Here is a 288,358-nt window from a genome sequence, read left to right as displayed (position 1 = left end):
TTGTATCAAATACCCTTTGTATCAAATAACCTTTGTATCAAATAACCTTTGTATCAAATACCCTTTGTATCAAATAACCTTTGTATCAAATACCCTTTGTATCAAATAACCTTTGTATCAAATAACCTTTGTATCAAATAACCTTTATATCAAATACCCTTTGCAATGGCCCTTCTGTGACAGCATGAGCCATATATACAGGTTTTGGTCCAAGCGCACCCTCTAACCAACTCTATGAGCCGTATACAGGTTTTGGTCCAAGCGCACCCTCTAACCAACTCTATGAGCCATATACAGGTTTTGGTCCAAGCGCAGCCTCTAACCAACTCTATGAGCCATATACAGGTTTCGGTCCAAGCGCACCCTCTAACCAACTCTATGAGCCATATACAGGTTTCGGTCCAAGCGCACCCTCTAACCAACTCTATGAGCCATATACAGGTTTCGGTCCAAGCGCACCCTCTAACCAACTCTATGAGCCATATACAGGTTTCGGTCCAAGCGCACCCTCTAACCAACTCTATGAGCCATATACAGGTTTTGGTCCAAGCGCACCCTCTAACCAACTCTATGAGCCATATACAGGTTTTGGTCCAAGCGCACCCTCTAACCAACTCTATGAGCCATATACAGATTTTGGTCCAAGCGCACCCTCTAACCAACTCTATGAGCCATATACAGGTTTTGGTCCAAGCGCACCCTCTAACCAACTCTATGAGCCATATACAGGTTTCGGTCCAAGCGCACCCTCTAACCAACTCTATGAGCCATATACAGGTTTTGGTCCAAGCGCACCCTCTAACCAACTCTATGAGCCATATACATTTACATTTAAGTCATTTAGCAGACGCTCTTATCCATATACAGGTTTTGGTCCAAGCGCACCCTCTAACCAACTCTATGAGCCATATACAGGTTTTGGTCCAAGCGCACCCTCTAACCAACTCTATGAGCCATATACAGGTTTCGGTCCAAGCGCACCCTCTAACCAACTCTATGAGCCATATACAGGTTTTGGTCCAAGCGTACCCTCTAACCAACTCTATGAGCCAGGCTTATCGGAGCAAAGCCGGTGTTCTTGTTACCTGACGAAGCCTTTCTGAGGAGGGAAGGTCTCCAGGTGCGTGGCTGCTCCCCCCAGATAGATACATGACTCCTGCCTGGAGAAGTGTCTCACACTCAGGAAGTCTCTCTGGCCTATCAGGTTGCCGGCTGTCGCTGCTGACACCTCGTGCGTAACCATGGTTTCCGGGCCAGCTTGCTTCAGAACCTTCAACACAAGAGACGGACTGACATTACAATATCGTTCACTGTACTGCTGTGTGTCCCAAATAGGACCATATTATCTATATGGGGCGCTGCTTTCTCCTGTCACAACTAGTGCGACGGCGTAGCCTAGTGGTTAGAGCGTTGGACCGGTAACCGAAAGGTTGCAAGATCAAATCCCGGAGTAGACAAGGTACAAATCTGTTGTTCTGCCCCTGAACAAGGCAGTTAACCTACTACCAACACTGTGTGTTCCATCCCTAGGCTGCCAACACTGTGTGGTCCATGACTACCAACACTGTGTGGTCCATGACTACCAACACGGTGTGGTCCATGACTACCAACACGGTGTGTTCCATGACTACCAACACTGTGTGGTCCATGACTACCAACACGGTGTGTTCCATGACTACCAACACTGTGTGGTCCATGACTACCAACACGGTGTGGTCCATGACTACCAACACGGTGTGTTCCATGACTACCAACACGGTGTGGTCCATGACTACCAACACGGTGTGGTCCATGACTACCAACACTGTGTTTTTCCATGACTACCAACACGGTGTGTTCCATGACTACCAACACTGTGTGGTCCATGACTACCAACACGGTGTGTTCCATGACTACCAACACGGTGTGGTCCATGACTACCAACACGGTGTGGTCCATGACTACCAACACGGTGTGGTCCATGACTACCAACACGGTGTGGTCCATGACTACCAACACTGTGTTTTCCATGACTACCAACACTGTGTTTTCCATGACTACCAACACTGTGTGTTCCATGACTACCAACACTGTGTTTTCCATGACTACCAACACTGTGTGTTCCATGACTACCAACACGTTGTGTTCCATGACTACCAACACGGTGTGTTCCATGACTACCAACACGTTGTGTTCCATGACTACCAACACTGTGTGGTCCATGACTACCAACACTGTGTGTTCCATGACTACCAACACTGTGTGTTCCATGACTACCAACACTGTGTGTTCCATGACTACCAACACGGTGTGTTCCATGACTACCAACACTGTGTGGTCCACATCTACCGTAAAACTAGCGACACTATCGATTATCGACACTGTGTGGTCCACATTTACCGTAAAACTAGCGACACTATCGAAACTAAAACTATTGACTATTGACTATCAACACTATGTGGTCTACCGTAAAACTATTGACTATTGACACTGTGTGGTCTACGTCTACCGTAAAACTATTGACTATTGACACTGTGTGGTCTACATCTACCGTAAAACTATTGACTATTGACACTGTGTGGTCCAAGTCTACCGTAAAACTATCGACTATTGACACTGTGTGGTCCAAGTCTACCGTAAAACTATCGACTATTGACACTGTGGCCCATGTCTACCGTAAAAATTCAATTCATAGCCTGGGTGGTTATTTGCTTAATTCACTGAAAACAATAGGCCCTTATTAGAGACAGGTTTCTGTTTGAGCCAGGTGTCTATTTCCTTAATGCATACAGCTTTTGTATAGTTAATTGTTTAATTCCAGGATTCAATTCCAGTATTTTAATCAATTTCTTCATTTCCTGCACTGATGTGTTATCATGTACACACTGTGTCACGTTTCTTTTTCAGTGTGCCTCTATAAAAATATATATTATTCTCCTATTTGACCGTGCATTTCCTGCAGTTCTTACTTTCGCCACTAGAGGGCGGACTGACCATTTCTGGGGGTTTGTAGTCCTGAAGTTGTTGACTGTTTTATCCTTACCTAATTTTTATGAAGTGATTACTGAATTATTTAAACCCCTGTAATCAATTGACACACCGGTACGTCAATCTAAGTAACACAATAAACAATTCCCCATTAAAATCTCTAGTTTAAGCTAGAGATGTGGTATCTGTTTTTTTTTGCATGGAATGCGCCGATGTCGCACTTCCTCGTCTGCGGTGGAAGGTGCCAGCACTGGAGCGGTGTTGGTCAAACCATGAGACAACATCCCCACAACATCGGTCTTCTCAAGAAAATGTCTGTCGCGTCAGAACTCTCTATGACCCCCACACATGTCAGGGGACTCGTCTGAAGTCAGTACCATCGATGTGCTTATAGTGTAGTGAAGGCCAAATTCAGTTTTTTATCAAATTATTTTGTTATATATTTTTTTTAACACCTAAAAGGGTCCTACAATTCAAAATAAAACAGCTGAATGATCCATAGTATTCCCATCGTAAAACAATTCCATTTTTAAAAATAATTCGCACAGTCACGTTGGTTTTTCATTTATTTGTTTACCCCTTCAGAACATTCCCTATTGATCCCTGACCCCCCTCCCTGTTTCCCACCCTTCCTAATGCCTCCCGCTCCCCCCACCCCTAAAATCACAGAGAAAAAAAGGAAAAATAAATAAACAAAGTAATACAAATAAAATAATAATAATAATAGTTATTATAATAATAGCATTAATAATATAAATAGTTGTAGAGTTTTAGAAACACCTTATTACAAATATTTCACAGTTTATAGACCATAATACACATACTTAGCAGGTAAATCGTATTCCAGTTGGATAAGAACACATGTGTATATGTAGAATAACAATCTAAAGGATGCCATAATAGATGGAGACCAAGGAGAACAGAAGATCAATGATTTCCTAAGGGGGAGGTGTTAAGATTACACATTGACCAACAACTACCCTACCATGATGGACCAGTTACCTTGATGTTTTTGATGCTTGGGTTCCACTGGTGCATCTCTTCCACCTTCCACAGGATGTGATGTATCTCTTCTGGGGTGGCGTCTAACACAGTCTCCAGTCTGAAGACCTTCCTGTCCCCAGACAGCACTTTACTGTAGATCACATCCCCGTTCTCCTACGACAGAAAGTTACAGGAAATGTTTGTAATGTGGCATCCTTATGGTTTCCTTTAACAACACAGTTTCAGGAAGGTTTCTAATGATGTCCTGCTTTTCTATAGAACACAGTTACTGAACGTTCTCTTGTGATAGTCTTTCTACTTCATTTGGACCGGAGATTACAGAACATTTCTCTATTCCAGAGTTACAACGTTTTGGCAGTGTGGCATTTACAAAGGGAAAACCAGCCACGTCGCGGACACTAACGTCTTGCTTCCGGTCAAGCTAAACACCTTCTTCGCCCGCTTTGAGGTTAACGCAGTGCCATCGACGCGACCCGCTACCAAAGACTACTTTTCATTGACTGTAGCTCAGCATTCAATACCATAGTACACCTCCAAGCTCATCATTAAGCTCTGGGCCCTGGGCCTGAACCCCGTCCTGGACTTCCTGACGGGCCGCACCCCAGGTAGTGAAGGTAGGAACAACACTTCCACTTCGCTGATCCTCAACACAAGGGTGCCCCCGCTCAGCTCCCGCCTCTACTCCCTGTTCACTCATGACTGCGTGGCCACGAACGGCTACAACTCAGTCATCAAGTTTACAGATGACACAACAGCAGTAGGCCTGATTACCAATAATGACAAGACAGCCTACTGGGAGGAGGTGAGGGCCCTGCGAGTGTGGTGCCAGGAAAATAACCTCTCTCTCAATGTCAACAAAATAAAGGAGCTGATCGTGGTCTTCAGAAAACAGCAGAGGGAGTACGCCCCTCTCTTGTGAGAGACTGTATGTAGCATTACAACAACACCGTTTCAGAAAGTTAAGTCTCTTGTGAGAGACTGTCAGTAGATATGTAGCATTACAACCACACCGTTTCAGAAAGTTAAGTCTCTTGTGAGAGACTGTCAGTAGATATGTAGCATTACACCACACCGTTTCAGAAAGTTAAGTCTCTTGTGAGAGACTGTCAGTAGATATGTAGCATTACAACACACCGTTTCAGAAAGTTAAGTCTCTTGTGAGAGACTGTCAGTAGATATGTAGCATTACAACCACACCGTTTCAGAAAGTTAAGTGAGAGACTGTCAGTAGATATGTAGCATTACAACCACACCGTTTCAGAAAGTTAAGTCTCTTGTGAGAGACTGTCAGTAGATATGTAGCATTACAACCACACCGTTTCAGAAAGTTAAGTCTCTTGTGAGAGACTGTCAGTAGATATGTAGCATTACAACCACACCGTTTCAGAAAGTTAAGTCTCTTGTGAGAGACTGTCAGTAGATATGTAGCATTACAACCACACCGTTTCAGAAAGTTAAGTCTCTTGTGAGAGACTGTCAGTAGATATGTAGCATTACAACCACACCGTTTCAGAAAGTTAAGTCTCTTGTGAGAGACTGTCAGTAGATATGTAGCATTACAACCACACCGTTTCAGAAAGTTAAGTCTCTTGAGAGACTGTCAGTAGACTGCATTCAGTTTCAGAAGATATCTTGTGAGAGACTGTCATTACAACCACACCGTTTCAGAAAGTTAAGTCTCTTGTGAGAGACTGTCAGTAGATATGTAGCATTACAACCACACCGTTTCAGAAAGTTAAGTCTCTTGTGAGAGACTGTCAGTAGATATGTAGCATTACAACCACACCGTTTCAGAAAGTTAAGTCTCTTGTGAGAGACTGTCAGTAGATATAGCATTAGCATTACAACCACACCGTTTCAGAAAGTTAAGTCTCTTGTGAGAGACTGTCAGTAGATATGTAGCATTACAACCACACCGTTTCAGAAAGTTAAGTCTCTTGTGAGAGACTGTCAGTAGATATGTAGCATTACAACCACACCGTTTCAGAAAGTTAAGTCTCTTGTGAGAGACTGTCAGTAGATATGTAGCATTACAACCACACCGTTTCAGAAAGTTAAGTCTCTTGTGAGAGACTGTCAGTAGATATGTAGCATTACAACCACACCGTTTCAGAAAGTTAAGTCTCTTGTGAGAGACTGTCAGTAGATATGTAGCATTACAACCACACCGTTTCAGAAAGTTAAGTCTCTTGTGAGAGACTGTCAGTAGATATGTAGCATTACAACCACACCGTTTCAGAAAGTTAAGTCTCTGAGAGACTTGTGAGTAGACTGTCTCAGTGAGAGACTGTCAGTAGATATGTAGCATTACAACCACACCGTTTCAGAAAGTTAAGTCTCTTGTGAGAGACTGTCAGTAGATATGTAGCATTACAACCACACCGTTTCAGAAAGTTAAGTCTCTTGTGAGAGACTGTCAGTAGATATGTAGCATTACAACCACACCGTTTCAGAAAGTTAAGTCTCTTGTGAGAGACTGTCAGTAGATATGTAGCATTACAACCACACCGTTTCAGAAAGTTAAGTCTCTTGTGAGAGACTGTGTAGATATGTAGCATTACAACCACACCGTTTCAGAAAGTTAAGTCTCTTGTGAGAGACTGTCAGTAGATATGTAGCATTACAACCACACCGTTTCAGAAAGTTAAGTCTCTTGTGAGAGACTGTCAGTAGATATGTAGCATTACAACCACACCGTTTCAGAAAGTTAAGTCTCTTGTGAGAGACTGTCAGTAGATATGTAGCATTACAACCACACCGTTTCAGAAAGTTAAGTCTCTTGTGAGAGACTGTCAGTAGATATGTAGCATTACAACCACACCGTTTCAGAAAGTTAAGTCTCTTGTGAGAGACTGTCAGTAGATATGTAGCATTACAACCACACCGTTTCAGAAAGTTAAGTCTCTTGTGAGAGACTGTCAGTAGATATGTAGCATTACAGTCTCTTGTGAGAGACTGTCAGTAGATATGTAGCATTACAACCACACCGTTTCAGAAAGTTAAGTCTCTTGTGAGAGACTGTCAGTAGATATGTAGCATTACAACCACACCGTTTCAGAAAGTTAAGTCTCTTGTGAGAGACTGCATTACAACCAGTTTCAGAAAGTTAAGTCTCTTGTGAGAGACTGTCAGTAGATATGTAGCATTACAACCACACCGTTTCAGAAAGTTAAGTCTCTTGTGAGAGACTGTCAGTAGATATGTAGCATTACAACCACACCGTTTCAGAAAGTTAAGTCTCTTGTGAGAGACTGTCAGTAGATATGTAGCATTACAACCACACCGTTTCAGAAAGTTAAGTCTCTTGTGAGAGACTGTCAGTAGATATGTAGCATTACAACAACACCGTTTCAGAAAGTTAAGTCTCTTGTGAGAGACTGTCAGTAGATATGTAGCATTACAACCACACCGTTTCAGAAAGTTAAGTCTCTTGTGAGAGACTGTCAGTAGATATGTAGCATTACAACCACACCGTTTCAGAAAGTTAAGTCTCTTGTGAGAGACTGTCAGTAGATATGTAGCATTACAACCACACCGTTTCAGAAAGTTAAGTCTCTTGTGAGAGACTGTCAGTAGATATGTAGCATTACAACCACACCGTTTCAGAAAGTTAAGTCTCTTGTGAGAGACTGTCAGTAGATATGTAGCATTACAACCACACCGTTTCAGAAAGTTAAGTCTCTTGTGAGAGACTGTCAGTAGATATGTAGCATTACAACCACACCGTTTCAGAAAGTTAAGTCTCTTGTGAGACTGTCAGACTGTCAGTAGATATGTGAGAGACTGCATTACATTACAACCACACCGTTTCAGAAAGTTAAGTCTCTTGTGAGAGACTGTCAGTAGATATGTAGCATTACAACCACACCGTTTCAGAAAGTTAAGTCTCTTGTGAGAGACTGTCAGTAGATATGTAGCATTACAACCACACCGTTTCAGAAAGTTAAGTCTCTTGTGAGAGACTGTCAGTAGATATGTAGCATTACAACCACACCGTTTCAGAAAGTTAAGTCTCTTGTGAGAGACTGTCAGTAGATATGTAGCATTACAACCACACCGTTTCAGAAAGTTAAGTCTCTTGTGAGAGACTGTCAGTAGATATGTAGCATTACAACCACACCGTTTCAGAAAGTTAAGTCTCTTGTGAGAGACTGTCAGTAGATATGTAGCATTACAACCACACCGTTTCAGAAAGTTAAGTCTCTTGTGAGAGACTGTCAGTAGATATGTAGCATTACAACACACCGTTTCAGAAAGTTAAGTCTCTTGTGAGAGACTGTCAGTAGATATGTAGCATTACAACCACACCGTTTCAGAAAGTTAAGTCTCTTGTGAGAGACTGTCAGTAGATATGTAGCATTACAACCACACCGTTTCAGAAAGTTAAGTCTCTTGTGAGAGACTGTCAGTAGATATGTAGCATTACAACCACACCGTTTCAGAAAGTTAAGTCTCTTGTGAGAGACTGTCAGTAGATATATGTAGCATTACAACCACACCGTTTCAGAAAGTTAAGTCTCTTGTGAGAGACTGTCAGTAGATATGTAGCATTACAACCACACCGTTTCAGAAAGTTAAGTCTCTTGTGAGAGACTGTCAGTAGATATGTAGCATTACAACCACACCGTTTCAGAAAGTTAAGTCTCTTGTGAGAGACTGTCTAGCATTACAACCACACCGTTTCAGAAAGTTAAGTCTCTTGTGAGAGACTGTCAGTAGATATGTAGCATTACAACCACACCGTTTCAGAAAGTTAAGTCTCTTGTGAGAGACTGTCAGTAGATATGTAGCATTACAACCACACCGTTTCAGAAAGTTAAGTCTCTTGTGAGAGACTGTCAGTAGATAAGCATTCGTTTCAGAAAGTTAAGTCTCTTGTGAGAGACTGTCAGTAGATATGTAGCATTACAACCACACCGTTTCAGAAAGTTAAGTCTCTTGTGAGAGACTGTCAGTAGATATGTAGCATTACAACCACACCGTTTCAGAAAGTTAAGTCTCTTGTGAGAGACTCTTGTGAGAGACTGTCAGTAGATATGTAGCATTACAACCACACCGTTTCAGAAAGTTAAGTCTCTTGTGAGAGACTGTCAGTAGATATGTAGCATTACAACCAGTCTCACTGTCGTTTCAGTTTCAGAAAGTTAAGTCTCTTGTGAGAGACTGTCAGTAGATATGTAGCATTACAACCACACCGTTTCAGAAAGTTAAGTCTCTTGTGAGAGACTGTCAGTAGATATGTAGCATTACAACCACACCGTTTCAGAAAGTTAAGTCTCTTGTGAGAGACTGTCAGTAGATATGTAGCATTACAACCACACCGTTTCAGAAAGTTAAGTCTCTTGTGAGAGACTGTCAGTAGATATGTAGCATTACAACCACACCGTTTCAGAAAGTTAAGTCTGAGAGACTGAGAGACTGTCAGTAGATATGTAGCATTACAACCACACCGTTTCAGAAAGTTAAGTCTCTTGTGAGAGACTGTCAGTAGATATGTAGCATTACAACCACACCGTTTCAGAAAGTTAAGTCTCTTGTGAGAGACTGTCAGTAGATATGCATTACAACCACACCGTTTCAGAAAGTTAAGTCTCACTTACAGCATTACAACCACACCGTTTCAGAAAGTTAAGTCTCTTGTGAGAGACTGTCAGTAGATATGTAGCATTACAACCACACCGTTTCAGAAAGTTAAGTCTCTTGTGAGAGACTGTCAGTAGATATGTAGCATTACAACCACACCGTTTCAGAAAGTTAAGTCTCTTGTGAGAGACTGTCAGTAGATATGTAGCATTACAACCACACCGTTTCAGAAAGTTAAGTCTCTTGTGAGAGACTGTCAGTAGATATGTAGCATTACAACACCGTTTCAGAAAGTTAAGTCTCTTGTGAGAGACTGTCGTTTCAGAAAGTTAAGTCTCTTGTGAGAGACTGTCGTTTCAGAAATATGTGAGAGACTGCATTACAACCACACCGTTTCAGAAAGTTAAGTCTCTTGTGAGAGACTGTCAGTAGATATGTAGCATTACAACCACACCGTTTCAGAAAGTTAAGTCTCTTGTGAGAGACTGTCAGTAGATATGTAGCATTACAACCACACCGTTTCAGAAAGTTAAGTCTCTTGTGAGAGACTGTCAGTAGATATGTAGCATTACAACCGTTTCAGAAAGTTAAGTCTCTTGTTTCAGAAAGTTAAGTCTCTTGTGAGAGACTGTCAGTAGATATGTAGCATTACAACCACACCGTTTCAGAAAGTTAAGTCTCTTGTGAGAGACTGTCAGTAGATATGTAGCATTACAACCACACCGTTTCAGAAAGTTAAGTCTCTTGTGAGAGACTGTCAGTAGATATGTAGCATTACAACCACACCGTTTCAGAAAGTTAAGTCTCTTGTGAGAGACTGTCAGTAGATATGTAGCATTACAACCACACCGTTTCAGAAAGTTAAGTCTCTTGTGAGAGACTGTCAGTAGATATGTAGCATTACAACCACACCGTTTCAGAAAGTTAAGTCTCTTGTGAGAGACTGTCAGTAGATATGTAGCATTACAACCACACCGTTTCAGAAAGTTAAGTCTCTTGTGAGAGACTGTCAGTAGATATGTAGCATTACAACCACACCGTTTCAGAAAGTTAAGTCTCTTGTGAGAGACTGTCAGTAGATATGTAGCATTACAACCACACCGTTTCAGAAAGTTAAGTCTCTTGTGAGAGACTGTCAGTAGATATGTAGCATTACAACCACACCGTTTCAGAAAGTTAAGTCTCTTGTGAGAGACTGTCAGTAGATATGTAGCATTACAACCACACCGTTTCAGAAAGTTAAGTCTCTTGTGAGAGACTGTCAGTAGATATGTAGCATTACAACCACACCGTTTCAGAAAGTTAAGTCTGAGAGACTTGTGAGAGACTGTCAGTAGATATGTAGCATTACAACCACACCGTTTCAGAAAGTTAAGTCTCTTGTGAGAGACTGTCAGTAGATATGTAGCATTACAACCACACCGTTTCAGAAAGTTAAGTCTCTTGTGAGAGACTGTCAGTAGATATGTAGCATTACAACCACACCGTTTCAGAAAGTTAAGTCTCTTGTGAGAGACTGTCAGTAGATACATTACAACCACAGTTTCAGAAATAAGTCTCTTGTGAGAGACTGTCATAGATATGTAGCAACCACACCGTTTCAGAAAGTTAAGTCTCTTGTGAGAGACTGTCAGTCAGATATGTGAGCATTACAACCACACCGTTTCAGAAAGTTAAGTCTCTTGTGAGAGACTGTCAGTAGATATGTAGCATTACAACCACACCGTTTCAGAAAGTTAAGTCTCTTGTGAGAGACTGTCAGTAGATATGTAGCATTACAACCACACCGTTTCAGAAAGTTAAGTCTCTTGTGAGAGACTGTCAGTAGATATGTAGCATTACAACCACACCGTTTCAGAAAGTTAAGTCTCTTGTGAGAGACTGTCAGTAGATATGTAGCATTACAACCACACGTTTCAGAAAGTTAAGTCTCTTGTGAGAGACTGTCAGTAGATATGTAGCATTACAACCACACCGTTTCAGAAAGTTAAGTCTCTTGTGAGAGACTGTCAGTAGATATGTAGCATTACAACCACACCGTTTCAGAAAGTTAAGTCTCTTGTGAGAGACTGTCAGTAGATATGTAGCATTACAACCACACCGTTTCAGAAAGTTAAGTCTCTTGTGAGAGACTGTCAGTAGATATGTAGCATTACAACCACACCGTTTCAGAAAGTTAAGTCTCTTGTGAGAGACTGTCAGTAGATATGTAGCATTACAACCACACCGTTTCAGAAAGTTAAGTCTCTTGTGAGAGACTGTCAGTAGATATGTAGCATTACAACCACACCGTTTCAGAAAGTTAAGTCTCTTGTGAGAGACTGTCAGTAGAAGAGTAACTGCTGCTTTTGGAACAGCTACTGGGATCCTTATTAAATAACTAATAACACATTTTGGTTCTGGGATCTGAGATTATGGAAAGTGCATTTTCTCCTACAAGGCAAAAAGTTTCCTACGTAACTGAATTGAATGCACAGGCCGTAAGTTGCTTTGGATAAGAACGTCTGATAATTGACTAAAATGTAAAATGTTAGAAAGTTTGAAATTGTGGCAACAGTACGCAGCACAAAGTGCCCATGTCAATTATATTTGAAGGGTTTTGAAGATAGAATACCATGGTAATAGCTATTCAGATCATGTACCCCCCTTGTCTTATATGACAGTTTGGCGGTTTGACATCAGCACAAGGTTTCCATGGTAATAGCTATTCAGATCATGTACCCCCCTTGTCTTATATGACAGTTTGGCGGTTTGACATCAGTACAAGGTTTCCATGGTAATAGCTATTCAGATCATGTACCCCCCTTGTCTTATATGACAGTTTGGTGGTTTGACATCAGCACAAGGTTTCCATGGTAATAGCTATTCAGATCATGTACCCCCCTTGTCTTATATGACAGTTTGGTGGTTTGACATCAGCACAAGGTTTCCATGGTAATAGCTATTCAGATCATGTACCCCCCTTGTCTTATATGACAGTTTGGTGGTTTGACATCAGCACAAGGTTTCCATGGTAATAGCTATTCAGATCATGTACCCCCTTGTCTTATATGACAGTTTGGTGGTTTGACATCAGCACAAGGTTTCCATGGTAATAGCTATTCAGATCATGTACCCCCCTTGTCTTATATGACAGTTTGGTGGTTTGACATCAGCACAAGGTTTCCATGGTAATAGCTATTCAGATCATGTACCCCCCTTGTCTTATATGACAGTTTGGTGGTTTGACATCAGCACAAGGTTTCCATAGCTATTTGTGGAGATTGAAAAGATATGCATGAACACAGGGAGCAACATATTTTAAAGGGGAAACACAGGATGGTTTGACAAAAATCTATATACAAATCCCAGATTGCCTCTTTAATCAACGATGATGTATGGATGTATGGATGATGCACTACCTCCGTGAGTTCTGTTTTCCATCCATTCTTATCGTCAACAATGTCCAGAGCCTTGGTCAGCGCCTCGTGCCCACTCCTTATGTACAGCAGCTCCTCCTCTTTCAACGGGACTGGATTGACTACCTCTCTTCTGGAGCTCTCTGTAACAAGGTTACAAGTTTACACAGCAGCACTGCTTGACTGAGTTCTAATTGGAGATGTTTAATATTCAATGGTCAGTACTAGTTATAGTAGAAAGTAATGCCCTTTGGAAATAGGTCATTATATCTAGGTTAAGGGCAGTTTGTGCTCTGTATAAAGTAATAATGTCATTGAAAATGTGTGTAATTTGTGTATCATCGTCAGGCTTACCACTGTGTTGATGCTGAACGGTGCCAGTCTGCCAACCCATATGGCTGGTCCATGCTGGTAGTTGGCTCTGCCCATTCCTCTGCATGTGAGCTAGCTCCTGGCCAATCGCTGCGATAGCTAGCCGTTGCAGTCCTGTTGTAGGATCACAATAATAACAACAGTCAGACTTCATTTGTAGAGCACATTTCATATAACCTGGTCCCAGATCTGTTGTCTCCTTCTATAGCCTGGTCCCAGATCTGTTGTCTCCTTCTATAGCCTGGTCCCAGATCTGTTATCTCCTACTATAGGCTGATCCCAGATCTGTTGTCTCCTACTATAGCCTGGTCCCAGATCTGATATCTCCTTCTATAGCCTGGTCCCAGATCTGTTGTCTCCTTCTATAGCCTGGTCCCAGATCTGTTGTCTCCTCCTATTGCCTGGTCCCAGATCTGTTGTCTCCTACTATAGCCTGGTCCCAGGTCTGTTGTCTCCTACTATAGCCTGGTCCCAGATCTGTTGTCTCCTACTATAGCCTGGTCCCAGATCTGTTGTCTCCTCCTATTGCCTGGTCCCAGATCTGTTGTCTCCTACTATAGCCTGGTCCCAGATCTGTTGTCTCCTTCTATAGCCTGGTCCCAGATCTGTTGTCTCCTTCTATAGCCTGGTCCCAGATCTGTTGTCTCCTTCTATAGCCTGGTCCCAGATCTGTTGTCTCCTACTATAGCCTGGTCCCAGATCTGTTGTCTCCTACTATAGCCTGGTCCCAGATCTAATATCTCCTGCTATAACCTGGTCCCAGATCTGTTTGTTCCCTTGTCAACTCCATTGCTCATTATCAAGCCAAACACGTTTAGCACGACACAGACGGCCACTCAGGCTGCATTTGATCCAGTCTGCAAGTCAAAGTGATGTACACTTTGATGAGGACTTCTCAGCATTTCTCTCCACAAACTAAGACTACTACTAGTCACAGCCAAGACGCCATAGTATTAACAGCAACAATACATAACTCCATCCAGCTGCACGTGCACTGGCAGGTCCCAGATCTGTTTGTGCCTTCTTACAATGACCATAGGAGGGAGTTGGCAAGGCAGCGCAAACTGATCTGGGACAAGGCTATGTGCAGTGTGCAAGACACGGTAATCCTACATTCTAAGGAATGAGAGAAAATTGATGCTTCTCTCTAGGCCTGCATCCAAAACGCCCCTCCCTGTAGTGCCCTGGTCAAAAGTAATGCACTATATAGGGAATAGGGAGCCACTTAGGACACACCCAAGATGATATAGTTGTCTGTTTTTACCTGCCATGGTCCTGAGGTGAGGGTAGGAGATTCCACAGCAGAGCTTCACCACAGCAGGCAGCATACTGTAACGTTGGTGACAGCGACGGCAGCTGGAGTGTGCCAGCCTCCAGACTTTATAGGACCTCTGAAGGACAAGAGAGGAGATAAGGAGACGGGTTAGAGGATAGGATTGTAAACTGAATTCTGGCCCCAAGGTTGCTGTTAGAGACACACACACACAGCTGCTTCCATTAGAGGTATTTTATGTGTGGTTCTACAAAGGAGAGAATACATGAGGATCCCATCTATACAATAATAATCCACGACCATTAATCAGAATGACAAGTCTACATATGGCCTGTATTCTAGTGAAGGTTCATCCTATATAACTACTGCAGAATGACAAGTCTACATATGGCCTGTATTCTAGTGAAGGTTCATCCTATATAACTACTGCAGAATGACAAGTCTACATATGGCCTGTATTCTAGTGAAGGTTCATCCTATATAACTACTGCAGAATGACAAGTCTACATATGGCCTGTATTCTAGTGAAGGTTCATCCTATATAACTACTGCAGAATGACAAGTCTACATATGGCCTGTATTCTAGTGAAGGTTCATCCTATATAACTACTGCAGAATGACAAGTCTACATATGGCCTGTATTCTAGTGAAGGTTCATCCTATATAACTACTGCAGAATGACAAGTCTACATAATGCCTGTATTCTAGTGAAGGTTCATCCTATATAACTACTGCAGAATGACAAGTCTACATATGGCCTGTATTCTAGTGAAGGTTCATCCTATATAACTACTGCAGAATGACAAGTCTACATATGGCCTGTATTCTAGTGAAGGGTTCAGAATGACAAGTCTACATATGGCCTGTATTCTAGTGAAGGTTCATCCTATATAACTACTGCAGAATGACAAGTCTACATATAGGATGACCTGTATTCTAGTGAAGGTTCATCCTATATAACTACTGCAGAATGACAAGTCTACATACAGGCTGTATTCTAGTGAAGGTTCATCCTATATAACTACTGCAGAATGACAAGTCTACATATGTCCTGTATTCTAGTGAAGGTTCATCCTATATAACTACTGCAGAATGACAAGTCTACATACAGGATGTCCTGTATTCTAGTGAAGGTGCACCCTATATAACTACTGCAGAATGACAAGTATACATATAGGATGTCCTGTATTCTAGTGAAGGTTCATCCTATATAAAAGTATATTCTATTCATATACTGGCCATACACACCATTGTATAGACACATGCCCCTCGGGAACCCCTACACATACACACACAATCTACATATACATAATACACCATAAGACTGAGAACATAGCTGATCAGGAGACTGAGAACATAGCTGAGCAGGATACTGAGAACCTAGCTGAGCAGGATACTGAGAACCTAGCTGAGCAGGAGACTGAGAACCTAGCTGAGCAGGAGACTGAGAACCTAGCTGACAGGAGACTGAGAACCTAGCTGACAGGAGACTGAGAACCTAGCTGACAGGAGACTGAGAACCTAGCTGAGCAGGTGACTGGGAACCTATCTGACAGGAGACTGAGAACCTAGCTGACAGGAGACTGAGAACCTAGCTGACAGGAGACAGAGAACCTAGCTGACAGGAGACTGAGAACATAGCTGACAGGAGACTGAGAACCTAGCTGACAGGAGACTGAGAACCTAGCTGAGCAGGAGACTGAGAACATAGCTGAGCAGGAGACTGAGAACATAGCTGAGCAGGAGACTGAGAACCTAGCTGAGCAGGAGACTGAGAACCTAGCTGAGCAGGAGACTGAGAACCTAGCTGAGCAGGAGACTGAGAACATAGCTGACAGGAGACTGAGAACCTAGCTGACAGGAGACTGAGAACCTAGCTGAGCAGGAGACTGAGAACAAAGCTGAGCAGGCGACTGAGAACCTAGCTGACAGGAGACTGAGAACCTAGCTGAGCAGGAGACTGAGAACCTAGCTGACAGGAGACTGAGAACCTAGCTGAGCAGGAGACTGAGAACCTAGCTGACAGGAGACTGAGAACCTAGCTGACAGGAGACAGAGAACCTAGCTGAGCAGGCGACTGAGAACCTAGCTGACAGGAGACTGAGAACCTAGCTGAGCAGGAGACTGAGAACCTAGCTGACAGGAGACTGAGAACCTAGCTGACAGGAGACAGAGAACCTAGCTGAGCAGGCGACTGAGAACCTAGCTGACAGGAGACTGAGAACCTAGCTGAGCAGGAGACTGGGAACCTAGCTGACAGGAGACTGAGAACCTAGCTGAGCAGGAGACTGAGAACCTAGCTGAGCAGGAGACTGAGAACCTAGCTGACAGGAGACTGAGAACATAGCTGAGCAGGAGACTGGGAACCTAGCTGACAGGAGACTGAGAACCTAGCTGACAGGAGACTGAGAACCTAGCTGACAGGAGACTGAGAACCTAGCTGACAGGAGACTGGGAACCTAGCTGACAGGAGACCGAGAACATAGCTGACAGGAGACTGAGAACCTAGCTGACAGGAGACTGAGAACCTAGCTGACAGGAGACTGGGAACCTAGCTGACAGGAGACAGAGAACCTAGCTGACAGGAGACTGAGAACATAGCTGACAGGAGACTGAGAACCTAGCTGACAGGAGACTGAGAACCTAGCTGACAGGAGACTGAGAACCTAGCTGACAGGAGACTGGGAACCTAGCTGACAGGAGACTGAGAACATAGCTGACAGGAGACTGAGAACCTAGCTGACAGGAGACTGAGAACCTAGCTGACAGGAGACTGGGAACCTAGCTGACAGGAGACAGAGAACCTAGCTGACAGGAGACTGAGAACATAGCTGACAGGAGACTGAGAACCTAGCTGACAGGAGACTGAGAACCTAGCTGACAGGAGACTGAGAACCTAGCTGACAGGAGACTGAGAACCTAGCTGACAGGAGACTGAGAACCTAGCTGACAGGAGACTGAGAGGCTAGGGGCAGGGACTGAGAACCTATCTGAGCAGGAGACTGAGAACCTAGCTGACAGGAGACTGGAAGCTCTGAACTGGCTAGGGGCAGGGACTGAGAACCTAAATGAGCAGGAGACTAGGAGCTCTGAACTGGCTAGGGGCAGGGACTGAGAACCTAGCTGACAGGAGACTGGGAGCTCTGAACTGGCTAGGGGCAGGGACTGAAAACAGAATTGATCATGAAGCTTTCATTACATTGGTTTTTCTGTTAATTTATCTAAAGAAAGCCCTTTAATTATTGTGTACCTTGAATTGAGGCTACCTGCCACCCCTTTTATTAATGTACCTTGATTTGAGGCTGCCTGCCACCCCTTTTATTAATGTACCTTGAATTGAGGCTGCCTGCCACCCCTTTTATTAATGTACCTTGATTTGAGGCTGCCTGCCACCCCTTTTATTAATGTACCTTGAATTGAGGCTGCCTGCCACCCCTTTTATTAATGTACCTTGATTTGAGGCTGCCTGCCACCCCTTTTATTAATGTACCTTGAATTGAGGCTGCCTGCCACCCCTTTTATTAATGTACCTTGATTTGAGGCTGCCTGCCACCCCTTTTATTAATGTACCTTGAATTGAGGCTGCCTGACACCCCTTTTATTAATGTACCTTGAATTGAGGCTGCCTGCCACCCCTTTTATTAATGTACCTTGAATTGAGGCTGCCTGCCACCCCTTTTAATGTTGCATCAGCTTCATGGGGTTCACAAAACATTGCCTCCTCTGTCGTTTAGTTTTCATAGTTTATCAAGGGTGTCACTCAGCTCTTCGGTTCTTTTATCCACTATTACTAGTGGTGATCCTCAGCAACAACCACATGGACCTGACACAATTTACAGAGGAAGCTAATGAAGGGACAAGGATCATTGTAATAGATGCAATGATATGAACTGTAGTCTATCAACTGAAAGGAATGAACACTAATAGCTCTATTCAATCCGCATCACCAAGTTCAGCTTTACAACATGATTGAAATTCAAAGCCAATGTTTCTGCGTAAGCGGAGACTACATTCACGGGAAACACTTCAACTCCACAGATTGAATAGAGCCCTAAACTGGCAGGTAATTGTGGCTAGAGAGAGAGAGAGAGAGAGAGAGAGAGAGAGAGAGAGAGATGTTGTGTGCAGCCCAGGCTGTAGAACAGGTGTGTATAGTGGTGATTGGTCAGTAAGTAGCCTTGTATTGTGTTCCCAACCTTTATCGTTGACTTTACCACCAACTTAACTCTGCTCTGACAGGAGTACCCCTGAACTACCTCCTCATTGGGCCCCCGAGGGGTGCAGGGGTCTAAGGCACTGCATATCAGTGCTAGAGGGGCCACTACAGGCACCCTGGTTCGATCCAGGTTGTATCACAACCGGCTGTGATTGGGAGTCCCATAGGGTGGCGCACAATTGGCCAAGCATCATCCGGGTTTGGCCGGTGTAGGACGCCATTGTAAATAAGAATTTGTTCTTAACTGACTTGCCTGGTTAAATAAAGAAAATTGCATTTTACCAGTAAGCCTATGATCTGATGAGTCTACTCAAGTACCCCCTGTTGGTAGGCCCAGTACCCCCTGTTGATAGGCCCAGTACCCCCTGTTGGTAGGCCCAGTACCCCGTTGATAGGCCCAGTACCCCGTGTTGATAGGCCCAGTACCCCCTGTTGATAGGCCCAGGACCCCGTTGATAGGCCCAGTACCCCCTGTTGGTAGGCCCAGTACCCCCTGTTGATAGGCCCAGTACCCCTGTTGGTAGGCCCAGTACCCCAGGCCCAGTACCCCGTGTTGATAGGCCCAGTACCCCCTGTTGATAGGCCCAGTACCCCGTGTTGATAGGCCCAGTACCCGTTGATAGGCCCAGTACCCCCTGTTGATAGGCCCAGTACCCGTTGATAGGCCCAGTACCCCGTTGATAGGCCCAGTACCCCCTGTTGATAGGCCCAGTACCCCGTTGATAGGCCCAGTACCCCCTGTTGATAGGCCCAGTACCCCGTTGATAGGCCCAGTACCCCCTGTTGATAGGCCCAGTACCCGTTGATAGGCCCAGTACCCCGTGTTGATAGCTTCAGCTGTGTTGATAGGCCCAGTACCCCGTGTTGATAGGCCCAGTACCCCGTTGATAGGCCCAGTACCCCCTGTTGATAGGCCCAGTACCCCCTGTTGATAGGCCCAGTACCCCGTGTTGATAGGCCCAGTACCCCGTGTTGATAGGCCCAGTACCCCGTGTTGATAGGCCCAGTACCCCGTGTTGATAGGCCCAGTACCCCTGTTGGTAGGCTCAGTACCCCTGTTGGTAGGCCCAGTACCCCGTGTTGATAGGCCCAGTACCCCCTGTTGGTAGGCCCAGTAGCCCCCTGTTGATAGGCCCAGTACCCCCTGTTGGTAGGCCCAGTACCCCCTGTTGATAGGCCCAGTACCCCCTGTTGGTAGGCCCAGTACCCGTTGATAGGCCCAGTACCCCGTGTTGATAGGCCCAGTACCCCCTGTTGATAGGCCCAGGACCCGTTGATAGGCCCAGTACCCCCTGTTGGTAGGCCCAGTACCCCCTGTTGATAGGCCCAGTACCCCCTGTTGGTAGGCCCAGTACCCCCTGTTGGTAGGCCCAGTACCCCGTGTTGATAGGCCCAGTACCCCCTGTTGATAGGCCCAGTACCCCGTGTTGATAGGCCCAGTACCCCGTTGATAGGCCCAGTACCCCCTGTTGATAGGCCCAGTACCCCGTTGATAGGCCCAGTACCCCGTTGATAGGCCCAGTACCCCCTGTTGATAGGCCCAGTACCCCGTTGATAGGCCCAGTACCCCCTGTTGATAGGCCCAGTACCCCGTTGATAGGCCCAGTACCCCCTGTTGATAGGCCCAGTACCCCGTTGATAGGCCCAGTACCCCGTGTTGATAGGCCCAGTACCCCGTGTTGATAGGCCCAGTACCCCGTTGATAGGCCCAGTACCCCCTGTTGATAGGCCCAGTACCCCTGTTGATAGGCCCAGTACCCCGTGTTGATAGGCCCAGTACCCCGTGTTGATAGGCCCAGTACCCCGTGTTGATAGGCCCAGTACCCCGTGTTGATAGGCCCAGTACCCCCTGTTGGTAGGCTCAGTACCCCCTGTTGGTAGGCCCAGTACCCCGTGTTGATAGGCCCAGTACCCCCTGTTGGTAGGCCCAGTACCCCCTGTTGATAGGCCCAGTACCCCCTGTTGGTAGGCCCAGTACCCCCTGTTGATAGGCCCAGTACCCCCTGTTGATAGGCCCAGTACCCCGTTGATAGGCCCAGTACCCCCTGTTGGGGGAGTTCCCTGAATTCCTATCGGACCTTGTAGTCAAAGCAGATAATATTCTAATCTTTGGTGACTTTAATATTCACATGGAAAAATCCACAGACCCACTCCAAAAGGCTTTCGGAGCCATCATCGACTCAGTGGGTTTTGTCCAACATGTCTCTGGACCCACTCACTGTCACAGTCATACGCTGGACCTAGTTTTGTCCCATGGAATAAATGTTGTGGATCTTAATATTTTTCCTCATAATCCTGGACTATCGGACCACCATTTTATTACGTTTGCAATTGCAACAAATAATCTGCTCAGACCCCAACCAAGGAACATCAAAAGTCATGCTATAAATTCACAGACAACACAAAGATTCCTTGATGCCCTTCCAGACTCCCTCTGCCTACCCAAGGACGCCAGAGGACAAAAATCAGTTAACCACCTAACTGAGGATCTCAATTTAACCTAGCGCAATACCCTAGATGCAGTTGCACCCCTAAAAACTAAAAACATTTCTCATAAGAAACTAGCTCCCTGGTACACAGAAAATACCCGAGCTCTGAAGCAAGCTTCCAGAAAATTAGAACGGAAATGGCGCCACACCAAACTGGAAGTCTTCCAACTATCTTGGAAAGACGGTACCGTACAGTACCGAAGAGCCCTCACTGCTGCTCGATCATCCTATTTTTCTAATTTAATTGAGGAAAATAAGAACAATCCGAAATTCCTTTTTGATACTGTCGCAAAGCTAACTAAAAAGCAGCATTCCCCAAGAGAGGATGACTTTCACTTTAGCAGTGATAAAATCATGAACTTCTTTGAGGAAAAGATTATGATCATTAGAAAGCAAATTACGGACTCCTCTTTAAACCTGCTTATTCCTCCAAACCTCAGTTGTCCTGAGTCTGCACAACTCTGCCAGGACCTAGGATCAAGAGAGACGCTCAAGTGTTTTAGTACTATATCTCTTGACACAATGATGAAAATAATCATGGCCTCTAAACCTTCAAGCTGCATACTGGACCCTATTCCAACTAAACTACTGAAAGAGCTGCTTCCGGTGCTTGGCCCTCCTATGTTGGCTTACTGGGGCTCTCTCATGCCGTCCCTGGAGGGGGTGCGTCACCTGAGTGGGTTGATTCACTGTTGTGGTCATCCTGTCTGGGTTGGCGCCCCCCCCCCCTTGGGTTGTGCCGTGGCGGAGATCTTTGTGGGCTATACTCAGCCTTGTCTCAGGATGGTAAGTTGGTGGTTGAAGATATCCCTCTAGTGGTGTGGGGGCTGTGCTTTGGCAAAGTGGGTGGGGTTATATCCTTCCTATTTGGCCCTGTCCGGGGGTGTCCTCGGATGGGGCCACAGTGTCTCCTGACCCCTCCTGTCTCAGCCTCCAGTATTCATGCTGCAGTAGTTTATGTGTCAGGGGGCTAGGGTCAGTTTGTTATATCTGGAGTACTTCTCCTGTCCTATTCGGTGTCCTGTGTGAATCTAAGTGTGCGTTCTCTAATTCTCTCCTTCTCTCTTTCTTTCTCTCTCTCGGAGGACCTGAGCCCTAGGACCATGCCCCAGGACTACCTGACATGATGACTCCTTGCTGTCCCCAGTCCACCTGGCCATGCTGCTGCTCCAGTTTCAACTGACCTGAGCCCTAGGACCATGTCCCAGGACTACCTGACATGATGACTCCTTGCTGTCCACAGTCCACCTGGCCATGCTGCTGCTCCAGTTTCAACTGTTCTGCCTTACTATTATTCGACCATGCTTGTCATTTATGAACATTTAAACATCTTGGCCATGTTCTGTTATAATCTCCACCCGGCACAGCCAGAAGAGGACTGGCCACCCCACATATGCTCTCTCTAATTCTCTCTTTCTTTCTCTCTCTCGGAGGACCTGAGCCCTAGGACCGTGCCCCAGGACTACCTGACACGATGACTCCTTGCTGTCCCCAGTCCACCTGACTGTGCTGCTGCTCCAGTTTCAACTGTTCTGCCTTATTATTATTCGACCGTGCTGGTCATTTATGAACATTTGAACATCTTGGCCATGTTCTGTTATAATCTCTACCCGGCACAGCCAGAAGAGGACTGGCCACCCCACATAGCCTGGTTCCTCTCTAGGTTTCTTCCTAGGTTTGGGCCTTTCTAGGGAGTTTTTCCTAGCCACCGTGCTTCTACACCTGCATTGCTTGCTGTTTGGGGTTTTAGGCTGGGTTTCTGTACAGCACTTTGAGATATCAGCTGATGTACGAAGGGCTATATAAATAAATTTGATTTGATTTGGTAGGCCCAGTACCCCGTTGATAGGCCCAGTACCCCCTGTTGATAGGCCCAGTACCCCCTGTTGATAGGCCCAGTACCCCCTGTTGATAGGCCCAGTATAGGCCCCCTGATTGTCCCAGGCCCGTGTTGATAGTCCCAGTACCCCGTGTTGATAGGCCCAGTACCCCTGTTGATAGGCCCAGTACCCCGTGTTGATAGGCCCAGTACCCCCTGTTGATAGGCCCAGTACCCCGTGTTGATAGTCCCAGTACCCCTGTTGATAGGCCCAGTACCCCGTGTTGATAGGCCCAGTACCCCCTGTTGATAGGCCCAGTACCCCCTGTTGATAGGCCCAGTACCCCTGTTGATAGGCCCAGTACCCCATGTTGATAGGCCCAGTACCCCTGTTGATAGGCCCAGTACCCCCTGTTGATAGGCCCAGTACCCCCTGTTGATAGGCCCAGTACCCCGTGTTGATAGGCCCAGTACCCCCTGTTGATAGGCCCAGTACCCCATGTTGATAGGCCCAGTACCCCCTGTTGATAGGCCCAGTACCCCGTGTTGATAGTCCCAGTACCCCTGTTGATAGGCCCAGTACCCCTGTTGATAGGCCCAGTACCCCTGTTGATAGGCCCAGTACCCCTGTTGATAGGCCCAGTACCCCCTGTTGATAGGCCCAGTACCCCATGTTTGTATCCCCTGTTGATAGGCCCAGTACCCCGTGTTGATAGGCCCAGTACCCCTGTTGATAGGCCCAGTACCCCGTGTTGATAGGCCCAGTACCCCCTGTTGATAGGCCCAGTACCCCCCAGTACCCCTGTTGATAGGCCCAGTACCCCTGTTGATAGGCCCAGTACCCCGTGTTGATAGTCCCAGTACCCCCTGTTGATAGGCCCAGTACCCCATGTTGATAGGCCCATGTTGATAGGCCCAGTACCCCCTGTTGATAGGCCCAGTACCCCTGTTGATAGGCCCAGTACCCCTGTTGATAGGCCCAGTAGGCCCAGTACCCCTGTTGATAGGCCCAGTACCCCGTGTTGATAGTCCCTGTTGATAGGCCCAGTACCCCGTGTTGATAGGCCCAGTACCCCCTGTTGATAGGCCCAGTACCCCCTGTTGATAGGCCCAGTACCCCCTGTTGATAGGCCCAGTACCCCATGTTGATAGGCCCAGTATCCCCTGTTGATAGGCCCAGTACCCCGTGTTGATAGGCCCAGTACCCCCTGTTGATAGGCCCAGTACCCCGTGTTGATAGGCCCAGTACCCCTGTTGATAGGCCCAGTACCCCTGTTGATAGGCCCAGTACCCCTGTTGATAGGCCCAGTACCCCTGTTGATAGGCCCAGTACCCCGTGTTGATAGTCCCAGTACCCCTGTTGATAGGCCCAGTACCCCTGTTGATAGGCCCAGTACCCCCTGTTGATGCCCAGTACCCCTGTTGGCCCAGTACCCCATGTTGATAGCCCAGTACCCCCTGTTGATAGGCCCAGTACCCCCTGTTGATAGGCCCAGTACCCCTGTTGATAGGCCCAGTACCCCGTGTTGATAGTCCCAGTACCCCCTGTTGATAGGCCCAGTACCCCGTGTTGATAGGCCCAGTACCCCTGTTGATAGGCCCAGTACCCCCTGTTGATAGGCCCAGTACCCCTGTTGATAGGCCCAGTACCCCATGTTGATAGGCCCAGTACCCCCTGTTGATAGGCCCAGTACCCCGTGTTGATAGGCCCAGTACCCCTGTTGATAGGCCCAGTACCCCGTGTTGATAGGCCCAGTACCCCCTGTTGATAGGCCCAGTACCCCATGTTGATAGCCCAGTACCCCCTGTTGATAGGCCCAGTACCCCCTGTTGATAGGCCCAGTACCCCGTGTTGATAGGCCCAGTACCCCCTGTTGATAGGCCCAGTACCCCCTGTTGATAGGCCCAGTACCCCCTGTTGATAGGCCCAGTACCCCGTGTTGATAGGCCCAGTATCAACATTTACTACACCAAACCTCATAATGTACAGTTTATATATTAGTAATGTAAATGTACACAGGCCACACCATGTACTTTCTGTTCTGTGACTTCGGCAGTAAAATGTGCAGTGAACTTGTAACGACTGTGTCACTATCAACTACGGCTGCCTTATCAACTACAGCTGCCTTATCAACTACGGCTGCCTTATCAACTACGGCTGCCTTATCAACTACAGCCGCCTTATCAACTACGGCTGCCTTATCAACTACAGCCGCCATATCAACTACAGCCGCCTTATCAACTACGGCTTCCTTATCAACTACAGCTGCCTTATCAACTACGGCTGCCTTATCAACTACGGCTGCCTTATCAACTACGGCTGCCATATCAACTACAGCTACCTTATCAGCTACAGCTGCCTTATCAACGACAGCTGCCTTATCAACGACAGCTGCCTTATCAACTACAGCTGCCTTATCAACTACAGCTGCTTTATCAGCTACAGCTGCCTTATCAACGACAGCTGCCTTATCAACGACAGCTGCCTTATCAACGACAGCTGCCTTAACGACAGCTGCCTTATCAACTACAGCTACCTTATCAACGACAGCTGCCTTATCAACAACAGCTGCCTTATCAACTACAGCTACCTTATCAACTACAGCTGCCTTATCAACTACAGCTGCCTTATCAACTACAGCTTTATCAGCTACAGCTGCCTTATCAACGACAGCTGCCTTATCAACTACAGCTGCCTTATCAACTACAGCTTTATCAGCTACAGCTGCCTTATCAACTACAGCTTTATCAGCTACAGCTGCCTTATCAACGACAGCTGCCTTATCAACTACAGCTGCCTTATCAACTACAGCTTTATCAGCTACAGCTGCCTTATCAACGACAGCTGCCTTATCAACTACAGCTGCCTTATCAACTACAGCTTTATCAGCTACAGCTGCTTTATCAACTACAGCTGCCTGGAGTTAAAATGAATGAGGCATAGAGGAGGACAGAGCCATTTAAAACCTCTCGTCAACTGCCGGCTGTAATCTAAAAGTGTGGAAGGGCCTCGGCTTGCCCCTCTCCATCGTATTACACTCCACCTGACACATCAAATCAACCTCCAAGGGTTCCATTTGCACACAATTATCAGCTATTGTTACAACAACAAAAAACAGTGAACCAAGCTGTGTCCCAGACGGCATCCTTTTCTTCCTCTTTTCTTTTTTTTAGAAAAAAAGGGTTTTCTAATGATCAAATAGCCTTTTAAAATGATAAACTTGGATTAGCTAACACAACGTGCCATTGGAACGCAGGAGTGATGGTTGCTGATAATGGGCCTCTGTACACCTATGTAGATATTCTTTTTTCTTTTTAAATGCTACAATAGTAATTGACAACATTAACAATGTCCACACTGTATTTCTGATCAATTTGATGTTATTTTAATGGACGGAAAATGTGCTTTTCTTTCAAAAACAAGGACATTTCTAAGTGACCCAAGACTTTGATCGGTGGTGTAGACTGTGAAGGGCTGCTTCACATGCTGCATCAGATTGTCTTTCATCACAGAGGTCAGGGTCACAGAGAAGTGGGACTCCACAGGAATGAGCACTGTGTTCAACAATGACTGGTTACATCTATACCTCCAGTTACTGCTAGAGGAATGAGCTCTGTGTTCAACAATGACTGGTTACATCTCTACCTCCAGTTACTGCTAGAGGAATGAGCTCTGTGTTCAACAATGACTGGTTACAGCTCTAGCTCCAGTTACTGCTAGAGGAATGAGCTCTGTGTTCAACAATGACTGGTTACATCTCTACCTCCAGTTACTGCTAGAGGAATGAGCTCTGTGTTCAACAATGACTGGTTACATCTATACCTCCAGTTACTGCTAGAGGAATGAGCTCTGTGTTCAACAATGACTGGTTACATCTCTACCTCCAGTTACTGCTAGAGGAATGAGCTCTGTGTTCAACAATGACTGGTTACAGCTCTACCTCCAGTTACTGCTAGAGGAATGAGCTCTGTGTTCAACAATGACTGGTTACAGCTCTACCTCCAGTTACTGCTAGAGGAATGAGCTCTGTGTTCAACAATGACTGGTTACATCTCTACCTCCAGTTACTGTTAGAGGAATGAGCACTGTGTTCAACAATGACTGGTTTACAGCTCTACCTCCAGTTACTGCTAGAGGAATGAGCTCTGTGTTCAACAATGACTGGTTTACATCTATACCTCCAGTTACTGTTAGAGGAATGAGCTCTGTGTTCAACAATGACTGGTTACATCTCTACCTCCAGTTACTGCTAGAGGAATGAGCACTGTGTTCAACAATGACTGGTTACATCTCTACCTCCAGTTACTGCTAGAGGAATGAGCTCTGTGTTCAACAATGACTGCCAAGGTGGGTTGTCGTGCATTAAACAGGGAGCAGGGTGCCATTTGGGATGCATCTCTAGTGTTTGTGTTTAATTGCCCATTTATACAGTAATGTACTGTACCTGTCTGGCCCATTTATATAGTAATGTACACTACCTGTCTGGCCCATTTATATAGTAATGTACTGTACCTGTCTGGCCCATTTATATAGTAATGTACTGTACCTGTCTGGCCCATTTTATATAGTACTGTACTGTACCTGTCTGACCCATTTATATAGTAATGTACTGTACCTGTCTGGCCCATTTTATATAGTAATGTACTGAACCTGTCTGGCCCATTTATACAGTAATGTACTGTACCTGTCTGGCCCATTTATATAGTAATGTACTGTACCTGTTTGGCCCATTTATATAGTAATGTACTGTACCTGTCTGGCCCATTTATATAGTAATGTACTGTACCTGTCTGGCCCATTTATATAGTAATGTACTGTACCTGTCTGGCCCATTTATATAGTAATGTACTGTACCTGTCTGGCCCATTTACATAGTAATGTACTGTACATGCACACAAATCATGGAGTTTTCAGATGAAATGGACCGATTCCAGACAGCTGAGATTAATGTCCACAGATTGGACTAATGGTTCATTATATCAAGGTTTGTACCACTGCTGAGCATTACTTTGTATATTTCCGTGCTGCAGAATTTTTGTATTTATTTGCTGTTATTTTCTGAGACACACGGTGCATGTACTGTATCCACACACATGAAAACAAACAAACAAAACCAACAAACATAACAAATGAACGAGCAAAGAACATCCACACTTTAGTTGATCGTAATGAGAAAACGGAGATGATATTTTTTCTTGGAAATATAACTTTGCAAAACAGCCGGTCTCTCATCTTGAGAGATTCTGGAGCATCTGTTTCTTCATAGAAACAGGATTATTGATAATCCTTCAGTGTTTACTGAGAGTGAGAGAGAGAGAGAGTGCCTGTGTGTTTGTTATTATTATGAGATACTGCTTCACATAGATTCAATATTTATTTGGTTGATATTGACTACATCGTACACCATTGCCTGCAAGCCTGCCTTCAAACCTCTACTAAAAGATAACCAAGTTTCAACCATCAAAGATTTTAAAAAACTTCACACATTATCAACCATCACAGATTACATCTTGCTATTGTTTTATTTTATGAGTCTTGCTGGATCGGAGGATACCAGTTCACCAGTTATACTTGGGAACTCAGTCAGATGGAACTTGTCATGGGCTGTCAATATGTCTTAAATGTTTAGCCTGGAGGTCTACTGGGTAATGAATGTGTAGCCTGGAGGTCTACTGGGTAATGAATGTTTAGCTTGGAACTCTACTGGGTAATGAATGTTTAGCCTGGAGGTCTACTGGGTAATGACTGTTTAGCTTGGAGATCTACTGGGTAATGAATGTTTAGCCTGGAGGTCTACTGGGTAATGCATGTTTAGCCTGGAGGTCTACTGGGTAATGAATGTTTAGCTTGGAACTCTACTGGGTAATGACTGTTTAGCTTGGGGCGGCAGCGTAGCCTAGTGGTTAGAGCATTGGACTAGTAACCGGAACCCCCGAGCTGACAAGGTACAAATCTGTCGTTCTGCCCCTGAACAGGCAGTTGACCCACTGTTCCCAGGCCGTCATTGAAAATAAGAATATGTTCTTAACTGACTTGCCTGGTTAAATAAAGGTAAAATTAAAAATAAAAAAAATAAAAAACTGGGTAATGAATGTTTAGCTTGGAGGTCTACTGGGTAATGAATGTTTAGCCTGGAGGTCTACTGGGTAATGAATGTTTAGCTTGGAACTCTACTGGGTAATGCATGTTAAACTACTGGGTAATGAATGTTTAGCCTGGAGGTCTACTGGGTAATGCATGTTTAGCCTGGAGGTCTACTGGGTAATGAATGTTTAGCCTGGAGGTCTACTGGGTAATGAATGTTTAGCTTGGAACTCTACTGGGTAATGAATGTTTAGCCTGGAGGTCTACTGGGTAATGACTGTTTAGCTTGGAGATCTACTGGGTAATGAATGTTTAGCCTGGAGGTCTACTGGGTAATGCATGTTTAGCCTGGAGGTCTACTGGGTAATGAATGTTTAGTCTGGAGGTCTACTGGGTAATGCATGTTTAGCCTGGAGGTCTACTGGGTAATGAATGTTTAGCCTGGAGGTCTACTGGGTAATGAACGCACTTCAAGCCTCAAGGCTGCGTCTACACTGACTTCCCAGTTCTGATAGTTTTTTCTTTTGACCAGTCACATCAAATCTTTTCACATCAGCTGTTTTCAGAGCTGACCTGATTGGTCAAAAGATCAGAACTGAACTGTCTGTGTAGACACAGCCTTAGGGTCATGTTCTGGATCCACTATGAAGAGGTATCTCCAAAAATAAGCTGTAGGACCTCTGATTTTTCAGCATGCGAATGAAAGAACCCACTATCTCTTCAAGCATGGAAACCTTACCACGCAGCTTTTTAAATGCAAAGGATAGATACAGGCTCCCGAGTGGCGCAGCGGTCTAAGGCACTGCATCTCGGTGCAAGAGGCGTCACTACATTGGCCCAGCGTCGTCTGGGTTTGGCCTGTGTAGGCTGTCATTGTTAATAAGATTTTGTTCTTAAACTGACTTGCCTAGTTTAATAAAGGTTAAAGGTTAAATAAAAATAACAGAAAGACAAGGGGCTAGATTCAAACAGTAGATGGGAGATCTACTGCACAATTTACATTTAAAGGCAATGTTCCCCTGTTCGCAGAAACTGCATTTAAGGTAAACACTGCATATGTTGGCTCAATTGGAAATTACCTTTAACAATTGAGCTACACTGCGGATCTTCAGCGCTATGGATTGCATTTCAAGTAATTATGTAGGAGGAACCACAAAGGAAAGTAAACACAGAAGGAAGAACAAAAGGAAAGAAATGTTAAATAAACTGAAGGAGTAAGATAACAGGGTCAAATGTGTAGATGAGGACCCGAGTGTTTAAGCTTTGTTTTGGAGTTTCTTATCTGTTTGGTTGGAAGAGCAAAGAAAAATTTTGCGTCTGGAGCTTAAAGTAAATCTGTCCTCTTTTGTCTTTGAATACTTTACATCTCTCTCTCTCTACTTCCTCCTCCCTCTCCTCTCTCCCTCCGTTCTCCCTCCCACTCTCCTCTTTCTCCCTTCTCTCTCTCTACTTCCCCCTCTCTCTCCTCTCTCTCCTCTCTCCCTCCGCTCTCTCTCTCCTCTCTCTCTACTTCCTCCTCTCTCTCTCCTCTCTCTCTCCTCTCTCCCTCCTATCTCCCTCTCTCTCCTCTCTCTCCCTCCTCTCTCTCTCCTCTCTCTCTACTTCCTCTCTCCCTCCTTTCTCCTTCCTTTCTCCCTCCTCTCTTTCCTCTCTCTCCTCTCTCCCTCCTCTCTCTCTCCTCTCTCTCTACTTCCTCTCTCTCTCTCTCCTCTCTCTCTCCTCTCTCCCTCCTATCTCTCTCCTCTCTCTCCCTCTCTCCCTCCTCTCTCTCTCTCCTCTGTCTCTACTCCCTCCTCTCTCTCCTCTCTCCCTCCTTTCTCCTTCCTTTCTCCCTCCTCTCTCTCCTTCCTCTCTCTCTCTCTCCTCTCAATTCAATTCAATTCAATACAAGGGATTTTATTGACATGGGAAACATATGTTAACATTGCCAAAGCAGGTGAAGTAGATAATAAACAGAAGTGAAATTCACAATAAAAATGAACAGTAAACATTACATTACAGTACAAAAGGGAAAATAAATCAACATAAATATGGGTTATATTTACAATGGTGTTTGTTCTTCACTGTTTGGCCTTAACTTGTGGCAACAGGTCACAAATATTGCTGCTGTGAACACTGTGGTATTTCACCCAGTAGATATGGAAATGTATCAAAATTGGGTACCATAGTGTGCCATCACAGCCAAAACCTGAACTAAAGACCTCGGTTTAAAAGCTGACAGGGTTTTTCTATACTTTATTTAATTTTGAATCCTGCGTCTCTGTTGGGCTAAATGACTGCGAGCTCTGCTATCTGTTCCGGGATCCTGCCAGATTCCGTACCGGGGGAGAGACGTGAAAGCCCAGCTAGCCTAGCTGGCTCGGCGGTCTCAAATGGAGGCCGCTATTGAACGTTTCCAGCATTGCAGGAGCTGTGTTACTTTGCTTTGTTCCGGGACAATGTGGACCTCGCTGACTTTCAATGTAGCAACTGCTTGCTTGCGGAGGACTACAGGAGCGAAGTAGCTACTCTTAGCAAGCAAGTAGCAAACCTACATAAGCTATTGTAGAACCCACGCCCAACTACTTTTTATTTTTCTTCCACCCCAGTAGCCGGACTCCGCTCTGGTCTGGTGGAGGTTTCTCCACCGTGTCGGCTCTCCACAGCCGACTGGCCGGTGATCGGCAGGGTTCCGTCCCCGAAGGGGTCTCCCCCTTCCCTGGAGAATGGAGCTGTTCTCGACCCAACCACCCAGCCATGGAGGTACGTCACTCGCCGTGGAAGTCGAAGAAGGCGTCCCCTGGCAACGAGGGTCTCCATGGAGATGTTGAGCCCGGAACTGACACAGACCAGAAACTGCTTTGCCGCCCTGGATCCAGAGGTTCCGATGCCTTCATCCTTGGTGGCTTCCCAATCAAGATCGGATACGGAGGTACCTGCGTCTTCGTCCTCAGTTCTGTCTCCCTCTCCGGTGGCTTCTACCTCTGGTTCAGATCCTCTGAGCTCCCAGCCTCACCAGACCATGAGGCTGCCTGAGAGTCCGGCCCATTCAACATCACCAGCTGTCATCATAGGCAGCTCTGTGGTGAGAAACTTCTCGGTCCCAAAGGCAAAAACCTACCCAGGAGCACAAGTACAGGACATAACAAGGCTGCTTCCGACTGTTCTACCACAGATGCCGGGAGCTGACACTGTCGTAGTCCATGTGGGGTCAAACGACATCAGGAGGGCTAGCTCGGAACATTTGAAAATGGATTTTTAAAGAACTGATTTTAGCATTAAAAGACTCCAAAAACGGCCAATACTTTCAGGTCCAGTACCATCGTTGGGCCGCGGGTGTGAAAGATTCAGCAGACTGCTGGCATTACACATCTGGCTAAAATACTACTGTAGCTCTCTGCTGGAGTCACTTTTATTGATAACTTTGACACCTTCTGGAAACGGAAGATACTCTACAGGAATGACGGAGTCCATCCAAATCGTCTTGGCTCCTGGACTCTGTCCACACATTTCAAGGCTGCGTTGAACAATGACTGGTCAATGATCCAAGACCAGCTCAATTAATCCCTACCAAATGCTGCATCAAATGTATATTTTTTATTTTTTTATTTCACCTTTATTTAACCAGGTAGGCAAGTTGAGAACAAGTTCTCATTTACAATTGCGACCTGGCCAAGATAAAGCAAAGCAGTTCGACAGATACAACGACACAGAGTTACACATGGAGTAAAACAAACATACAGTCAATAATACAGTATAAACAAGTCTATATACAATGTGAGCAAATGAGGAGAGAAGGGAGGTAAAGGCAAAAAAGGCCATGGTGGCAAAGTAAATACAATATAGCAAGTAAAACACTGGAATGGTAGTTTTGCAATGGAAGAATGTGCAAAGTAGAAATAAAAATAATGGGGTGCAAAGGAGCAAAATAAATCAATTAATTAAATACAGTTGGGAAAGAGGTAGTTGTTTGGGCTAAATTATAGGTGGGCTATGTACAGGTGCAGTAATCTGTAAGATGCTCTGACAGTTGGTGCTTAAAGCTAGTGAGGGAGATAAGTGTTTCCAGTTTCAGAGATTTTTGTAGTTCGTTCCAGTCATTGGCAGCAGAGAACTGGAAGGAGAGGCGGCCAAAGAAAGAATTGGTTTTGGGGGTGACTAGAGAGATATACCTGCTGGAGCGCGTGCTACAGGTGGGAGATGCTATGGTGACCAGCGAGCTGAGATAAGGGGGGACTTTACCTAGCAGGGTCTTGTAGATGAATATGATCTTAGGGGCATTGGCAAACACAATGTAAGTAATTTAATTTATGTACCCCTAAGTGTACCGAATACATCTGTTTATCCTAAAGCTATTGTAAGCAGTAATCATGAGCCTATAAACCAGAGTTATACTGTTAGCACTGAGGTGGTGTGCACTAGTAGGAAGACCACTTTATGCAGCTCACTCTGCACTATCACCTCCTATGTAAATAACATGAGTAAGTCTACCTCTGATAAGCTTCCCAGTAAAGCATTAAAAACAATCAAGAAACCCAGAAAAGTGCTAAATATAGCCCATATTAACATATGTAGCCAGAGAAACAAGGTCCATAAAGTCAATAACTTGCTTGTAACAGATGACATTCATATTCTGACTATCTCTGAAACTCACTTAGATGAATACTTTACTACTATCTACTGAAAAGACAGAAATTCCAATGGAGGTGGTGTTGCGGTCAATATTCAGAACCACATTCCTGTAAAGCTTAGAGACGATCTAATGTTAAATACTGTTGAAGTAATATGGCTACAGGTTAATCTGCCTCACCTAAACCCATTCTTGTGGGAAGCTGCTATAGACCACCAAGTGCTAACAGTCAGTATCTGGATAATATGTGTGAAATGCTTGATAATGTATGTGATATCAACAGAGAAGTATATTTTCTGGGTGATTTAAATATTGACTGGCTTTCATCAAGCTACCCACTCAGGAAAAAACTTCAAACTGTAACCAGTGCCTGCAACCTGGATCAAGTTGTCAGTCAACCTACCAGGGTAGTTACAAACAGCACAGGAATCAAATCATCAACATGTATTGATCATCAAATCAAATCAAATGTATTTATATAGCCCTTCGTACATCATCTGATATCTCAAAGTGCTGTACAGAAACTCAGCCTAAAACCCCAAACAGTAAGCAATGCAGGTGTAGAAGCACGGTGGCTAGGAAAAATTCTCTAGAAAGGCCCAAGCCTAGGAAGAAACCTAGAGAGGAACCAGGCTATGAGGGGTGGCTAGTCCTCTTCTGGCTGTGCCGGGTGGAGATTATAACAGAACATGGCCAAGATGTTCAAATGTTCATAAATGACCAGCATGGTCAAATAATAATAATCACAGGCAGAACAGTTGAAACTGGAGCAGCAGCACAGCCAGGTGGACTGGGGACAGCAAGGAGTCATCATTTTTTGATACCATCGATCACCACATTCTTTTGGAGAGATTGGAAACCCAAATTGGTCTACACGGACATGTTCTGGCCTGGTTTAGATCTTATCTGTCGGAAAGATATCAGTTTGTCTCTGTGAATGGTTTGTCCTCTGACAAATCAACTGTAAATTTCGGTGTTCCTCAAGGTTCTGTTTTAGGACCACTATTGTTTTCACTATATATTTTACCTCTTGGGGATGTTATTCGAAAACATAATGTAAACTTTCACTGCTATGCGGATGACACACAGCTGTACATTTCAATGAAACATGGTGAAGCCCCAAAATTGCCCTCGCTAGAAGCATGTGTTTCAGACATAAGGAAGTGGATGGCTGCAAACTTTCTACTATTAAACTCGGACAAAACAGAGATGCTTGTTCTAGGTCCCAAGAAACAAAGAGATCTTCTGTTGAATCTGACAATTAATCTTAATGGTTGTACAGTCGTCTCAAATAAAACTGTGAAGGACCTCGGCGTTACTCTGGACCCTGATCTCTCTTTTTGAAGAACATATCAAGACCATTTCGAGGACAGCTTTTTTCCATCTACGTAACATTGCAAAAATCAGAAACTTTCTGTCCAAAAATGATGCAGAAAAATTAATCCATGCTTTTGTCACTTCTAGGTTAGACTACTGCAATGCTCTATTTTCCGGCTACCCGGATAAAGCACTAAATAAACTTCAGTTAGTGCTGAATACGGCTGCTAGAATCCTGACTAGAACCAAAAAATTTGATCATATTACTCCAGTGCTAGCCTCTCTACACTGGCTTCCTGTCAAAGCAAGGGCTGATTTCAAGGTTTTACTGCTAACCTACAAAGCATTACATGGGCTTGCTCCTACCTATCTCTCTGATTTGGTCCTGCCGTACATACCTACACGTACGCTACGGTCACAAGACGCAGGCCTCCTAATTGTCCCTAGAATTTCTAAGCAAACAGCTGGAGGCAGGGCTTTCTCCTATAGAGCTCCATTTTTATGGAACTGCCTACCCATGTCAGAGACGCAAATTCGGTCTCAACCTTTAAGTCTTTACTGAAGACTCATCTCTTCAGTGGGTCATATGATTGAGTGTAGTCTGGCCCAGGAGTGGGAAGGTGAACGGAAAGGCTCTGGAGCAACGAACCGCCCTTGCTGTCTCTGCCTGGCCGATTCCCCTCTTTCCACTGGGATTCTCTGCCTCTACCCTGTTACGGGGGCTGAGTCACTGGCTTACTGGGGCTCTCTCATGCCGTCCCTGGGGGGGGGGTGCGTCACCTGGGTGGGTTGATTCACTGTTGTGGTCGGCCTGTCTGGGTTGGCGCCCCCCCCTTGGGTTGTGCCGTGGCGGAGATCTTTGTGGGCTATACTCGGCCTTGTCTCAGGATGGTAAGTTGGTGGTTGAAGATATCCCTCTAGTGGATATCGGAGGACCTGAGCCCTAGGACCATGCCCCAGGACTACCTGACATGATGACTCCTTGCTGTCCCCAGTCCACCTGGCCATGCTGCTGCTCCAGTTTCAACTGACCTGAGCCCTAGGACCATGTCCCAGGACTACCTGACATGATGACTCCTTGCTGTCCACAGTCCACCTGGCCATGCTGCTGCTCCAGTTTCAACTGTTCTGCCTTACTATTATTCAACCATGCTGGTCATTTATGAACATTTGAACATCTTGGCCACGTTCTGTTATAATCTCCACCCGGCACAGCCAGAAGAGGACTGGCCACCCCACATATGCTCTCTCTAATTCTCTCTTTCTTTCTCTCTCTCTCGGAGGACCTGAGCCCTAGGACCGTGCCCCAGGACTACCTGACATGATGACTCCTTGCTGTCCCCAGTCCACCTGACTGTGCTGCTGCTCCAGTTTCAACTGTTCTGCCTTATTATTATTCGACCATGCTGGTCATTTATGAACATTTGAACATCTTGGTCATGTTCTGTTATAATCTCTACCCAGCACAGCCAGAAGAGGACTGGCCACCCCACATAGCCTGGTTCCTCTCTAGGTTTCTTCCTAGGTTTTGGCCTTTCTAGGGAGTTTTTCCTAGCCACCGTGCTTTTACACCTGCATTGTTTGCTGTTTGGGGTTTTAGGCTGGGTTTCTGTACAGCACTTTGAGATATCAGCTGATGTACGAAGGGCTATATAAATAAATTTGATTTGATTTGATCATGCCAGGTAGTCCTGAGGCATGGTCCTAAGGCTCAGGTCCTCCGAGAGAGAGAAAGAAAGAGAGAATTAGAGAGAGCATACTTAAATTCACACAGGACACCGGATAAGACAGGAGAAGTACTCCAGATATAACAAACTGACCCTAGCCCCCCGACACATAAACTACTGCAGCATAAATACTGGAGGCTGAGACAGGAGGGGTCAGGAGACACTGTGGCCCCATCCGATGATGCACCCGGACAGGGCCAAACAGGAAGGATATAACCCCACCCACTTTGCCAAAGCACAGCCCCCACACCACTAGAGGGATATCTTCAACCACCAATTTACCATCCTGAGACAAGGCCGAGTATAGCCCACAAAGATCTCCGCCATGGCACAACCTAAGGGGGGGGCGCCAACCCAGACAGGAAGATCACATCAGTGACTCAACCCACTCAAGTGACGCACCCCTCCTAGGGACGGCATGAAAGAGCACCAGTAAGCCAGTGACTCAGCCCCTGTAATAGGGTTAGAGGCAGAGAATCCCAGTGGAAAGAGGGGAACCGGCCAGGCAGAGACAGCAAGGGCGGTTCATTGCTCCAGAGCCTATTGATCACATCTTTACTAACGCTGCAGATATTTGCTTTAAAGCAGTATCCAAATTCATAGGATGTAGTGATCATAATATAGTAGCCATATCTAGGAAAAAGTTCCAAAGGCAGGGACTAGTATAAGTGTATAAGGGGTCATACAAGAACCTCTGTAGTGATTCATATGTTGATGATGTAAAGAATATTTGCTGGTCTGTAGTGTGTAATGAGGAGCAACCAGACGCTGCTGGTCTGTGGTGTGTAATGAGGAGCAACCAGACGCTGCTGGTCTGTGGTGTGTAATGAGGAGCAACCAGACGCTGCTGGTCGGTGGTGTGTAATGAAGAGCAACCAGACGCTGCTGGTCTGTAGTGTGTAATGAGGAGCAACCAGACGCTGCTGGTCTGTGGTGTGTAATGAGGAGCAACCAGACGCTGCTGGTCTGTGGTGTGTAATGAGGAGCAACCAGACGCTTCTGGTCTGTGGTGTGTAATGAGGAGCAACCAGACGCTGCTGGTCTGTAGTGTGTAATGAGGAGCAACCAGACGCTGCTGGTCTGTTGTGTGTAATGAGGAGCAACCAGACGCTGCTGGTCTGTGGTGTGTAATGAGGAGCAACCAGACGCTGCTGGTCTGTGGTGTGTAATGAGGAGAAACCAGACGCTGCTGGTCTGTAGTGTGTAATGAGGAGCAACCAGACGCTGCTGGTCTGTGGTGTGTAATGAGGAGAAACCAGACGCTGCTGGTCTGTAGTGTGTAATGAGGAGCAACCAGACGCTGCTGGTCTGTAGTGTGTAATGAGGAGCAACCAGACGCTGCTGGTCTGTGGTGTGTAATGAGGAGCAACCAGACGCTGCTGGTCTGTAGTGTGTAATGAGGAGCAACCAGACGCTGCTGGTCTGTAGTGTGTAATGAGGAGCAACCAGACGCTGTACTTGACACATATATGAAACTACTTATTCCAGTTACTAATAAGCACCAGTTAATAAAATGATGGTAAAAACGGTTAAATCTCCTTGGATTGATGAGGAATTTAAAAATGGTTGAGAGGGATGAGGCAGAAGGTCTGGCAAATAAGTCTGGCAGCCCAACTGATTGGCAAACTTACTGCAAATTAAGAAATCACGTGACTAAACAAAATACAAATAAACTACACTATATAAATTAAATTAAATAAAGAATGATAGTAAAAAGCTTTGGGGCACCTTAAATGAAATATTTTGAAAAAACAACAACTCGGTTGCTTCATTCACTGAATCAGATCATTCATCACAAAGCCCACTGATATTACAAACTACTTTAATTACTTTTTCATTGTCAAGATAAGCAAATTTAGGGATGACATGCCAGCAACAAACACTGACACTACACATCCAAGTATATCGGACCAAATGATGAAAGACAAGAATTGCCAACAATGACAAGCCACCGGGGTCTGACAATCTGGATTGAAAATGACTGAGGATAATAGCAGACGATATTGCCACATCTTCAATTTAAGACTAGAGAGTGTGTGCCCTCAGGCCTGGAGGGAAGCTGAAATCATTCCGCTACCCAAGAAAAGTAAAGCCCCCTTTACTGGCTCAAATAACCGACCAATCAGCCTGTTACCAACCCTTAGTAAATTTCTGGAAAAAAATTGTAAAAACAAAATGTAAATGGATTGGGGGAGTGCCATCAAGAGAAGTAAGGTCATCAGTCTCAATGTAAACAGACTGGGGGAGTGCCATCAAGAGAAGTAAGGTAATAAGTCTCAGTGACATCAAGAGAAGTAAGGTAATAAGTCTCATTGTAAACGGACTGGGGAGTGCCATCAAGAGAAGTAAGGTCATCAGTCTCAATGTAAACAGACTGGGGGAGTGACATCAAGAGAAGTAAGGTAATAAGTCTCATTGTAAACGGACTGGGGGAGTGCCATCAAGAGAAGTAAGGTCATCAGGACTGACATCATCAGTCTCAATGTAAACAGACTGGGGGAGTGACATCAAGAGAAGTAAGGTAATAAGTCTCATTGTAAACGGACTGGGGGAGTGCCATCAAGAGAAGTAAGGTCATCAGTCTCAGTGACATCAAGAGAAGTAAGGTAATAAGTCTCATTGTAAACGGACTGGGGGAGTGCCATCAAGAGAAGTAAGGTCATCAGTCTCAGTGACATCAAGAGAAGTAAGGTAATAAGTCTCATTGTAAACGGACTGGGGGAGTGACATCAAGAGAAGTAAGGTAATAGCAGAGATGAAATGGGCGAGAGTTGACATATTATTCTGGCAGGAAACTCACTTATCCACCTAAACACAAGAAACTCAAGAAAATGGGATATAGGATTATTATTTTTTTCTTACAAAATGGGTAGAAGGGGAGTTGCAATCTTGATCCCAAATTCAGTTAATTTTGAGTTTGTGTCAGAAATAAAAGACACATCCTTACAACACTGTATATATATATATATATATATATAAAATTTGAAATGTCTTTATTCTTTTGGAACTGTGAGTGTAATGTTTACTGTTAATTTTTATTGTTAATTTCACTTTAGTTTATTATCTACTTCACTTGCCTTGGCAATGTTAACATATATTTCCCACAGCAATAAAGCCCTTGAATGAGAGAGAGAGAGAGAGAGCGAGAGCCAGGGAATTTCTGCTTCTTATCAGAGGCTCCAACAGGTGTCCTTGTGTGAGGGCTGCTGATGACGTGAGTAGTGAACCTGCTGATCCAGGTGTCTCCAACGCTCCACACAGATACATGGAAAGCTCTGTTCATCCCAGGAGAACCTGTATAGACACTGTGATTATACAACCATTCTGTTGGCTGGGATAATGCATCTTTGGCTGACCTCTATCTCTAAAGAGCCTGTGACAGACAGGAGACTATGATGAAGTCTGCATCCCAAATGGCTTGCTAGGGCTCTAGTCAAAAGTAGTGCACTATATAGGGTGCCATAGGGTTCTGTTCAAAAGTAGTGCACAATATAGGGAATAGGATGCCATTTGGGACACGTTTGAGACATTATTATAATAGGCTATTGAATGTCATCTTCTCCAGAGCAGAGGTGCCTGTTAGTCTGGAATATGAATGTTGCATCAACTATTAACTCAGTCTGCTATCAGGGTCCTGCTACATCAGTCTGCTATCAGGGTCTTGTTACATCAGTCTGCTATCAGGGTCCTGCTACATCAGTCTGCTGTCAGGGTCCTGCTACATCAGTCTGCTATCAGGGTCCTGCTACATCAGTCTGCTATCAGGGTCCTGTTATATCAGTCTGCTATCAGGGTCCTGCTACATCAGTCTGCTATCAGGGTCTTGCTACATCAGTCTGCTATCAGGGTCTTGCTACATCAGTCTGCTATCAGGGTCCTGTTACAACAGTCTGCTACCAGGGTCCTGCTACATCAGTCTGCTATCAGGGTCCTGTTACATTTAGAATCAGTCTGCTATCAGGGTCCTGTTATATCAGTCTGCTACCAGGGTCCTGCTATATCAGTCTGCTATCAGGGTCCTGCTACATCAGTCTGCTATCAGGGTCCTGTTACATCAGTCTGCTATCAGGGTCCTGTTATATCAGTCTGCTATCAGGGTCCTGTTACATCAGTCTGCTATCATGGTCCTGCTATATCAGTCTGCTATCAGGGTCCTGTTATATCAGTCTGCTATCAGGGTCCTGCTACATCAGTCTGCTATCATGGTCCTGCTATATCAGTCTGCAATCAGGGTCCTGTTATATCAGTCTGCTATCAGGGTCCTGCTACATCAGTCTGCTATCAGGGTCTTGCTACATCAGTCTGCTATCAGGGTCTTGCTACATCAGTCTGCTATCAGGGTCCTGCTATATCAGTCTGCTATCGGGGTCCTGTTATATCAGTCTGCTATCAGGGTCCTGCTACATCAGTCTGCTATCAGGGTCCTGCTACATTTAGAATATCAATGTTGTATCAACTATCAACTCAGTCTGCTATCAGGGTCCTGCTACATCAGTCTGCTATCAGGGTCCTGTTATATCAGTCTGCTATCAGGGTCCTGCTACATCAGTCTGCTATCAGGGTCTTGCTACATCAGTCTGCTATCAGGGTCTTGCTACATCAGTCTGCTATCAGGGTCCTGTTACAACAGTCTGCTACCAGGGTCCTGCTACATCAGTCTGCTATCAGGGTCCTGTTACATTTAGAATCAGTCTGCTATCAGGGTCCTGTTATATCAGTCTGCTACCAGGGTCCTGCTATATCAGTCTGCTATCAGGGTCCTGCTACATCAGTCTGCTATCAGGGTCCTGTTACATCAGTCTGCTATCAGGGTCCTGTTATATCAGTCTGCTGTCAGGGTCCTGTTATATCAGTCTGCTACCTGGGTCCTGTTACATCAGTCTGCTATCAGGGTCCTGCTACATCAGTCTGCTATCAGGGTCATGTTATATCAGTCTGCTATCAGGGTCCTGTTACATCAGTCTGCTATCAGGGTCCTGTTAAATCAGTCTGCTATCATGGTCCTGCTATATCAGTCTGCTATCAGGGTCCTGTTATATCAGTCTGCTATCAGGGTCCTGCTACATCAGTCTGCTATCAGGGTCCTGCTACATCAGTCTGCTATCAGGGTCCTGTTATATCAGTCTGCTATCAGGGTCCTGCTACATCAGTCTGCTATCAGGGTCTTGCTACATCAGTCTGCTATCAGGGTCCTGTTATATCAGTCTGCTATCAGGGTCCTGCTACATCAGTCTGCTATCAGGGTCTTGCTACATCAGTCTGCTATCAGGGTCTTGCTACATCAGTCTGCTATCAGGGTCCTGCTATATCAGTCTGCTATCGGGGTCCTGTTATATCAGTCTGCTATCAGGGTCCTGCTACATCAGTCTGCTATCAGGGTCCTGCTACATTTAGAATATCAATGTTGTATCAACTATCAACTCAGTCTGCTATCAGGGTCCTGCTACATCAGTCTGCTATCAGGGTCCTGTTACATCAGTCTGCTATCAGGGTCCTGCTACATCAGTCTGCTATCAGGGTCCTGTTACATCAGTCTGCTATCAGGGTCCTGCTACATCCGTCTGCTGTCAGGGTCTTGTTACATCAGTCTGCTATCAGGGTCCTGCTACATCAGTCTGCTGTCAGGGTCCTGCTACATCAGTCTGCTATCAGGGTCCTGTTACATCAGTCTGCTATCAGGGTCCTGCTACATCCGTCTGCTGTCAGGGTCTTGTTACATCAGTCTGCTATCAGGGTCCTGCTACATCAGTCTGCTGTCAGGGTCCTGCTACATCAGTCTGCTATCAGGGTCCTGTTACATCAGTCTGCTATCAGGGTCCTGTTATATCAGTCTGCTGTCAGGGTCCTGTTATATCAGTCTGCTACCAGGGTCCTGTTACATCAGTCTGCTATCAGGGTCCTGCTACATCAGTCTGCTGTCAGGGTCCTGTTATATCAGTCTGCTATCAGGGTCCTGCTACATCAGTCTGCTATCAGGGTCCTGTTACATCAGTCTGCTATCAGGGTCCTGCTACATCAGTCTGCTATCAGGGTCATGTTACATCAGTCTGCTATCAGGGTCCTGCTACATCAGTCTGCTATCAGGGTCCTGCTACATCAGTCTGCTATCAGGGTCCTGCTACATCAGTCTGCTATCAGGGTCCTGTTACATTTAGAATCAGTCTGCTATCAGGGTCCTGTTACATCAGTCTGCTATCAGGGTCATGTTACATCAGTCTGCTATCAGGGTCCTGCTACATCAGTCTGCTATCAGGGTCCTGCTACATCAGTCTGCTATCAGGGTCCTGCTACATCAGTCTGCTATCAGGGTCCTGCTACATCAGTCTGCTATCAGGGTCCTGTTACATCAGTCTGCTATCAGGGTCATGTTACATCAGTCTGCTATCAGGGTCCTGCTACATCAGTCTGCTATCAGGGTCCTGTTACATCAGTCTGCTATCAGGGTCCTGCTACATCAGTCTGCTATCAGGGTCCTGCTACATCAGTCTGCTATCAGGGTCCTGTTACATCAGTCTGCTATCAGGGTCCTGCTACATCAGTCTGCTATCAGGGTCCTGTTACATCAGTCTGCTATCAGGGTCCTGCTACAGTTGTTACACAATCTTAATACAATAGTTAAGTAAACTATCAGTATATGTATTGTTAAAGTATTTGAATAAAAGTACCCACTGTCAGAGATAAAGAGTTGTGTTAAAAGTTGAAAAGAATGACTCATGTCTGTCTCCAGCTCTGTACTGTAAACAAAGCCTTTGTTCTAGAAGATGCTAGTACTGTACTATTCAGTTTCATATAAAGTTTAGTCTTACCACTGAGATGATCACCTGCTGATCTGTCGTTAAACCATCAGTACGCTCCATAAATTCACCCGCACTGCTGATCTCCATTCCATTATTGATCACCTCATCATCGCTCCCTAAAAGCTGACGTCGGCGTTACCTCAGTAACACCTTGCTACCAAAGTCTTTAAGATATGTTCGCCCTCTGGTGGGTGTTATCATCAGAACTACTTAGTTCTACTTTTTTGATTACTGTGGAAATTTAACCAACACGTTGTATGAATGGAAAACTAATGGTGGAAAACTCTTCCAGTAAGATCTTGTTTTGGACATAGATCTGCTGCAGGGGAGAGAGCTCCAAACAGCTGTTTGGGGTCCAATAGGCAAAGACAACAGACATAAACAGCTGTTTGGGGTGCAACAGGCAAAGAAAACAAACAAAAACAGCTGTGTGGGTGTCCAATAGGCAAAGACAACAGACAAAAACAGCTGTGTTGGCTTCCAACAGACAACGACAAAAACAGCTGCGTTGGCTTCCAACAGACAACGACAAAAACAGCTGTTTGGGCATCCAACAGACGAAAGGTTGGTCATGGCTCACATCAACACCATTATCCCTGAAACCCTAGACCCACTCCAATTTGCATACCACCCTAATAGATCCACAGATGATGCAATCTCTATTGCACTCCACACTGCCCTTTCAACACCTGGACAAAAAGAACACCTACGTGAAAATGCTGTTCGTTCACTACAGCTCAGCGTTCAACACCATCGTGTCCTCAATGCTCATCACTAAGCTAAGGACCCTGGGACTAAACACATCCTTCTGCAACTGGATCCTGGACTTCCTGACAGGCCACCCCCTGGTGATAAGGGTAGGTAACAACACATCCGCCACGCTGATCCTCAACACGTGGGCCCCTCAGGGGTGCGTGCTCAGCCTCCTCCTGTACTCCCTGTTCACCCACGACTGCGTGTCTAAGCACTACACCAACACCATCATTAAATTTGCCGACGACACAACAGTAGTAGGCCCGATCACCGACAACGATGAGACAGCCTATAGGAAGGAGGTCGTCAGAGACCTGGCCGTGTGGCACCAGGACAACAACCTCTACCTCAATGTGATCAAGACAAAGGAGCGGATCATGGACTACAGAAAAAGGCAGGCAGAGCCCTGCCCCATTCACATCGATGGTGCTGTAGTGGAGTGGGTCAAGAGCTTCAAGTTCCTTGATGTCCACATCACTATCACACTGGTGCTTGCCTACGGAGCTGTGAGGGGAACGGCACCTCAGTACCTCCAGGCTCTGATCAGGCCCTACACCCAAACAAGGGCACTGCGTTCATCCACCTCTGGCCTGCTCGCCTCCCTACCGCTGAGGAAGTACAGTTCCCGCTCAGCCCAGTCAAAACTGTTCGCTGCTCTGGCCCCCCAATGGTGGAACAAACTCCCTCACGACGCCAGGACAGCGGAGTCAATCACCACCTTCCGGAGACACCTGAAACCCCACCTCTTTAAGGAATACCTAGGATAGGATAAAGTAATCCTTCTCACCCCCCCCCCCCCCCTTAAAAGACCTAGATGCACTATTGTAAAGTGGCTGTTCCACTGGATGTCATAAGGTGAAAGCACCAATTTGTAAGTCGCTCTGGATAAGAGCGTCTGCTAAATGACTTAAATGTAATGTAAATGTAACAAACTATCACGGTCCAAACACACCAAGACAGTCGTAAAGAGGCCACGGCAATGCCTAGTTTCTCTCGGGAGACTGAGAAGATTTGGCATGGGTCCTCAGATCCTCAAAGTTCTACAGCTGCATCATCGAAAAGCATCCTGACCGGTTGCATCACCACCTGGTATGCAAACTGCTCGGCCTCCGACAGCAAGGTGCTACAGAGGGTAGTGCATACGGACCAGTACGTCACCGGGGCCAGGCTTCCTGCCATCCAGGACCACTATACCAGGTGGTGTCAGAGGAAGGCCCTAAAAAAAGACTCCAGCCACCCAAGTCATAGACAGTTTTCTCTGCTACCTCACAGCAAGTGGTATTGGCGCGCCACGTCTATGTCCAAACAGCTTTTACACCCAAGCCATAAGACTGCTGAAACGTTAATCAAATGGCCCCAACCTGACTATTTTCATTGACCCCCTTTTTTTACCCTGCTGCTGCTCACCGTGTTACTTTTTAGTTTTGCATTTATTTTTTTAGCAAATATTTTATTTTAAAAAAAACAACAACTGCATTGTTGGTTATTAAAGGGCTTGTAAGTAAGCATTTCACGGTAAGGTTGTACCTTGGTGTATGTGACAAGTAAATTGTATTTGAACATCCTAAAAACTTCCTGAACCTGATGTCCCAGGAACATAGAGGGAACTAGACAGAAGTCTCCTAGAGAACATTTAATTGATGACAGGAAAGAGTCATGTTTGTGGAACATCCGAAAAACGTATTTAGGGAAATACCCGTAACAAGTTAAGAACTTAGATAAAAACCTCCAGGGGACCATGACAACAACCTTTCGGTTACTAGTCCAACGCTCTTACCATTAGGCTACCCTGCCACCCTGTAACAAGTTAAGAACTTAGATAAAAACCTCCAGGCATAAAACCATGACAACAACACTTCCTTGGGGATGTCCCTCGAACAAATCGGGAACTAGAAGAAAACGTTGTTTTAGGACCATGACACAATGTCCTGACAACTTTAGGCAACCATTTCATGACGTTCTGGGGACTTCCTAACTACTCTTTTTGTTGTTGTTTGCAGCGTTATAAGTATAGGCATTTTGTAAAGATCAAAACAAGGGTTCATGCTGTGCTCAAAGGAAGTTTTAAATGTGTGAAAGAGAATCCCACATCCAGATATATGGACTTTGAAGCATAATGCCCAGTCTTGTATAATCAGGATGAATACATTGAGTTGACTGGATTGAATAGAAACATGCTGGTCAGTGGTAGGGGACTGGATCATTCAAAGGCTTTGTATATTGCACATCTCTTTTAAGAGATATATGATCAAAAGATAATTGTGAAATAAACAACCTATTTATCCAGATAGCTCATTATCTAGCTTGGCTTTGCATGCCAAGCATCTAGAGACACACGGCTGTAAGAGAAAGTATGCCAAGCAAAATTATCATACAAAAATCACATAAGAGTGGCTCAGTTATTTGATACTGTAACAACCATTCAAATCAAATGTTATTTGTCACATGCTCCGAATACAACAGGTGTAGTAGACCTTACAGTGAAATGCTGAATACAACAGGTGTAGGTAGACCTCATAGTGAAATGCTGAATACAACAGGTGTAGGTAGACCTTACAGTGAAATGCTGAATACAACAGGTGTAGTAGACCTTACAGTGAAATGCTGAATACAACAAGTGTAGACCTTACAGTGAAATACTGTATACAACAGGTGTAGTAGACCTTAAAGTGACATACTGAATACAACAGGTGTAGTAGACCTTACAGTGAAATACTGAATACAACAGGTGTAGGTACACCTTACAGTGAAATGCTGAGTACAACAGGTGTAGGTAGACCTTACCGTGAAATGCTGAATACAACAGGTGTAGGTAGACCTTACAGTGAAATGCTGAATACAACAGGTGTAGTAGACCTTACAGTGAAATGCTGAATACAACAGGTGTAGGTAGACCTTACAGTGAAATGCTGAATACAACAGGTGTAGGTAGACCTTACAGTGAAATGCTGAATACAACAGGTGTAGTAGACCTTACAGTGAAATGCTGAATACAACAGGTGTAGTAGACCTTACAGTGAAATGCTGAATACAACATGTGTAGGTAGACCTTACAGTGAAATGCTGAATACAACAGGTGTAGGTAGACCTTACAGTGAAATGCTGAATACAACAGGTGTAGTAGACCTTACAGTGAAATGCTGAATACAACAGGTGTAGGTAGACCTTACAGTGAAATGCTGAATACAACAGGTGCAGTAGACCTTACAGTGAAATGCTGAGTACAACAGGTGTAGTAGACCTTACAGTGAAATGCTGAATACAACAGGTGTAGTAGACCTTACAGTGAAATGCTGAATACAACAGGTGTAGTAGACCTTACAGTGAAATGCTGAATACAACAGAATACAACAGGTGTAGTAGACCTTACAGTGAAATGCTGAATACAACAGGTGTAGTAGACCTTACAGTGAAATGCTGAATACAACAGGTGTAGTAGACCTTACAGTGAAATGCTGAATACAACAGGTGTAGTAGACCTTACAGTGAAATGCTGAATACAACAGGTGTAGTAGACCTTACAGTGAAATGCTGAATATAACAGTGAAATGCTGAATACAACAGGTGTAGGCAGACCTTACAGTGAAATGCTGAATACCACAAGTGTAGACCTCACAGTGAAATGCTGAATACAACAGGTGTAGGCAGACCTTACAATGAAATGCTGAATACAACAAGTGTAGACATTACAGTGAAATGCTGAATACAACAGGTGTAGTAGACCTTACAGTGAAATGCTGAATACAACAGGTGTAGTAGACCTTACAGTGAAATGCTGAATACTACAGGTGTAGTAGACCTTACAGTGAAATACTGAATACTACAGGTGTAGTAGACCTTACCGTGAAATGCTGAATACTACAGGTGTAGTAGACCTTACAGTGAAATGCTGAATACTACAGGTGTAGTAGACCTTACAGTGAAATGTTGAATACAACAGGTGTAGTAGACCTTACAGTGAAATGCTGAATACAACAGGTGTAGTAGACCTTACAGTGAAATGCTGAATACAACAGGTGTAGTAGACCTTACAGTGAAATGCTGAATACAACAGTGTGTAGACATTACAGTGAAAGACCAAGTGTAGACCTCAGTGAAATGCTGAATACAACAGGTGTAGTAGACCTTACAGTGAAATGCTGAATACAACAGGTGTAGTAGACATTACAGTGAAATGCTGAATACCACAAGTGTAGACCTCATAGTGAAATGCTGAATACAACAGGTGTAGGCAGACCTTACAGTGAAATGCTGAATACAACAGGTGTAGTAGACATTACAGTGAAATGCTGAATACAACAGGTGTGTAGACCTCATAGTGAAATGCTGAATACAACAGGTGTAGGCAGACCTTACAGTGAAATGCTGAATACAACAGGTGTAGTAGACATTACAGTGAAATGCTGAATACAACAGGTGTAGTAGACCTTACAGTGAAATGCTGAATACAACAGGTGTAGACCTTACAGTGAAATGCTGAATACAACAGGTGTAGTAGACCTCACAGTGAAATGCTGAATACAACAGGTGTAGTAGACCTTACAGTGAAATGCTGAATACAACAGGTGTAGACCTTACAGTGAAATGCTGAATACCACAGGTGTAGACCTCATAGTGAAATGCTGAATACAACAGGTGTAGCAGACATTACAATGAAATGCTGAATACAACAAGTGTAGACATTACAGTGAAATGCTGAATACAACAGGTGTAGGCAGACCTTACAGTGAAATGCTGAATACAACAAGTGTAGTAGACATTACAGTGAAATGCTGAATACCACAAGTGTAGACCTCATAGTGAAATGCTGAATAGGTGAGGCAGACCTTACAGTGAAATGCTGAATACAACAAGTGTAGACATTACAGTGAAATGCTGAATACCAGGTGTAGGCAGACCTTACAGTGAAATGCTGAATACAACAGGTGTAGTAGACATTACAGTGAAATGCTGAATACCACAAGTGTAGACCTCATAGTGAAATGCTGAATACAACAGGTGTAGGCAGACCTTACAGTGAAATGCTGAATACAACAAGTGTAGTAGACCTTACAGTGAAATGCTGAATACAACAGGTGTAGGTAGACCTTACAGTGAAATGCTGAATACAACAGGTGTAGTAGACCTTACAGTGAAATACTGTATACAACAGGTATAGTAGACCTTACAGTGAAATGCTGAATACAACAGGTGTAGTAGACCTTACAGTGAAATACTGTATACAACAGGTATAGTAGACCTTACAGTGAAATGCTGAATACAACAGGTGTAGTAGACCTTACAGTGAAATGCTGAATACAACAGGTGTAGTAGACATTACAGTGAAATGCTGAATACCACAAGTGTAGACCTCATAGTGAAATGCTGAATACAACAGGTGTAGGCAGACCTTACAGTGAAATGCTGAATACAACAAGTGTAGTAGACATTACAGTGAAATGCTGAATACAACAGGTGTAGTAGACCTTACAGTGAAATGCTGAATACAACAGGTGTAGTAGACCTTACAGTGAAATGCTGAATACAACAGGTGTAGTAGACCTTACAGTGAAATGCTGAATACAACAGGTGTAGACCTTACAGTGAAATGCTGAATACCACAAGTGTAGACCTCATAGTGAAATGCTGAATACAACAGGTGTAGGCAGACCTTACAATGAAATGCTGAATACAACAAGTGTAGACATTACAGTGAAATGCTGAATACAACAGGTGTAGGCAGACCTTACAGTGAAATGCTGAATACAACAGGTGTAGTAGACATTACAGTGAAATGCTGAATACCACAAGTGTAGACCTCATAGTGAAATGCTGAATACAACAGGTGTAGGCAGACCTTACAGTGAAATGCTGAATACAACAAGTGTAGTAGACCTTACAGTGAAATGCTGAATACAACAGGTGTAGGTAGACCTTACAGTGAAATGCTGAATACAACAGGTGTAGTAGACCTTACAGTGAAATACTGTATACAACAGGTATAGTAGACCTTACAGTGAAATGCTGAATACAACAGGTGTAGTAGACCTTACAGTGAAATACTGTATACAACAGGTATAGTAGACCTTACAGTGAAATGCTGAATACAACAGGTGTAGTAGACCTTACAGTGAAATGCTGAATACAACAGGTGTAGTAGACCTTACAGTGAAATGCTGAATACAACAGGTGTAGTAGACCTTACAGTGAAATGCTGAATACAACAGGTGTAGTAGACCTTACAGTGAAATGCTGAATACAACAGGTGTAGTAGACCTTACAGTGAAATGCTGAATACAACAGGTGTAGTAGACCTTACAGTGAAATGCTGAATACAACAGGTGTAGTAGACCTTACAGTGACATGCTGAATACAACAGGTGTAGTAGACCTTACAGTGAAATGCTGAATACAACAGGTGTAGTAGACCTTACAGTGAAATGCTGAATACAACAGGTGTAGTAGACCTTACAGTGAAATGCTGAATACCACAAGTGTAGACCTCATAGTGAAATGCTGAATACAACAGGTGTAGGCAGACCTTACAGTGAAATGCTGAATACAACAGGTGTAGTAGACATTACAGTGAAATGCTGAATACCACAAGTGTAGACCTCATAGTGAAATGCTGAATACAACAGGTGTAGGCAGACCTTACAGTGAAATGCTGAATACAACAAGTGTAGTAGACATTACAGTGAAATGCTGAATACAACAGGTGTAGTAGACCTTACAGTGAAATGCTGAATACAACAGGTGTAGGTAGACCTTACAGTGAAATGCTGAATACAACAGGTGTAGTAGACCTTACAGTGAAATGCTGAATACAACAGGTGTAGTAGACCTTACAGTGAAATGCTGAATACAACAGGTGTAGACCTTACAGTGAAATGCTGAATACCACAAGTGTAGACCTCATAGTGAAATGCTGAATACAACAGGTGTAGGCAGACCTTACAATGAAATGCTGAATACAACAGGTGTAGGCAGACCTTACAGTGAAATGCTGAATACAACAGGTGTAGGTAGACCTTACAGTGAAATGCTGAATACAACAGGTGTAGTAGACCTTACAGTGAAATACTGTATACAACAGGTATAGTAGACCTTACAGTGAAATGCTGAATACAACAGGTGTAGTAGACCTTACAGTGAAATGCTGGATACAACAGGTGTAGGTAGACCTTACAGTGAAATACTGAATACAACAGGTGTAGTAGACCTTACAGTGAAATGCTGAATACAACAGGTGTAGTAGACCTTACAGTGAAATGCTGAATACAACAGGTGTAGGTAGACCTTACAGTGAAATGCTGAATACAACAGGTGTAGGTAGACCTTACAGTGAAATGCTGAATACAACAGGTGTAGTAGACCTTACAGTGAAATGCTGAATACAACAGGTGTAGTAGACCTTACAGTGAAATGCTGAATACAACAGGTGTAGGCCTTACAGTGAAATGCTGAATACAACAGGTGTAGTAGACCTTACAGTGAAATGCTGAATACAACAGGTGTAGGCAGACCTTACAGTGAAATGCTGAATACAACAGGTGTAGGCCTTACAGTGAAATGCTTACTTACAAGCCCTTAACCAACAATGCAGTTTTAAGAAAAATAAGTGTTGAGTAAAAAGTAGATAAGTAAAATAACAAATGATTAAAGAGCAGCAGTAAAATAACAGTAGCGAGGCAATATACCAGTACAGAGTCAATGTGGAGGCTATATAGAGGGGGTACCGGTACAGAGTCAATGTGGAGGCTATATAGAGGGGGTACCGGTACAGAGTCAATGTGGAGGCTATATAGAGGGGGTACCGGTACAGAGTCAATGTGGAGGCTATATACAGGGGGTACTGGTACAGAGTAAATGTGGAGGCTATATACAGGGGGTATTGTACGCTATCCAATCACTCACCAGAATCAACCTACTTACACGCCCATTTATTGACAGGCAGCCAAACTAACCATCAGCACGCAGCGCCTCACCCATCTACACACAATACCCCATAATTATTTTTTTTTGTGCAACTTTACATAAGTATTCACATCCTTTAGTCAATACTTTATAGAAGCAATTTTGTCTGTGATTGTAGCTTTGAGTCGTCTTGGGCATGTCTGTTTCAGCTTTGAGTCGTCTTGGGTATGTCTGTTTCAGCATGTCTGTTTCAGCTTTGAGTCGTCTTGGGTATGTCTGTTTCAGCTTTGAGTCGTCTTGGGTATGTCTGTTTCAGCTTTGAGTCATCTTGGGTATGTCTGTTTCAGCTTTGAGTCGTCTTGGGTATGTCTGTTTCAGCTTTGAGTCGTCTTGGGTATGTCTGTTTCAGCTTTGAGTCGTCTTGGGTATGTCTGTTTCAGCTTTGAGTCGTCTTGGGTATGTCTGTTTCAGCTTTGAGTCGTCTTGGGTATGTCTGTTTCAGCTTTGAGTCGTCTTGGGTATGTCTGTTTCAGCTTTGAGTCGTCTTGGGTATGTCTGTTTCAGCTTTGAGTCGTCTTGGGCATGTCTGTTTCAGCTTTGAGTCGTCTTGGGTATGTCTGTTTCAGCATGTCTGTTTCAGCTTTGAGTCGTCTTGGGTATGTCTGTTTCAGCTTTGAGTCGTCTTGGGTATTTCTGTTTCAGCTTTGAGTCGTCTTGGGTATGTCTGTTTCAGCTTTGAGTCGTCTTGGGTATGTCTGTTTCAGCTTTGAGTCGTCTTGGGTATGTCTGTTTCAGCTTTGAGTCGTCTTGGGTATGTCTGTTTCAGCTTTGAGTCGTCTTGGGTATGTCTGTTTCAGCTTTGAGTCGTCTTGGGTATGTCTGTTTCAGCTTTGAGTCGTCTTGGGTATGTCTGTTTCAGCTTTGAGTCGTCTTGGGTATGTCTGTTTCAGCTTTGAGTCGTCTTGGGTATGTCTGTTTCAGCTTTGAGTCGTCTTGGGTATGTCTGTTTCAGCTTTGAGTCGTCTTGGGTATGTCTGTTTCAGCTTTGAGTCGTCTTGGGTATGTCTGTTTCAGCTTTGAGTCGTCTTGGGTATGTCTGTTTCAGCTTTGAGTCGTCTTGGGTATGTCTGTTTCAGCTTTGCACATCTGGATTTGGAGATTTTCTCTAATTCTTCATATTTTCTCAAGCTCTGTTAAGTTAGATTGGTAGCGGTGGTGAACAGCAATCTTCAAGTCTTCCCACAGATTTTCAATGGGATTCAGCCACTCAAGGACTTTCACATTATTGTTCTGAAGTCATCCCAGCGTTGCTTTGGTTGTATGCTTGAGGTCATTGTCCTGACGGAACGTACATTTTTGCCCCAGTCTAAGGTTGTTTGCACGCTGAAGCAGATTCTCAACTAAGATGTGCTTGTATTTGACTCCATTCACTGTTCCCTCTATCCTTACCAGTCTCCCGTCCCTGCCGCTGAAAAGCGTCCCCATAGCATGATGCTGCCACCACCATACTTCACAGTAGGGATGGTGTTAGATGGAGGATGAGCTGTGCCTGGTTTTCTTCAGATATAGAGCTTTGCGTTCAGGCCAAAGAGTTACATTTAGTCTCAAGCCACAGAATCTTTTGCCTTTATGTGCTTTTTTTGCAAACTCCAGGCGTGCTGTCATGTGCCTTTTTCTCAGGAGTGGCTTCCATCTGGCCACTCTCCCATAAAGCCCAGATGGGTGAAATACTGTAGAGACTGTTGTCCTTCTGGCAGCTTCTCCTCTCTCAGCCAAATAACTCTTTAGTTCTGTCAGAGTAGTCATTTAGTTCTTGGTCACCTCCCTGACCAAGGTCCTTCTTGCCTGGTTGCTCAGTTTGGTTGGACGGCCATCTCTACTCAGTCTGGGTAATTCCATATTTTTGCAAATGTCCAATAACGGAGAATGTGTTCTTGGAAACGTTCATCAATCAATCGTTTTATAGCCTTCCCCAAATATGCAGTGCTATGAAAAACTACTTGACTCCTTTTTGATTTTCTCTATTTCTGCACATGTTGTATACTGAATGTTATCAAATCTTCAACCAAAACCTAATATTAGATAAAGGGAAGCTTTAAGGCTTGACAGTTGATATGAGGTTCTAAACAGTGGAATGCAGTGTTTACCACCACCACGCTTGACAGTTGATATGAGGTTCTAAACAGTGGAATGCAGTGTTAACCACCACCACGCTTGACAGTTGATATGAGGTTCTAAACAGTGGAATGCAGTGTTTGATTTTCACCAGACATAAATGGGACCCATCTCATCTAAAAACATGAACTCAAGTTTGCCAAAAAAAAGCACCTGGAAACACCTGGATGATCATTTAGACTCTTGGAATAATGTGCTATGGACAGATGATCTAATATTAGGCTTTGGTTGAAGATCTGATAACATTCAGTATAAAAAAAAATATGCTTAAATTGAGAAAATTAGAAAGCGGGCAAATACTATTTTACAGCACTGTATGCCTCATCACAATTCTAACTCAGAGATCTATCGACAGTTCCTTCCACTTCATGGTATAGTTCCTGCTCTGACATGCACTGTCAACTGTGGGACAGGTGTGTTTCTTTCTAAATCATGTCCAAACAATTTAATTGGCCACAGGTGGACTCCAATCAAGTTGTAGTGACATCTCAAGAATGATCAAAGGAAATTGGATGCACCTGAGCTCAATTTGGTGTCATAGCAAAGGGGTGTGAATACTTATGTAAATTAGATATTTCTGTATATAATTTTCAATACATTTGCTAAACTTTCTAAAAACATGTTTTCACTTTGTTATTATGGGGTATTGTGTGTAGATGGGTGGGAAAAAAACATATTTGTAATGAATACGATGGGAGACAGAGAGCTGGTTTCAAGCGCAGGGCGCAGCAGGTCTTTATTTGAAAAGGACCACAGGATCAAATCAAATCAAATGTATTTATATAGCCCTTTGTGCATCAGCTGATATCTCAAAGTGCTGTACAGAAACCCAGCCTAAAACCCCAAACAGCAAGCAATGCAGGTGTAGAAGCACGGAGGAGGCAGGTACCTGGGTCCAGGGGAAGGAAGAACGTCTGAACGCAGTTCACTTTCCAGCCCACTTTCCAACTCACTCTCAAACACATAGATCCCCTGAACGCAGATAACAGTGGGCTTCCCATTAGGGTTAACAGTAACAGAGATAACAGTGGACTTCCCATTAGGGCTAACAGTAACAGAGATAACAGTGGGCTTCCCATTAGGGCTAACAGTAACAGAGATAACAGTGGAATTCCCATTTGGGCTAACAGTAACATAGATAACAGTGGGCTTCCCATTTGGGCTAAAAGTAACAGATAACAGTGGACTTACCATTAGGGCTAACAGTAACAGATAACAGTGGGCTTCCCATTTGGGCTAACAGTAACAGATGACAGTGGACTTCCCATTTGGGCTAACAGTAACAGAGATAATAGTGGACTTCCCATTAGGACCAACAGTAATAGAGATAGTGGACTTCCCATTTGGGCTAACAGTAACAGAGATAACAGTGGGCTTCCCATTTGGGCCAACAGTAACATAGATAACAGTTGACTTCCCATTTGGGCTAACAGTAACATAGATAGTGGACTTCCCATTAGGGCTAACAGTAACAGAAATAGTGGGCTTCCCATTTGGGCTAACAGTAACAGAGATAACAGTGGGCTTCCCATTAGGGCTAACAGTAACAGATAACAGTGGGCTTCCCATTAGGGCTAACAGTAACAGAGATAACAGTGGGCTTCCCATTAGGGTTAACAGTAACAGAGATAACAGTGGGCTTCCCATTAGGGCTAACAGTAACAGATAACAGTGGGCTTCCCATTAGAGTTAACAGTAACAGAGATAACAGTGGACTTCCCATTAGGGTTAACAGTAACAGAGATAACAGTGGACTTCCCATTAGGGTTAACAGTAACAGAGATAACAGTGGGCTTCCCATTAGGGTTAACAGTAACAGAGATAACAGTGGGCTTCCCATTAGGGTTAACAGTAACAGAGATAACAGTGGGCTTCCCATTAGGGTTAACAGTAACAGAGATAACAGTGGGCTTCCCATTAGGGTTAACAGTAACAGAGATAACAGTGGGCTTCCCATTAGGGTTAACAGTAACAGAGATAACAGTGGACTTCCCATTAGGGTTAACAGTAACAGAGATAACAGTGGGCTTCCCAGATAACAGTGGCTTAGGGCTAACAGTAACAGAGATAACAGTGGACTTGAAATGTATGGGCACATGATTATCACTGACAATAGCAATAATCATAATGTCAATAATCACTGGGAATATGGATACCTGTAGCAGTAAGATGGTGGAGTGGGAAGGACAGGGGGGAGCCGCGGAGGACCTCGCCGGAGGGCCCCGGTGAAAAGGGAAAGGTTGTCCAACTGAATGTATTCCAACTGAAATGTGTCTTCCCCATTTAACCCAACTCCTCTGAATCAGAGAGGTGCCGGAGGGGGGCTGCCATAATGGACATCCACGTCGTCGGTGCCACGGGGGAACAGTGGGGCTCAGAGCCGTAAGGATACGTTGGAATGTTCCTCCTCTCTTACCTCTTAACTCCATTCCACTTTGCCTCCGATGGTGGTTGAGCAGAGATGCAGTAGTTCTCTTGTTCTCGTCGGTGGGATGGGTTGATACGTTACAGTGGTCCAAGATAGTATCCTCAATAGCTACTGCAGAGGAGCCCAGTCTCAGAGAACACCCTGGATTATCCCCTCGGTCAGTGTGTTGATAAGTTACAGTGGTCCAAGATAGTATCCTCAATAGCTACTGCAGAGGAGCCCAGTCTCAGAGAACACCCTGGATTATCCCCTCGGTCAGTGTGTTGATACGTTACAGTGGTCCAAGATAGTATCCTCAATAGCTACTGCAGAGGAGCCCAGTCTCAGAGAACACCCTGGATTATCCCCTCGGTCAGTGTGTTGATAAATTACAGTGGTCCAAGATAGTATCCTCAGTAGCTACTGCAGAGGAGCCCAGTCTCAGAGAACACCCTGGATTATCCTCTTGGTTAGTTAGAATTGTCACATCAACAACAGCATGCAGTCTTGAAGTGTTGTCACAGGCCGGCTCATAGCCTGTGGCAAAAATGAGGGGACACGAACAACAGGTATCGGCCAATCAAAAGGTTCTTTAGGGGACAAAATGGCGCCGTAGAGAGAACACGGTGTTTCAGCGAGCTCTCGTGGCATTCGTAAATTTATATTCTTACATTAATCTCCTAGCTTGAAAAAGTGGTAGAATTGGCCAAATAAGTTACCATATAATGAGTCTTGACGACTATTTCGCAAAAATCTCCGACAACATGCCCAATAGAACTACTAAGAAGTCGACCAAAACCACCACCCCTGTGGATGTGCATGAGGAGCTAGCTAACGTTAGTGAAGCTAACACCATTGCGGATCCAGGCACAATGGACCTGATGATTCAAAAGATGACTGATAACATTACTAAAGTGATCGATGCTAAGATAAGAACGGTCTTGGAAGCAATAGCAGGTCATTCAGCTGAAATACAGAGCGTTGTGAAACGGGTTGTTGAGGTGGAAGGAAGAATTGCTGCAGTGCACTTCAACTACATCTATGGACGCTAAGATAAAAGCACTTGAGAAACAGGTGCGCGAAATGGCGGAGCACATTGACGACTTGGATAATCGAGAACGCAGATGCAATATTCGTGTTGTGGGACTCCCGGAAAATTCTGAAGGGACACGTTCAGTAAAATTCTTTGAGGAATGGATCCCTGGCTACCTACAAATGGACACTAAGGCTGGTCGTGTGAAGCTGGACAGAGCCCATCGCTCTCAAGCACCGATACCCGGCCCCAATCAGCGCCCACGGCCGGTGGTTATAAAGTTCCACAACTTCACCGACAAGCAGCGCGTCATGGATGCGGCTAGAAACATCGGCTCTGATGGTAGTCAACATAAAGGTCCAAAGGTCTCATTCTTCAATGATTATTCCACAGCGGTTGTACGAAGACGCAAAGCGTTTGATGAAGCGAAGGCTCGACTCAGGAGAATGAAGATGGACTACGCACTGTTGTACCCGGCCACATTGAAGATTATGGTCAACGGATCACCTAAAAAGCTCTACACACCTGAAGAGGCTGCTGCGTTTATTGACTCTCTCGGGTAAATAACTTTAAGCTGCACCTCCACAACATTTTTATCTGCTAGGATAGGAAGCATAGTCATATCTGATCATGCTGAGGTGATCCTGGACATTTTATCTGCTAGGATAGGAAGCATAGTCATATCTGATCATGCTGAGGTGATCCTGGACATTTTTATCTGCTAGGATAGGAAGCATAGTCATATCTGATCATGCTGAGGTGATCCTGGACATAAAACTCAACGGGGCATTCAATCGGTCAAGACATTGGAGGTTGAACACAACCATTCTTAAAGACCATACATTCACATCGTATTTTATAACAGAGTTTAAAGCATTTTTCTCTATTAACTCTCAATCAACAGATAACCCCTGGCTCCTTTGGGAGACCTGTAAAGCGTATGCCAGGGGTCTGATTATGTCATTACACAGCTACTAAGAGACGGAAAAAGCGGGAAAAGCAAAAAATGTTAGAGTGTGAATTAGGAACTAAAGAGAAGGACTACATTAAAACGCCCACTCCTGCCCTATTAAAGGAAATATCAGTCATTAGATCAACGTTAGACTCTCTCCTAACACAGGACGCTGAAAAGAAAATGAGATTTGTCAGGCAAAAGCTATATGAACATGGCGATAAGCCAGGAAAGTACTTGGCATACCTAGCTAAAAAGAGGGCTGACTCTCAGTCAATTGCTACTATTACTGATTCTGATGGTAATCATTTATATGAAAATAAATTGATAAGTGACTCATTTAAGACATTTTATACAAACCTTTATGCCTCAGAACTGCCAAAGGATGCACCCAAATTAATGGATAACTTCTTTTGTAAGATTGAGCTCCCTACTATCTCCGAAGAACAGAGGTCCCTCCTTAATGCCCCTATTACCAAGGAAGAGATAATGTTCGCAATTAAGAATCTGCAAAACGGTAAGGCCCCAGGACCAGACGGGTTTTGTAGTGAGTTCTATAAAGAGTTCCATGGCCTGATCCTTGAGCCATTGCGTGATATGTTTAACCACTCATTTTCAAATGACCAACTCCCTCAAACGCTGAGAGAAGCCAACATTTCACTTATTCTCAAAAAGGGAAAATGTCCAGAGTCTTGTTCCTCATACAGACCAATTTCCCTTCTGAATGTGGATAGTAAATTGCTTTCTAAAATTCTAGCCACAAGATTAGAGGACTTACTGCCACTAATTGTGAAAGGAGACCAAACTGGCTTCATTAGGGGCCGTAAGTCATGCAACAACGTCAGGCGACTTCTTAATGTAATTCAAGCCTACCAACAAAGTGCTGTTAATGGTCTTGTGCTCTCCCTAGATGCTGAGAAAGCATTTGATCGTATGGAGTGGTCTTACCTATTCTTTGCTCTAAATAAATTTGGTCTGGGGGACAACTTTATAAAATGGATGAAAGTTTTATATGATGATTCTCAGGCTGCTGTCCTTACTAATGGGCTACGCTCAAATAGCTTCTCTATACACAGAGGTACCAGACAGGGCTGTCCTTACTAATGGGCTACGGTCAAATAGCTTCTCTATACACAGAGGTACCAGACAGGGCTGTCCTTACTAATGGGCTACGGTCAAATAGCTTCTCTATACACAGAGGTACCAGACAGGGCTGTCCTTTATCCCCCCCTCCTCTTTGCACTCGTTATGGAACCACTGGCCGAGGCCATCAGGGTAACGCCTGCTATACAGGGGCTGCTCATTGGTGATGTTCACCATAAAATAAGCTTGTATGCTGATGATGTCCTGATATTCCTCTCTAGTCCCGAGACTTCAATTACATCTCTTATTAATATTATTGAATTATTCAGCGGATTCTCAGGCTACAAGATTAACCTTACTAAGTCAGAGGCTATGCCACTTGGTAGCCTGCACTCTGTACCTAATACTTCTCCCCCTTCCCTTTTAAATGGTCTCCCTCAGGTTTCATGTATCTGGGTATATTTGTAACTCCTAAATTCCAGCTAATGTACAAAGCCAACTTTGTTCCCTTGTTTGATACAATAAGACAGGATCTGGAGCGCTGGAACTCTCTCCCGATTTCTTGGTTGGGTAGAATATCCCTCTTGAAAATGAACGTTTTACCTAGACTACTTTACCCAATCCAAATGATCCCAGTATTACTCTCCAATAAGGTAATAAAGGATGTAAATGGATGGCTAAGTTCCTTTATATGGAGTAAACGCAAGCCAAGACTTAAGATGGCAATATTGCAGCTGCCAAGTTCTATGGGCGGCTTGGACCTGCCCAATATCAGGTTCTATCAATGGTGTGCCCACCTTTGTTATATTTCTGACTGGATCACAAATGATGACTCCTCTATTTGGTTAGACATTGAGACTTCTCTTTCAAAATACCCCTTACAGGATCTTTTATTTTTCAGAAGTTTCAAGTCTGTAGAAGTTCACTGCAATAATCCCGATACACTTAACACACTCAAAGTATGGAGGTCAGTTCAACGCTTCCTGGGAAGGTCCAAACTAACCTCTGCTCTTACCCCAATTCTTAACAACCCAGATTTCAGTCCAGGATTGCTGGATGCTGGCTTTAACTTATGGCTTAATAAGGGCATACGCAGGCTAAACGACTTATTTGCTGATAAGATTTTGTTGATTTTGACTCCCAAAGCAGGACTTTTTCCGCTTCCTACAAGTAAGACATTATATTCTGGAGAACACCACCTTAATTGGTAACCCTGATGTGTCTGTCATTGAAAGAATGCTTTTTTTTTCCCACAAAGGAAAATGTCTGTAAGTCTGTTTTATGATACTTTAAGGTCCTTTTCTGCTGTCAACACACAGAGGGTGAAACAAGTGTGGGAGAAAGAATTGTCTGTTACTATTGACGAAGAGATGTGGGAGGACATTTGGAGATATGCAAAAACAATATCTATATGTAACCGTACTAGAGCAATCCAATTAAGGATAATCGATTGCATATATCCCCAAATCGCAGACATGCTTTTAGCCCCACTTCCTCTTCCCCTCAGTGTCTTAAATGCAAAACTGATACAGGCACCCTAACACATTGTTTATGGTCATGTACCAAAATACAAAGATACTGGTCGGGTGTCCTGCAAGAAATTGAAAAGATCCTAGGGGTTGATCTAGAATTGGACCCAGTTTCTTTACTGTTAGGTGTCTCTAGTAGGCATGTTACTTCTGTCTGTAAAAGGAGGCTTTACAACATCCTTACCTTCGCAGCGAGGAAAAACATCCTTTTACAGTGGATTAGTGATAAGGTTCCTTCTATTAAAGATTGGCATAAGATACTATTTGAATGGGTGCCGCTGGAATATCTGACATGTACATTGCATTCTAAAACAGACCAGTTCTACAAAGTATGGGAACCATATCTAAATGACCTAGAACCTGAGGTATCAGCTATTATGCTGCAAGGATTCTCTTAGAATGGCGGGGATCTATGTATTTCAGAACTACACTGTACGTTCCATGTGTGGAACCTAACCTCTTGGTTTAAACTGAGCTTTTTTGTTTAATTTCTGTTTGTAAGTTTGTTTAAAATGTATGTATTGAGAGACGCAATGATGGTGATGGAGGTGAGAGAAGCACCGAGCGGGAAGAGGAAAATGGTGTACGTATGTATGGGTGTGCATATGTGTGTGTGTGCGTGCGTGTATGTATGCATATGTGTGTGTATATGCATGGGTATATGTATATGTGTGTATGTATGTATATATATATGCATGAGATATGGGTAAGTGGGGGCTGTTTTTGTTCTGTGTGCTTTGTCTCTGTTGTTGTATCTCTTAAAATGGGTGAAAATTGTGAAATTCCAATAAAAATACTGTTACAAAAAAAAAAGGTTCTTTATTATAAACCAAACTATGAGGGGACACGAACAACAGGTATCGGCCAATCAAAAAGGTTCTTTATTATAAACCAAACTATGAGGGGACACGAACAACAGGTATCGGCCAATCAAAAAGGTTCTTTATTATAAACCAAACTATGAGGGGACACGAACAACAGGTATCGGCCAATCAAAAAGGTTCTTTATTATAAACCAAACTATGAGGGGACACGAACAGGTATCGGCCAATCAAAAAGGTTCTTTATTATAAACCAAACTATGAGGGGACACGAACAACAGGTATCGGCCAATCAAAAGGTTCTTTATTATAAACCAAACTATGAGGGGACACGAACAACAGGTATCGGCCAATCAAAAGGTTCTTTATTATAAACCAAACTATGAGGGGACACGAACAACAGGTATCGGCCAATCAAAAAGGTTCTTTATTATAAACCAAACTATGAGGGACACGAACAACAGGTATCGGCCAATCAAAAAGGTTCTTTATTATAAACCAAACTATGAGGGGGGGACAACGTTCTTTATTATAAACCAAACAACAGGTATCGGCCAATCAAAAAGGTTCTTTATTATAAACCAAACTATGAGGGGACACGAACAACAGGTATCGGCCAATCAAAAAGGTTCTTTATTATAAACCAAACTATGAGGGGACACGAACAACAGGTATCGGCCAATCAAAAGGTTCTTTATTATAAACCAAACTATGAGGGGACACGAACAACAGGTATCGGCCAATCAAAAAGGTTCTTTATTATAAACCAAACTATGAGGGGACACGAACAACAGGTATCGGCCAATCAAAAAGGTTCTTTATTATAAACCAAACTATGAGGGGACACGAACAACAGGTATCGGCCAATCAAAAAGGTTCTTTATTATAAACCAAACTATGAGGGGACACGAACAACAGGTATCGGCCAATCAAAAAGGTTCTTTATTATAAACCAAACTATGAGGGGACACGAACAACAGGTATCGGCCAATCAAAAAGGTTCTTTATTATAAACCAAACTATGAGGGGACACGAACAACAGGTATCGGCCAATCAAAAAGGTTCTTTATTATAAACCAAACTATGAGGGGACACGAACAACAGGTATCGGCCAATCAAAAAGGTTCTTTATTATAAACCAAACTATGAGGGGACACGAACAACAGGTATCGGCCAATCAAAAAGGTTCTTTATTATAAACCAAACTATGAGGGGACACGAACAACAGGTATCGGCCAATCAAAAAGGTTCTTTATTATAAACCAAACTATGAGGGGGGGACAACGTTCTTTATTATAAACCAAACAACAGGTATCGGCCAATCAAAAAGGTTCTTTATTATAAACCAAACTATGAGGGGACACGAACAACAGGTATCGGCCAATCAAAAAGGTTCTTTATTATAAACCAAACTATGAGGGGACACGAACAACAGGTATCGGCCAATCAAAAAGGTTTTTTATTATAAACCAAACTATGAGGGGACACGAACAACAGGTATCGGCCAATCAAAAAGTTGTTTATTATAAACCAAAAAACTATTAACGTTAAACAAAGAAAAAGGAATGAGGTGTGAAAGTATCATAATGTAAGGTGTATGTAAAGTGCAGGGATGCGTGAATCTGTGTGTGTGAATGACTGAGTGAAAACTATGTAAAACTACAAAGGAACAAACAAAACAGGATCATACCTGGAGGAGCAGAGAGAGACAAGAGTGATTAGTGAAACAGCAGTTTAAATACCCTGAGCCCAGGTGGCTCCAATCACTAACGACCCTCCTCTGCCTGCAGGAGGAACCGCCCCTGCACTGCAGAGGAGGGGCCGTGACCGTCTCCTTAGCCAGAGAGAGATGTTCTTTAAGGACCCTATTCTCCCCTAGTAGTTCAATAATCTGGTCTGTTGAGGTAATGAGTTACTTACACTGTTCACCCTTATGTATAAGTCAGTCAATTCTTCCTCTTTCACTATTGTAAACATGTCACATAGCTCTCACATTTCATGGCTTTACTGGCCATCTCCGGATCAGTCTCCAAAACAGAGGAGTCTGAAGTGCCTATGCCAAGGTCCAGCGGTCCTGGCTACAAGAGCCAACCGTATCGCCACTTCAAACACTCCGCTACCTACTTCCTGCTCACGTGAATATAGGGAATAGGGTGCCATTTGGGATGCATTAAAATGTATTTTAAAGTATGAAAGTGCTTTAGAGTGCAGACCAGAGAGTCCTTGAGTGGCTGAATGGAACAAAATGTCAATGTTTTTCCAGACTTCTCTATTTGAAATTTGAAGACTTCAAATAGAGAAGTCTGGAAAAACATTGACATTTTGTTCCATTTCTAAAATGCCAAGGTGGAATATGAGATACAATCAAAAGCTGAGTCAGGGAACCCATTTCCATTTGCTGTGTGTGTACGTATCCTCTTCGTAGCATCAATATACATGGGGGGGAATAAAGCTATATAATTACAATAGATATTTTTTGAATTGCAGAGGTGTGAGGTCGTTCTTGGGTGAGAACAATTTCATTAATAATCTTCTAGACTTGTTCTCACCCAACTAACGCTCCTGCCTCCACCATAGAAGAAGTGAGAACAATTTCATTAATAATCTTCTAGACTTGTTCTCACCCAACTAGCGCTCCTGCCTCCACCACAGAAGAAGAAATGTTGAAGCTTTAACCCTCCCCGAAAACAGTTTCTGATTTTTATACGCATCAAAATGAAGTAAACATAATACATTTAGCACAACCCAATTCCAAGACACTCTGTGAATTAGTCCAAATTAAATGGCTTTCTTTTTTGAATCGGGGCTCATTTTGACGTCATCAGAGTTTCACTCATCCTTGTGGATTTGCCAATTCAAAGAAAACCATTTGCATTTAAATTTTTACAAATCTGAAGTGTATTTTGTATTTTTTGTTTGTTCATAATGACTTCTATTTGACTCCTTTTGATGTGCGTCATTAAACGTTAGAAAGTTGTTTATCATTCTGTGTGTTAATCCACTAAATGTTACGTACCATTATATAATGTTACACTCTATGCTCCATGATATAGGCTCCATTCAATTGCATCATGTTCTTCACTTGGGGTTCTAGCTTTAGTCATGTCTTGAATATTTCTAATTGTCTCATGTGCGTGGCATGGCACATTTCCAATCATTCATTTGAGTGACATTTCTATGCCATTAATGTGTGACTAAAGATTTGAGTGTCATTTCCAATAGGTGACTAAAGATCTGAGGGCCATTTCCAATAGGTGACTAAAGATTTGAGTGCCATTTCCAATAGGTGACTAAAGATTTGAGTGTCATTTCCAATAGGTGACTAAAGATTTGAGTGTCATTTCCAATAGGTGACTAAAGATTTGAGTGCCATTTCCAATAGGTGACTAAAGATTTGAGTGTCATTTCCAATAGGTGACTAAAGATTTGAGTGCCATTTCCAATAGGTGACTAAAGATTTGAGTGCCATTTCCAATAGGTGACTAAAGATTTGAGTGTCATTTCCAATAGGTGACTAAAGATTTGAGTGCCATTTCCAATAGGTGACTAAAGATTTGAGTGCCATTTCCAATAGGTGACTAAAGATCTGAGGGCCATTTCCAATAGGTGACTAAAGATTTGAGTGCCATTTCCAATAGGTGACTAAAGATCTGAGGGCCATTTCCAATAGGTGACTAAAGATTTGAGTGCCATTTCCAATAGGTGACTAAAGATTTGAGTGCCATTTCCAATAGGTGACTAAAGATCTGAGGGCCATTTCCAATAGGTGACTAAAGATTTGAGTGCCATTTCCAATAGGTGACTAAAGATCTGAGGGCCATTTCCAATAGGTGACTAAAGATTTGAGTGCCATTTCCAATAGGTGACTAAAGATTTGAGTGCCATTTCCAATAGGTGACTAAAGATCTGAGGGCCATTTCCAATAGGTGACTAAAGATTTGAGTGCCATTTCCAATAGGTGACTAAAGATTTGAGTGCCATTTCCAATAGGTGACTAAAGATCTGAGGGCCATTTCCAATAGGTGACTAAAGATTTGAGTGCCATTTCCAATAGGTGACTAAAGATTTGAGTGCCATTTCCAATAGGTGACTAAAGATTTGAGTGCCATTTCCAATAGGTGACTAAAGATCTGAGGGCCATTTCCAATAGGTGACTAAAGATTTGAGTGCCATTTCCAATAGGTGACTAAAGATTTGAGTGCCATTTCCAATAGGTGACTAAAGAAGGGCCATTTCCAATAGGTGACTAAAGATTTGAGTGCCATTTCCAATAGGTGACTAAAGAAGTGCCATTTCCAATAGGTGACTAAAGATTTGAGTGCCATTTCCAATAGGTGACTAAAGATCTGAGGGCCATTTCCAATAGGTGACTAAAGATTTGAGTGCCATTTCCAATAGGTGACTAAAGATCTGAGGGCCATTTCCAATAGGTGACTAAAGATCTGAGGGCCATTTCCAATAGGTGACTAAAGATTTGAGTGCCATTTCCAATAGGTGACTAAAGATTTGAGTGCCATTTCCAATAGGTGACTAAAGATTTGAGTGCCATTTCCAATAGGTGACTAAAGATCTGAGGGCCATTTCCAATAGGTGACTAAAGATTTGAGTGCCATTTCCAATAGGTGACTAAAGATCTGAGGGCCATTTCCAATAGGTGACTAAAGATTTGAGTGCCATTTCCAATAGGTAGCCCTATTGACTTATTATGGGCTTGTGATATACGGTACGTAGGCAGGTAAACGTGTCAAAATGAACACAGCATGTATTTATTAACGTAGCAAGATAAAATATTGTAGTCAGGCAACATATGAGATGTGAACAGGCAACATTTCATTCTGATGTCGGATTGTATTTTCTCTCACTTCAGCTCAAATAATGGCCCGCCATTGATTTCAATACATTTTGCATCGTTTTTTACAGTGGTTGAGAGTCATATTTCTTTGCATACTTTCCCGTTGTAGCATGCATCGATGGATGCTTCAAACTGAGTACGCGTTCGAGAAGTGCCCTCCGTGCTCCGTTTTGCATACTTCCATTTGGGCTCATACTCCCAGCCTCCCATGCTCCTATTTGTGTGAGCATGGTAGTATGCACTTTGAGAAACACCCTATGTCACGGAAAGAGCAGGTGTTCTTAATGTATTGTATACTCAGTGTGTAAACCAATGGTAAATCAAGCGCTTATAAACAATCAGTAAAGGTAAAGAATTAGAATACAATTACATTTTCACTTGATTGAACTAAATTAGCTCTCTGAGATCCCTGTTGTCATCCAAACCAACCTGGTGTTAACGTGGCACCCCAGGCTCCTTTAAACACCTGATTTACTTAACAAAAGGTACATTTCATTAGGTGTTCCAGGTATCCTCATGACATCACAAGTAGGGGAGGGGCCTTTCCTCTTTGTTTCTCTATTGTTCCTCAGCAGTGGGGGAGAATGATGACATCACAATGTCACCATCAGACCTACCCCTTGAAGCTTGCAGTTGTTGTCTAAAAAGAAAAGGCATATATTTCTAGCCTTTAGTGTGTGAACATTGCTGTTTTTATACCGGAAGGACGTCTTTAAGTGTTTGTTTTACCTCCATGCCCGGCTGGAGATAGTCAGTATCCTCCCTGTATGTCGCCCTCCTCAACCTCTGCTGCTGCCGGCTGGGTGAGATGCTGTCTTCCATGGCCTGTTGAATCAACCTCATCACCACCAGGCCATCCTATTTCCTATATAGTGCACTACTTTTGGCCATGACCCATATGTCTCTGGTCAAAAGTAGTGCTCTATATAGGGAATAGGGTGCCAGTTAAGGTTACAAGTCATTTGGAACACATCCTTCTATTCACAAACTGAAAATGAAAAGAGATCCGCTATGGTTACAAGACAAAGAACCTTATTTGGAACATTATTTGGAACTATATAGTTCACACCCTGATCTGTTTTACCTGTCCTGTGCTTGTCTCCACCCCCCCCAAGTGTCTCCACCCCCACCAGGTGTCTCCCCCCCACCAGGTGTCTCCACCCCCACCAGGTGTCCCCACCAGGTGTCTCCGCCCCCACCAGGTGTCTCCGCCCCCACCAGGTGTCTCCACCCCCCACCAGGTGTCTCAGGTGTCTCCACCCCCACCAGGTGTCTCCACCCCCCACCAGGTGTCTCCACCCCCACCAGGTGTCTCCACCCCCCACCAGGTGTCTCCACCCCTCCACCAGGTGTCTCCACCCCCCACCAGGTGTCCCACCCCCAACAGGTGTCTCCACCCCCACCAGGTGTCTCCACCCCCTACCAGGTGTCTCCACCCCCCACCAGGTGTCTCCACCCCCACCAGGTGTCTCCACCCCCACCAGGTGTCTCTCCACCCCCCACCAGGTGTCTCCACCCCCTACCAGGTGTCTCCACCCCCCAGGTGTCTCCACCCCCACCAGGTGTCTCCACCCCCACCAGGTGTCTCCACCCCCACCAGGTGTCTCCACCCCCCACCAGGTGTCTCCCCCCACCAGGTCTCCACCCCCCACCAGGTGTCTCCACCCCCCACCAGGTGTCTCTCATTATCCCTGTTTATTTATACCTGCATCTTCTGTTTGTGTTTTGCCAGTGTGTCTTGTATTGTCAGGTCGTTCCAGCTGGTTTCCTGTTTCTCCCTGCTATCTAGTTTTTTTGTTTCCCTGAGCGGCAGGCAGACCCTGAGCCTGCCTGCCGTCCAGTACCTGTCGGACTCTGATCTGGTTATGAACCTCTGCCTGGGTCCCTGTGTTATAATAAATGATCTGAGAACTGAATCCTCCGCCTCCTGTGTCTGCATCTGGGTTCATGTTATCCTGAGTCGTAATAACAGAACCATTTATTTTTACAAAACTTACTCATTCTCAAGCAGACAAAACACAGACAAGATCATCAAACATGATATCTCAGCAAGAGCTCCTGTCCAAATAAAGCAGAGAACAATCCCAATATAAAACAATCATTGATGCTTTTTGTTTTATTATCCAGATCTTAGAACTCTTTTTTCCAGATAACAGAGCTTTAAAGCAAAGAGTAAAAGGTAATGAAATCCCTCCTTAATCCTGTTTTATACGTGTCATTTAAACAGATATCATCTATGAGTTTCTGTTTATCCAACGATGGAGGCTTTGCAATTCAAATTAGCCTTGTGCTTAGATAAGTGTTTATCAACCGCGTGCGCTGACGAGGCAGTATGTATTCACCAGTACGGAGATGTTTGCATTCACTACTACTGTAAGTCACTGTGAATAAGAGCGTCTGCTAAATGACACATTTTTAATGGTATAACTGTATACAAAAGAGACTGTGAAGATTACAATTATATTGGAACGCAGTATTCATTTAATCAAATTCAATCAAATGTATTTATAAAGCCCTTCTTACATCAGCTGATGTCTCAAAGTGCTGTACAGAAACCCAGCCTTAAACCCCAAACAGAAAGCAATGCAGGTGTAGAAGCACGGTGGCTAGGAAAAACTCCCTAGAAAGGCAGGAACCTAGGAAGAAACCTAGAGAGGAAGCAGGCTATGAGGGGTGACCAGTCCTCTTCAGGCTGTGCCGGGTGGAGATTATAGCAGAACATGGCCAAGATTTTTAAATGTTCATAGATGACCAGCAGGGTCAAATAATAATAATCACAGTGGTTGTCGAGGGTGGAACAGGTCAGCACCTCAGGAGTAAATGTCAGTTGGCTTTTCATAGCTGATCATTCAGAGTATCTCTACTGCTCCTGCTGTCTCTAGAGAGTTGAAAACAGCAGGTCTGGGACAGGTAGCACGTCCGGTGAACAGGTCAGGGTTCCATAGCCGCAGGCAGAACAGTTGAAACTGGAGCAGCAGCACGGCCAGGTAGACTGGGGACAGCAAGGAGTCATCATGCCAGGTAGTCCTGAGGCATGGTCCTAGAGCTCAGGTCCTCTGAGTGAAGAGACAGAGAAAGAGAAAGAGAGAATTAGAGGGAGACAGGAGAAATACTCCAGATATAACAGACTGACCCTAACCCCCCGGCACATAAACTATTGCAGCATAAATACTGGAGGCTGAGACAGAAGGGGTCGGGAGACACTGTGGCCCCGTCCGACGATAGAGGCTCTACTTCATTACTGTCTATGTGAGGTCTTAGAGGTTCTTCTTCATTACTGTCTATGTGAGCTCTTAGAGGCTCTACTTCATTACTGTCTGTGAGGTCTTAGAGGTTCTTCTTCATTACTGTCTATGTGAGGTCTTAGAGGTTCTTCTTCATTACTGTCTATGTGAGGTCTTAGAGGTTCCTCTTCATTACTGTCTATGTGAGGTCTTAGAGGTTCTCTTCATTACTGTCTATGTGTAGTCTTAGAGGTTCCTCTTCATTACTGTCTATGTGAGGTCTTAGAGGTTCCTCTTCATTACTGTCTATGTGAGGTCTTAGAGGTTCTTCTTCGTGTGTGAGGGAATCAAAGGGCTTCCCTGAAGGAAGAGAGAGTAGCGTCATATCGTCAGTGGAGAAAAGAACCATGCGAGTCCCCCTGCTGGGACCAAAGGTACTATAATAGAATATATGCCATTTATTATAAGCTTTAATCCAAAGCCGCTCACAGTCATGCGTTCATACTGATTTCGTTTGGTCGGCCCCCCGGGAACAGTTCCCACAATCCGGGCGTTGCAAGCGCCACGCTCTACCGACTGAGCCGTACAGGACCACAAAGAACACATACATAAGAGGAAGCTACAGGAAGTCACAGGGAGCCACAGGAAGTCACAGGAAGCCACAGGAAGCCACATGAAGTCACAGGGAGCCACAGGAAGTCACAGGGAGCCACGGGGAAGAGACATACTCCTACTCACTAGTACTGTCCACACCAGATTGAACAGCCTTTTGATGTATGGTGTTACTGCTACAGATGATAGACTAACCGGCCCGGGAACAAGTCAAGTACTTCTCAACAACGTTTTGTAACCCATTTAGTGGTAATGAAAAGCAGGTTTTGACACGCTGCGTGTCCATCAAAAGTGATATTATTGTTATCGAAGTCAACAGACTTATAATTGCATAACCCATAACCATTGGCCTTTTCAAGTATACCTGTGTAATCACGTACAACATGAAAAAATAAAACAGGCCTCATCTGATACAAGTTGTAATTTAAGATTTTTCTTTATCTCCTAGCAACATGTCTTGCCACACCACAATCTACAGCCTCTCCACAATATACAGCCTCCCCACAATCTACAGCCTCCCCACAATCTACAGCCTCTCCACAATCTACAGCCTCTCCACAGTCTACAGCCTCTCCACAGTCTACAGCCTTCCCACAATCTACAGCCTCTCCACAATCTACAGCCTTCCCACAATCTACAGCCTTCCCACAATCTACAGCCTCTCCACAGTCTACAGCCTCCCCACAATCTACAGCCTCTCCACAATCTACAGCCTTCCTCACAATCTACAGCCCTCCACAATCTACAGCCTCTCCACAATCTACAGCCTCTCCACAATCTACAGCCTTCCCACAATCTACAGCCTTCCCACAATCTACAGCCTCCCCACAATCTACAGCCTCCCACAATCTACAGCCTCTCCACAATCTACAGCCTCTCCACAATCTACAGCCTCTCCACAATCTACAGCCTTCCCACAATCTACAGCCTCTCCACAATCTACAGCCTCTCCACAGTCTACAGCCTTCCCACAATCTACAGCCTCTCCACAATCTACAGCCTCTCCACAATCTACAGCCTTCCCACAATCTACAGCCTTCCCACAATCTACAGCCTCCCCACAATCTACAGCCTCCCCACAATCTACAGCCTCCCCACAATCTACAGCCTCTCACTTAGGGTCCAATGCTTCCCATGTCACTAGGAGACTCAGCTCCCAACACAGCCTCTCACTTAGGGTCCAATGTTTCCCATGTTGCTAGGATACTCAGCTCCCAACACAGCCTCTCACTTAGGGTCCAATGCTTCCCATGTCGCTAGGAGACTCAGCTCCCAACACAACCTCTCACTTAGGGTCCAATGTTTCCCATGTTGCTAGGATACTCAGCTCTCAACACAGCCTCTCACTTAGGGTCCAATGTTTCCCATGTCGCTAGGAGACTCAGCTCTCAACACAGCCTCTCACTTAGGGTCCAATGCTTCCCATGTTGCTAGGATACTCAGCTCCCAACACAGCCTCTCACTTAGGGTCCAATGCTTCCCATGTTGCTAGGAGACTCAGCTCCCAACACAGCCTCTCACTTAGGGTCCAATGCTTCCCATGTTGCTAGGATACTCAGCTCCCAACACAGCCTCTCACTTAGGGTCCAATGCTTCCCATGTTGCTAGGAGACTCAGCTCCCAACACAGCCTCTCACTTAGGGTCCAATGCTTCCCATGTTGCTAGGATACTCAGCTCCCAACACAGCCTCTCACTTAGGGTCCAATGCTTCCCATGTTGCTAGGAGACTCAACACAATATAGAAAAATCATCCTTAATAAACAATGGGTAACTTGCACCCAATTACATAAATCCATATATATTTTGAGTCCAAGTGTAATTTTCATGCAGGCTGTACTTGAAAAGTACTATATACACACAAAACATTTGATTGAAAGACGGGACCCTTGTCAGAATCCCCATAACAGTTCTGAGATAGGACTGTATAATAGAATCACAGCCATCTGTTTGCAAAGGAAGTGTGTTGTTGTCGAACAGCACATCTCTGAAGAGCACTGTGCACAAAAACAAATGACTATGTAACTAACTGGAGTAGATGCAATGATAAGACAAGTTGATTGACTCCTCCTCTATATGAGGTCAGGAAATTAAACACACGGATCAAAACCAGGAATGACCTTTTCATGAGACCTCAATCTTGTATAGGCTATGATGAAAAGCACAAAATCACACATACAAAAATATGAATCTGTGTCCATAAAGCTGTGTGTGTGTGTTCCTTCTGTCTTTTGAGGACTGGAATGACAGCTAATTGGGTGTTCCACCCCTTGATGGACAGAGGTTATAAGCCCACAGCAACAAAAGCAGACTAACAACGTGCGGTATAGGCTAGAAGTGTCACTCAGACACGTTCCTCTTGCCTCTGGACACGGGAGAAATGCACTATCTAGCCGCAGCACAGTGGAAATATGTTTTTTTGGAGGAGCGCACCAGTGCGCACTGCTTGGAGTAGCCTAATCAGCCACACATGTATACCACACACGTTTCGGGCGGGAAAATACATCTGTCTGTAGTGGCTATACTACTGGAATTTACATAAAATCCTAGAAAATGACAACGGCAACAGAAATGGGGTCCACGAAAATAACACCCGAGGTTCTGCAAGAGATGCTACAACATTACAATTTAACGCGACAAGAGTTCATCGAGTCTTACAACATACAGCCGCTTGTCTACGTCCCTGAGTTGCCGTTGGGCGCTAAGACTACTTTCGTCATCATGTATGCTGTCATATTCGTCCTGGCTTTGGTTGGGAACAGTTTGGTTGTCTACATAGTGGTGCGTAAAAGAGCTATACAGACCTCCACTAATATCTTCATCTGTTCTCTGGCGGTGAGCGATCTTCTTATCACATTCTTCTGTATCCCGTTCACCTTGTTGCAGAACATCTCCTCGGAATGGCTCGGAGGTGAGTTCCTATGTTCCATGATTCCATCAACAGCTGTCAGCTCTGCACGGAATGTCTACTGGTTGAATTAACATGATTTCCGCGTCGTTTCAATGAAATTACATTGAACTAAAATGGAATTAGACATTGAATTGATTTATGTGCCCAGTGGGGTGTCTACTGTCATTGATAGTTTGAATAAACTTTAGAAGCCTATATGTAATCGTTGTTGTGTTTTTCATCCTATAATAATATGGATGTGCATTCAATTTGGCAGTAGTTTATGAATATTATAATCTGAGCCTTGACACTCATTGATTTATGAACGGGTTGTGTTTGCAGAGCGTTTTTTTAAAAATAATTTCAAGAGCATCTCAGTGTCTTATTGCCTTCTAGTGCCTTCTACAGTTGAATGAAATTGATGGATGTGGGTCACTCAACCCATCAGTCAAAATGTTGACGTTAAAAACCAACCAGCATGGGAGGTAATAGGCTACAGAGCAGTGCCCTACAGAGTATTTTATTTCCATAGTTGTTGTCTAAGTAAACCGTTTTTAATCGATGTTCTGGTTTGCCGGACATTAGAGTTTATAGGTGGCTTGAGAGTTATTTCACCTTTTTCAATATTTCACACAAGATTTAGAGCAAGCAATATCACATTCGTTTTGTGATAAAGGTTATTCTGTGAATTGTCACAAAATAACCTATTTTGTTTGAATGGGTGAGGATCAGCCTTCTAGGGGACTATACATCGAACCCAGGGGATTTAGGAGTGAAGGTTACCAACACACGCATTTCCCCATGCAGTTATATAACGAGAGCCATACCGGCTGCAGTACACAAGCAGCTCAATTATGATATGTTGCCCAATTCTTGACAAAAGAGCTGATTTGATTGGTCAAAATACCAATTAGTGAGTAAAGATCGGAATTGGTCTGTGTAATCGAAGCCAATGAGAGAACGTATGGAGAAACTTCTGCTTGTTCCATGTACAGTGTGTTTTTTGAGTGACACTTCTAACCCCTTCTCTTCATAGGTGTTCTCATCTGCAAGACGATTCCTTTTGTTCAGACTATGGCCATAGTGACGGGGATTCTCACAATGACCTGCATCGCCGTGGAGAGGTACCAGGGAATTGTCTACCCCTTGAAAATGAGGAGGCAGTACACTCCGAAAAGAGCATACAAGATGCTAGGTATGCTTTTAAAAATAAACACTCCTTCTGCTTTTGTGTTAATGGTGTATGTCAGTGAGAACAGAGAAGGAAGGGTGGGGAAGAGGAGAAATGAGAGAGGAGAGTGGGAGAAGAGGAGAGTGGGAGGAGAGGAGAGGAGTGGGAGAAGAAGAAGAGAGGACACTAGGTCACTAGGTACAGACGTTGTGAGAGGATAGTAAGATGAAAGATGATAAAAGATGGAGATTTTTTTTATTTTATTGAATTGGATAGTAGCCTATGAGAGTTCTTCAGTTATGGTTGAATTTCTTTCATAATATACAATAAAGTGGAGTATGGTGTTTAGATAAGTGGGGAAAAACGCATGAAGCTCTGAGGCACTGACAACAAAAAGAGAAGAAAAATGGCTTGACCTGACCTCCATCTTTCATCTTACTATCCTCTCACAATGGTAGTGAAATTAACATGAATAAATTCTCTGGCAACAGCTTTGGTGTACATTTCTGCAGTCAGCATGCCAATGGCATGCTCCTAAACTTGATACATCTGTGGCATTGTGTTGTGTGACAAAACTCCACATTTTAGAGTGGCCTTCTATTATCCTCAGCACAAGGTACACCTGTGTAATGATGTGGTTGTTTAGAAGAAGCTGTTTAATCAGCTTCTTGATATGCCACACCTGTCAGGTGGATGGGATTATCTTGGCAAAGGAGAAATGCTCACTAACAGGGATGTAAACAAATGTGTACAAAATTTGAGAGAAATTCCCTTTTTGTGTGTATGGAACATTGCTGGGATCTTTGTTTGTATTTTTGTTCAGTGTGTATAGGAGATAGGGTGCCATTTGGTACGAGACCTAACTCTAACCAAACACTATGGCATGATGCTAGACTTGTGTGTTGAATTCAGATGTTAAACATACAGGAGAGGAACATTCTATTCCAGCTACCCAATAGAAATACAGGATAGGAACATTCTATTCCAGCTACCCAATAGAAATACAGGATAGGAACATTCTATTCCAGCTACCCAATAGAAATACAGGATAGGAACATTCTATTCCAGCTACCCAATAGAAATACAGGATAGGAACATTCTATTCCAGCTACCCAATAGAAATACAGGATAGGAACATTCTATTCCAGCTACCCAATAGAAATACAGGATAGGAACATTCTATTCCAGCTACCCAATAGAAATACAGGATAGGAACATTCTATTCCAGCTACCCAATAGAAATACAGGATAGGGACATTCTATTCCAGCTACCCAATAGAAATACAGGATAGCGTATTGCAATAAACTCATTGTAATACACAGCTAAAATCTATTAATTAAAAATCTGACAATGGTACAATTTTACACACATGAAGGTACAAATGTGATAAATTGGTGGATCCAGTGTTTTGGAAAGAAACTCTTCATATGTGTACAGTATATGATGTATTACTTGTGGTATTGTGAGGAAGTCATTGTATTGAGACATGTCTTCTTTGTGCAGGACTTGTATGGAGTGCATCAGTGGTTGTGGGATCCCCAATGCTGTTCGTACAGCAACTAGAGGTATGTCAAGCCCCTCCCATCACAGCTACTGTAGCTTCAAATCAAATCCAAAACGCTTACAGTAAACATCCTGGCACCAAAGAAGCGGACCTGAACTAACTTAACTTAACCTGACCTGACTTAACCTGACCTGACTTAACCTGACTTAACTTAACCTGACCTAACTTAACCTGACCTGACTTAACCTAACCTGACTTAACCTAACCTGACTTAACCTGACCTGACTTAACCTGACCTGACTTAACTTAACCTGACCTAACTTAACCTGACCTAACCAAACCTGACTTAACCTGACCTGACTTAACCTGACCTAACTTAACCTGACCTAACTTAACCTGACTTATCTTAACCTGACCTATCTTAACTTAACCTGACCTAACTTAACCTGACCTAACTTAACCTAACCTAACCTGACCTGACTTAACCTGACCTGACCCGACTTAAATTAACCTGACTTAACTTAACCTGACCTGACTTAACCTGACTTAACTTAACCTGACCTAACTTAACCTGAACTGACTTAACCTGACTTAACCTGACCTGACTTAACTTGACCTAACTTAACCTGACTTAACCTAACCTGACCTGACTTAACCTGACCTGACTTAACTTAACCTGACCTAACTTAACTTAACCTGACCTAACTTAACTTGACCTAACTTAACCTGACATAACTTACCCTGACCTAACTTAACCTGACTTAACTTAACCTGACTTAACCTGACCTAACTTAACCTGACCTAACTTAACCTGACCTAACTTAACCTGACCTTACCTAACTTAATCTGGCCTGACATAACTCAACCTGACCTAACTTAACCTATCCTAACTTAACTTAACCTGACCTAACTTAACCTGGCCTGACCTAACTTGACCTGACCTAACTTGACCTGACTTAACTTAACCTGACCTGACTTAACCTGACCTAACTTAACCTGGCCTGACCTAACCTGGCCTGACCTAACTTGACTTGACCTGACCTAACTTGACCTGACCTAACTTGACCTGACCTAACCTAACTTGACCTAACCTAACTTGACTTGACCTGAGCTAACTTGACCTGACCTGACCTGACCTAACTTGACCTGACCTAACTTGACCTAACCTGACCTAACTTGACCTGACCTGACCTGACTTGACCTGACCTAACTTGACCTGACCTAACTTGACCTAACTTGACCTGACCTAACTTAACCAAACCAAACCTGACCTAACCTGACCTGACCTGACCTAACTTAACTAAACCGAACCTGACCTAACTTAACCTGACCTGATCTAACCTTACCTAACTTAACCTAACCAAATCGGTCGCTTTCAGAATCACTCCAGAAAACCAAAAGCTGTGATTGAATGATTCATTGATGTGTTCCCCCTCCATTCCCAGGTGAAGTATGACTTCCTGTACGACCACCACCACGTGTGTTGTCAGGAGCGTTGGCGTTCCCTGGTCCACAGACAAGTGTACACCACCTTCATCATGGTCGCTCTGTTCCTGATGCCCATGGCAGCCATGTTGTTTCTCTACACACGGATAGGGATAGAGCTGTGGATCAGGAAGAGGGTGGGGGACTCCTCTGTGCTGAACACCATGAACCACAGAGAGGTCAACAAAATATCCAGGTACTCTACATATACACAGACGTCTTTCATTGTTTTTATTGTGATAGATATAGGGAAGAATGAGAGATGGGAGAGATGAGCCAGGAGAGGACTGGCCACCCCTCAGAGCCTGGTTCCTCTCTACCCAGTACAGCCAGTAGAGGACTGGCCACCCCTCAGAGCCTGGTTCCTCTCTACCCAGTACAGCCAGTAGAGGACTGGCCACCCCTCAGAGCCTGGTTCCTCTCTACCCAGTACAGCCAGTAGAGGACTGGCCACCCCTCAGAGCCTGGTTCCTCTCTACCCAGTACAGCCAGTAGAGGACTGGCCACCCATCAGAGCCTGGTTCCTCTCTACCCAGTACAGCCAGATGAGGACTGGCCACCCCTCAGAGCCTGGTTCCTCTCTACCCAGTACAGCCAGTAGAGGACTGGCCACCCCTCAGAGCCTGGTTCCTCTCTACCCAGTACAGCCAGATGAGGACTGGCCACCCCTCAGAGCCTGGTTCCTCTCTACCCAGTACAGCCAGTAGAGGACTGGCCACCCCTCAGAGCCTGGTTCCTCTCTACCCAGTACAGCCAGGAGAGGACTGGCCACCCCTCAGAGCCTGGTTCCTCTCTACTAGGTACAGCCAGTAGAGGACTGACCACCCCTCAGAGCCTGGTTCCTCTCTACCAGGTACAGACAGGAGAGGACTGGCCACCCCTCAGAGCCTGGTTCCTCTCTACCAGGTATAGACAGGAGAGGACTGGCCACCCCTCAGAGCCTGGTTCCTCTCCACCAGGTACAGACAGGAGAGGAATGGCCACCCCTCAGAGCCTGGTTCCTCTCTACCAGGTATAGACAGGAGAGGACTGGCCACCCCTCAGAGCCTGGTTCCTCTCCACCAGGTACAGCCAGGAATGGCCACCCCTCAGAGCCTGGTTCCTCTCTACCAGGTACAGTCAGGAGAGGACTGGCCACCCCTCAGAGCCTGGTTCTTCTCTACCAGGTACAGACAGGAGAGGACTGGCCACCCCTCAGAGCCTGGTTCCTCTGTACCAGGTACAGACAGGAGAGGACTGGCCACCCCTCAGAGCCTGGTTCCTCTCCCAAGGTACAGGAATGGCCACCCCTCAGAGCCTGGTTCCTCTGTACCAGGTACAGACAGGAGAGGAATGGCCACCCCTCAGAGCCTGGTTCCTCTGTACCAGGTACAGCCAGGAGAGGACTGACCACCCTTCAGAGCCTGGTTCCTCTCCACCAGGTACGGCCAGTAGAGGACTGGCCACCCCTCAGAGCCTGGTTCCTCTCCACCAGGTACAGACAGGAGAGGAATGGCCACCCCTCAGAGCCTGGTTCCTCTGTACCAGGTACAGACAGGAGAGGAATGGCCACCCCTCAGAGCCTGGTTCCTCTGTACCAGGTACAGACAGGAGAGGAATGGCCACCCCTCAGAGCCTGGTTCCTCTGTACCAGGTACAGACAGGAGAGGAATGGCCACCCCTCAGAGCCTGGTTCCTCTGTACCAGGTACAGACAGGAGAGGAATGGCCACTCTTCGGAGCCTGATTCCTCTCTAGGTAACTGCTGATTGTAAAAAGGCTTTATAAAATGCACAATATTTATTGATTGAGGTGAACGGATATGAAAAGTTGAAAGCACCTGGGTATTGAACCGCGGTCTGAGTTGACTGGAGTTGGCAGCACTACTGCCAGACCATTCAGGCACACAGAGAGCTCTTCTAAAGTCCCTGTTGGAATGCATTGTGCAGGATGACACCTGCATGTCTCTCCGTACGGGAACAATAAAAGAAAGGGAATCAGCGGGAGAAGGTGAGAACATTCTTTATTGATTTTCACAGGAAGAAGAAGCGAGCTGTAAAAATGATGATTACCATCGTTCTGCTGTTCACGATCTGTTGGGCTCCGTTTCATACCGTTCACATGCTGTTTGAGTACAGTAAGTATCTATCACACTACAATAACGACAATAGGGCTTAGGTCTAACAAGCTGAAATAGGGTGTAGTACTTAAAGCATAAACAATCACCGTCACATAGGTTAACCTTTACATTCAGGTTTAACTGTAACTCAGATGCAGGTGTAAATCTTACGGTTCAGCATGTTTTTCCACTAACCACGTTTCCATTAAACCATTTCCTGCGGATGAATTACCTGATGAATGAATAAAAAGTCACGCCCAGTCTGATGGAAACATGACATGTCGGTACAAGACTGTGCTGACAAAACTATTTGTTCGTTCGACGTGGTGGGATCTTTTTTGTGTCGGTAAAATTAATTATATGAGAAATGGCGGTGGAAACGCAGCGATGCGCAAATTATTAATATAATAACCATCATATCTAAGTAAACTTGGAGTCACGTGATGATATGTTGTGTGGTCCTCTCATTACGACTCGGGAAAACATGCCGTTTATTAGCCTACAGATTAAATCAATTATGTTCAACTTCACAGGGTGGTGAATGTGCAATGAGCTTGATGCTCCTTTCCAATAAATGTTGAGGGTCTTATTCTGGTGACATGATGATCGATGCTTGGCTGCCGTTTCACAAATACACATCATTTGACTCTTTTTCATAATTATCTCATAATGTAGGTAGCCTACCCGCACTGTGTCCGCGAGCTGTTGACTAGCGCTCATGTACCAAGACCAGAGTGAGCACATCCGCTATATAGTGCAACAGTTTTTGTGATACAAGTATCAGTCGAGCTGGAAATGCGATGGAAACCCATTTAACTTGTATTTTTTCCATTCGGTACGTGAAAATGTAACAGTAAAAGTTGTGTTTATATGCACTACATCACGCACAGCTTCTTATCAGGGCTCTCGAGTGGCGCAGAGGTCTAAGGCACTGCATCTCAGGGCACGACGTGCCACTGTTGTACCTGGCTTGAATCCAAGCTGTATCACATCTGGTTGTGCTTGAGAGTCCCATAGGGCGGCGCACAATTGGCCCAGCGTCGTCCACTGTAAATATGAATATGTTCTTTTAACTGACTTGCCTAGTTAAAATTGAAAACGTTTAAATCAGCAAACAGTCTGTTTTTTATTTGTTTCTTAAGAGAAAAATTGTAGTGATGTCCTATATTTGTTACTGTATTGTAATTTCCCCCAAAAATTATAATGAAAAAATCAGTTTGATGGAAACATCTCTGGTGGGAAAATGCAATATTGTTATATGGAGATTTTACAATATGTAAATGAAACTCTGTCACAAAATGGGATGGAAACTTAGCTACAAAGTCTAAATAAAGCTAAACTAATCCCTAAAAACCTTCCTTTCATCTAGACAACCTAGAGAAGAACTCTGACGAGGTGACGGTGAACATGATCATCGCCATCGTCCAGGCCATCGGCTTCTCCAACTCCTTCAACAACCCCATCATCTACGCCTTCATGAACGAGAACTTCAAGAAGAGCTGTGTGGCAACCTTGTCCCGCTGCCTCAGGAAGCCCTCCAACCACCGGGGCGGCGCTGTGGAGACGCCCAACAACCCCACTGTACTCTTTATTAGACCACTGAAGAGGGAGGCCTTCGCAGAGACTGGAGGTGGGGCTAATGGAGGCTTGGCGCAGGGTGTGCTGGAGAACGGTCCGTCTGTCTCCTCTCAGACCTCCTCAGCCTTAGCAGGGGAGAAGATGACGGAGAACACTCAGCTGGAGAACGGTCCGTCTGTCTCCTCTCAGACCTCCTCAGCCTTAGCAGCGGAGAAGATGACGGAGAACACTCAGCTGGAGAACGGTCCGTCTGTCTCCTCTCAGACCTCCTCAGCCTTAGCAGGGGAGAAGATGACGGAGAACACTCAGCTGCCCAGTGTAGATCTGTTGAAATAGTCTTGTTACAGACTTAAAGAAGAAGCACTCCAGTCTCCTTCTCACCTCATTTATCCAAGTGTACATTACGGGATAAATTAGTACAGGTTCCGAAGCGTACCTTTTGGAAAAGGTACAAATGATCCTATTTAGTTTACCACCACAGTGACAACGCAGTCTGTTCCTTTAAGTGGTAGCATCCTGCTGTGGAGATGTCTATCAGCGGAAAATAATAGATCTGCAGAAAAGAACGGGAGAAACTCCCCAAATACAGGTGTGCCAAGCTTGTAGTGTCATACCCATGAAGACTTGAGGCTGTAATCACTGCCAATGGTGTGCCAAGCTTGTAGTGTCATACCCATGAAGACTTGAGGCTGTAATCACTGCCAATGGTGTGCCAAGCTTGTAGTGTCATACCCATGAAGACTTGAGGCTGTAATCACTGCCAATGGTGCGTTAACAAAGTACTGAGTAAAGGGTCTGAATATTTCTACAAAACCTATTTTTGCTTTGTCGTTATGGAGTATTGTGTGTAGATTGATGAGAGGGGGGGGACAATTTTATCCATTCCAGAATAAGGCCGTAATGTAACAAGATGTGTAAAAAATTTACCACTAAAACGTTTTTTGGGGTGTTGTTTTAAAACTGTATGGTGCAAAGCCTTATTTGCATATTTCCCAGGGTGCCTTTCAAGTGAATTTTAGAGTTACCAGTACCATCAACGACTGTTTGCTAGTGACACAGACAGCAAAGTGATATGGAATTCTCATTGAAATGCAGCCACAGTTAGAATATCCCCAAATTTGAACTTTTAAATCACCCTCAACCGGCATTTAAAATGACTGCCAAAGAAGGGAAGATAGATAAATGAGACTCCCTAAACCATCTAAACAGGAACAACCATCTCAGTAACGGGTTGATGTCCTTGATGATCTTTATGGCCTTCCTGTAACATCGGGTGGTGTAGGTGTCCTGGAGGGCAGGTAGTTTGCCCCCGGTGATGCGTTGTGCAGACCTCACTACCCTCTGGAGAGCCTTACGGTTGAGGGCGGAGCAGTTGCCGTACCAGGCGGTGATACAGCCCGCCAGGATGCTCTCGATTGTGCATCTGTAGAAGTTTGTGAGTGCTTTTGGTGACAAGCCGAATTTCTTCAGCCTCCTGAGGTTGAAGAGGCGCTGCTGCGCCTTCTTCACGACGCTGTCAGTGTGAGTGGACCAATTCAGTTTGTCTGTGATGTGTATGCCGAGGAACTTAAAACTTGCTACCCTCTCCACTACTGATCCATCAATGTGGATAGGGGGGTGTTCCCTCTGCTGTTTCCTGAAGTCCACAATCATCTCCTTAGTTTTGTTGACGTTGAGTGTGAGGTTATTTTCCTGACACCACACTCCGAGGGCCCTCACCTCCTCCCTGTAGGCCGTCTCGTCGTTGTTGGTAATCAAGCCTACCACTGTTGTGTCGTCCGCAAACTTGATGATTGAGTTGGAGGCGTGCATGGCCACGCAGTCGTGGGTGAACAGGGAGTACAGGAGAGGGCTCAGAACGCACCCTTGTGGGGCCCCCGTGTTGAGGATCAGCGGGGAGGAGATGTTGTTGCCTACCCTCACCACCTGTGGGCGGCCCGTCAGGAAGTCCAGTACCCAGTTGCACAGGGCGGGGTCGAGACCCAGGGTCTCGAGCTTGATGACGAGCTTGGAGGGTACTATGGTATTGAATGCCGAGCTGTAGTCGATGAACAGCATTCTCACATAGGTATTCCTCTTGTCCAGGTGGGTTAGGGCAGTGTGCAGTGTGGTTGAGATTGCATCGTCTGTGGACCTATTTGGGCGGTAAGCAAATTGGAGTGGGTCTAGGGTGTCAGGTAGGGTGGAGGTGATATGGTCCTTGACTAGTCTCTCAAAGCACTTCATGATGACGGAAGTGAGTGCTACGGGCGGTAGTCGTTTAGCTCAGTTACCTTAGCTTTCTTGGGAACAGGAACAATGGTGGCCCTCTTGAAGCATGTGGGAACAGCAGACTGGTATAGGGATTGATTGAATATGTCCGTAAACACACCGGCCAGCTGGTCTGCGCATGCTCTGAGGGCGCGGCTGGGGATGCCGTCTGGGCCTGCAGCCTTGCGAGGGTTAACACGTTTAAATGTCTTACTCACCTCGGCTGCAGTGAAGGAGAGACCGCATGTTTTCGTTGCAGGCCGTGTCAGTGGCACTGTATTGTCCTCAAAGCGGGCAAAAAGTGATTTAGTCTGCCTGGGAGCAAGACATCCTGGTCCGTGACTGGGCTGGGTTTCTTCTTGTAGTCCGTGATTGACTGTAGACCCTGCCACATGCCTCTTGTGTCTGAGCCATTGAATTGAGATTCCACTTTGTCTCTGTACTGACGCTTAGCTTGTTTAATAGCCTTGCGGAGGGAATAGCTGCATTGTTTATATTCGGACATATTACCAGACACCTTGCCCTGATTAAAAGCAGTGGTTCGCGCTTTCAGTTTCACACGAATGCTGCCATCAATCCACGGTTTCTGGTTTGGGAATGTTTTTATCGTTGCTCTATGGGAACGACATCTTCGACGCACGTTCTAATGAACTCGCACACCGAATCAGCGTATTCGTCAATATTTCCATCTGACGCAATACGAAACATGTCCCAGTCCGTGATGGAAGCAGTCTTGGAGTGTGGAGTCAGCTTGGTCTGACCAGCGTTGGACAGACCTCAGCGTGGGAGCCTCTTGTTTTAGTTTCTGCCTGTAGGCAGGGATCAACAAAATGGAGTCGTGGTCAGCTTTTCCGAAAGGGGGGCGGGGCAGGGCCTTATATGCGTCGCGGAAGTTAGAGTAACAATGATCCAAGGTTTTACCACCCCTGGTTGCGCAATCGATATGCTGGTAAAATTTAGGGAGTCTTGTTTTCAGATTAGCTTTGTTAAAATCCCCAGCTACAATGAATGCAGCCTCCGGATAAATGGTTTCCAGTTTGCAAAGAGTTAAATAAAGTTCGTTCAGAGCCATCGATGTGTCTGCTTGGGGGGGGATATATACGGCTGTGATTATAATCGAGGAGAATTCTCTTGGAAGATAATGCGGTCTACATTTGATTGTGAGGAATTCTAAATCAGGTGAACAGAAGGATTTGAGTTCCTGTATGTTTCCTTCATCACACCATGTCTCGTTAGTCATGAGGCATACGCCCCCGCCACTCTTCTTACCAGAAAGATGTTTGTTTCTGTCGGCGCGATGCGTGGAGAAACCCGTTGGCTGCACCGCCTCGGATAGCGTCTTCCCAGTAAGCCATGTTTCTGTGAAGCAGAGAACGTTGCAGTCTCTGATGTCCCTCTGGAATGCTACCCTTGCTCGGATTTCGTCAACCTTGTTGTCAAGAGACTGGACATTGGCAAGAAGAATGCTGGGGAGTGGTGCGCGATGTGCCCTTTTTCGGAGTCTGACCAGAACACCGCCTCGTTTCCCTCTTTTTCGGAGTCGTTTCCTTGGGTCGCTGCATGCGATCCATTCCGTTGTCCTGTTTGTAAGGCAGAACACCGGATCCGCGTCGCGGAAAACATATTCTTGGTCGTACTGATGGTGAGTTGGCGCTGATCTTATATTCAGTAGTTCTTCTCGACTGTATGTAATGAAACCTAAGATGACCTGGGGTACTAATGTAAGAAATAACACGTAAAAAAAAAAAAACTGCATAGTTTCCTAGGAACGCGAAGCGAGGCGGCCATCTCAGTCGGCGCCGGAAGTATATCTGCAGAAAAGAATGGGAGAAACTCCTCAAATACAGGTGTGCCAAGCTTGTAGCGTCATACCCATGAAGACTCAAGGCTGTAATCACTGCCAATGGTGCGTCAACAAAGTACTGAGTAAAGGGTCTGAATATTTCTACAAAACCTATTTTTGCTTTGTCGTTATGGAGCATTGTGTGTAGATTGATGAGGGGGGGGGACAATTTTATCCATTCCAGAATAAGGCCGTAATGTAACAAGATGTGGAAAAAGTCAAGGGGTCTGAATACTTCTGAATAACTATTCCGCAGGACGTACCCTACAATCATCAGACTAACACAGCCTGGTCAAACCAGCCACTACCCTGCACAGGGGTGACAGTGCCTTCTCACATGTGGCCCCCTCAGCTCTGCAACACTCTATCTGTACTCGTCCAGGAGGCAGCTTTTAATCTCCCTCACTTTAAAACACCTATTCAAGCTTTTAATGTTTAATGGCTTAATCTGCTTAGAGTCCATCTTGGACATTAACAGGTAATGTGTTGACGTATTGTGATTTTTTATTTTTTTTGCTTTCTAACTTTGAGCATGGGAAATGTGCTATGCAAATGATATATGTATTAATTAGTATTGTTATTGACAGGAAGAGAGCACCACAGCAGGCAGCTGTTGTTTAGGAGACGGTAGACCAAAGTCCTGGTGGCAAAACCTCCCACTGCTCAACTGTACATACGGTAGTGAGAGCTAGTCCATTAACGAACATGATCACTTATAAAAACACAATTTGTACTTTCACCAAACTACTGTCTTGTAAATGAAGGTAACCACTGCAGGCATCTCAGAGAAGTACCGATTGTGAAGACATGTTTTGACTATGAAATAAAACAGGGTCACCTCAGAAAGATCAAAAATGCTTTGAAATAGAAAGGACACAAGAGGTTTATTGATTCACTATTACCTGATTCGGCATGCTGAGAAATCCAGGTTCATTGATTCACTATTACCTGATTCAGCATGCTGAGAAAGCCAGGTTTATTGATTCACTATTACCTGATTTGGCATGCTGATAAATCCAGGTTCATTGATTCACTATTACCCGATTCAGCATGCTGAGAAAGCCAGGTTTATTGATTCACTATTACCTGATTCAGCATGCTGAGCCAAAGTATTACCTGAGGTTCATTGATTCAGTATTACCTGATTCAGCATGCTGAGAAAGCCAGGTTCATTGATTCACTATTACCTGATTCAGCATGCTGCTGATTCAGAAAGCCAGGTTCATTGATTCAGTATTACCTGATTCAGCATGCTGAGAAAGTCAGGTTCATTGATTCACTATTACCTGATTCAGCATGCTGAGACCTGAAGCATGATGAGAAAGTCAGGTTCATTGATTCACTATTACCTGATTCAGCATGCTGAGAAAGCCAGGTTCATTGATTCACTATTACCTGATTCAGCATGATGAGAAAGCCAGGTTCATTGATTCACTATTACCTGATTCAGCATGCTGAGAAAGCCAGGTTAATTGATTCACTATTACCTGATTCAGCATGCTGAGAAAGCCAGGTTCATTGATTCACTATTACCTGATTCAGCATGCTGAGAAAGCCAGGTTCATTGTTTCATTATTACCTGAATCAGCATGCTGAGAAAGCCAGGTTAATTGATTCACTATTACCTGATTCGGCATGATGAGAAAGCCAGGTTAATTGATTCACTATTACCTGATTCGGCATGCTGAGAAAGCCAGGTTCATTGATTCACTATTACCTGATTCAGCATGCTGAGAAAGCCAGGTTCATTGATTCACTATTACCTGATTCAGCATGCTGAGAAAGCCAGGTTCATTGATTCACTATTACCTGATTCGGCATGCTGAGAAAGCCAGGTTCATTGATTCACTATTACCTGATTCAGCATGCTGAGAAAGCCAGGTTAATTGATTCACTATTACCTGATCCAGAACGCCGCAGCCCGTCTGGTGTTCAACCTTCCCAAGTTCGGGGAACTCCTGCGGGCTCACGTCACCCCGCTCCTCCGCTCTCTCCACTGGCTTCCAGTTGAAGCTCGCATCCGCTACAAGACCATGGTGCTTGCCTACGGAGCTGTGAGGGGAACGGCACCTCAGTACCTCCAGGCTCTGATCAGGCCCTACACCCAAACAAGGGCTCAAACTGGTATTTAGCAAACTGCGTTCATCCACCTCTGGCCTGCTCGCCTCCCTACCACTGAGGAAGGTACAGTTCCCGCGCAGCCCAGTCAAAACTGTTCGCTGCTCTGGCCCCCAATGGTGGAACAAACTCCCTCACGACGCCCAGGACAGCTGGGAGTCAATCACCACCTTCCGGAGACACCTGAAACGCCCCCACCTCTTTAAAAGGAATACCTAGGATAGGATAAAGTAATCCTTCTCACCCCCCCCTTAAAAGACCTAGATGCACTATTGTAAAGTGGCTGTTCCACTGGATGTCATAAGGTGAACGCACCAATTTGTAAGTCGCTCTGGATAAGAGCGTCTGCTAAATGACTTAAATGTAATGTAAATGTAATTCAGCATGCTGAGCCAGGTTCATTGATTCACTATTACCTGATTCGGCATGCTGAGAAAGCCAGGTTCATTGATTCACTACAGATAATACAATAGACCCAATAGAGGTATTGGAGTTGGAATACTCAGTAGCATGCAAATCACTACTGTCTGGAGATGGAGGTATCTAATTATAAAGAGGCTAATTACCAATCAATAAATGAATCAAGACCATTTTATTTAACTGAAAGAGCTCAACGTTATTAACCTGGTCCCAGATCTATTTGTGCTCTATACAACTATCTTCAAGCCAAACAATGAGTGACAAGTAGGTTGACACAACCCAAACAGACCAACACTCAACCTTTAATCATTTAACAAATTGTACAAACATGTTTCTATAGGATTTTGTTAGAGGTCAATACTTTTCAGCACAAGCTTCTGTACATCTGCTATCAACACTATACGTCATTACTGGACCATAAGTTAAATATTGAACTTTTGATGTTTTATGTCATGAATTACAATGAAATGATGCTTCTACATCCGCATTGCTTTCTCTTTGTGGTTTTAGGCCGGGTAAGCACTCTGTGGCAACTGCTGATGGAGAAAGGGCTCATTGTGTGTCTATTGTTGTTACGTGTAAAAGCAAGATTATGTTGACGTTTAAAATTTAGATTAAAATAAAAAATAAGAACGTGGTTTTGTTTTTTCCTTCATTTTTTGTGTGTAATTACTTCCATTCATGGATCCACATACAGCTTTTCGGTTGACATCATAATGGAGATAAATAATAAATGACATCACAATGGCGATAAATAATAAATGACATCACAATGGAGAGAAAACATCAAAACAGTGACTGCATGCCAAATGGGAACCCTGCAGAGCACTACTTTAGACCAGAGCCCCGTGGGCTATTGACTTCACTAGTCCTACTAATTACTGGCTTAGAAGCCTACCTGCTGTTGAAGCCATTAGGTTCTCTGTGTGTGTGGGGGTACTCCCATCCCAGGGGATTACACATGCTCTTATCTGCAAGAGAGGCACTGTCCGTTCTCCCATTTCCATAGTGGTTTGGTGGAACTCCAAGTCACTGTGACATTTCGGCAGTCGTGTCATATTGGAAACAGATTTAGTCATATCATCTCTGTTAAAGAGATTGAACAGGATCTTTAAGCATTTCCAAATTCTTAACATATACGAATTGCATGATTTATTAATAGATGTAAAGTCCCCTGTTTAGGGGACCAGTGTGGTTCTGGTAACTGGTAACCTGCGTGGTTCTGGTTACTGGTAACCTGTGTGGTTCTGGTTACTAGTAACCTGTGTGGTTCTGGTAACTGATAACCTGTGTGGTTCTGGTAACTGATAACCTGTGTGGTTCTGGTTACTAGTAACCTGTGTGGTTCTGGTTACTGGTAACCTGTGTGGTTCTGGTTACTGGTAACCAGTGTGGTTCTGGTTACTGGTAACCTGTGTGGTTCTGGTAACTGTTCTAACCGACATTTCCGGGTCTAAATTGGTCTGTGGACTCTGTAGATGGAAATGGCTTGCATTGAGTGGTAGCCCTGATTCTCACAGACACAGGAGTATGTCTCTTCTGCCTGTGTGAAGCAGGGATGTCCCTCAGGGATAGATTTATAGCCAGTAATCAAAAATAATTGTAAACAAAATACACTTATTTGTCATAGAAGGATAAGATTAATAGGATATGAAAGGCAAGTTCCTAAGAGTTCAGGAAGCCATGATAGAGCTCTGTGAGATATTCACAGTGATGTCATATGTTTTGATAAAAAACAAATCACATTTTCTCTAAAACTAAATATTTAAATATGCATTTTACAGTTATAAGGAGGATGAAATATTATAGTCAGTCCTTTTATAAATGGATTATATTGTATTTAGAACAAAATATAAGTCATTTCAAGCCCGATTCATACAGTTTTGTTGATTAGGAAGTACATTGTAAGATATTTTCATCATATTGTCCTGTGTACTTGTGTCCTCGAAAGTGACTACACCTCTGAAATTTATAACTATTTTTACCTGGAAGGTGAGATTTTAACCTTGGAGTATGCAGGATTACTAGTTATTGTTTATGGCCCTCATGATGAATCCTTACTTCTGGGGATTAGATAGATTACAATGATTTACATTTAAGAGGTTTTAAATAACACATATAAACCATAAAGACTCATAGAGGGATGTTTTAAACCATAAAGACATCCATAATTACAGCAGAGGGATGTTTTAAACCATAAAGACTCATAGAGGGATGTTTTAAACCATAAAGACATCCATACCAACAGTAGAGGGATGTTTGAAACCATGAAGACATCATACCTACAGTAGAGGGATGTTTGAAACCATGAAGACATCATACCAACAGTAGAGGGATGTTTGAAACCATGAAGACATCATACCAACAGTAGAGGGATGTTTTAAACCATAAAGACATCCATAATCACAGTAGAGGGATGTTTGAAACCATGAAGACATCATACCAACAGTAGAGGGATGTTTTAATCCATAAAGACATCCATAATCACAGTAGAGGGATGTTTTAATCCATAAAGACATCCATACCTACAGTAGAGAGATGTTTTAAACCATAAAGACATCCATAATCACAGTAGAGGGATGTTTTAATCCATAAAGACATCCATACCTACAGTAGAGAGATGTTTTAAACCATAAAGTCATCCATAATCACAGTAGAGGGATGTTTTAATCCATAAAGACATCCATACCTACAGTAGAGAGATGTTTTAAACCATGAAGACATCCATATTATACAGTAGAGGGATGTTTTAATCCATAAAGACATCCATAATGACAGTAGAGGGATGTTTTAATCCATAAAGACATCCATAATGACAGTAGAGGGATGTTTTAAACCATAAAGACATCCATAATGACAGTAGAGGGATGTTTTAAACCATAAAGACTCATAGAGGGATGTTTTAAACCATAAAGACATCCATAATCACAGTAGAGGGATGTTTTAAACCATGAAGACATCCATATTATACAGTAGAGGGATGTTTTAATCCATAAAGACATCCATACCTACAGTAGAGAGATGTTTTAAACCATGAAGACATCCATAATGACAGTAGAGGGATGTTTGAAACCATAAAGACATCCATAATTACAGTAGAGGGATGTTTTAATCCATAAAGACATCCATAATTACAGTAGAGGGATGTTTTAATCCATAAAGACATCCATAATGACAGTAGAGGGATGTTTTAATCCATAAAGACATCATACCTACAGTAGAGAGATGTTTTAATCCATAAAGACATCATACCTACAGTAGAGGGATGTTTTAAACCATAGAGACAATCATAATTACAGCAGAGAGATGTTTTAATCCATAAAGACATCCATAATGACAGTAGAGGGATGTTTTAATCCATAAAGACATCATACCTACAGTAGAGAGATGTTTTAAACCATAGACATCCATAATGACAGTAGAGGGATGTTTGAAACCATAAAGACATCATACCTACAGTAGAGAGATGTTTTAAACCATAGACATCCATAATGACAGTAGATGGATGTTTTAAACACTGAGAAAACCCCCAATCCAAGCCAAGCAGTAAACACAAAAAGCCAATTTGATTGAGGTTTTAGAGAACAGTCACCATATAGTAAACCTCACCTTAAGAAGCAACAGGAGAGAAGCCTGGGCAACCAAGGCTATCAACATAGTATACACAGGGTTCATTGTAACCAGGCTCCAGATGGCTCTGTGCTTCAGCCAAGTCCTCTCAAGGTCGTTCAAATCAGTGTCACACCAAACATGAACAGGCTCTACAGACCTGGGAACAGGCTCTACAGACCTGGGAAAAGGCTCTACAGACCTGGGAACAGGCTCTACAGACCTGGGAACAGGCTCTACAGACCTGGGAACAGGCTCTACAGACCTGGGAACAGGCTCCTTTCAGCCAGTGAACCATATGTTCTAATCAAATCAGTGACTTCAACGCGTCTCTCTTTCCAGCATCAAGCACATTTTATTGTCAGTTCAGAAAGGGAAAACAAACGAGGAACATAATAAAGAGAGTTAACACGAGGCCACGACTAAACAAATAAACAACAGGGGAACGTCCGTGTTCCATTGTGGAAGAGCTGGAGACGTTTTGACAGGCACTTCTCTCACCTGTAGTCCTGTGAATTAGAAGCAGTGGTATAAAATAACACAATAAACAGAAAGCCAAAAGGAAGATGTTATTGTATGAAGATTCACGGAGAGAAAACAAAAAGCTTAACTTTAAAAGGCCCCATGCTCTCTTTGCTCCATCACACACACCCTAACCCCAACGCCACACACACCACCCCCACACACCACCCTAACCCCCCCCCCCACACACACACACACACACACACACACAGAGCAAAAGAAGCATATACAATGAGATGAGAGTGCCTTGATCAGATCAGTACAGTAAGGGTTGTGGGGTTGATTCCCACAATGGCCACATATACTGCAGATGTGCCACTATGTAACTGTAGGTGCCTTTGGATTAAAGCATCTACTAAATTACCATATTATTTTACATTATTAGATGTTGGGGGTGTGGGACAGACAGAGTCCTGGGTTCTACTGGGACAGACACGAGCCCAGGGTTCTACTGGGACAGACGCGAGCCCAGGGTTCTACTGGGACAGACGCGAGCCCAGGGTTCTACTGGGACAGACACGAGCCCAGGGTTCTACTGGGACAGACGCGAGCCCAGGGTTCCACAGGGACAGACAAGAGCCCAGGGTTCCACAGGGACAGACAAGAGCCCAGGGTTCTACTATGTAACCAAGGGGATGTGGAAGTCGGGACTGTCGAAGAGCAGGGGTCTCCTGGGTGGCGTGGGGTCCTTATCAGCCTTTTGTAAGAGCTTGAACAGTCCTGTACCGATGTTCATGGGGATTCCCATGATGATGCATTCAGATACACCTGGAACCAGAGGAGACAAGAGAGATTCAGATACACCTGGAACCAGAGGAGACAAGAGAGATTCAGATACACCTGGAACCAGAGGAGACAGAGATTCAGATACACCTGGAACCAGAGGAGACAGAGAGATTCAGATACACCTGGAATCAGAGGAGACAGAGAGATTCAGATACACCTGGAACCAGAGGAGACAAGAGAGATTCAGATACACCTGGAACCAGAGGAGACAGAGAGATTCAGATACACCTGGAACCAGAGGAGACAGAGAGATTCAGATACACCTGGAATCAGAGGAGACAAGAGAGATTCAGATACACCTGGAACCAGAGGAGACAGAGAGATTCAGATACACCTGGAACCAGAGGAGACAGAGAGATTCAGATACACCTGGAACCAGAGGAGGCAAGAGAGATTCAGATACACCTGGAACCAGAGGAGACAAGAGAGATTCAGATACACCTGGAATCAGAGGAGACAAGAGAGATTCAGATACACCTGGAATCAGAGGAGACAGAGAGATTCAGATACACCTGGAACCAGGAGACAGAGAGATTCAGATACACCTGGAACCAGAGGAGACAGAGAGATTCAGATACACCTGGAACCAGAGACAAGAGAGATTCAGATACACCTGGAACCAGAGGAGACAAGAGATTCAGATACACCTGGAATCAGAGGAGACAAGAGAGATTCAGATACACCTGGAACCAGAGGAGACAGAGAGATTCAGATACACCTGGAACCAGAGGAGACAGAGAGATTCAGATACACCTGGAACCAGAGGAGACAGAGAGATTCAGATACACCTGGAACCAGAGGAGACAGAGATTCAGATACACCTGGAATCAGAGGAGACAGAGAGACTCAGATACACCTGGAACCAGAGGAGACAGAGAGATTCAGATACACCTGGAATCAGAGGAGACAGAGAGATTCAGATACACCTGGAACCAGAGAGATTCAGATACACCTGGAACCAGAGGAGACAGAGAGATTCAGATACACCTGGAACCAGAGGAGACAGAGAGATTCAGATACACCTGGAACCAGAGGAGACAGAGAGATTCAGATACACCTGGAACCAGAGGAGACAGAGAGATTCAGATACACCTGGAACCAGAGGAGACAGAGAGATTCAGATACACCTGGAACCAGAGGAGACAGAGAGATTCAGATACACCTGGAACCAGAGGAGACAAGAGAGATTCAGATACACCTGGAACCAGAGGAGACAGAGAGATTCAGATACACCTGGAACCAGAGGAGACAGAGAGATTCAGATACACCTGGAACCAGAGGAGACAGAGATTCAGATACACCTGGAACCAGAGGAGACATCAGATACACCTGGAACCAGAGGAGACAGAGAGATTCAGATACACCTGGAACCAGAGGAGACAGAGAGATTCAGATACACCTGGAACCAGAGGAGACAGAGAGATTCAGATACACCTGGAACCAGAGGAGACAGAGAGATTCAGATACACCTGGAACCAGAGGAGACAGAGAGATTCAGATACACCTGGAATCAGAGGAGACAGAGAGATTCAGATACACCTGGAACCAGAGGAGACAGAGAGATTGCGCTCAATCAGCCGTGTCTGGGATTTCTTTCTCAATGGCTGGAAATCCGACCGCTCTTCCGTCTCCTCCCCATTTCATCTGAAGTGAAAACACTCGACAGGTGGCTAATTAGTTATGTCAGATCAGTGCAATGAATGAGAGATGTTGTGGAAAGGACAGATGTTTTTTTTTTTTAAGACAACAAAAAGCCAGTTTATTCTCTGTTATCGAGCAGCTGTATTTCTGTGACTCTGCTACAGTAAGAGGAAGCCTGAAACTCACCACAGACCGAGTCCTTCTGACCAAAGTACGCAGCGTCAAAGAGATGGTCGGCAGTTTTCTCGAAGGACGCCAGCATCAACACGCTCTCCTTCATCTTAGCCAGGCCAAACCGGGTGATACCCAGGATCTCACCCTATGGATGGAAAATACATGATCCTTATTGCATAACCCTATATATTATCATATTACATTATCCTATTGCATAACCTTATATATTATCATATTACATTATCCTATTGCATAACCTTATATATTATCATATTACATTATCTATTGCATAACCTTATATATTACCATATGACATTATTCTAACACATTATCGTATTACATTATCCTTATTGCATAACCTTATATTATCATATTACATTATCCTATTGCATATCCGTATCACATTATGCTACCACATTATCCTGTTTCATATCACTATTACACAATCGTATTACATTATCCTATTCCATAACCCGATTACATTATCTAATTACCTTATCTTATTGCATAACCATAGTACATTATCCAATTACATTATCTTATTGCATGGCCCTATTACATTATCTTATTGCATAACCCTATTACATTATCTAATTACATTATCATATTGCATAACCCTATTGCATTATCTAATTACCTTATCTTATTGCATAACCCTATTGCATTATCTAATTACATTATCATATTGCATAACCCTATTGCATTATCTTATTGCATAACCCTATTACTTAAAACCCATTACATACTTTATTATACATATTGTATCCTATCACATACAGAGATTTTGTTTTTATTCAACTAAATCTTTTTCTTGAGCAATTGTATTAGTTTAAAAAAATATACTGAACAAAAATATAAACGCAACATGTAAAGTGTGGTTCCCGTGTGTCTCAAACTGAAATAAAATATCCCAGAAATGTTCCATAAGCACAAAATGCAAATTTGTCATTCTGCCCCTGAACAGGCAGTTAAACCCACTGTTCCTAGGCCGTCATTGAAAATAAGAATTTGTTCTTAACTGACTTGCCTAGTAAAATAAAGGTAAAAAATAAATAAAAAAATTCTCTCAAATTTAGTGCACAAATTTGTTTATATCTCTGTCAGTGAGCATTTCTCCTTTGCCAAGATAATCCATCCAACTGACAGGTGTGGCACATCAAGAAGCTGATTAAACAGCATGATCATTACAAAGGTGCACCTTGTGCTGGGGACAATAAAAGGCCACTAAATTGTGCAGTTTTGTTACACAACACAATGCCACAGATGTTTCAAGTTTTGAGAGAGCTTGCGATTGGCATGCTGACTGCAGGAGTGTCCACCAGAGCTGTTGCTAGAGAATTTAATGTTCAGTTACTTGAACTCTGTGAAGCATTTATTTTGGCTGCAATTTCTGAGGCTGGTAACTCTAATGAACTTATCCTCTGCAGTAGACGTGACTCTGGGTCTTCCTTTCTTGTGGCGGTCCTCGTGAGAGACAGTTTCATCATAGCACTTGATGGTTTCCGCGGCTGCACTTGAAGAAACTTTAAAAGTTCTTGAAATTTTCCAGATTGAATGACCTGTCTTAAAGTAATGTGCTTATTGGAGCTGTTCTTGACAGCTCCTATCTTCTGTATACCACCCCTATCTTGTCACAACACAACTGATTGGCTCAAATGCACTAAGGAAAGAAATTCCACAAATTAACTTTTAAGAAGGCACACCTGTTAATTGAAATGCATTCCAGGTGACTACCTCATGAAGCTGGTTAAGAGAATGACAAGAATGTGCAAAGCTGTCATCAAGGCAGAGGGTGGCTACTTCGAAGAATCTCAAACATAAAATATATTTTGATTAACAGTGTTTTGGTTACTTCATGATTCCATATGTGTTATTTCATAGTTTTGACGTCTTCAGTATTATTCTACAATGTAGAAAATAGTAAGGTGTCCAAACGTAATGTATTTTTAAAAGTTTTAGTGTTTTTAATATATATATATATATATATATATATTTTTACACACTTTTTCTCCACAATTTTGTGACATCCAATTGGTAGCTACAGTCTTGTACCATCGCTGAGGCACTGCTTCTTGACACAATGCCAGCGTAACCCCGGAAGCCAGCTGTACCAATGTGTCGGAGGAAACACTGTAAACCTGGCAACCGTGTCAGCGTGCACTGCGCCCGGCTCGCCACAGGAGTCGCTAGAGGACGATGGGACAAGGGCATCCCTGCCGGCCAAACCCTCCCCCAACCCGGACGACGCTGGGCCAATTGTGCGCCGCCTCATGGGTCTCCCGGTCACGGCCGGCTGCGACACAGCCTGGAGTCGAACCAGGATCTGTAATGACACAGCTAGCACTGCGATGCAGTGTCTTAGACCGCTGCACCACTCGGGAGGCAGGTGTCCAAACTGTTGACTGGTACTGTATCTCAATGGAAAACACATGTAAAATATGACATTAGCTGAGAGTAGGCCTGCACAGGTTAACAACATTCTGGGAACTGACATTAGCTGAGAGTAGGCCTGCACAGGTTAGCAACATTCTGGGAACTGACATTAGCTGAGAGTAGGCCTGCACAGGTTAGCAACATTCTGGGAACTGACATTAGCTGAGAGTAGGCCTGCACAGGTTAACAACATTCTGGGAACTGACATTAGCTGAGAGTAGGCCTGCACAGGTTAACAACATTCTGGGAACTGACATTAGCTGAGAGTAGGCCTGCACAGGTTAGCAACATTCTGGGAACTGACATTAGCTGAGAGTAGGCCTGCACAGGTTAGCAACATTCTGGGAACTGACATTAGCTGAGAGTAGGCCTGCACAGGTTAACAACATTCTGGGAACTGACATTAGCTGAGAGTAGGCCTGCACAGGTTAACAACATTCTGGGAACTGACATTAGCTGAGAGTAGGCCTGCACAGGTTAGCAACATTCTGGGAACTGACATTAGCTGAGAGTAGGCCTGCACAGGTTAGCAACATTCTGGGAACTGACATTAGCTGAACTGACATTAGCTGTAGGCCTGCACAGGTTAGCAACATTCTGGGAACTGACATTAGCTGAGAGTAGGCCTGCACAGGTTAGCAACATTCTGGGAACTGACATTAGCTGAGAGTAGGCCTGCACAGGTTGAGAGTAGGCCTGCAACATTCTGGGAACTGACATTAGCTGAGAGTAGGCCTGCACAGGTTAACAACATTCTGGGAACTGACATTAGCTGAGAGTAGGCCTGCACAGGTTAACAACATTCTGGGAACTGACATTAGCTGAGAGTAGGCCTGCACAGGTTAGCAACATTCTGGGAACTGACATTAGCTGAGAGTAGGCCTGCACAGGTTAGCAACATTCTGGGAACTGACATTAGCTGAGAGTAGGCCTGCACAGGTTAGCAACATTCTGGGAACTGACATTAGCTGAGAGTAGGCCTGCACAGGTTAACAACATTCTGGGAACTGACATTAGCTGAGAGTAGGCCTGCACAGGTTAACAACATTCTGGGAACTGACATTAGCTGAGAGTAGGCCTGCACAGGTTAGCAACATTCTGGGAACTGACATTAGCTGAGAGTAGGCCTGCACAGGTTAGCAACATTCTGGGAACTGACATTAGCTGAGAGTAGGCCTGCACAGGTTAGCAACATTCTGGGAACTGACATTAGCTGAGAGTAGGCCTGCACAGGTTAACAACATTCTGGGAACTGACATTAGCTGAGAGTAGGCCTGCACAGGTTAGCAACATTCTGGGAACTGACATTAGCTGAGAGTAGGCCTGCACAGGTTAACAACATTCTGGGAACTGACATTAGCAGACATTAGTAGGCCTGCACAGGTTAACAACATTCTGGGAACTGACATTAGCTGAGAGTAGGCCTGCACAGGTTAGCAACATTCTGGGAACTGACATTAGCTGAGAGTAGGCCTGCACAGGTTAACAACATTCTGGGAACTGACATTAGCTGAGAGTAGGCCTGCACAGGTTAACAACATTCTGGGAACTGACATTAGCTGAGAGTAGGCCTGCACAGGTTAACAACATTCTGGGAACTGACATTAGCTGAGAGTAGGCCTGCACAGGTTAACAACATTCTGGGAACTGACATTAGCTGAGAGTAGGCCTGCACAGGTTAGCAACATTCTGGGAACTGACATTAGCTGAGAGTAGGCCTGCACAGGTTAACAACATTCTGGGAACTGACATTAGCTGAGAGTAGGCCTGCACAGGTTAGCAACATTCTGGGAACTGACATTAGCTGAGAGTAGGCCTGCACAGGTTAACAACATTCTGGGAACTGACATTAGCTGAGAGTAGGCCTGCACAGGTTAACAACATTCTGGGAACTGACATTAGCTGAGAGTAGGCCTGCACAGGTTAGCAACATTCTGGGAACTGACATTAGCTGAGAGTAGGCCTGCACAGGTTAACAACATTCTGGGAACTGACATTAGCTGAGAGTAGGCCTGCACAGGTTAGTAACATTCTGGGAACTGACATTAGCTGAGAGTAGGCCTGCACAGGTTAACAACATTCTGGGAACTGACATTAGCTGAGAGTAGGCCTGCACAGGTTAGCAACATTCTGGGAACTGACATTAGCTGAGAGTAGGCCTGCACAGGTTAGCAACATTCTGGGAACTGACATTAGCTGAGAGTAGGCCTGCACAGGTTAGCAACATTCTGGGAACTGACATTAGCTGAGAGTAGGCCTGCACAGGTTAACAACATTCTGGGAACTGACATTAGCTGAGAGTAGGCCTGCACAGGTTAGCAACATTCTGGGAACTGACATTAGCTGAGAGTAGGCCTGCACAGGTTAACAACATTCTGGGAACTGACATTAGCTGAGAGTAGGCCTGCACAGGTTAGCAACATTCTGGGAACTGACATTAGCTGAGAGTAGGCCTGCACAGGTTAACAACATTCTGGGAACTGACATTAGCTGAGAGTAGGCCTGCACAGGTTAACAACATTCTGGGAACTGACATTAGCTGAGAGTAGGCCTGCACAGGTTAGCAACATTCTGGGAACTGACATTAGCTGAGAGTAGGCCTGCACAGGTTAACAACATTCTGGGAACTGACATTAGCTGAGAGTAGGCCTGCACAGGTTAGCAACATTCTGGGAACTGACATTAGCTGAGAGTAGGCCTGCACAGGTTAGCAACATTCTGGGAACTGACATTAGCTGAGAGTAGGCCTGCACAGGTTAGCAACATTCTGGGAACTGACATTAGCTGAGAGTAGGCCTGCACAGGTTAGCAACATTCTGGGAACTGACATTAGCTGAGAGTAGGCCTGCACAGGTTAACAACATTCTGGGAACTGACATTAGCTGAGAGTAGGCCTGCACAGGTTAACAACATCCTGGGAACTGACATTAGCTGAGAGTAGGCCTGCACAGGTTAGCAACATTCTGGGAACTGACATTAGCTGAGAGTAGGCCTGCACAGGTTAACAACATTCTGGGAACTGACATTAGCTGAGAGTAGGCCTGCACAGGTTAGCAACATTCTGGGAACTGACATTAGCTGAGAGTAGGCCTGCACAGGTTAACAACATTCTGGGAACTGACATTAGCTGAGAGTAGGCCTGCACAGGTTAACAACATTCTGGGAACTGACATTAGCTGAGAGTAGGCCTGCACAGGTTAGCAACATTCTGGGAACTGACATTAGCTGAGAGTAGGCCTGCACAGGTTAGCAACATTCTGGGAACTGACATTAGCTGAGAGTAGGCCTGCACAGGTTAGCAACATTCTGGGAACTGACATTAGCTGAGAGTAGGCCTGCACAGGTTAGCAACATTCTGGGAACTTTCAATAAATTCCCACTTTTCCCAGAAATCCTGGTTGCATGATTTATTACGGGAATCCTCTAACCAGGATTTCGGGAAAACCAGGACATTTATTAAAAGTTCCAGGAATTTTGCAACCCTGCTGCATCTAAACCTCAAACAGAGGACTTCATCTGTCGTCACAAAACAAAAAAACCTTCACTCATTATTATTGGTCTTTGAATAAAACATTCTCCATCTTTTCACCGACCTTATAGGACATGAGGTCAGCCAGGAGCATGACGTGTCGCCTGTCGATACTCATGCCGTGGTTCACCATGGTGTACTGGATCTCATTGATGATGGTGGACCGAGCAGCCTCGATACCAATCGTCTTCTCAACCTGGGAAACAGAGAGACAATCAGTCGATTCTGTTTAAAGGAGACTAGAATTACAAACTGATGTTTGTATGAATAATTACATGGGAGGATAGGAGGAGCAGTAGGGAGACAGAGCAGACGGAACAGAAATGCTTAAGGCTTCATGCTGGGATCAAACTAGGATCCCCGCCGCGGGGACAGTAGATCGTTCTGGAGGAGAGAACAGTCAGTTGGTTCTCAGCACAGACGCATTGGGGAATTCAATCAATTTATTCATTTAACAAAGCCCCTCTTTTACAACAACAGCTGTCATTGAGAGAATTGGTTCAGGCCAATCAATGAGATGATCATTTGAAATTCGACCAATTAAATGGGCCGATAATATGTTGCCGTTTGTTTTTGGAGGAGGGGCTTCTACAGTCTAGTTACCTCATAGGTGTTGTTTGAGGTGGTCCTGTTGCCGTTGACACCGTGGGTTGCCATGACACTGCGTAGGTTGTCTCCCTCAACCAGCAGCTTGTACTTGTTCTTGCCGGTCTGCTCGTCGATGTGAATGACAGCTCTGGAGACCTCAGGGATACCCTGTACCACCACCTAGTAACACCACAGAGACAGAGAGAGGGGACAGAGAGAGGGAGGAGAGAGAGGGAGGAGAGAGAGGGACAGAGAGAGGGGACAGAGAGAGGGACAGAGAGAGGGGACAGAGAGAGGGAGGAGAGAGGGGACAGAGAGAGGGAGGAGAGAGGGGACAGAGAGAGGGAGGACAGAGAGGGGACAGAGAGAGGGAGGAAAGGAGAGAGGGAGGAAAGGAGAGAGGGAGGGAGAGAGGGGACAGAGAGAGGGAGAGAGGGGACAGAGAGAGGGGACAGAGAGAGGGAGGAGAGAGGGGACAGAGAGAGGGAGGAGAGAGGGGACAGAGAGAGGGAGGAGAGAGGGGACAGAGAGAGGGAGGGAGAAACAGAGAGGGGACAGAGAGAGGGAGGAAAGGAGAGAGGGAGGAGAGAGAGGGAGGAAAGGAGAGAGGGAGGAGAGAGAGGGAGGAAAGGAGAGAGGGAGGAGAGAGAGGGGACAGAGAGAGGGAGGAGAGAGAGGGGACAGAGAGGGGACAGAGAGAGGGAGGAGAGAGGGGACAGAGAGAGGGAGGAGAGAGGGGACAGAGAGAGGGAGGAGAGAGGGGACAGAGAGAGGGAGGAGAGAGGGGACAGAGAGAGGGAGGAGAGAGGGGACAGAGAGAGGGAGGAGAGAGGGGACAGAGAGAGGGAGGAGAGAGGGGACAGAGAGAGGGAGGAGAGAGAGGGGACAGAGAGAGGGAGGAAAGGAGAGATGAGAGAGAGGGAGGAGAGAGAGGGGACAGAGAGAGGGAGGAGAGAGGGGACAGAGAGAGGGAGAGAGAGAGGGGACAGAGAGAGGGAGGAAAGGAGAGATGAGAGAGAGGGAGGAGAGAGAGGGGACAGAGAGAGGGAGGAGAGAGGGGACAGAGAGAGGGAGGAGAGAGGAGACAGAGAGAGGGAGGAAAGGAGAGAGGGGACAGAGAGAGGGAGGAGACAGAGAGAGGGAGGAAAGGAGAGAGGGGACAGAGAGAGGGAGGAAAGGAGAGAGGAGACAGAGAGAGGGAGGAAAGGAGAGAGGGGACAGAGAGAGGGAGGAAAGGAGAGAGGGGACAGAGAGAGGGAGGAGAGAGGAGACAGAGAGGGAGGAAAGGAGAGAGGGGACAGAGAGAGGGAGGAGACAGAGAGAGTGAGGAAAGAGAGGGGACAGAGAGAGGGAGGAGAGAGGGGACAGAGAGAGGGAGGAGACAGAGAAAGGGAGGAAAGAGAGGGGACAGAGAGATGAGAGAGAGGGAGGAGACAGAGAGAGGGAGGAGAGAGGGGACAGAGAGAGGGAGGAGAGAGGGGACAGAGAGAGGGAGCAGAGAGGGGACAGAGAGAGGGAGCAGAAAGGGGACAGAGAGAGGGAGCAGAGAGGGGACAGAGAGAGGGAGAAGAGAGGGGACAGAGAGAGGGAGGAAAGGACAGATGAGAGAGAGGGAGGAGAGAGGGGACAGAGAGAGGGAGGAAAGAAGAGATGAGAGAGAGGGAGCAGAGAGGGGACAGAGAGAGGGAGGAAAGGAGAGATGAGAGAGAGGGAGGAGAGAGGGGACAGAGAGAGGGAGGAAAGAAGAGATGAGAGAGAGGGAGCAGAGAGGGGACAGAGAGAGGGAGGAAAGGAGAGATGAGAGAGAGGGAGCAGAGAGGGGACAGAGAGAGGGAGGAAAGGAGAGATGAGAGAGAGGGAGGAGAGAGGGGACAGAGAGAGGGAGGAAAGGAGAGATGAGAGAGGGAGGAGAGAGGGGACAGAGAGGGAGGAAAGGAGAGATGAGAGAGAGAGGAGAGAGGGAGGAAAGGAGAGAGGGGACAGAGAGAGGGAGGAGACAGAGAGAGTGAGGAAAGAGAGGGGACAGAGAGGGGGAGGAGAGAGGGGACAGAGAGAGGGAGGAAAGGAGAGAGGGGACAGAGAGAGGGAGGAGACAGAGAAAGGGAGGAAAGAGAGGGGACAGAGAGAGGGAAGAAAGGAGAGATGAGAGAGAGGGAGGAGACAGAGAGAGGGAGGAGAGAGGGAGCAGAGAGGGGACAGAGAGAGGGAGCAGAGAGGGGACAGAGAGAGGGAGCAGAGAGGGGACAGAGAGAGAGAGGGAGGAGAGAGGGGACAGAGAGAGGGAGGAAAGGAGAGATGAGAGAGAGGGAGGAGAGAGGGGACAGAGAGAGGGAGGAAAGGAGAGATGAGAGAGAGGGAGGAGAGAGGAGACAGAGAGAGGGAGGAAAGGAGAGATGAGAGAGAGGGAGGAGACAGAGAGAGGGAGGAGAGAGGAGACAGAGAGAGGGAGGAAAGGAGAGATGAGAGAGAGGGAGGAGAGAGGGGACACACTATAATGAACTGTACAGAGGCTTGGCAGCATTACCACCCTGGTGAATTCTATACATTTCTAATCATAAAGCCCCTGTTTATATGATGAAAGAAACAATTCACTAAAATAATCCATGGCGAGACCTGCCTGAAGACTGACACAAGATTAACATTTTTAGTTCAACACTTTAGACCAGAGCCCCAGTCAAAAGTGGTTCACTATATATAGGGAATACGGGCCCTGGTCAATACCAGTGGGCTGAATAGGGTGCCATTTGGGACACAGCGTTACTCTTACCTTGGGCAGGTTATCCTTTAGAGACTGGAGGACGTAGTACATGGAGCTCTTGCTGTTTTCCCTGGGAGATACACAGACCACTGCCTCCCCGTGTACAGCTATGTCTCCAGGCTTCACTCTCAGCTTAGACATGCAGATAGAGTAGCGGACTGTCTCTGCATTCACCTGGGGAGAGATACAGACAGAAATACATAAGAGTCAGAGAACGAGAGAGAGAAAGAGAGCAGAGAACGAGAGAGCGAGAGAGAGAAAGAGAGCAGAGAACGAGAGAGAGAAAGAGAGCAGAGAACGAGAGAGAGAAAGAGAGCAGAGAACGAGAGAGAGAAAGAGAGCAGAGAACGAGAGAGAGAAAGAGAGCAGAGAACGAGAGAGCGAGAGAGAGAAAGAGAGCAGAGAACGAGAGAACGAGAGAGAGAAAGAGAGCAGAGAACGAGAGAACGAGAGAGAGAAAGAGAGCAGAGAACGAGAGAGAGAAAGAGAGCAGAGAACGAGAGAGAGAAAGAGAGCAGAGAACGAGAGAGAGAAAGAGAGCAGAGAACGAGAGAGAGAAAGAGAGCAGAGAATGAGAGAGAGAAAGAGAGCAGAGAACGAGAGAGAGAAAGAGAGCAGAGAATGAGAGCGAGAGACATGCACACACAGTTGAACAGTCAAACATCTCAGGCTTCTCTACAGTGAGTTGGGTTGGATGGAACTACGGGCCTTCCCCAAACTGCTGCCACAAAGTTGGAAGCATAGAATCGTCTAGAATGTCATTGTATGCTGTACTGTTAAGACTACCCTTCACTGGAACTAAGGGGCCCGAACCATGAAAAACAGCCCCAGACCATTATTCCTACTCCACCAAACTTTACAGTTGGCACTATGCATTCGGGTAGGTAGCGTTCTCCCGGGCGTCGGTCAGACTGCCAGATGGTGAAGCGTGATTCATCCCTCCAGAGAACGCCTTTACACTGCTACAAATTCCAATGGCGGCGAGCTTGACACCCCTCCAGCCGACACTTGTCATTGCACATGGTGATCTTAGGCTTGTGTGCGGCTGCCCTTGCCACGGAAACCCATTTCATGAACAGTTATTGTGCTGACGTTGCTTCCAGAGGCAGTTTGGAACTCGGCAAAGAGTGTTTACAACCGAGGACAGCCACTTCGCGGCTGAGCAGTTGTTGCTCCTAGACGTTTCCACTTCACAATAACAGCACTTAAAGTTGACAGGGGGCAGCTCTAGCAGGGCAGAAATATGACAAACTGACTTGTTGGAAAGGTGGCATCCTATGATGGTGCCACGTTGAAAGTCACTGAGCTCTTCAGTAAGGCCATTCTACTGCCAGAGTTTGTCTATGGAGATTATATATATGGATATTATATGTGCTCAATTTTATATCCGAATCCAATCATTTGAAGGGGTGTCCACATACTTTTGTTATATAGTGTAGTCAATAGAATGAATAGTCATATAGAATTAGAATAGGAAAGTCATATAGAAATAGAATGAATACAAGTCATATAGAATGAATAGAATAGTCATATAGAATTAGAATAGGAAAGTCATATAGAAATAGAATGAATACAAGTCATATAGAATGAATATAATAGTCATATAGAACAAAAAAGAAAATAAAAGTCAACAGAATAGTTACATAGAAATAGAATGAATAAAAATAGTCATGGAAAAATAAGGAATAGAATATCATAGAATAATATAGCAATAGAATGAATAGAACAGGTCATAGAATAACTAGAACAGTGTATTTCTATGTTGGTACCTCTAGTCGTAGCAGTCTGATCCTCTCCAGTGACAGCTTGACCAGAATGAAACAGTCGTCTGGCAGAAACACCTCTTCAATGTACTCTGAAATCTGTCAGGGAAAGAGTCTGATACGTAAATTCAATCGTTTACAAGTCAAAGGTCAAACATTGATTGTCTGTTGCCATGGCAGAACGGTGTTATTTTATTTTCAAGTACACAGTAAGTATACAGTAAACAGTGTGTTTGCAGCAGCCAGTATTTCAAATCGAGTGTTACGCGTTGTGCATTGTGTGTTGTGCATTTGAAATGACAGGGTTGTTTTTGGTCAAATCTCTGCTAGATTATTATATAGTCCAAATGCCATCCTAATAGTTACATTAAACTTTGAAAAGGCAAATAAGATTATTATTTGTAACTATAAAAAGCAATCATAGTTTCAAGACTAATCCTTGAATGGTGAATAATGAACAGACATCCTGTGAGGTGAGAGATAGTTGAGCTAGCGGAGCTCAGGCTAAAGGCTAGCTAGCGGAGCTCAGGCTAAAGACTAGCTAGCGGAGCTCAGGCTAAAGGCTAGCTAGCGGAGCTCAGGCTAAAGGCTAGCTAGCGGAGCTTAGGCTAAAGGCTAGCTAGCGGAGCTTAGGCTAAAGGCCAGCTAGCGGAGCTCAGGCTAAAGGCTAGCTAGCGGAGCTTAGGCTAAAGGTCAGCTAGCTAGGCTAAAGGCTAGCTAGCGGAGCTTAGGCTAAAGGCCAGCTAGCGGAGCTAGTTTCAAGACTAATCCTTGAATGGTGAATAATGAACAGACATCCTGTGAGGTGAGAGATAGTTGAGCTAGCGGAGCTCAGGCTAAAGGCTAGCTAGCGGAGCTCAGGCTAAAGGCTAGCTAGCGGAGCTCAGGCTAAAGGCTAGCTAGCGGAGCTCAGGCTAAAGGCTAGCTAGCGGAGCTTAGGCTAAAGGCTAGCTAGCGGAGCTTAGGCTAAAGGCCAGCTAGCGGAGCTCAGGCTAAAAGCTAGCAGAGCTTAGGCTAAAGGTCAGCTAGCTAGGCTAAAGGCTAGCTAGCGGAGCTTAAAAGGCCAGCTAGCGGAGCTAGTTTCAAGACTAATCCTTGAATGGTGAATAATGAACAGACATCCTGTGAGGTGAGAGATAGTTGAGCTAGCGGAGCTCAGGCTAAAGGCTAGCTAGCGGAGCTCAGGTGACAGCTAGCGGAGCTCAGGCTAAAGGCTAGCTAGCGGAGCTCAGGCTAAAGGCTAGCTAGCGGAGCTCAGGCTAAAGGCCAGCTAGCGGAGCTCAGGCTAAAGGCTAGCTAGCGGAGCTCAGGCTAAAGGCTAGCTAGCGGAGCTTAGGCTAAAGGTCAGCTAGCTAGGCTAAAGGCTAGCTAGCGGAGCTTAGGCTAAAGGCCAGCTAGCGGAGCTTAGGCTAAAGGCCAGCTAGCGGAGCTCAGGCTAAAGGCTAGCTAGCAGAGCTTAGGCTAAAGGTCAGCTAGCTAGGCTAAAGGCTAGCTAGCGGAGCTTAGGCTAAAGGCCAGCTAGCGGAGCTAGTTTCAAGACTAATCCTTGAATGGTGAATAATGAACAGACATCCTGTGAGGTGAGAGATAGTTGAGCTAGCGGAGCTCAGGCTAAAGGCTAGCTAGCGGAGCTCAGGCTAAAGGCTAGCTAGCGGAGCTCAGGCTAAAGGCTAGCTAGCGGAGCTCAGGCTAAAGGCTAGCTAGCGGAGCTCAGGCTAAAGGCCAGCTAGCGGAGCTCAGGCTAAAGGCTAGCTAGCGGAGCTCAGGCTAAAGGCTAGCTAGCGGAGCTTAGGCTAAAGGTCAGCTAGCTAGGCTAAAGGCTAGCTAGCGGAGCTTAGGCTAAAGGCCAGCTAGCGGAGCTCAGGCTAAAGGCCAGCTAGCGGAGCTCAGGCTAAAGGCCAGCTAGCGGAGCTCAGGCTAAAGGCCAGCTAGCGAAGCTCAGGCTAAAGGGCAGCTCGCGGAGCTCAACTGTCAGAAAGTTACACCAAAAACTACAGAAGGAAATTCTCATTAGAGCTCAACATCCTCCACTTCTACACTGAAGTGACAGTTGAAACACTGATCAATGCACTTAGTCAGCTAAGTTAGACTTGTTTTAGCCTTGGTTTCTCTGTTAGCGCACCGCAAGCGGTACCGGAGCGCCTAGTCTAGGTCCAAAAGGCTTCTTAACAGCTTCTACCCCCAAGCCATCAGACTCCTGAACAGCTAATCAAATGACTACCCAGACTATTTGCATTGTCCCCCCCCCTCGTCTACGCTGCTGCTACTCTGTCATCATCTATTCATAGTCACTTCAATAACTCTACCTACATGTACATAATTACCCCAATTACCCAGACACCAGTGCCCCCGAACATCGACTCTGTACCGGTACCCCCTTGTATATAGCCTCCACATTGACTCTGTACCGGTACCCCCTGTTTATACCCCCGCTATTGTTATTTACTGCTGCTCTTTAATGATTTGTTATTCTTATCTCTTACTTTTGTTTTTTGGGGGTATGTTCTTAAAAAACTGTATTGTTGGTTAAGGGCTTGTAAAGTAAGGATTTCACAAAGGACTACTACACCTGTTGTACTCGGCGCATGTGACTAAATACAATTTGATTTGAATGTGAGAGCCTGTCAGCATTCTATGGAACCATGGTCTGAATTATAGTGATCCACAAAGCATTCTTACTTCATTCACATCTATCACTCCAGTATTAATGCTAAGTTGTAATTATTTTCACCTCTATTTTTACTTATTTTTTATTTTACCTTTATTTTACTAGGCAAGTCAGTTAAGAACTAATTCTTATTTTCAATGACGGCCTAGGAACAGTGGGTTAACTGCCTGTTCAGGGGCAGAACGACAGATTTGTACCATGTCAGCTCAGGGATTTGAACTTGCAACCTTCCGGTTACTAGTCCAACGCTCTATGGCCTATTTATTGCCTTACCTCCCTAGTCTTCTACATTTGCACACACTGTAGATAGATGTTTTTCTATTTTTCTTTTCTTTTGTGTTATTGACTGTACGTTTGTTTGTGTAACTCTGTGTTGTCTGTTCACACTGCTTTGCTTCATCTTGGCCAGGTCGCAGTTGTAAATGAGAACTTGTTCTCAACTAGCCTACCTGGTTAAATAAAGGTGTTCTCAACTAGCCTACCTGGTTAAATAAAGGTGTTCTCAACTAGCCTACCTGGTTAAATAAAGGTGTTCTCAACTAGCCTACCTGGTTAAATAAAGGTGTTCTCAACTAGCCTACCTGGTTAAATAAAGGTGTTCTCAACTAGCCTACCTGGTTAAATAAAGGTGTTCTCAACTAGCCTACCTGGTTAAATAAAGGTGTTCTCAACTAGCCTACCTGGTTAAATAAAGGTGTTCTCAACTAGCCTACCTGGTTAAATAAAGGTGTTCTCAACTAGCCTACCTGGTTAAATAAAGGTGTTCTCAACTAGCCTACCTGGTTAAATAAAGGTATTCTCAACTAGCCTACCTGGTTAAATAAAGGTGTTCTCAACTAGCCTACCTGGTTAAATAAAGGTGTTCTCAACTAGCCTACCTGGTTAAATAAAGGTGTTCTCAACTAGCCTACCTGGTTAAATAAAGGTGTTCTCAACTAGCCTACCTGGTTAAATAAAGGTGTTCTCAACTAGCCTACCTGGTTAAATAAAGGTGTTCTCAACTAGCCTACCTGGTTAAATAAAGGTGTTCTCAACTAGCCTACCTGGTTAAATAAAGGTGTTCTCAACTAGCCTACCTGGTTAAATAAAGGTGTTCTCAACTAGCCTACCTGGTTAAATAAAGGTATTCTCAACTAGCCTACCTGGTTAAATAAAGGTGTTCTCAACTAGCCTACCTGGTTAAATAAAGGTGTTCTCAACTAGCCTACCTGGTTAAATAAAGGTGTTCTCAACTAGCCTACCTGGTTAAATAAAGGTATTCTCAACTAGCCTACCTGGTTAAATAAAGGTGTTCTCAACTAGCCTACCTGGTTAAATAAAGGTATTCTCAACTAGCCTACCTGGTTAAATAAAGGTGTTCTCAACTAGCCTACCTGGTTAAATAAAGGTATTCTCAACTAGCCTACCTGGTTAAATAAAGGTGTTCTCAACTAGCCTACCTATTTAAATAAAGGCGAAATTAAAAAATAATAAAAATGTAGTATTGAAAACTGTAGTGCTGAGCACGATGCCAGAATCACACGTATTCAAAACAGCACAGCCACCTTGCAGGAGCGGGAATCACTCCACCGTGTGACTCGTGACGTTGTGGAGAAAAAGGGGGACATTGACAGTGGTGACAGATTGTCCCTGTAGAGTAGCTATAGGACGTGCTGAATAGTGAGCTACCTCTCCCAGAAGGGTCTTCTCAATCCTCCCTTTCACCAGCCGGCCGAAGTCTGCGTCGTCGTCCACATCCAAGTGAGCGCTGATTATAGGTGTGCTGATGGGAACACAACAGAAGCCCTTTAATAAAAAGGTTTGTGTCATTCTGAATAGAGTGCCATTTAAAACGGATGGGCTACTGCTCATTGTTTGACGAGGCAATTGGCTTGAGAGATTCAGCCTCTCTCATCTCTGAATCTCTCTCCGTCCCCTCTCTCTTCTGCTCCCTCTCTCTGTATCGCTCTCCCTCCCTCTCTCTTCTGCTCCCTCTCTCTGTATCGCCCTCGCTCTTCTGCTCCCTCTCTCTGTATCGCTCTCCCTCCCTCGCTCTTCTGCATCTCCCTCCCTCCCTCGCTCTTCTGCTCCCTCTCTCTTCTGCATCTCTCTCCCTCCCTCGCTCCCTTCCCTCCGTTCCGAAGGTGTATTCGATCCTTCTCCAGGATTCTCTCCAGGGCCGTGTGATTAGGACACGGAGCAGAATAACTACCGGCTGACGGGGGGAACAGTTGGGCACTGTGATTGGACGAACCTCCTTGGCTGTCTGGTCATGTAGAAGCAGACACCAATCAGAGCTAATGGAACACGGCTGGGTCCAAACAGCACCCTATTCCCTATACAGGGCTCTGGTCAAAAGTAGTGCACTATATAAGGAATAGGATGCCGTTTGGGATTCAGCCGTATTCCTGTTCAGTCAGGAAGACAAGGAATTATTTGGACGATCTGTTTTTAGGTTTTATGCTTCAGGGTGAAATTGATTGAATCTGAACTTCTCCTAGTAACTTGTAACAATGAGCCTTCATGATCCTTCTACTATAGTAGTCTGGAGAGAAAAGCGAGAGGATTAACAGAGACTTCTCCAAGTCCAGCTCTGACTCACATCTGATGTTGACTGACCATCCTAAACCAGTTCCACGGCTGATTTTCATTCTTCCTCTCTAATCAAACACTGATTTAGACTTGGGACACCAGGCGGGTACAATGAAGTATCATTTAGAACAGCAAACCAGCAGTACTCTGGACCCCCAGGCTCAGATCTGACTCCTCCGGTCCTAAAGCCATTTCAAAAGGAGCTTGATAAGGACTTTGACCCCCGACCCACCTGATGTTCTTGGAGGCGTTGATGATCTCCTTGATGCGCGGGACCCCCAGGGTGATGTTCATGGAGGCTACCCCAGCAAAGTGGAAGGTTTTCAGGGTCATCTGAGTGCCAGGCTCCCCAATGCTCTGGGCACACAGGGCTCCTACTGCTGAGCCCGGCTCCATCTGAGCTCTGGGGACACAGGCATGTAGGATGAATGGGTAAAGTGTTACCTACCGGGCGTTCAAACCTGGGCTGACCCGCTGAGCTAAAGGACTAAGCATTAACCTGGGGAGCTAACACAAGTATTCAGACAGATAGGATTGAGACATAGGATCAATGGGCATAGTGTGTCCTTCAACACAAGTCTCCCAAGATACTCCTAGGCATTAGCTTGGGGATCGAACACAAGTCTTCCAAGATTCTCCTAGGCATTAGCTTGGGGATCGAACACAAGTCTTCCAAGATTCTCCTAGGCATTAGCTTGGGGATCGAACACAAGTCTTCCAAGTCTCAAGCAAGGTTACTTATCACTCCGTTAACACAACCATCTGTGAGCAGTGACCACCACAGACACAGCCATCTGTGAGCAGTGACCACCACAGACACAGCCATCTGTGAGCAGTGACCACCACAGACACAATAATCTCTGAGCAGTGAACCCCACAGATACAGCCATCTGTGAGCAGTGAACCCCACAGATACAGCCATCTGTGAGCAGTGACCACTACAGAGACAGCCATCTGTGAGCAGTGACCACCACAGACACAGCCATCTGTGAGCAGTGACCACCACAGACACAGCCATCTGTGAGCAGTGACCACCACAGATACAGCCATCTGTGAGCAGTGACCACCACAGATACAGCCATCTGTGAGCAGTGACCACCACAGATACAGCCATCTGTGAGCAGTGACCACCACAGATACAGCCATCTGTGAGCAGTGACCACCACAGATACAGCCATCTGTGAGCAGTGACCACCACAGATACAGCCATCTGTGAGCAGTGACCACCACAGATACAGCCATCTGTGAGCAGTGACCACCACAGATACAGCCATCTGTGAGCAGTGACCACCACAGACACAGCCATCTGTGAGCAGTGACCACCACAGACACAGCCATCTGTGAGCAGTGACCACCACCTGTGAGCAGTGACCACCACAGACACAATCATCTCTGAGCAGTGAACACCACAGACACAGCCATCTGTGAGCAGTGACCACCACAGACACAGCCATCTGTGAGCAGTGACCACCACAGACACAGCCATCTGTGAGCAGTGACCACCACAGACACAGCCATCTGTGAGCAGTGACCACCACAGATACAGCCATCTGTGAGCAGTGACCACCACAGATACAGCCATCTGTGAGCAGTGACCACCACAGATACAGCCATCTGTGAGCAGTGACCACCACAGACACAGCCATCTGTGAGCAGTGACCACCACAGACACAGCCATCTGTGAGCAGTGACCACCACCTGTGAGCAGTGACCACCACAGACACAATAATCTCTGAGCAGTGAACCCCACAGACACAGCCATCTGTGAGCAGTGACCACCACAGACACAGCCATCTGTGAGCAGTGACCACCACAGACACAGCCATCTGTGAGCAGTGACCACCACAGACACAGCCATCTGTGAGCAGTGACCACCACAGATACAGCCATCTGTGAGCAGTGACCACCACAGATACAGCCATCTGTGAGCAGTGACCACCACAGATACAGCCATCTGTGAGCAGTGACCACCACAGATACAGCCATCTGTGAGCAGTGACCACCACAGATACAGCCATCTGTGAGCAGTGACCACCACAGATACAGCCATCTGTGAGCAGTGACCACCACAGACACAGCCATCTGTGAGCAGTGACCACCACCTGTGAGCAGTGACCACCACAGACACAATAATCTCTGAGCAGTGAACCCCACAGACACAACCATCTGTGAGCAGTGACCACCACAGACACAGTACCTCATGTACTTGTCCCTGCAGGTCTCCAGAAACTTCTCTAGCTGGCTGGGAGTGATGCGGTCCAACTGATACAGAACTCTGGGCTGAAACAGAGAGAGAGACAGAGAGAGCGCGAGACAGAGAGACAGACAGAGAGAGAGACAGAGAGAGAGAGAGACAGAGAGAGACAGAGAGAGAGCGAGACAGCGAGCGCGAGACAGCGAGAGCGAGCGCGCAAGAGAGAGAGAGTGCGAGAGACAGAGTGCTCGAGAGAGAGAGCGCGAGAGAGAGAATGAGAGAGAGAGAGCGCGAGAGAGAGAATGAGAAAGAGAGAGCGCGAGACAGAGTGCGAGAGAGAGAATGAGAGAGAGAGAGCGCGAGACAGAGAGAGAGAGAGAGAGAGAGAGAGAGAGAGAGAATGTGAGCAAGAGGATTTACACTGAGATTTACAGTTTTGGGCAGGTAGAGTTCTCCTGGCATCCGCCAAACCCAGATTCGTCCGTCGGACTGCCAGATGGTGAAGCGTGACTCATCACTCCAGAGAACACGTTTCCACAATTGTCACAAAAAAGCTTTGACGGTGAAGAGTTGGTTGATTTAATCATTTTATGTGGTAAAATTGCGGTGATCGGTTAAAATTGCGAGCCCTTATTTTGTAGTGATTAAGACAGTTTTATATGGTAATATTGCACTGCGCTTACTGTTTTATGCAGTAATAGTGCAGTGATGGGTCCAATTAGCAAGTGCTCACATGTTATAAAGGAAACAGCTAAATCCTGAATGGGCTGCTTGAAAAAGAGATGTCAATGTGAATGTGTTAAATGTCAAGGATGAAAAGGTCTACCTCAGTGGTGCCATTGTCGTTGATGCCGTATTTGTCCCTGGTCTTCTTGATTTTCTCAGATGTAGCCTTTATGAACTTTTTGATCTCCTTTGGTTGGGAGTGAAGGAGAGAGAGAGAGAGAGAGAGAAAGGGAGAGAGAGAGAGAGAGAGAGAGAGAAAGGGAGAGAGAGAGAGAGAGAGAGAGAGAGAGAGAGAGAGAGAGAGAGAGAGAGAGAGAGAGAGGTTGTGATGGTTGTAAAGTGGTTCTAAAGCGATGGTTGTGATGTTGTGATGGTTGTAAAGTGATGGTTGTAAAGGGGTTCTAAAGTGATGGTTGTAAAGGGGTTCTAAAGTGATGGTTGTAAAGTGGTTCTAAAGCGATGGTTGTGATGGTTGTAAAGTGGTTCTAAAGTGATGGTTCTAAAGGGGTTCTAAAGTGATGGTTGTAAAGGGGTTCTAAAGCGATGGTTGTAAAGGGGTTCTAAAGTGATGGTTGTGATGGTTGTAAAGGGGTTCTAATGTGATGGTTGTAAAGGGGTTCTAAAGTGATGGTTGTGATGGTTGTAAAGGGGTTCTAAAGTGATGGTTGTAAAGGGGTTCTAAAGTGATGGTTGTAAAGGGGTTCTAAAGTGATGGTTGTGATGGTTGTAAAGGGGTTCTAAAGTGATGGTTGTAAAGGGGTTCTAAAGTGATGGTTGTAAAGGGGTTCTAAAGTGATGGTTGTGATGGTTGTAAAGGGGTTCTAAAGTGATGGTTGTAAAGTGGTTCTAAAGTGATGGTTGTAAAGTGGTTCTAAAGTGATGGTTGTGATGGTTGTAAAGGGGTTCTAAAGTGATGGTTGTAAAGGGGTTCTAAAGTGATGGTTGTAAAGTGGTTCTAAAGTGATGGTTGTAAAGGGGTTCTAAAGTGATGGTTGTGATGGTTGTAAAGGGGTTCTAAAGTGATGGTTGTAAAGGGGTTCTAAAGTGATGGTTGTAAAGGGGTTCTAAAGTGATGGTTGTAAAGGGGTTCTAAAGTGATGGTTGTAAAGTGATGCCTCTTCAACCACTTTTGCCCCTGGGTTAATTAGCACATAATGTAGTGTACAGACCTTGGTAAATCAAGAGAACCGTTAGGAGATCATGCTTCCACACAACACACCAGCAGAGATGCACAGTGTAAAACTGGTCTCTCAACACAGCACTACACACTAGGTCAGGCTGTGCAGGACAGACAGTAACATCACAGAACAGGAAACACTCATTCCATTTCATCTTACAATCCATTTAAATCAACCCTGCCAAAAACATTCTGTTGATCAAAACCCTATAACGATGCAACTCTTACACGATTAGTAAAATAACATTCAAATCAACTGTGGATGCATTCTACAATAAAATGTAATTAAAAATATGTACGATGTTTAATTTATTTGATCAAATCAAAGCCCTACTACGATTAGTACTTTAATCCAAACATGGGTAGACACATTGAAAAAGACAAACGTTAGAATTGACCAACTGACCGAATGCAATGTTTGAAACGGTGCTGTTGTCACCTGGTTAGTCTCACCATTACCTAGACATGATGCATGTTAGACACCGTACCTCCATATACTTCTCTGAGCCCTGGTTAGTCTCACCATTACCTAGACATGATGCATGTTAGACACCATACCTCCATATACTTCTCTAAGCCCTGGTTAGTCTCACCATTACCTAGACATGATGCATGTTAGACACCATACCTCCATATACTTCTCTGAGCCCCTGGTTAGTCTCACCATTACCTAGACATGATGCATGTTAGACACCGTACCTCCATATACTTCTCTGAGCCCCTGGTTAGTCTCACCATTACCTAGACATGATGCATGTTAGACACCGTACCTCCATATACTTCTCTGAGTCTCACCATTACCCTGGTTACCGTACCTCCATATACTTCTCACCATTACCTAGACATGATGCATGTTAGACACCATACCTCCATATACTTCTCTGAGCCCTGGTTAGTCTCACCATTACCTAGACATGATGCATGTTAGACACCATACCTCCATATACTTCTCTGAGCCCTGGTTAGTCTCACCATTACCTAGACATGATGCATGTTAGACACCATACCTCCATATACTTCTCTGAGCCCTGGTTAGTCTCACCATTACCTAGACATGATGCATGTTAGACACCGTACCTCCATATACTTCTCTGAGCCCTGGTTAGTCTCACCATTACCTAGACATGATGCATGTTAGACACCATACCTCCATATACTTCTCTGAGCCCCTGGTTAGTCTCACCATTACCTAGACATGATGCATGTTAGACACCGTACCTCCATATACTTCTCTGAGCCCGTGTCTGTCAAGGCCTTGACGAGGGGGACAAAGTAAGACAGAAACCACAGAGTAAACTGGATCAACCTTACCACACGTTCGTTAAAACAACTCCGTGTGCGCGCACGGGCGCCCCCACATTATTCATCATTCAAATATGGTAATGACTAGAAACAAAAATGAAATAAACTAACAAATGGAGAAAAAAAAGGAGGTGATTATGCAGCTATCTTGAAATCAGTTAATTAGCTGATAACGGAGAGGCCTATTCATTTGAAACCAGAAGTTGTCGTAGAAGTCCTTGACCCCTGTGCTGATCTGACTTTCAACGTTATTGTTGGAACGTTCCCCCTTTTTTTGTATATAAACTTTTAATTGGAACGTTCCAACAATTAACGATGACAATCCTTCAGGCTTCCGTCCCCATCAACCAGTATCAGAACTTCCAGACCCTGAGTGTGTATGACGGAACGTTGTTCAAATGGGACGTAACCCCCATCTGCCTAGGGAGACTAAATCACCAATATACGTAATATACCTTCAAATAAACCCCCTGGATTACAGAGCATGTACTGATGAAGAAACAGGAACAATATACACAAACCCTGTACTGATGAAGAAACTGTAACAATATACACAAAACCTGTACTGATGAAGTAACTGTAACAATATACACAAACCCTGTACTGATGAAGAAACAGGAACAATATACACAAACCCTGTACTGATGAAGTAACTGTAACAATATACACAAACCCTGTACTGATGAAGAAACAGGAACAATATACACAAACCCTGTACTGATGAAGAAACTGTAACAATATACACAAAACCTGTACTGATGAAGAAACTGGAACAATATACACAAAACCTGTACTGATGAAGAAACAGGAACAATATACACAAAACCCTGTTAGAACAACATACATTATAAATGGTAATACATGTTTAGAGATGCTTTTAATGTTTAGAGAAGCTTATTTTATGTGAAAAGATGCATTATGAGTCACAGTACTCATGGTACACGCCTTTATTAGGAGGAATCCTAGAGCACGGAGGTCTCATGGTACAGGTCATTAAAGGAGGAATCCTAGAGCACGGAGGTCTCATGGGACACGTCATTAAAGGAGGAATCCTAGAGCACGGAGTTCTCATGGGGCAGGTCATTAAAGGAGGAATCCTAGAGCACGGAGGTCTCATGGTACAGGTCATTAAAGGAGGAATCCTAGAGCACGGAGGTCTCATGGGACACGTCATTAAAGGAGGAATCCTACAGCACGGAGGTCTCATGGGGCAGGTCATTAAAGGAGGAATCCTAGAGCACGGAGGTCTCATGGTAGAGGTCATTAAAGGAGGAATCCTAGAGCACGGAGGTCTCATGGGACACGTCATTAAAGGAGGAATCCTAGAGCACGGAGGTCTCATGGTAGAGGTCATTAAAGGAGGAATCCTAGAGCACGGAGGTCTCATGGTACAGGTCATTAAAGGAGGAATCCTAGAGCACGGAGGTCTCATAGTACAGGTCATTAAAGGAGGAATCCTAGAGCACGGAGGTCTCATGGTAGAGGTCATTAAAGGAGGAATCCTAGAGCACGGAGGTCTCATGGGACACGTCATTAAAGGAGGAATCCTAGAGCACGGAGGTCTCATGGTAGAGGTCATTAAAGGAGGAATCCTAGAGCACGGAGGTCTCATAGTACACGTCTTTATTAGGAGGAATCCTAGAGCACGGAGGTCTCATAGTACACGTCTTTATTAGGAGGAATCCTAGAGCACGGAGGTCTCATGGTACAGGTCATTAAAGGAGGAATCCTAGAGCACGGAGGTCTCATGGGACAGGTCTTTATTAGGAGGCATCCTAGAGCACGGAGGTCTCATGGTACAGGTCATTAAAGGAGGCATCCTAGAGCACGGAGGTCTCATGGTACAGGTCATTAAAGGAGGCATCCTAGAGCACGGAGGTCTCATGGTACAGGTCATTAAAGGAGGAATCCTAGAGCACGGAGGTCTCATGGTACAGGTCTTTAAAGGAGGCATCCTAGAGCACGGAGGTCTCATGGTACAGGTCATTAACACTAGAACTGCCTGGCCTTTCAGCCTATCAGTGCCCACTAGAGAACGTTGCTGGGCATCCCCTTCAGCATATGCCTCAGATGCATATCAACCCGCAAGGAGCACAAACAAGCTTGATAAATAGTGTATAAACTATTGTAAAGGATTAAATTGCATAAATACCTGTGGAAATAAATAAAATAAAAAAATTAACTGACTAGTTGTTTAGATGGATCGTCAAGGATATGTTGTTTTGTATAATTCTATTAAGTCCTAAGAAAAAACAACAACGTAGGCCTGTAGTCTATTTTCATTCCCTTTACAATAAAACACTACAGTGTTTCCATTTGATCAACTTGATTTGTAAATTAAATTAGTAATAAGAGTTAAAGTCATTAATAAAGTCCAGTTATAGCTTCTTCTGACAAAGTAGAAATGAAAAATATGCTAATAATATAACCTGCCAGGTGCACAGGTGAAATGATTTGCTGTATTCCTAAACATGAACTGGACTACATTGTAAAGGATTAAATTGCATTAAGAAATATTAGTGGAGTACAGCTCAGCTGGTCTGTTGTTTAGCACGGCGGGGGGGGGGCAAGCTTACCACTCTCCAAGCGTCATGGAAACGGCAAAATACACTCGTTCAGATTCTATACAGAAATCAACATGTTTTACCTACATGTGACTGAAGGATGAAATCTATAACTGATAAATCTATAACTGATAAATCTATAACTGATAAATCTATATCTGATTATAACTGATAAATCTATAACTGATAAATCTATAACTGATAAATCTATATCTGATAAATCTATAACTGATTATAACTGATAAATCTATAACTGATTATAACTGATAAATCTATAACTGATTATATCTGATAAATCTATAACTGATTATAACTGATAAATCTATAACTGATAAATCTATAACTGATAAATCTATAACTGATAAATCTATAACTGATAAATCTATAACTGATAAATCTATATCTGATAAATCTATAACTGATAAATCTATATCTGATAAATCTATAACTGATAAATCTATAACTGATTATAACTGATAAATCTATAACTGATTATAACTGATAAATCTATAACTGATAAATCTATATCTGATTATAACTGATAAATCTATAACTGATAAATCTATAACTGATAAATCTATAACTGATAAATCTATAACTGATAAATCTATAACTGATAAATCTATATCTGATTATAACTGATAAATCTATATCTGATAAATCTATAACTGATTATAACTGATAAATCTATATCTGATTATAACTGATAAATCTATAACTGATAAATCTATATCTGATTATAACTGATAAATCTATAACTGATAAATCTATAACTGATAAATCTATAACTGATAAATCTATAACTGATAAATCTATAACTGATAAATCTATAACTGATAAATCTATATCTGATTATAACTGATAAATCTATAACTGATAAATCTATATCTGATTATAACTGATAAATCTATATCTGATAAATCTATAACTGATTATAACTGATAAATCTATATCTGATAAATCTATAACTGATAAATCTATAACTGATAAATCTATAACTGATTATAACTGATAAATCTATAACTGATAAATCTATAACTGATAAATCTATAACTGATTATAACTGATAAATCTATAACTGATTATAACTGATAAATCTATAACTGATAAATCTATAACTGATTATAACTGATAAATCTATAACTGATAAATCTATAACTGATAAATCTATAACTGATTATAACTGATAAATCTATATCTGATAAATCTATAACTGATAAATCTATAACTGATTATAACTGATAAATCTATATCTGATAAATCTATAACTGATAAATCTATAACTGATTATAACTGATAAATCTATAACTGATAAATCTATAACTGATAAATCTATAACTGATAAATCTATAACTGATTATAACTGATAAATCTATAACTGATTATAACTGATAAATCTATAACTGATAAATCTATAACTGATTATAACTGATAAATCTATAACTGATAAATCTATAACTGATAAATCTATAACTGATAAATCTATAACTGATAAATCTATAACTGATAAATCTATAACTGATAAATCTATAATATAAATCTATAACTGATAAATCTATAACTGATAAATCTATATAATCTGATAAATCTATAACTGATTATAACTGATAAATCTATAACTGATAAATCTATAACTGATAAATCTATAACTGATAAATCTATAACTGATAAATCTATAACTGATAAATCTATAACTGATAAATCTATAACTGATAAATCTATAACTGATAAATCTATAACTGATAAATCTATAACTGATTATAACTGATAAATCTATAACTGATAAATCTATAACTGATAAATCTATAACTGATAAATCTATAACTGATAAATCTATAACTGATAAATCTATAACTGATAAATCTATAACTGATAAATCTATAACTGATAAATCTATATCTGATAAATCTATAACTGATAAATCTATAACTGATAAATCTATAACTGATTATAACTGATAAATCTATAACTGATAAATCTATATCTGATAAATCTATAACTGATAAATCTATAACTGATAAATCTATAACTGATAAATCTATAACTGATAAATCTATAACTGATTATAACTGATAAATCTATAACTGATAAATCTATATCTGATAAATCTATAACTGATAAATCTATAACTGATAAATCTATAACTGATAAATCTATAACTGATAAATCTATAACTGATAAATCTATAACTGATAAATCTATAACTGATAAATCTATAACTGATAAATCTATAACTGATAAATCTATAACTGATTATAACTGATAAATCTATAACTGATAAATCTATAACTGATTATAACTGATAAATCTATAACTGATAAATCTATAACTGATAAATCTATAACTGATAAATCTATAACTGATAAATCTATAACTGATAAATCTATAACTGATAAATCTATAACTGATAAATCTATAACTGATAAATCTATAACTGATTATAACTGATAAATCTATAACTGATAAATCTATAACTGATAAATCTATAACTGATAAATCTATAACTGATTATAACTGATAAATCTATAACTGATTATAACTGATAAATCTATAACTGATAAATCTATAACTGATAAATCTATAACTGATAAATCTATAACTGATTATAACTGATAAATCTATAACTGATAAATCTATATCTGATAAATCTATAACTGATAAATCTATAACTGATAAATCTATAACTGATAAATCTATAACTGATAAATCTATAACTGATAAATCTATAACTGATAAATCTATAACTGATAAATCTATAACTGATAAATCTATAACTGATAAATCTATAACTGATAAATCTATAACTGATAAATCTATAACTGATAAATCTATAACTGATAAATCTATAACTGATAAATCTATAACTGATTATAACTGATAAATCTATAACTGATAAATCTATAACTGATAAATCTATAACTGATAAATCTATAACTGATAAATCTATAACTGATTATAACTGATAAATCTATAACTGATAAATTATAACTGATAAAATAACTGATTATAACTGATAAATCTATAACTGATAAATTATAACTGATAAATCTATAACTGATAAATCTATAACTGATTATAACTGATAAATCTATAACTGATAAATCTATAACTGATAAATCTATAACTGATAAATCTATATCTGATAAATCTATAACTGATAAATCTATAACTGATAAATCTATAACTGATTATAACTGATAAATCTATAACTGATAAATCTATAACTGATTATAACTGATAAATCTATAACTGATAAATCTATAAATCTATAACTGATAAATCTATAACTGATAAATCTATAACTGATAAATCTATAACTGATAAATCTATAACTGATAAATCTATATCTGATAAATCTATAACTGATAAATCTATAACTGATAAATCTATAACTGATAAATCTATAACTGATAAATCTATATCTGATTATAACTGATAAATCTATAACTGATAAATCTATAACTGATAAATCTATAACTGATAAAATCTATAACTGATAAATCTATAACTATAACTGATAAATCTATAACTGATAAATCTATATCTGATTATAACTGATAAATCTATAACTGATAAATCTATAACTGATCTATAACTGATAAATCTATAACTGATAAATCTATAACTGATAAATCTATTATAACTGATAAATCTATAACTGATAAATCTATAACTGATAAATCTATAACTGATAAATCTATATCTGATAAACTGATAATCTATAACTGATAAATCTATAACTGATAAATCTATAACTGATAAATCTATAACTGATAAATCTATAACTAAATTATAACTGATAAATCTATAACTGATAAATCTATAACTGATAAATCTATAACTGATAAATCTATAACTGATAAATCTATAACTGATAAATCTATAACTGATAAATCTATAACTGATAAATCTATAACTGATTATAACTGATAAATCTATAACTGATTATAACTGATAAATCTATAACTGATAAATTATAACTGATAAATCTATAACTGATAAATCTATAACTGATAAATCTATAACTGATAAATCTATAACTGATAAATCTATAACTGATAAATCTATAACTGATAAATCTATAACTGATAAATCTATAACTGATAAATCTATAACTGATAAATCTATAACTGATAAATCTATAACTGATAAATCTATAACTGATAAATCTATAACTGATAAATCTATAACTGATAAATCTATAACTGATAAATCTATAACTGATAAATCTATAAATCTATAACTGATAAATCTATAACTGATAAATCTATAACTGATAAATCTATAACTGATAAATCTATAACTGATAAATCTATAACTGATAAATCTATAACTGATAAATCTATATCTGATAAATCTATAACTGATAAATCTATAACTGATAAATCTATAACTGATAAATCTATAACTGATAAATCTATATCTGATAAATCTGATAAATCTATAACTGATAAATCTATAACTGATAAATCTATAACTGATAAATCTATAACTGATAAATCTATAACTGATAAATCTATATCTGATAAATCTATAACTGATAAATCTATAACTGATAAATCTATAAATCTATAAATCTATAACTGATAAATCTATAACTGATAAATCTATAACTGATAAATCTATAATCTGATAAATCTATAACTGATAAATCTATAACTGATAAATCTATAACTGATAAATCTATAACTGATAATCTATAACTATAACTGATAAATCTATAACTGATAAATCTATAACTGATAAATCTATAACTGATTATAACTGATAAATCTATAACTGATAAATCTATAACTGATAAATCTATAACTGATAAATCTATAACTGATAAATCTATAACTGATAAATCTATAACTGATAAATCTATAACTGATAAATCTATAACTGATTATAACTGATAAATCTATAACTGATAAATTATAACTGATAAATCTATAACTGATAAATCTATAACTGATAAATCTATAACTGATTATAACTGATAAATCTATAACTGATTATAACTGATAAATCTATAACTGATAAATCTATAACTGATAAATCTATAACTGATAAATCTATAACTGATAAATCTATAACTGATTATAACTGATAAATCTATAACTGATAAATCTATAACTGATAAATCTGATTATAACTGATAAATCTATAACTGATAAATCTATAACTGATAAATCTATAACTGATAAATCTATAACTGATAAATCTATAACTGATTATAACTGATAAATCTATAACTGATAAATCTATAACTGATAAATCTATAACTGATAAATCTATAACTGATAAATCTATAACTGATAAATCTATAACTGATAAATCTATAACTGATAAATCTATAACTGATAAATCTATAACTGATAAATCTATAACTGATAAATCTATAACTGATAAATCTATAACTGATAAATCTATAACTGATAAATCTATAACTGATAAATTATAACTGATAAATCTATAACTGATAAATCTATAACTGATAAATCTATAACTGATAAATCTATAACTGATAAATCTATAACTGATAAATCTATAACTGATAAATCTATAACTGATAAATCTATAACTGATAAATCTATAACTGATAAATCTATAACTGATAAATCTATAACTGATAAATCTATAACTGATAAATCTATAACTGATAAATCTATAACTGATAAATCTATAACTGATAAATCTATAACTGATTATAACTGATAAATCTATAACTGATAAATCTATAACTGATTATAACTATAACTGATAAATCTATAACTGATAAATCTATAACTGATAAATCTATAACTGATAAATCTATAACTGATAAATCTATAACTGATAAATCTATAACTGATAAATCTATAACTGATAAATTATAACTGATAAAATCTATAACTGATAAATCTATAACTGATAAATCTATAACTGATAAATCTATAACTGATAAATCTATAACTGATAAATCTATAACTGATAAATCTATAACTGATTATAACTGATAAATCTATAACTGATAAATCTATAACTGATAAATCTATAACTGATAAATCTATAACTGATAAATCTATAACTGATAAATCTATAACTGATAAATCTATAACTGATAAATCTATAACTGATAAATCTATAACTGATAAATCTATAACTGATAAATCTATAACTGATAAATCTATAACTGATAAATCTATAACTGATAAATCTATAATCTGATAAATCTATAACTGATTATAACTGATAAATCTATAACTGATAAATCTATAACTGATAAATCTATATAACTGATTATAACTGATAAATCTATAACTGATAAATCTGATTATAACTGATAAATCTATAACTGATAAATCTATAACTGATCTAAATCTGATAAATCTATAACTGATAAATCTATAACTGATTTATAAATCTATGATAAATCTATAACTGATAAATCTATAACTGATAAATCTATAACTGATAAATCTATAACTGATAAATCTATAACTGATAAATCTATAACTGATAAATCTATAACTGATAAATCTATAACTGATAAATCTATAACTGATAAATCTATAACTGATAAATCTATAACTGATAAATCTATAACTGATAAATCTATAACTGATAAATCTATAACTGATAAATCTATAACTGATAAATCTGATAAATAACTGATAAATCTATAAATCTATAACTGATAAATCTATAATGATATAATCTGATAATCTGATAAATCTATAACTGATAAATCTATAACTGATAAATCTATAACTGATTATAACTGATAAATCTATAACTGATAAATCTATAACTGATTATAACTGATAAATCTATAACTGATAAATCTATAACTGATAAATCTATAACTGATAAATCTATAACTGATAAATCTATAACTGATAAATCTATAACTGATAAATCTATAACTGATAAATCTATAACTGATAAATTATAACTGATAAATCTATAACTGATAAATCTATAACTGATAAATCTATAACTGATAAATCTATAACTGATAAATCTATAACTGATAAATCTATAACTGATAAATCTGATTATAACTGATAAATCTATAACTGATAAATCTATAACTGATAAATCTATAACTGATAAATCTATAACTGATAAATCTATAACTGATAAATCTATAACTGATAAATCTATAACTGATAAATCTATAACTGATTATAACTGATAAATCTATAACTGATAAATCTATAACTGATAAATCTGATAAATCTATAACTGATAAATCTATAACTGATAAATCTATAACTGATAAATCTATAACTGATAAATCTATAACTGATAAATCTATAACTGATAAATCTATAACTGATAAATCTATAACTGATAAATCTATAACTGATAAATCTATACTGATAAATCTATAACTGATAAATCTATAACTGATAAATCTATAACTGATAAATCTATAACTGATAAATATAACTGATAAATCTATATAACTGATAAATCTATAACTGATTATAACTGATAAATCTATAACTGATAAATCTATAACTGATTATAAATCTATAACTGATAAATCTATAACTGATTATAACTGATAAATCTATAACTGATAAATCTATAACTGATAAATCTATAACTGATAAATCTATCTATAACTGATAAATCTATAACTGATAAATCTATAACTGATAAATCTATAACTGATAAATCTGATAAATCTATAACTGATAAATCTATATCTGATAAATCTATAACTGATTATAACTGATAAATCTATAACTGATAAATCTATAACTGATAAATAACTGATAAATCTATAACTGATTAAATCTATAACTGATAAATCTATAACTGATAAATCTATAACTGATAAATCTATAACTGATAAATCTATAACTGATTATAACTGATAAATCTATAACTGATAAATCTATAACTGATCTATAACTGATAAATCTATAACTGATAAATCTAACTGATAAATCTATAACTGATAAATCTATAACTGATTATAACTGATAAATCTATAACTGATTATAACTGATAAATCTATAACTGATTATAACTGATAAATCTATAACTGATAAATCTATAACTGATTATAACTGATAAATCTATATCTGATAAATCTATAACTGATAAATCTATAACTGATAAATCTATAACTGATTATAACTGATAAATCTATAACTGATAAATCTATAACTGATTATAACTGATAAATCTATAACTGATAAATCTATAACTGATAAATCTATAACTGATAAATCTATAACTGATAAATCTATAACTGATTATAACTGATAAATCTATAACTGATAAATCTATAACTATAACTGATAAATCTATAACTGATAAATCTATAACTGATCTATAACTGATAAATCTATAACTGATAAATCTATAACTGATTATAACTGATAAATCTATAACTATAACTGATAAATCTATAACTGATAAATCTATAACTGATAAATCTATAACTGATAAATCTATAACTGATAAATCTATAACTGATAAATCTATAACTGATAAATCTATAACTGATAAATCTATAACTGATAAATCTATAACTGATAAATCTATAACTGATAAATCTATAACTGATAAATCTATAACTGATAAATCTATAACTGATAAATCTATCTATAACTGATAAATCTATAACTGATAAATCTATAACTGATAAATCTATAACTGATAAATCTATAACTGATAAATCTATAACTGATAAATCTATAACTGATAAATCTATAACTGATAAATCTATAACTGATAAATCTATAACTGATATAACTGATTATAACTGATAAATCTATAACTGATTATAACTGATAAATCTATAACTGATAAATCTATAACTGATAAATCTATAACTGATAAATCTATAACTGATAAATCTATAACTGATAAATCTATAACTGATAAATCTATAACTGATAAATCTATAACTGATAAAATCTGATAAATCTATAACTGATAAATCTATAACTGATAAATCTATAACTGATAAATCTATAACTGATAAATCTATAACTGATAAATCTATAACTGATAAATCTATAACTGATAAATCTATAACTGATTATAACTGATAAATCTATAACTGATAAATCTATAACTGATAAATCTATAACTGATAAATCTATAACTGATAAATCTATAACTGATTATAACTGATAAATCTATAACTGATAAATCTATAACTGATTATAACTGATAAATCTATAACTGATAAATCTATAACTGATAAATCTATAACTGATAAATCTATAACTGATAAATCTATAACTGATAAATCTATAACTGATTATAACTGATAAATCTATAACTGATAAATCTATAACTGATAAATCTATAACTGATTATAACTGATAAATCTATAACTGATAAATCTATAACTGATAAATCTATAACTGATAAATCTATAACTGATAAATCTATAACTGATAAATCTATATCTGATAAATCTATAACTGATAAATCTATAACTGATAAATCTATAACTGATAAATCTATAACTGATAAATCTATAACTGATTATAACTGATAAATCTATAACTGATAAATCTATAACTGATAAATCTATAACTGATAAATCTATAACTGATAAATCTATAACTGATAAATCTATAACTGATAAATTATAACTGATAAATCTATAACTGATAAATATAACTGATAAATCTATAACTGATAAATTATAACTGATAAATCTATAACTGATAAATCTATAACTGATTATAACTGATAAATCTATAACTGATTATAACTATAATAATCTATAACTGATAAATCTATAACTGATAAATCTATAACTGATTATAACTGATAAAAATCTAAATAACTATAACTGATAAATCTATAACTGATAAATCTATAACTGATTATAACTGATAAATCTATAACTGATTATAATCTGATAAATCTATAACTGATAAATCTATAACTGATAAATCTATAACTGATAAATCTATAACTGATAAATCTATAACTGATAAAAATCTGATTATAACTGATAAAATAACTGATAAATCTATAACTGATAAATCTATAACTGATAAATCTATAACTGATTATAACTGATAAATCTATAACTGATAAATCTATAACTGATAAATCTATAACTGATAAATCTATAACTGATCTATAACTGATAAATCTATAACTGATAAATCTATAACTGATAAATCTATAACTGATAAATCTATAACTGATAAATCTATAACTGATAAATCTATAACTGATAAATCTATAACTGATAAATTATAACTGATAAATCTATAACTGATAAATCTATAACTGATAAATCTATAACTGATAAATCTATAACTGATAAATCTATAACTGATAAATCTATAACTGATAAATCTATAACTGATAAATCTATAACTGATTATAACTGATAAATCTATAACTGATAAATAAATCTATATCTATAACTGATTATAACTGATAAATCTATAACTGATAAATTATAACTGATAAATCTATAACTGATAAATCTATAACTGATAAATCTATAACTGATTATAACTGATAAATCTATAACTGATAAATCTATAACTGATAACTGATAAATCTATATCTGATAAATCTATAACTGATAAATCTATAACTGATAAATCTATAACTGATAAATCTATAAATCTATAACTGATAAATCTATAACTGATAAATCTATAACTGATAAATCTATAACTGATAAATCTATAACTGATAAATCTATAACTGATAAATCTATAACTGATAAATCTATAACTGATAAATCTATAACTGATTATAACTGATAAATCTATAACTGATAAATCTATAACTGATAAATCTATATCTGATAAATCTATAACTGATAAATCTATAACTGATAAATCTATAACTGATAAATCTATAACTGATAAATCTATAACTGATAAATCTATAACTGATAAATCTATAACTGATAAATCTATAACTGATAAATCTATAACTGATAAATCTATATCTGATAAATCTATAACTGATAAATCTATAACTGATAAATCTATAACTGATAAATCTATAACTGATAAATCTATAACTGATAAATCTATAACTGATAAATCTATAACTGATAAATCTATAACTGATAAATCTATAACTGATAAATCTATATCTGATAAATCTATAACTGATAAATCTATAACTGATAAATCTATAACTGATAAATCTATAACTGATAAATCTATAACTGATTATAACTGATAAATCTATAACTGATAAATCTATAACTGATAAATCTATAACTGATTATAACTGATAAATCTATAACTGATTAATCTATAACTGATAAATCTATAACTGATAAATCTATAACTGATAAATCTATAACTGATAAATCTATAACTGATAAATCTATAACTGATAAATCTATAACTGATAAATCTATAACTGATTAATCTATAACTGATAAATCTATAACTGATAAATCTATAACTGATAAATCTATAACTGATAAATCTATAACTGATTATAACTGATAAATCTATAACTGATAAATCTATAACTGATAAATCTATAACTGATAAATCTATAACTGATAAATCTATAACTGATAAATCTATAACTGATAAATCTATAACTGATAAATCTATAACTGATTATAACTGATAAATCTATAACTGATAAATCTATAACTGATTATAACTGATAAATCTATAACTGATTATAACTGATAAATCTATAACTGATTATAACTGATAAATCTATAACTGATTATAACTGATAAATCTATAACTGATTATAACTGATAAATCTATATCTGATAAATCTATAACTGATTATAACTGATAAATCTATAACTGATTATAACTGATAAATCTATATCTGATAAATCTATATCTGATAAATCTATAACTGATAAATCTATATCTGATAAATCTATAACTGATAAATCTATAACTGATAAATCTATAACTGATTATAACTGATAAATCTATATCTGATAAATCTATAACTGATAAATCTATAACTGATAAATCTATATCTGATAAATCTATAACTGATAAATCTATAACTGATAAATCTATAACTGATAAATCTATAACTGATAAATCTATAACTGATAAATCTATAACTGATTATAACTGATAAATCTATAACTGATAAATCTATAACTGATAAATCTATAACTGATTATAACTGATAAATCTATAACTGATTATAACTGATAAATCTATAACTGATTATAACTGATAAATCTATAACTGATTATAACTGATAAATCTATAACTGATTATAACTGATAAATCTATAACTGATTATAACTGATAAATCTATAACTGATTATAACTGATAAATCTATAACTGATTATAACTGATAAATCTATAACTGATTATAACTGATAAATCTATAACTGATAAATCTATAACTGATTATAACTGATAAATCTATAACTGATAAATCTATAACTGATAAATCTATAACTGATAAATCTATAACTGATTATAACTGATAAATCTATAACTGATTATAACTGATAAATCTATAACTGATAAATCTATATCTGATAAATCTATAACTGATAAATCTATAACTGATAAATCTATAACTGATTATAACTGATAAATCTATAACTGATTATAACTGATAAATCTATAACTGATTATAACTGATAAATCTATAACTGATTATAACTGATAAATCTATATCTGATAAATCTATAACTGATAAATCTATAACTGATAAATCTATAACTGATAAATCTATATCTGATAAATCTATATCTGATAAATCTATAACTGATAAATCTATAACTGATAAATCTATAACTGATAAATCTATAACTGATAAATCTATAACTGATAAATCTATAACTGATAAATCTATAACTGATAAATCTATATCTGATAAATCTATAACTGATAAATCTATAACTGATTAATCTATATCTGATTATAACTGATAAATCTATATCTGATAAATCTATAACTGATAAATCTATATCTGATAAATCTATAACTGATAAATCTATAACTGATAAATCTATATCTGATTATAACTGATAAATCTATAACTGATAAATCTATATCTGATTATAACTGATAAATCTATAACTGATAAATCTATATCTGATTATAACTGATAAATCTATAACTGATAAATCTATATCTGATAAATCTATATCTGATAAATCTATAACTGATAAATTATAACTGATAAATCTATAACTGATAAATCTATAACTGATAAATCTATATCTGATAAATCTATAACTGATAAATCTATATCTGATAAATCTATAACTGATTATATCTGATAAATCTATAACTGATTATATCTGATAAATCTATAACTGATTATATCTGATAAATCTATAACTGATTATATCTGATAAATCTATAACTGATAAATCTATAACTGATTATAACTGATAAATCTATATCTGATAAATCTATAACTGATAAATCTATAACTGATAAATCTATATCTGATAAATCTATAACTGATAAATCTATAACTGATAAATCTATAACTGATAAATCTATAACTGATTATAACTGATTATAACTGATAAATCTATATCTGATTATAACTGATAAATCTATAACTGATAAATCTATATCTGATAAATCTATAACTGATTATAACTGATAAATCTATAACTGATAAATCTATAACTGATTATAACTGATAAATCTATAACTGATAAATCTATATCTGATTATAACTGATAAATCTATAACTGATTATAACTGATAAATCTATAACTGATTATAACTGATAAATCTATAACTGATTATAACTGATAAATCTATAACTGATAAATCTATAACTGATCTATAACTGATAAATCTATAACTGATAAATTATAACTGATAAATCTATAACTGATAAATCTATAACTGATTATAACTGATAAATCTATAACTGATAAATCTATAACTGATAAATCTATATCTGATTATAACTGATAAATCTATAACTGATAAATCTATATCTGATTATAACTGATAAATCTATAACTGATAAATCTATATCTGATAAATCTATAACTGATAAATCTATAACTGATAAATCTATAACTGATAACTGATAAATATATCTGATAAATCTATAACTGATAAATCTATATCTGATAAATCTATATCTGATAAATCTATAACTGATAAATCTATAACTGATAAATCTATATCTGATAAATCTATAACTGATAAATCTATAACTGATTATAACTGATAAATCTATAACTGATAAATCTATAACTGATAAATCTATATCTGATAAATCTATATCTGATAAAATCTGATAAACTGATTATAACTGATAAATCTATAACTGATAAATCTATAACTGATAAATCTATATCTGATAAATCTATAACTGATAAATCTATAACTGATAAATCTATATCTGATAAATCTATAACTGATAAATCTATAACTGATAAATCTATAACTGATAAATCTATAACTGATAAATCTATAACTGATAAATCTATAACTGATAAATCTATAACTGATTATAACTGATAAATCTATAACTGATTATAATTATATCTGATAAATCTGATTATAACTGATAAATTATAACTGATAAATCTATAACTGATAAATCTATATCTGATAAAAATCTGATTATAACTGATAAAAATCTAAATCTATAAATCTGATTATACTGATAAATCTATAACTGATAAATCTATAACTGATAAATCTATATCTGATTAATCTGATAAATCTATAACTGATAAATCTATAACTGATAAATCTATATCTGATAAATCTATATCTGATTATAACTGATAAATCTATAACTGATTATAACTGATAAATCTATAACTGATTATAACTGATAAATCTATAACTGATAAATCTATATCTGATAAATCTATAACTGATAAATCTATAACTGATAAATCTATAACTGATTAATCTATAACTGATTATAACTGATAAATCTATAACTGATAAATCTATAACTGATAAATCTATAACTGATAAATCTATAACTGATAAATCTATAACTGATAAATCTATAACTGATTATAACTGATAAATCTATAACTGATAAATCTATAACTGATAAATCTATAACTGATAAATCTATATCTGATAAATCTATAACTGATAAATCTATAACTGATAAATCTATAACTGATAAATCTATAACTGATAAATCTATAACTGATTAATCTATAACTGATTATAACTGATAAATCTATAACTGATAAATCTATAACTGATAAATCTATAACTGATAAATCTATAACTGATTATAACTGATAAATCTATATCTGATAAATCTATATCTGATAAATCTATATCTGATAAATCTATATCTGATTATAACTGATTAATCTATAACTGATTATAACTGATAAATCTATATCTGATAATAACTGATAAATCTATAACTGATAAATCTATAACTGATAAATCTATAACTGATAAATCTATAACTGATAAATCTATAACTGATAAATCTATATCTGATAAATCTGATAAATCTATAACTGATAAATCTATAACTGATAAATCTATATCTGATAAATCTATAACTGATAAATCTATATCTGATAAATCTGATAAATCTATAACTGATAAATCTATAACTGATAAATCTATAACTGATAAATCTATATCTGATAAATCTATAACTGATAAATCTGATAAATCTATAACTGATAAATCTATAACTGATTATAACTGATAAATCTATAACTGATTATAACTGATAAATCTATATCTGATTATAACTGATAAATCTATAACTGATAAATCTATAACTGATAAATCTATAACTGATTATAACTGATAAATCTATAACTGATTATAACTGATAAATCTATAACTGATAAATCTATATCTGATTATAACTGATAAATCTATAACTGATAAATCTATAACTGATAAATCTATAACTGATAAATCTATATCTGATAAATCTATAACTGATAAATCTATAACTGATAAATCTATAACTGATTATAACTGATAAATCTATAACTGATAAATCTATATCTGATAAATCTATATCTGATAAATCTATAACTGATAAATCTATAACTGATTATAACTGATAAATCTATAACTGATAAATCTATATCTGATAAATCTATAACTGATAAATCTATAACTGATTATAACTGATAAATCTATATCTGATTATAACTGATAAATCTATAACTGATAAATCTATAACTGATAAATCTATAACTGATTATAACTGATAAATCTATATCTGATAATAACTGATAAATCTATAACTGATAAATCTATAACTGATAAATCTATAACTGATAAATCTATAACTGATAAATCTATAACTGATTATAACTGATAAATCTATAACTGATAAATCTATAACTGATAAATCTATAACTGATAAATCTATAACTGATTATAACTGATAAATCTATAACTGATAAATCTATAACTGATAAATCTATAACTGATAAATCTATAACTGATAAAAATCTATAACTGATAAATCTATAACTGATTATAAATCTATAACTGATAAATCTATAACTGATGATTATAACTGATAAATCTATAACTGATAAATCTATAACTGATATAACTGATAAATCTATATCTGATAAAATCTGATATAACTGATAAATCTATAACTGATAAATCTATAACTGATTATAACTGATAAATCTATATCTGATAAATCTATACTGATAAATCTATAACTGATATAACTATAACTGATAAATCTATAACTGATTATAACTGATAAATCTATAACTGATAAATCTATAACTGATAAATTATAACTGATAAATCTATAACTGATAAATCTATAACTGATAAATCTATAACTGATAAATCTATAACTGATAAATCTATAACTGATAAATCTATAACTGATGATTATTAACTGATAAATCTATAACTGATATAACTATAAATCTGATAAATTATAACTGATAAATCTATAACTGATAAATCTATAACTGATAAATCTATAACTGATAAATCTATAACTGATAAATTATAACTGATAAATCTATAACTGATAAATCTATAACTGATTATAACTGATAAATCTATAACTGATAAATCTATAACTGATAAATCTATAACTGATAAATCTATAACTGATTATAACTGATAAATCTATAACTGATAAATCTATAACTGATAAATCTATAACTGATAAATCTATAACTGATAAATCTATAACTGATAAATCTATAACTGATAAATCTATACTGATAAATCTATAACTGATAAATCTATAACTGATAAATCTATAACTGATAAATCTATAACTGATAAATCTATAACTGATAAATCTATAACTGATAAATCTATAACTGATAAATCTATAACTGATAAATCTATATCTGATAAATCTATAACTGATAAATCTATAACTGATAAATCTATATCTGATAAATCTATAACTGATAAATCTATAACTGATAAATCTATAACTGATAAATCTATAACTGATAAATCTATAAAACTGATAAATCTATAACTGATAAATCTATAACTGATAAATCTATAACTGATAAATCTATAACTGATAAAATCTGATATAACTGATAAATCTATAACTGATAAATCTATATCTGATAAATCTATAACTGATAAATCTATAACTGATAAATCTATATCTGATAAATCTATAACTGATAAATCTATAACTGATAAATCTATAACTGATAAATCTATAACTGATAAATCTATATCTGATAAATCTATAACTGATAAATCTATAACTGATAAATCTATAACTGATAAATCTATAACTGATAAATTAACTGATAACTGATAAAATATCTGATAAATCTATACTGATAAATCTATAACTGATTATAACTGATAAATCTATAACTGATAAATCTAATCTGATAAATCTATAACTGATAAATCTATAACTGATAAATCTATAACTGATAAATCTATAACTGATAAATCTATAACTATTATAACTGATAAATCCTATCTATAATCTATACTGATTATAACTGATAAAATCTATAATCCTGATATAAATAAATCTATAACTGATAAATCTATCTGATATAACTGATGATAAATCTATAACTGATAAATCTATACTGATAAATATAACTGATAAATCTATATAACTGATTGATAACCCAATGGGCTATAACTGATAAATCTAGTCTGATAAATCTATAACTGATTATAACTGATAAAATAACTGATAAATCCCATAAATTATAAATCTAGTCCCTATATATATACTGATAAATCTATATCTGATAAATCTAGTAACTGATAAATCTATAACTGATAAATCTATAACTGATAAATCTAGGTTGATAAATCTATAACTGATAAATCTATAACTGATAAATCTATAACTGATAAATCTATGATATTTGAACGGTGGATGAAGATCTGCTGTTGGCTGTTGATAGACCATAATATAGGTCTGTCTCTTAAATGTCACCCCAGTCCCTATATAGAGCCCAATGGGCCCAGGTTAACACTAGTCCCTATATAGAGCCCAATGGGCCCAGGTTAACACTAGTCCCTATATAGAGCCCAATGGGCCCAGGTTAACACTAGTCCCTATATAGAGCCCAATGGGCCCAGGTTAACACTAGTCCCTATATAGAGCCCAATGGGCCCAGGTTAACACTAGTCCCTATATAGAGCCCAATGGGCCCAGGTTAACACTAGTCCCTATATAGAGCCCAATGGGCCCAGGTTAACACTAGTCCCCTAGTCCCTATATAGAGCCCAATGGGCCCAGGTTAACACTAGTCCCTATATAGAGCCCAATGGGCCCAGGTTAACACTAGTCCCTATATAGAGCCCAATGGGCCCAGGTTAACACTAGTCCCTATATAGAGCCCAATGGGCCCAGGTTAACACTAGTCCCTATATAGAGCCCAATGTCCCAGGTTACACAGTCCCCTAGTCCCTATATAGAGCCCAATGGGCCCAGGTTAACACTAGTCCCTATATAGAGCCCAATGGGCCCAGGTTAACACTAGTCCCTATATAGAGCCCAATGGGCCCAGGTTAACACTAGTCCCTATATAGAGCCCAATGGGCCCAGGTTAACACTAGTCCCTATATAGAGCCCAATGGGCCCAGGTTAACACTAGTCTAGTCCCTATATAGAGCCCAAGCCCAATGGGCCCAGGTTAACACTGGTCCCTATATAGAGCCCAATGGGCCCAGGTTAACACTAGTCCCTATATAGAGCCCAATGGGCCCAGGTTAACACTAGTCCCTATATAGAGCCCAATGGGCCCAGGTTAACACTGGTCCCTATATAGAGCCCAATGGGCCCAGGTTAACACTAGTCCCCTAGTCCCTATATAGAGCCCAATGGGCCCAGGTTAACACTAGTCCCTATATAGAGCCCAATGGGCCCAGGTTAACACTAGTCCCTATATAGAGCCCAATGGGCCCAGGTTAACACTGGTCCCTATATAGAGCCCAATGGGCCCAGGTTAACACTAGTCCCCTAGTCCCTATATAGAGCCCAATGGGCCCAGGTTAACACTAGTCCCTATATAGAGCCCAATGGGCCCAGGTTAACACTAGTCCCCTAGTCCCTATATAGAGCCCAATGGGCCCAGGTTAACACAAGTCCCTATATAGAGCCCAATGGGCCCAGGTTGACACTAGTCCCTATATAGAGCCCAATGGGCCCAGGTTAACACTAGTCCCCTAGTCCCTATATAGAGCCCTATGGGCTCAGGTTAACACTAGTCCCTATATAGAGCCCAATGGGCCCAGGTTAACACTAGTCCCCTAGTCCCTATATAGAGCCCAATGGGCCCAGGTTAACACTAGTCCCTATATAGAGCCCAATGGGCCCAGGTTGACACTAGTCCCTATATAGAGCCCAATGGGCCCAGGTTAACACTAGTCCCCTAGTCCCTATATAGAGCCCAATGGACCAAGGTTAACACTAGTCCCCTAGTCCCTATATAGAGCACAATGTGCCCAGGTTAACACTAGTTCCTATATAGAGCCCAATGGGCCCAGGTTAACACTAGTCCCTATATAGAGCCCAATGGGCCCAGGTTAACACTAGTCCCTGTATAGAGCCCAATGGGCCCAGGTTAACACTAGTACCTATATAGAGCCCAATGGGCCCAGGTTAACACTAGTACCCCAGTCCCTATATAGAGCCCAATGGGCCCAGGTTAACACTAGTCCCTATATAGAGCCCAATGGGCCCAGGTTAACACTAGTCCCTATATAGAGACCAATGGGCCCAGGTTAACACTAGTACCTATATAGAGCCCAATGTGCCTAGTTTAACACTAGTCCCTATATAGAGCCCAATGGGCCCAGGTTAACACTAGTCCCCCTAGTCCCTATATAGAGCCCAATGGGCCCAGGTTAACACTAGTCCCTATATAGAGCCCAATGGGCCCAGGTTGACACTAGTCCCTATATAGAGCCCAATAGGTCTATAGGCTGGGACATTACTGTTGATGACTGATATAGGTCTATAGGCTGGGACATTACTGATGATGACTGATATAGGTCTATAGGCTGGGACATTACTGATGATGACTGATATAGGTCTATAGGCTGGGACATTACTGTTGATGACTGATATAGGTCTATAGGCTGGGACATTACTGTTGATGACTGATATAGGTCTATAGGCTGGGACATTACTGTTGATGACTGATATAGGTCTATAGGCTGGGACATTACTGATGATGACTGATATAGGTCTATAGGCTGGGACATTACTGATGACTGATATAGGTCTATAGGCTGGGACATTACTGATGATGACTGATATAGGTCTATAGGCTGGGACATTACTGATGATGACTGATATAGGTCTATAGGCTGGGACATTACTGATGACTGATATAGGTCTATAGGCTGGGACATTACTGATGACTGATATAGGTCTATAGGCTATAGCATTACTGTTGATGATTGATATAGGTCTATAGGCTGGGACATTACTGTTGATAATATCTAAAATCAATAATATAGTCTGGTCTCAAATGGCTCCCTATTCTATACGGTATGCAGTGCACTACTTTAGACCAGGGCTCTGGTTAAAGTGCACTATGTAGGGAATAGGGTGCCATTTTGAATGCAGACATAGAAGCAGTCAAGTGGATAAGTGATAGTTATTTACCTCGAGGAAGCTGTCTCGGCAGCACTTGAAGTCACTCCTCTTCATGATGGACTCTGCTGTCAGGACCAACTCATTCTTACTAAGGGCTGGCTGCTCGGAACACGTATGGACAGACTGGGGGATGGAAGGATGGAGGAGGGAGAGAGGTATGGAGGGGTAGAGGGAGAGAGGGAGGAGGGATAGAGGGAGGAGGGATAGAGGTATGGAGGGATAGAGGGAGGAGGGATAGAGGGAGGAGGGATAGAGGGAGGAGGGAGGAGGGAGAGAGGTATGGAGGGATGGAAGGAGAGAGGGAGGAGGGAGGAGGGATGGAGGATAGAGGGAGGAGGGGATAGAGGGAGGAGGGATAGAGGGAGGAGGGGAGGGAGGGTATGGATGGAGGGATAGAGGGAGGAGGGAGGAGGGAGAGAGGTATGGAGGGGTAGAGGGAGGAGGGATAGAGGGAGGAGGGATAGAGGGAGGAGGGATAGAGGGAGGGGGATAGAGGGAGGAGGGAGAGAGGTATAGAGGGAGGGGGATAGAGGGAGGAGGGAGAGAGGTATGGAGGGAGAAGGGAGGAGGAAGGAGGGAGAGAGGTATGGAGGGGTAGAGGGAGAGAGGGAGGAGGGATAGAGGGAGGAGGGATAGAGGTATGGAGGGATAGAGGGAGGAGGGATAGAGGGAGGAGGGATAGAGGGAGGAGGGAGGAGGGATAGAGGGAGGAGGGATAGAGGGAGGAGGGAAAGAGGGAGGAGGGATAGAGGGAGGAGGGATAGAGGGAGGAGGGAGAGAGGTATGGAGGGGTAGAGGGAGAGAGGGAGGAGGGATAGAGGGAGGAGGGATAGAGGTATGGAGGGATAGAGGGAGGAGGGAGGAGGGAGAGAGGTATGGAGGGATGAGGGAGAGAGGTATGGAGGGATGGAGGGAAGAGGTGTGATGGAGGGATAGAGGGAGGAGGGATGGAGGGAAGAGGAGTGATGGAGGGATAGAGGGAGGAGGGAAGAGGTGTGATGGAGGGAGGAGGGATGGAAGGAAGAGGAGTGATGGAGGGATAGAGGGACGGAGGGATAGAGGAGTGATAGAGGAGTGATAGAGGGATGGAGGGAAGAGGAGTGATGGAGTGATAGAGGGAGGAGGGATAGAGGGAGGAGTGCGGATGTGTTATTAGTAACTGTGGGCAGGTGAACAAACAGCTGACCTGCATCACCAACACATACATAGAGATGACAACATGCATGCTGGGTAAATCCTCATTTCACCGTCTGCACACTCTGAAGCCTGGCACTTTGAAATGTAGGCTTGTTTATGTTATTGATGCCAGACTGACGACAGGTGAGGTCTAAGAGAATAATGGGTGTGTGAGTGTGAGCGTGTGTCTCTGTGTGTGCGTGTCTCTCTCTCTGTGTGTGTGTGTCTCTGTGTGTGTATGTCTGTCTGTGTGTATGTCTCTCTGTGTCTCTCTGTGTGTGTGTGTCTCTCTGTGTGTGTGTGTCTCTGTGTGTGTGTGTGTGTGTGTCTCTGTGTGTGTGTGTGTGTGTCCCTGTGTGTGTGTGTGTGTGTGTGTGTCTCTGTGTGTGTGTGTGTGTGTCTCTGTGTGTGTGTGTGTGTGTCTGTGTGTGTTTTATTTTTAAATTTGACCTTTATTTTACCTTTATTTTACCTTTATTTTACTAGGCAAGTCAGTTAAGAACAAATTCTTATTTTCAATGGCGGCCTAGGAACTGTGGGTTAACTGCCTTGTTCAGGGGCAGAACGACAGATTTTGTACCTTGTCAGCTCGGGGATTCGAACTTGCAACCTTTCGGTTACTAGTCCAACACTCTAACCACTAGGCTACCCTGCCCCGTGTGTGTCTCTGTGTGTGTGTGTCTCTGTGTGTGTGTGTCTCTGTGTGTGTGTGTGTGTTTCTGTGTGTGAGATTAAATATTGCCGCAACACGTGTGTGACTCACCCGGATGTTGTCCAGAACTCTGTTGAACTCCAACGGCTCATCTTTCCCCTCCATGGCGGCCGGGTCCAGGCCGTCCCCCCCGTAGACAAACTGGATGATGTCACCAGTGGAGCTCCGTACCGTCAGATCATACTGGGAACACAGGTCCTCCAGCGACTTCACCAGACGCCTCTGTTGACACACAACACAGCCACCACAGAAGAACAGATCAGAGGACGACTCAACAACAGATAGGCCTCTTTAATCCTGCTTGTTGTGTCACCGTGTGTGTGTGTGTGTGTGTGTGTGTGACCACTCAACCTGGGACACCAGATGGGGTGATATTAATGATCAGGGACTGACTTAGACCTGGGACACCAGGTGGGTGATATTAATGATCAGGGCCTGATTTAGACCTGAGACACCAGGTGGGGTGATATTAATGATCGGGGCCTGATTTAGACCTGGGACACCAGGTGGGTGATATTAATGATCAGGGCCTGATTTAGACCTGGGACACCAGGTGGGGTGATATTAATGATCAGGGCATGATTTAGGAGGGCATGATTTAGACCTGGGACACCAGGTGGGGTGATATTAACGATCAGGGCCAGATTTAGACCTGGGACACCAGATGGGTGATATTAATGATCAGGGCCTGATTTAGACCTGGGACACCAGGTGGGTGATATTAATGATCAGGGCCTGATTTAGACCTGGGACACCAGGTGGGGTGATATTAATGATCAGGGCCTGATTTAGACCTGGGACACCAGGTGGGGTGATATTAATGATCAGGGCCTGATTTAGACCTGGGACACCAGGTGGGGTGATATTAACGATCAGGGCCAGATTTAGACCTGGGACACCAGATGGGTGATATTAATGATCAGGGCCTGATTTAGACCTGGGACACCAGGTGGGTGATATTAATGATCAGGGCCTGATTTAGACCTGGGACACCAGGTGGGGTGATATTAACGATCAGGGCCTGATTTAGACCTGGGACACCAGGTGGGTGATATTAATGATCAGGGCCTGATTTAGACCTGGGACACCAGGTGGGTGATATTAATGATCAGGGCCTGATTTAGACCTGGGACACCAGGTGGGTGATATTAATGATCAGGACCCGATTTAGACCTGGGACACCAGATGGGGTGATATTAATGATCAGGGCCTGATTTAGACCTGGGACACCAGGTGGGTGATATTAATGATCTAGACCTGGGACACCAGGTGGGTGATATTAATGATCAGGGCCTGATTTAGACCTGGGACACCAGGTGGGTGATATTAATGATCAGGGCCTGATTTAGACCTGGGACACCAGGTGGGTGATGTTAATGTTCAGGGCCTGATTTAGACCTGGGACAACAGGTGGGGTGGTATTAATGATCCGGTAGAACAGAAAGCCAGCAGGCTCCGGACCTCATAGGGTCAGAGTTGAATAGTCCTGCCCTAGGAGATAACTACTCAAGAGGGAGCCTGATAAGATTTAGATTCGTAGGGAGCACACGTTGTTCTCTCTTTTCTTTAATACAAACAGAGAGCAGATGGTATTGGGTACGGTGCAGCAGCCCAGCGGTGTGTGTGTGTGTTACCTGCATGTATCCGGTCTCCGCTGTTTTAACAGCGGTGTCCACCAAGCCCTCTCGACCGGCCATAGTGTGGAAAAAGAACTCCGTCGGCGTCAGGCCTGAATAAAAGCTGTCAGCTACAAACCCTTTAGCCGCAGGAAGCTGTGACACGACACAGAGAGAGAGATAAGAGAGAGAGATAAGAGAGAGAGAGAGGTGTTACATCATTATAAAAGGCCCCAGACGAGTCCCAAAATGGCACCCTATTCACTATTACTGTAGAGTGCACTATTTCTGACCAGGGCCCCACAGAGCCTAGGTCAACAGTAGTGCACTAAGTAGGGAAAAGTGTTGCCATTTCGGGATTCATCCCCTGTCAGAGCAAACAAATGAAAACAGGGCTCTGACTGAGCCAGCTGGAGAGATGTTGTTTACTGCTAGGAAGGAGAAACATCTATGAACGTGGCCGCTTGGTGTCCTCCGTTGCAATTATTGCTTAACCTCCAGCTGCGTGTATTTTTCGTTTGCTTCGAGGAGAAACACCACGAATGATTTATCATCGAATAGATATGTGAAAAACACCTTGAGGATTGATTCTAAACAACGTTTGCCATGTTTCTGTCGATATTATGGAGTTAATTTGGTAAAAAGTTTGGCGTTGTAGAGACTGCATTTTCAGATTTTTTTCTTAGCCAAACGTGATGAACAAAACGTAGCGATTTCTCCTACACAAATAATATTTTTGGAAAAAATGAACATTTGCTATCTAACTGAGAGTCTCCTCATTGAAAACATCAGAAGTTCTTCAAAGGTAAATTGTTTTAAATTGAATGCTTTTCTTGTTTTTGTGAAAATGTTGCCTGCTGAATGCTAGGCTTAATGCTATGCTAGCTATCAATACTCTTACACAAATGCTTGTGTAGCTATGGTTGAAAAGCATATTTTGAAAATCTGAGATGACAGTGTTGTTAACAAAAGGCTAAGCTTGTGAGTGAATATATTTTTCATTTCATTTGCGATTTTCATGAATCGTTAACGTTGCGTTATGGTAATGAGCTTGAGGCTACAATTACGCTCCCGGATACGGGATTGCTCGTCGCTAGAGGTTAATAACTGCTATAGTCTACCACCATCTGAATGGTTATGGGTCTGAATGGTTATGGGTCTGAATTAATAACTGCTATAGTCTCCCACCATCTGAATGGTTATGGGTCTGAATGAATAACTGCTATAGTCTACCACCATCTGAATGGTTATGGGTCTGAATGGTTATGGGTCTGAATTAATAACTGCTATAGTCTACCACCATCTGAATGGTTATGGGTCTGAATGGTTATGGGTCTGAATTAATAACTGCTATAGTCTACCACCATCTGAATGGTTATGGGTCTGAATGGTTATGGGTCTGAATTAATAACTGCTATAGTCTACCACCATCTGAATGGTTATGGGTCTGAATTAATAACTGCTATAGTCTACCACCATCTGAATGGTTATGGGTCTGAATTAATAACTGCTATAGTCTACCACCATCTGAATGGTTATGGGTCTGAATTAATAACTGCTATAGTCTACCACCATCTGAATGGTTATGGGTCTGAATTAATAACTGTTATAGTCTACCACCATCTGAATGGTTATGGGTCTGAATTAATAACTGCTATAGTCTACCACCATCTGAATGGTTATGGGTCTGAATGGTTATGGGTCTGAATTAATAACTGTTATAGCCTACCACCATCTGAATGGTTATGGGTCTGAATTAATAACTGCTATAGTCTACCACCATCTGAATGGTTATGGATCTGAATTAATAACTGCTATAGTCTACCACCATCTGAATGGTTATGGGTCTGAATTAATAACTGTTATAGTCTACCACCATCTAAATGGTTATGGGTCTGAATGGTTATGGGTCTGAATTAATAACTGCTATAGTCTACCACCATCTGAATGGTTATGGGTCTGAATGGTTATGGGTCTGAATTAATAACTGCTATAGTCTACCACCATCTAAATGGTTATGGGTCTGAATTAATAACTGCTATAGTCTACCACCATCTGAATGGTTATGGGTCTGAATTAATAACTGCTATAGTCTACCACCATCTGAATGGTTATGGGTCTGAATTAATAACTGTTATAGTCTACCACCATCTGAATGGTTATGGGTCTGAATTAATAACTGCTATAGTCTACCACCATCTGAATGGTTATGGGTCTGAATTAATAACTGCTATAGTCTACCACCATCTAAATGGTTATGGGTCTGAATGAATAACTGCTATAGTCTACCACCATCTAAATGGTTATGGGTCTGAATTAATAACTGCTATAGTCTACCACCATCTGAATGGTTATGGGTCTGAATTAATAACTGTTATAGTCTACCACCATCTGAATGGTTATGGGTCTGAATGGTTATGGGTCTGAATGGTTATGGGTCTGAATTAATAACTGCTATAGTCTACCATCATCTGAATGGTTATGGGTCTGAATTAATAACTGCTATAGTCTACCACCATCTAAATGGTTATGGGTCTGAATTAATAACTGCTATAGTCTACCATCATCTGAATGGTTATGGGTCTGAATTAATAACTGCTATAGTCTACCATCATCTGAATGGTTATGGGTCTGAATTAATAACTGCTATAGTCTACCACCATCTAAATGGTTATGGGTCTGAATGGTTATGGGTCTGAATTAATAACTGCTATAGTCTACCATCATCTGAATGGTTATGGGTCTGAATTAATAACTGCTATAGTCTACCACCATCTAAATGGTTATGGGTCTGAATGGTTATGGGTCTGAATTAATAACTGCTATAGTCTACCACCATCTGAATGGTTATGGGTCTGAATTAATAACTGCTATAGTCTACCACCATCTGAATGGTTATGGGTCTGAATGGTTATGGGTCTGAATTAATAACTGCTATAGCCTACCACCATCTGAATGGTTATGGGTCTGAATGGTTATGGGTCTGAATTAATAACTGCTATAGTCTACCACCATCTGAATGGTTATGGGTCTGAATTAATAACTGCTATAGTCTACCATCATCTGAATGGTTATGGGTCTGAATTAATAACTGCTATAGTCTACCACCATCTAAATGGTTATGGGTCTGAATGGTTATGGGTCTGAATTAATAACTGCTATAGTCTACCACCATCTGAATGGTTATGGGTCTGAATTAATAACTGCTATAGTCTACCACCATCTGAATGGTTATGGGTCTGAATGGTTATGGGTCTGAATTAATAACTGCTATAGCCTACCACCATCTGAATGGTTATGGGTCTGAATGGTTATGGGTCTGAATTAATAACTGCTATAGCCTACCACCATCTGAATGGTTATGGGTCTGAATTAATAACTGCTATAGTCTACCACCATCTGAATGGTTATGGGTCTGAATTAATAACTGCTATAGTCTACCACCGTCTGAATGGTTATGGGTCTGAATTAATAACTGCTATAGTCTACCATCATCTGAATGGTTATGGGTCTGAATGAATAACTGCTATAGTCTACCACCATCTGAATGGTTATGGGTCTGAATGGTTATGGGTCTGAATTAATAACTGCTATAGCCTACCACCATCTGAATGGTTATGGGTCTGAATGGTTATGGGTCTGAATTAATAACTGCTATAGCCTACCACCATCTGAATGGTTATGGGTCTGAATTAATAACTGCTATAGTCTACCACCATCTGAATGGTTATGGGTCTGAATTAATAACTGCTATAGTCTACCACCATCTGAATGGTTATGGGTCTGAATTAATAACTGCTATAGTCTACCATCATCTGAATGGTTATGGGTCTGAATGAATAACTGCTATAGTCTACCACCATCTGAATGGTTATGGGTCTGAATTAATAACTGCTATAGTCTACCACCATCTGAATGGTTATGGGTCTGAATTAATAACTGTTATAGTCTACCACCATCTGAATGGTTATGGGTCTGAATTAATAACTGCTATAGTCTACCACCATCTGAATGGTTATGGGTCTGAATTAATAACTGTTATAGTCTACCACCATCTAAATGGTTATGGGTCTGAATGGTTATGGGTCTGAATTAATAACTGCTATAGTCTACCACCATCTGAATGGTTATGGGTCTGAATGGTTATGGGTCTGAATTAATAACTGCTATAGTCTACCACCATCTAAATGGTTATGGGTCTGAATTAATAACTGCTATAGTCTACCACCATCTGAATGGTTATGGGTCTGAATTAATAACTGCTATAGTCTACCACCATCTGAATGGTTATGGGTCTGAATTAATAACTGTTATAGTCTACCACCATCTGAATGGTTATGGGTCTGAATTAATAACTGCTATAGTCTACCACCATCTGAATGGTTATGGGTCTGAATTAATAACTGTTATAGTCTACCACCATCTGAATGGTTATGGGTCTGAATGGTTATGGGTCTGAATGGTTATGGGTCTGAATTAATAACTGCTATAGTCTACCATCATCTGAATGGTTATGGGTCTGAATTAATAACTGCTATAGTCTACCATCATCTGAATGGTTATGGGTCTGAATTAATAACTGCTATAGTCTACCATCATCTGAATGGTTATGGGTCTGAATTAATATCTGCTATAGTCTACCACCATCTAAATGGTTATGGGTCTGAATTAATAACTGCTATAGTCTACCATCATCTGAATGGTTATGGGTCTGAATTAATAACTGCTATAGTCTACCACCATCTAAATGGTTATGGGTCTGAATGGTTATGGGTCTGAATTAATAACTGCTATAGTCTACCATCATCTGAATGGTTATGGGTCTGAATTAATAACTGCTATAGTCTACCACCATCTGAATGGTTATGGGTCTGAATTAATAACTGCTATAGTCTACCACCATCTGAATGGTTATGGGTCTGAATGGTTATGGGTCTGAATTAATAACTGCTATAGCCTACCACCATCTGAATGGTTATGGGTCTGAATGGTTATGGGTCTGAATTAATAACTGCTATAGCCTACCACCATCTGAATGGTTATGGGTCTGAATTAATAACTGCTATAGTCTACCACCATCTGAATGGTTATGGGTCTGAATTAATAACTGCTATAGTCTACCACCGTCTGAATGGTTATGGGTCTGAATTAATAACTGCTATAGTCTACCATCATCTGAATGGTTATGGGTCTGAATGAATAACTGCTATAGTCTACCACCATCTGAATGGTTATGGGTCTGAATGGTTATGGGTCTGAATTAATAACTGCTATAGCCTACCACCATCTGAATGGTTATGGGTCTGAATGGTTATGGGTCTGAATTAATAACTGCTATAGCCTACCACCATCTGAATGGTTATGGGTCTGAATTAATAACTGCTATAGTCTACCACCATCTGAATGGTTATGGGTCTGAATTAATAACTGCTATAGTCTACCACCATCTGAATGGTTATGGGTCTGAATTAATAACTGCTATAGTCTACCATCATCTGAATGGTTATGGGTCTGAATGAATAACTGCTATAGTCTACCACCATCTGAATGGTTATGGGTCTGAATTAATAACTGCTATAGTCTACCACCATCTGAATGGTTATGGGTCTGAATTAATAACTGCTATAGCCTACCACCATCTGAATGGTTATGGGTCTGAATTAATAACTGCTATAGTCTACCACCATCTGAATGGTTATGGGTCTGAATTAATAACTGTTATAGTCTACCACCATCTAAATGGTTATGGGTCTGAATGGTTATGGGTCTGAATTAATAACTGCTATAGTCTACCACCATCTGAATGGTTATGGGTCTGAATGGTTATGGGTCTGAATTAATAACTGCTATAGTCTACCACCATCTAAATGGTTATGGGTCTGAATTAATAACTGCTATAGTCTACCACCATCTGAATGGTTATGGGTCTGAATTAATAACTGCTATAGTCTACCACCATCTGAATGGTTATGGGTCTGAATTAATAACTGTTATAGTCTACCACCATCTGAATGGTTATGGGTCTGAATTAATAACTGCTATAGTCTACCACCATCTGAATGGTTATGGGTCTGAATTAATAACTGTTATAGTCTACCACCATCTGAATGGTTATGGGTCTGAATGGTTATGGGTCTGAATGGTTATGGGTCTGAATTAATAACTGCTATAGTCTACCATCATCTGAATGGTTATGGGTCTGAATTAATAACTGCTATAGTCTACCATCATCTGAATGGTTATGGGTCTGAATTAATAACTGCTATAGTCTACCATCATCTGAATGGTTATGGGTCTGAATTAATATCTGCTATAGTCTACCACCATCTAAATGGTTATGGGTCTGAATTAATAACTGCTATAGTCTACCACCATCTAAATGGTTATGGGTCTGAATGGTTATGGGTCTGAATTAATAACTGCTATAGTCTACCATCATCTGAATGGTTATGGGTCTGAATTAATAACTGCTATAGTCTACCACCATCTAAATGGTTATGGGTCTGAATGGTTATGGGTCTGAATTAATAACTGCTATAGTCTACCACCATCTGAATGGTTATGGGTCTGAATTAATAACTGCTATAGTCTACCACCATCTGAATGGTTATGGGTCTGAATGGTTATGGGTCTGAATTAATAACTGCTATAGCCTACCACCATCTGAATGGTTATGGGTCTGAATTAATAACTGCTATAGTCTACCACCATCTGAATGGTTATGGGTCTGAATTAATAACTGCTATAGTCTACCATCATCTGAATGGTTATGGGTCTGAATTAATAACTGCTATAGTCTACCACCATCTAAATGGTTATGGGTCTGAATGGTTATGGGTCTGAATTAATAACTGCTATAGTCTACCACCATCTGAATGGTTATGGGTCTGAATTAATAACTGCTATAGTCTACCACCATCTGAATGGTTATGGGTCTGAATGGTTATGGGTCTGAATTAATAACTGCTATAGCCTACCACCATCTGAATGGTTATGGGTCTGAATGGTTATGGGTCTGAATTAATAACTGCTATAGCCTACCACCATCTGAATGGTTATGGGTCTGAATTAATAACTGCTATAGTCTACCACCATCTGAATGGTTATGGGTCTGAATTAATAACTGCTATAGTCTACCACCGTCTGAATGGTTATGGGTCTGAATTAATAACTGCTATAGTCTACCATCATCTGAATGGTTATGGGTCTGAATGAATAACTGCTATAGTCTACCACCATCTGAATGGTTATGGGTCTGAATGGTTATGGGTCTGAATTAATAACTGCTATAGCCTACCACCATCTGAATGGTTATGGGTCTGAATGGTTATGGGTCTGAATTAATAACTGCTATAGTCTACCACCATCTGAATGGTTATGGGTCTGAATTAATAACTGCTATAGTCTACCACCGTCTGAATGGTTATGGGTCTGAATTAATAACTGCTATAGTCTACCATCATCTGAATGGTTATGGGTCTGAATTAATAACTGCTATAGTCTACCACCATCTGAATGGTTATGGGTCTGAATTAATAACTGCTATAGTCTACCACCATCTGAATGGTTATGGGTCTGAATGGTTATGGGTCTGAATTAATAACTGTCATAGTCTACCACCATCTGAATGGTTATGGGTCTGAATGGTTATGGGTCTGAATTAATAACTGCTATAGCCTACCACCATCTGAATGGTTATGGGTCTGAATTAATAACTGCTATAGCCTACCACCATCTGAATGGTTATGGGTCTGAATTAATAACTGCTATAGTCTACCACCATCTGAATGGTTATGGGTCTGAATTAATAACTGCTATAGTCTACCACCATCTGAATGGTTATGGGTCTGAATGGTTATGGGTCTGAATTAATAACTGCTATAGTCTACCACCATCTAAATGGTTATGGGTCTGAATTAATAACTGCTATAGTCTACCACCATCTGAATGGTTATGGGTCTGAATTAATAACTGCTATAGTCTACCATCATCTGAATGGTTATGGGTCTGAATTAATAACTGCTATAGTCTACCACCATCTGAATGGTTATGGGTCTGAATTAATAACTGCTATAGCCTACCACCATCTGAATGGTTATGGGTCTGAATTAATAACTGCTATAGTCTACCACCATCTAAATGGTTATGGGTCTGAATGAATAACTGCTATAGTCTACCACCATCTGAATGGTTATGGGTCTGAATGAATAACTGCTATAGTCTACCACCCAATGCACATTCACTCTTCATTCAAACTACCCATCAGTTCTATTGGCTGCTGTATTTAACATTCAGCAAATATAAATGCTAAAATAGCAAGCTATTCTAGTCTAGCTTTGCCTGCATGGAACTCCTAGAAGTAAGGAGTGTTTTTTAAGGAGAGACCAGCGGCCGACAGGTGCCTGCATATTGCGCAAGAGACAGAGGCTGTCAGCTAGAAGCTTATTATATAAAACCCATTAAATATAAAGGCTAATAACTGCATTGAATTTATTACATGAAAGAGGTAGGCTCAGACATCTTTAAAATGTAGCTATATATATATCAATCTAGAACAGGATTATCTATGTTGGATGCAATTTGAATGGAGATGATGGAGAGGAAGAGAAAGACTGAGAAAGTGTTCCACTGATTCAAAGCAACGATATGCCTGTGATAGGTATGCTGTAAAACTGATTTAGGCCGTCTGTCGCCCCCGAGAAGGCCCGTCTGCCCCCCGAGAAGGTCCGTCTGCCACCCCCTGAGACGGGCCGTGTCGCCCCCGAGAAGGAACGCCCCCCGTAGAGAAGCCAGATGTAGACATGGCATATTATTAAGCAGTTCCATTTCATGCTGTTCGTTTAAATAAGTTATTATAATTTGCCATTTTTTTCGCAGTTATTTATTCCCCCCCCTGTAAATTCCAGTAAATCTCGGTAACGGGGTTCCAGCCATTAAACCCTAATGCTGACTGCAGGAATGTCCACCAGAGCTGTTGCCAGAGAATTTAAATGTAAATTTCTCTACCTTAAGCCCCCTCCAACATCGTTTTAGAGAATTTGACAGCACTTCCAACCGGCCTACCACGTGTAACCACGCCAGTCGAGGATCTCCACACCTGGTTTCGTCAACTACGGGATCGTCGGAGATCAGCCACCTAGACAGCTGATGAAACTACGGGATCGTCGGAGATCAGCCACCTAGACAGCTGATGAAACTACGGGATCGTCGGAGACCAGCCACCTAGACAGCTGATGAAACTACGGGATCGTCGGAGACCAGCCACCTAGACAGCTGATGAAACTACGGGATCGTCGGAGACCAGCCACCTAGACAGCTGATGAAACTGTGGATTTGCAGATCCGAAAAATGTCTGCACAAACTGTCAGAAACCATCTCAGGGAAGCTCATCTGTGTGCTCGTCTTCCTCACCAGGGTCTTGACCTGACTGCAGTTCGGCATCATAAATCGACTTCAGTGGGCAAATGCTCACATCGACGGCCACTGGCAGGCTGGAGAAGTGTGCTCGTCTCGGATTAATTCCGGTTTCAACTGTCCTAGGCAGATGGCAGACAGCCTGTACGGCGTTGTGTGGGCGAGCGGTTTGCTGATGTCAATGTTGTGACCTGTGTGCCCCATGGTGGCGATGGAGTTATGCAAATGGATTTTTATCGATGGCAATTTGAATGCACAGAGATAACGTGAGGAGATCCTGAGGCCCATTGTCGTGCCATTCATCTACCACCATTCACCTCATGTTTCAGCATGATAATGCACGGCCCCATGACGCAAGGATCTGTACACAATTCCTGGAAGCTAAAAATGTCCCAGTCCTTCAATGGGCTGCATACTCAACAGACATGTCACCAATTGAGCATGTTTGGAATGCTCTGGATCGACATGTACGACAGCGTGTTCCAGTTCCCGCCAATATCCAGCAACTTTGCACAGCCATTGAAGAAGAGTGGGACAACATTCCACAGTCCACAATCAACAGCCTGATCAACTCTATGTGGAGGAGATGTGTCGCGCTGCATGGTGGTCACAGGCCACAAATCAACAGCCTGATCAACTCTATGTGAAGGAGATGTGTCACGCTGCATGGTGGTCACAGGCCACAGTCAACAGCCTGATCAACTCTATGTGAAGGAGATGTGTCGCGCTGCATGGTGGTCACAGGCCACAAGTCAACAGCCTGATCAACTCTATGTGAAGGAGATGTGTCGCGCTGCATGGTGGTCACAGGCCACAAATCAACAGCCTGATCAACTCTATGTGAAGGAGATGTGTCATGCTGCATGGTGGTCACAGGCCACAAATCAACAGCCTGATCAACTCTATGTGGAGGAGATGTGTCGCGCTGCATGGTGGTCACAGGCCACAAATCAACAGCCTGATCAACTCTATGTGGAGGAGATGTGTCGCGCTGCATGGTGGTCACAGGCCACAAATCAACAGCCTGATCAACTCTATGTGGAGGAGATGTGTCGCGCTGCATGGTGGTCACAGGCCACAATCAACAGCCTGATCAACTCTATGTGAAGGAGATGTGTCGCGCTGCATGGTGGTCACAGGCCACAATCAACAGCCTGATCAACTCTATGTGAAGGAGATGTGTCGCGCTGCATGGTGGTCACAGGCCACAAATCAACAGCCTGATCAACTCTATGTGGAGGAGATGTGTCGCGCTGCATGGTGGTCACAGGCCACAATCAACAGCCTGATCAACTCTATGTGAAGGAGATGTGTCGCTGCATGGTGGTCACAGGCCACAATCAACAGCCTGATCAACTCTATGTGAAGGAGATGTCGCTGCATGGTGGTCACAGGCCACAAATCAACAGCCTGATCAACTCTATGTGAAGGAGATGTCGCTGCATGGTGGTCACAGGCCACAAATCAACAGCCTGATCAACTCTATGTGAAGGAGATGTGTCGCGCTGCATGGTGGTCACAGGCCACAAGTCAACAGCCTGATCAACTCTATGTGAAGGAGATGTGTCGCGCTGCATGGTGGTCACAGGCCACAAATCAACAGCCTGATCAACTCTATGTGAAGGAGATGTGTCATGCTGCATGGTGGTCACAGGCCACAAATCAACAGCCTGATCAACTCTATGTGAAGGAGATGTGTCACGCTGCATGGTGGTCACAGGCCACAAATCAACAGCCTGATCAACTCTATGTGGAGGAGATGTGTCGCGCTGCATGGTGGTCACAGGCCACAAATCAACAGCCTGATCAACTCTATGTGGAGGAGATGTGTCGCGCTGCATGGTGGTCACAGGCCACAAATCAACAGCCTGATCAACTCTATGTGGAGGAGATGTGTCACGCTGCATGGTGGTCACAGGCCACAGTCAACAGCCTGATCAACTCTATGTGGAGGAGATGTGTCACGCTGCATGGTGGTCACAGGCCACAAATCAACAGCCTGATCAACTCTATGTGGAGGAGATGTGTCACGCTGCATGGTGGTCACAGGCCACAAATCAACAGCCTGATCAACTCTATGTGGAGGAGATGTGTCACGCTGCATGGTGGTCACAGGCCACAAATCAACAGCCTGATCAACTCTATGTGGAGGAGATGTGTCACGCTGCATGGTGGTCACAGGCCACAAATCAACAGCCTGATCAACTCTATGTGGAGGAGATGTGTCACGCTGCATGGTGAATGGTGGTCACAGGCCACAAATCAACAGCCTGATCAACTCTATGTGGAGGAGATGTGTCGCGCTGCATGGTGGTCACAGGCCACAAATCAACAGCCTGATCAACTCTATGTGGAGGAGATGTGTCACGCTGCATGGTGGTCACAGGCCACAAATCAACAGCCTGATCAACTCTATGTGGAGGAGATGTGTCACGCTGCATGGTGGTCACAGGCCACAAATCAACAGCCTGATCAACTCTATGTGGAGGAGATGTGTCGCGCTGCATGGTGAATGGTGGTCACATCAGATACCGACTGCTTTTCTGATCCACATCTCTACTTTTTTTTTTAAAGGTATCTGTGGCCAACAGATGCATATCAAATCAAATCAAATCAAATCTTATTTGTAACATACACATGGTTAGCAGATGTTAATGCAGTCGGGATTTACAGTCATGTGAAATCCATAGATTAAATATACAGATTAAATCCATAGATTAAATACACAGATTAAATCCATAGATTAAATACACAGATTAAATCCATAGATTAAATCCATAGATTAAATACACAGATTAAATCCATAGATTAAATCCATAGATTAAATACACAGATTAAATCCATAGATTAAATACACAGATTAAATCCATAGATTAAATACACATATTAAATCCATAGATTAAATCCACAGATTAAATACACAGATTAAATCCATAGATTAAATCCATAGATTAAGTCCATAGATTAAATCCATAGATTAAATACACAGATTAAATCCATAGATTAAATCCATAGATTAAATACACAGATTAAATCCATAGATTAAATCCACAGATTAAATCCATAGATTAAATCCATAGATTAAATCCATAGATTAGGGTCTAATGAATTTATTTACATTGACTGATCTCCTTATATGAACTGTAACTCAGTAAAAATCATTTTAAATTGCTACATGTGTAATTATATCTACTTCCATTGTCCTCCAGGAGTGGCTTCAGTTCCTCAGTTGTGTCCCAAATGTCCCCTTATTTCCTACAATTGCACTCCTTTTGACCAGAACCCTATCAGTCGCCTGGTCAAAAGGAGTGCACTATGAAATAGGGTGTCATTTGGGAGATAACATGAAGAGATTAGGGTGGGCTATCTCCCAAATGACACCCTATTTCATAGTGCACTCCTTTTGACCAGGCGACTGATAGGGTTCTGGTCAAAAGGAGTGCATTGTAGGAAATAGGGTGTCATTTGGGCGATAGCCCACCCTAATCTTCATTCTAATTCTTCATGTTATTAATGAATGAATGAATGAATGAAGCCCATGAGACTCCGGACAGATATAATGGTGATTTCAGCTGGCTAATAAACGGCCTTAAGGAGGTTCTTACTTTAGAGTGCTTCTCAAAGTGTGGCAGCGAGCGGTTCTCAAAGCCGTCGGGCACTCGAGAGCCGCTTATAGCCTGCTGGCCCACGCAGGCGATCATCTGGGAGATGTTGATGAAGGATCCTATGGAAGTGAAAATGAAAGGGGTGAAGAAACAAGACCATTATAGCATTACTGAATCATCACCTCAAACAACAAACAAATCCTAAGCATTCTGCCATATACAGGGAAAAGTAAGCAGCCAGAACAGCTCATAGGAGAAGAATCTCCTGTTTCTGTAGCGTGATGTACCAGTACACCCCCTGGACAGGACACTAGTCTATCACCTCAGTACACCCCCTGGATAGGACACTAGTCTATCACCTCAGTACACCCCCTGGACAGGACACTAGTCTATCACCTCAGGACACCCCCTGGACAGGACACTAGTCTATCACCTCAGTACACCCCCTGGACAGGACACTAGTCTATCACCTCAGTACACCCCCTGGACAGGACACTAGTCTATCACTTCAGTACACCCCCTGGACAGGACACTAGTCTATCACTTCAGTACACCCCCTGGATAGGACACTAGTCTATCACCTCAGTACACCCCCCTGGACAGGGCACTAGTCTATCACCTCAGTACACCCCCTGGACAGGACACTCGTCTATCTCCTCAGTACACCCCCTGGACAGGACACTAGTCTATCACCTCAGTACACCCCCTGGACAGGGCACTAGTCTATCACCTCAGTACACCCCCTGGACAGGACACTAATCTATCACCTCAGTATACCCCATGGACAGGACACTAGTCTATCTCCTCAGTACACCCCATGGACAGGACACTAGTCTATCACCTCAGTACACCCCCTGGACAGGACACTAGTCTATCACCTCAGTACACCCCCTGGACAGGACACTAGTCTATCACCTCAGTACACCCCCTGGACAGGACACTAGTCTATCTCCTCAGTAACCCTTGAACAGGACACTAGTCTATCACCTCAGTACACCCCCTGGACAGGACACTAGTCTATCACCTCAGTACACCCCCTGGACAGGACACAAGTCTATCTCCTCAGTAACCCTTGAACAGGACACTAGTCTATCACCTCAGTACACCCCCTGGACAGGACACTAGTCTATCACCTCAGTACACCCCCTGGACAGGACACTAGTCTATCACCTCAGTACACCCCCTGGACAGGACACAAGTCTATCACCTCAGTACACCCCCTGGACTGGACACTAGTCTATCTCCTCCGTACACTACCTGGACAGGACACTAGTCTATCACCTCAGTACACCCCCCTGGACAGGACACTAGTCTATCACCTCAGTACACCCCCTGGACAGGACACTAGTCTATCACCTCAGTACACCCCCTGGACAGGACACTCGTCTATCTCCTCAGTACACCCCCTGGACAGGACACTAGTCTATCTCCTCCGTACACCCCCTGGACAGGACACTAGTCTATCACCTCAGTACACCCCCTGGACAGGACACTAGTCTATCACCTCAGGACACCCCCTGGACAGAACACTAGTCTATCACCTCAGTACACCCCCTGGACAGGACACTAGTCTATCACCTCAGTACACCCCCTGGACAGGACACTAGTCTATCACCTCAGGACACCCCCTGGACAGGACACTAGTCTATCACCTCAGTACACCCCCTGGACAGGACACTAGTCTATCACCTCAGTACACCCCCTGGACAGGACACTAGTCTATCACCTCAGTACACCCCCTGGACAGGACACTAGTCTATCACCTCAGTACACCCCCTGGACAGGACACTAGTTTATCACCTCATTACACCCCCTGGACAGGACACTAGTCTATCACCTCAGTACACCCCCTGGACAGGACACTAGTCTATCTCCTCAGTACACCCCCTGGACAGGACACTAGTCTATCTCCTCAGTACACCCCCTGGACAGGACACTAGTCTACCACAACACCATTGACTTGGACACCTTTGAGTCACACACTCTAACCACAGCACCATCGAGTCACACACTCTAATAACCACAGCACCATCGAGTCACACACTCTACCCACAGCACCATCGAGTCACACACTCTAACCACAGCACCATCGAGTCACACACTCTAACCACAGCACCATCGAGTCACACACTCTAACCACAGCACCATCGAGTCACACACTCTAACCACAGCACCATCGAGTCACACACTCTAACCACAACACCATCGAGTCACACACTCTAACCACAACACCATCGAGGCACACACTCTAACCACAACACCATTGAGTCAAACATTCTAACCACAGTTGACTTGGACACCATTGAGTCACACTCTAACCACAACACCATTGACTTGGACCATATACAGCTACTGCCAATAATCAATGAATACATGAGAAATGTAGCAGGGAGAAGAGACATGATGGAGAGATGTTGATGAGACTACAGCAGGGAGAAGAGACATAATGATGGAGAGATGTTGATGAGTCTACAGCAGGGAGAAGAGACATGATGGAGAGATGTTGATGAGACTACAGCAGGGAGAAGAGACATGATGATGGAGAGATGTTGATGAGACTACAGCAGGGAGAAGAGACATGATGGAGAGATGTTGATGAGTCTACAGCAGGGAGAAGAGACATGATGATGGAGAGATGTTGATGAGTCTACAGCAGGGAGAAGAGACATGATGATGGAGAGATGTTGATGAGTCTACAGCAGGGAGAAGAGACATGATGATGGAGAGATGTTGATGAGTCTACAGCAGGGAGAAGAGACATAATGATGGAGAGATGTTGATGAGTCTACAGCAGGGAGAAGAGACATGATGATGGAGAGATGTTGATGAGAGAGTCTACAGCAGGGAGAAGAGACATAATGATGGAGAGATGTTGATGAGAGTCTACAGCAGGGAGAAGAGACATGATGATGGAGAGATGTTGATGAGAGAGATGTTGATGAGAGAGATGTTGATGAGAGTCTACAACAGGGAGAAGAGACATGATGATGGAGAGATGTTGATGAGACTACAGCAGGGAGAAGAGACATGATGATGGAGAGATGTTGATGAGACTACAGCAGGGAGAAGAGACATGATGGAGAGATGTTGATGAGAGTCTACAGCAGGGAGAAGAGATATGATGATGGAGAGATGTTGATGAGTCTACAGCAGGGAGAAGAGACATGATGATGGAGAGATGTTGATGAGACTACAGCAGGGAGAAGAGACATGATGGAAAGATGTTGATGAGAGTCTACAGCAGGGAGAAGAGACAGCATGGGAGATGTTGATGAGACTACAGCAGGGAGAAGAGATGATGGAGAGATGTTGATGAGAGTCTACAGCAGGGAGAAGAGACATGATGATGGAGAGATGTTGATGAGTCTACAGCAGGGAGAAGAGACATAATGATGGAGAGATGTTGATGATACAGTTGATGAGTCTGAGTCTACAGCAGGGAGAAGAGACATAATGATGGAGAGATGTTGATGAGTCTACAGCAGGGAGAAGAGACATGATGATGGAGAGATGTTGATGAGACTACAGCAGGGAGAAGAGACATAATGATGGAGAGATGTTGATGAGTCTACAGCAGGGAGAAGAGACATGATGGAGAGATGTTGATGAGAGTCTACAGCAGGGAGAAGAGACATGATGATGGAGAGATGTTGATGAGTCTACAGCAGGGAGAAGAGACATGATGATGGAGAGATGTTGATGAGTCTACAGCAGGGAGAAGAGACATGATGATGGAGAGATGTTGATGGAGAGAGTCTACAGCAGGGAGAAGAGACATAATGATGGAGAGATGTTGATGAGAGTCTACAGCAGGGAGAAGAGACATGATGATGAGATGTTGATGAGAGACTACAGCAGGGAGAAGACATGTTGATGGAGAGATGTTGATGAGTCTACAGCAGGGAGAAGAGACATGATGATGGAGAGATGTTGATGAGACTACAGCAGGGAGAAGAGACATGATGGAGAGATGATGGAAGAGATGTTGATGAGAGTCTACAGCAGGGAGAAGAGACATGATGATGGAGAGATGATATGATGATGATGAGTCTACAGCAGGGAGAAGAGACATGATGATGGAGAGATGTTGATGAGACTACAGCAGGGAGAAGAGACATGATGGAAAGATGTTGATGTTGATGAGTCTACAGCAGGGAGAAGAGACATGATGATGGAGAGATGTTGATGAGACTACAGCAGGGAGAAGAGACATGTTGGGAGCAGGGAGAAGAGACATAATGATGGAGAGATGTTGATGAGACTACAGCAGGGAGAAGAGACATGATGATGGAGAGATGTTGATGAGTCTACAGCAGGGAGAAGAGACATAATGATGGAGAGATGTTGGGAGAAGAAGACATAATGATGGAGAGATGACATGATGAGAGATGTTGATGAGACTACAGCAGGGAGAAGAGACATAGATGATGGAGAGATGTTGATGAGACTACAGCAGGGAGAAGAGACATAATGATGATGGAGATGTTGATGAGACTACAGCAGGGAGAAGAGACATAATGATGGAGAGATGTTGATGATGCAGGGAGAAGAGACATGATGGAGAGATGTTGATGAGAGTCTACAGCAGGGAGAAGAGACATGATGATGGAGAGATGTTGATGAGTCTACAGCAGGGAGAAGAGACATGATGATGGAGAGATACAGCAGGGAGAATAGACATAATAATGATGGATAGATTGATGAGTCTACAGCAGGGAGAAGAGACATGATGATGGAGAGATGTTCTACAGCAGGAGAAGAGACAGCACAGCAGGGAGAAGAGATGAGAAGATGTTGACATACAGCAGGGAGAAGAGACATGATGATGGAGAGATGTTGATGAGACTACAGCAGGGAGAAGAGATGATGATGGAGAGATGTTGATGAGTCTACAGCAGGGAGAAGAGACATGATGATGGAGAGATGTTGATGAGTCTACAGCAGGGAGAAGAGACATGATGATGGAGAGATGTTGATGAGTCTACAGCAGGGAGAAGAGACATGATGATGGAGAGATGTTGATGAGAGTCTACAGCAGGGAGAAGAGAGATGTTGATGATGGAGAGATGTTGATGATGGAGAAGAGACATGATGATGGAGAGATGTTGATGAGACTACAGCAGGGAGAAGAGACATGATGATGGAGAGATGTTGATGAGTCTACAGCAGGGAGAAGAGACATAATGATGGAGAGATGTTGAGCAGGGAGAGACTACAGCAGGGAGAAGAGACATAATGATGGAGAGATGTTGATGAGTCTACAGCAGGGAGAAGAGACATAATGATGGAGAGATGTTGATGAGTCTACAGCAGGGAGAAGAGACATAATGATGGAGAGATGTTGATGAGAGTCTGACAGCAGGGAGAAGAGACATGATGGAGAGATGTTGATGAGTCTACAGCAGGGAGAAGAGACATGATGATGGAGAGATGTTGATGATGGAGAGATGATGATGAGTCTACAGCAGGGAGAAGAGACATGATGATGGAGAGATGTTGATGAGACTACAGCAGGGAGAAGAGACATGATGATGGAGAGATGTTGATGAGTCTACAGCAGGGAGAAGAGACATGATGATGGAGAGATGTTGATGAGTCTACAGCAGGGAGAAGAGACATGATGATGGAGAGATGTTGATGAGAGTCTACAGCAGGGAGAAGAGACATGATGATGGAGAGATGTTGATGAGAGCAGGGAGAAGAGACATGATGATGGAGAGATGTTGATCTACAGCAGGGAGAAGAGACATGATGATGGAGAGATGTTGATGAGTCTACAGCAGGGAGAAGAGACATGATGGAGAGATGTTGATGAGAGTCTACAGCAGGGAGAAGAGACATAATGATGGAGAGATGTTGATGAGAGTCTACAGCAGGGAGAAGAGACATGATGATGGAGAGATGTTGATGAGTCTACAGCAGGGAGAAGAGACATAATGATGGAGAGATGTTGATGAGTCTACAGCAGGGAGAAGAGACATGATGGAGAGATGTTGATGAGAGTCTACAGCAGGGAGAAGAGACATGATGATGGAGAGATGTTGATGAGTCTACAGCAGGGAGAATAGACATGATGATGGAGAGATGACATGATGATGGAGAGATGTTGATCTACAGCAGGGAGAAGAGACATGATGATGGAGAGATGTTGATGAGTCTACAGCAGGGAGAAGAGACATGATGATGGAGAGATGTTGATGAGTCTACAGCAGGGAGAAGAGACATGAGGGGAGAGATGATGGAGAGATGATGATGAGATACAGCAGGGAGAAGAGACATAATGATGGAGAGATGTTGATGAGAGTCTACAGCAGGGAGAAGAGACATGATGATGGAAGAGAGATGTTGATGAGTCTACAGCAGGGAGAAGAGACATGATGATGGAGAGATGTTGATGAGTCTACAGCAGGGAGAAGAGACATGATGATGGAGAGATGTTGATGAGAGTCTACAGCAGGGAGAAGAGACATGATGATGGAGAGATGTTGATGAGTCTACAGCAGGGAGAAGAGACATAATAATGATGGAGAGATGTTGATGAGTCTACAGCAGGGAGAAGAGACATGATGATGGAGAGATGTTGATGAGACTACAGCAGGGAGAAGAGACATGATGATGGAGAGATGTTGATGAGTCTACAGCAGGGAGAAGAGACATGATGATGGAGAGATGTTGATGAGTCTACAGCAGGGAGAAGAGACATGATGATGGAGAGATGTTGATGAGTACAGCAGGGAGAAGAGACATGATGATGGAGAGATGTTGATGAGACTACAGCAGGGAGAAGAGACATAATGATGGAGAGATGAGTCTACAGCAGGGAGAAGAGACATGATGATGGAGATGTTGAGAGATGTTGATGAGACTACAGCAGGGAGAAGAGACATGATGATGGAGAGATGTTGATGAGTCTACAGCAGGGAGAAGAGACATGATGATGGAGAGATGTTGATGAGTCTACAGCAGGGAGAAGAGACATGATGATGGAGAGATGTTGATGAGACTCTACAGCAGGGAGAAGAGACATAATGATGGAGAGATGTTGATGAGACTCTACAGCAGGGAGAAGAGACATGATGATGGAGAGATGTTGATGAGTCTACAGCAGGGAGAAGAGACATGATGGAGAGATGTTGATGCGAGTCTACAGCAGGGAGAAGAGACATAATGATGGAGAGATGTTGATGAGTCTACAGCAGGGAGAAGAGACATGATGATGGAGAGATGTTGATGAGTCTACAGCAGGGAGAAGAGACATAATGATGGAGAGATGTTGATGAGTCTACAGCAGGGAGAAGAGACATGATGGAGAGATGTTGATGAGAGTCTACAGCAGGGAGAAGAGACATGATGATGGAGAGATGTTGATGAGTCTACAGCAGGGAGAAGAGACATAATGATGATGGAGAGATGTTGATGAGTCTACAGCAGGGAGAAGAGACATGATGATGGAGAGATGTTGATGAGACTACAGCAGGGAGAAGAGATGATGATGGAGAGATGTTGATGAGAGTCTACAGCAGGGAGAAGAGACAGGGAGAAGAGACATGATGATGGAGAGATGTTGATGAGAGTCTACAGCAGGGAGAAGAGACATAATGATGGAGAGATGTTGATGAGTCTACAGCAGGGAGAAGAGACATGATGGATGATGTTGAGAGATGTTGATGGAGAGATGTTGTCTACAGCAGGGAGAAGAGACATGATGATGGAGAGATGTTGATGAGTCTACAGCAGGGAGAAGATGGAGAGATGTTGATGAGACTACAGCAGGGAGAAGAGACATGATGATGGAGAGATGAGACATAATGATGATGAGTCTACAGCAGGGAGAAGAGACATGATGATGGAGAGATGTTGATGAGTCTACAGCAGGGAGAAGAGATGATGATGGAGAGATGTTGATGAGTCTACAGCAGGGAGAAGAGACATGATGATGGAGAGATGTTGATGAGAGCAGGGAGAAGAGACATGATGATGGAGAGATGTTGATGAGTCTACAGCAGGGAGAAGAGACATAATGATGGAGAGATGTTGATGAGTCTACAGCAGGGAGAAGAGACATGATGATGGAGAGATGTTGATGAGTCTACAGCAGGGAGAAGAGACATGATGATGGAGAGATGTTGATGAGTCTACAGCAGGAGAAGAGACATGATGATGGAGAGATGTTGATGAGTCTACAGCATGAGGCAGGGAGAAGAGACATGATGATGGAGAGATGTTGATGAGTCTACAGCAGGGAGAAGAGACATGATGATGGAGAGATGTTGATGAGAGTCTACAGCAGGGAGAAGAGAATGATGGAGAGATGTTGATGATCTACAGCAGGGAGAAGAGATGATGGAGAGATGTTGATGAGTCTACAGCAGGGAGAAGAGACATGATGATGGATGATGTTGAGAGAGGGAGAAGAGACATTGATGTTGATGAGAGTCTACAGCAGGGAGAAGAGACATGATGATGGAGAGATGTTGATGAGAGTCTACAGCAGGGAGAAGAGACATGATGATGGAGAGATGATTGATGAGAGACATACAGATGAGAAGAGACAGGGAGATAGATGATGGAGAAGATGTTGATGAGTCTACAGCAGGGAGAAGAGACATGATGGAGAGATGTTGATGAGAGTCTACAGCAGGGAGAAGAGACATAATGATGGAGAGATGTTGATGAGAGTCTACAGCAGGGAGAAGAGACATGATGGAGAGATGATGGAGAGAGGGAGAAGAGACATAATGATGGAGAGATGTTGATGAGTCTACAGCAGGGAGAAGAGACATGATGATGGAGAGATGATGGAGAGATGTTGATGAGAGTCTACAGCAGAGGAGAAGAGAGACATGATGGAGAGATGTTGATGAGAGTCTACAGCAGGGAGAAGAGACATGATGATGGAGAGATGTTGAAGAGACATAATGATGGAGAGATGTTGATGAGTCTACAGCAGGGAGAAGAGACATGATGATGGAGAGATGTTGAAGAGACATAATGATGGAGAGATGTTGATCTACAGCAGGGAGAAGAGACATGATGATGGAGAGATGTTGATGAGAGTCTACAGCAGGGAGAAGAGACATAATGATGGAGAGATGTTGATGAGAGTCTACAGCAGGGAGAAGAGACATGATGATGGAGAGATGTTGATGAGAGTCTACAGCAGGGAGAAGAGACATGGAGAGATGATGGAGAGATGTTGATGAGTCTACAGCAGGGAGAAGAGACATGATGGAGAGATGTTGATGAGTCTACAGCAGGGAGAAGAGACATGATGATGGAGAGATGTTGATGAGTCTACAGCAGGGAGAAGAGATGATGGAGAGACATAATAATGATGGAGAGATGTTGATGAGTCTACAGCAGGGAGAAGAGACATGATGATGGAGAGATGTTGATGAGACTACAGAGTCTACAGCAGGAGAAGAGACATGATGATGGAGAGATGTTGATGAGTCTACAGGGAGAAGAGACATGATGATGGAGAGATGTTGATGAGTCTACAGCAATGAGAAGAGACATGATGATGGAGAGATGTTGATGAGTCTACAGCAGGGAGAAGAGACATGATGATGGAGAGATGTTGATGAGTCTACAGCAGGGAGAAGAGACATGATGGAGAGATGAGAGATGGATGAGACTACAGCAGGGAGAAGAGACATGATGATGGAGAGATGTTGATGATGAGATGTTGATGAGAGTCTACAGCAGGGAGAAGAGACATGATGATGGAGAGATGTTGATGAGAGTCTACAGCAGGGAGAAGAGATGGAGAGATGTTGATGAGTCTACAGCAGGGAGAAGATGATGATGGAGATGATGACTACAACAGGGAGAAGAGACATGATGGAGAGATGTTGATGAGAGTCTACAGCAGGGAGAAGAGACATGATGATGGAGAGATGTTGATGAGTACAGCAGGGAGAAGAGACATAATGATGGAGAGATGTTGATGAGTCTACAGCAGGGAGAAGAGACATGATGATGGAGAGATGTTGATGAGTCTACAGCAGGGAGAAGAGACATAATGATGGAGAGATGTTGATGAGAGTCTACAGCAGGGAGAAGAGACATGATGATGGAGAGATGTTGATGAGACTATGATGGAGCAGATGGAGAAGAGACATGATGATGGAGAGATGTTGGAGAGATGTTGATGAGTCTACAGCAGGGAGAAGAGATGATGACTACAGCAGGGGAGAAGAGACATGATGGAGAGATGTTGATGATCTACAGCAGGGAGAAGAGACATGATGATGGAGAGATGTTGATCTACAGCAGGGAGAGAGATGTTGATGAGACTACAGCAGGGAGAGAGACAGACATAATGATGGAGAGATGTTGATGAGAGTCTACAGCAGGGAGAAGAGACATGATGGAGAGATGTTGATGAGAGTCTACAGCAGGGAGAAGAGACATGATGATGGAGAGATGTTGATGAGAGTCTACAGCAGGGAGAAGAGACATAATGATGGAGAGATGTTGATGAGTCTCTACAGCAGGGAGAAAGAGACATGATGGAGAGATGTTGATGAGTCTACAGCAGGAGAAGAGACATAATGATGGAGAGATGTTGATGAGAGTCTACAGCAGGGAGAAGAGACATGATGATACAGCAGGGAGAGAGATGTTGATGAGTCTACAGCAGGCAGGGAGAAGAGACATGATGATGGAGAGATGTTGATGAGAGTCTACAGCAGGGAGAAGAGACATGATGATGGAGAGATGTTGATGAGAGTCTACAGCAGGGAGAAGAGACATGATGATGGAGAGATGTTGATGGAGAGATGTTGATCTACAGCAGGGAGAAGAGACATGATGATGGAGAGATGTTGATGAGAGTCTACAGCAGGGAGAAGAGACATAATGATGGAGAGATGTTGATGAGACTACAGCAGGGAGAAGAGACATGATGATGGAGAGATGTTGATGAGACTCTACAGCAGGGAGAAGAGACATAATGATGGAGAGATGTTGATGAGTCTACAGCAGGGAGAAGAGACATGATGGAGAGATGTTGATGAGACTCTACAGCAGGGAGAAGAGACATGATGGAGAGATGTTGATGAGAGTCTACAGCAGGGAGAAGAGACATGATGGAGAGATGTTGATGAGTCTACAGCAGGGAGAAGAGACATAATGATGGAGAGATGTTGATGAGAGTCTACAGCAGGGAGAAGAGACATGATGATGGAGAGATGTTGATGAGAGTCTACAGCAGGGAGAAGAGACATGATGATGGAGAGATGTTGATGAGTCTACAGCAGGGAGAAGAGACATGATAATGGAGAGATGTTGATGAGAGTCTACAGCAGGGAGAAGAGACATGATGGAGAGATGTTGATGAGTCTACAGCAGGGAGAAGAGACATGATGATGGAGAGATGTTGATGGAGAGAGTCTACAGCAGGAGAAGAGACATGATGATGGAGAGATGTTGATGAGAGTCTACAGCAGGGAGAAGAGACATAATGATGGAGAGATGTTGATGAGAGTCTACAGCAGGGAGAAGAGACATAATGATGGAGAGATGTTGATGAGAGTCTACAGCAGGGAGAAGAGACATGATGATGGAGAGATGTTGATGAGTCTGAGGGAGAAGAGATGTTGATGATGAGTCTACAGCAGGGAGAGAAGAGACATGATGATGGAGAGATGTTGATGAGTCTACAGCAGGGAGAAGAGACATGATGATGGAGAGATGTTGATGGAGAGTCTACAGCAGGGAGAAGAGACATGATGATGGAGAGATGTTGATGAGAGTCTACAGCAGGGAGAAGAGACATGATGATGGAGAGATGTTGATGAGAGTCTACAGCAGGGAGAAGAGACATGATGATGGAGAGATGTTGAGGGAGAAGAGACATGATGATACAGCAGGGAGAAGAGACATGATGATGGAGAGATGTTGATGAGAGTCTACAGCAGGGAGAAGAGGATGAGAAGAGACATGATGATGGAGAGATGTTGATGAGAGTCTACAGCAGGGAGAAGAGACATGATGATGGAGAGATGTTGATGGAGAGAGATGAGAGCCTACAGCAGGGAGAAGAGACATAATGATGGAGAGATGTTGATGAGAGACTACAGCAGGGAGAAGAGACATAATGATGAGAGAGATGTTGATGAGACTACAGCAGGGAGAAGAGACATGATGATGGAGAGATGTTGATGATGAGTCTACAGCAGGGAGAAGAGACATAATGATGGAGAGATGTTGATGAGACTACAGCAGGGAGAAGAGACATAATGATGGAGAGATGTTGATGAGACTCTACAGCAGGGAGAAGAGACATAATGATGGAGAGATGTTGATGAGTCTACAGCAGGGAGAAGAGACATGATGGAGAGATGTTGATCTACAGCAGGGAGAAGAGACATGATGATGGAGAGATGTTGATGAGTCTACAGCAGGGAGAAGAGACATGGAGAGATGATGGAGAGATGTTGATGAGAGTCTACAGCAGGGAGAAGAGACATAATGATGGAGAGATGTTGATGAGATGAGGAGAGATGACATGATGATGGAGAGATGTTGATGAGACTCTACAGCAGGGAGAAGAGACATGATGATGGAGTCTACAGCAGGGAGAAGAGATGTTGTTGATGAGTCTACAGAGGGAGAAGAGACATGATGATGGAGAGATGTTGATGAGTCTACAGCAGGGAGAAGAGACATGATGGAGAGATGTTGGAGTCTACAGCAGGGAGAAGAGACATGATGATGGAGAGATGTTGATGAGAGTCTACAGCAGGGAGAAGAGACATGATGGAGAGATGTTGGAGAGATCTGATGATGGAGAGAGTCTACAGCAGGGAGAAGAGACATGATGATGGAGAGATGTTGATGAGAGTCTACAGCAGGGAGAAGAGACATGATGATGGAGAGATGTTGATGAGAGTCAGCAGGGACAGCAGGGAGAAGAGATGATGGAGAGATGTTGATGAGACTCTACAGCAGGGAGAAGAGACATGATGGAGAGATGTTGATGAGAGTCTACAGCAGGGAGAAGAGACATGATGGAGAGATGTTGATGAGTACAGCAGGGAGAAGAGACATAATGATGGAGAGATGTTGATGAGAGTCTACAGCAGGGAGAAGAGACATGATGATGGAGAGATGTTGATGAGACTACAGCAGGGAGAAGAGACATGATGATGGAGAGACATGATGATGGAGAGATGTTGATGAGACTACAGCAGGGAGAAGAGACATGATGATGATGGAGAGATGTTGATGAGAGTCTACAGCAGGGAGAAGAGACATGATGATGGAGAGATGTTGATGAGAGTCTACAGCAGGGAGAAGAGACATGATGATGGAGAGATGTTGATGAGAGTCTACAGCAGGGAGAAGAGACATGATGATGGAGAGATGTTGATGAGTCTACAGCAGGGAGAAGAGACATGATGATGGATGAGATACAGCAGGGAGAAGAGACATGATTGATGTTGATGAGACTACAGCAGGGAGAAGAGACATAATGATGGAGAGATGTTGATGAGACTCTACAGCAGGGAGAAGAGACATGATGGAGAGATGTTGATGAGACTACAGCAGGGAGAAGAGACATAATGATGGAGAGATGTTGATGAGTCTACAGCAGGGAGAAGAGACATAATGATGGAGAGATGTTGATGAGACTACAGCAGGGAGAAGAGACATAATGATGGAGAGATGTTGATGAGTCTACAGCAGGGAGAAGAGACATGATGATGGAGAGATGTTGATGAGTCTACAGCAGGGAGAAGAGACATGATGATGGAGAGATGTTGATGAGAGTCTACAGCAGGGAGAAGAGACATGATGATGGAGAGATGTTGATGAGACTACAGCAGGGAGAAGAGACATGATGATGGAGAGATGTTGATGAGAGTCTACAGCAGGGAGAAGAGATATGATGATGGAGAGATGTTGATGAGAGAGATGTTGATGAGAGTCTACAACAGGGAGAAGAGACATGATGATGGAGAGATGTTGATGAGTCTACAGCAGGGAGAAGAGACATAATGATGGAGAGATGTTGATGAGTCTACAGCAGGGAGAAGAGACATGATGGAGAGATGTTGATGAGAGTCTACAGCAGGGAGAAGAGACATGATGATGGAGAGATGTTGATGAGTCTACAGCAGGGAGAAGAGACATGATAATGATGGAGAGATGTTGATGAGAGTCTACAGCAGGGAGAAGAGACATGATGATGGAGAGATGTTGATGAGTCTACAGCAGGGAGAAGAGACATGATGATGGAGAGATGTTGATGAGACTACAGCAGGGAGAAGAGACATGATGATGGAGAGATGTTGATGAGTCTACAGCAGGGAGAAGAGACATGATGATGGAGAGATGTTGATGAGTCTACAGCAGGGAGAAGAGACATGATGATGGAGAGATGTTGATGAGACTACAGCAGGGAGAAGAGACATGATGATGGAGAGATGTTGATGAGACTACAGCAGGGAGAAGAGACATGATGGAGAGATGTTGATGAGAGTCTACAGCAGGGAGAAGAGATATGATGATGGAGAGATGTTGATGAGAGAGATGTTGATGAGAGTCTACAACAGGGAGAAGAGACATGATGATGGAGAGATGTTGATGAGAGTCTACAGCAGGGAGAAGAGACATAATGATGGAGAGATGTTGAAGAGACAGGGGAGAAGATAATGATGGAGAGATGTTGATGAGTCTACAGCAGGGAGAAGAGACATGATGATGGAGAGATGTTGATGAGTCTACAGCAGGGAGAAGAGACATAATGATGGAGAGATGTTGATGAGTCTACAGCAGGGAGAAGAGACATAATGATGGAGAGATGTTGATGAGTCTACAGCAGGGAGAAGAGACATGATGATGGAGAGATGTTGATGAGACTACAGCAGGGAGAAGAGACATGATGATGGAGAGATGTTGATGAGAGACTACAGCAGGGAGAAGAGACATGATGATGGAGAGATGTTGATGAGAGAGATGTTGATGAGAGACTACAGCAGGGAGAAGAGACATGATGGAGAGATGTTGATGAGACTCTACAGCAGGGAGAAGAGACATGATGGAGAGATGTTGATGAGACTACAGCAGGGAGAAGAGACATAATGATGGAGAGATGTTGATGAGAGTCTACAGTAGGGAGAAGAGACATGATGGAGAGATGTTGATGAGAGTCTACAGCAGGGAGAAGAGACATGATGATGGAGAGATGTTGATGAGAGTCTACAGCAGGGAGAAGAGACATAATGATGGAGAGATGTTGATGAGTCTCTACAGCAGGGAGAAGAGACATGATGGAGAGATGTTGATGAGTCTACAGCAGGGAGAAGAGACATAATGATGGAGAGATGTTGATGAGAGACTACAGCAGGGAGAAGAGACATGATGGAGAGATGTTGATGAGTCTACAGCAGGGAGAAGAGACATAATGATGGAGAGATGTTGATGAGAGTCTACAGCAGGGAGAAGAGACATGATGATGGAGAGATGTTGATGAGACTACAGCAGGGAGAAGAGATGATGGAGAGATGTTGATGAGCAGGGAGAGAGAGATGTTGATGAGTCTACAGCAGGGAGAAGAGACATGATGATGGAGAGATGTTGATGAGACTACAGCAGGGAGAAGAGACATGATGGAGAGATGTTGATGAGACTATAGCAGGGAGAAGAGACATGATGATGGAGAGATGTTGATGAGAGTCTACAGCAGGGAGAAGAGACATGATGATGGAGAGATGTTGATGAGTCTACAGCAGGGAGAAGAGACATGATGATGGAGAGATGTTGATGAGAGAGTCTACAGCAGGGAGAAGAGACATAATGATGGAGAGATGTTGATGAGAGTCTACAGCAGGGAGAAGAGACATGATGATGGAGAGATGTTGATGAGAGTCTACAGCAGGGAGAGTCTACAGCAGGGAGAAGAGACATGATGATGGAGAGATGTTGATGAGAGTCTACAGCAGGGAGAAGAGACATGATGATGGAGAGATGTTGATGAGAGTCTACAGCAGGGAGAAGAGACATGATGATGGAGAGATGTTGATGAGAGTCTACAGCAGGGAGAAGAGACATGATGGAGAGATGTTGATGAGAGTCTACAGCAGGGAGAAGAGACATGATGATGGAGAGATGTTGATGAGTCTACAGCAGGGAGAAGAGACATAATGATGGAGAGATGTTGATGAGTCTACAGCAGGGAGAAGAGACATGATGATGGAGAGATGTTGATGAGAGTCTACAGCAGGGAGAAGAGACATGATGATGGAGAGATGTTGATGAGTCTACAGCAGGGAGAAGAGACATAATGATGGAGAGATGTTGATGAGTCTACAGCAGGGAGAAGAGACATGATGATGGAGAGATGTTTGATGAGATGATGATAGAGCAGTCTACAGCAGGGAGAAGAGACATGATGATGGAGAGATGTTGATGAGTCTACAGCAGGGAGAAGAGACATGATGATGATGTTGATGAGTCTATGTTGATGAGCAGGGAGAAGAGACATGATGATGGAGAGATGTTGATGAGTACAGCAGGGAGAAGAGACATGATGATGGAGAGATGTTGATGAGACTACAGCAGGGAGAAGAGACATGATGATGGAGAGATGTTGATGAGAGTCTACAGCAGGGAGAAGAGACATGATGATGGAGAGATGTTGATGAGAGTCTACAGCAGGGAGAAGAGATATGATGATGGAGAGATGTTGATGAGAGAGATGTTGATGAGAGTCTACAACAGGGAGAAGAGACATGATGATGGAGAGATGTTGATGAGTACAGCAGGGAGAAGAGACATAATGATGGAGAGATGTTGATGAGTCTACAGCAGGGAGAAGAGACATGATGATGGAGAGATGTTGATGAGTCTACAGCAGGGAGAAGAGACATAATGATGGAGAGATGTTGATGAGAGTCTACAGCAGGGAGAAGAGACATAATGATGGAGAGATGTTGATGAGTCTACAGCAGGGAGAAGAGACATGATGATGGAGAGATGTTGATGAGAGACTACAGCAGGGAGAAGAGACATGATGATGGAGAGATGTTGATGAGAGACTACAGCAGGGAGAAGAGACATGATGGAGAGATGTTGATGAGACTCTACAGCAGGGAGAAGAGACATGATGGAGAGATGTTGATGAGACTACAGCAGGGAGAAGAGACATAATGATGGAGAGATGTTGATGAGAGTCTACAGTAGGGAGAAGAGACATGATGGAGAGATGTTGATGAGAGTCTACAGCAGGGAGAAGAGACATGATGATGGAGAGATGTTGATGAGAGTCTACAGCAGGGAGAAGAGACATAATGATGGAGAGATGTTGATGAGTCTCAGGGAGAAGAGACATGATGGAGAGATGTTGAGCAGCAGGGAGAAGAGACATGATGGAGAGATGTTGATGAGAGTCTACAGCAGGGAGAAGAGACATAATGATGGAGAGATGTTGATGAGTCTACAGCAGGGAGAAGAGACATAATGATGGAGAGATGTTGATGAGTCTACAGCAGGGAGAAGAGACATAATGATGGAGAGATGTTGATGAGAGTCTACAGCAGGGAGAAGAGACATGATGATGGAGAGATGTTGATGAGACTACAGCAGGGAGAAGAGACATGATGATGGAGAGATGTTGATGAGAGTCTACAGCAGGGAGAAGAGACATGATGATGGAGAGATGTTGATGAGTCTACAGCAGGGAGAAGAGACATGATGATGGAGAGATGTTGATGAGACTCTACAGCAGGGAGAAGAGACATGATGGAGAGATGTTGATGAGACTACAGCAGGGAGAAGAGACATGATGATGGAGAGATGTTGATGAGAGAGTCTACAGCAGGGAGAAGAGACATAATGATGGAGAGATGTTGATGAGACTACAGCAGGGAGAAGAGACATAATGATGGAGAGATGTTGATGAGACTCTACAGCAGGGAGAAGAGACATAATGATGGAGAGATGTTGATGAGTCTACAGCAGGGAGAAGAGACATGATGGAGAGATGTTGATGATGAGAGACATGATGATGGACAGCAGGGAGAAGAGATGGAGAGATGTTGATGATGATGGAGAGATGTTGATGAGACTCTACAGCAGGGAGAAGAGACATGATGGAGAGATGTTGATGAGAGTCTACAGCAGGGAGAAGAGACATAATGATGGAGAGATGTTGATGAGACTCTACAGCAGGGAGAAGAGACATGATGGAGAGATGTTGATGAGAGTCTACAGCAGGGAGAAGAGACATGATGATGGAGAGATGTTGATGAGAGTCTACAGCAGGGAGAAGAGACATGATGGAGAGATGTTGATGAGTCTACAGCAGGGAGAAGAGACATGATGATGGAGAGATGTTGATGAGAGTCTACAGCAGGGAGAAGAGACATGATGATGGAGAGATGTTGATGAGTCTCACAGGGAGAAGAGACATAATGATGGAGAGATGTTGATGAGGGAGAAGAGACATGATGATGGAGAGATGTTGATGAGACTACAGCAGGGAGAAGAGACATGATGATGGAGAGATGTTGATGAGAGTCTACAGCAGGGAGAAGAGACATGATGATGGAGAGATGTTGATGAGAGTCTACAGCAGGGAGAAGAGACATAATGATGGAGAGATGTTGATGAGAGACTACAGCAGGGAGAAGAGACATGATGGAGAGATGTTGATGAGACTACAGCAGGGAGAAGAGATATGATGATGGAGAGATGTTGATGAGTCTACAGCAGGGAGAAGAGACATAATGATGGAGAGATGTTGATGAGAGACTACAGCAGGGAGAAGAGACATGATGGAGAGATGTTGATGAGACTACAGCAGGGAGAAGAGACATAATGATGGAGAGATGTTGATGAGAGTCTACAGCAGGGAGAAGAGACATGATGATGGAGATATGTTGATGAGAGTCTACAGCAGGGAGAAGAGACATGATGATGGAGAGATGTTGATGAGTCTACAGCAGGGAGAAGAGACATAATGATGGAGAGATGTTGATGAGATACTACAGCAGGGAGAAGAGACATGATGGAGAGATGTTGATGATGGAGAGATGTTGATGAGACTACAGCAGGGAGAAGAGACATAATGATGGAGAGATGTTGATGAGAGTCTACAGCAGGGAGAAGAGACATGATGATGGAGAGATGTTGATGAGAGTCTACAGCAGGGAGAAGAGACATGATGATGGAGAGATGTTGATGAGAGTCTACAGCAGGGAGAAGAGACATGATGATGGAGAGATGTTGATGAGAGTCTACAGCAGGGAGAAGAGACATAATGATGGAGAGATGTTGATGAGAGTCTACAGCAGGGAGAAGAGACATAATGATGGAGAGATGTTGATGAGTCTACAGCAGGGAGAAGAGACATGATGGAGAGATGTTGATGAGACTCTACAGCAGGGAGAAGAGACATGATGATGGAGAGATGTTGATGAGTCTACAGCAGGGAGAAGAGACATGATGATGGAGAGATGTTGATGAGTCTACAGCAGGGAGAAGAGACATGATGATGGAGAGATGTTGATGAGAGTCTACAGCAGGGAGAAGAGACATAATGATGGAGAGATGTTGATGAGACTACAGCAGGGAGAAGAGACATGATGATGGAGAGATGTTGATGAGTCTCTACAGCAGGGAGAATAGACATGATGATGGAGAGATGTTGATGAGTCTACAGCAGGGAGAAGAGATATGATGATGGAGAGATGTTGATGAGACTACAGCAGGGAGAAGAGACATGATGATGGAGAGATGTTGATGAGTCTCTACAGCAGGGAGAAGAGACAATGATGGAGAGATGTTGATGAGTCTACAGCAGGGAGAAGAGACATGATGGAGAGATGTTGATGAGACTACAGCAGGGAGAAGAGACATGATGATGGAGAGATGTTGATGAGAGTCTACAGCAGGGAGAAGAGACATAATGATGGAGAGATGTTGATGAGTCTTTTACAGCAGGGAGAATTGTTTGATGATGGAGAGATGTTGATGAGAGTCTACAGCAGGGAGAAGAGACAATGATGGAGAGATGTTGATGAGAGTCTACAGCAGGGAGAAGAGACATAATGATGGAGAGATGTTGATGAGTCTACAGCAGGGAGAAGAGACATGATGGGAAAAGGATTTAATGGCATTTACCATTACACTAACTTGTTTACCTTAAACCAGGGGAAGGGAGACTAGATTCAGCCCCGGGGAGTGAATGGTCGGGAGGACCTGAACATAACTATAATAATTTTGAACTCTGCAAATTGACAACTAAAACCCAAAACAATGTTATACCTTGATGACATCGAGACAAGATCACGTCTCTTTTTTTTTTTATTCGTTGGAATATTTGGGAAAAGATTTCCTAAATTAAACTAATTTTTTAGTTGAATTCCTGGTGATTTTACAGTCATTTTTACAACAAAAAAAGTCGCAGGCCAGGTTTTTAAACCAGCCCGCCTGTCGCCGACCCCAGTCTTAAACCCATGGGCTGGTTTCCTGGACACAGACTAAGCTTTATGTCGCCGACCCCAGTCTTAAACCCATGGGCTGGTTTCCTGGACACAGACTAAGCTTTATGTCGCCGACCCCAGCCTTAAACCCATGGGCTGGTTTCCTGGACACAGACTAAGCTTTATGTCGCCGACCCCAGCCTTAAACCCATGGGCTGGTTTCCTGGACACAGACTAAGCTTTATGTCGCCGACCCCAGCCTTAAACCCATGGGCTGGTTTCCTGGACACAGACTAAGCTTTATGTCGCCGACCCCAGCCTTAAACCCATGGGCTGGTTTCCTGGACACAGACTAAGCTTTATGTCGCCGACCCCAGCCTTAAACCCATGGGCTGGTTTCCTGGACACAGACTAAGCTTTATGTCGCCGACCCCAGTCTTAAACCCATGGGCTGGTTTCCTGGACACAGACTAAGCTTTATGTCGCCGACCCCAGCCTTAAACCCATGGGCTGGTTTCCTGGACACAGACTAAGCTTTATGTCGCCGACCCCAGCCTTAAACCCATGGGCTGGTTTCCTGGACACAGACTAAGCTTTATGTCGCCGACCCCAGCCTTAAACCCATGGGCTGGTTTCCTGGACACAGACTAAGCTTTATGTCGCCGACCCCAGCCTTAAACCCATGGGCTGGTTTCCTGGACACAGACTAAGCTTTATGTCGCCGACCCCAGCCTTAAACCCATGGGCAGGGAAAAAGTGAAATAAGGCTATTATAAATGGCTATATTAGCATACAGGTCAGCTACAGGTCAGTACTACCCCTAATAATCCATAAAACAAACGTTAGAGTGTAGCCTAGCTGTTCCCATGACAACAACGCTCTAATGGCCAATAAAATCAGAGAGAATCAGGAAGTCTTAATTGAAGTGAATAAGAACCACTTAGTCCTTATTATTAGAAGTGGGTACAGGCAGAGCTCCTGACATGTGATTAGTGATCCAAGTCTCCGACCACTACCTTGTATCCTTTTCCCTCTCGCTCTCATCCAACACTTCCCACACTGCCCCTACTCGGATGGTATCGCGCCGTCCCAACCTTCGCTCTCTCTCCCCCGCTACTCTCTCCTCTTCCATCCTATCATCTCTTCCCTCTGCTCAAACCTTCTCCAACCTATCTCCTGATTCTGCCTCCTCAACGCTCCTCTCCTCCCTTTCTGCATCCTTTGACTCTCTATGTCCCCTATCCTCCAGGCCGGCTCGGTCCTCCCCTCCCGCTCCGTGGCTCGACGACTCATTGCGAGCTCACAGAACAGGGCTCCGGGCAGCCGAGCGGAAATGGAGGAAAACTCGCCTCCCTGCGGACCTGGCATCCTTTCACTCCCTCCTCTCTACATTTTCCTCTTCTGTCTCTGCTGCTAAAGCCACTTTCTACCACTCTAAATTCCAAGCATCTGCCTCTAACCCTAGGAAGCTCTTTGCCACCTTCTCCTCCCTCCTGAATCCTCCTCCCCCTCCCCCTCCTCCCTCTCTGCAGATGACTTCGTCAACCATTTTGAAAAGAAGGTCGACGACATCCGATCCTCGTTTGCTAAGTCAAACGACACCGCTGGTTCTGCTCACACTGCCCTACCCTGTGCTCTGACCTCTTTCTCCCTCTCTCTCCAGATGAAATCTCGCGTCTTGTGACGGCCGGCCGCCCAACAACCTGCCCGCTTGACCCTATCCCCTCCTCTCTTCTCCAGACCATTTCCGGAGACCTTCTCCCTTACCTCACCTCGCTCATCAACTCATCCCTGACCGCTGGCTACGTCCCTTCCGTCTTCAAGAGAGCGAGAGTTGCACCCCTTCTGAAAAAACCTACACTCGATCCCTCCGATGTCAACAACTACAGACCAGTATCCCTTCTTTCTTTTCTCTCCAAAACTCTTGAACGTGCCGTCCTTGGCCAGCTCTCCCGCTATCTCTCTCAGAATGACCTTCTTGATCCAAATCAGTCAGGTTTCAAGACTAGTCATTCAACTGAGACTGCTCTTCTCTGTATCACGGAGGCGCTCCGCACTGCTAAAGCTAACTCTCTCTCCTCTGCTCTCATCCTTCTAGACCTATCAGCTGCCTTCGATACTGTGAACCATCAGATCCTCCTCTCCACCCTCTCCGAGTAGGGCATCTCCGCCGCGGCCCACGCTTGGATTGCGTCCTACCTGACAGGTCGCTCCTACCAGGTGGCGTGGCGAGAATCTGTCTCCTCACCACGCGCTCTCACCACTGGCGTCCCCCAGGGCTCTGTTCTAGACCCTCTCCTATTCTCGCTATACACCAAGTCACTTGGCTCTGTCATAACCTCACATGGTCTCTCCTATCATTGCTATGCAGACCACACACAATTAATCTTCTCCTTTCCCCCTTCTGATGACCAGGTGGCGAATCGCATCTCTGCATGTCTGGCAGACATATCAGTGTGGATGACGGATCACCACCTCAAGCTGAACCTCGGCAAGACGGAGCTGCTCTTCCTCCCGGGGAAGGACTGCCCGTTCCATGATCTCGCCATCACGGTTGACAACTCCATTGTGTCCTCCTCCCAGAGCGCTAAGAACCTTGGCGTGATCCTGGACAACACCCTGTCGTTCTCAACTAACATCAAGGCGGTGGCCCGTTCCTGTAGGTTCATGCTCTACAACATCTGCAGAGTACGACCCTGCCTCACACAGGAAGCGGCGCAGGTTCTAATCCAGGCACTTGTCATCTCCCGTCTGGATTACTGCAACTCGCTGTTGGCTGGGCTCCCTGCCTGTGCCATTAAACCCCTACAACTCATCCAGAACGCCGCAGCCCGTCTGGTGTTCAACCTTCCCAAGTTCTCTCTCACGTCACCCCGCTCCTCCGCTCTCTCCACTGGCTTCCAGTTGAAGCTCGCATCCGCTACAAGACCATGGTGCTTGCCTACGGAGCTGTGAGGGGAACGGCACCTCAGTACCTCCAGGCTCTGATCAGGCCCTACACCCAAACAAGGGCACTGCGTTCATCCACCTCTGGCCTGCTCGCCTCCCTACCACTGAGGAAGTACAGTTCCCGCGCAGCCCAGTCAAAACTGTTCGCTGCTCTGGCCCCCCAATGGTGGAACAAACTCCCTCACAACGCCAGGACAGCGGAGTCAATCACCACCTTCCGGAGACACCTGAAACCCCACCTCTTTCAGGAATACCTAGGATAGGATAAAGTAATCCTTCTCCCCCCCCCCCCCTTACTAGATTTAGATGCACTATTGTAAAGTAGCTGTTCCACTGGATGTCTTAAGGTGAACGCACCAATTTGTAAGTCGCTCTGGATAAGAGCGTCTGCTAAATGACTTAAATGTAAATGTAAATGTAGTGTATGTGTGTGTGTGACAGTGTGTGTGACCGTGTGTGTGTGACAGTGTGTGTGTGACAGTGTATGTGACAGTGTGTGTGTGGTAAAGGCAGAATTTAACCTCCGCGGCTGGTGAGTTGACCTACCTTTGGAGCCACACAGAGCCATAATCAGAGGACTGTTGGTCTTGTCCAGTTCTCTGAGGCAGGCGCTGCCGGCATGGTCTCTGATAACAGACAGCTCCTTCAGGATGAGGGCCTGTTGAGAGACACATCATTATCACTCTAAACCACAGATAATAGAAAAACCTCCAAAATAGACCCACCATTAAAAAGAAAGAGCTATCTCTCCTCCTCACATCAGTCAGAAGCAGAGATGATGAGTTGGCTGGTTTCAAAAGGCCACCAGACATCAGATACAGTAGCTGGTCTAGAAGGAGCACCAGACAATAGATACAGTAGCTGGTCTAGAAGGAGCGCCAGACAATAGATACAGTAGCTGGTCTAGAAGGAGCGCCAGACATCAGATACAGTAGCTGGTCTAGAAAGAGCACCAGACAATAGATACAGTAGCTGGTCTAGAAGGAGCACCAGACAATAGATACAGTAGCTGATCTAGAAGGAGCACCAGACAATAGATACAGTAGCTGGTCTAGAAGGAGTGCCAGACATCAGATACAGTAGCTGGTCTAGAAAGAGCACCAGACAATAGATACAGTAGCTGGTCTAAAAGGAGCACCAGACAATAGATACAGTAGCTGGTCTAGAAGGAGCACCAGACAATAGATACAGTAGCTGGTCTAAAAGGAGCACCAGACAATAGATACAGTAGCTGGTCTAGAAGGAGCACCAGACAATAGATACAGTAGCTGGTCTAGAAGGAGCACCAGACAATAGATACAGTAGCTGGTCTAGAAGGAGCACCAGACATCAGATACAGTAGCTGGTCTAGAAGGCGCGCCAGACAATAGATACAGTAGCTGGTCTAGAAGGAGCACCAGACAATAGATATAGTAGCTGGTCTAGAAGGAGCGCCAGACAATAGATACAGTAGCTGATCTAGAAGGAGCGCCAGACATCAGATACAGTAGCTGGTCTAGAAGGAGCACCAGACAATAGATACAGTAGCTGGTCTAGAAGGAGCGCCAGACAATAGATACAGTAGCTGGTCTAGAAGGAGCACCAGACAATAGATACAGTAGCTGGTCTAGAAGGAGCACCAGACAATAGATACAGTAGCTGGTCAAGAAGGAGCACCAGACATCAGCCAGACAATAGATACAGTAGCTGGTCTAGAAGGAGCACCAGACATCAGCCAGACAATAGATACAGTAGCTGGTCTAGAAGGAGCACCAGACAATAGATACAGTAGCTGGTCTAGAAGGAGCACCAGACAATAGATACAGTAGCTGGTCAAGAAGGAGCACCAGACAATAGATACAGTAGCTGGTCAAGAAGGAGCACCAGACAATAGATACAGTAGCTGGTCTAGAAGGAGCACCAGACAATAGATACAGTAGCTGATCTAGAAGGAGCACCAGACAATAGATACAGTAGCTGGTCTAGAAGGAGCACCAGACAATAGATACAGTAGCTGGTCTAGAAGGAGCACCAGACAATAGATACAGTAGCAGGTCTAGAAGGAGCACCAGACAATAGATACAGTAGCTGGTCAAGAAGGAGCACCAGACAATAGATACAGTAGCTGGTCTAGAAGGAGCACCAGACAATAGATACAGTAGCTGGTCTAGAAGGAGCACCAGACATCAGCCAGACAAACAAAGCTCATGGTGGCTGTTTGATTTGGGGATAGCAGAAATATCAGCTAGTTTAAGGGGGGTGTCACGCCCTGGTCTAAGTATTTTGTGTTTATCTTCATGTATTGGGTCAGGCCAGGGTGTGGCATGGGTTTTTGTATGTGGTGTGTATGTATTGGGATTGTAGCTAGTGGGGTGATCTAGCAAAGTCTATGGCTGTCTGGAGTGGTTCTCAATCAGAGGCAGGTGTTTATCGTTGTCTCTGATTGCGAACCATATTTAGGCAGCCATATTCTTTGAGTTTGGTGTGGGTGATTGTCCTTAGTGTCTTTGTTCCTGTCGCTGTGTTAGTTGACAAGTATAGGCTGTTTCGGTTTTTCGTTACGTTTATTGTTTTGTAGTGTTTGTGTTATTTCGTGTTTACGTTTGTTTGATTAAACATGGATCGCAATCTACACGCTGCGTTTTGGTCCGACTCTCCTTCACCACACCTAGAAAACCGTTACAGGGGGTGTATGATTTGAGGATACCAGAAATATCAGCTAGTTTAAGGGGGGGGTGTGATTTGGGGATAGCAGAAATATCAGCTAGTTTAAGGGGGGGGTGTATGATTTGGGGATAGCAGAAATATCAGCTAGTTTAAGGGGGGGGGGTGATTTAGGGATAGCAGAAATATCAGCTAGTTTAAGGTGGGTGGGGGATTGTTTCAGTTTGGACCAAGCTTCAGGTAAAGACAGGCTTCAGGTGAAGGGAGACGTCATCATTGTGCTTAACTATATCCTTTAAAAAAAACACCACTGAAAGGCTCCTGTTAGAGCCGATTTGGACATATTTGTATAAAAGACTGAACATATATGGAGCTCCATGTATATTTGTGTAAATATATTAAATATTAATGTACATGATGAAATATTAGGTACGTACCTTTATGATTTATATTTACCTGATTGAGATATATTCATTTGTTGTTAGTGTAACTCAGTTTTTGCCCCCTCCCCCCTTGCCTATTCATTGTATTGTGGTAAGTGTGTTAGGATAAAGGCAGGAAGTTGGGCCTTCGGTGGAGGGAGTCCTTGCTAGATGCGGGAGCGGTATAGTTTTTTGACCATACAGACAGGTCATAATATGTATTTTCCATATCAAGTATTCTATGCTTTGATTGGAGAATCATTTATTTGTTAGATATAAGAAGAATAAACATTTATGTTGCACCATATCCCTGGATGTCATTGAATGTTTGGCCGTTTGGAAACCCTGAGTGTGGACTGTATGCGTACCAAACAACCCCGCTTCAGGCTTGGGCAGTGGCTATGGTAAAGACGAAAGGAAGCCACTACAGCTCCAGTTGACTTCATGAAATGTAAAAAGATACTAATCTGATTGGTTATCTTGTGTTTATAGAATCTCCACAGTCTCCTCAGCAGTGAATCCTGACTTGAATTTTCACATCCTCTCGCAAAAGTACATCAAATTACGGCTGCTTAAAAAGGCAACATTTTGCATCAAATTGAGAAAAGTGACTGAGCTGAGAGTCATCTAGTCTGGGATATACCTCCAGCGTCTCCTCAGCCGTGCAGCCTGACTTGAATAATCACATCCTCTTGGTACATCAAATTGAGAAAAGTGACTGAGCTGAGAGTCATCTAGTCTAAGGATATACTACCTCCAGCGTCTCCTCAGCCGTGCAGCCTGGCTGCTGCTGCAGTTTGCCTGTCTTCAGGGCCTCGATGTACTCGTCACACTTGGCATAGCCTCCATCCAGCAGGTCCTGTTTGGCCTTCAGCAGACCCTGGCCTGGGGTCACGTCACCGATACCGATGGAGAAACCCCGGTTGGCTGCAAGGGGTTGATAACGGTCATGTTCAGTAGGGCACACTGGAGCCAAATGCTGGGCAATGGGAAAACTAAAACCAGCATGGTAAAGTATGACAACGTGTAAACCTACACTATATTACCATTATATAGCAAAGGGTTTATAACGGTCATGTTCAGTAGGGCACACTGGAGCCAAATGCTGGGCAACGGGAAAACTAAAACCAGCATGGTAAAGTATGACAACGCGTTTAGTATTGAGCATGTTCAAAGCATTATCACAAATGGATGTAAACCTACACTATATTACCATTATATAGCATTAGATCACAGTACAGCATGTTCAATGCATTATCATAGGTGGAAGTAAACCTACAGTATATAACAGTACAGCATCAGTAAACTGCAGTTCAGTATAGCATCAGTAAACTACAGTTCAGTATAGCATCAGTAAACTGCAGTTCAGTGTAGCATCAGTAAACTGCAGTTCAGTGTAGCATCAGTAAACTACAGTTCAGTATAGCATCAGTAAACTGCAGTTCAGTATAGCATCAGTAAACTGCAGTTCAGTGTAGCATCAGTAAACTGCAGTTCAGTATAGCATCAGTAAACTGCAGTTCAGTGTAGCATCAGTAAACTGCAGTTCAGTGTAGCATCAGTAAACTGCAGTTCAGTATAGCATCAGTAAACTGCAGTTCAGTGTAGCATCAGTAAACTGCAGTTCAGTATAGCATCAGTAAACTGCAGTTCAGTGTAGCATCAGTAAACTGCAGTTCAGTATAGCATCAGTAAACTGCAGTTCAGTATAGCATCAGTAAACTGCAGTTCAGTATAGCATCAGTAAACTACAGTTCAGTGTAGCATCAGTAAACTGCAGTTCAGTGTAGCATCAGTAAACTGCAGTTCAGTGTAGCATCAGTAAACTGCAGTTCAGTATAGCATCAGTAAACTGCAGTTCAGTATAGCATCAGTAAACTGCAGTTCAGTGTAGCATCAGTAAACTGCAGTTCAGTGTAGCATCAGTAAACTGCAGTTCAGTATAGCATCAGTAAACTGCAGTTCAGTATAGCATCAGTAAACTGCAGTTCAGTGTAGCATCAGTAAACTGCAGTTCAGTATAGCATCAGTAAACTACAGTTCAGTGTAGCATCAGTAAACTGCAGTTCAGTATAGCATCAGTAAACTGCAGTTCAGTGTAGCATCAGTAAACTGCAGTTCAGTGTAGCATCAGTAAACTGCAGTTCAGTATAGCATCAGTAAACTACAGTTCAGTGTAGCATCTTTGAAGTATTGACAGAAGAGAACGTGTCAGTATGGGCGGCGGTCAACGTACAGAGGTATGTAGGGGCGATGCGGGCCAGACGAGACATGGCGTTGGCTGCCTCCAGCTGCCCCCAGTCTCTCAGCAGGATGTAGAATATGTTCTTCTTGGAGCCAGAGCCCAACGTGCCCTTATCCATGGTACCACACATCAACTCACTGTTCTGGATCACCACGACTGACAGAGACAGAGAGAGAGAGACACACACAGAGAGAGAAAGAGAGAGAGAGAGACACACACACACACACACACACAGAGAGAGAGAGAGAGAGAGAGAGAAAGAGAGAGAAAGAGAAAGAAAGAGAAAGAGAGAGAGAGACACACACACAGAGAGAAAGAGAGAGAGACACACAGAGAGAGAAAGAGACACACACACACAGAGAGAAAGAGAGAGAGACACACAGAGAGAAAGAGAGAGAGACACAGACAGAGAGAGAGAGACACAGAGACAGAGAGAAAGAGAGACACAGAGAGAGACAAAGAGAGACACACACAGAGAGGGAGAGAGAGAGAGAGAGAGAGAGAGGAAGAGAGAGAGAGACAAAGAGAGACACACACAGACAGAGAGAGAGAGAGAGAGAGAGGAAGAGAGAGAGAGACAAAGAGACACACACAGAGAGAGACACAGAGAGACACACACAGAGAGGGAGAGAGAGAGAGAGAGAGAGAGAGGAAGAGAGAGAGAGACAAAGAGAGACACACACAGAGAGAGAGAGAGAGAGAAAGAGGAAGAGAGAGAGAGACAAAGAGAGACACACACAGAGAGAGACACAGAGAGAGACACAGAGAGACACACACAGAGACAGAGAGAGAGAGAATCATAGTTTTGGAATAATGAATCTGAATAATTTAATCAGATGACATGTGTTTTAAGGATGAAGACACTAGAGAGACATGGGGAGGAACTCAGACACTAGAGAGGCATGGGGAGGAACTCAGACACTAGAGAGACATGGGGAGGAACTCAGACACTAGAGAGACATGGGGAGGAACTCAGACACTAGAGAGACATGGGGAGGAACTCAGACACTAGAGAGACATGGGGAGGAACTCAGACACTAGAGAGACATGGGGAGGAACTCAGACACTAGAGAGACATGGGGAGGAACTCAGACACTAGAGAGACATGGGGAGGAACTCAGACACTAGAGAGACATGGGGGGGAACCCAGACACTAGAGAGACATGGGGAGGAACTCAGACACTAGAGAGACATGGGGAGGAACTCAGACACTAGAGAGACATGGGGAGGAACTCAGACACTAGAGAGACATGGGGAGGAACTCAGACACTAGAGAGACATGGGAGGAACTCAGACACTAGAGAGACATGGGGAGGGACACTAGAGAACATGGGGAGGAACTCAGACACTAGAGAGACATGGGGAGGAACTCAGACACTAGAGAGACATGGGGAGGAACTCAGACACTAGAGAGACATGGGGAGGAACTCAGACACTAGAGAGACATGGGGAGGAACTCAGACACTAGAGAGACATGGGGAGGAACTCAGACACTAGAGAGACATGGGGAGGAGAGACATGGGGAGGAACTCAGACACTAGAGAGACATGGGGAGGAACTCAGACACTAGAGAGACATGGGGAGGAACTCAGACACTAGAGAGACATGGGGAGGAACTCAGACACTAGAGAGACATGGGGAGGAACTCAGACACTAGAGAGGGGAGGAACTCAGACACTAGAGAGACATGGGGAGGAACTCAGACACTAGAGAGACATGGGGAGGAACTCAGACACTAGAGAGACATGGGGAGGAACTCAGACACTAGAGAGACATAGGGGAGGAACTCAGACACTAGAGAGACATGGGGAGGAACTCAGACACTAGAGAGACATGGGGAGGAACTCAGACACTAGAGAGACATGGGGAGGAACTCAGACACTAGAGAGACATGGGGAGGAACTCAGACACTAGAGAGACATGGGGAGGAACTCAGACACTAGAGAGACATGGGGAGGAACTCAGACACTAGAGAGACATGGGGAGGAACTCAGACACTAGAGAGACATGGGGAGGAACTCAGACACTAGAGAGACATGGGGAGGAACTCAGACACTAGAGAGACATGGGGAGGAACTCAGACACTAGAGAGACATGGGGAGGAGACACTAGAACTGGGGAGGAACTCAGACACTAGAGAGACATGGGGAGGAACTCAGACACTAGAGAGACATGGGGAGGAACTCAGACACTAGAGAGACATGGGGAGGAACTCAGACACTAGAGAGACATGGGGAGGAACTCAGACACTAGAGAGACATGGGGAGGAACTCAGACACTAGAGAGACATGGGGAGGAACTCAGACACTAGAGAGACATGGGGAGGAACTCAGACACTAGAGAGACAGACACTAGAGAGACATGGGGAGGAACTCAGACACTAGAGAGACATGGGGAGGAACTCAGACACTAGAGAGACATGGGGAGGAACTCAGACACTAGAGAGACATGGGGAGGAACTCAGACACTAGAGAGACATGGGGAGGAACTCAGACACTAGAGAGACATGGGGAGGAACTCAGACACTAGAGAGACACGGGGAGGAACTCAGACACTAGAGAGACACGGGGAGGAACTCAGACACTAGAGAGACACGGGGAGGAACTCAGACACTAGAGAGACACGGGGAGGAACTCAGACACTAGAGAGACATGGGGAGGAACTCAGACACTAGAGAGACATGGGGAGGAACTCAGACACTGGGGAGGAACTCAGACACTAGAGAGGGGAGGAACTCAGACACTAGAGAGACATGGGGAGGAACTCAGACACTAGAGAGACATGGGAGGGAGGAACTCAGACACTAGAGAGACATGGGGAGGAACTCAGACACTAGAGAGACATGGGGAGGAACTCAGACACTAGAGAGACATGGGGAGGAACTCAGACACTAGAGAGACATGGGGAGGAACTCAGACACTAACTCAGACACTAGAGAGACATGGGGAGGAACTCAGACACTAGAGAGACATGGGGAGGAACTCAGACACTAGAGAGACATGGGGAGGAACTCAGACACTAGAGAGACATGGGGAGGAACTCAGACACTAGAGAGACATGGGGAGGAACTCAGACACTAGAGAGACATGGGGAGGAACTCAGACACTAGAGAGACATGGGGAGGAACTCAGACACTAGAGAGACATGGGGAGGAACTCAGACACTAGAGAGACATGGGGAGGAACTCAGACACTAGAGAGACATGGGGAGGAACTCAGACACTAGAGAGACATGGGGAGGAACTCAGACACTAGAGAGACATGGGGAGGAACTCAGACACTAGAGAGACATGGGGAGGAACTCAGACACTAGAGAGACATGGGGAGGAACTCAGACACTAGAGAGACATGGGGAGGAACTCACAGGAGTCGTTGCTGCAGAGGTCCTCTCCTTTCCCACTGTACTGTTTCCCCTTGGTCCTCAGGTTGGCCTTGACTGGACAGGCCTTACTGGGCTTCAGGATCAGACCAAAGATCTGCTTCCCTGTCCACAGAGTCATGGGCTAACAACAGACAACAGAGTCATGGGCTAACAACAGACAACAGGGTCATGATGGGCTAACAACAGACAACAGAGTCATGGGCTAACAACAGACAACAGAGTCATGATGGGCTAACAACAGACAACAGAGTCATGGGCTAACAACAGACAACAGAGTCATGGGCTAACAACAGACAACAGGGTCATGATGGGCTAACAACAGACAACAGAGTCATGATGGGCTAACAACAGACAACAGGGTCATGATGGGCTAACAACAGACAACAGGGTCATGATGGGCTAACAACAGACAACAGGGTCATGATGGGCTAACAACAGACAACAGGGTCATGATGGGCTAACAACAGACAACAGGGTCATGATGGGCTAACAACAGACAACAGGGTCATGATGGGCTAACAACAGACAACAGGGTCATGATGGGCTAACAAAAGACAACAGGGTCATGATGGGCTAACAAAAGACAACAGGGTCATGATGGGCTAACAACAGCCAACAGAGTCATGGGCTAACAACAGCCAACAGAGTCATGGGCTAACAACAGACAACAGGGTCATGGGCTAACAACAGACACCAGGGTCATGGGCTAACAACAGACAACAGAGTCATGATGGGCTAACAACAGACAACAGAGTCATGATGGGCTAACAACAGACAACAGAGTCATGGGCTAACAACAGACAACAGAGTCATGGGCTAACAACAGAGTCATGATGGACTGACAACAGAGTCATGATGGACTGACAACAGAGTCATGATGGACTGACAACAAAAAGACCAACACCCAAATGATTGACGAGTTGCAGACCACTGATATTTAACTACTAAAGAAAGTCACTCTGTACGACTCCCAATGACTTTATAGATCCCCCCCCCCCTCACGACAGAGAACAACAGATGTCAGCCCAAAATCCAATAAACAGTCCCATCATTAATTTCAACCAACCGAGGAGAGCCGTACCGTACCTTGAGTATGGCAGGGTGTGGGAGAGCTATCTTGATCCTCTCATCCACCCCCACCAGGATAGAGGCCACTATCTGGCAGGCTTTAGACCTATCGAAGAATGTGTCCTTCAGGGTCAACAGGTAGGCTCCTGTGAAGAAAGACGAGAGAGGAGGAGAGTAGGGTGTTGAAATGTGGAGTGTGAAACATACAGCTATTGTGTTCCTAAGAAATATTAGGCTACACTTTCTCCAAATATGATAAAATACAAAAGATGACATTTTGACATTGCAACAAAATGTGACCGGATTCAGGATCGTAGGCATTTGGACGTCATTTCCTACTTCACAGTACAGACGTAAAAATAAAAAATAAACTAAATATATATTTTTTTGTTGCAGAAAAGCTTTCTTGAACATGTGAACTTTCATGTGCCTTAATTACAAACTTGTCTGGAATCTGTAAATATGAATACAAATGTTAAATTAAGAGCCTAGTTTAGCCAAGGAGAAAGCACTGAGCTCTATAGGGAGAAAGACGGGCTCCATGATTGGCTGATAATGGAGGGGGTATAATAGAGAGTAGAGGAGCCTCAAATAGTGAATATTTTTTTAGATGAAACTATACTAAATATAATTCACGTCACCAAATAATTGATTAAAATACACTGTCTTGTGATGAAGGTCATACAGTAACTTCAACAGCACTCTGTAGGGTGAGCACCATGGTGTAGCCGGAGGACAGCTAGTTTCTGTCCTCCTCTGGGTACATTGACTTCAATAGAAAACCTAGGAGTCTCATGGTTCTCACCCCCTTCCATAGACTTACACAGTAATTATGACAACTTCCGGAGGATGTCCTTTAACCTATCAGAACTTATGCAGTATGAACTGAAAATGTTGTTCACCCAATCAAAGGATCAGAGAATTAATCTAGTACTGAAAGGATAAGCTATAGCTAGCTAGCACTGCAGTGTATAAAATGTGGTGAGTAGTTGCTTCAAAGAGAGAGAAAGAAAAGTTGAACAGTTTTGAACAAATGAATTTAGTTCATGAAGGAGAAGCAACAGAGAGAGAGAGTGAGAAAGAGCTAGACAGCTATATTTAGTTTTATTTTTTGATTTTTTAAACTTTCACTTAGCAAGCGAATGCAGCTAGCTAGTTTAGCCTACTCATACACCCGGCTCAAACAGAGAGGGATGCTATGTCAGCTAGCTGGCTATGACAATTAAACAGTGGAACTCTTTCAAGTCAAGGTAAGCTTTTGGTTTTATTCCATTTATTGCCACTGGGGCCCACCGGTGTAGCTGCTAAACTGCTTGCTGACTGCACTGCATGATTTTAGAGGGATTGCTAACACGTTAGTTCTAGTAGAAATGTTGACTATGACATTTACTAACATCGTTAGCTAATATGGTGACAACGATGTAGGCTGTGTGTAGCGGTTAGCGGCTACGATATGAAGGTTTGGCTTGGAAAGCTGTTTTTTTGTTGCCTGGTCACAGACAGCTGATGTGTTGTGCACTGAAGTCCACAAGCGAAGGGAAAATATGAGGAGGAGGAGAGCATGTAGATGCAAGAAGGAATTATACAAGAGCAAAATGTTCATGATGTTTGTATGTGGCGGCTATGAAAGTGAACTGTGTTTGCGTGTGATCTGGCGTGTATTCATTCTGTTGATTCTGTTGAAAACCAATTCTTAAAACGGAAGCAAGCGGGTGAACGACAGTAACCTAAACCTATCACTGTTACATTGAACTGGGTGAATGACAGTAACCTAAACCTATCACTGTTACATTGAACTGGGTGAATGACAGTAACCTAAACCTGTCACTGTTACATTGAACTGGGTGAATGACAGTAACCTAAACCTGTCACTGTTACATTGAACTGGGTGAATGACAGTAACCTAAACCTATCACTGTTACATTGAACTGGGTGAATATGAATGACAGTAACCTAAACCTATCACTGTTACATTGAACTGGGTGAATATGAATGACAGTAACCTAAACCTGTCACTGTTACATTGAACTGGGTGAATGACAGTAACCTAAACCTGTCACTGTTACATTGAACTGGGTGAATGACAGTAACCTAAACCTATCACTGTTACATTGAACTGGGTGAATGACAGTAACCTAAACCTGTCACTGTTACATTGAACTGGGTGAATGACAGTAACCTAAACCTATCACTGTTACATTGAACTGGGTGAATGACAGTAACCTAAACCTGTCACTGTTACATTGAACTGGGTGAATGACAGTAACCTAAACCTGTCACTGTTACATTGAACTGGGTGAATGACAGTAACCTAAACCTATCACTGTTACTTTGAACTGGGTGAATATGAATGACAGTAACCTAAACCTGTCACTGTTACATTGAACTGGGTGAATATGAATGACAGTAACCTAAACCTGTCACTGTTACATTGAACTGGGTGAATGACAGTAACCTAAACCTGTCACTGTTACATTGAACTGGGTGAATATGAATGACAGTAACCTAAACCTATCACTGTTACATTGAACTGGGTGAATATGAATGACAGTAACCTAAACCTGTCACTGTTACATTGAACTGGGTGAATATGAATGACAGTAACCTAAACCTGTCACTGTTACATTGAACTGGGTGAATGACAGTAACCTAAACCTGTCACTGTTACATTGAACTGGGTGAATGACAGTAGCCTAAACCTGTCACTGTTACATTGAACTGGGTGAATGACAGGAACCTAAACCTATCACTGTTACATTGAACTGGGTGAATATGAATGACAGTAACCTAAACCTATCACTGTTACATTGAACTGGGTGAATATGAATGACAGTAACCTAAACCTGTCACTGTTACATTGAACTGGGTGAATGACAGTAACCTAAACCTATCACTGTTACATTGAACTGGGTGAATATGAATGACAGTAACCTAAACCTGTCACTGTTACATTGAACTGGGTGAATGACAGTAACCTAAACCTATCACTGTTACATTGAACTGGGTGAATATGAATGACAGTAACCTAAACCTATCACTGTTACATTGAACTGGGTGAATATGAATGACAGTAACCTAAACCTGTCACTGTTACATTGAACTGGGTGAATGACAGTAACCTAAACCTGTCACTGTTACATTGAACTGGGTGAATGACAGTAGCCTAAACCTGTCACTGTTACATTGAACTGGGTGAATGACAGTAACCTAAACCTGTCACTGTTACATTGAACTGGGTGAATATGAACGACAGTAACCTAAACCTGTCACTGTTACATTGAACTGGGTGAATATGAACGACAGTAACCTAAACCTGTCACTGTTACATTGAACTGGGTGAATATGAATGACAGTAACCTAAACCTATCACTGTTACATTGAACTGGGTGAATGACAGTAACCTAAACCTGTCACTGTTACATTGAACTGGGTGAATGACAGTAACCTAAACCTGTCACTGTTACATTGAACTGGGTGAATATGAACGACAGTAACCTAAACCTGTCACTGTTACATTGAACTGGGTGAATGACAGTAACCTAAACCTGTCACTGTTACATTGAACTGGGTGAATATGAATGACAGTAACCTAAACCTGTCACTGTTACATTGAACTGGGTGAATATGAATGACAGTAACCTAAACCCATCACTGTTACATTGAACTGGGTGAATGACAGTAACCTAAACCCATCACTGTTACATTGAACTGGGTGAATGACAGTAACCTAAACCCATCACTGTTACATTGAACTGGGTGAATGACAGTAACCTAAACCTATCACTGTTACATTGAACTGGGTGAATGACAGTAACCTAAACCTGTCACTGTTACATTGAACTGGGTGAATGACAGTAACCTAAACCTGTCACTGTTACATTGAGCTGGGTGAATATGAATGACAGTAACCTAAACCTGTCACTGTTACATTGAACTGGGTGAATATGAATGACAGTAACCTAAACCTATCACTGTTACATTGAACTGGGTGAATGACAGTAGCCTAAACCTATCACTGTTACATTGAGCTGGGTGAAATGGAATATGAACGACAGTCATCCAATATGCTGGAACAGAATTAAGGCCGTGCTCATTAAAAATAAAAGTCGCCCTCCCTCATGTTAAACGTCACCAACCGCCACTGACAGAGAGACCACTTTCTGGAGGACAATGCCACGCTGACACGTTAATTTACACGTGAATTCTTAAATAAATGGGTGGGACTAAGGCTTAAGAGGGCGTGAACAATGCTTAAATAAATGGGTGGGACTAAGGCTTAAGAGGGCGTGAACGATGCTTAAATAAATGGGTGGGGCTAAGGCTTAAGAGGGCGTGAACGATGCTTAAATAAATGGGTGGGGCTAAGGCTTAAGAGGGCGTGAACGATGCTTAAATAAATGGGTGGGACTAAGGCTTAAGAGGGCGTGAACGATGCTTAAATAAATGGGTGGGACTAAGGCTTAAGAGGGCGTGAACGAAGCTTAAATAAATGGGTGGGACTAAGGCTTAAGAGGGCGTGAACGATGCTTAAATAAATGGGTGGGACTAAGGCTTAAGAGGGCGTGAACGATGCTTAAATAAATGGGTGGGACTAAGGCTTAAGAGGGCGTGAACGATGCTTAAATAAATGGGTGGGACTAAGGCTTAAGAGGGCGTGAACGATGCTTAAATAAATGGGTGGGACTAAGGCTTAAGAGGGCGTGAACATTTTTTTTTTTTTTAACTAGGCAAGTCAGTTAAGAACAAATTCTTATTTTCAACGACGGCCTAGGAACAGCGGGTTAACTGCCTGTTCAGGGGCAGAACGACAGATTAGTACCTTGTCAGCTCGGGGATTTGAACTTGCAACCTTCCGGTTACTAGTCCAACACTCTAACCACTAGGCTACCCGATGCTGAATGGACGTAATGAAACAAGTGTTCTCTAGAAAGTGGGATAATCATTCAAAGGGCATTTTGCTCCTACCCATCTCCATATTGGGAGAACACATCTATCCAACGTTTTGCTCCTACCCATCTCCATATTGGGAGAACACATCTATCCAACGTTTTGCTCCTACCCATCTCCATATTGGGAGAACACATCTATCCAACGTTTTGCTCCTACCCATCTCCATATTGGGAGAACACATCTATCCAACGTTTTGCTCCTACCCATCTCCATATTGGGAGAACACATCTATCAAACGTTTTGCTCCTACCCATCTCTATATTGGGAGAACACCTCTATCAAACGTCAGAGGAGCATAACTTTCCCATGTTTCATAACAGACCATTTCAAAGCTCTGGGACTGTACTTTTTCACAAAATGTTTAAAAAAAACAACAACAATATTTGACATCTTCCTGAATTCACTTTCAAAATGTCAAACCATAGTGGATAATAAGGTCAGTATGAAGAGCCCCATCAAGGTGTTGACTTAACAAGAGGTAAGTGTTCCAATCTGGATGAAAAACAAGCCAAGCAGCTGTATAACGGAGATGACATCGTTATGACGAGATGAGCTGTGACACATCTATCAAATGCAATGCAAACAGATCGGAGCGCGTCAGGGAGACATCTTCCATCATGTTGATCACATGATCACCAGGTCAAAACCTTGTTCTTTTCTCCACCTGACAACGAGCAGACGTCAAAAGGCTCATTTGATTGGCTGTCAGGCCCTGCTGCGACAAACAATGATTGGCTCATTGCTGTAACACAACGGCTGACCTGTCAGAAAGTCTTGAATAGCAGCAATCAGAGGCTCTCCGTTCCTGGGGGTCACCAGGTTGGCTTTGGTCTGGAGGGAAAGAGACACGAGACAAGTATAGGTCAGTGTGAGAGTAGAACCTCGGCTGTACAGGTTTTAGTTTAAAAACCTGGGATTTCAAAGACTGAGTGACAGGGGGGGTGTAGGGGTGTGAGGTGTGTAGGGGTGTGAGGTGTGTAGGGGTGTGAGGTGTGTAGGGGTGTGAGGTGTGTTGGGGTGTGAGGTGTGTAGGGGTGTTACATTGAACTGGGTGAATGAGGTGTGTAGGGGTGTGAGGTGTGTAGGGGTGTGAGGTGTGTAGGGGTGTGAGGTGTGTAGGGGTGTGAGGTGTGTAGGGGTGTGAGGTGTGTAGGGGTGTGAGGTGTGTAAGGTGTGTAGGGGTGTGAGGTGTGTAGGGGTGTGAGGTGTGTAGGGGTGTGAGGTGTGTAAGGTGTGTAGGGGTGTGAGGTGTGTAGGGGTGTGAGGTGTGTAAGGTGTGGGGTGTGAGGTGTGTAGGGGTCTGAGGTGTGTAGGGGTCTGAGGTGTGTAGGGGTCTGAGGTGTGTAGGGGTCTGAGGTGTGTCAAGGGGTCTGAGGTGTGTCGGGGTGTGAGGTGTGTAGGGGTGTGAGGTGTGTAGGGGTGTGAGGTGTGTAGGGGTCTGAGGTGTGTAGGGGTCTGAGGTGTGTAGGGGTTCGAGGTGTGTCGGGGTGTGAGGTGTGTAGGAGTGTGAGGTGTGTAGGGGTGTGTGGGGTTGTGAGGTGTGTAGGGGTGTGTGGGGTTGTGAGGTGTGTAGGGGTGTGAGGTGTGTAGGGGTGTGAGGTGTGTAGGGGTCTGAGGTGTGTAGGGGTCTGAGGTGTGTAGGGGGTGAGGTGTGTAGGGGTGTGTGGGGTTGTGAGGTGTGTAGGGGTGTGAGGTGTGTAGGGGTGTGAGGTGTGTAGGGGTCTGAGGTGTGTAGGGGTCTGAGGTGTGTAGGGGTCTGAGGTGTGTAGGGGTCTGAGGTGTGTAGGGGTCTGAGGTGTGTAGGGGTCTGAGGTGTGTCGGGGTGTGAGGTGTGTAGGGGTGTGAGGTGTGTAGGGGTGTGAGGTGTGTAGGGGTCTGAGGTGTGTAGGGGTCTGAGGTGTGTAGGGGTTCGAGGTGTGTCGGGGTGTGAGGTGTGTAGGAGTGTGTGGGGTTGTGAGGTGTGTAGGGGTGTGAGGTGTGTAGGGGTGTGAGGTGTGTAGGGGTCTGAGGTGTGTAGGGGTCTGAGGTGTGTAGGGGTGTGAGGTGTGTAGGGGTGTGTGGGGTTGTGAGGTGTGTAGGGGTGTGAGGTGTGTAGGGGTGTGAGGTGTGTAGGGGTCTGAGGTGTGTAGGGGTCTGAGGTGTGTAGGGGTCTGAGGTGTGTAGGGGTGTGAGGTGTGTAGGGGTGTGTGTTGTGCTGCTGCAGGAGTCTAAAGGCGAATGTGTAGGGGTGTGTGGGGTTGTGAGGTGTGTAGGGGTGTGTGGGGTTGTGAGGTGTGTAGGGGTGTGAGGTGTGTAGGGGTGTGAGGTGTGTAGGGGTCTGAGGTGTGTAGGGGTCTGAGGTGTGTAGGGGTGTGAGGTGTGTAGGGGTGTGTGGGGTTGTGAGGTGTGTAGGGGTGTGAGGTGTGTAGGGGTGTGAGGTGTGTAGGGGTCTGAGGTGTGTAGGGGTCTGAGGTGTGTAGGGGTGTGAGGTGTGTAGGGGTGTGTGTTGTGCTGCTGCAGGAGTCTAAAGGCGAATCAGGACAGGTGACACTAACCCCCATCAGCACCAGGGCTTCAGCCTTGGCCTCCTCCGTCTGGGGAAGGTGAAGGTTCATCTCGTCCCCGTCAAAGTCAGCGTTGTACGGCGTGCACACACACTCGTTAAACCGGAACGTTCTGTGAGGCTTCACTTTGGCCTTTAGGACAGACAAAGATGAATACAATAATGATATCTGCCTGAAATAAACCTATCATGATACATCCAAAACAGTAACAGCTACACAACAAGGCAGCTCACAGCTACACGACAAGGCAGCTCACAGCTACACGACAAGGCAGCTCTAAAACAGTAACAGCTACACGACAAGGCAGCTCTAAAACAGTAACAGCTACACGACAAGGCAGCTCACAGCTACACGACAAGGCAGCTCTAAAACAGTAACAGCTACACGACAAGGCAGCTCTAAAACAGTAACAGCTACACGACAAGGCAGCTCTAAAACAGTAACAGCTACACGACAAGGCAGCTCTAAAACAGTAACAGCTACACGACAAGGCAGCTCACAGCTACACGACAAGGCATCTCTAAAACAGTAACAGCTACACGACAAGGCAGCTCTAAAACAGTAGTAGCTACAGGACAAGGCAGCTCTAAAACAGTAACAGCTACACGACAAGGCAGCTCTAAAACAGTAACAGCTACACGACAAGGCAGCTCTAAAACAGTAACAGCTACATGACAAGGCAGCTCTAAAACAGTAACAGGTACACAACAAGGCAGCTCTAAAACAGTAACAGCTACACGACAAGGCAGCTCTAAAACAGTAACAGCTACACAACAAGGCAGCTCTAAAACAGTAACAGCTACACGACAAGGCAGCTCTAAAACAGTAACAGCTACACGACAAGGCAGCTCTAAAACAGTAACAGCTACACGACAAGGCAGCTCTAAAACAGTAGCAGCTACACGACAAGGCAGCTCTAAAACAGTAACAGCTACACGACAAGGCAGCTCTAAAACAGTAACAGCTACACGACAGCTCTAAAACAGTAACAGCTACACGAAAAGGCATCTCTAAAACAGTAACAGCTACACGACAAGGCATCTCTAAAACAGTAACAGCTACACGACAAGGCAGCTCTAAAACAGTAACAGCTACACGACAAGGCAGCTCACAGCTACACGACAAGGCATCTCTAAAATAGTAACAGCTACACGACAAGGCAGCTCTAAAACAGTAACAGCTACACGACAAGGCAGCTCTAAAACAGTAACAGCTACACGACAAGGAAACTCTAAAACAGTAACAGCTACACGACAAGGCAGCTCTAAAACAGTAGCAGCTACACGACAAGGCAGCTCTAAAACAGTAACAGCTACACGACAAGGCAGCTCTAAAACAGTAACAGCTACACGACAAGGCAGCTCTAAAACAGTAACAACTACACGACAAGGCAGCTCTAAAACAGTAGCAGCTACACAACAAGGCAGCTCTAAAACAGTAACAACTACACGACAAGGCAGCTCTAAAACAGTAGCAGCTACACAACAAGGCAGCCCTAAAACAGTAACAACTACACGACAAGGCAGCTCTAAAACAGTAACAGCTACATGACAAGGCAGCTCACAACTACACGACAAGGCAGCTCTAAAACAGTAGCAGCTACACAACAAGGCAGCTCTAAAACAGTAACAACTACACGACAAGGCAGCTCTAAAACAGTAGCAGCTACACAACAAGGCAGCTCTAAAACAGTAACAACTACAGGACAAGGCAGCTCTAAAACAGTAGCAGCTACACGACAAGGCAGCTCTAAAACAGTAACAGCTACACGACAGTTCTAAAACAGTAGCAGCTACACGACAGCTCTAAAAGAGTAACAGCTACACGACAGCTCTAAAACAGTAACAGCTACACGACAAGGCAGCTCTAAAACAGTAGCAGCTACACGACAAGGCAGCTCTAAAACAGTAACAGCTACACGACAGTTCTAAAACAGTAGCAGCTACACGACAGCTCTAAAAGAGTAACAGCTACACGACAGCTCTAAAACAGTAACAGCTACACGACAAGGCAGCTCTAAAACAGTAACAGCTACACGACAAGGCAGCTCTAAAACAGTAACAGCTACACGACAAGGCAGCTCTAAAACAGTAACAGCTACACGACAAGGCAGCTCTAAAACAGTAACAGCTACACGACAAGGCAGCTCTAAAACAGTAACAGCTACAGGACAAGGCAGCTCTAAAACAGTAACAGCTACACGACAAGGCAGCTCTAAAACAGTAACAGCTACACGACAAGGCAGCTCTAAAACAGTAACAGCTACACGACAAGGCAGCTCTAAAACAGTAACAGCTACACGACAAGGCAGCTCTAAAACAGTAACAGCTACACGACAAGGCAGCTCTATAACAGTAACAGCTACACGACAAGGCAGCTCTAAAACAGTAACAGCTACACGACAAGGCAGCTCTAAAACAGTAACAACTACACGACAAGGCAGCTCTAAAACAGTAACAGCTACACGACAAGGCAGCTCTAAAACAGTAACAGCTACACGACAAGGCAGCTCTATAACAGACAACCCCAAGATACATCACACAAAATCCCCAACTTCTAACATTGAGGTTCTCTTCCTGCCTACACGTTGACATGGAGTCAGCACAGTGATTAAACTAACAGTTTCCAGACAGAGCCGAAGTGACGGATGGGTGTGTGATGTGGAGAGAGAGAGAGAGAGAGAGAGAGCACTCACAATATGAGCCATGATGCTGAGTTTGTGTAGAGAGGGCTGTCGGTTGAAGAGGACGATGTCTCCATCGATCATGTGTCTCTCCACCACGTCTCCAAACCTCAGCTCCTGGGCCATCTTCTCTCGGTTCCCGTACTTCAGAAACCTGAATACAGACACCCAGGGAATACTCTTAGAACATACACCTAAACATGTGGTTTCATACAAAGTTTCAGTTTAGTGGTAGGCCTGTAACCAGTTTAGTGGTAGGCCCGTAACCACAGTTTCAGTTTAGTGGTAGGCCCGTAACCACAGTTTCAGTTTAGTGGTAGGCCTGTAACCAGTTTAGTGGTAGGCCTGTAACCAGTTTAGTGGTAGGCCTGTAACCAGTTTAGTGGTAGGCCTGTAACCAGTTTAGTGGTAGGCCCGTAACCAGTTTAGTGGTAGGCCTGTAACCAGTTTAGTGGTAGGCCCGTAACCAGTTTAGTGGTAGGCCCGTAACCACAGTTTCAGTTTAGTGGTAGGACTGTAACCACAGTTTCAGTTTAGTGGTAGGACCGTAACCACAGTTCAGTTTAGTGGTAGGCCCGTAACCACAGTTTCAGTTTAGTGGTAGGACCGTAACCACAGTTTCAGTTTAGTGGTAGGCCCGTAACCACAGTTTCAGTTTAGTGGTAGGCCCGTAACCACAGTTTCAGTTTAGTGGTAGGCCCGTAACCAGTTTCAGTTTAGTGGTAGGCCTATAACCAAAAGGATGGCAGACCCAACCAACAACCAAATGATTGTGATAATGTGGTTGTTTTAGCTCAGTTTAGTTGACACTGGATAAGAGCATCTATTAAGAAGGGTATACTTCGGGACAATGAGGCCCTTTAATCTACTTCCCCAGAGTCAGATGAACTGGTGTCCCAGTAAACAGAGACATTAAACTGGCACCAACGAGTTCATCTGACTGATGAAGTAGATAAAGGGCCTCAAGACAAAAAGTATCCCTTTAAATGAACTAAAAATGTATAAAAAGAAAGATGGATACTCTATATATTCTTCTAATAACTGAATGGGTAAAACCTCACCAACGTTTTGGAACGTAGGTTAGTGGTAGGCCCGTATCCACAGTTTCAGGTTAGTGGTAGGCCGTAACCACAGTTTCAGGTTAGTGGTAGGCCCGTATCCACAGTTTCAGGTTAGTGGTAGGCCGTATCCACAGTTTCAGGTTAGTGGTAGGCCCGTATCCACAGTTTCAGGTTAGTGGTAGGCCGTAACCACAGTTTCAGGTTAGTGGTAGGCCCGTATCCACAGTTTCAGGTTAGTGGTAGGCCCGTATCCACAGTTTCAGGTTAGTGGTAGGCCCGTAACCACAGTTTCAGGTTAGTGGTAGGCCCGTATCCACAGTTTCAGGTTAGTGGTAGGCCCGTAACCACAGTTTCAGGTTAGTGGTAGGCCCGTATCCACAGTTTCAGGTTAGTGGTAGGCCCGTATCCACAGTTTCAGGTTAGTGGTAGGCCCGTATCCACAGTTTCAGGTTAGTGGTAGGCCCGTATCCACAGTTTCAGGTTAGTGGTAGGCCCGTAACCACAGTTTCAGGTTAGTGGTAGGCCCGTATCCACAGTTTCAGGTTAGTGGTAGGCCCGTAACCACAGTTTCAGGTTAGTGGTAGGCCCGTAACCACAGTTTCAGGTTAGTGGTAGGCCCGTATCCACAGTTTCAGGTTAGTGGTAGGCCCGTATCCACAGTTTCAGGTTAGTGGTAGGCCCGTAACCACAGTTTCAGGTTAGTGGTAGGCCCGTAACCACAGTTTCAGGTTAGTGGTAGGCCCGTATCCACAGTTTCAGGTTAGTGGTAGGCCCGTAACCACAGTTTCAGGTTAGTGGTAGGCCCGTATCCACAGTTTCAGGTTAGTGGTAGGCCCGTATCCACAGTTTCAGGTTAGTGGTAGGCCCGTAACCACAGTTTCAGGTTAGTGGTAGGCCCGTAACCACAGTTTCAGGTTAGTGGTAGGCCCGTATCCACAGTTTCAGGTTAGTGGTAGGCCCGTAACCACAGTTTCTGTGGTTACTTCTAATAGTGCCTTCTTACGTAGTGGCTTCTTCAACGTTTTACAGGTGTGGGTCAGCTCAATGCTTTTAAAACGGACTAAACATGTCCAAGAGAACTGTCCTGACCTCTTCATCTGCGTGTGTCGTTGCTGGATGAAGTTGGCTCCAGGGTGGACCTCTGGACCGCTCCGCACCAGCTTCCTCAGCATCTCCAAGTTGGCCTTGTTCACCTTGGGGCACAACAAGTTAAGAGGTCGCAGGTCATACAACGGGGACATGGAAGACACTGTGCAGGTTACTTCTCAATGGTAAAGACAGCTGGAAAAGGCACTCAACCTGCCTTGTGATCCATCCTGATTTGTGAAGCATCTATGTAGTGCTTATAAACAATTCATGTATTCTTATTAAGGAAGTCAACCGATTAAAATGATTAAATAGAGTTAACGGAATTAGTTAAATCGCGATTCATTGCCATTATAGAATTTGCTCCAATTTGGAATTTCAGCAAATTGTTCATTAAAAATCTAAATCAAATCAAATGTACTTGTCACATACACATGGTTAGCAGATGTTAATGGTCACATACACATGGTTAGCAGATGTTAATGCGAGTGTAGCGAAATGCTTGTGCTTCTAGTTCCGACAATGCAGCAATAACCAACAAGTAATCTAACCTAACAATTCCAAAACTACTACCTTATACACACAAGTGTAAAGGGATAAAGAATATGTACATAAAGATATATGAATGAGAGCAGAACATTGAGTTACTATTAAACCCAAAATCGTCTGGATTAAAAATGCTTTAAAGGCATTTTCACCATAAACAACACAAGTCTCTGTAACAGCTAACTATTCATGATCCCAGGAGGCCTACTCCTTCTTATCAATAATATTGAAGCTTAATTGATCCATGTTCTTCATCATGACCTAGTCACATGTTGCTGCTACTGGAACTGGGATTCATTAGGTCTTTTTGACCTGAGGACTACAACAGAAACAGTAGTCACATGTTGCTGCTACTAGAACTGGGATTCATTAAGTCTTTTTGACCTGAGGACTACAACAGAAACAGTAGTCACATGTTGCTGCTACTAGAACTGGGATTCATTAAGTCTTTTTGACCTGAGGACTACAACAGAAACAGTAGTCACATGTTGCTGCTACTAGAACTGGGATTCATTAAGTCTTTTTGACCTGAGGACTACAACAGAAACAGTAGTCACATGTTGCTGCTACTAGAACTGGGATTCATTAAGTCTTTTTGACCTGAGGACTACAACAGAACCAGTAGTCACATGTTGCTGCTACTAGAACTGGGATTCATTAAGTATTTTTGACCTGATAACTACAACAGAAACAATAGTCACATGGAATAGATGTCTTGTTCTGATTAAAACCATTGTGGGAAGTTAGTTGAATCAAGAGGCATTCAGCCATGGCGTTGTAAACAATATTATGGCTAGCTAGCTAGCTAACGTTAGCATAACTAGTTTGTTACTTCTGTACAAATGAATGATTTTTTTGCTGTCATCTAAAGAAATGCCTGAGAATGTGTTTACGGTAGAAGTATCTGTACGGTTTCCTTCAAAACTGTTTCTCAAAGCTGTGCGCACGGCGCATCACAATAGAGACAGACAGCGCTACTGAGACCGTGTGCTCACTGACAGGTACACAGCATAGAGCGTGTTGTGTGTTGCGCTTATAAGGGTCCCCGCTGAAACACGTGCGCTTAAAAAAGGTTCCGCGCGTGGTAAAGAAATTGAGAAGCAATTAAAAGCGTCAAAGAAATTAACAGCATTAAAAAGTGTTAACGTCGACAGCCCTAATTATTATTATAAATCATTATTAAAAGTTGTAGTTAAAGTGTGGCCAATGAGAATCTTACCTTCTCTGGGTAGGTCAGGATTTTGGCTACGTGCACAGGGACAGCCACCTCATCAATCCGCAGGTTGGGGTCCGGAGAGATGACCGTTCTCCCAGAGAAATCCACTCTCTTCCCGGAGAGGTTTCCACGGAATCGCCCTGAGAGAGAGACACCACGAACCATCATTAACCGAGTGTCTCCATAGACAGCAGTGGAGAATCATTAGAGTTTGTGATTAAATGGCTCCACAATCAACTAGGATAGTTTCTGTTTCTGACTCAGCTGTGTAAATAAACTACATTGTTTACGACAAAAGGCATGACATTGACAGGAATTCAGTGTCAACTATCAATAAATACGATGGTGAGAGTGACCACAGAACTAGAAATCAGAATAGACAACAGGTAACTATTAAAAATCAACATTTATATGAGCGAGACCTTGTTTGCCCTTGAGTCTCTGAACGAAGCCTCTGGTCCACTTCTTAGGGGCCATGTTGAGGGGGATGCCAGAGAGCTCACTGTTGATGTAGAGAGCACATTGCAGCTGGAGGAAGTCCCAGTCCTCCATGATCATCTGGGTCTTGGCCCCTGACATACGGTGCTGTGGGACGGCATGGGAGGCGGGCAGAACAACTCATTCATCACTCAACATTCATTAGACAACAACAATACCAACAATAACATCAACATCAAACCACCTTATTGTCTAATGTGAATTGGAAATTATAACTTTTTTTTGTTGTCTTGTGTTATTGATTTCATAAAAAGGCACAGGAGGTTTTCCTGAGCTGACCAACTAGTGAGTAATAGCCTACTGGGGCCCAGAGGTTTTCCTCAGCTGACCAACTAGTGAGTAATAGCCTACTGGGGCTAAGAGGTTTTCCTCAGCTGACCAACTAGTTAGTAATAGCCTACTGGGGCCCAGAGGTTTTCCTCAGCTGACCAACTAGTTAGTAATAGCCTACTGGGGCCCAGAGGTTTTCATCAGCTGACCAACTAGTTAGTAATAGCCTACTGGGGCCCAGAGGTTTTCCTCAGCTGACCAACTAGTTAGTAATAGCCTACTGGGGCCCAGAGGTTTTCATCAGCTGACCAACTAGTTAGTAATAGCCTACTGGGGCCCAGAGGTTTTCCTCAGCTGACCAACTAGTTAGTAATAGCCTACTGGGGCCCAGAGGTTTTCCTCAGACGACCAACTAGTTAGGAAAAGCCTACTGGGGCCCAGAGGTTTTCCTCAGCTGACCAACTAGTTAGTAATAGCCTACTGGGGCACCGAGGTTTTCCTCAGCTGACCAACTAGATGTAAATGTAATTGCCTACTGGGGCCAAGAGGTTTTCCTCAGCTGACCAACTAGTTAGTAATAGCCTACTGGGGCCCAGAGGTTTTCCTCAGCTGACCAACTAGTTAGTAATAGCCTACTGGGGCCCCAGATGTTTTCCTGGTCAGTTCATGGAAAAACTCCCGGGCCGATTAATAAAACAATTAATCACAAATTCATTGACACTTCCTGCTACTCTCCCAATCCCATTACGCCCACCTTCTCTATGACATCATACAATTTTTTTTATATATTTGATGTAAATGTAATGTACCCACCTTCTTGATGACATCATTGAGGAAGATGATCTCTGTGAGCTTCATGGTGAGGTCATCCTCATTAGTACCTGACTTGAGGTCTGAGATGACAGAGGGGCGGATGCAGAGCGGAGGTACCAGCAGGCGGGTGAGGATGAGGTCTGCAGGCTTACCTGCCTCAGGGTTCATCAGGAGCAGGGGAATGTCCTCCGCTGGTATCCTCCTGAAGAGGTTCAGCACCACTAGAGGACTCAGGTTCTCCTGGAAACCACAGGACATGAAGGTCAATCAGCATTTACAACCATAAGGGCCAGTTTCCCAGATTCAGACAGACACATTTTGAAGAGGTTCAGCACCACTAGAGGACTCAGGTTCTCTTGGAAACCACAGGACATGAAGGTCAATCAGCATTTAAAACCATAAGGGCCAGTTTCCCAGATTCAGACAGACACATTTTGAAGAGGTTCAGCACCACTAGAGGACTCAGGTTCTCCGTCAGGGTGAAAGACATGATCGGTCAGCATTTAAAACCAGTGTGACCCAGTTGGTAAGGAGAGTGTGACTCTAGTAATACCAGGTTTTTTGTTCAATTCCGACAAGTTTCCCATATACTAATCCTGTATGAACTCTGGTACAGTAAGTCACTGCTAAGTGAAAAACATACAAAACAAACCATTAACCTCATATGACCTCTACAAAGTAGACATGTAAACTGTTAAACGTTGCCTTCAACGTGACTCACCTGAGCCCTGTTAAGCAAGCCCTAGTTGCCTTCAACGTGACTCACCTGAGCCCTGTTAAGCAAGCCCTGGTTGCCTTCAACGTGACTCACCTGAGCCCTGTTAAGCAAGCCCTAGTTGCCTTCAACGTGACTCACCTGAGCCCTGTTCAGCAAGCCCTAGTTGCCTTCAACGTGACTCACCTGAGCCCTGTTAAGCAAGCCCTGGTTGCCTTCAACGTGACTCACCTGAGCCCTGTTCAGCAAGCCCTCCACTTCTTTGTTGTGTTCTATTGCGATATCGAATGAGTTGAGAAAGTCTGATACTACAGTGTCCACCACTTTCTTGGTTGTCTTGTATTTCTCGTGGAGGATCTTCAGCAAGCCACACTTCTTCACTGGTCCTGTTAAATGGCAAGAACAAAGACATTATCAGTCACACCAACCACCACTTGGGCTTTGCTTTCAACTCAACTCAATTCAACTCAATTCAAATATAACTTAATATGTATTTTGGCCCAAATGTCAAAGTTGAACCGTAAACAGTCAAAGACTAAGCTATTGTTGACACCCTACCATTTAACGTGGAGCAATTGAGACACAATGTCCTTTTGCGGCATTTGTCGGATATCTTCTTCTTCATTCCTCGTTTCTGGAGGTACGCTAGTCCAGGCCTCTTCAACACATCCATGAACTGTAGTTTCTCCTCTTTGGTCAGCATGATGTGAGAACACGTCTTACAGATCATCTGGATGGAACAATTTGAACAACAATAACATGATTTTGTAATGTGACAATTTGAACAATAATCACATGTCATAATGGGCCAATTTGAACAACAATCACATGATGTCATAATGGAACAATTTGAACAACAATAACATAGTTATAACGGAACAACAATCACATGATGTCATAATGGGCCAATTTGAACAACAATAACATAGTTATAACGGAACAACAATCACATGATGTCATAATGGGCCAATTTGAACAATAATAACATAGTTATAACGGAACAACAATCACATGATGTCATAATGGGCCAATTTGAACAACAATAACATAGTTATAACGGAACAACAATCACATGATGTCATAATGGGAACAACAATCACATGATGTTTGAACAACAATAACATAGTTATAACGGAACAACAATCACATGATGTCATAATGGGCCAATTTGAACAACAATAACATAGTTATAACGGAACAACAATCACATGATGTCATAATGGGCCAATTTGAACAACAATAACATAGTTATAACGGAACAACAATCACATGATGTCATAATGGGCCAATTTGAACAACAATTGTTGTTTTTTTTACATGTTATAACGGAACAACAATCAATATGCATACTGCCTTGCATAATGGGCCAATTTGAACACACGTTGTCATAATTTTCATGCTCCTAATTTGCTCCAAGAATAACAATCACGTTCTCTTGACTACGAGAGAGTGTGGAGAACACATAAAACATTACATTTGAGAAGCACTCCCCCTACTGTATTACCTTGTTGATTTGCACACACTGTACATAGATTTTTCTATTTTTCTTTTCTATTGTGTTATTGACTGTACATTTGTTTATGTGTAACTCTGTGTTGTTGTTTTTGTCGCACTGCTTTGCTTTATCTTGGCCAGGACGCAGTTGTAAATGAGAACTTGTTCTCAACTGGCCTACCTGGTTAAATACAGGTGACATAAATTAAAAATAAATACAAATGTTAAAATGGGGCCAGCTTGAACAACAACCACATGATGTTTTAATGGGGCCAGCTTGAACAACAATCACATGATGTTCTAATGGGCTAGCTTGAACAACCACATGATGTTTTAATGGGGCCAGCTTGAACAACAATCACATGATGTTCTAATGGGAACAACCACATGATGTTTTAATGGGCCAGCTTGAACAACCATGATGTTCACATGATGTTTTAATGGGGCCAGCTTGAATACATGATGTTTTAATGGGGCCACAATAACAATCACATGATGTTCTGGTGTTCACATGATGTTTAATGGGCCAGCTTAAATAACAATCACATGATGTTATAATGGGCCAGCTTGAACAACAATCACATGATGTTCTAATGGGCCAGCTTGAACCATCACATGATGTTCTAACGGGCCAGCTTGAACAACAATCACACAATGTTCTAATGGGCCAGCTTGAACAACAATCACATGATGTTCTAATGGGCTAGCTTGAACAACAATCACATGATGTTTTAATGGGCCAGCTTGAACAACAACCACATGATGTTCTAATGGGCCAGCTTGAACAACAATCACATGATGTTCTAATGGGCCAGCTTGAACAACAATCACATGATGTTATAATGGGGCCAGCTTGAACAACAACCACATGATGAACAACAACCACATGATGTTCTAATGGGCCAGCCATTCTAGCCGTTCTAATGGGCCAGCCATCATATTTAGTTTGCTACATTGTAGAGAGCGAGAAAATAAATATATACAAATAACTGCCAAAGTAAAGGAAACATCAACATAAAGTGGGCGTTGGGCGACAACGAGCCGCCAGAACAGCTTTCCCCTTGGCGTAGATTCTACAAGTGTCTGGAACTCTATTAGAGGGATGCGACACCCTTCTACGAGAAATTCCATCATTTGGTGTTTTGTTGATGATGGGGGAAAACGCTGTCCCAGGTGCCGCTCCAGAATCTCCCAGAAGTGTGTTGAGATCTGGTGACTGAGACACACCCTTTAAACCCTTTATGCTCCTTTGATCCTCCTCTTTCAAAGTCACTGACATCTCTTCTTCTAGTCATGGTAGCCAAGATAATGGGCAACTGAGCATTCTTATACACGACCCTAAGCACGATGGGATGGTAATTGCTTAATTAACTCAGGATACCACACCTGTGTTGGAAGCACCTGCTTTCTATACATCCTACTTGTAGCCCTCATTTACTCAAGTGTTTCCTTTATTTTGGCAGTTACGGTTATAGTGAACTTGCCTGTAGGATTCCAATGGTGGCTTTGAAATAGCCCACATGAAAACAGGGCATCTCCAGGTCCAGATACCCATAGTGTCCCAGACAGTCAGCCAGGTTCTTCCCACACGTCTCACAAGGACGATCCTTCTCACTGGTGCCCTGGAATATAACATGACAGTTTGGTCACAACCACCAATAGAGGAGGCCAAGTGTTTGCAAAGCTGTCATCAAGGGCAAAGGATGGCTACTTTGAAGAACTACAAAAAATCTAAAATATATTTTGATTTGTTTTACACTGTTTTGGTTACTACATGATTCCGTATGTATTATTTCAAAGTTGATGTCTTCACTACTATTCTACAATGTAGAAAATAGTAAAAATAAAGAAAAACCTTTGAATGAGTAGGTGTTCTAAAACTTTTGACCAGTAGTGTACCATGTGATGGTCCAGTACTCAATAGGGTGGTGTGTGTGTGTGTGTGTGTGTGTGTGTGTGTGTGTGTGTGTGTGTGTGTGTGTGTGTGTGTGTGTGTGTGTGTATGTATGTATGTGTGTGTGTGTATGTGTGTGTGTATGCGTGTGTGTACACGTGTCGGCCCTACCATGTGATGATCCAGTACTCAATAGGGTGGTGTGTGTGTGTGTGTGTGTGTGTGTGTATGTATGTGTGTGGTTATGTGTGTGTGTATGCGTGTGTGTACACGTGTCGGCCCTACCATGCGATGATCCAGTACTCCGTATGGTAGAGGAGTATGGCTGGTGTCCTGGCTGTACAGGTTCTTACTGACCACTTGGATATGAGCCTGCTGTCTCATCTGTTCAGCCGACTTCATCCCAAAACAGATGTGGCTTCTGTTGACATAAATGGAATAGATAGCCAACTCAGCATAGGGGTTAAATTAAACACTGGCTACTAAGTCAACTAGCAAATAGGTCCTACCCAAGCAAGAACTGCCAATGATAACAAGCTATAGTTTAGGGGTCAATTGAGAGTCATTTGTAATGCATGGTCAGCATTGCCTTGCTGGATGTCTACTTGAGGCTACTTGGTAGTTGGTTGGAATGCAGATTCCCTGCTACACGTCATGCTTTACCATGTACTCAGCAAGAGTGCCAGTGGTCATGGCAACACGGGTTCGATATCCTGCCACCTTAGCAAGGTGGAGATGTGATGTGGTGTGATTGTTTGTTTAGCTAGCTTTCTAAAACGTGTTTCCAGCATCCTGTTCAAATCAATGATGCAATTGAAAAAGCTATCTAACTTAGCTATGAAAAACAAGCTCATGTGACAAATTGCAAACTGCTTTAGGCAAATATTTACGAACAATACTCATAGCTAGAGGGCTGGGAGAAATATTAATTGCGAATGGCTAGCTAGCTGGACATACTTACATTTTTTTGGCCACATCAGTCTCTCTAAACTGCTCTTTCACCATCGTGACTTCTGTTTGCCCCCGCCAACCTCCGGCAGAAATACAGATCTAGGACATAAACTGTTATTTTCTACACTGTTGTTCACACTAAACTTGATATACAGTCATCACACTGTCACTTGTCGTTCCAAAATCTCATGTTGTAGCTAGAAATGCTGCCACGGCAATGTGAAACAGCGTGAACCATGAATTCACATGACAACGACATGCACACATCCGGTTTCAAGAGCGCCCCATGAACGAGAGAGAGGTTATCCATCAGCAGCTGCCCTCCAGTGGGCCAAATAATTATTACATAAACATCGAGGAAACGAGTGCAGAAAAACATTTCCACTAGATGTCAGTCGTAGCTACATGGATTAATAACAGATAGGCAACTACATGTTCCTTGTAGAATAGACCAAATCTGTCTGAAACATTCATATGGACTTTTTTAACCTCCTCTAGTAGGGGACCCATGGGAGTTATAGTTTTAAGTGGGAAGAAAAACACAATACAGTATACAATAATATAAGCAATTTAGCAAACACTTTTATCCAAACCACTTAGTCCTATGTGGCTCAGTCTGTAGAGCATTGCACTTGCAACGCCAAAAGTTGCGTATTGATTACACGTTGGATGGTGTATCAATACACCTAGTCACTACAAATATATATATTTTAACATTTACTATGCAAGTCAGTTTAGAACAAATTCTTATTTACAATGACAGCATACCCCGGCCAAACCTATACGACACTGGGCCAGTTGTGCACTGCCCTATGGGACTCCCAATCACAGCCAGATGTGATACAGCCTGGATTTGAACCATGCTCACTGAGATGCGGTGCCTTAGACCGCTGCCCCATTTGAGAGGCCAAGAAACAGGTGTCCTTCCTAACTCAGTTGCTGGAGAGGAAGGAAACCGCTCAGGGATTTCACAATACCCCCAATGGTAACTTTAAAACAGTTACAGAGTTTAATGGCTGTGGTAGGAGAAAACTGAGGATGGATCAACAACATTGTTACTCCACAATACTAACCTATTTGACAGAGTGAAAAGAAGGAAGCCTGTATAGAATAAAAATATTCCAAAACCTGCATCCTGTTTGCAACAAGGCAACAAAGTAATACTGCAGGAAAAGTTGGCAAAGAAATTCACTTTTTGTCCTGAATACAAAATATTATGTTTGGTGCAAATCCAATACAACTCATTAATGAGTACCACTCTCCATACTTTCAAGCATAGTGGTGCCTGCATCATGTTATGGGTATGCTTTAATCATTAAGGACTGGGGAGTTTTTCAGGATATAACATACAGTACATGAATGGAGCTAAGCACTGGAGTTACTTACCAAGGAGACAATGAATGTTCCTGAGTTACAGTTTTGACTCAAATCTGCTTGAAAATCTATGGCAAGACATGAAAATGGTTGTCTACAAATGATCAACAACCAATTTAACAGAGCTTTTTATATTTTTATTTTACCTTTATTTAACTAGGCAAGTCAGTTAAGAACAAATTCTTATTTTCAATGACGGCCTAGGAACAGTGGGTTAACTGCCTGTTCAGGGGCAGAACGACAGATCTGTACCTTGTCAGCTCAGGGATTCGAACTTGCAACCTTTCGGTTACTAGTCCAACGCTCTAACCACTAGGCTACCCTGCCGCTTGAAGAATTCAGAAAAGACTAACTGCCAAATGTTGCACTGCCAAAGGTCATTCTAACATGTATTGACTCAGGGGTGTGAATACTTCTGTAAATGAAATATTCCTTTATTTTCTTTTCAATAAATGAGCAAATATTTATTTTTTTAAACATGTTTTCACTTTGTCATTATGGGATATTGTTTGTAGATGGTTGGCAAAAAGAAATATTCAGGCTGTAACCAAACAAAATGTGTAATAAGTCAAGGGGTATGAATACTTTCTGAAGGCACGTATTGAGTAACCACACCCATTATTCCATTTGTAATGTAACGGAACACATCATACGTAACGGAGGGACACAAATTTACATTCCATACCTTACGTCTGTTTAATGTGAATGGGCTGACATTGACACACATTCTAATTCTGGCACCAGTGCCACTGTTATTAGACAGAAGATATTTACTTGGAGTGTTTTTTGGGGTGAGAGAACATTCGCACCATGCAGACTTTATGACAGGCGCTGGAGGCAGGGGGGGGTTATACAAGTTAGAATACTGTCATCGTTCATATTTGAGGTATTTTGGCTGGGCCTTGGGAGGATCCGACAGTAACTGTTGATCTAATACATTGTAAAGGTGCTGTAAACGACTGGGTCCGTGCTCGCCCAGCGGTTCTATCAGCACAGACAGGTGTTTGGCTGGGCCTTGGGAGGTAAACGACTGGGTCCGTGCTCGCCCAGCGGTTCTATCAGCACAGACAGGTGTTTGGCTGGGCCTTGGGAGGTAAACGACTGGGTCCGTGCTCGCCCAGCGGTTCTATCAGCACAGACAGGTGTTTGGCTGGGCGGTTCTATCAGCACAGACAGGTGTTTGGCTGGGCCTTGGGAGGTAAACGACCAGCGGTTCTATCAGCACAGACAGGTGTTTGGCTGGGCCTTGGGAGGTAAACGACTGGGTCCGTGCTCGCCAAGCGGTTCTATCAGCACAGACAGGTGTTTGGCTGAGGCAACCTAGCGCCTTGGCTCACGTCAGCATTTTTCCAGTATTTCTGTAAGCGCTCTCCAATTCCGGTGTACGGTGGGATCCTCTTACTGCTCAGACCTAATGAGAGAGAATCACAGAACTGGTGCAGCTTGAAAGACCTAGAAGATGTAGCCAACTGTTCTCTTCCACTTTTTACTGCTGCTGTTCAATTATTTCTTACTTTTATTATTTTTACTTGTCTGTTTTTTACTTAACACTTATTTTTCTTAAAACTGCATTGTTGGTTAAGGGCTTGTAGTAAGTAAGCATTTCACTGTTGTATTCAGCGCATGTGACAAATACAATGTGATTTGATTTGATTATGGGATATTGTGTGTAGATGGGTGACAAACAAATGATTCAGGCTGTAAAATGTGTAACAAGTCAAGAGGTATGAATACTTTCTGAAGGCTATTATTATGAACCCCCTGGCTGAGCAAAGGTTTTACAAATTTGTTTAGCCTTTTAGCCTATTTACGTTTTAACTACCTATTTACATTATTCCTAATCGTCAAGGTCTCTACTAACATAAATGGTGCAATATTTATTCCTGTCGTTTATCCTGTATCTTTATCCTATATCAGTACCTCTGTCCAGAGACCCATCTAGCTATCCCATCGGTACCTCTGTCCAGAGACTCATCTAGCTATCCCATCAGTACCTCTGTCCAGAGACCCATCTAGCTATCCCATCAGTACCTCTGTCCAGAGACCCATCTAGCTATCCCATCGGTACCTCTGTCCAGAGACCCATCTAGCTATCCCATCGGTACCTCTGTCCAGAGACCCATCTAGCTATCCCATCACTACCTCTGTCCAGAGACCCATCTAGCTATCCCATCAGTACCTCTGTCCAGACATTCTAGTCCATCACTACCTCTGTCCAGAGACCCATCTAGCTATCCCATCAGTACCTCTGTCCAGACATTCTAGTCCACCACTACCTCTGTCCAGTCATTCTAACCCATTGCTGATCTCTCCAGGCATTCTATCCAATCACTGTCTCTGTCCAGGCAAATAAATGAATTGCAACATTGTTGAAGATGTTTTTTGTTCCATGCCTTAATGAACATGACCCAGCTCGTGGGCTTTGCTACTTATTCTGCAAATCTCCAGATGTGTAAAGGACGTCACACTGCTTGTTTAGCGAGTACGACTTCCTCCCAATTCAGCCCTAACCTGGCGCAAACTCAGGACCTTTGCTTAGCGAGTACGACTTCCTCCCAATTCAGCCCTAACCTGGCGCAAACTCAGGACCTTTGCTTAGCGAGTACGACTTCCTCCCAATTCAGCCCAAACCTGGCGCAAACTCAGGACCTTTGCTTTGCTAGTAGACTTGACCGTCCTCCTGAAGTGTCTTACCAGTCGGTGCCACGTGAAAAGCCATCTATTCCCTGGTGCAGGTGGGGACACTTCAGTCCGAGGAAGAAGTGTCGCACATCCCCATGTGCTAAGCAAACAACATGTAGTATAACTATTCAACACAGTTAACCTTTAACCTTTCCACCCTGACCTCTGTGAGTCAACATGTAGTATAACTATTCAACACAGTTAACCTCTCCACCCTGACCTCTGTGAGTCAACATGTAGGGAAGGCTTCCTCTGACAGGTGGTTGGCCAGTCTATTTATAGACAAAGTGTGCTAGTGTTTTAGGAAACAGGGGATCAATGCAAGGGCTTCCCCTGGGCTGGCTGGCAGTAAATATTTATGGACTACTGTGGTGTGTGGGTGTGCTCTGTTTAGGAAACAGGCAGGTGATCACTGCAGTAGATTAATGTGTGTGTGTGCTCTGTTTAGGAAACAGGCAGGTGATCACTGCAGTAGATTAATGATGTGTGTGCTCTGTTTGTGCAGTAGATTAATGATGTGTGTGTGCTCTGTTTAGGAAACAGGTGATCACTCTGTTGTTTAGGAAACAGGCAGGTGATCACTGCAGTAGATTAATGATGTGTGTGTGCTCTGTTTAGGAAACAGGCAGGTGATCACTGCAGTAGATTAGTGTGTGTAGAAGGAAACATAATGAAAAATATTTCAAAACATTAATACAGTAAATGTGACTCCAAAATGGGCACAAAATAATGTGAAATACAACCAAAACAAACAGCAAAATAATGTGAAATACAACCAAAACAAACAGCAATATAATGTGAAATACAATCAAAACAAACAGCAAAATAATTTGAAACACAATCAAAACAAACAGCAATATAATCTGAAACACAATCAAAACAAACAACAAAATAATCTGAAACACAATCAAAACAAACAACAAAATAATCTGAAACACAATCAAAACAAACAACAAAATAATCTGAAACACAACCAAAACAAACAGCAAAATAATCTGAAACACAATCAAAACAAACAGCAAATGCAGCCGACAAGTTTGTAGAGTAATTGCGTACTATGAATATATAAGTGAATTAGTCCCAATACTTTAAGTTCCCCCTAAAATGGCGGGACTATGTACAAAAAGTGCTGTGATTTCTACATGGTTCCCCCCGACATGGATGAAAGTACCCTCAAATTAAAGCTGACAACACTCACAGTCATTGTATCATATGAAATCCAAAGTGCTGGAGTACAGATCCAAAACAACAAAAAATGCATCATAGTCCCAATACTTTTGGAACTCACTGTATCATAAATAGTATGAGCAGTGCACCTTGTACGAGCACGCAATTAGAAGATAAACTATATATTTCATGAAATGCATAGTATTACTCAGTGTTTAAATGAATGAATCAGTGTTTAAATGAACTAGCATGATATTGATTCTTGACTACACCATTCACCACAGATGAACAGGGGAAACATAAGTATCTTTGCTAACACCCTGCAGTCAGGTTTTCACACCAGTAGACTAGCTAACTATGTAAACAACGCCCATTATCCAAACATCATCCAATTTGATTACTTTGATTTGGACTGTTCTAGGCCTTTCAACATGATTCCAACATCATTTTGACTGTTCTGGGCCTTTCAACATGATTCCAACATAATGTTGACTGTTCTGGGCCTTTCAACATGATTTCAACATGATTTCAACATGATTTTGACTGTCCATGGTCTTTCAATATGATTTTGACTGTTCAGGGTCTTTCAACATGAGTTCAAAAATATTTTGACTGTTCAGGGCCTTTCAACATGATTTCAACATGATTTTGACTGTTCAGGGCCTTTCATACATAAGGGAACATTTTGACATTTGCTGTATGGTTAGTGAGAAAGTCCATATTGCAAATGTACGGTCCCTTACTAGACGTCCGAAAACGTTTGTAAAATTCGCGGACGGCGTCGGGCCGAGCGGCAGGGCCGGACCTACCGGGAAGTCATCAAATGAACTTTGTCGGACATTCAGTTTCCGTTTTATAAAATAATCAAATTTTGGTCATTTTTCCGCTGTCCCGGAAAATCCCACAAGAGGGCATAAGCAATCATATTGCTATTGGACAAAACATCACGAATCACGACGGGGCCTTATCTCGAAAACGGAAAATATTTTGAAGCCGAAACTTGGTGAGCCTAGGTTTGGCATAATGGGCAGTTGGCCCCGAACAAGATGGCATCTAGGCCTCAACGGTTTTTGAGTTATGGCCATTTCTCTGGGATTAAAGGTCCAAAATGAAAATAGAGAAATTATTTTTCCACTTCACGTCAAAGTCAAGGAGCCTCCGGTGTCAATAAAAAAAGAACCAGCCATTTATCTATCGTCATTTAAGAGAAATCGTACAATGACAGATTGGTGATGTTCAAAGATAGTTTTTTTTTCAACGGTTACAGATCCAGTTGCAGGGTGTTCATACGAATCTTTTTAAAGTGTGCTGCGGAGCTCTGCGAGATTTCTGTGATTTTCTATGATTTTCTGAAATAACACACACTCACTAAACCCTCCGTAAATAACTCAGTTCTTAACGTAAAGACTTAAAACTCAGGATTCTGTAAAGGCATACCCCAATCAGGATATGAGTTTATTTATAGCTTCCTGTGCCAACCGGAAGTGCCTTAAATGGTGTCACAGTGGCAGTTTCCAAGGGTTAAAAAGGTCAGATCTTTTCAAAACTTCATATGTGTGATTAGGCAACCCCCATAAACTGTAAGTCAGTCATTTCTCCCAACAGATGTCAAAGAAAAGCTCTCTCTCACACACACACACACAGAAACACACACACAGCAAGGATGGAGTGACAAAGTGCAGTGCTTAAAGACACACAAAGCCTACAATGGAATTTCCATATTCTCTAGGCCGTGCCGAGTTCAACGAGATGCCCCGCTTGACCGTAGCTCGCTCGGTCTAAGCACAGCGACCATTAGAAAAGTAGGCCCAAAATGAAGCCTGCCACACAACGTCATTTGCTTTTGGGTGACAGTGAGAGAACCATTAGGGTGAGAAGCACAATTTGACCTCAGGTACGTTCCTAAGGTCCTCCCGATCCGTGCAAGCCTAACCTTGACCATATGGCATTAACCCTTAACAGTTAAAAGAAGGTGTTTACATCAAACAGTTTGCATTGACTTCTCTCCCCATAGGAATACATTGCCTGCACCCCTAAATTCAACCTGAAGCCTATGTGGGTTATGAATGTCGTATGAACCTGTCTTCGATGACAGTCCATCAGGCCACTACGAGGTCTACCTGTGTTGATTCTAAGCTTCCTGGACCAACCGGAAGTGGTTAAAATCACCCTAAAAGTGTTTATCCATACCTTGCCTGCAGTTTGAAAGACATAGTGCATTCAACCCTGTGTAAATCAGTCAGTTCTTAACGTAAGGACTTAAAACTCAGAATTCTGTAAAAGCATACCCCAATGAGGATATGTGTTGACTTATAGCTTCCTGTGCCAACCGGAAGTGCCATAATTGGTGTCTCTTGGGCTGTTTCGAGGGGTTAAAAAGTCAGATCTTTCCAAAACTTCATATATGTGATTAGGCAACCCCCATGAACTGTAAATCAGTCATTTTTCCCATAAAATTTCAAAGGAAAACTAAATCACACACACAAACAGCTTGGAAGTAGGGACCCATTGGGGTGCGTAGAGACATACACTGCCTGCATTAGTTAACCTTGTTGGAACTTTTAAAGAACCATCAGACCTAGAGTTTCGAACTTTAGAATCCTGTTCTAGACCTCAGGTCGATAGTGCGTGGTGAGTTACGTGGCTCTAGAAGGTTCTCGGACCGAGAAACAGCCTCGTACATTTGCAATGACTTCAATACATTTTTGCATCACGAAAATGACGACATTTAGAAATGTCCCAGAGTCGCAAGACTAGGTGCATTGCGACCGTCTCGGCCCATATAGACAGACCCCAACGTTTCTGTCCGATAGCTCATTCAAGGACCCCGTAGCAAGTCATGGAAAAAAGTGGATTTTCAGCACCAATTAGGGTTTTGCTCGGACACCAAATGACCGATCGAGCCGAAACTTGGGATTCGGGGTCGCCTCAGCTAGGCCTACACATAACATAAGAAATGGACCCGCAGCTAGAACGTAACTATGTGTTTTATGTTTTTTTTTATGGTTTGAACCGAAGGCGTTGTGAATTTTGGGCCAGCTCTGAAGTATGTGATAGTTGGCTACTAAACGAGTTGGAAAAAGTGGGTTTGGTGTCAGTTTGTATCAGTTTGGTGTCAGAATGATATCTAATTGACTGATGGACGGTGACTTGCTGGTGACTCTTGTCCATTTGCAATATGTTTAAACAGTGAGGTACCATCACCAAAGTGACATTCTGAAATCAACCCTAACGAGCGATTGAGATGAACCAGAATCACTGCCCAGCCATCCCGAGTTCATCGAGCCAGTCAATTTCGCATTCCTGCAGGATTTTTATAGCATGACAAATTCGTGATGGTACATGCCCATTGAACCATATTGCAAATGCATGTGCACTTGCAATATGATTCAACAGTGAAAAAACATCACCAAATGGACATGATGAAGTCAACACAACGAGCGATGGAAAGGAGCAACTATCACTGCCAGGCCATCCTGTGTTCATCAGGCCAGTCAATTTTGCATTTCTGCAGGATTTTTGAGCATGTCAAATTTCTTATGGTAAATGCCCATTGAACCATATTGCAAATGCACGTGCACTTGCAATATGATTCAACAGTGAAAAAACATCACCAAATGGACATGTTGAAGTCAACACAACGAGCAATGGAAAGGAGCAACTATCACTGCCAGGCCATCCTGTGTTCATCAGGCCAGTCAATTTCGCATTCCTGCAGGATTTTTATAGCATGACAAATTCGTGATGGTACATGCCCATTGAACCATATTGCAAATGCACAGTGACTTTGCAAAAGTGAGAAAACATAAACAAATGGACATAATGAAATCAAGACAACGAGCGATGGAGAAGACCCACTATCAATGCCCGGCCATCCTGTGTTCATCAGGCCAGTCAATTTTGCATTTCTGCAGGATTTTTGAGCATGTCAAATTTCTTATGGTAAATGCCCATTGAACCATATTGCAAATGCACGTGCACTTGCAATATGATTCAACAGTGAAAAAACATCACCAAATGGACATGATGAAGTCAACACAATGAGCGATGGAAAGGAACAACTATCACTGCCCGGCCATCCTGTGTTCCCATAGCGGGCATTAATATCAGAATGACCGGTAAATGCATTTACAACCATATTTTTATTTTTGGGTTACCAGGTGCCTATTTTCAATCACCAGTTGCACAACAATGCACGTGCATTTGCAATATGATTCTATAGTGAAAAAACATCACCAAATGGACATGATGAAATCAACACAACGACTGATGGAAAGGAACAACTATCACTGCCCGGCCATCCTGTGTTCATCAGGCCAGTCAATTTAGCATTTCTGCAGGATTTTTGAGCACGACAAATTCGTGATGGTAAATGCCCATTGAAACATATTGCAAATGCACGTGCATTTGCAATATGATTCTATAGTGAAAAAACATCACCAAATGGACATGATGAAGTCAACACAACGAGTGATGGAAAGGAACAACTATCACTGCCCGGCCATCCCGAATTCATCAGGCCAGTCAATTTTGCATTTCTGAAGGATTTTTGAGCATGTCAAATTTCTTATGGCATTTGGCCCCAAAAAAAGTGACTTTTGACTTCCTATGAAATCATATTGCAAATGGACAAATCATATTTCTTATGCACAAGTTTAAAAAAAATTATGATAATAAAATTTTACAAAAGCATATTCACAGTTCTTACACATGATTAATTGACATAAAATCGAAACAATTTCGAAAAATGTTCCAGAAAGCACTTTTTTACGAGGGTGATACGTTTTTAAAAAAAAGTTCACATTTTCGACTTTTGACTTCCTATGAAATCATATTGTAAATGGACAAAACATATGCCTTATGCACAAGTAAAAAAATAAAAATAATAATAATGATAATAAAATATGACTAAAGTATGTTGATACAGTTCTTATACGTGTGTAATTGACACAAAAATCAAAAGAATTTTGAAAAACGGTCCAGAAAGCACTTTTTTAGGGGTGTCTGAAGTTTTTTATAAAATTTTGCAATTTTTGACTTTTGACTTCCTATGAAATCACATTACAAATGGACAAAACATATGCCTTATGCGCAAGTAATAAAAAAAAAATTATGATAATAAAATTGGACAAAAGTATATTCATACAGTTCTTACACATGTGTAATTGACAAAAAAATCGACAGGATTTCGAAAAACGGTCCAGAAAGTTTTTAAGGGGTGATAAGTTTTTGACAAAAAAATCATTTTTTCAAAATTTTGCTTTTGGATGTTGACTTGGGTTACATTTCCAATATGAAAAACCAAGGTGCAGCGCACTCGCCACCTGTTGGATTTTTAAAGTGTTACAACTGGCAATTGCCATATGGCATTTGCAATACACTTTGCATGAATCAACGCCGAATTGGGTGGTATTGGACAATGTGTATATGGTTTGTCCGATGCCAATGACTTCCCATTCATTTTTGTCCAATTCAGGGGGGTATTCCCTTACAACATGATTTCAACATGATTTTGACTGTTCGGGGCCTTCAAGTGTATGTTTATTGGCTTTTAACTGTATCCTATGCCTGCCAGAAATGATTGCCCCTCAGGGATGAATGAAGTTCATTAAACGTTATTGTTAACCTATTTTTAACACATGTAATTCAGCAATGTAATGCACACATACTGGATGTTAATGTATTTAAATGTGTGTAAATCCTAAAGTCTTTTGTCTGTAATGTCTCTTATGGTTGTGTGTCGGACTCCAGTAAGACTACCTGTCACCATTGGCGTCGGCCAATAGGGATCCTAATAAATCAAACCAGGAAGTTGTTCTTTCAAGTCAGGCATTTCACATTCTTCAATATCTATCTCATCCTTGCTTTTATCAAACCTCTCCATTTAATAGTCGTTTAAATGTTCTTTGTGTCTAATATGGTGCAGCCATATTAATGTTCAATACCGTGAAACTTTACACAGGGCCGGCCCTAGCCTTTTGGGGCCCTAGGTGAGATTTGGGCCACAGTGGAAGTCATGGCCCCTGCGTGATTACTACTAGTGTAGATAGCTGGCTAGATTAATTTACCAATCGAAAAATTAGCTGACATGGCTAATTCAGTGACTGATATAAGAACAGAAAACTGCTGAGGCACAACCATTCTATCTCTGCTGGATGCACAAGTTGAGCAGGGGGCTGACACCATCTGGGAGGACCATCAAGGCCTTTTCATTTCTTGGACTGTGCTCTAGTCTTCACTGCAGCCAAGGTTTATTGTTTGGTTTCTCTGCCAACATTTCCACACAGCCAAAATCTGGCTCCGTTGCAACTGTTATTAGACAGAAGATATTTACTTGGCGTGTTTGTGGGTGGAGAGAACATCAACACCATGCAGACTAAGAGTTTATGACATTCAAGTTATTTTAATGTGCAAAGATCTGGCATGACACATGACCGGTGTTTTTGTATCTGAGGGACATGTTTTCTCTAAGCTCCACTTGTTACCATCCGCAAATCAGTGGGGTGGGGATGTCAGAGGAATAGACAACTGTGAATTTGGCCACAAACACCTCAACTGACTTTACAGCCATGGGTCTTCTCACAATGCACTGTATCGAGATCAGGGCTGGGGTCATTTCGAGTCAATTTAGGAATTGACCTGCAATAATTTATCATTAAAAGCCTTGTAAAATATTGGAATTTCAGTTCACTTCCTGAATGAACTGAGTTGTATTTCTTCATTAACACACTGAACCTGATTTGAGGTAATTAGGGGCTAAATTGAAGATTATGATCCGTTGATTTAGCTAAACCCGCCCTGTTAGCGCTGGGGTGGAACACGAGCCTGCACACCATGTGGATGGGGGCTGTCCAGAACAGGAGTTTCTGGCCTCTGACACACTGTTAACTGCCAGATGTCATTAAACCGTTGAGTAAACAGTCATTATAAAACTGTCATTGTACATATTTGACGTATTGTGGCAGGACCTTCAGAGGATCAGACAGTAACTCTTCATCCAATACATTTTAAGGGTGCTTTAATTCGTCAGGCAGAGCCGGCTCTAGCCACTAAGTGGCATAACTGGCATAGGGGGCCCCCGACCCCCCCACCCCCAAAAAATAAGTAAAAAATAATAATAATTAGGAAATCTGTCGGGTTCTCAAGTTACTATTAGGAGTTAGAATAGTAGAATACCCAAGGTACAATTTCAAAATGTGGTTGTACATTAGCAGTTTTTCTGTTGTTATGTCTGTCACTGAATCAAGGTCTTCACGGGTCCACCCGATTACCCGGGACCCGAACCGGTCCGAAATTCCATAGAAAGACCCTCGGATCTAGGTCGGGTCCTGTTTGATGGCCATTATTTTAGATGCAACAGAAAATGGATGTGTGAAACCATTTCGGACAAATGTTGGACATGTTTCAGGTCAGGATCTGGTCAACCTCGGATCCAAATCGAGTTGGGTATTGATCTTCAAAAGAATGACCTGGTCCTGTCGAAGTCGGGTTGGAATTTTGTGGTTCCAATTTGGCGCGGGTCTCATTTTCAGGACCCAAGAAAACCTCTATCACTGACAGTCTCTTAATTAGCCCATGTCAGTTAAGATTTTGTAGCTTGCTGAGATAGTCTAGTAACCATGGTTGAATTGGGATGCCAGGTAGCCTAGTGGTTAGAGCTGTTGGACTAGTAATCTAAAAGGTTGCTAGATTGAATCCCTCAGCTGGCAAGGTAAAAAAAACATGTCGTTCTGCCCCTGAACAGGCAGTTAACCCACTGTTCCTATGCCGTCATTGAAAATAAGAGTTTGTTCATAACTGACTTGCCTAGTTAAAAAAAATCAACCAGGCTCGCAGGGCATGAGCTCAGGGGCCTTAACCTCCAGGGGGCCCCCATTGATTTATATATCATATTAACATTCCATAAGTCACCTAAAAATGTATAGAATTGCAGAAAATGTGTTTTAAAATTGGGTGGGGGGGGGGGGGGGGGGGGGGCAACAACATTTAGTTTAGGGTCCCCAAAAGGCTAGGGCCGGCTCTGGAGTTACCCTGAGACACCCTAGCGCCTTGGCTCACATCAGCATTTCTTTTTACACGGTTCAATCCATTAAAATGTCACAGCAGTACAACTCTATATCTGGGTATGAAATGTCTGTGGCATGGATCCACAAAACAACCAGTTCATTCAGATCTTATTTCCAGCTCACATATCTCGCTGTAAATTTAGTATGGGAGGGGCCAATGTCAGCAATGAGAGGACCTCGTGGTCGACTAATAAGGTCTAAATAATGTGCTGTTCTGAACCGGATCTCTCTGTGATCCACATTACAGGTTATGAGGTCTAAATAATGTGCTGTTCTGAACCGGATCTCTCTGTGATCCTCATTACAGGTTATGAGGTCTGAATAATGTGCTGTTCTGAACCGGATCTCTCTGTGATCCACATTACAGGTTATGAGGTCTGAATAATGTGCTGTTCTGAACAGGATCTCTCTGTGATACTCATTACAGGTTATGAGGTCTAAATAATGTGCTGTTCTGAACAGGATCTCTCTGTGATCCACATTACAGGTTATGAGGTCTAAATAATGTGTTGTTCTGAACCGGATCTCTCTGTGATCCACATTGCAGGTTATGAGGTCTAAATAATGTGTTGTTCTGAACCGGATCTCTCTGTGGTCCACATTACAGGTTATGAGGTCTAAATAATGTGTTGTTCTGAACCGGATCTCTCTGTGGTCCACATTACAGGTTATGAGGTCTAAATAATGTGTTGTTCTGAACCGGATCTCTCTGTGGTCCACATTACAGGTTATGAGGTCTAAATAATGTGTTGTTCTGAACAGGATCTCTCTGTGATACTCATTACAGGTTATGAGGTCTAAATAATGTGCTGTTCTGAACAGGATCTCTCTGTGATACTCATTACAGGTTATGAGGTCTTCACTTTTCCTGCATGCAATGTGAAGTCTATGTAATATTATTCTCAGAAATGTTCAAGGATAAACACATGGGGATCGGTTGTGTTTTCTATGAAGCTTTACAGATCTTTGGACAAACAAGTAGTTAAAATGATCCCCCCTGTCAGCAGCCTTCTCCTGCCAATCGCCCTGTTCCCGAAACTGGAAGTCAGAATTACATGCAGCCGATTGCTTTATGATCATCTGTCATAGAGATGTCAAAGTATCAAACCCCAACTGCTGAGCTGTTCTTGAAACTCCAATTTCATCCCATACAGTCGATAGCAGAGTTGCAAGATGTACAGTCTACCAAAGCAACAGATGAGTTACGAGCCCAATATGGCCATGTTCAGTGGTCAGAAATACATCCAGCTTCCACAGCAATCTCTAAGGTAATTTAGCATCGCTTCGTTGCTTTGTTGGCAGATCTGCTGCTATTTGAGCCATGCACCAGAGGACATTAATGTAAAGGAAGCAGACTTATACCTGATATGGCTATTAAATGGACCAGTCAAATATCTGCTTATTTTTGGACAGCTTTATTTGTACACTTTCAAATGTAAAGACAACAGAGATTGTAGAAAAATACAGTCAAGGACAAGAAATGTCCATGACAGAGAACATCAATAAAACTGGGAATCCCACAACTCCCCTTCAGCTGAAGCTGTTGGAACATAAGCGTCTGGGGGAGCAAGGTGTGTGTGTGTGTGTTCGTGCGTGTGCGTGCGTGCGTGCGTGCGTGTGTGTGTGTGTGTGTGTGTCTACAGTTATATTTCATACAGGTATGGTCATGCGAATGGGACCCCATTGAGTTGTTTGGCGGCCATATTAGAAAAAGTATTCTGTGATTGTCTTGTAATCTACAAATCTTTTTAAAAACCTGTTCTAGCCGTGTGTATGTCATTTGGTGCTGATATCACCAAAGTTACCATCCAAAAACGTAACCTCCAACATTCTTATGTCAATTTTACAATATGGGCTAATTTTAAACAATATTTGAAGGTGTTGCTGTCAAATTTGGTTATATTATATACATTTGAAGGGTGATGTCATGACCTGTCAGGTCCACTTGTATTAGGGTTTCCTTTTTTAAAGCAATTCATACAGGTAATTCTGACATGTACACTAGATGTCAAAGTTCTGTTGACCTGAACATTCCCGAAAATGTGTCTAGTGGATAGCTGTGAATCAATGCTTTTCAATTATATACTGAATGAGTATTGGGTGTGTGTGAGCAATAACTTGTTGTGTACGGACATTGTTTGTGACAGTGTAAAATCCCTACCCTCTCCTATGGGGGAAACGAATAGGATGGAGGGATGAATGAAAATGTGAAAACACAGTGAAAGCTACCATTTCTGCACTGCTATCATACGTGTTACAACTCCAGGGACCTTCAACGAAATCACTGTGAGACATCGTCACCCCAAGGGAACCCTACGACCCAAATGTGGGGGGTCTAGCCCATGGACTGTTTCTGGGAACGACAGCCTGCAGTACCCAGGTCGGCCTTGAACTGCATGGCTTCAATGAGAGGGGCGCAGTCGTTCTCCCCTGATTTCGGCTGACTGTTTGGCTTTCCTTCCAACCTTTCCCGCCACTGTGGATATATTTATAGCCCTCTAATAAAAGTCGGAGGGCTCCGCTATGTGTCTGATATGCTGACAAAGCTATCTAGCCTCTAACTCATTGCAATTTGAACCCTCTGGAAAATGTGGATAAGTCTAATGTTACTGAATACATGAAATGCTTTTTTCCTAAATGGGTATAGACTTGTTATTGCTTGTGTTTGCAGATGGGGGGATCTGTGAAACTCACTCCTCAGTCTGACGTGTCTCCCCTTGCGCTGCCAAATAGAAACATTAGCATTACCATTAAAGAAATGTCTCTGCTGATGGTTGCTCCCTCACAAGTTGCTACAGCTGTCTGTTAGAAAGATATTAAAACTGTATTTGTAAAGGATTAATTCAAATGTCATGGAAATGGAAAGGAATCTGTTACTTTATTGTAACTATATAGTCATTTTAAAGCAGTTTTATAGAAGCCAGCTGCTATACGGTTTACCTCAGAGTGTAATAAAAGTTTGAGGCAGCTACATGGCTGTCAGAAATATGAGTGGATAAGATGATTTAAATACTGTACTGATGTTATGTAAGCCTGAAGAATCCTCCTGGACCGTTTTAGACAACTGAAATGTGAGACAAAAAAAAGCTCCTGCAGCATCTTCACTAGATCATACTGTAGATAAATAACTACACAGTTGATTTAACACTTTTATGAGCTGTAATTGAAAGCCTAAATGTTTCTGTTGTAGCTTTAAAATACGTTTTGCAATATTGTTTTACCAGGGTGACAAATCAAACTAAGCAAAGCAATGAAGTAACGGCCAACTCCTTCACAAGCATGAGGTGACTGAGGAGACAGTTTAGATGTGTTTGAAAGCAAAATAATAGATCTATTTTTTTAAATATAAAGAAAGCTGTTGATAAGGATTAATGCCACAAAAATGTAACTAAATTAAGTAAGATTATATTTGTATTACAATTGTAGTGTCATTACAGTATTTGAGTGGCAGCGTCATGATTATTGTCATATTGATATTGTCATAATTATTATTATTTTATTGTGATCTATTTTTTTCTTAAAACTGCATTGTTGGTTAAGAGCTTGTAAGTCAGCATTTCACTGTAAGGTCCTGTTGTATTTGGCGCATGTGACAAATAACATTTGATTTGATCGAATGAATGTAAATTCAGTGAAATTCAATTTAAAACCAACTATTGCATTAAAAAGTAATGTAATGGGAGTGTGGCACTCCTGGGAGTTGGTGGCGCTCCTGGGAGTTGGTGGCGCTCCTGGGAGTTGGTGGCGCTCCTGGGAGTTGGTGGCACTAGTGAGACACAGAAATACAGAGGTCTCTCACCCAATCCATGTCCTTTACCAGAGTGGTCCATAATTAACTTTTGCCTGGTTGTCAGTTTCAACCAGATATAAGCAGGCTGAGACCCCAGCATCCATAAGTCAGACACCTTCTTCCTCTGTGGTAAGACTCTCCACCTCTTCACATGTTTACATTTGCCAACATTTTGTGTGCTTAGAATCTTACATGTGTCTTGTTAGATTTTTAAAATGCAATCAAGTGGCATTGATTTAAAATGTTTTATTTATTTATTGTGCTTAACTTTAAATGTGTTTTCTATTCAAATCTGTAAATTTCATTTACGGTCAAAAGTTGTGCTCCTGCTGTTTAGAAATTGAGGGGTTGGTTTATAATGCAACTGGGTTTTCAGGGGTATTTATTCAAATTCATTTCAGAATGTGTAGTTAAGTGAGTTGTCACCAGGAAATGAAAGTTACCAGTTGCACCTGTAGTTTAATTGGACAAGGTTGTCATGATTGAGTTGAATGATGTTTTCTGGCCCTCCGGGGACTAAATGATAATGCTTTAGACTTATTCACACCACCCTAATGTTTCCCAGGGTTCTCCAAGAAGTACAAATTCATCTGTAGAAGGGGAAAAAGAAGGTGAGACATAGTTTGAGTCTTCATAAGAAAAGTGACAAATGTTCTGTGAGAGAAAACCCTCACAACTCTGTTGACTGTGGAGGAAGCACCACAGAGTCAATCATGTTTCTTGTTGTCTCTTTCCTAGTGATCCGTCACCATGAGTACGGACGCGGAGATGCAAATCTACGGCAAGGCTGCCATATACCTCCGTAAGCCTGAGAAGGAGAGGATGGAGGCACAAACCGCACCCTTTGATTCAAAGAACGCCTGCTATGTCGCAGACACCAAGGAGCTTTACCTTAAGGGTTTGGTCACTGCCAGGGCTGAAGGAAAGTGTACTGTGACAGTCACGAATCCAAACGGCACTAAGGAGGTAAGCCTGATTTGAAAATAATTGAAGATTGTGCAGACAATTTTTTCATTTTTATCATACCAATTGTACAAATTAAATAAGTAAAAAAATATTGATTAATAAGCATTTCTTCGTTTTTTTGTAAGCAGAATATAACCTTCAAACACATCCTTTTTATCACTGCTAATTAAAATTGGCATAGAATGTTTTATAATGACTAGTTAAGTATCACCATGTATGTGTCAGTGGTTGATAACAAAGTAGTTGGATTAAATGGGGTATGCAGTTTTTTTTAAATATTTGTTTTTAAAACATTCAGTCCTGTCCAGTTTGATCTGTGTATAATCTAGATTTCTGACTGTTTCAGGAAGGAAAAGTGTTCAAAGAAGCAGATGTCTACCAGATGAACCCCCCGAAGTACGACAAGATTGAGGACATGGCCATGATGACCTACCTGAATGAAGCCTCTGTGTTGTATAACCTCAAAGAGCGTTATGCAGCATGGATGATCTATGTAAGATACCTGTATAAACATACACACACATACAGTACTACACATAAAGTCATGGTAGAAACCAAAACAGACCAATACAGTAGACCTACATTACTATACCATAGTACACCCACATCCTCACATAAATCCAGGTAAACGTCAATCTGATTGTTCTAATCCCCTAATTGAATTGATTCTCGTTCATCCAGACCTACTCTGGGCTGTTCTGTGCCACGGTGAACCCCTACAAGTGGCTTCCTGTGTACGACATGGAGGTTGTTAACGCCTACAGAGGGAAGAAGAGGATGGAGGCTCCACCCCATATCTTCTCCGTCTCTGACAACGCCTTTCAGTTCATGCAGATTGGTATGAGCTCTAATGGATGGATGGATGGATGGATGGATGGAAGGAAGGAAGGAAGAATGGAAGTTAAAATATGTTGTAGAGATGTATCTACTGTTTTCTAGTCTACGTTAGAACAGTTTGCTGGTAATATCTGATTTCACTTGCCTTGAATAGAAAATGTTCCAAAATTAAATCCATGATGATGCTATGAATTCAATAATGTCCCCATAATGTTGCTTGAGTATGATAATCAATATGTTGTTTTGTTGCAGACCAGGAGAACCAGTCCGTCCTGATTACGTACGTTGTTTACTAAAATCTCACTTGAGAAAATGTTTCTACTGCAATATGTTGGGACACTTGGGTGTGATGAAAATACATGACATTATGAATGGATTAGGCTACGCATAGAAATGAGTTGATGAGTGGGGATATTTGTTAATTTATGTCGGGAAAACAGTGTATTTTTCAATGTTATTTCTTAGTGAAAGTTGATCTGACATTCAAACATGTGACTAAAACCCCTGTTTCTCTGTCATATTAACCAGCGGAGAATCCGGTGCAGGAAAGACTGTCAACACCAAGCGTGTCATCCAGTACTTTGCCACCATTGCAGTGTCTGGTGTCAAGAAGGAAGTAGATCCCAGCAAAATGCAGGTATGTTCAGCTTCTGAGTGCCATTTGAACACATTTCAGTTTGGTGGGCTGTGTTCAAGCAATCGAGAATAACTAACCTTACCACTTAACCAGTTTCTGAGCAACTTGTGTTTGTCTCAATCAGGGGTCTCTTGAGGATCAGATCATTGCTGCTAACCCTCTGCTGGAGGCTTACGGTAATGCCAAGACTGTGAGGAACGACAACTCGTCTCGCTTCGTAAGTATGAAGGGCACACTGGGAAAGTGATCTAATATTGGACAAATGTATTTCCCTTCTGTTGTATCAATAGATGTCCAACAAACTGTAACATTTAAAGGGGTCTATCAAAGTAAAATGTTAGATGTATTTAGTTAACCTCTTTCTAACCCCCATGCTCTACTTTAGGGTAAATTCATTAGGATTCACTTCCAAGGTAGCAAACTGGCTAAAGCTGACATTGAGACCTGTGAGTTGATTTTCATTGTTTCTCAATGATTTCCTAAATTCACACATATTCTTATTCGGAGAGCATATCATCATATAATTTATCTCATATTCTTTCTCTCTCTCTCTCTCTCTCTCTCTCAGACCTGCTAGAGAAGTCCAGAGTGTCCTTCCAGCTTCCCGATGAGAGAGGTTACCACATCTTCTTCCAGATGATGACCAATCACAAACCTGACATTATTGGTGAGGCAAAGTAGAGGTTCAGGGGGAATGTTTCCTACCTCCATTATAAATACTATTACAATGAGTACATCCATGGTAACAAGGCATCTAGATATGGGTCAGGTCTTTGGGAAATATCTATCAAGTAATGGACTGTGATGCACTAGTCCACGAGTCTCAGTTGATGCTATTTATTTTATACTACATCCTTGAGTCCATCTACTGAGTAAAGGAGAGATACTGTAAAGGTAGGACAGTAGAATTCTAAGAGATTTAACTGACAAGACATCCTCTGTTGTCCATAGAAATGTCACTCATCACCACCAACCCCTACGACTTCCCCATGTGCAGTCAGGGTCAGATCACTGTGGCCAGCATCAACGACAAGGAAGAGCTGGATGCCACAGACGTGAGTCAAACAAAGAGTTCATCATATTCTATATATGGAATGGGTAGGACCACCATACACACTGAATGCACTGTGCAATTCCAACCTGGTGGCAGCTGGGAATTTTCAAGTATTTGTTTGTTTGATTCTAAATGCCTTGAGTTAGTGTTAGGAGTTTTATGAATAATGACTAAACAATATCTATATATTAAATAGAACTGTAACTAATTAAACTCTACTCTGTTTTATTATATCTGATTAATAATGTTAATTCATAAGGAAGGGATTGTGTAGCATGAAACAGGGGGTAATTAAACATAATAAACACCATTCCTGCTAGGTTGGGGAGGAAATGGATTGTGGGTTTTAAGTAAGCAGAAAGGATCGTTAACCTGTGGTTGAACCGACTCAACTTAGCTCTGCGATGAGGCAGCAGTGTTTTCCTGGGTTTTCCATCATCTGGAACTGTCTTCTAACTAGTGATGGATGAAGGTGAAGATTGCAGAAGTGAATCTTGATAAGTGTGTGTCTGGAGTGAGCGAGCAAGCTAGGGGGTTGGAATAAACTTTTTCAACCTGTTTTGTCCTGGTCGATAGGAGGAAGGACATTTTATAACCTATGACGTCATATTTTGTACATAAACTGTTGTTCGTGGTTTCATGGAATGTATTATGATATTCCGATGACAGTTAGTTAGGCATGTGCTTCAAGGAACTCTTCATGCCTTCACACTTCACCTTGAGGACCATACTGTACATGTAAGACATCCACAAGAGAGTGTCACTAAGTCCCTGTGGAACTGTGTCAAATGTCTTTCGTGCTGTCATCTACCTGTGTTGGTCAAGTGTAATCACTTGGATCTGAGAACCCAGTCAAATGTATCCATCCCATTTGTTCTGGTGAGAGAACAGAACTGCAGTGTACTGTATGTGAGCAAACTACCATTCAGTTCATCACTGTTGTACTTCCTGTCTAATGCCAGGATGCCATTACAATCCTGGGCTTCAGTAATGATGAGAAAAATAGCATCTACAAGCTGACAGGAGCTGTACTGCACCATGGCAACTTGAAATTCAAGCAGAAGCAGCGTGAGGAGCAGGCCGAGCCAGACGGCACAGAGGGTGAGTCCCACTCATAGATATACAATATGTAAACATTAGTCCCATTCCCAGTCCCACTCATAGATATACAATATGTAAACATTAGTCCCATTCCCAGTCCCACTCATAGATATACAATATGTAAACATTAGTCCCATTCCCAGTCCCACTCATAGATATACAATATGTAAACATTAGTCCCAGTCCCACTCATAGATATACAATATGTAAACATTAGTCCCAGTCCCACTCATAGATATACAATATGTAAACATTAGTCCCAGTCCCACTCATAGATATACAATATGTAAACATTAGTCCCATTCCCAGTCCCACTCATAGATATACAACGTGTAAGATAGACAGAGTCTCATCAAAGTCTGGCAGGAGATTATTTATGGAGACCAAATTCCAACCTCCAGAAATGATTTAAAATTATGGTTGTGGGTTCAAATCAAAACCTAGACCCCCAAAAACTTGGCCAAACCCTTTTGTGAGGGTGACATCAGAATCAAGTGATCTTGTGTTTCTGAGTCTGTGGTTCTCTCTCCAGTGGCTGATAAAATCGGCTACCTGCTGGGCCTGAACTCAGCTGAGATGCTGAAGGCTCTGTGCTACCCCAGAGTGAAGGTCGGCAACGAGTATGTGACCAAGGGACAGACTGTGCCTCAGGTAAGGCGGCCAAACACAGCGTCTACCATTTTCTGAGCGCCATACATCTTTTGGTGATGAGTGAATTGTTTGTTTTGAATAGTGATGATGTTTTCTCCAAGCTCTTTTCACCTTGTCACTAGACATGGTCAATATCTCATGTATTCATTTGAGGTATTATCATTGCAGGTTAATAACTCAGTCTCGGCTCTGGCCAAGTCCATCTACGAGAGGATGTTCTTGTGGATGGTCATCCGTATCAACGAGATGTTGGACACCAAGAACCCAAGGCAGTTCTACATCGGTGTGCTCGACATTGCCGGGTTTGAGATCTTTGACGTGAGTCTGAGACCAGAACAAGACAATTAGTTGTGATTGAGAGGGATTACAGCCTTGTATGATGATGAAATGATCTCTTCTGAAATTCCATCAACAGTACAACAGCATGGAGCAGCTGTGCATCAACTTCACCAATGAGAAACTGCAACAGTTTTTCAACCACACCATGTTCGTCCTGGAACAAGAGGAGTACAAGAAGGAGGGAATCGTCTGGGCCTTCATTGACTTCGGCATGGACTTGGCTGCCTGCATTGAGCTTATTGAGAAGGTAAGCTGTCTGTCAGGATTATAATGGACCTCAACAGCAAAGCTCAAATGGAGATATTATCACATGGTACAACTCATCTGACTGTTGAGAACTCAATATGTTTCCTATTGTGCCCCTAAATGAAGATACTCTGATAATAGCATATTTGCTAAAGGAATAAATGTGATCCTAAATGTAAATATCACTAATTTGATGTACATCTCTTTTCGTAAAGCCATTGGGCATCTTCTCCATCCTTGAAGAGGAGTGCATGTTCCCCAAGTCTTCAGACACTACCTTCAAGGACAAGCTGTACTCCCAGCATCTTGGCAAAACCAAGGCGTTTGAGAAGCCCAAGCCAGCCAAAGGCAAGGCAGAGGCCCACTTCTCCCTGGTTCACTACGCCGGCACTGTGGACTACAACATCACTGGCTGGCTGGAGAAGAACAAGGACCCCCTGAACGACTCAGTTCTTCAGCTGTACGGGAAGTCAGCAGTCAAACTGATGGCGACCCTGTATGTCGCTGCCCCACCTGAGGGTAAGACTAGCAGAACATCAAAAGACTTCATGAAGAACTAGTTACAAATCAGTCACATTTTCTTTAAAGGGTCAGTCTGCAGTTGCTACATCCATTTGTGGACTTAAGACATGTAACCATTCGTTGTTGAAGAACATAACTTTCTTGAAGAACATCGGCTTAGTTCAGCCGTTGTACTCCATCAGAAGCCGAAATATAAGCTTTTACTCGTATGCTTGTAAGCAAAGTAAAGGGAAACATGCACTTTACAGCCTCAAAACATTATTAATACTATCATTTTGATATCATGAATGGTCAGTCCTTTAATACATAGCTCTGTTTATACATTTGAGTGGTTACATTTCTCCAGACCATCTCTCAGTGTTTTATTGAAACAGGGGCAGGGAGCATGCGTTGTTATTGTTTCAACTGCTGATTGCTGCTTTAAATGGATCACAATTTGTCAGGGTGATTTACTGGGTTAATTTACTCATAGAATAGGTGTTATTTTACACAATCTCATTGGCAGCATTAAGATGCGTGTGAAGATAACCTGAGATCCTCTCGTTTATAATTACATTGAACTTTTCTCCATTATAACAGATACAACCAAGAAAGGAGGCAAGAAGAAGGGTGGTTCCATGCAGACTGTGTCCTCCCAGTTCAGGGTGAGCTTTTAAAATGTGGATATTCAGCTGTAGTGATTATCAGAAATGATTTCTGAGAACATGGTTTGTAACCCTCATACAGGAGAACTTACATAAGCTGATGACCAACTTGAGGAGCACTCATCCTCACTTTGTACGCTGCCTGATCCCCAACGAGTCAAAGACTCCAGGTACAATAGATGTTGAGTTAAATATGACATCTTGTCAGTACAGTATCAGTAACATTAACAAACCAGTCTTTAACCTGTTTATGAGTATTTAAAGAGACTTGGTTTGTGTTTCCAGGTCTGATGGAGAACTTCCTGGTTATCCACCAGCTCAGGTGTAATGGTGTTCTGGAGGGGATCAGGATCTGCAGGAAGGGCTTCCCCAGTAGAATCATCTATGCTGACTTCAAGCAGAGGTACACACACACACACACACGCACACGCACACAGAAATATCTTCTCCAAGGGTTTTCCCAGCATCAGAATAGGCTTATCCAACCCATTACAACTTGACTCATGTTAAACATTTCTCCTGATTCAGGTACAAAGTACTGAATGCCAGTGTCATCCCCGAGGGCCAGTTCATGGACAACAAGAAGGCTTCTGAGAAGCTGCTTGGGTCCATTGATGTGAATCACGAGGACTACAAGTTTGGACACACCAAGGTCAGTCAAACCCCCCAGGAAAAGATGCCAACTAAAACACAACTTCAATGATAATTTAAACTCTAACCATTAAATGTCTCTCCAGTTGATCTATCCATCTTGTAATTCATTTCTTAAAAATGTGAAGAAACATTGTACTCAATTCACTATCTTGTGCATTATGTCAGAATGGTATGTCTGCAGTCTATATCAGTGTACATTATTAATCTACAACTATACAATAACTATTCAACCTATAAACCATCTATCTCATGGTTTGTTTGTAAGGATTACAATGTTTATGTTGTTCAAATCAATCTAGTGGTTTTGTTCCTCTCTTTGGATTCAACCTTCCTACCTGTTTCCACCTGACTGGTTCTATAATTGACCATGTCAACCTGTGTCAGGTGTTCTTCAAAGCCGGTCTGCTGGGTGTCCTGGAGGAGATGAGAGACGAGAAGCTGGCCTCTCTGGTCGGCATGGTCCAGGCTCTCAGCCGTGGATTCCTCATGAGGAGAGAGTTCACCAAGATGATGGAGAGGAGGTGAGGAAGAGTAGACATCTTGGCAAACAATTCTGTCAGCCTCCTGTATATAATGTATAATGATTGTGTCCTGAATATGCTGTGAGTTGTTCAGGATGAGAAGGTACATGTTATAATATACTATTAAAGCAGCAGGTTGGGATTTAGCAAGCTGTTCAATTGTTATTTAAATGAGTAATATTTACCCATTAATTATGGAATATATAATAATTGCTATTTAAATGAGTAATATTTACCCATTAATTCTGGAATATATAATATGAAATCTTAGGGTTACTTGTCAGTCATTCCCTATGTAGCACTATCTATACATGTAAGAGTGGTTTCATTTCCATAGCCCCATTCCTCAGCTGTATACAAAACATGTCAGGGTCCCTGTTTTGTTATTCTTCAAATCCCAGAATGTAGTTTTAAAGTCCTCCTCTTTAAAACTGGAGGAGATCTTTGTTACTGTAATTTAATTATACCAATGTGTTTTCATTAATTGAATTCCCTTAATCTATTTTAATGATCATTTGTAAGATTCTTGTTTGCATAAAATAGACGGAGACCAGTCTTATCAATAATAGGTAACAGAATTTATTCTCGGAGCGCGCTGCCACGTTACCACGAGCAACAGTTTATATACAATAACATGACGTCATTTCATTGCTCCTAAAATGAATCTCCTCCTCTCGACCGAGACAAAGGGAACTTTAAAAGTTCACACAATCCCTTCTTATGAACTCATATTTTTAATCAGATATAATAAAACAGAGTATAAGTTTACTTAGTTACAGTTCTATTTAAAATGAGAATATTGTTCAGTCATTTAATCATAATTTTCGTAACAATCTTTAAACATGTCACTCACCATGTCACTCACCATGTCACTCTATCCTTTCTGTGGACCAGAGATTCCGTCTTCACCATCCAGTACAACATCCGTTCATTCATGAATGTGAAAACCTGGCCATGGATGAAGTTGTACTTCAAGATCAAGCCCCTGCTGCAGAGCGCTGAGACTGAGAAGGAGCTGGCCAACATGAAGGAGAACTATGAGAAGATGACGTCGGACCTGGCCAAGGCTCTGGCCACCAAGAAGCAGTTGGAGGAGAAGATGGTGGCCATGGTGCAGGAGAAGAATGACCTGGCACTTCAAGTCGCATCTGTGAGTGAGCAACAACCCTCATCAGCGCACATTTAGACCCACAAGTACATAGTCACATAGCGATTGTGTTAGTGTCTAACTCAAGAAATTGCCCATGGTATATTTAAAACATTTACATTGATTTGCTCTGACTTATTTGACTAAATGAAGTCTATATTTTGATACACAAAGTGAAAACACAATTTTTTAAATCTTGTTCTGAAACCAGGATTCAGAGAATCTGAACGATGCCGAGGAAAGGTGTGAGGGGCTCATCAAGAGCAAGATCCAGCTGGAGGCCAAACTCAAAGAGACGACTGAGAGGCTGGAGGACGAGGAGGAGATGAATGCTGAGTTGACTGCCAAGAAGAGGAAGCTGGAGGATGAGTGCTCTGAGCTGAAGAAGGACATTGATGACCTGGAGCTCACCTTGGCCAAAGTGGAGAAGGAGAAGCACGCCACTGAAAACAAGGTCTTGTAGACAGTCCAACCAAACAATAATCCAAAGAATAATCAACTCAAAACAGAAATGTAATTCAAGTCTTTTTTTGAGTGCAGTAAAAATTAAGACACAAAATAGTGGAATTTCAGTTGTGGTGGACTCCCCACATTCATTACATGTTCTGCTCCCCCCTCGTTTATGATTTCCATTCAGTCCACTGGCATGGAGTACAGTGCCATCTAGTGTTGAATCTATAGTACAGTACTTGTTGACACATTTCTATTATCCATTTAACCACTTATGGTGAAGTGACCAAAAACGAATTTTGTTGTGGCCGTTTTCAGGTTAAAAACCTGACAGAGGAGATGGCGTCTATGGATGAGAGTGTTGCCAAGCTGACCAAGGAGAAGAAAGCCCTCCAAGAGGCCCACCAGCAGACACTGGACGACCTGCAGGCAGAGGAGGACAAAGTCAACACTCTGACCAAGGCCAAGACCAAGCTGGAACAGCAAGTGGACGACGTGAGTGGAGTTTGACATTCTGGCCATGATAGTATGCAAGATGATATAATCTACAGTTGTTTAGATTTGACCAACACATGTCTGTTTATATCTTGTAGCTTGAGGGTTCTCTGGAGCAAGAGAAAAAGCTCCGTATGGACCTTGAGAGAGCCAAGAGAAAGCTGGAGGGAGATCTGAAACTGGCCCAGGAGTCCATAATGGACCTGGAGAATGACAAGCAGCAGTCTGATGAGAAAATCAAGAAGTAAACACAAATAAATGACTACAGTATTCCCTGCCTTCTTGATCAACATAATGGTTCTTCTTGGCTCATTGTTGTAATTACGAATTAGACTTATGTGATTCTAACAAGCAAAGTGAATGGTAATGTAGGCTCCCTTTACACTGTCTAACCAAAACAAACGTGTTTGTGTTTGTTAGGAAGGAGTTTGAGACCACCCAGCTCCTCAGCAAGATAGAGGATGAGCAGTCTCTGGGAGCTCAGCTGCAGAAGAAGATCAAGGAACTCCAGGTACAGGACAGGATCTAAGCTCCAGTACAGGAAAATAACTGACACATTTCTTCTGGTAGCACACATTCTTCCTGGTGGATTCTGATGGCTCAGTAAGATGGAAGATGGTGCTTCTTGCTGGTGCTTCTAATCTGTGTAAAGATGTTGCTTCTTACCGTTGTTAGTTTGGTTCCTGTATGGGACACTGTCTAATGAATATAGTAAATATGTTAGTGTAGCTGGCTATGTATAAACACATTTATGCTAAATATACAGTACATGCTATTATTATGTAGTTAGGTTAAATTGTTTCAACTGTATTGTAGTGTTCATTCCCCCTGCTCTTACCACCTGTTTTAGGCCCGTATTGAGGAGCTGGAGGAGGAAATTGAGGCTGAGCGTGCTGCCAGGGCCAAGGTTGAGAAGCAGAGGGCCGATCTCTCCAGGGAACTTGAGGAGATCAGCGAGAGACTGGAGGAGGCCGGAGGCGCCACTGCTGCTCAGATTGAGATGAACAAGAAGCGCGAGGCTGAGTTCCAGAAGCTGCGTCGTGATCTTGAAGAGTCCACCCTGCAGCATGAGGCCACAGCCGCTGCTCTGCGCAAGAAGCAGGCCGACAGTGTGGCTGAGCTCGGGGAGCAGATCGACAACCTGCAGCGCGTCAAGCAGAAGCTGGAGAAGGAGAAGAGCGAGTACAAGATGGAGATTGATGACCTCTCAAGCAACATGGAGGCTGTCGCCAAGGCTAAGGTGAGTAGTGATGTTTTGGTCAAGCAGTGTTGAGGATGGTCAGCTAAATTACCATTCAATAAACTGAAGTTGACAGTCCCATATGTTTCACTAACAGGGAAATCTGGAGAAGATGTGCCGTACTCTTGAGGACCAGCTGAGCGAGATCAAGACTAAGAATGATGAGAATGTTCGCCAGGTCAACGACATCAGCGGACAGAGGGCCAGACTCCTTACAGAAAATGGTACCATCAACAATGAACAACAAACCAATATAGTTCACCTCAGTAGTACACAATAACATGTGTTGGGGGCTGAAAAATTAAGTCCACACAGTTTCTGCACTACGATTCCTCAAAATGCAATTTCAATCGAGAAAGAATGACTCACAGGAGGTCCCTCTTTCCCTGCAGGTGAGTTTGGCCGCCAGCTGGAGGAGAAGGAAGCCCTGGTGTCTCAGCTGACCAGAGGCAAACAGGCCTTCACCCAGCAGGTGGAGGAGCTGAAGAGACTGATTGAGGAGGAGGTCAAGGTAAGGCATCCTAAATGGAAACTACCTTCCAGTTTAGAGCTTTATCTACACATAGACTGTTTCTACACCTCCCTCAGAGACTCCTACTGTCATCTGTTTTACTCTCCCTCTCTAATCTCTCTTTGTCTTTCTTTATCTCTCAGGCTAAAAACGCACTGGCCCATGGTGTCCAGTCTGCCCGCCATGACTGTGATCTCCTGAGAGAGCAGTTTGAGGAGGAGCAGGAGGCCAAGGCAGAGCTGCAGCGCGGCATGTCCAAGGCCAACAGTGAGGTGGCTCAGTGGAGGACTAAGTATGAAACTGATGCCATCCAACGCACAGAGGAGCTGGAGGAGGCCAAGTGAGTTGCACTCAATAGCAAAAACTAAAATAAACGGTGTGGATGTTGAGGCTGGTTGGGGATCTGAGAAAATGTTACTTCAATATGTAGTGCAATATTTGTTTCACAACAAGTTACTCACCATGACACCACCCTCTGTTGTCCAACAGGAAGAAGCTGGCCCAGCGTCTGCAGGAGGCTGAGGAGACCATTGAGGCGACTAACTCAAAGTGTGCCTCCCTGGAGAAGACCAAGCAGAGACTACAGGGAGAGGTGGAGGACCTCATGATTGACGTTGAGAGAGCCAACGCCATGGCCGCCAACCTTGACAAGAAGCAGAGGAACTTTGACAAGGTGAACATTTATAAACCTCACTCTAGGGTGATATTTTCTGTCTGCTATTTGATCAGTTGTATTATAATTGTAGCATATTTCCGATTGAAAACTCTCTTTCAATGAGTTGTAATGAAAACTCCATGGATTCCCCCAGGTTCTGGCAGAGTGGAAGCAGAAGTATGAGGAGGGCCAGGCTGAGCTGGAAGGAGCTCAGAAGGAGGCTCGCTCAATGAGCACTGAACTCTTCAAGATGAAGAACTCCTACGAGGAGGCTCTGGATCATCTGGAGACTCTGAAGAGAGAGAACAAGAACCTGCAACGTGAGCATTTGACAGCAGTTATTTTTGCATGATGTTTGACCAGTGTTTGAAAATGGAATCGACTGAAATCATGAACATTATATCAAAATCGCTATTACACAATCTCAGAATTTTTATATACATTTTAAAATATATATATTTTTGGAACTTGTAATTGGTATTCCTTTGAACAACCCAATGATGTGGGGTGGCAATTAGATTTACATTTAACATTTACATTTTACATTTAAGTCATTTAGCAGACGCTCTTATCCAGAGCGACTTACAAATTGGTGCGTTCACCTTAAGACATCCAGTGGAACAGCCACTTTACAATAGTGCATCTAAATCTTTTAAGGGGGGGTGAGAAGGATTACTTTATCCTATCCTAGGTATTCCTGAAAGAGGTGGGGTTTCAGGTGTCTCCGGAAGGTGGTGATTGACTCCGCTGTCCTGGCGTCGTGAGGGAGTTTGTTCCACCATTGGGGGGCCAGAGCAGCGAACAGTTTTGACTGGGCTGCGCGGGAACTGTACTTCCTCAGTGGTAGGGAGGCGAGCAGGCCAGAGGTGGATGAACGCAGTGCCCTTGTTTGGGTGTAGGGCCTGATCAGAGCCTGGAGGTACTGAGGTGCCGTTCCCCTCACAGCTCCGTAGGCAAGCACCATGGTCTTGTAGCGGATGCGAGCTTCAACTGGAAGCCAGTGGAGAGAGCGGAGGAGCGGGGTGACGTGAGAGAACTTGGGAAGGTTGAACACCAGACGGGCTGCGGCGTTCTGGATGAGTTGTAGGGGTTTAATGGCACAGGCAGGGAGCCCAGCCAACAGCGAGTTGCAGTAATCCAGACGGGAGATGACAAGTGCCTGGATTAGGACCTGCGCCGCTTCCTGTGTGAGGCAGGGTCGTACTCTGCGGATGTTGTAGAGCATGAACCTACAGGAACGGGCCACCGCCTTGATGTTAGTTGAGAACGACAGGGTGTTGTCCAGGATCACGCCAAGGTTCTTAGCGCTCTGGGAGGAGGACACAATGGAGTTGTCAACCGTGATGGCGAGATCATGGAACGGGCAGTCCTTCCCGGGAGGAAGAGCAGCTCCGTCTTGCCGAGGTTCAGCTTGAGGTGGTGATCTGTCATCCACACTGATATGTCTGCCAGACATGCAGAGATGCGATTCGCCACCTGGTCATCAGAAGGGGGAAAGGAGAAGATTCATTGTGTGTCGTCTGCATAGCAATGATAGGAGAGACCATGTGAGGTTATGACAGAGCCAAGTGACTTGGTGTATAGCGAGAATAGGAGAGGGCCTAGAACAGAGCCCTGGGGGACACCAGTGGTGAGAGCACGTGGTGAGGAGACAGATTCTCGCCACGCCACCTGGTAGGAGCGACCTGTCAGGTAGGACGCAATCCAAGCGTGGGCCGCGCCGGAGATGCCCAACTCAGAGAGGGTGGAGAGGAGGATCTGATGGTTCACAGTATCGAAGGCAGCCGATAGGTCTAGAAGGATGAGAGCAGAGGAGAGAGAGTTAGCTTTAGCAGTGCGGAGCGCCTCCGTGATACAGAGAAGAGCAGTCTCAGTTGAATGACTAGTCTTGAAACCTGATTGATTTGGATCAAGAAGGTCATTCTGAGAGAGATAGCGGGAGAGCTGGCCAAGGACGGCACGTTCAAGAGTTTTGGAGAGAAAAGAAAGAAGGGATACTGGTCTGTAGTTGTTGACATCGGAGGGATCGAGTGTAGGTTTTTTCAGAAGGGTGCAACTCTCGCTCTCTTGAAGACGGAAGAGACGTAGCCAGCGGTCAGGGATGAGTTGATGAGCGAGGGTGAGGTAAGGGAGAAGGTCTCCGGAAATGGTCTGGAGAAGAGAGGAGGGGATAGGGTCAAGCGGGCAGGTTGTTGGGCGGCCGGCCGTCACAAGACGCGAGATTTCATCTGGAGAGAGAGGGGAGAAAGAGGTCAGAGCACAGGGTAGGGCAGTGTGAGCAGAACCAGCGGTGTCGTTTGACTTAGCAAACGAGGATCGGATGTCGTCGACCTTCTTTTCAAAATGGTTGACGAAGTCATCTGCAGAGAGGGAGGAGGGGGAGGATTCAGGAGGGAGGAGAAGGTGGCAAAGAGCTTCCTAGGGTTAGAGGCAGATGCTTGGAATTTAGAGTGGTAGAAAGTGGCTTTAGCAGCAGAGACAGAAGAGGAAAATGTAGAGAGGAGGGAGTGAAAGGATGCCAGGTCCGCAGGGCGAGTTTTCCTCCATTTCCGCTCGGCTGCCCGGAGCCCTGTTCTGTGAGCTCGCAATGAGTCGTCGAGCCACGGAGCGGGAGGGGAGGACCGAGCCGGCCTGGAGGATAGGGGACATAGAGAGTCAAAGGATGCAGAAAGGGAGGAGAGGAGGGTTGAGGAGGCAGAATCAGGAGATAGGTTGGAGAAGGTTTGAGCAGAGGAAGAGATGATAGGATGGAAGAGGAGAGAGTAGCGGGGGAGAGAGAGCGAAGGTTGGGACGGCGCGATACCATCCAGTAGGGGCAGTGTGGGAAGTGTTGGATGAGAGCGAGAGGGAAAAGGATACAAGGTAGTGGTCGGAGACTTGGAGGGGAGTTGCAGTGAGGTTAGTGGAAGAACAGCATCTAGTAAAGATGAGGTCGAGCGTATTGCCTGCCTTGTGAGTAGGGGGGGAAGGTGAGAGGGTGAGGTCAAAAGAGGAGAGGAGTGGAAAGAAGGAGGCAGAGAGGAATGAGTCAAAGGTAGACGTGGGGAGGTTAAAGTCGCCCAGAACTGTGAGAGGTGAGCCGTCCTCAGGAAAGGAGCTTATCAAGGCATCAAGCTCATTGATGAACTCTCCGAGGGAACCTGGAGGGCGATAAATGATAAGGATGTTTCCAAGACAATAACTAATTATCTGTTATTATGATTCATTATAAACTTCAGTGCATTGGTGAAATCCACTGAAAATCTCCCAAGTCTAAACAGCGTCTGTGTTTGTGTGTGCAGAGGAGATCTCTGACCTGACTGAGCAGATCGGAGAGACTGGCAAGAGCATCCATGAGCTGGAGAAGGCCAAGAAGACCGTGGAGACAGAGAAGTCTGAGATCCAGACCGCTCTGGAGGAGGCTGAGGTACAAACTACAGCTGTTTGATCGGAAAAGCAGTGTTACACTTGGCAATGCCAACTACAATCCAATGCTCCCTTTTATTGGTGTTTATTGTAGTCATATATATGCAATTCCTTGTGTTTTGCACATCCAAACGTCCTGACCCTTCGCTAAGCTCCGCCCTAACGTTTGTGGGCAACCAATCGCTGTTCTCCAATGGATAACAACTATCGTCGAGTCGGACACATCGAACAAGCTCTTGTTTCAAACACATGAAAACCAGTAGAAAAAGAAAACAGAAACACAGAGTTTTCTTAAAATAAAATTAAAGTTTAATAATTGAACAGTTCAGCAGTACTTTCTAATGTGATTCCTGAAAGACAGAGCCTGTTGATGGACTGAATCCGATATTATACTTTTGTTGCATTGTTTGCTAGCTTAGCTGGTTAGCTAGCTCTGTCTCATAGACCACCAAACGTTGCTAGCTAGCCATATGACTTGTTTTCTCAAAATATATGATCATGTACATTGGCTAGCTCAGTTAGTCATGTTATGAATACATCTCCCATCTGCTTTAAACTTCAGGATACGATTTGAGACCACTAGTTAGTTCCAAAAGTAGTTATAGCTTTGACTGCATGCTGGCACTGAATTCAGAGCCATTCAGTGGCCATTCAGAGCCATTCAGTGGCCACACTACAAAAATGATTTGACCAGGATTCCTTTTGAAGCAGCTGTAATGACAGTCCAACACAACATACCTGGGGGGTTGTGTTTAATTTCATTGTGTAGTTAAAAACACAGTTTGAGATTATTGTAAGGGGTTTATTCCAGTGGTCTGAATGGGGAATTGGGCTTCCCAGGAAAATGTTGTCCGAGGTTGCAACAGTAACCAAGGGGGGCGGAGCTGAGTGAAGGGTTGATTTGACTGACTGCTTCTCTTCCTTCAGGGCACACTGGAGCACGAGGAATCCAAGATTCTGCGTGTGCAGCTGGAGCTGAACCAGATCAAGGGTGAGGTGGACAGGAAGATCGCTGAGAAGGACGAGGAGATGGAGCAGATCAAGAGGAACAGCCAGAGGGTGGTTGACTCCATGCAGAGCACCCTGGACTCTGAGGTCAGGAGCAGGAATGACGCCCTGAGGGTGAAGAAGAAGATGGAGGGAGACCTGAATGAGATGGAGATTCAGCTGAGCCACGCCAACAGGCAGGCCGCTGAGGCCCAGAAACAGCTGAGGAACGTTCAGGGACAGTTCAAGGTAAAGGGACTTGGACATTTGAAGGCATTCAGTTGTACGACTGACTAGTTATCCCCCATTCCCCCTTATTACCAATCCTATCGCCCCCACTTCCACAAGTCTAATGATGCTATGTAATTGTGAACCCCAGGATGCCCAATTGCACCTTGATGATGCCGTCCGAGCCGCAGACGATATGAAGGAGCAGGCAGCCATGGTGGAGCGCAGAAACGGTCTGATGGTGGCTGAAATCGAGGAGCTGAGAGTTGCTCTGGAGCAGACAGAGAGAGGCCGCAAAGTGGCTGAGACTGAGCTGGTGGACGCCAGCGAGCGTGTCGGACTGCTGCACTCCCAGGTACGGGTCAAAGCCATTACTAGTGAAACTCAACCAAGCATAACATTTACATTTTCATGATTTCAGCCTTGTGACTTTCTCTTTCTCACTTGTAAGTTCTCTTGAGAGTCAAACAAATCGCCTTGTTTCCTCCTTCAGAACACCAGCCTTGCGAACACCAAGAAGAAGCTGGAGACTGACCTGGTTCAGGTGCAGGGAGAGGTGGACGACATCGTCCAGGAGGCCAGGAATGCAGAGGAGAAGGCCAAGAAGGCCATCACTGACGTGAGTCCTTGAATTACATCACCTTGATTTGTCCCCAAGGGCCAGCAGTCGCTGGGTTGGTTTAACCACACCAAAGATCCCAAAGGAGCTTTATGATTGGTGCCAGTTGGTGCATAAATTAAACTAACTACCATTCCAGGCGGCCATGATGGCCGAGGAGCTGAAGAAGGAGCAGGACACCAGCTCTCACCTGGAGAGGATGAAGAAGAACCTGGAGGTCACAGTCAAGGACCTGCAGCACCGTCTGGATGAGGCTGAGAATCTGGCCATGAAGGGAGGCAAGAAGCAGCTCCAGAAACTGGAGTCCAGGGTGAGTTAACAGCAGGGTGGATTGAAAAACAGATTGCTGGAAGTGTATTTGATCATATGAAAATAAACAGGGGCATTGTGTAATGGTTTTGTCTCTCAATCACCCACCTACATCATGAAAAGTAGTTGTTTTCATTATAGACCCCTTTAATTAAAATGGTAAAAGTTCATAGGAGCAGACAACACTTCTTGACCAGAAGATGATTCCTCTGTTTTACAAACATTTGTTATGTCTGACTTCACCACCTCACATAAATGCCGACCTTTATTTCTTCCACAAAGGTGCGTGAGCTCGAGACTGAGGTGGAGGCCGAGCAGAGAAGAGGTGTAGACGCAGTCAAGGGAGTCCGCAAATATGAGCGCAGAGTCAAGGAGCTCACTTACCAGGTAAGAGAAAGTGCATTCTGCACACACTAAAGCACACTGGTTTGTGTGTTAAACTATGGACTATTGATTCTTGTAACTTCTCCCACAGACTGAGGAAGATAAGAAGAACGTTGGCAGACTTCAGGACCTGGTAGATAAGCTGCAGATGAAAGTGAAGGCCTACAAGAGGCAGGCTGAGGAAGCGGTGAGTCACAGACTTAGTCAAATCCTCTGAGAGCTTACAGTCCTTAGTAGACATTACAAAACATTTTGTGAGATTAGTTGAAGTGTTGTTACTGCACAACGTCAACATTGACTCAGTTGATAGTGCAAGTAATTTCTGAAGAAATGTACGCACAGTGACTCTTCCTATGTGTAACATTTTAAAGTAGAGAGGTGGTGCTGACTCTCCTGGATCACATGGCCCTGGAAGCAGCAGATTGATCCTCTGTTCCACCACTCACTTTCTCTTCTGTATCATCTATCTCCCTATATATACTGTACAATGCTATCCTAAATCTGTCAATAAAAACGTTAAAATACATTTTAAAATATATATTAATTTGGTACCTGAAGCTCCAAACTTTCAATAGTGATGTTATTCTCTCGTCTCTTTTCCTCACCCAGGAGGAAGCATCCAACCAGCACATGTCTAAGTTCCGGAAGGTTCAGAATGAGCTGGAAGAGGCTGAGGAGCGTGCTGACATCGCTGAGACTCAGGTCAACAAGCTCAGAGCCAAGACCCGTGACTCTGGAAAGGTATAGAAGTGCTGCGAAACCTACACCTGACTGATGTTCAAACATGACCACATCAACACCACCTATGATTCATTCTTCACAGAGGTCAATACTGATGTTTAACAATCACTCAAATGTTGAGGATCTCTGAGATAACATTTTCAGGACAGGTTAAAATACATTTTTCTTTATAAAAGGTTAATCAAAAATCAAGCTGAGCACATAGTGTTATTTCCAAGTGTTGATATATTTATCATGTTCATTATTAATACTGATCCATTCTGTTATTACCAAGTGTTGATATATTTATCATGTTCATTATTAATACTGATCCATTCTGTTATTACCAAGTGTTGATATATTTATCATGTTCATTATTAATTCTGATCCATTCTGTTATTTCTTTCTTCTTACAGGGAAAGGAGGCTGAATAAACAAGACCAAAGTCTTGTCAATTTCCTGTGTTTCAGAAAATATGATTTTCATGGTGAAATGTTGAGCATTGATTAAAAACATGTCGGCCTACATTCACTTCCTTTGTGACTGTGGAATTATTTCTCAGAAAACAGCTTTTCATACCATAAAAAATACTGTACTTTAACTAAAGGAGCAATCTGGGGTTTAAAACCACATCAAAGCGGACACCCCAACAAAGTTTATTTTATTTAACTAGGCAAGTCAGTTAAGAACAAATTCTTATTTTCAATAACAGCCTAGGAACAGTGGGTTAACTGCCTGTTCAGGGGCAGAACGACAGATTTGTACCTTGTCAGCTCGGGGGTTTGAACTTGCAACCTTCCGGTTACTAACACTCTAACCACTAGGCTACCTGGCCGCCCCAAAGAGGTCACTTGTTTTGGTAACCAGCTGAGGGATGAGGATGGAGAAATTTAACTACACATTTCATACACTAAGCTATTATAATCATCCATGATAGTTTTAACCCTTTACACTCAGGGGAAGTGGCCTGTATGAACACGCCCAAATTGAAATGTTTCCATAAGAAACAAATAGGAGAAGCAAGATGGTAACATAAACATGGCAGCACTAGAGAGAGAGAACACTTTGGTGATTGGGCTTGAAATTCTCAGAACAAAGTTCTCAGGATACAACGTTTTTTCATTTTAATTTTGTCCCAGATAATGTGCACAATAATCTAATGTGGCCAGACGACGTGAAAACAAATGGTAATCCATTATCTGACCAAATTACACAAGATTTTAGTCCTGGGTTATCCGAGATTATGCGAATATATTACATGAAAAGAGTAAAGAAAACATGACATTGATTTATCATTAGCCAATTTCCATTCCCTCCCCCCCCAAAAGAAATGCAGATAATTCACATTATTAACCCACCAAGCGGTACCAGACATTATAAACACGGTAATAGACATTATAAACACGGTACCAGACATTATAAGTCATAGACTGTTTTTCTCTACCTAACAGCTTCAAGTCCCGGTCCAAAAGGCTCCTTAACAGCTTCTACCCCCAAGTCCTAAGACTGCTGAACCATCTGATCTTTGTTTTAACACTGCTGCTACTCGCTGTTTATTATCTATGCATAGTCACTTTACAAATGACCTCGACTAACCTTTACCCCCGCACATTGACTCAGTACTTTGATTGGTTTTATTTGTAATGAGTTAATTTAGTAAGTATTTTCTTAACTCTATTTCTTGAACTGCGTTGTTGATTAATTAAGGGCTTGTCAGTAAGCATTTCACAGTAAAGTCTACACCTGTTGTATTCGGCACATGTGACAAATACAATTTGATTTGATCTGATTTTGATTATAAACAGGCAACAGTCTTTTGGAAGGTTCAGATGGATAAATGTACCTTTCATGAGGAAAATAGAATTGTTGGATTAGTGCTCACAAAATCACGATAACAAAACAATTAGCTGGCTCATTAATCCTCATTTAGTAGATTTTTGAAGAGCACTGTACAGTCTGAAAGACACTTGACGATAATTGAACTATTCATCGCATGGACAATATTTTCAAAAAATGTGCATTCAATATATGGATTGCTGTATATATTTGCAGGCAATGTGGAGGCTATATACAGGGCGTACTGGTACAGAGTCAATGTGGAGGCTATATACAGGGGGTACCGGTACAGAGTCAATGTGGAGGCTATATACAGGGGTACTGGTACAGAGTCAATGTGGAGGCTATATACAGGGTGCCGGTACAGAGTCAATGTGGAGGCTATATACAGGGGTACTGGTACAGAGTCAATGTGGAGGCTATATACAGGGGTACTGGTACAGAGTCAATGTGGAGGCTATATACAGGGCGTACTGGTACAGAGTCAATGTGGAGGCTATATACAGGGGTACTGGTACAGAGTCAATGTGGAGGCTATATACAGGGGGTACTGGTACAGAGTCAATGTGGAGGCTATATACAGGGGTACTGGTACAGAGTCAATGTGGAGGCTATATACAGGGTACTGGTACAGAGTCAATGTGGAGGCTATATACAGGGGTACTGGTACAGAGTCAATGTGGAGGCTATATACAGGGGGTACCGGTACAGAGTCAATGTGGAGGCTATATACAGGGTACTGGTACAGAGTCAATGTGGAGGCTATATACAGGGGTACTGGTACAGAGTCAATGTGGAGGCTATATACAGGGGTACTGGTACAGAGTCAATGTGGAGGCTATATACAGGGGTACCGGTACAGAGTCAATGTGGAGGCTATATACAGGGGTACCGGTACAGAGTCAATGTGGAGGCTATATACAGGGGTACCGGTACAGAGTCAATGTGGAGGCTATATACAGGGGTACTGGTACAGAGTCAATGTGGAGGCTATATACAGGGGTACTGGTACAGAGTCAATGTGGAGGCTATATACAGGGGGTACTGGTACAGAGTCAATGTGGAGGCTATATACAGGGGTTACTGGTACAGAGTCAATGTGGAGGCTATATACAGGGGTACTGGTACAGAGTCAATGTGGAGGCTATATACAGGGGTACTGGTACAGAGTCAATGTGGAGGCTATATACAGGGGGTGCGGTACAGAGTCAACGTGGAGGCTATACAGGGGTACCGGTACAGAGTCAATGTGGAGGCTATATACAGGGGTACTGGTACAGAGTCAATGTGGAGGCTATATACAGGGGTACTGGTACAGAGTCAATGTGGAGGCTATATACAGGGGTACTGGTACAGAGTCAATGTGGAGGCTATACAGGGGGTACTGGTACAGAGTCAATGTGGAGGCTATATACAGGGGTACTGGTACAGAGTCAATGTGGAGGCTATATACAGGGGGTACCGGTACAGAGTCAATGTGGAGGCTATATACAGGGGTACCGGTACAGAGTCAATGTGGAGGCTATATACAGGGGTACCGGTACAGAGTCAATGTGGAGGCTATATACAGGGGGTACTGGTACAGAGTCAATGTGGAGGATATATACAGGGCGTACTGGTACAGAGTCAATGTGGAGGCTATATACAGGGGTACTGGTACAGAGTCAATGTGGAGGCTATATACAGGGTACCGGTACAGAGTCAATGTGGAGGCTATATACAGGGGTACTGGTACAGAGTCAATGTGGAGGATATATACAGGCGTACTGGTACAGAGTCAATGTGGAGGCTATATACAGGGGTACCGGTACAGAGTCAATGTGGAGGCTATATACAGGGGTACCGGTACAGAGTCAATGTGGAGGCTATATACAGGGGTACCGGTACAGAGTCAATGTGGAGGCTATTTACAGGGGGTACTGGTACAGAGTCAATGTGGAGGCTATATACAGGGGTACTGGTACAGAGTCAATGTGGAGGCTATATACAGGGGTACTGGTACAGAGTCAATGTGGAGGCTATATACAGGGGTACTGGTACAGAGTCAATGTGGAGGCTATATACAGGGGTACTGGTACAGAGTCAATGTGGAGGCTATATACAGGGGTACTGGTACAGAGTCAATGTGGAGGCTATATACAGGGCGTACTGGTACAGAGTCAATGTGGAGGCTATATACAGGGGTACTGGTACAGAGTCAATGTGGAGGCTATATACAGGGGTACTGGTACAGAGTCAATGTGGAGGCTATATACAGGGGTACTGGTACAGAGTCAATGTGGAGGCTATATACAGGGGTACTGGTACAGAGTCAATGTGGAGGCTATATACAGGGCGTACTGGTACAGAGTCAATGTGGAGGCTATATACAGGGCGTACTGGTACAGAGTCAATGTGGAGGCTATATACAGGGGTACTGGTACAGAGTCAATGTGGAGGCTATATACAGGGTACTGGTACAGAGTCAATGTGGAGGCTATATACAGGGCGTACTGGTACAGAGTCAATGTGGAGGCTATATTCAGGGGTACTGGTACAGAGTCAATGTGGAGGCTATATACAGGGTACTGGTACAGAGTCAATGTGGAGGCTATATACAGGGTACTGGTACAGAGTCAATGTGGAGGCTATATACAGGGGTACTGGTACAGAGTCAATGTGGAGGCTATATACAGGGTACTGGTACATAGTCAATGTGGAGGCTATATACAGGGCGTACTGGTACAGAGTCAATGTGGAGGCTATATACAGGGGTACTGGTACAGAGTCAATGTGGAGGCTATATACAGGGCGTACTGGTACAGAGTCAATGTGGAGGCTATATACAGGGGTACTGGTACAGAGTCAATGTGGAGGCTATATACAGGGCGTACTGGTACAGAGTCAATGTGAGGCTATATACAGGGCGTACTGGTACAGAGTCAATGTGGAGGCTATACAGGGTACTGGTACAGAGTCAATGTGGAGGCTATATACAGGGTACTGGTACAGAGTCAATGTGGAGGCTATATACAGGGAGTACTGGTACAGAGTCAATGTGGAGGCTATATACAGGGGTACTGGTACAGAGTCAATGTGGAGGCTATATACAGGGCGTACTGGTACAGAGTCAATGTGGAGGCTATATACAGGGCGTACTGGTACAGAGTCAATGTGGAGGCTATATACAGGGGGTACTGGTACAGAGTCAATGTGGAGGCTATATACAGGGGGTACTGGTACAGAGTCAATGTGGAGGCTATATACAGGGCGTACTGGTACAGAGTCAATGTGGAGGCTATATACAGGGGGTACTGGTACAGAGTCAATGTGGAGGCTATATACAGGGCGTACTGGTACAGAGTCAATGTGGAGGCTATATACAGGGGTACTGGTACAGAGTCAATGTGGAGGCTATATACAGGGCGTACTGGTACAGAGTCAATGTGGAGGCTATATACAGGGGTACTGGTACAGAGTCAATGTGGAGGCTATATACAGGGGGTACTGGTACAGAGTCAATGTGGAGGCTATATACAGGGCGTACTGGTACAGAGTCAATGTGGAGGCTATATACAGGGCGTACTGGTACAGAGTCAATGTGGAGGCTATATACAGGGGTACTGGTACAGAGTCAATGTGGAGGCTATATACAGGGGTACTGGTACAGAGTCAATGTGGAGCTATATACAGGGGTACTGGTACAGAGTCAATGTGGAGGCTATATACAGGGCGTACTGGTACAGAGTCAATGTGGAGGCTATATACAGGCGTACTGGTACAGAGTCAATGTGGAGGCTATATACAGGGGTACTGGTACAGAGTCAATGTGGAGGCTATATACAGGGGTACTGGTACAGAGTCAATGTGGAGGCTATATACAGGGGCGTACTGGTACAGAGTCAATGTGGAGGCTATATACAGGGGGTACTGGTACAGAGTCAATGTGGAGGCTATATACAGGGGGTACTGGTACAGAGTCAATGTGGAGGCTATATACAGGCGTACTGGTACAGAGTCAATGTGGAGGCTATATACAGGGGTACTGGTACAGAGTCAATGTGGAGGCTATATACAGGGTACTGGTACAGAGTCAATGTGGAGGCTATATACAGGGGTACTGGTACAGAGTCAATGTGGAGGCTATATACAGGGCGTACTGGTACAGAGTCAATGTGGAGGCTATACAGGGGTACTGGTACAGAGTCAATGTGGAGGCTATATACAGGGGTACTGGTACAGAGTCAATGTGGAGGCTATATACAGGGCGTACTGGTACAGAGTCAATGTGGAGGCTATATACAGGGGTACTGGTACAGAGTCAATGTGGAGGCTATATACAGGGCGTACTGGTACAGAGTCAATGTGGAGGCTATATACAGGGCGTACTGGTACAGAGTCAATGTGGAGGCTATATACAGGGCGTACTGGTACAGAGTCAATGTGGAGGCTATATACAGGGGGTACTGGTACAGAGTCAATGTGGAGGCTATATACAGGGCGTACTGGTACAGAGTCAATGTGGAGGCTATATACAGGGCGTACTGGTACAGAGTCAATGTGGAGGCTATATACAGGGCGTACTGGTACAGAGTCAATGTGGAGGCTATATACAGGGGTACTGGTACAGAGTCAATGTGGAGGCTATATACAGGCGTACTGGTACAGAGTCAATGTGGAGGCTATATACAGGGCGTACTGGTACAGAGTCAATGTGGAGGCTATATACAGGGTGTTACGGTACAGAGTCAATGTGGAGGCTATATACAGGGTGTTACGGTACAGAGTCAATGTGGAGGCTATATACAGGCGTACTGGTACAGAGTCAATGTGGAGGCTATATACAGGGGTACTGGTACAGAGTCAATGTGGAGGCTATATACAGGGCGTACTGGTACAGAGTCAATGTGGAGGCTATATACAGGGTGTTACGGTACAGAGTCAATGTGGAGGCTATATACAGGGCGTACTGGTACAGAGTCAATGTGGAGGCTATATACAGGGGGTACTGGTACAGAGTCAATGTGGAGGCTATATACAGGGGGTACTGGTACAGAGTCAATGTGGAGGCTATATACAGGGGATGGGGTACAGGTTAGTCTAGGTAATTGAGGTATTATGTACATGTAGGTAGAGTTAAAGTGACTATGCATAGATAATAAACAGAGAATAGCAGCAGCGTAAAAAAGGGGGGGGGGCAATGCATTTGATAGCCATTTGATTGGCTGTTCAGGAGTCTTGTGTCTTGGGGGTAGAAGCTGTTGAGAAGACTTTTGGACCTAGACTTGGCAGTCCGGTACAGCTTGCCATGAAGAATCAGAGAGAACAGTCTATGACTAGGGTAGCTGGAGTCAATTTTTAGGGCCTTCCTCTGACTCCGCCTGGTATAAATGTCCTGGATGGCAGGAAGCTTGGCCCCAGTGATGTACTGGGCCATATGCACTACCCTCTGTAGTGCCTTGCGGTCGGAGGCTGAGCAATTGCCATACCAGGCAGTGATGCAACCCGTCAGGATGCTCTAGATCAGTGGTCACCAAACTACGGCCCGTCAGCACATTTGGCCCGGCCCTCTGAACAATACCAGAGACGCTATCGAATTTTTTTCCTATTTGGCCTCCAGAAAAAAAAATCCTAGGCCCGGCCCTGTCAAGAGAGAACGGAATAATGGCGAAAAGGTTAGGTAAGAGAAAAATTGATTCAGAATGCAGGGTATTTAACCTGCAGAGTGGACAAACAATTTTTTTGTTCAATGCAAAGAAAAGGCTGTTTGTCTCATCTGTCAAGAGACGGTGGCGGTATTCAAAGAATACAATCTTCGCCGACACTATGAATCCGTCACAAAGACAAGTACGATAGCTTGCAAGGCCAAATACGAGCAGACAAACTCTCAAAGCTAAAAAGTGGACTACTATCTCAGCAGAATACATTTGTACGCCAAGCTCAGCTGAACCAGGCATCCGTTCGGGCCAGCTTTGGGTTGCTAAACTGATAGCAAGAAGCGGTAAAGCCTTTCACTGACGGAGAGTTTGTTAAGAAATGTATGGATGCTGTCGCGGAGGAGGTGTGTCCCGAGAAGAAAGATGCATTTAATGCCGTAAGTCTGTCGGGTAGCAAGTACAATCACCAGACGCGTTGAAGAAATCGGGAGTAATGTATATGCCCAGCTGCAGCAGAAGACGAAAGAATTTGACTTTTTTTTCATTAGCACTGGATGAGAGCACGGACGTGCAAGACACAGCGCAACTGCTCATTTTATTCGTGGAGTTAGCGCAAACTTTGAGATATGCGAGGAGCTGGCAGCCCTCCAAAGTCTCAAAGGGACTACAAGGAGAGGATATTTTTGACAAAGTGTGCCAAACCATGGAGAAGTTGGACCTGGACTGGTCAAAGCTAGCTAGCATCACGACTGACGGGGCTCCTAGCATGGTGGGCGAAACTCGCGGTCTAATAGGACGCATGAACCGGGAGTTGGAAAAAAGGGGTCTCACCGCCCCGCTACAAGTCCACTGCCTAATTCACCAGCAAGCACTGTGCTGCAAAGTGTTGAAGTGGGATTCTGTAATGAAGGTTGTGGTGTCGTGCATAAACTTCATCAGAGCAAAGGGACTTAAACACAGGCAGTTCCAAGAATTCCTGTCTGAACTGGAGTCTACGCACGGAGATGTGCTGTACTACACAGAGGTCCGATGGCTGAGCCGGGGCAGAGTTTTGAGGCGTTTTTACGAGCTGCTACCCGAAATTAACGCATTTCTTCATTTAAATGACAAAACGGTCCCAGAGCTGATCGACCCAGAATGGAAATGGCACCTCGCATTTTTAACAGACGTGACAGAAATACTTAACAGCCTTAACTTGCAGCTACAAGGCGAGGGAAACTCATTTGCGACATGTATTCACACATAAAAGCATTTGAGGTGAAATTAGCGCTGCTTTTGGAACAAGTGAAAAAGCGCAACTTCGTCCATCTTCCTGCTACCCAAAACCTGTCGACAGAGAACCCAGCGGTCCCGTTCCCAGCTGAAAAGTGCTTGGAAGCACTGGAAATGCTGAAGGCGGAGTTCGGTGTGCGATTCAGTGAACTACATGTTCATGCAAAAGAAATCCGTCTTTTTCAGAACCCCTTTGTTGCCGACATTGATGAAGCCCAGCCTTCATATCAGTTTGAGTTGGCTGAGTTACAGAACTGTGATGTTCTGAAAGACGCATTCAAGCCCAACAGTCTCATTGACTTCTATGCCGCCCTCCCAAACGACACATATCCAAACATCAAAAACACGCAATGAAAATGTCCACAGTTTTTGGCAGCACGTATATCTGCAGAGAAAACCTTTTCTCGCATGAAACTGCTGAAAACCCCGATGAGATCAAGATTGACAGATGAACATTTGCATCAGTGCTTGAGACTGGCTGTAACTAGAATGGAACCTGATATTCAACTTCTCACCAGCCAGATGCAGGCCCACAGTTCACACTGATGAACATACATAGGTAAGCTCACTTTTCTGACTTGAATGAGTCATTCTGAGCATAAACAAATATAATCATAATAAAATCTACTGGGATAAAATCCATCTTTACAACCATACTGGTAGTGAAATGTATTGTGCTGTGTAGGTGCTGTATCACTTAGTTCAGTTTCTCAACCTGCTTCTTTTGTGGTTTTCACAGGGGAAGTTGATGAGAGAGAGCTGCAAACAGCGGTGTCTACAAGCCTACTGGAACCTACAAAAGGATTATAAGGAAGGAACACAAGAACTTTAAGAGACTGCTCATATGTGTCAGAGATTCTGCTCTGACAACTGAGCTGAACTTTTATCTGTTAAGATTGTGCATGGCACGACAGAAAGTTAATGTTCCATGGCTTTTTTTTCTATGAAGAACCCAGAGAGAGTTATTTAGTTATTATTTATTTCCTGTTTTTTCTGTGAAGAACTCAGAGAGGGTTATTTAGTTATTATTTATTTCATTAATAGTGTTATTATTTGTTTCCTGACTTTTTTTCTGTAAAGAACCTGGAAAGGGTTATTTGGTTATGTGTGGCTTTCTGGAAAACAATACATTTTTTAAGCTCCCCTACGATCGTCACACTTTTTCTGTTACAAACTGACACCGGCCCCCCATCAGAGAAGGGATGGCCCTCACAGGAAAAAGTTTGGGGACCCCTGCTCTAGATGGTGCAGCTGTCAAACTATTTGAGGATATGAGGACCCATGACAAATATTTTCAGTCACCTGAGGGGGAAAAGGTTTTGTCGTGCCCTCTTCACGACTGTCTTGGTGTGCATTACATTTACATTTAACATTTAAGTCATTTAGCAGACGCTCTTATCCAGAGCGACTTACAAATTGGTGCTTTCACCTTCTGACATCCAGTGGAACAGCCACTTTACAATAGTGCATCTAGGTCTTTTAAGGGGGGGTGAGAAGGATTACTTTATCCTATCCTAGGTATTCCTTAAAGAGGTGGGGTTTCAGGTGTCTCCGGAAGGTGGTGATTGACTCCGCTGTCCTGGCGTCGTGAGGGAGTTTGTTCCACCATTGGGGGGCCAGAGCAGCGAATAGTTGTGACTGGGCTGAGCGGGAACTGTACTTCCTCAGTGGTAGGGAGGCGAGCAGGCCAGAGGTGGATGAACGCAGTGCCCTTGTTTGGGTGTAGGGCCTGATCAGAGCCTGGAGGTACTGAGGTGCCGTTCCCCTCACAGCTCCGTAGGCAAGCACCATGGTCTTGTAGCGGATGCGAGCTTCAACTGGAAGCCAGTGGAGAGAGCGGAGGAGCGGGGTGACGTGAGAGAACTTGGGAAGGTTGAACACCAGACGGGCTGCAGCGTTCTGGATGAGTTGTAGGGGTTTAATGGCACAGGCAGGGAGCCCAGCCAACAGCGAGTTGCAGTAATCCAGACGGGAGATGACAAGTGCCTGGATTAGGACCTGCGCCGCTTCCTGTGTGAGGCAGGGTCGTACTCTGCGGATGTTGTAGAGCATGAACCTACAGGAACGGGCCACCGCCTTGATGTTATTTGAGAACGACAGGGTGTTGTCCAGGATCACGCCAAGGTTCTTAGCGCTCTGGGAGGAGGACACAATGGAGTTGTCAACCGTGATGGCGAGATCATGGAACGGGCAGTCCTTCCCGGGAGGAAGAGCAGCTCCGTCTTGCCGAGGTTCAGCTTGAGGTGATGATCCGTCATCCACACTGATATGTCTGCCAGACATGCAGAGATGCGATTCGCCACCTGGTCGTCAGAAGGGGGAAAGGAGAAGATTAATTGTGTGTCGTCTGCATAGCAATGATAGGAGAGACCATGTGAGGTTATGACAGAGCCAAGTGACTTGGTGTATAGCGAGAATAGGAGAGGGCCTAGAACAGAGCCCTGGGGGACACCAGTGGTGAGAGCACGTGGTGAGGAGACGGATTCTCGCCACGCCACCTGGTAGGAGCGACCTGTCAGGTAGGACGCAATCAAGCGTGGGGCGCCGGAGATGCCCAACTCGGAGAGGGTGGAGAGGAGGATCTGATGGTTCACAGTATCGAAGGCAGCCGATAGGTCTAGAAGGATGAGAGCAGAGGAGAGAGAGTTAGCTTTAGCAGTGCGGAGCGCCTCCGTGATACAGAGAAGAGCAGTCTCAGTTGAATGACTAGTCTTGAAACCTGACTGATTTGGATCAAGAAGGTCATTCTGAGAGAGATAGCGGGAGAGCTGGCCAAGGACGGCACGTTCAAGAGTTTTGGAGAGAAAAGAAAGAAGGGATACTGGTCTGTAGTTGTTGACATCGGAGGGATTGAGTGTAGGTTTTTTCAGAAGGGGTGCAACTCTCGCTCTCTTGAAGACGGGAGGGACGTAGCCAGCGGTCAGGGATGAGTTGATGAGCGAGGTGAGGTAAGGGAGAAGGTCACCGGAGATGGTCTGGAGAAAAGAGGATGGGATAGGGTCAAGCGGGCAGGTTGTTGGGCGGCCGGCCGTCACAAGACGCGAGATGTCATCTGGAGAGAGAGGGGAGAAAGAGGTCAGAGCACAGGGTAGGGCAGTGTGAGCAGAACCAGCGGTGTCGTTTGACTTAGCAAACGAGGATCGGATGTCGTCGACCTTCTTTTCAAAATGGTTGACGAAGTCATCTGCAGAGAGGAAGGAGGGGGGAGGGGGAGGAGGATTCAAGAGGGAGGAGAAGGTGGCAAAGAGCTTCCTAGGGTTAGAGGCAGATGCTTGGAATTTAGAGTGGTAGAAAGTGGCTTTAGCAGCAGAGACAGAGGAGGAAAATGTAGAGAGGAGGGAGTGAAAGGATGCCAGGTCCGCAGGAGGCGAGTTTTCCTCCATTTCCGCTCGGCTGCCCGGAGCCCTGTTCTGTGAGCTCGCAATGAGTCGTCGAGCCACGGAGCGGGAGGGGAGGACCGAGCCGGCCTGGAGGATAGGGGACATAGAGAGTCAAAGGATGCAGAAAGGGAGGAGAGGAGGGTTGAGGAGGCAGAATCAGGAGATAGGTTGGAGAAGGTTTGACCAGAGGGAAGAGATGATAGGATGGAAGAGGAGAGAGTAGCGGGGGAGAGAGAGCGAAGGTTGGGACGGCGCGATACCATCCAGTATGGGCAGTGTGGGAAGTGTTGGATGAGAGCGAGAGGGAAAAGGATACAAGGTAGTGGTCGGAGACTTGGGGGAGTTGCAATGAGGTTAGTGGAGGAACAGCATCTAGTAAAGATGAGGTCGAGCGTATTGCCTGCCTTGTGAGTAGGGGGAAGGTGAGAGGGTGAGGTCAAAAGAGGAGAGGAGTGGAAAGAAGGAGGCAGAGAGGAATGAGTCAAAGGTAGACGTGGGGAGGTTAAAGTCGCCCAGAACTGTGAGAGGTGAGCCGTCCTCAGGAAAGGAGCTTATCAAGGCATCAAGCTCATTGATGAACTCTGGAGGGCGATAAATGATAAGGATGTTAAGCTTGAAAGGGCTGGTAACTGTGACAGCATGGAATTCAAAGGAGGCGATAGACAGATGGGTAAGGGGAGAAAGAGAGAATGACCACTTGGGAGAGATGAGGATCCCGGTGCCACCACCCCGCTGACCAGAAGCTCTCGGGGTGTGCGAGAGCACGTGGGCGGACAAAGAGAGAGCAGTAGGAGTAGCGGTGTTGTCTGTGGTGATCCATGTTTCCGTCAGTGCCAAGAAGTCGAGGGACTGGAGGGAGGCATAGGCTGAGATGAACTCTGCCTTGTTGGCCGCAGATCGGCAGTTCCAGAGGCTACCGGAGACCTGGAACTCCACGTGGGTCGTGCGCGCTGGGACCACCAGATTAGGGTGGCCGCGGCCATGCGGTGTGGAGCGTTTGTATGGTCTGTGCAGAGAGGAGAGAACAGGGATAGACAGACACATAGTTGACAGGCTAGAGAAGAGGCTACGCTAATGCAGAGGAGATTGGAATGACAAGTGGACTACACGTCACGAATGTTCAGAAAGTTAAGCTTACGTAGCAAGAATCTAATTGACTAAAATGATTAAAATGATACAGTACTGCTGAGGTAGGCTAGCTGCGTTGTTGACACTACCCTAATCAAGTCGTTCCGTTGAGTGTGAAGTTTCTACAATGCTGCTTTTGGGGCTAGCTGGCTAGCTAGCAGTGTTGGTTACGTTACGTTGCGTTAGGAGAACGACAATAGCTGGCTAGCTAACCTAGAAAATCGCTCTAGACTACACAATTATCTTTGAAACAAAGACGGCTATGTAGCTAGCTACGATCAAACAAATCACACCGTTGGGACTGTAATGAAATGAAATTAAAATGTGATACTACCTGTGGAGCGAAGCGGAATGCGACCGGAATGCGAAAGTTCTATTCAGTAGACGTTGGCTGGCTATTGGCTAGCTAGGAGTGTCTCCTACGTTAAGGACGACAAAAAAGCTGGCTAGCTAACCTCGGTAAATTAAGATAATCACTCTAAGACTACACACTCTAAACTACACAATTATCTTGGATACGAAGACAGCAAAGACAACTATGTAGCTAGCTAATACTACACTAATCAAGTCGTTCAGTTGAGTGTGATAGTTACTACAGTGCTACGGTAGCCGGTGAACGTATGCTAGCTGGCTAGCTGCTAGGCAGATAGGAGGACGACGAAATACGATAATAACGCAATTATCACTCTAAGACTCCACACTCTAAACTACACAATTATCTTGGATACGAAGACAGCAAAGACAACTATGTAGCTAGCTAACACTACACTAATCAGGTGTGCTTGGAACATGATAGTTTGATGGTGATGTGGACATCAAGGAACTTAAAGCTCTCAACATGCTCCACTATGGTGTTGAATTCTGAGCTGTCGTCAATGAATAGCATTCTCACATAGGTGTTCCTTTTGTTCAGGTGGGAAAGGGCAGTGTGGAGTGCAATAGAGATTGCATCATCTGTGGAGCTTTTCTGGGATAATGGTGTTGATGTGAGCCATGACCAGCCTTTCAAAGCACTTCATGGCTACAGACGTGAGTGCTACGGGTCGGTAAACATTTAGGCAGGTTACCTTAGTGTTCTGGGGCGCAGGGACTATGGTGGTCTGCTTGAAACATGTTGGTATTACAGACTCAGACAGGGAGAGGTTGAAAATGTCAGTGAAGACACTTGCCAGTTGGTCACCACATGCTCGGAGTACACATCCTGTTAATGCATCTGGCCTTGTGAATGTTGATCTGTTTAAAGGTCTTACTCACATCGGCTGCTGAGAGCGTGATCACACAGTCGTCCGGAACAGCTAGTGCTCACATGCATGTTTCAGTGTTATTTTCCTTGAAGCGAGCATATAGAAGTAATTTAGCTCTTCTCGTAAGCTTGTGTCACTGGGCGGCTCTCGCCTGTGCTTCCCTTTGTAGTCTGTAATAGTTTGCGAGCCCTGCCACATCCGACGAGCGTCAGAGCCGTTGTAGTAAGATTCGATCTTAGTCCTGTATTGACGCTTTGCCTGTTTGATGGTTTCTGTCGGAGGGCATACCGGGATTTCTTATGTTTCCGGGTTAGAGTCCCGCTCCTTGAAAGCGGCAGCTCTGCCCTTTAGCCAGTGCGGATGATGCCTGTAATCCATGGATTCTGGTAGGGCTATGTATGTACACTCACTGTGGGGACAACGTCATTGATGCACTTATTGATAAGAGAGCAGCAGTGTTATTGACATCAATGCGCTATGTAGAAATCAATAATAAGTGATATCTGTATCGCCGTAGACTACACCACTACTGTCATCCTTACCTCCAAGCGTTTATTCAAGTTGGATAATCTTTGGATGCCGACAGCAGTCGCAACATTGGTAGACATAGCTTGGACTGTAGCCTACAATATCCTATTCCTGCTCTTTTCCTGCGATCCATCAAACACTGAATTGTCAAGAGGAGTGAAACAAGGGTGTCTGCTGTCACCATATCTATTCGTTAAGGCCATCAAAATGCTAGCTATTAAAATCAGATCAGATAAACAACATTAGAGGATTAGAAATCCAAGGTTTAAAAACAATGTGTTATTATTATGCTGATGACTCAAGTTTTATATTAAGTCTGCAAGCTAGATCCCTGCAATGTCTCATTGAAGATAACTTTTCTGTACTCTCTGGAATAAAACCTAATTATGATAAGTGTACAATATTATGTATGGGAGCTTTACAATATACAACTTTTACATTACCCTGCAGTTTACTTATAAAATGGGTTGACGGTGAAGTAGATATATATAAATGATACTCTTCACAATGAATTTCAATAGAAAACTTGTAAAAATAGACAAGATCCTGCTACCATGGAGAGGTCAATACCTGTCTATAGATGCAACATTTGCCCTGATTAACCCCTTAGTGTCACGGTCGTCATAATGAGGAGACCAAGGCGCCACGTGATAAGCGTTACTTAATTATTTTAATGAAAAGAACGAACACTGAACAAAACTATACAAAACAACAAAATGAACCGTGAAGCTATATGACTAGTGCAAACAGGCAACTAAACATAGAATATCTACCCACAAACTATCCAAGGAATATGGCTACCTAAATATGGTCCCCAATCAGAGACAACGATAAACAGCTTCCTCTGATTGAGAACCAATCTAGGCAACTATAGACATATAAACACCTAGACTAGTTAAACCCCATAAATAAACCAAAACCCCTAGACAATACAAAACTACACAAATCACCCTTGTCACACCCTGACCTAACCAAATAATAAAGAAAACAAAGATAACTAAGGTCAGGGCGTGACACTTAGTCATATCTCAACTTACTCACACACACACACACACACACACACACACACACACCTTGCTCCCCCAGACACTTATGTTCCAACAGCTTCAGCTGAAGGGGAGTTGTGGGATTCCCAGTTTTATTGATGTTCTCTGTTATGGACTTTTCTTGTCCTTGACTGTATTTTTCGACAATCTCTGTTGTCTTTGCATTTGAAAGTCTACAAATAAAGCTGTCCAAAAATAAGCAGATATTTGACTGGTCTGTTTAATAGCCATATCATGTATAAGTCTGCTTCCTTTACGTTAATGTCCTCTGGTGCACGGCTCAAATAGCAGCAGATCTGCCAACAAAGCAACAAAGAAATGCTAAATTACCTTAGAGATTGCTGTGGAAGCTGGATGTATTTCTGACAGTGAACATGGCCATATTGGGCTCGTAACTCATCTGTTGCTTTGGTAGACTGTACTTCTTGTAACTCTGCTATCGACTGTATGGGATGAAATTGGAGTGTCAACAACAGCTCAGCAGTTGGGGTTTGATACTTTGACATCTCTATGACAGATGATCATAAAGCAATCGGCTGCATGTAATTCTGACTTCCAGTTTCGGGAACAGGGTGATTGGCAGGAGAAGGCTGCTGACAGGGGGGAATCATTTTAACTACTTGTTTGTCCAAAGATCTGTAAAGCTTCATGGAAAACACAACCGATCCCCATGTGTTTATCCTTGAACATTTCTGAGATTAATATTACATTGACTTCACATTGCATGAAGGAAAAGTGAAGACCTCATAACCTGTAATGTGGATCACAGAGAGATCCGGTTCAGAACAGCACATTATTTAGACTTCATAACCTGTAATGAGGATCACAGAGAGATCCGGTTCAGAACAGCACATTATTTAGACCTCATAACCTGTAATGTGGACCACAGAGAGATCCTGTTCAGAACAGCACATTATTTAGACCTCATAACCTGTAATGTGGACCACAGAGAGATCCGGTTCAGAACAGCACATTATTTTGACCTTATTAGTCGACCACGAGGTCCTCTCATTGCTGACATTGGCCCCTCCCATACTAAATTTACAGCGAGATATGTGACCTGGAAATAAGATCTGAATGAACTGGTTGTTTTGTGGATCCATGCCACAGACATTTCATATCCAGATATAGAGTTTTACTGCTGTGACATTTTAATGGATTGAACCGTGTAAAAATAAATGCTGATGTGAGCCAAGGCGCTAGGGTGTCTCAGGGTAACTCCAGAGCCGGCCCTAGCATTTTGGGGACCCTAAACTAAATGTTGTTGCAATTTTATAACACATTTTCTGCAATTCTATACATTTTTACGTGACTTGTGGAATGTTAATATGATATATGAGTGAGAGTGACAAACAAAATCAATGGGGGCCCCCTGGAGGTTAAGGCCCCTGAGCTCATGCCCAGCGAGCCCGGTTGATTTGTTATTTAACTAGGCAAGTCAGTTAAGAACAAACTCTTATTTTCAATGACGGCACAGGAACAGTGGGTTAACTGCCTGTTCAGGAGCAGAACGACAGATTTTTTTTTACCTTGTCAGTTGAGGGATTCAATCTAGCAACCTTTTAGATTACTTGTCCAACAACTCTAACCACTAGGCTATCTGGCATCCCAATTCAACCATGGTTACTAGACTATCTCAGCAAGCTACAAAATCTTAACTGACATGGGCTAATTAAGAGACTGTCAGTGATAGAGGTTTTCTTGGGTCCTGAAAATGAGACCCGCACCAAATTGGAACCACAAAATTCCAACCCGACTTCGACAGGACCAGGTCATTTTTCTGAAGATCAATACCCAACTCGATTAGGATCCGAGGTTGACCAGATCCTGACCTGAAACATGTCCAAGATTTGTCCGAAATGGTTTCACACATCCATTTTCTGTTGCATCTAAAATAATGGCCATCAAACAGGACCCGACCTAGATCCGAGGGTCAACTATGGAATTTCGGACCGGTTCGGGTCCCGGGTAATCGGGTGGACCCGTGAAGACCTTTATTCAGTGACAGACATAACAAGAGAAAAACTGCTAATGTAGAACCATATTTTAAAATTGCACCTTGGGTATTCTACTATTCTAACTCCTAATAGTAACTTGAGAACCCGACAGATTTCCTATTTATTATTTTTTTAAACGTATTTTTGGAGGGTAGGGGGGTCGGGGGCCCCCTATGCCATTTATGCCACTTAGTGGCTAGAGCCGGCTCTGCCTGAGGAATTAAATCACCCTTAAAATGTATTGGATGAAGTGTTACTGTCTGATCCTCTGAAGGGCCTGCCACAATACGTCAAATATGTACAATGACAGTTTTATAATGACAGTTTACTCAACGGTTTAACATCATCTGGCAGTTAACAGTGTGTCAGAGGCCAGAAACTCCTGTTCTGGACAGCCCATCAACATGGTGTGCAGGCTCGTGTTCCACCCCAGCGCTAACAGGGCGGGTTTAGCTAAATCAACAGATCATTCTCTTCAATTTAGCCCCTAATTACCTCAAATCAGGTTCAGTGTGTTAATGAAGAAATACAACCCAGTTCATTCAGGAAGTGAACTGAAATTCCAATATTTCACAAGGCATTTAATGAGAAATTATTGCAGGTCAATTCCTAAATTGACTCGAAATGACCCCAGCCCTGATCTCGATACAGTGCATTGTGAGAAGACCCATGGCTGTAAAGTAGGTTGAGGTCTTTGTGGCCAAATTCACAGGTGTCTATTCCTCTGACATCTCCACCCCACCGATTTGCGGATGGTAACAAGTTTGGAGCTTAGAGAAAACATGTCCCTCAGATACAGAAACACTGGTCATGTGTCATGCCAGATCTTTGCACATTAAAATAACTTGAATGTCATAAACTCTTAGTCTGCATGGTGTTGATGTTCTCTCCACCCACAAACACGCCAAGTAAATATCTTCTGTCTAATAACAGTGGCAACGGAGCCAGATTTTGGCTGTGTGGAAATGTTGGCAGAGAAACCAAACAATAAACCTTGGCTGCAGTGAAGACTAGAGCACAGTCCAAGAAATGAAAAGGCCTTGATGGTCCTCCCAGATGGTGTCACCCCCTGCTCAACTTGTGCATCCAGCAGAGATAGAATGGTTGTGCCTCAGCAGTTTTCTGTTCTTATATCAGTCACTGACAGTCACTGAATTAGCCATGTCAGCTAATTTTTCGATTGGTAAATTAATCTAGCCAGCTATCTAAACTCGTAGTAATCATGGCCTAAACCGGCCGGGGACGCAGGGGCCATGACTTCCACTGTGGCCCAAATCTCACTTAGGGCCCCAAAAGGCTAGGGCCGGCCCTGTGTAAGGTTTCACGCTATTGAACACTAATATGGCTGCACCATATTAGACACAAAGAACATTTAAACGACTATTAAATGCAGAGGTTTGATAAAAGCAAGGATGAGATAGATATTGAAGAATGTGAAATGCCTGACTTGAAAGAACAACTTCCTGGTTTGATTTATTAGGATCCCTATTGGCCGACGCCAATGGTGACAGGTGGTCTTACTGGAGTCCGACACACAACCATAAGAGACATTACAGACAAAAGACTTTAGGATTTACACACATTTAAATACATTAACATCTAGTGTGTGTGCATTACATTGCTGAATTACGTGTTAAAAATAGGTTAAAGAAATGTCTCTGCTGATGGTGGCTCCCTCACAAGTTGCTACAGCTGTATGTTAGAAAGATATTAAAACTGTATTGTAAAAGATTAATTCAAATGTCATGGAAATGGAAAGGAATCTGTTACTTTATTGTAACTATATAGTCATTTTAAAGCAGTTTTATAGAAGCCAGCTGCTATACGGTTTACCTCAGAGTGTAATAAAAGTTTGAGGCAGCTACATGGCTGTCAGAAATATGAGTGGATAAGATGATTTAAATACTGTACTGATGTTATGTAAGCCTGAAGAATCCTCCTGGACCGTTTTAGACAACTGAAATGTGAGACAAAAAAAAGCTCCTGCAGCATCTTCACTAGATCATACTGTAGATAAATAACTACACAGTTGATTTAACACTTTTATGAGCTGTAATTGAAAGCCTAAATGTTTCTGTTGTAGCTTTAAAATAAGTTTTGCAATATGGTTTTACCAGGGTGACAAATCAAACTAAGCAAGGCAATGAAGTAACGGCCAACTCCTTCACAAGCATGAGGTGACTGAGGAGACAGTTTAGATGTGTTTGAAAGCAAAATAATACATCTATTTTTTTAAATATAAAGAAAGCTGTTGATAAGGATTAATGCCACAAAAATGAAACTAAATTAAGTAAGATTATATTTTTATTACAATTGTAGTGTCATTACAGTATTTGAGTGGCAGCGTCATGATTATTGTCATATTGATATTGTCATAATTATTATTATTTTACTGTGATCTATTTTTTTCTTAAAACTGCATTGTTGGTTAAGGGCTTGTAAGTCAGCATTTCACTGTAAGGTCCTGTTGTATTTGGCGCATGTGACAAATAACATTTGATTTGATCGAATTAATGTAAATTCAGTGAAATTCAATTTAAAACCAACTATTGCATTAAAAAGTAATGTAATGGGAGTGTGGCACTCCTGGGAGTTGGTGGCGCTCCTGGGAGTTGGTGGCGCTCCTGGGAGTTGGTGGCGCTCCTGGGAGTTGGTGGCGCTCCTGGGAGTTGGTGGCGCTCCTGGGAGTTGGTGGCACTAGTGAGACACAGAAATACAGAGGTCTCTCACCCAATCCATGTCCTTTACCAGAGTGGTCCATAATTAACTTTTGCCTGGTTGTCAGTTTCAACCAGATATAAGCAGGCTGAGACCCCAGCATCCATAAGTCAGACACCTTCTTCCTCTGTGGTAAGAGACTCTCCACCTCTTCACATGTTTATATTTTGTGCGCTTAGAATCTTACATGTGTCTTGTTAGATTTTTAAAATGCAATCAAGTGGCATTGATTTAAAATGTTTTATTTATTTATTGTGCTTAACTTTAAATGTGTTTTCTATTCAAATCTGTACATTTCATTTACGGTCAAAAGTGGTTCTCCTGCTGTTTATAAATGGAGGGGTTGGTTTATAATGTAACTGGGTTTTCAGGGGTATTTATTTGAATTCTTGACAGAATGTGTAGTTAAGTGAGTTGTCACCAGGAAATGAAAGTTACCAGTTGCACCTGTAGTTTAATTGGACAAGGTTGTCATGATTGAGTTGAATGATGTTTTCTGGCCCTCCGGGGACTAAATGATAATGCTTTAGACTTATTCACACCACCCTAATGTTTCCCAGGGTTCTCCAAGAAGTACAAATTCATCTGTAGAAGGGGAAAAAGAAGGTGAGACATAGTTTGAGTCTTCATAAGAAAAGTGACAAATGTTCTGTGAGAGAAACCCCTCACAACTCTGTTGACTGTGGAGGAAGCACCACAGAGTCAATCATGTTTCTTGTTTCGCCTCTTTCCTAGTGATCCGTCACCATGAGTACGGACGCGGAGATGCAAATCTACGGCAAGGCTGCCATATACCTCCGTAAGCCTGAGAAGGAGAGGATGGAGGCACAAACCGCACCCTTTGATTCAAAGAACGCCTGCTATGTCGCAGACACCAAGGAGCTTTACCTTAAGGGTTTGGTCACTGCCAGGGCTGAAGGAAAGTGTACTGTGACAGTCACGAATCCAAACGGCACTAAGGAGGTAAGCCTGATTTGAAAATAATTGAAGATTGTGCAGACAATTTTTTCATTTTTATCATACCAATTGTACAAATTAAATAAGTAAAAAAATATTGATTAATAAGCATTTCTTCGTTTTTTTGTAAGCAGAATATAACCTTCAAACACATCCTTTTTATCACTGCTAATTAAAATTGGCATAGAATGTTTTATAATGACTAGTTAAGTATCACCATGTATGTGTCAGTGGTTGATAACAAAGTAGTTGGATTAAATGGGGTATGCAGTTTTTTTTTAAATATTTGTTTTTAAAACATTCAGTCCTGTCCAGTTTGATCTGTGTATAATCTAGATTTCTGACTGTTTCAGGAAGGAAAAGTGTTCAAAGAAGCAGATGTCTACCAGATGAACCCCCCGAAGTACGACAAGATTGAGGACATGGCCATGATGACCTACCTGAATGAAGCCTCTGTGTTGTATAACCTCAAAGAGCGTTATGCAGCATGGATGATCTATGTAAGATACCTATATAAACATACACACACATACAGTACTACACATAAAGTCATGGTAGAAACCAAAACAGACCAATACAGTAGACCTACATTACTATACCATAGTACACCCACATCCTCACATAAATCCAGGTAAACGTCAATCTGATTGTTCTAATCCCCTAATTGAATTGATTCTCGTTCATCCAGACCTACTCTGGGCTGTTCTGTGCCACGGTGAACCCCTACAAGTGGCTTCCTGTGTACGACATGGAGGTTGTTAACGCCTACAGAGGGAAGAAGAGGATGGAGGCTCCACCCCATATCTTCTCCGTCTCTGACAACGCCTTTCAGTTCATGCAGATTGGTATGAGCTCTAATGGATGGATGGATGGATGGATGGATGGAAGGAAGGAAGGAAGAATGGAAGTTAAAATATGTTGTAGAGATGTATCTACTGTTTTCTAGTCTACGTTAGAACAGTTTGCTGGTAATATCTGATTTCACTTGCCTTGAATAGAAAATGTTCCAAAATTAAATCCATGATGATGCTATGAATTCAATAATGTCCCCATAATGTTGCTTGAGTATGATAATCAATATGTTGTTTTGTTGCAGACCAGGAGAACCAGTCCGTCCTGATTACGTACGTTGTTTACTAAAATCTCACTTGAGAAAATGTTTCTACTGCAATATGTTGGGACACTTGGGTGTGATGAAAATACATGACATTATGAATGGATTAGGCTACGCATAGAAATGAGTTGATGAGTGGGGATATTTGTTAATTTATGTCGGGAAAACAGTGTATTTTTCAATGTTATTTCTTAGTGAAAGTTGATCTGACATTCAAACATGTGACTAAAACCCCTGTTTCTCTGTCATATTAACCAGCGGAGAATCCGGTGCAGGAAAGACTGTCAACACCAAGCGTGTCATCCAGTACTTTGCCACCATTGCAGTGTCTGGTGTCAAGAAGGAAGTAGATCCCAGCAAAATGCAGGTATGTTCAGCTTCTGAGTGCCATTTGAACACATTTCAGTTTGGTGGGCTGTGTTCAAGCAATCGAGAATAACTAACCTTACCACTTAACCAGTTTCTGAGCAACTTGTGTTTGTCTCAATCAGGGGTCTCTTGAGGATCAGATCATTGCTGCTAACCCTCTGCTGGAGGCTTACGGTAATGCCAAGACTGTGAGGAACGACAACTCGTCTCGCTTCGTAAGTATGAAGGGCACACTGGGAAAGTGATCTAATATTGGACAAATGTATTTCAGTATTTCCCTTCTGTTGTATCAATAGATGTCCAACAAACTGTAACATTTAAAGGGGTCTATCAAAGTAAAATGTTAGATGTATTTAGTTAACCTCTTTCTAACCCCCATGCTCTACTTTAGGGTAAATTCATTAGGATTCACTTCCAAGGTAGCAAACTGGCTAAAGCTGACATTGAGACCTGTGAGTTGATTTTCATTGTTTCTCAATGATTTCCTAAATTCACACATATTCTTATTCGGAGAGCATATCATCATATAATTTATCTCATATTCTCTCTCTCTCTCTCTCTCTCTCTCTCTCTCTCTCTCTCTCTCTCTCTCTCAGACCTGCTAGAGAAGTCCAGAGTGTCCTTCCAGCTTCCCGATGAGAGAGGTTACCACATCTTCTTCCAGATGATGACCAATCACAAACCTGACATTATTGGTGAGGCAAAGTAGAGGTTCAGGGGGAATGTTTCCTACCTCCATTATAAATACTATTACAATGAGTACATCCATGGTAACAAGGCATCTAGATATGGGTCAGGTCTTTGGGAAATATCTATCAAGTAATGGACTGTGATGCACTAGTCCACGAGTCTCAGTTGATGCTATTTATTTTATACTACATCCTTGAGTCCATCTACTGAGTAAAGGAGAGATACTGTAAAGGTAGGACAGTAGAATTCTAAGAGATTTAACTGACAAGACATCCTCTGTTGTCCATAGAAATGTCACTCATCACCACCAACCCCTACGACTTCCCCATGTGCAGTCAGGGTCAGATCACTGTGGCCAGCATCAACGACAAGGAAGAGCTGGATGCCACAGACGTGAGTCAAACAAAGAGTTCATCATATTCTATATATGGAATGGGTAGGACCACCATACACACTGAATGCACTGTGCAATTCCAACCTGGTGGCAGCTGGGAATTTTCAAGTATTTGTTTGTTTGATTCTAAATGCCTTGAGTTAGTGTTAGGAGTTTTATGAATAATGACTAAACAATATCTATATATTAAATAGAACTGTAACTAATTAAACTCTACTCTGTTTTATTATATCTGATTAATAATGTTAATTCATAAGGAAGGGATTGTGTAGCATGAAACAGGGGGTAATTAAACATAATAAACACCATTCCTGCTAGGTTGGGGAGGAAATGGATTGTGGGTTTTAAGTAAGCAGAAAGGATCGTTAACCTGTGGTTGAACCGACTCAACTTAGCTCTGCGATGAGGCAGCAGTGTTTTCCTGGGTTTTCCATCATCTGGAACTGTCTTCTAACTAGTGATGGATGAAGGTGAAGATTGCAGAAGTGAATCTTGATAAGTGTGTGTCTGGAGTGAGCGAGCAAGCTAGGGGGTTGGAATAAACTTTTTCAACCTGTTTTGTCCTGGTCGATAGGAGGAAGGACATTTTATAACCTATGACGTCATATTTTGTACATAAACTGTTGTTCGTGGTTTCATGGAATGTATTATGATATTCCGATGACAGTTAGTTAGGCATGTGCTTCAAGGAACTCTTCATGCCTTCACACTTCACCTTGAGGACCATACTGTACATGTAAGACATCCACAAGAGAGTGTCACTAAGTCCCTGTGGAACTGTGTCAAATGTCTTTCGTGCTGTCATCTACCTGTGTTGGTCAAGTGTAATCACTTGGATCTGAGAACCCAGTCAAATGTATCCATCCCATTTGTTCTGGTGAGAGAACAGAACTGCAGTGTACTGTATGTGAGCAAACTACCATTCAGTTCATCACTGTTGTACTTCCTGTCTAATGCCAGGATGCCATTACAATCCTGGGCTTCAGTAATGATGAGAAAAATAGCATCTACAAGCTGACAGGAGCTGTACTGCACCATGGCAACTTGAAATTCAAGCAGAAGCAGCGTGAGGAGCAGGCCGAGCCAGACGGCACAGAGGGTGAGTCCCACTCATAGATATACAATATGTAAACATTAGTCCCATTCCCAGTCCCACTCATAGATATACAATATGTAAACATTAGTCCCATTCCCAGTCCCACTCATAGATATACAATATGTAAACATTAGTCCCATTCCCAGTCCCACTCATAGATATACAATATGTAAACATTAGTCCCAGTCCCACTCATAGATATACAATATGTAAACATTAGTCCCAGTCCCACTCATAGATATACAATATGTAAACATTAGTCCCAGTCCCACTCATAGATATACAATATGTAAACATTAGTCCCATTCCCAGTCCCACTCATAGATATACAACGTGTAAGATAGACAGAGTCTCATCAAAGTCTGGCAGGAGATTATTTATGGAGACCAAATTCCAACCTCCAGAAATGATTTAAAATTATGGTTGTGGGTTCAAATCAAAACCTAGACCCCCAAAAACTTGGCCAAACCCTTTTGTGAGGGTGACATCAGAATCAAGTGATCTTGTGTTTCTGAGTCTGTGGTTCTCTCTCCAGTGGCTGATAAAATCGGCTACCTGCTGGGCCTGAACTCAGCTGAGATGCTGAAGGCTCTGTGCTACCCCAGAGTGAAGGTCGGCAACGAGTATGTGACCAAGGGACAGACTGTGCCTCAGGTAAGGCGGCCAAACACAGGGTCTACCATTTTCTGAGCGCCATACATCTTTTGGTGATGAGTGAATTGTTTGTTTTGAATAGTGATGATGTTTTCTCCAAGCTCTTTTCACCTTGTCACTAGACATGGTCAATATCTCATGTATTCATTTGAGGTATTATCATTGCAGGTTAATAACTCAGTCTCGGCTCTGGCCAAGTCCATCTACGAGAGGATGTTCTTGTGGATGGTCATCCGTATCAACGAGATGTTGGACACCAAGAACCCAAGGCAGTTCTACATCGGTGTGCTCGACATTGCCGGGTTTGAGATCTTTGACGTGAGTCTGAGACCAGAACAAGACAATTAGTTGTGATTGAGAGGGATTACAGCCTTGTATGATGATGAAATGATCTCTTCTGAAATTCCATCAACAGTACAACAGCATGGAGCAGCTGTGCATCAACTTCACCAATGAGAAACTGCAACAGTTTTTCAACCACACCATGTTCGTCCTGGAACAAGAGGAGTACAAGAAGGAGGGAATCGTCTGGGCCTTCATTGACTTCGGCATGGACTTGGCTGCCTGCATTGAGCTTATTGAGAAGGTAAGCTGTCTGTCAGGATTATAATGGACCTCAACAGCAAAGCTCAAATGGAGATATTATCACATGGTACAACTCATCTGACTGTTGAGAACTCAATATGTTTCCTATTGTGCCCCTAAATGAAGATACTCTGATAATAGCATATTTGCTAAAGGAATAAATGTGATCCTAAATGTAAATATCACTAATTTGATGTATATCTCTTTTCGTAAAGCCATTGGGCATCTTCTCCATCCTTGAAGAGGAGTGCATGTTCCCCAAGTCTTCAGACACTACCTTCAAGGACAAGCTGTACTCCCAGCATCTTGGCAAAACCAAGGCGTTTGAGAAGCCCAAGCCAGCCAAAGGCAAGGCAGAGGCCCACTTCTCCCTGGTTCACTACGCCGGCACTGTGGACTACAACATCACTGGCTGGCTGGAGAAGAACAAGGACCCCCTGAACGACTCAGTTCTTCAGCTGTACGGGAAGTCAGCAGTCAAACTGATGGCGACCCTGTATGTCGCTGCCCCACCTGAGGGTAAGACTAGCAGAACATCAAAAGACTTCATGAAGAACTAGTTACAAATCAGTCACATTTTCTTTAAAGGGTCAGTCTGCAGTTGCTACATCCATTTGTGGACTTAAGACATGTAACCATTCGTTGTTGAAGAACATAACTTTCTTGAAGAACATCGGCTTAGTTCAGCCGTTGTACTCCATCAGAAGCCGAAATATAAGCTTTTACCGTATGCTTGTAAGCAAAGTAAAGGGAAACATGCACTTTACAGCCTCAAAACATTATTAATACTATCATTTTGATATCATGGATGGTCAGTCCTTTAATACATAGCTCTGTTTATACATTTGAGTGGTTACATTTCTCCAGACCATCTCTCAGTGTTTTATTGAAACAGGGGCAGGGAGCATGCGTTGTTATTGTTTCAACTGCTGATTGCTGCTTTAAATGGATCACAATTTGTCAGGGTGATTTACTGGGTTAATTTACTCATAGAATAGGTGTTATTTTACACAATCTCATTGGCAGCATTAAGATGCGTGTGAAGATAACCTGAGATCCTCTCGTTTATAATTACATTGAACTTTTCTCCATTATAACAGATACAACCAAGAAAGGAGGCAAGAAGAAGGGTGGTTCCATGCAGACTGTGTCCTCCCAGTTCAGGGTGAGCTTTTAAAATGTGGATATTCAGCTGTAGTGATTATCAGAAATGATTTCTGAGAACATGGTTTGTAACCCTCATACAGGAGAACTTACATAAGCTGATGACCAACTTGAGGAGCACTCATCCTCACTTTGTACGCTGCCTGATCCCCAACGAGTCAAAGACTCCAGGTACAATAGATGTTGAGTTAAATATGACATCTTGTCAGTACAGTATCAGTAACATTAACAAACCAGTCTTTAACCTGTTTATGAGTATTTAAAGAGACTTGGTTTGTGTTTCCAGGTCTGATGGAGAACTTCCTGGTTATCCACCAGCTCAGGTGTAATGGTGTTCTGGAGGGGATCAGGATCTGCAGGAAGGGCTTCCCCAGTAGAATCATCTATGCTGACTTCAAGCAGAGGTACACACACACACACACACACACACACACGCACACGCACACGCACACAGAAATATCTTCTCCAAGGGTTTTCCCAGCATCAGAATAGGCTTATCCAACCCATTACAACTTGACTCATGTTAAACATTTCTCCTGATTCAGGTACAAAGTACTGAATGCCAGTGTCATCCCCGAGGGCCAGTTCATGGACAACAAGAAGGCTTCTGAGAAGCTGCTTGGGTCCATTGATGTGAATCACGAGGACTACAAGTTTGGACACACCAAGGTCAGTCAAACCCCCCAGGAAAAGATGCCAACTAAAACACAACTTCAATGATAATTTAAACTCTAACCATTAAATGTCTCTCCAGTTGATCTATCCATCTTGTAATTCATTTCTTAAAAATGTGAAGAAACATTGTACTCAATTCACTATCTTGTGCATTATGTCAGAATGGTATGTCTGCAGTCTATATCAGTGTACATTATTAATCTACAACTATACAATAACTATTCAACCTATAAACCATCTATCTCATGGTTTGTTTGTAAGGATTACAATGTTTATGTTGTTCAAATCAATCTAGTGGTTTTGTTCCTCTCTTTGGATTCAACCTTCCTACCTGTTTCCACCTGACTGGTTCTATAATTGACCATGTCAACCTGTGTCAGGTGTTCTTCAAAGCCGGTCTGCTGGGTGTCCTGGAGGAGATGAGAGATGAGAAGCTGGCCTCTCTGGTCGGCATGGTCCAGGCCCTCAGCCGTGGATTCCTCATGAGGAGAGAGTTCACCAAGATGATGGAGAGGAGGTGAGGAAGAGTAGACATCTTGGCAAACAATTCTGTCAGCCTCCTGTATATAATGTATAATGATTGTGTCCTGAATATGCTGTGAGTTGTTCAGGATGAGAAGGTACATGTTATAATATACTATTAAAGCAGCAAGTTGGGATTTAGCAAGCTGTTCAATTGTTATTTAAATGAGTAATATTTACCCATTAATTCTGGAATAATATGAAATGCCTCATGATCTTAGGGTTACTTGTCAGTCATTCCCTATGTAGCGCTATCTATACATGTAAGAGTGGTTTCATTTCCCTAGCCCCATTCCTCAGCTGTATACAAAACATGTCAGGGTCCCTGTTTTGTTATTCTTCAAATCTCAGAATGTAGTTTTAAAGTCCTCCTCTTTAAAACTGGAGGAGATCTTTGTTACTGTAATTTAATTATACCAATGTGTTTTCATTAATTGAATTCCCTTAATCTATTTTAATGATAATTTGTAAGATTCTTGTTTGCATAAAATAGACGGAGACCAGTCTTATCAATAATAGGTAACAGAATTTATTCTCGGAGCGCGCTGCCACGTTACCACGAGCAACAGTTTATATACAATAACATGACGTCATTTCATTGCTCCTAAAATGAATCTCCTCCTCTCGACCGAGACAAAGGGAACTTTAAAAGTTCACACAATCCCTTCTTATGAACTCATATTTTTAATCAGATATAATAAAACACAGTATAAGTTTACTTAGTTACAGTTCTATTTAAAATGAGAATATTGTTCAGTCATTTAATCATAATTTTCGTAACAATCTTTAAACATGTCACTCACCATGTCACTCACCATGTCACTCTATCCTTTCTGTGGACCAGAGATTCCGTCTTCACCATCCAGTACAACATCCGTTCATTCATGAATGTGAAAACCTGGCCATGGATGAAGTTGTACTTCAAGATCAAGCCCCTGCTGCAGAGCGCTGAGACTGAGAAGGAGCTGGCCAACATGAAGGAGAACTATGAGAAGATGACGTCGGACCTGGCCAAGGCTCTGGCCACCAAGAAGCAGTTGGAGGAGAAGATGGTGGCCATGGTGCAGGAGAAGAATGACCTGGCACTTCAAGTCGCATCTGTGAGTGAGCAACAACCCTCATCAGCGCACATTTAGACCCACAAGTACATAGTCACATAGCGATTGTGTTAGTGTCTAACTCAAGAAATTGCCCATGGTATATTTAAAACATTTACATTGATTTGCTCTGACTTATTTGACTAAATGAAGTCTATATTTTGATACACAAAGTGAAAACACCATTTTTTAAATCTTGTTCTGAAACCAGGATTCAGAGAATCTGAACGATGCCGAGGAAAGGTGTGAGGGGCTCATCAAGAGCAAGATCCAGCTGGAGGCCAAACTCAAAGAGACGACTGAGAGGCTGGAGGACGAGGAGGAGATGAATGCTGAGTTGACTGCCAAGAAGAGGAAGCTGGAGGACGAGTGCTCTGAGCTGAAGAAGGACATTGATGACCTGGAGCTCACCTTGGCCAAAGTGGAGAAGGAGAAGCACGCCACTGAAAACAAGGTCTTGTAGACAGTCCAACCAAACAATAATCCAAAGAATAATCAACTCAAAACAGAAATGTAATTCAAGTCTTTTTTTGAGTGCAGTTAAAATTAAGACACAAAATAGTGGAATTTCAGTTGTGGTGGACTCCCCACATTCATTACATGTTCTGCTCCCCCCTCGTTTATGATTTCCATTCAGTCCACTGGCATGGAGTACAGTGCCATCTAGTGTTGAATCTATAGTACAGTACTTGTTGACACATTTCTATTATCCATTTAACCACTTATGGTGAAGTGACCAAAAACGAATTTTGTTGTGGCCGTTTTCAGGTTAAAAACCTGACAGAGGAGATGGCGTCTATGGATGAGAGTGTTGCCAAGCTGACCAAGGAGAAGAAAGCCCTCCAAGAGGCCCACCAGCAGACACTGGACGACCTGCAGGCAGAGGAGGACAAAGTCAACACTCTGACCAAGGCCAAGACCAAGCTGGAACAGCAAGTGGACGACGTGAGTGGAGTTTGACATTCTGGCCATGATAGTATGCAAGATGATATAATCTACAGTTGTTTAGATTTGACCAACACATGTCTGTTTATATCTTGTAGCTTGAGGGTTCTCTGAGCAAGAGAAAAAGCTCCGTATGGACCTTGAGAGAGCCAAGAGAAAGCTGGAGGGAGATCTGAAACTGGCCCAGGAGTCCATAATGGACCTGGAGAATGACAAGCAGCAGTCTGATGAGAAAATCAAGAAGTAAACACAAATAAATGACTACAGTATTCCCTGCCTTCTTGATCAACATAATGGTTCTTCTTGGCTCATTGTTGTAATTACGAATTAGACTTATGTGATTCTTACAAGCAAAGTGAATGGTAATGTAGGCTCCCTTTACACTGTCTAACCAAAACAAACGTGTTTGTGTTTGTTAGGAAGGAGTTTGAGACCACCCAGCTCCTCAGCAAGATAGAGGATGAGCAGTCTCTGGGAGCTCAGCTGCAGAAGAAGATCAAGGAACTCCAGGTACAGGACAGGATCTAAGCTCCAGTACAGGAAAATAACTGACACATTTCTTCTGGTAGCACACATTCTTCCTGGTGGATTCTGATGGCTCAGTAAGATGGAAGATGGTGCTTCTTGCTGGTGCTTCTAATCTGTGTAAAGATGTTGCTTCTTACCGTTGTTAGTTTGGTTCCTGCATGGGACACTGTCTAATGAATATAGTAAATATGTTAGTGTAGCTGGCTATGTATAAACACATTTATGCTAAATATACAGTACATGCTATTATTATGTAGTTAGGTTAAATTGTTTCAACTGTATTGTAGTGTTCATTCCTCCTGCTCTTACCACCTGTTTTAGGCCCGTATTGAGGAGCTGGAGGAGGAAATTGAGGCTGAGCGTGCTGCCAGGGCCAAGGTTGAGAAGCAGAGGGCCGATCTCTCCAGGGAACTTGAGGAGATCAGCGAGAGACTGGAGGAGGCCGGAGGCGCCACTGCTGCTCAGATTGAGATGAACAAGAAGCGCGAGGCTGAGTTCCAGAAGCTGCGTCGTGATCTTGAAGAGTCCACCCTGCAGCATGAGGCCACAGCCGCTGCTCTGCGCAAGAAGCAGGCCGACAGTGTGGCTGAGCTCGGGGAGCAGATCGACAACCTGCAGCGCGTCAAGCAGAAGCTGGAGAAGGAGAAGAGCGAGTACAAGATGGAGATTGATGACCTCTCCAGCAATATGGAGGCTGTCGCCAAGGCTAAGGTGAGTAGTGATGTTTTGGTCAAGCAGTTTTGAGGGTAAACTAAATGACCATTCAATAAACTGAAGTTGACAGTCCCATATGTTTCACTAACAGGGAAATCTGGAGAAGATGTGCCGTACTCTTGAGGACCAGCTGAGCGAGATCAAGACTAAGAATGATGAGAATGTTCGCCAGGTCAACGACATCAGCGGACAGAGGGCCAGACTCCTTACAGAAAATGGTACCATCAACAATGAACAACAAGCCAATATAGTTCACCTCAGTAGTACACAATAACATGTGTTGGGGGCTGAAAAATTCAGTCCACACAGTTTCTGCACTACGATTCCTCAAAATGCAATTTCAATCGAGAAAGAATGACTCACAGGAGGTCCCTCTTTCCCTGCAGGTGAGTTTGGCCGCCAGCTGGAGGAGAAGGAAGCCCTGGTGTCTCAGCTGACCAGAGGCAAACAGGCCTTCACCCAGCAGGTGGAGGAGCTGAAGAGACTGATTGAGGAGGAGGTCAAGGTAAGGCATCCTAAATGGAAACTACCTTCCAGTTTATCTTTATCTACACATAGACTGTTTCTACACCTCCCTCAGAGACTCCTACTGTCATCTGTTTTACTCTCCCTCTCTAATCTCTCTTTGTCTTTCTTTATCTCTCAGGCTAAAAACGCACTGGCCCATGGTGTCCAGTCTGCCCGCCATGACTGTGATCTCCTGAGAGAGCAGTTTGAGGAGGAGCAGGAGGCCAAGGCAGAGCTGCAGCGCGGCATGTCCAAGGCCAACAGTGAGGTGGCTCAGTGGAGGACTAAGTATGAAACTGATGCCATCCAACGCACAGAGGAGCTGGAGGAGGCCAAGTGAGTTGCACTCAATAGCAAAGACTAAAATAAATGGTGTGGATGGTAGGGGATCTGAGAAAATGTTACTTCAATATGTAGTGCAATATTTGTTTCACAACAAGTTACTCACCATGACACCACCCTCTGTTGTCCAACAGGAAGAAGCTGGCCCAGCGTCTGCAGGAGGCTGAGGAGACCATTGAGGCGACCAACTCAAAGTGTGCCTCCCTGGAGAAGACCAAGCAGAGACTGCAGGGAGAGGTGGAGGACCTCATGATTGACGTTGAGAGAGCCAACGCCATGGCCGCCAACCTTGACAAGAAGCAGAGGAACTTTGACAAGGTGAACATTTATAAACCTCACTCTAGGGTGATATTTTCTGTCTGCTATTTGATCAGTTGTATTATAATTGTAGCATATTTCCGATTGAAAACTCTATTTCAATGAGTTGTAATGAAAATCCAATGGATTTCCCCAGGTTCTGGCAGAGTGGAAGCAGAAGTATGAGGAGGGCCAGGCTGAGCTGGAAGGAGCTCAGAAGGAGGCTCGCTCAATGAGCACTGAACTCTTCAAGATGAAGAACTCCTACGAGGAGGCTCTGGATCATCTGGAGACTCTGAAGAGAGAGAACAAGAACCTGCAACGTGAGCATTTGACAGCAGTTATTTTTGCATGATGTTTGACCAGTGTTTGAAAATGGAATCGACTGAAATCATGAACATTATATCAAAATCGCTATTACACAATCTCAGAATTTTTATATACATTTTAAAATATATATATTTTTGGAACTTGTAATTGGTATTCCTTTGAACAACCCAATGATGTGGGGTGGCAATTAGATTTCCAAGACAATAACTAATTATCTGTTATTATGATTCATTATAAACTTCAGTGCATTGGTGATATCCACTGAAAATCTCCCAAGTCTAAACAGCGTCTGTGTTTGTGTGTGCAGAGGAGATCTCTGACCTGACTGAGCAGATCGGAGAGACTGGCAAGAGCATCCATGAGCTGGAGAAGGCCAAGAAGACCGTGGAGACAGAGAAGTCTGAGATCCAGACCGCTCTGGAGGAGGCTGAGGTACAAACTACAGCTGTTTGATCGGAAAAGCAGTGTTACACTTGGCAATGCTCCCTTTTATTGGCGTTTATTGTAGTCATATATATGCAATTCCTTGTGTTTTGCACATCCAAACTTACTGACCCTTCGCTAAGCTCCGCCCTAACGTTTGTGGGCAACCAATCGCTGTTCTCCAATGGATAACAACTATCGTCGAGTCGGACACATCGAACAAGCTCTTGTTTCAAACACATGAAAACCAGTAGAAAAAGAAAACAGAAACAGAGTTTTCTTAAAATAAAATTAAAGTTTAATAATTGAACAGTTCAGCAGTACTTTCTAATGTGATTCCTGAAAGACAGAGCCTGTTGATGGACTGAATCCGATATTATACTTTTGTTGCATTGTTTGCTAGCTCAGCTGGTTAGCTAGCTCTGTCTCATAGACCACCAAACGTTGCTAGCTAGCCATATGACTTGTTTTCTCAAAATATATGATCATGTACATTGGCTAGCTCAGTTAGTCATGTTATGAATACATCTCCCATCTGCTTTAAACTTCAGGATACGATTTGAGACCACTAGTTAGTTCCAAAAGTAGTTATAGCTTTGACTGCATGCTGGCACTGAATTCAGAGCCATTCAGTGGCCATTCAGAGCCATTCAGAGCCATTCAGTGGCCACACTACAAAAATGATTTGACCAGGATTCCTTTTGAAGCAGCTGTAATGACAGTCCAACACAACATACCTGGGGGGTTGTGTTTAATTTCATTGTGTAGTTAAAAACACAGTTTGAGATTATTGTAAGGGGTTTATTCCAGTGGTCTGAATGGGGAATTGGGCTTCCCAGGAAAATGTTGTCCGAGGTTGCAACAGTAACCAAGGGGGGCGGAGCTGAGTGAAGGGTTGATTTGACTGACTGCTTCTCTTCCTTCAGGGCACACTGGAGCACGAGGAATCCAAGATTCTGCGTGTGCAGCTGGAGCTGAACCAGATCAAGGGTGAGGTGGACAGGAAGATCGCTGAGAAGGACGAGGAGATGGAGCAGATCAAGAGGAACAGCCAGAGGGTGGTTGACTCCATGCAGAGCACCCTGGACTCTGAGGTCAGGAGCAGGAATGATGCCCTGAGGGTGAAGAAGAAGATGGAGGGAGACCTGAATGAGATGGAGATTCAGCTGAGCCACGCCAACAGGCAGGCCGCTGAGGCCCAGAAACAGCTGAGGAACGTTCAGGGACAGTTCAAGGTAAAGGGACTTGGACATTTGAAGGCATTCAGTTGTACGACTGACTAGTTATCCCCCATTCCCCCTTATTACCAATCCTATCGCCCCCACTTCCACAAGTCTAATGATGCTATGTAATTGTGAACCCCAGGATGCCCAATTGCACCTTGATGATGCCGTCCGAGCCGCAGAAGATATGAAGGAGCAGGCAGCCATGGTGGAGCGCAGAAACGGTCTGATGGTGGCTGAAATCGAGGAGCTGAGAGTTGCTCTGGAGCAGACAGAGAGAGGCCGCAAAGTGGCTGAGACTGAGCTGGTGGACGCCAGCGAGCGTGTCGGACTGCTGCACTCCCAGGTACGGGTCAAAGCCATTACTAGTGAAACTCAACCAAGCATAACATTTACATTTTCATGATTTCAGCCTTGTGACTTTCTCTTTCTCACTTGTACGTTCTCTTGAGAGTCAAACAAATCAGCTTGTTTCCTCCTTCAGAACACCAGCCTTGCGAACACCAAGAAGAAGCTGGAGACTGACCTGGTTCAGGTGCAGGGAGAGGTGGACGACATCGTCCAGGAGGCCAGGAATGCAGAGGAGAAGGCCAAGAAGGCCATCACTGACGTGAGTCCTTGAATTACATCACCTTGATTTGTCCCCAAGGGCCAGCAGTCGCTGGGCTGGTTTAACCACACCAAAGATCCCAAAGGAGCTTTATGATTGGTGCATAAATTAAACTAACTACCATTCCAGGCGGCCATGATGGCCGAGGAGCTGAAGAAGGAGCAGGACACCAGCTCTCACCTGGAGAGGATGAAGAAGAACCTGGAGGTCACAGTCAAGGACCTGCAGCACCGTCTGGATGAGGCTGAGAATCTGGCCATGAAGGGAGGCAAGAAGCAGCTCCAGAAACTGGAGTCCAGGGTGAGTTAACAGCAGGGTGGATTGAAAAACAGATTGCTGGAAGTGTATTTGATCATATGAAAATAAACAGGGGCATTGTGTAATGGTTTTGTCTCTCAATCACCCACCTACATCATGAAAAGTAGTTGTTTTCATTATAGACCCCTTTAATTAAAATGGTAAAAGTTCATAGGAGCAGACAACACTTCTTGACCAGAAGATGATTCCTCTGTTTTACAAACATTTGTTATGTCTGACTTCACCACCTCACATAAATGCCGACCTTTATTTCTTCCACAAAGGTGCGTGAGCTCGAGACTGAGGTGGAGGCCGAGCAGAGAAGAGGTGTAGACGCAGTCAAGGGAGTCCGCAAATATGAGCGCAGAGTCAAGGAGCTCACTTACCAGGTAAGAGAAAGTGCATTCTGCACACACTAAAGCACACTGGTTTGTGTGTTAAACTATGGACTATTGATTCTTGTAACTTCTCCCACAGACTGAGGAGGATAAGAAGAACGTTGGCAGACTTCAGGACCTGGTAGATAAGCTGCAGATGAAAGTGAAGGCCTACAAGAGGCAGGCTGAGGAAGCGGTGAGTCACAGACTTAGTCAAATCCTCTGAGAGCTTACAGTCCCAAGGAGACATTACAAAACATTTAGTGAGATTAGTTGAAGAGTTGTTACTGCACAACGTCAACATTGACTCAGTTGATAGTGCAAGTCATTTCTGAAGAAATGTATGTGACTCCTCTTCCTATGTGTAACAATTTAAAGTAGAGAGGGTTGAATATTATTTAGCTTTGTGCCGGGGGCTGGTCTGGTGGTGGTGCTGACTCTCCTGGATCACATGGCCCTGGAAGCAGCAGATTGATCCTCTGTTCCACCACTCACTTCTCTTCTGTATCATCTATCTCCCTATATATACTGTACAATGCTATCCTACATCTGTCAATAAAAACCTGTTAAAATACATTTTAAAATATATATTAATTTGGTACCTGAAGCTCCAAACTTTCAATAGTGATGTTTTGCTCTCGTCTCTTTTCCTCACCCAGGAGGAAGCATCCAACCAGCACATGTCTAAGTTCCGGAAGGTTCAGAATGAGCTGGAAGAGGCTGAGGAGCGTGCTGACATCGCTGAGACTCAGGTCAACAAGCTCAGAGCCAAGACCCGTGACTCTGGAAAGGTACAGAACTGCTGCTAAACCTACACCTGACTTCACAGTAGACAATTCTGACATTTTACACTCACTCAAATGTATTTAAGATTTCTGAGAAACACATTTCAGGACAGGGTAAATAAAATAACTAATCCAAATTTAGTTGGTACAACGTGTTTACTGAGTCTTAAATGCTTGAGCAATTCTGTTATTTCAAAGTGTTGATATATTTATCATGTTCATTATTAATACTGATCCATTCTGTCATTACCAAGTGTTGATATATTTATCATGTTCATTATTAATACTGATCCATTCTGTTATTACCAAGTGTTGATATATTTATCATGTTCATTATTAATACTGATCCATTCTGTTATTACCAAGTGTTGATATATTTATCATGTTCATTATTAATACTGATCCATTCTGTTATTACCAAGTGTTGATATATTTATCACGTTCATTATTAATACTGATCCATTCTGTTATTACCAAGTGTTGATATATTTATCACGTTCATTATTAATACTGATCCATTCTGTTATTACCAAGTGTTGATATATTTATCATGTTCATTATTAATACTGATCCATTCTGTTATTACCAAGTGTTGATATATTTATCATGTTCATTATTAATACTGATCCATTCTGTTATTTCTTTCTTCTAACAGGGAAAAGAGGCTGAATAAACAAGACCAAAGTCTTGTCAATTTCCTGTGTTTCATAAAATATGATTTTCATGGTAAAATGTTGAGTATTGATTAAAAACATGTCGGCCTACATACACTTCCTTTGTGACTGTGGACTTATTTATCAGAAAACAGCATTTTTCATACCATAAAAATACTGTACTTTAACTAAAGGAGCAATCTGGGGTTTAAACCACATCAAAGCGGACACCCCAAAAAAGAGGTCACTTGTTTTGGTAACCAGCTGAGGGATGAGGATGGAGAAATTTAACTACACATTTCATACACTAAGCTATTATAATCATCCATGATAGTTTTAACCCTTTACACTCAGGGGAAGTGGCCTGTATGAACACGCCCAAATTGAAATGTTTCCATAAGAAACAAATAGGAGAAGCAAGATGGTAACATAAACATGGCAGCGCTAGAGAGAGAGAACACTTTGGTGATTGGGTCGGAAATTCTCAGAACAAAGTTCTCAGGATACAACGATTTTTTCATTTGAATTTTGTCCCAGATAATGCGCACAATAATCTAATGTGGCCAGACGACGTGAAAATAAATGGTAATCAATTATCTGACCAAATTACACAAGATTTTAGTCCTGGGTTATCCGAGATTATGCGCATACATACCTGAAAAAAGTAAAGAAAACATGACATTGATTTATCATTAGCCAATTTACACCCCCCCCCCTAAAGAAATGCAGATATACACTTCCATAATGATTAGTGTTCCCTCATCCCCTCTAGTGGTGAAATTATGATAATTCACATGACAAACACGATAATAGACATTATAAACACGGTCATTCACATTATAAACACGGTAATAGACATTATAAACACAGTACCAGACATTATAAACACAGTACCAGACATTATAAACACGGTACCAGACATTATAAACACGGTACCAGACATTATAAACACGGTACCAGACATTATAAACACGGTACCAGACATTATAAACATTATAAACACGGTACCAGACATTATAAACATTATAAACATTATAAACACAGTACCAGACATTATAAACATTATAAACATTATAAACACAGTACCAGACATTATAAACACGGTACCAGACATTATAAACACAGTACCAGACATTATAAACACGGTACCAGACATTATAAACACGGTACCAGACATTATAAACACGGTACCAGACATTATAAACACGGTACCAGACATTATAAACACGGTACCAGACATTATAAACACGGTACCAGACATTATAAACACGGTACCAGACATTATAAACACGGTACCAGACATTATAAACACGGTACCAGACATTATAAACACGGTACCAGACATTATAAACACGGTACCAGACATTATAAACACGGTACCAGACATTATAAACACGGTACCAGACATTATAAACACGGTCATTCACATTATAAACACGGTACCAGACATTATAAACACGGTACCAGACATTATAAACACGGTACCAGACATTATAAACACGGTACCAGACATTATAAACACGGTACCAGACATTATAAACACGGTACCAGACATTATAAACACGGTACCAGACATTATAAACACGGTACCAGACATTATAAACACGGTACCAGACATTATAAACACAGTACCAGACATTATAAACACGATACCAGACATTATAAACACGATACCAGACATTATAAACACGGTACCAGACATTATAAACACGGTACCAGACATTATAAACACGGTACCAGACATTATAAACACGGTACCAGACATTATAAACACGGTACCAGACATTATAAACACGGTACCAGACATTATAAACACGGTACCAGACATTATAAACACAGTACCAGACATTATAAACACAGTACCAGACATTATAAACACAGTACCAGACATTATAAACACGGTACCAGACATTATAAACACGGTACCAGACATTATAAACACGGTAATAGACATTATAAACACGGTACCAGACATTATAAGTCATAGACTGTTTTCTCTGCTACCGCCCGGCAAGCGGTACCAGAGTGCCAAGTCTCGGTCCAAAAGGCTCCTTAACAGCTTCTACCCCCAAGTTCTAAGACTGCTGAACCATCTGATCTTTGTTTTAACACTGCTGCTACTCGCTGTTTATTATCTATGCATAGTCACTTTACAAATGACCTCGACTAACCTTTAACCCCGCACATTGACTCAGTACTTTGATTGGTTTTATTTGTAATGAGTTAATTTAGGGGGTGATGGTGTCGACGCGGGCCATACTCAAGTCCTCATCAAACTCGAGGTCCATGTAGAAGAGTTCTACCTGCAACTAAAGAGGGTTATTGAAGGGGTTTTCCTATGGGGACGGACAAAGAACCCTTTTAGGTTCTAGATAGCACGATTTTTTTTTTTCTAATGTGGAGACTGAAGGGCAACATAGGATGAGATGAACTCAACGTTGTTGACCGCAGTTCCAAAAGCTGCCGGAGACTAGGAATTCCATGTGGGTTGTGCATGCTGGGTACAAGAAAACGCCCTCCATTTACCTTTTATGGTGGCAATAATGCCCTTTATTTAATGTATAATTGGGCACTATTGGAATTAAGCCACAGCAGTTTGTAAAAGAAAAAGCACTGACATATTTGATCACATTTCTGTAGAGGTGTGGGCAGAATGTTTTAGCAGGATGTTTGTGTAGAAGGTTTGGGCAGAATGTTTTAGCAGGATGTTTGTGTAGAAGGTTTGGGCAGAATGTTTTAGCAGGATGTTTGTGTAGAAGGTTTGGGCAGAATGTTTTAGCAGGATGTTTGTGTAGAAGGTTTGGGCAGAATGTTTTAGCAGGATGTTTGTGTAGAAGGTTTGGGCAGAATGTTTTAGCAGGATGTTTGTGTAGAAGGTTTGGGCAGAATGTTTTAGCAGGATGTTTCTGTAGAGGTGTGGGCAGAATGTTTTAGCAGGATGTTTGTGTAGAAGGTTTGGGCAGAATGTTTTAGCAGGATGTTTGTGTAGAAGGTTTGGGCAGAATGTTTTAGCAGGATGTTTGTGTAGAAGGTTTGGGCAGAATGTTTTAGCAGGATGTTTGTGTAGAAGGT

General features: G+C 42.8%; 4 protein-coding genes and 1 pseudogene across 5 annotated transcripts in view; 3 read left to right on the top strand and 2 right to left on the bottom strand.

Moving 5' to 3' along the window:
- Positions 1–14,665, bottom strand: part of star2 (steroidogenic acute regulatory protein 2) — a 20,704-nt gene extending 6,039 nt beyond the window's left edge. Inside the window, 5 exon segments of the mRNA XM_065022809.1 lie at positions 1,086–1,270; positions 3,970–4,125; positions 12,957–13,096; positions 13,308–13,439; positions 14,590–14,665. Coding sequence (XP_064878881.1) covers positions 1,086–1,270; positions 3,970–4,125; positions 12,957–13,096; positions 13,308–13,439; positions 14,590–14,653 — 677 coding nt within the window. The 5' untranslated portion in view covers positions 14,654–14,665.
- A 58,879-nt stretch (positions 14,666–73,544) lies between these two features.
- Positions 73,545–82,053, top strand: qrfprb (pyroglutamylated RFamide peptide receptor b). Its single transcript, XM_065022878.1, has 6 exons — positions 73,545–73,902; positions 74,918–75,076; positions 76,557–76,618; positions 78,003–78,238; positions 80,060–80,157; positions 81,509–82,053. Exons 1-6 carry the CDS (start codon positions 73,545–73,547, stop codon positions 82,051–82,053), a joined length of 1,458 nt encoding a protein of 485 aa, XP_064878950.1.
- A 10,235-nt stretch (positions 82,054–92,288) lies between these two features.
- polr3a (polymerase (RNA) III (DNA directed) polypeptide A) lies at positions 92,289–211,001 on the bottom strand. 2 transcript variants are annotated; one of them, XM_065022963.1, is made up of 32 exons: positions 210,763–211,001; positions 210,087–210,222; positions 209,392–209,529; positions 206,972–207,143; positions 206,645–206,799; positions 205,699–205,938; positions 204,540–204,702; positions 204,121–204,257; positions 202,359–202,462; positions 200,221–200,362; positions 197,517–197,657; positions 195,744–195,813; positions 190,051–190,178; positions 188,947–189,085; positions 185,575–185,739; positions 184,093–184,265; positions 180,820–180,931; positions 156,890–157,008; positions 143,889–144,026; positions 142,306–142,476; positions 140,376–140,489; positions 116,706–116,741; positions 114,411–114,497; positions 113,588–113,670; positions 111,623–111,793; positions 110,488–110,581; positions 106,158–106,250; positions 104,398–104,562; positions 101,646–101,810; positions 101,107–101,238; positions 95,093–95,225; positions 92,289–93,247 (listed from the first exon to the last, which is right to left on the bottom strand). In XM_065022963.1, the coding sequence occupies exons 1-32, from the start codon at positions 210,804–210,806 to the stop codon at positions 93,099–93,101; spliced, it is 4,209 nt and encodes a 1,402-aa protein (XP_064879035.1). In that variant the 5' UTR covers positions 210,807–211,001; the 3' UTR covers positions 92,289–93,098. The 2 variants fall into 2 exon arrangements, with proteins under 2 accessions (XP_064879035.1, XP_064879036.1); XM_065022964.1 differs by lacking the exon at positions 116,706–116,741 and having other exon boundaries at positions 210,763–211,000.
- Positions 211,002–228,396: 17,395 nt separating this feature from the next.
- LOC115121619 (myosin heavy chain, fast skeletal muscle-like) lies at positions 228,397–247,200 on the top strand. The gene is made up of 39 exons (XM_065022962.1): positions 228,397–228,442; positions 228,570–228,797; positions 229,144–229,290; positions 229,479–229,635; positions 229,887–229,914; positions 230,163–230,271; positions 230,396–230,488; positions 230,657–230,717; positions 230,840–230,938; positions 231,223–231,326; positions 232,288–232,426; positions 232,959–233,077; positions 233,246–233,395; positions 233,493–233,663; positions 233,878–234,181; positions 234,764–234,828; positions 234,911–234,998; positions 235,114–235,231; positions 235,357–235,480; positions 235,867–236,003; positions 236,898–237,153; positions 237,362–237,604; positions 237,919–238,095; positions 238,194–238,339; positions 238,516–238,606; positions 238,946–239,335; positions 239,433–239,559; positions 239,728–239,846; positions 239,990–240,186; positions 240,336–240,519; positions 240,656–240,821; positions 243,783–243,907; positions 244,834–245,142; positions 245,273–245,476; positions 245,615–245,740; positions 245,880–246,050; positions 246,332–246,436; positions 246,525–246,620; positions 247,043–247,200. The coding sequence occupies exons 2-39, from the start codon at positions 228,582–228,584 to the stop codon at positions 247,178–247,180; spliced, it is 5,799 nt and encodes a 1,932-aa protein (XP_064879034.1). The 5' UTR covers positions 228,397–228,442; positions 228,570–228,581; the 3' UTR covers positions 247,181–247,200.
- A 21,300-nt stretch (positions 247,201–268,500) lies between these two features.
- On the top strand, positions 268,501–285,403 carry LOC115123540 (myosin heavy chain, fast skeletal muscle-like; annotated as a pseudogene).
- The last annotated feature ends 2,955 nt before the right edge of the window (positions 285,404–288,358 follow it).

Source organism: Oncorhynchus nerka, linkage group LG10 (assembly GCF_034236695.1).
Source record: "Oncorhynchus nerka isolate Pitt River linkage group LG10, Oner_Uvic_2.0, whole genome shotgun sequence".
Lineage (NCBI taxonomy): Eukaryota > Metazoa > Chordata > Actinopteri > Salmoniformes > Salmonidae > Oncorhynchus > Oncorhynchus nerka.
The sequence above is the reverse complement of the archived record's forward strand: the minus strand, read 5'-3'. Positions and strand labels throughout refer to the sequence as shown.

Excerpts from the sequence above, each read along its gene's own strand:
- polr3a (XM_065022963.1), bottom strand. The coding sequence starts at position 210,806 with ATGGTGAAAGAGCAGTTTAGAGAGACTGATGTGGCCAAAAAAAT. Across the intron at positions 202,463-204,120 it reads TCCTGACCTACCCAGAGAAG|GTGAACAAGGCCAACTTGGA; the intron begins GTAAGATTCTCA and ends TTGTGCCCCAAG. Across the intron at positions 116,742-140,375 it reads GCCGAGACAGCTTCCTCGAG|GCCTTGACAGACACGGGCTC; the intron begins GTAAATAACTAT and ends CCCCTCGTCAAG.
- LOC115121619 (XM_065022962.1), top strand. The coding sequence starts at position 228,582 with ATGAGTACGGACGCGGAGATGCAAATCTACGGCAAGGCTGCCATATAC. Across the intron at positions 229,291-229,478 it reads ATGCAGCATGGATGATCTAT|ACCTACTCTGGGCTGTTCTG; the intron begins GTAAGATACCTG and ends TCGTTCATCCAG. Across the intron at positions 235,481-235,866 it reads ACAAGTTTGGACACACCAAG|GTGTTCTTCAAAGCCGGTCT; the intron begins GTCAGTCAAACC and ends AACCTGTGTCAG.
- qrfprb (XM_065022878.1), top strand. The coding sequence starts at position 73,545 with ATGACAACGGCAACAGAAATGGGGTCCACGAAAATAACACCCGAGGTT. Across the intron at positions 75,077-76,556 it reads AAGAGCATACAAGATGCTAG|GACTTGTATGGAGTGCATCA; the intron begins GTATGCTTTTAA and ends TTCTTTGTGCAG. Across the intron at positions 78,239-80,059 it reads GAGGTCAACAAAATATCCAG|GAAGAAGAAGCGAGCTGTAA; the intron begins GTACTCTACATA and ends TGATTTTCACAG.